General features: G+C 38.1%; 1 protein-coding gene across 1 annotated transcript; it reads right to left on the reverse strand.

The window, feature by feature from the left end:
• Positions 1-42,254: 42,254 nt before the first annotated feature.
• LOC311210619 (von Willebrand factor D and EGF domain-containing protein-like) lies at positions 42,255-222,657 on the reverse strand (the record flags this gene model as incomplete). The annotated part of the gene is made up of 30 exons (XM_084288620.1): positions 42,255-42,448; positions 45,858-45,996; positions 53,413-53,510; positions 59,362-59,457; positions 60,610-60,705; positions 74,649-74,744; positions 76,265-76,360; positions 79,254-79,349; positions 80,154-80,249; positions 88,761-89,639; positions 103,757-103,921; positions 105,356-105,508; positions 107,342-107,479; positions 113,171-113,390; positions 114,616-114,866; positions 118,259-118,373; positions 121,071-121,175; positions 125,658-125,819; positions 126,880-127,016; positions 142,741-143,675; positions 147,224-147,402; positions 150,400-150,670; positions 157,538-157,611; positions 160,290-160,507; positions 164,005-164,140; positions 165,406-165,495; positions 172,591-172,823; positions 175,453-175,678; positions 185,053-185,237; positions 222,561-222,657. 30 exons carry the CDS (start codon positions 222,655-222,657, stop codon positions 42,255-42,257), a joined length of 5,976 nt encoding a protein of 1,991 aa, XP_084144746.1.
• Positions 222,658-288,358: the final 65,701 nt, after the last annotated feature.

The raw sequence follows: 288,358 nt of genomic DNA on the forward strand, positions 1-288,358 counted from the left end.
CTTAGATTAATTTGTCTAAACAGAGAGGTAGAACATTATATATGAACATTATATATGAAACATTAGCCTGAAGGTTGTTACCTAGTTTATATTTTTGGATGGGATTGTCCAAATAGATAGTGAACTAGGAGCACGAATGGTGATGATAGATGCAACTTCGTGGAAACACATAGGAAGCTGGAAGAAGGATAAATAGGCTCATTTAAAAAGTGAAGGAGAAGGAAGGAAAATCAGGAGATGACAGGGTCACAGGGAAATCAAAGGAAGACAAAAATTCAAGTGAAAGGCTGATTGCTTCAGGGGGTAACTCATTCACAATTTGAGCAATAGAAGAATGGAAACAGATTGAAATTTTAGCAGCTACACTGACACTGAGTTAATGCTAGCTGCAAGCTGGATTGAAACAGAACTAGTTTGAGACTTGAAAAAACAAAACCCTTGTTCATTACAGACAGGTTCAAAGAGCTTAGGACAAAAACAAACAAGCAACTATGAAGTAAAAATGAAACTCACACATTTCTACTGAGACAGAGGAACAGATATATAGTAAGGGTTTGAGGAAAAGAATATGTAGGAGAATGCAGAAGCATGAGGGAGATTGGAAGGTGGGATGTGCAGACAGATGAGTTGGAAGAGAAGAGTAGCAGAGGAACTTACACCCCTTGACATGGAAAGAGGAGAGGCTTGAGCCTGGTTCTGCAATGTGAAACACTGTGCCAGCAAGCTTGTAAGAATCCTTCCTTGTCCCAGTTCCTTCTGTCTGTCAAGGGCCATTTTAAACTTGCTGTAGTTGATAGGGAGACCCAAAGGTGAGAAATACTGTTAAAACATGAAAGGATCAAACTGTTACACTGAATATAGTATAAGAAGAATAGTAGAGTTGAGGTAAATTTAGTGGCATGGTATTGTGGTCTTAGAAACTAATAATGTTGGAACTCTTCTGTTAGAAAACATCTATTACAAAGAAAGACTAAGGTCATGGGTGGTAGATGAGCTTCTAGAGTCAGTGAAGACATGGGAGTACCTCCAGGATGTAATTCATTGCATCTAGCTCAAACATCTATTTTAAGATGAGATAGATTGCTGCCTGGAGCTGCCTTTCTTTCTACCTGGAAGCCTGGACAACTCCTGAGATTGAATATCTAACCTGTAGATGGATGAGTCCTGCCCAAGTTGAGTATGCATCATTGGTATGCTCTATCCACAAAAAAGGCATCTGCAGTCGGAGGAGGTGTATTGTAAGACATTTCTCACTGAGGAAGAAATGTATTAATACAATGATGGAATGGGCTGGTGAGAATGTCTAAAACACTATAAAATCTGTGTCACTCCAATTGCTCCTGCTTTAAATAGATTTAGACTGGAATAGCAGCAGAGGGGAAATGGAGAGTCCATCAGGAGAGGGTAGAGATTGGTCTAGTGCCTAGAGGAGAAAGGGCAAAGAGGGGCTGTGATTACACCTGGAGGGCTTAGTCCCCAAAGTCTGTGAGCCATATAAGTTAAGGAACAGTTTACCTTACAGAATAAAGGGTAAAAAGGTGCCATTAAAATGTGAACAGCAAATTTGTCAAGAAATGTGAACAAGAAAGGTTTCTGAAGGTGAGTTCACTGAGTTTCTGCAACAAGCCTTCCACCAGCAGTAGGAGCATGATCAGTTTGTGATGGAGGGTACATAAATTGCCTACAACAGCAGAGCATAAGATACGGACCCTCCAATATTTTCTTTAGCTCATCCCGAATTTCTGAGCTGCTATTCTGGCTCTTAGAGCAGTTGTGGAGCCCAGAAGTAACTTGTTAGGAATTTCCCAGTAGCTAATTACACAGACTTTCTTTCCTTTTTTTTTTTTGGTTGATTTTGGGCCTTTTTTTTTCTCTCGCATTCTGCCTCTTGCCAGGAGATACGAAGCAGACTAGGATGTCCTGTTGTGCCTAACTAGAAAGGAAATCATTCTCATCTAGTCATCTTTTACATAAGTGTTTTGAGTCCTTGTCGGAATGATGTATTCCCAAATGGCACCAGTACTAATGTAGATATTGAATTCTGAATAGATTTTTATGACACATATATCAGAGTTTTGAAGATCGCTAGGGAAAGTATTTCTACTGACTGCAATTTGATGAAAAGCATACAATGCCCAAAATAGCTGTTGATTTCAGATGTTGTTGCCATTGCAGGTAATAGGAAAAAAAAAAAAAAGTAGAACAAAATGTTTTCTTCATTTTATGCATATATGCCAGTTACACCGTGAAATTTAAATAGTAATGATTGTCCCTCAAAGTAAAGAGTTTTCAGAATGGAAAAAAAATCCTTTGGAAACCCCTAAGATAATCATTGGTTTTGGCTGACTGTATAAAATTTTTTGGAACAGTTATGACAGTAGATTTATGTCCATGTGATGTGGACTTGAAACAAAGCCCTACTGATAGTGCAGAATGTTTTATTTCTTTGCCTGCAATTGGTACAGGACAAATTGAAAGATGCCTTTGCAGTACGGCATTTTGTTCTTTGATTTCAGTTTTGATTATCTTTAAACATGCAGATTTAGCACCTTCATTTAGATGTTCTCAGCATGAACAGAACATAGATGAATTCAGAGGGGTCCTGTGAAAGAAGATAGTGTCAGGTGGGAGAAAGGTGTTTTGGTTATTTTGTCTTATTTTGTCTTTCTGAACAGTGAAATGCTAGTGGACATGAAGAACAAGTTCTTCTAGTGGAAATGAATATAAAAATGTCAATGCAGTAATTACTAATGGAACATAGTCTGATGAAGCATTAATGGAAGAAGTTTCTGTTTGCAAAAGGTAGTAATTATTCTGAGTGGACTTGTTCTTTTTTTGCGTCTGTTCCTGTCATGGCTTTCTTATCTGTAAAATGGGAATCCCAGACGTTAGCTGTTTTTTGAAGTTCTTGAGTAATGTGCTATAAAAATGCAACTTTTATTTTTTTTTTTTTTTCAGTTATGGGTTTAACATTCCTGAAAGCAGTCATAAAGATAACCATTTTAATTTCCCTTTGACTTTTAATTCAAAGCAAAATAGTCATTCAAAAGATGGTAATATATTAGGTCAAAGTTCCTGTATAGTCTGCATAATTTGTTTCTAGAATAGCTGAATCAACTGCTTATAATAGTCTTCAGAGTTCTCAGGAATAAGCCAGAAAGCCAGTCTTCTGAAAGGTTGGGAAGCCCAAAACACAATCTTCCTCTGAGTTGTAGCTGCTTTCAGTAAATCTCTGTTCATTCATAATTTGTTTGTGCTCTTCATGCCTCTACAATTCCAAGGCTTCTCACATGTTCAGAATAAGTTGTCCTAAGTTTAGCCTAGCAGCCCAGGTGCCAATGTTATGTTCTCTTTGTTTATTACAAGCAAACAGAATTCACCAATGCAAGTTTTGTGCTACAGGAAACCAGTTGTTATCTTATTGCTGCATCTATGGGCCGAGCTTTCTGTGAAGGCACATCTTAACTAGGGGTTCACTCAATGGGGAAGAGGTTTCCCTCCCTAAGAGACTGCTCCACAATATCTGAATCCCCTAAATTGCTTTGCAGGCTGTTGCAGCTCAGCTAGGAAATGGAATCCTTTCTATCCTTCACAAGGTGATTGAGTCTCTGCCAATCCTTCCGGACACTCTCGGACACTGAGACTTTAAAGCATTTACTATAGTAAATAATTAAGCAATATTTGTTGATTACCTTTGAAATAAAAAGGAATTGCTTCATTTCATAAACTGGAGCCTATATAACCACTGTGAAATACATTTGAGTAATATAGGAAGTGGGATAGCTTGGTGTGATCACAGGAATCACATGAATATCTGCAGAACAAGTAATAAAAACTATCTGTAGTGATAACTAAGTGACAGACAGTATCACCTACCTATGATTACTATGTGTGGGATACTGGCTTTGACAGCCCAGCAGCCCAGCATGGCACGTGTAATGTTCCACTGTCAAAGCTGACATATGCTGCCAGTTGCATGCACAGATTTAAGAAAATATGGCAGAATCTACGTGGTGCCTCTCTGCTGTGTAGTAGAATTACACAGTGGAGCTCTTGTTTATGTCATATATTTTATTTGATTTTATGTTTACGTGGCACACTGATAGCACATAACAAATAATAGGAAAGTAATACCTGAGGAGATATTATTTTTATTAGTATAAATAAATACATTCAATCAGGCATAATAGTTTCATTTACTTGAGAGATTAAGATTTATTACTTTATTTTTTGGTCACTTAAGTAAATAAATAATATTCTGTATGGCTCATAATCTTCTATGAAACACTTCTTTATTTTCATTCATTCTAGCAATTCATGAATGCATTAAGTAAAGCTCCATATTTAAATAATATTAAAATGGTGACACAAATTGAAGTCATAGAAGCATGAAGAAAGTACAGCCTGCCAAGATAAATTTCAGTGTTCTAATTTTGATTATTTATGTTGCAATCTAAATGCTGAATGTATTTTTGTATTGAATATGTTTTAAAATTTCCAGTGGGATTTTTTTTTTTTAATATGAAGTTACTGGGAAAAGAAAATATACTATGACTATAATTTTCTTGCTCTGCTGCTGACAAACAGCTGCAGAAACTTTAAAACTATGTTATTTTATCAGAATACATTTAAGCAATGAAACACAATGGGTGGTGTTACGGTAAGATAATCACCCCCTGAGGTGTACTGAGACACAGTGTGGCTGATTACCTCTAATCCCGTTGGGATGTAATTATTTCATGGTAACGATATTCTTGGAACTGCATTATTGCTGTTATCAAATTTCTTTTAGCTTTATATCTAAACACATTAAACAATGACTTTGTCAACTTTGAGGTCCGTTGAGATTAATCTATCTTTTCACAATGTTTAACTGGCAGTTAAAATATTTTTTTCAAGTCTGGTTTCAATTTCCTCCTAAGATCCCAGCACAACTGCAAGAAGATCAATAGAAGACTTTGATCCATCCAAATGCAGCTGAAAAGAGTTTTATAAAATGGTTTAAAATTAGAGAAGAAGTCTGGTTGGCTATCAGGGGTTCCAAGAACCTATAAGAACAGGTTTGCACTGAAGTCACATTGGGTCCGTGAGCCTTCTGCTTTCAGAACTACTTTCAGAACACATGAATGAGTCTGACATGAATGAGTCTGAACTATGGGAGCTCACAAGGAAAGGCAGCCCTGAGCTCCTAGCAAGGCCATCTTGTGGGAAAGAGAGCAACTGGCAGCGCAGAGGTAAGCCTATCTGGGCTGCTACCCTGTGGCAAGATATTGCTGCCCGGGTAGAAAACCTGGATGTTAAAGTACGTCATGTAGATGCCCACATGCCCAAGAGTCGCACTACTGAAGAACATCAGAACAACAAAGAAGTGGATCGAGCTTCGAAAATTGAAGTGGCTCAGGTGGACCTAGACTGGGAACGTAAGGGTGAGCTGTTTGTAGCTCGATGGGCCCATGAAACATCAGGACATCTGGGGAGAGATGCCACTTACAGATGGGCTCGTGATCGAGGGGTGGACTTGACCATTGAGGCCATCACACAGGTTACCCATGAGTGTGAGACCTGTGCTGCAATCAAGAAAGCCATGAAGGTAAAATCTCCCTGGAACAGGAGGAGATGGTTAGGGTTTCAATATGGTGAGGCCTGGCAAATTGACTATATCGGACCACTCCCAAAAACTCGCCAAGGCAAACGGTACATACTCACCATGGTAGAAGCAACTACTGGGTGGCTGGAAACATACCCTGTAAACCATGCCACAGCCCGAAACACTATCTTGGGCCTGGAAAGACAAGTATTGTGGCGTCATGGTACACCAGAGAGAATTGAGTCTGACAATGGGAGTCATTTCCGAAACAATCTTGTTACCTCCTGGGCAAAGAGGCATGGTATTGAGTGGGTGTACCACATCCCTTACCACCCACAAGCCTCTGGGAAGGTTGAGAGGTACAATGGACTGTTAAAGACTATGTTACGAGCATTAGGTGCTGGGACGTGGAAACAATGGGACACAAATCTACCAGAAGCCACTTGGCTAGTTAACAATAGGGGGTCTGACAGCCGTGCTGGTCCTGCCGAAACAAAACCCCTACACACTGTGAAAGGAGCTAAGGTTCCCGTAGTGCATATAGGAAGGTGGATGGGGAAGGCAGTGTGGGTTGCTCCTGCCTCGGGAAAAGGCAAACCCACTCGTGGGATTGTCTTCGCCCAAGGACCAGGGTATACCTGGTGGGTCATGCAAAAGAATGGGGATATCAAGTGTGTGCCTCAAGGAGATTTGACATTGAGAGAAAACTAATCTATAATCTAAGTTATATGTTGTAGGAAGATGCTGTAGGATCAACGACAGGTCAACTTTGCAAGGAGCCGGGCAGTGCAACAAGGACTTGAGCTAAGCTGGTGCTGGTGTCCAGACATCCAACTCCGCCTGCCTTGAGTGGCCACTTTGGCAGATGAAGACCTAATCATCAACAGTTCTTATGAACATTTTCCAAGAAAGACCTATGGAATGAAAAGATACATCTGCATATTAATCGTGTCCTGTTAAATCCTTGTCCTGTTAAAGGACAAGGGATAATGATGAGAATGCTTGTATGCTAAAGTATGGGGATCTGAGTGTGACACAAATGTTATGGAATAAGGGGTGGAGGTTGTACTGGGTCTGGCTGGAATGTTAACTTTCCCGGCAGCAGCCCATTCAGTGCCGTACTCTGTACTTGTAGCTGGAACAGCAGTGTTATCACACCAGTGTTGTGTCTACTGCTGAGCAGCAGTGGCACAGCATTGGGCCTTTCTCTAACCCTCCTAGGGGGTGGGCAAAAAAGTGAGGAGAGAAACATCACTAGGGCAGCTGACCTAAACCAATCAAAGGGATATTCCATACCATGTGGTGTCACACTCAGCAATAAAAGGTGGAAACAGGAAGAAGAGGGGAGGGGTGGGCTCTCGTTGAGAAGACGTCGGTCCTCCTCTCGAACACCGGCTGCGTGCGTTGAGGCCTTGCTTCAAGGACGTGGTCAATCATCGCTCATTTGTGGGAAGTAGAGAGTAATTTCTTTCCTCTGCACTTCCATATAGCTTTCATTTATTTTGTTTGTTTGTTTTCCTCCCTTTTTCCCCTTTTCCCTTTTACTTCCCCTTAGTTAAATTGTTTAGTTCATGGTAGTCTTTATTTAATTATTATAATTATTTCCCTTTAATTAAATTATCCTTATCTCAACCCGTGAGTTGTTCTTTGCTTTACTTCTCCCTCTCCTCATCTAAAGGAGGGGGAGTGAGAGAGCGGTTGTGGGGTTTAGCTGCCCAGCACGGTAAAACCACCACAAAGAGAAAACAGAGCTCCATGCAGGTTTGTTTATCTTGCTGCTTTAGTGGATTTTCCAGTCTGGACTGAGCTTCTTGCTACTGGAGAAGCCAACAACGGTTTACAAGACAACTAGATGAAAGGCTTGTGTGCCTTGAATGCAAGATGGGCATGCCATTGGCTCCTGTTCATATAAATACTCATTAGCTGTTCAAACATATTTGCCTGACCAAAGTCTAAAATATCCAAGATTTTTCACTTGCCTTCAGATCTATATCCCAGCTCAGCATGGCAAAACACAAAGTGCAAGAGGATGGGAAAACATTACAGTCTGAATTCTGCTGTCCAGTTCTGCAGTTTTATTTTTTTCTGGCTCATGAAGGCAATTCTGATCTCTGGCCAAACTTAAGGGAAGCTGCTCAGAGGGTATGTCAAGACCAGTTTCCTAGTTCCCTAACTTTTAACTGGGAGAAGTGACACACAATGTAAAGTCTTCATCTGTCATCAATTCAAGATATTAATTCAAGGAATAATTGATGTTTTATCTAATTTATGTGGTCTGAGGGCATGCTTTGACCACAGGGTCAAAGATGTATGCTGCAGCAATTTTCACAGGCTGGCTCTCTTGCTTATGCACCTTGAAGGCTGGAGTGCCATGGATCTCCTCCAGTGCGTGCACCTGGCTGTCCTGCCCACAGAAACCAAGACACAAGAAGAGGAGAGCTCTAACCCCAACGTTGAATTGAAGTGGTGGGTTGCAGAGCTGGAAGCACTCCCTATGTTGCATCTCACCCAAAGCCAATACAACTCTGAAGTCTTCTTTGGTAGTTTGTAAAACCAAAACATGGATCCAGGAGTTAAAATGGATTGAGCTGAATTTTACATTTGGGTGTAAGGGAGTGAGAAGAGTGAGAATACTGTCCGTGGATAAAGGCATATTTTTAGTTATTACACTTTGAAATCATTGAGTTCTTCCTGGAGACAAAGAATTATTCTGCTGAATCCTCTGAGACCTATTAGTAAGGATAGAGAGCTGAAGTGTCCCTTTGGGGCAGAAGACACTACAGAATGGAACAGAAAGATCCTGAAGCAAAAAAGCCTGGAAACAGTTATGGGGGAAAAGCTTAAGGAAAGAAAGATTCACGCTTTTGTGTTGCATCAGTTTATGAGAGACTACAAGAAAACAGAAATTGGACCAGTGTATATGTGTTGTGTCCAAAGCAGAGTAGCATTTTTGCAGCACAGAAACAAAAACTCAGATGTTTTGTTTTTATTTATAATTAGTATATGCATGAATGCTGGCTTTTAGGGATGATCTCATTATGAAAAAAAGAGGAGAAGTGAAATGTAATGCTTTCTGGACCTCTGCCCATTCCGCAAATCACATTCTCCTCCAGGCTTCCTCAGCAGAACATCTCTGTTTTCTACAGAATGATGTACTCAAAGATGAGTTGCATTCATTTATTTTCTAAAGTAGGGTTTGTTTGCACTCTATTTGGAATAGATTTCTGTCTAATTATACTAATGCACGTTCAGTCCTAATCTAATAATCTGATCTGGATTACTAAGTGCTAACAGAGCTGTTATCTATCATGGATGAGTCTATCTCAGTGAAGGCAATGATTTCCAAAGGGAATGAACAAGATTTCAGAGTACGTATGTGAATAATAAATTAAGATACAGATAGCACATTTTAGTAATGAGAAGGTAAAATGATAATTGAGTGGCTCTGAACTGCTATGATTTAAAGTAGATTTTAATTGGTAGAGATTTGCAAGGTACATTACCATTGTGCAAGTTAACAGTGTTGAACTAAGAGGACAGGATACTTTTTAAAAATTATTTTTGCAAGAGAGTTGTCAACTCAGATGAATTCAATTCAAGTTCCATCTGGTGGGGTTACATTCTGCCAGTCTGAATTCTATTTGGAGTTTAACAGCAGTATTAGTTTATCAATTCTTACATACAACTTTTACATAGAGTTGTTGAAATACTGATCTTTTTCATTGTAAAGGGGTCTTAAGACATGTTCTGACCTTTACAGTAAAAAAGCAATTTTCATGATAAAATTGAATATGAATTATTCAAAGGAATATGCATCAAGTCCAAAGTCACAACGTTTGATGATAGTGATAGGACTTCTACAGACAAAAATGTTGATGTTTTGTTTTGAAGGTGGGTTTTGCTTTGTATTAGTAAGATAGCAGGTCTTCTGTGACCAAATCTTGGAATTCAGCTTTGATCTGGGAAGTTTTATTTGAGATACGTGACCTTAATCTAATATTTAAGTTTTACATTAGTGAGTCTGATTTACTGAAGGAATAGACTGATCAAGTTTAAATGCTGCAACAGCAAACATTTAAGTAATAAATTTAGAATAGTTAACAGAAATTTCCTGTTGGGAATTTAAGTTCCAGTAAACAAATTTCTGTGTCAATGTTTGGAAAGGAAAAGAAGATTAGTTATTGTGGCCACTACACGGTATGGCATGTTGTGATATGCACGTCTACTGTCTGCCTGGAAGGGAGAGAAGATTTTGGTAGCCTAAAATGCAAACTGGTACTTCTAATGGAGGGGGTGACTTGTGCAGCAGAGGAATAGGTGACTGTCTTTCAAAGCATCAAAGTGATCAAGGATTTCTCGGATCCACAGAGGTAATCCATCTAAAGGCAGGTCCTATGGAAGTGGATGGGGGGTAACGAAATCAAGGAGATAAACAAATCACAAGGGAACAAAATAAATGTGATTATGGAAAAAGTACCAGAGTCAGAAGCAGAAGAACCTATAGGCTGTCTTCGTAGCTGAAAATACCAAATTGCTACAAGACAACATTCTGTTAGGCAGAGCACGTGCAGAAATCAGTCTGAAAGAATGAACCAAAAAAAAAGAGAGGCTCTAATGCACTGAACAAAACAGAGCCATCCTCTAAAGAAATCAGATGGATACCAGAGCAGACCAAGACTGGATAAAAATAATGGACAATCTCAGTGGACTCCTGGGTTTAGAAGAGAGGATGGGGATTCTGCTCATCCTTTAGATGAGAAAGAAAGCACAGAAAGTAAGCACAACAGTTACATGCAAGGAACAAGGTGAAGGAAAATAACTTCAGTTATCATATCACAGTTAAACAAGAGAACAGGACAGCAGAAGACACTTTCAGTAGGGATTTGACCAATTTCAAACTGTGCTTCACCAAACATGATTTCTAAAACTCTGGGATCTGGGTGGAAACACCTATCTATCCTGCTGATTTTCTCAAAAATCCTTTCCACCCCTTCAGCTGCAGAGGAGAGACAGCTGGAATCACTGCAGGTGAACACTGCTTATCAAGACCTGCTACTTGAGTTTTGGGTTGTATTTTATGATATTAGTAGTGTTCTAGCAGATACTATATTAGTTTGCCTAGTTACATTTGCACATGCATTTTGATGGGGTAGTAAATAATGAAAAAGACAGGAAAATAAGCTAAAGAGCAATACACTTATGAGGAAAAATTGTTATAATCCATCAGCTGTAGTTTGATACAGCCATATGGAAGGAGAGATGAGACAATGACCCTAAAAAGGGATCACTGGAGATATAGTTCCTCAACATGTTTTCTTTGTCATACTGCAGCAAAAAATAAAGGCAAATAGGGTGCTGTGATGTAAAGAATGAGTACATTAACTAGCCATCATTTGCAGCATCTGTTGTTAGTACATTTCTGTAGCATGTATGTTGCAAGCAGAAGTTAGTGAAACATGTCGTGATGTGATATGGGGACAAACTGACACTTTCCAGATACGCTGCAACTTTAGCATCAGTGTGGGAAGTGGTGGAAAGGTATTAGTGGCTGGGCACCTTCTTGTCCTCTGTTGTTGCAAGTAGGGAACATCTTCACCTGTGGAAGAACTCAGGAAATTCCAGCTCTCCAACTCTCTCTTTTGTTCATGAACAGAAGGGAAATAGGGCTCAGGAAAGTATTTGTGATCTCTCTGAATTTTAAAAGGCTGAAAGAAGATTGTACCTATTGCAAGTAACGAGGAAAATAATATAAATTACTAAAAAAAATATATCTGTTTTCTTCGGAAATTATGAGCACAAATGTTTAGATGCAAAAGATAAAAAGTTACTCTCTCCTCAGGTTCCCAACACCGGAGTCTGGAATTTTGCTGGCCACCCTAATGATTGCTGTTTAAGCCAGTACCTCATCACAGCCAAGCGTTTTCATTTCTAATTGTTATTGATGATAAGGATATCCAACTGAAATCTTGGTCTTAGTAGGTTAAAATCCTTTTTATACAAAAATGCAGTTTTACTTACAAAATGGACAAAATCTAATGACAGCATGATTTAATATAGATCATTAATAAATGCTTTTTTAGTAGTAGATAAACCCTGAGATGTATTGTTCCTAACACAAAAAGACAGAGTTCCTGCTTTGGACAGTTTATTATCTCTGAGCAAGAATGTTCTGTGATTTAAACCCTATCAAGGGCTGGAGGTGTCCCTGTTCAAACCCTGCCTCTACAACCTTCCTATTAAATTTGTAATATAGTTTATATAATTATCAAAGCTTTGGATTTCTTCTAAAAATAGAAATAATTGCCTGTTTTACAAGTGGATGTGTACAGGGTACAAGGTGGTGCATATGCCTTCAAGACCAATGAGTGTTTTTTCTGGGAGCAGTACCTGAGCTGCTTGGGAAGGATGCTGTGTGGTTCCTGCAGGGCAGGATGGCTCCTGAGCAGCCTGCATCAGTGGAGGAAGAAGGTGAGCTGCCAGGAGATGCTGGACTTACCGTGACTTGCCCACCCTTGGATGTAGCAACACAGCGATCTTCATTGTAGGCCAGCCCACAGAGGAGTAATAGATCTCTTGGAGAATTCTTGTCATCTCTTACCTGTAACCCATTGCCATGTCACTTTTCCCCTCACCTTTCACTTTGTGATCCATATGGCAGGCATGTTGTGATTCTCACCCTATGAAAATTTTAGTAATACCAGGGAAACCTCCAACGTGGAGGGCATTACGCAAGTTGTCTTCTGCAGAGCTAAGCAGGCAAGGCTAATTAAGAGTTGGATAACTGAAGCAGAATGCCTGGATGCCCTATTCATTTCATAGAAATCTTATAAAGGACCTCATTAACTGTAACTGGTTAGTTCTGTTAGCAACTTTTTTAGTTTATTAACGAACGAGATGAGGATTCATTATTTCCCTCTTCTTCTTCTTAATCTCTTTCTCTCTTCAAAGCAAAAATGCCCCAAAACAGAAGTGAGAGTGTGGCCTTTACAATGTGCTCATTTGCTAGTGTCTAAGGCCCTCTAATTATTTTCAAGATAATTTTCACTCTTCTATCTCAGCTGACTCATCACTCTTTGCCCTTTTATATCTTTGTCTGTTCTGTTTTCCCACTTCATTTTCCATTCTTTCATTTCTCCTTTTCTCCTTGTGCTTCTGACATCTTTTCCTCAATGGTTTTTCATGAGACTGGCAGCCAGGACCCTCGACCAGCTGTGCTGTGCCTGACACACAGAGATCAGAAGCAGTGCAAGCTTGGGGCCTGCCTTGAGCTCAACTGGAAAGCTAAATCTGCTTTGCTTTCTTTGGAGGCTGAACCGGATGCTGCTTCCTTTTTGCATTGTTCATATCCTGTGGTATTATATTTTTTCTTCTGCTACTAATACTATTTGCAAGTTATTTCTTCCCATTGAAAATGTGACACAATTGCAGAGGCTCTCTTTGTAGTTAACTGTAGGCAGGATTCTGAATTATTGTGATTGCATCTCACCTCTTGCCTTATGTTAATTTGAATTACTTTCTCCTAGAAAGCTGATGGTGTATCAGTATGGGTGCTGGCAAGGGAGCAGCAGGCACCACTTGCACCCTTGTATTTCTGCATGCTGGTATTTCCTGGCAGAGAACCTGCGGGGGATTAGGGCAGATTATGGGTCTTCAGCCCCCAGAATCACCATTCACTTCTTCTAGAACACCGTTGTGATCAAAGCAGTACAAAGAGCTGTCTGTCAGACAGCTGACATCTGTGCATTGTTTTGAATTTTCTCAAGTAAAGGAAGTTGTGCCCCAAATATCTGGGACAGTTCTAAAAATGGCTTCTTTGAAAAAATGTCCTGCGAATGCAGGCAGGTATGGTAACTGGCAATATGTATTTTGTTGTCTGTTGTCTTTTGCAATAATGATAGCTGAAAATGTCACCACCATTATACTGCACATTTTATGCTGTTTGTGTAATGCCCTTAAGCATCCTGTCCTGCTAACAAAACTGCAAATTACTGGACCTGGGTAATCTTCCCTCAGCAGCTTGATATTTGTGTTTTTAATTGTCAAATCAATTATAGGGGCTTTCTGGTAGAGATGCTATTATTGTTGTGTGCTTAGCCAGGGAAAAAAAATGCTAACAATCTTCAAGCAAATCATATTGAAACACAGAAATCTAAAAATACTTATCCAGAAGTCAGGGAAAAATGTATAAATATTGTTTTTTATTTGGGAAGTCTTTATACTTTAATCATAACAATTAATGTTGTTCATTTATGGAAATCTCAGCTAACATAAGGAATACAAATTGGGAACGGAATATTGTGAAGGAACTTGTAAAATCGTTGGTAAATATATCAGCCTGTGTTGAAAATCATTCTTGAGTCTCTTATAAACAGGGTCAATGTAGTTTTATGTGATGTCAATGTGAACTCTTTTGTACTGTGCTATGAAGCCTTTTAGCACACTTTCTCTTGCGCTTAAACTCTGATTCTCAAGGCCACGTGCTGTTTTAAAGAGTCACTGGAAATGTGAAAATTTATACTGATAGCAAAGAAGTGCCTCTGATCACAAATCTCACCTCTCCAAGTGACTGTAAAGAAGGGGATTTGAAAGGGCAGAGCTAGGTGAATGTGAGCCAGTTCTTTAAATCAGAGCAATTTTTTTTTTTTTTCATGAGTTTTTAAGAACTTCAGAGGCCAGAAACCTTCTCTGGGAAGTCTTTCTGTATCGTCCTGTGTCTGAAAGGAAACACATATTCTTTCTGCATTAATGTGTTACTTTTCTGTTAAGGCATGCAGAAATATTTTCTTTATCCATAGGTGTTTTCAAATAGTATATACAGAGGAGAAGTGATGGATTGGATTCTCTTGAAATAAATTATTTAGCATGAATAATTGTGCCTGTATAATAACGTGTATTCTGAACAGAGAATTAAAAATGATAGTTACAAGGAGAAGCATCATAATGTATTCCAGCCATGGTTTGGACAGTTGGAGGTTTTGGGGAGGCAAACTACAATAATCACTGGTACAGGCACGTACAATGAGAGTATGATTGGTATTTTCATGTCCACTGGGAGTGTATGTGACAGTGACTATGCAAGTACCATCTGTGGTGTAATAGGCTTTTTATCCTGGAAGTGTGTGTGTGTGTGTGTATATATGTATATATATATATTCACTGGGGAATATATTTACCCCTATTCATCTATACCAAACTGTTTTGCAAAATAATATTTTATCCTACCTGCTCAACACACACATTTTTCCTGGTCAGAAGAGTTTTTTTCAGACACGCAGAGAAGTTTCACATGGCTTTAAAGGAGAGTCTATTTAGTATGTGCTTGTGCACATATGCAAACACAATTGTATCTGTGGGTATAATTCTTCATAACTAATTGAGTCAGATGCTGACTATTCGGATGCTTTCCTCAAATACTTTAAATTGTTGATGTGATTGTATGTTTATTGATACATCACCACGTTTTCCTGCTGGTACCTCTCTCCTCAGCTGTTTTATTTGTGATTTTCTTTATCAGCTATTTGCCAGCTGAAGCCTTTTTCAGGGATGCTAAAGGAACATGGTATGTGTAACCTCCATGCCGTACACTTAAATAAGTATTTGTTTTTGTTTTTTAGTATATATATATTTTTAATTGGAAAAAAATCAAAGATGGGGTTTTGTTTCAGTTTTACTGGGGTCAGTTTCACATTAATTTGCCACATGGGAGAAGGAGAAGATCAAGCAATTGGTAGAAAGGTTCTGTGAGAGAGTGCAGAGGAAACGTGCATGTGCTGGCGTGGAAGCCCATACAAGTACGATATATGTCAAAACAGAAGAAAATCTAACACTAACTGATCCCAAATACTGCGGCGACAGAGTTTTGCCCATGTTTGCAATGTTAATTGTAGGATGTCGTGCTTTTTTATGCCCTTGTGGTGAAATGTAATTAGAGAATGATACAATGTGGATAGAGCATGTATGGCTGAACATTATTTTTAGTCTCATTGGAGTGTAGAAGTTTTAAGAACAGCTTGCGAACTCATTAGTTTTAAATCCCTTAGTGTGAATAGTTTCTGTATTAAAACAGAAACCCACCAGGTGGAAAAGATATTGCTAGGGAAATCCACCAGGAATGGAGGCTGCTTCTTCACAGGAATACTTCAGTGATCATACCCATTACGAATATTGTCCTCTTGAAGTATTTTGAAGTGTTGGGAAATGTAACAAAGCTTTCTGTCTTTACTTGATTTTTGTTTTTATTGACATGTCCTACTAAGTGAACATTCTAAAGTGGAGCATGTACATTAACTGAGCTGTGCAACAAACTTTGGCCTACCTGAGGCAGCAAGAAGAAGGTTGCTCTCTCCTCTGTCCTTCCAGCCACAGTACGTTTCTGACAGGGCAGTGGTCCACGTTCATCTCTGGTGAAGGTCTGCCGCCAGTGGTAGAGCTGCAGTGGGAACAAGTTTGGCTCTATGTAAAAAATTCCACGTGCTTTTGACGTAGGAAATGGCATCAGGTCTGCAGACCCTAGCAGGTGCTGTGCTGTGCTTGTTTTCCAGCTCCTCACCCAGACAGTGGCACGTGCTTGGCAGGAGCAATGTAGTGCCCAGTCCTGCATCTTTCCCTCAGCTTTAAATACCAGGAGTACAGTATTAGCCTTCTGGGGCAAACCCTGTTGGGACTTTGCTTCAAGTGAGAGGTTTTTGATATAGCAAGTGCGTGACTGAAATAAATACCACTGTGGCTGTTTCTGTACTTGCTACTTCTGCTATGTGGGAGGTACTAATTTGCACTCCACAGTGCTATGGGTGGTATGGTCTTTCTCCTTCACCTACACATATATTTTGACCTTTTTTTATTTTCAAAACCTTAAGAATTAAGCTAGAAGCTTTTTTCATTATTTCACACATGAAGGGATTTGTTCAACTGGTGTCTCTAAAACTGGTGCTCTGAAGTCAGAGGGGACCAGCAGCCAGGATTCTTTATCTTTCCTCCTTGGTCTCCTTCTCCTTCTCCTTCTCCTTCTCCTTCTCCTTCTCCTTCTCCTTCTCCTTCTCCTTCTCCTTCTCCTTCTCCTTCTCCTTCTCTTTCTCTTTTTAAAACTTCTTTTTCTTTTCTTTATGAATGCAAACATATTTTCAAATGAATATTTTGCTTCTGGTTGCAGTGCAGAATGTCAGATCTTTCTAGTCTACCATATAATAATTTATTTAACTAATAATAATTTATTTATATAAGCAAATACCCCAGTGAAGATTACTTTAAGTGCCAAGCTCTGTTCTTGTATTTACTTTTGCAGCTCTCTTAGAATTTATGCATCATCTTTTAAAAAGAGGATTCTAGTAAAACTGAAAACCTCCCAGAAATCCCAATATTTCTTCAAATTATATCAAGTGATATTTTTTTCTTAATTTCAGTGTCTGTGTTCCCTGAGGAAGATAAGCCATCTTCATAAAGAAAACTTTTTGAGTTTCTCACTGCTCTACCTTGTTAGAAATAGGTAATAAATTTTATCTGTCCCCTATACTGAGCATGTTTTGTCCATGGCAGTAATTGTTGAGTGATCTCCCTGTCCTTATCTCAACCCATGAGCCTTTTTTATCGTATCTTCTCCCCATTTCCCTTTGAGGAGGGGGACTGAGAGCAGCTGTGGTGGAGCTCAGCTGCCCAGCTGGGTAAAACCATCACAGCTCTCCAGTTTTCACTTGACTGGTTCAACAGGACATGGTAAGAAATCCTTGCTCCTCCCTTCAAAGCTCCTTTCCACATATCAGAAATTTTAAAACCTGCCCAATACTTTTCTTTATATCTTTTTTTTTAAGAATCATGTCAAATTGTCATGAAGCGTGAATGCACAACTGTACCTGTAAGCTCCAGTGAGGATTAAGATGCTATTGTGCGAGGTGGCATACACATACATTCACTGTAATCTGTCCCTCCAGAAATTCCTACACCTTTGGCTTTTTGGCATGTCTATTACTAGTCTTAATCCTAATGGTACATGTGATAATAATAGCATGATCTTTTCAACTTTTCTCCATTTTCATTGCTGTCAGGTGTCAGGAACTTGAAATTTATGCAGCTACTTTTATAACTGTAGCCAAAAAAAGGAGACCTTACCTACTTTTTATTCTGTTTTCCTCATTCCCCAGCTGGAGGAAAGCCAGGTCACGTTACTGTGGGCCCACAGCTTTATGTATATCAAAGGAGCAAGGTTTCAATCTCATCACCTTTTTTATTTCCTTACCCAATTCTAAAATGCCCAAAAGACCCTGGCAACAGTAGATGACTTTGAAACACCACATGACTTGAAAAGCTGTACAGAAGTCAGGGCAGATGCCCAAGTGCAGCCATCATCATACACGAGTAAGATCAAAGAAGCTCATTCCTTATATATATAATATATAAAATATAACTTTGCATGAAGACCACCATGAAAAAAACAAGTGTGTGTTCAATTCTCATCTCCGTGAGAAATGTCTTGATGATGAGTTTGCATGAAAATTATGAGTGCGACTCAAGAATACAGCGGACATGCATGATTTCCTCTGCACAGAGAGGCTGGGGCTGACAGCAGAGAGCCCTGGCCCTGCATAGTCTGAACTCCAGCTTAGAGCCAAACAGCTGAAATTTTGAATCAGCCCAAGGATGTGTGCAGCACATATTAATTAGACAAACAAAAAACATTTATTGATGCAATGAACTTTATCTTGCTTGGGTTACCTGCTTCTAGGTAATACTCTTTACTGAATGGTCATCCTTAAAGCAATTTAGCCACAACCCTGTTCCCATTACTCACTGGCTTGAGGATCTTGGCATGTGGAGAGGGAAAGGACAGTTCCTGTGTGTCGCTGCCTCCTGGCCTCCCAATGTGACAAAGAGAGAGAACGAACACGGAGCACACTTGTTAGAGAGATGCAGAAATAAAGTAAGAACAAAGTGAAAATTTGCATGTCTCCCAGTCGGCGAGTCAGTATGAATCATGTAAAATGGTCATGATTATCAAACAACACCTGCATTTACAAATTCATCAGAGACATAAAGTAAACATATCTGCAGGCATAAATAGCTGAAAAACTTGCTTTTCCCCCACATAATGTACTTACAATTACATTTTTGATAAAATACTAGGAGGCAATAATTCATGTATAATGTTCTGCAGTATTTAACTATCAGATATGTCTTCCTAATTAGGAATTCAGGAAGCAGTAAAAATCATTACAGAAATAGCTGGGTGAATGCAACTGATCCTTTTTGCCATGAATGTCATTTTGAATTTGCAAATAAATTCACTTTGACAATACTTCTTCTTAGAGGCTTTTCCCTGCAAACATCTGAGCAACTGAATTTTAGTATTATGAACAACAACAGCAAATAAGCCTAAGTACTTAAATCATCATGGATTGGCAGCCTGCATGAGTTCAGGGTTTACAAACTCCGTTGCCAGCCATGTGCCATAGTCATTAAAATGAGCAAGATAGGGATCTTGTCACATGCTCTGTAACTTGTGATTAAAAGCAGATGAGTATTGAGCAATAAATTGGATCTCATTCAGGATTTGAGCTTTTCAGGGCATCGTTGTGTATTTGCAAGCATAGTCCTTGCAGCTTGTCCCAGAAAGGCCTGATTCCCTCCTACGATGTTGTAGCAGTTTGGGGGAGTGCTTTTGGGGATGCTGCTTCTCTGAAATGTCTAGTTTTACTTAACAGGTGAAAACTCATGAAACTTTTTATCACAGCATGATGTAAGTTTGCAGTCACTTCTGTTATTCTAGTAGATGTCAGCCTGACTTTTGTCCCTGTTCACTGAAGTCTGAATGGCTCTAGGCCTGATTTGACTTATTCTTACCAAGGACACTCACCTAATTCTCTAGCTGTGGTTTAGATTAAGTTACCACTGATTTTTGTGGTCTAAACTTTTGTTTCTGTTTGTAGAAGACAGTTTTTGGAACAAACAAGTAAATTCCACTTCCAGTTTTATCGTAATGATATCTTGAGTTCAGGAGATAATTATTTTACTGCCATGTGCTAAAATGCCATGAATTCCAATAAACATACATTTATTTAATTTATTCTCTGCCTGGAGTTCAATTAATCTCATTGAAACCAAAGGGAATATGTGGAGCCAGAGAAAGCATGGAGTGAAAATGGAAAAAACAATCAAAACAAACCAAAACAACCTATGATTCTGCTCAAGTGGGCGATGCAGCAAAAATGAAACATCATTCACTTCTCCAAAATGTGACTCACCAGAACCTCTGTTCTTGCTTTGTAATTTCTCAGATCTCCTTTCCTCTTCATCAGTGCTCCCAGATACCTTCTTTCATCTTTTCTGTTAAGAGTTTAACCCTCTCTGCATTGGCAGGGTGTGAAATTACTCAGGAGGAGAATGCCATCCAAGAAAGCTTTTATTAATATGTAGTCGTGGAAACAGATCTCTGAGAAAAACAGCATGTGTCGCATCTTCTTCTATGTTATAGGATATTGTGATGTAGAAAAGGATAATGTCAATAGGAAAGAGTTTTTATCTGAAGAGAAAAAGGTCATTTTGCCTGCAAGGTAGTATTAGAAAGCTACATGCCTACAGCTGTCAATGCATTTGTTAGAATTCAGTGCAATTGTAGTAATAAAGATGGAATTTAAAGATGAACATTGGAAGGAAAAGTGAAATTGTTTGGAAAGAAAAAAAAAAAAGACTGCAATTAGTATCCCCTAGAAAAACAACAGTACTTTAAATTTAGTGCAGTAAAAAGCCTTATAAAAGTAGATGGAAAATTAAACTAAGTGAGATTTCTTAAATTATTTTGACTCAAGGTAAAAATGAGTGAAGGAAATGATTCAATATTATTTTTGTAATATTCTGTAAACTTCTAAAAAATTTGGAATATCTATATAGCATTAAGAAATGAGCTTCTAACAGACACAAAAGCAATTTAGCAGAAATCAGTGTAAAATAATGTAAATAATCGGCATTTTGGCAGTTTAAATAAATGCATGGACTATGTTGTACATGTTGTCTATTTTCATTTTCCCTTTTAATCTATGAATTAATCTGTCAAGAGGTTGTGTGCAGTTTGGTTGTGAATTTATGTCACCAGTGAAATGTGATGTTTCTCAGAAAATGTGCCATTCTGTGTGGATGCCCAGTGTCACTGTCTGGCCACAACATCAAACAGAGGTAACCTCTAAAACCTTTCTACCCCAACTAATTTTATGAAGAGAAGTGGAAAGGTCGAGCTGTCTGGTGTCCAATCTGTTTCACACCTGTGGATTATCTCCAAGGTCATATGGATATATGTAAAAATTATTGTATTTTTATGTGTATATATGTAAAGATACTAATGTGTATATTCCTAAAGATACTAGTAGTTCAACATTTTTGTTCAGAACAGTTAAGATTCATTTTAATTTTTATTTGCTGTTGTATTGTAGTTCTTTTTGATGTACACTAGAAGTTATTTTTGATGGTGGAAAAAAAAAAAAAAAAGGCTTGCACAACCTGGTAGCATCCTGGAGGTGCCTGCCCCATAGTCTGATAGACGTTGCCTCTCTCTTCTTCCAAATGTCCTTTGCCTGTGGGAGCAAAAGCTCAGGAGGAGCTGGCACTGGTGTGATCTGTGGAAAGCCAGGGTGACCAGCAGGGTTGTAACTACAGCATGCAACATCCTGATCTGACCTGCTCTGTGCAAATGAATCAATGACTGTCTTGAGAGAATTCAGGACAGGAAAGGTTCATCAGGAAAGGTTCTTCTGTCTGGACATTGCTGCTCTTGAGTCCAGCAGGTTTCTGGCCTTCTCTGCAGAAGGTTGGAAGTTTGTTCTGAGGTGAAATATGGCTTGAATTTATTGCAGTGGATGGATATACTGCAAGTGGATTTAATTGGTCAATACTTACATTGCACCTGAGTACAGGCTACCGATACCTCTCGCTGGTTGAAAGACAGAGAACGATACAAATTTCACAGGTTATGACACCCCTTTTTATCACCTTCTCCTCTTGTCTTAAGGGCCAGCAACCCGAAGTGAGCATGAGATAAGCTGCTGGTGAAGGATAGGTCGGGGAAGGATTAAAATTCATCTTCCCTGCCATAACTCAGACAGATGGTATCACACAGGGTCCATCTAATTGCCTGATTGTAATGATCCCTTCTGGAGAGGGTGTGCAATCTATATTTAAACCTCAAGACAGTGTTCCTGCAGAGCTGCTAAAGACATGTCCGTGCCTGATGCTCCCGTGTCTCCACAGCATTCGAGCTGCAAGCTCTCTTTCCACAGGGCTTCATCAGACACCGCCAGTGAGTCCAAACCCGGCTGGGAACCTCAAATGGCAGCAAAAAACTGTAGGGGTGGGAGAAGATGTGAACATAGCAAAGTTCAGGATGATTTGGCACAGGTAGCTCCTTGTGTTGTGAGTGCCATTGTCAGTAAGTCATATGAACAGGGCCAACTGTCCCTTAAATAATTCCAGGCCTGATGAAGGACAATGGTTTTTCTTTTGGTTTAAAGTTTCTAATGAGCTTCTTGCACATCACAGTTCTTGGAAAACACCCAAAAGCTGTCTTGTCAAAGTGAAAATGGTATTTTATCTTTGAAATTAGGGTTAGAGGATTTCATTGCCATGAATATTCAGCGTCTTTCACATCACAGTTCTGCTCATTGATCATGCATGTAAAACATTAGTGGCATCCTGGGTACTGAATTAAATTCAGTCCTTGCCATTTGCAATTCTGCTCACTTTGGAGGTCACTGAATGTGGCAAGGCTGCCTTTTAGTTTTAAAAGCCATGTAAACACATCCCTAACCTGCTGCTAGCTATCAGCCCAGGGAACAGCATTATACTTCTGCTGGGAATGAAGTGCTGTCCACAGCAAATTATCTGGCCTTGAAAAAGCCTCCGTGAATCCTTTGAACCTGATGTGCCAGTTTGATTAGCAATAGGAAAGAGCAATGTGAAATTCCATGTGGCTGCCCCAGTGACCAGGGGAAGAGGAAGAGCAGGGCTTTCAGTGTCTGGCTGCATATGTTCCTAACTCTCTTTCTTCCAGATTTACTCACTGATGGTTTTCTTCCCTTTATCAACACCAGTTCTTCTTGCCCTTATAGTGGTGAGATGCAAAAATAATTTCCTGGAGATTACAATCTTTTAGACTTTGAACTTTTAATGTTTTCAATTACATTCTCGACTAAAATCTCAATTATGAGGGTTATAAATAGCAATTGTTATTAATATACAGTTATATCTACACCTGAAGCACTGTTTGACCTATAGAATAGCAAGATAATTTAATAAAAGATTTCCTTTGCCCAGGAACATATACCTTCATTGCTATTTTTGATTATTTCTTTGCATCGGTGATAGAAAATGACCAAGAAAACCGAACACTCCCAGTATTTCTTAAAGATTAAGCTTCCTTAAATGTAATAAATTGCTCATACTGTCATGTTTGTAAAAGACTGTGTTTCCTCTGAGCTGTCTCCATCTAGTTCAATGCCAACCACAAAAATCCTTTTTTTCTAAGTAAGCCTTCCATTGAAACTGAATGGGATGTCATAAAAACAACTGGAGATATGCCTGGGAAAAACCTATGGGCTCAGCATTCAAAAAACGATACAGACAAGTCAACCCTGTAAGTCCTGGAGCTTCAAATCAGGCCAATATTCATGTTATTCACAATAGGGTAGCACATAAGTACATGTAAAAAGACTGATAAGCAAACGTTCATAGGCATGTGGCAACAGGTGTGGGCAATGCATTTTGTATAGTAGCAAATTACATGTAATTGGCAGCACATGGTAATATATGCATAGAGTGGCATGCTTCTTAGAGGACTTTAAGATCCTCAGAATATTTTAGAATACCTTTATTTTATTACCAGGATATTTTACAGGATATTTTTTTTTCCCTTCTTCACAGAGAAAGTATAAAATGAAACTCCTTATTCCTCGAACCCCAAATCCCACAGCAGGTTAAAGATGCGCTTCATTTTAATCATGCTTAAATCTCACCGAGGTCAAAGAGGGATTCTCAAGTGCTTAAAACTAAGCATGAGTTAAGTGCTTTGCTGGAGGAGTCTGAATGAACAACACTTGGCTGGATCAAGGCCTTACAGCATCACGGTGGGATTAGTTGTGTGATTACAAGTAGCTTTTTGTGTTTTAAGTGTTTATTAAGTGTGAAGCCAGGGACAATGGTGCAGAACCTCTCCAAAACGAGCTTTGGATATTCTTCTATAAAGATTTATTAGTATTTTTTTCTTCTTTTAAATTAAGAAATCCTTATAATTATGCATTCTTTTATGCACTTTCTTATGATTGCTCTTTGCCCTTTATGCATGTTTATTGTTGTTTTTCTCCCTTTATGCATACTAGAATGTTAAATAGTAAAACAGGAGAAACAAGCAGGTATTATGTGATAATTGAACTCTTAATGTTGGTGTTACGATGCAAGTAATGCAACTCAAGGTCTCTTATACTTCAGTAGCTAGACAGTAATTGCCTGATGATAATCATGATAACTACACTCCCTGGAGTTACTCCACTGCTGCTAAGAAATATCTTCTGGATCTCTCACATGAGCATGATGAAAACCCCCACATTCAATTATTCTACTGGAAGTTGAATGGTTATGATGCATGTTCCCTCACACGGTGATTTACACAAATAGAAGTTTTATTCTGCAAGGAGGGATAATATTTTAAAGTAGAAATAATTAAATCCAGTGTGGAAAGTTCATTCATTGCCGGATGCAGGGTCTTCTTGTTTGCAGAGCAAGCATTTTATTACCTGTATATTACCTCCATTACATCCCTCAGCAAGTGGGGATGTTACAATAACTAATTATATTAAAAGCTTATTTTTGAAAAAATGCGGTTGCAAGGAGTAATCAGTAATTTTGGCAGGAGGAGTTAATGGAGATTACACCCTGATAATTGTTTTGGCAAGTTTGTCACTCCTGTATGAGTGATGATGCCTTGTTACCCAGGGCAGCTGTGGCTGCTCTGCAGCTCCTGCACAGCCTGAGGTGGACTTCATTGGTTTGTGGCTGTTTTTCTTACAGTGCCATGGTTTAGACCACCTAAATAGGTAGTTGGCTGTGTGTTTTGAGTATTATTTAGTATGGAAAACAATGTTTTCACAAAGAATAGCATGGTCCATTTTGTATAATAACAAAATTTGGTTTGCTATGCAAATTATCTGAAAGATTTGAATCTTGGAACTGGGCAGAAATATGCCAGGATACATTTTTTTTTATTGCTTTCTTAGGAGGTGAGAAATGTTGAAATACAGATTTCAGAAGGTCAAAGTAAAGCTGTCTTTTACAAAAGACAGAGACATTTGTGGCTCTTGCCTGGCTGTTACTGCAATATATGGGGCAAACATTTGGGATGATGTGCTGGATGCAGTTATGGGAAAGGCAGAATACCTGTCGACTTTGGGGACAGGGTATCACTTGTCCTCTCCTGATAACAATATAACAACTGCTGGACTGTAGTGGACCACTTCAGGTCTAGTACTTTGTGTCCAGCAATTTCCAGTAACAGATGCTAAATAAAGAAAACGGGAGGAGTGTGAAGTAAACATACTCTTGGCATGTTTATTCAGCTAAGGAAAGTAATATAGGATGTTACGGAGGACTGGTTACATTTGGACTGTGCCTGGCAGCCTCTCAAGATCCATTTATCCTTTTGGTTTCCAATAAATTCTTTGGCAATGAGTTCCACAATTAAAATGCATTATATAAAAAAATACCATATGTTTCAGTGTACTGTCTGTAGGTTACCTCCATTTAAAGGAAAACATCTTATTCATCTATAATAAAAGTATGTATGTGCATCAAGACAACTATGGCCTCTTCTTCCCAACACTTCTCCCTGCTTCTGATCTTCATCACAGTTCCTCTGCTATTTTCCTAGGTGCAGGTATAGACAGAGACTTATTTTCCTGCTTATCTTTTAAAGGGCTGCGAGTGACTTATGTACCTAAAACGATACTGTTTCCTCTTACTTTTAAAACTATTTCCCTGTTTATTTTTTTTTAAGTCTCTCCCAGTCACTGTATTGTGAAAAGTAATATATAATTATTCTTTTCTGTCCTCTTCGTATTTTTATAGTTGCCGTCTTTCCCAGTCCATGAGCTCTTGTCCGTTCAGTCCCTCCTGATGTGGGAGCTCCTCCACATCCCGGATCAGTGCAGCCACATGTAAATTAGGGGTGATAAGTTGTTTGCATTAAAGGTGGTAATGAGACTGAGAGCTCTTTGAAATCATTGGATAGACTTATTTTCTATTTATTGGTCCTTTCCTTTCTGTCTTAGATTAATGCAGGAACTTATATAAATATGCAAAACAGTTATTTCCTCAGGATGTCAGAATTGTCTGATTTGAATTTTCAGTAGAGTTTGACTCTTATTTTCTTCTGAAGCACCTCATCCAACACTAACAATTACCTCGGCAAAAATGTTACCGAGCCATTTAATTTAATTAGATAATCCATTCCTTGAGAATGCAAAAAATCCAGCAGAACCAGGGGAATTTTTGTTACCAACTGGCAGCAGCTTCCTGCAGGTCTTGGAGCATGCACAAAGTGTTGCAAACCATGATTCTCCTTCATGTTATCAGCTGATTGTGAGTTCCTCAGCAACTGAACAGGGTGAGCTAAATTCCTCTCTCCTGTACAATGTCAATACAGCAGTACCTTTGGAAAAGTTTAGCTGATTTCAGTGGAGTTTCTTCAGAGTTGCATCAGTTATTTTTGCTTGTGTTTTTCTTAATCAGAAAGGTTACAAAAACACCTGTGTGTATTTGTACCCATCACAAGATAAAAAAATATTTACACTCTAAAGCTTATTAAAACAGTAACTAAAGAGAACACGTATTTGACAATTTTAAAATTTATTCAGCTTTTTGGGAAGCCCTCATCTTCTTCTCTGAAGAGATGAAAGATCCAAAGGACCACTGGTCAGATATAAATCTCCTCTGAAGTGCTCATATCTTATCAAGTCTGACGCATCCTCAAAGATTTGAGCCCACATCTTTCTTAATGAAAACAGAAAATGCTTTTTTAAAGCACAACAATGAAGATGTACAGCTGGATATGAAAAATGACTGCTGTGAGTCATCGCTGGTTTCTCCCTGTCTCTTTTTTTTAAAGCCATTTGTACAGAACTATGCAAATTATTTTAAACAGACCTCAGGCTAACACCACTGTTTTAAATGTGTAACAGCAGTGTGAAAGATGTGAGCATGCTGTTTAATTTATTTTCAACTGGAGATCAGTGTTTCTGATATTTACTTTGTTATGATTATTATTTTATTAATGAAGAATTAATCCATGAGAGAGCAGCAGACCTGGAATTGTGCTCAAGGACCATGTGGAGCATGGGGAGGACAAGGAACACACTCCTGATATTTTTCTACCGTAACCACCTCCATTTTCTTCTTCTAACGCTTTGCTTCCTGCACTAATATTCTAGTTCTCTTGACATAATGAATGAGCTTAGGGACTTGCAGGAGTTTCAGTACCATTTGTTTTTTATCCTAAAGGAAAATACAAACCCCTCTGTCAGACAGGACTCTGCATAAAAATAAGTGCTTTCTGTAACACAGAAGTTGAAGGTGACCTATGGTAATAATGGATGTAAACTTTTTCAAGCTGAAAACATTCCTCCTTAGGTTTTTATTTGTCTGGCAAACATTTTTCTCTAATGATTAAGATACTGCATAGTTTTTAAAGCTTACAATATTTATATGGTAATAGATAACTGAGCATCGTAATAACCCTTCTTTCATCTAGCAAGTATTGTTTACTGATGTACTTGGTGAGAAAATGAAATTGAATAAAAAATGATAGTTTGACTTTTTAAATTTGAGAATGAAACCAGATATTTTGCCAGATCAAAAACTGGAAAAATATTTGGTTGGGTAAAAAAAAAGATTGTGTTTCCAGTCTATTAGTGAAAAGCGCAGGAAAATAAATATTAAAGAAATCATTTCAAATGAGAACAGAATCAAGAGGTTTTATTTAAAAGGTAAGAAACTCACTTGTTTCTGCTTTTTCTTGCCTTTTTTCTTCTGTTTCCAATTTCCATGCTAGGTATCACCGAATTTATATTTTTTTCTTTAAAAGGTGGGTGTAAAATTTCTTTGCCTAGCTGTACCTCTGTATAAGAAAGAACATTCATTGTAATATTACTCCGTGCTCTTGATCAATATTTATGCTATTAACCAAGCAGTTGTATAACAACCTGTCTGTTCTAATACCGAAATAGAATATTTCTTCATTCTTTCTGCAAATTGCTTCTTTGCATCTCCTGTTTATTGAGAGAATGAGTTACTTTATTTCTTCAGTAATAAAAGCCAGTAGCCACAACTGAAAATCTTTGGGGAGTCAATAGCAGCTGGGGCTCAGAGGAGTGATTGAAATGCTCTGAGCAGAGATGAGAAAGGAAAATCGTATTCTCCTTCCCATCCGGAGATGTTGCAGTGCGACTAGGGGCTGTCTGGTCCCTTGAATTGGAATTTACCTGAAGGTATCTGTAAAGGCAGGACTGAGGCCCATATATTCACAAAGCTCTTAACAAACTAATTAATATTCAGAAATGGAGCCAGGAATTGGAAGGGTAAACTAATGAGAAATGATTAAGAGTTAAATATGCATAGAATGGCTTAGCAACTATTAAAGCAAAGGACACAGTAGTTGCCTGCAAATACAGAATGTAAATAAAAAGGGCAGAGGAATTAGTGAGGTTGGTTCTGGAACTAATGAAATAATATACAGCAAAGTTGTTGTTTTTTTGCTTATTAAACTTTCTCTTAAGCTGTAATGCAATAGGCAATACTGGAAAGACAAATGAAAAGAAAATTTCAGGATAATAAGATAAAATAGGAAGTAAAAAGTACAAACTGTAGGCAAAATGTCAGATTTTAATGACACTTTGTGCATATGAAATTTTTCAAAAAGGCAAGAGGGAGGTCCAGGGGCCTGTCAGCCTCACTGCAGTGCATGAGGAAATGATGGAGCAAGTTTTCATGGACGTGATGCTACTTCCAGACACATGAAGGATGAGAGAAGGTTGCTGGAGCAGCCAACACTGGTTTGCAAAGGACAAATCCTACTTGATGGATTCCTTCCCTGACAAAAGGACTCCCTCTGTGGACCACGTAGCAGCTGTGAGTGCCATTTAGCTCAGTATTAGCACAGCTCTCAGGACAGGCCCCACCAAGTCCTCACAGCCAAGCTGAAGCACCTGGAGAGGGTCCATCTACAATACTATGTGTGGTTTGGGGAGATAGACACAAAAAGCAGAGTTTTCTCTGGAGGGTTGCTAGGATGATTGGTGTCAAGAACACCTCAGATCTGAGGAGAGGCTGGGGAGGATGACTTTGCCCAGCCTGGCAAGAGAAATGTGGGATGGGGCAGAATGAACCTAGTAGCAATTTTCCCCAACTTTTCCCAGAGAAGCAAAAAGGAAGAAGAAGAAGTGAAAATCATGAAACAATGGAATTTCGAATTGGATATAAAGAAAATATTGGCATGGTGAGGAACCCAGAAAGCCTGTGGTTTCCAAAATTCAACTGGACTTGGTCTTAGACACCCTGGGAAGCTGGCTGTGTTTCTAGCAGGTCGTTGCACTAGGTGTTTTTCTATAATTTTTATGCAACAGTCCAAGTAGCTGGTGACATCTGGGCCTGTACTAGAAGGTGTTTGTTCAGAGAGGTAAGGTGGGTGGGCGAGGAGGAAACAATCAGCATACATAAGGAGGATTTCTGAGTGAAATTGACCCGAAGCTTGTGGTCAAAGACTAGACTATTGTGACCACACTCCAATTTAGCCAAACAGAGGTTTGGGGACTCTATAGAAGATGTGTGGTAACCAGGATGACCCTAGAGGGGATCCAGGGCCCTGCCTGAGCATGGGAGAGCTTTATCATCCCATCCAGCCTTGTGATCACAAGCCATTTATGAGAGTTTTTACGCTGGTAATTGTTTTCTATATTGTTTAAACCTGATTTAAAATGCAAGTCTATTGCAAGAGTTTTTTTGATATTTATTGTTCTAATTTAGTTGACAAATTGATGCTACTATAAAGGCAATGTTCTGTTAAATCTAGTTTGCTTGAGACAATACTTTACAGGTGAAACACTTGAATAATTGAAGTGTGCATGCTTGTTATGCTTTTTCAAGTGATTCACCTGCCTTTGATTGCATTCAGCAAGATTTACTTTAATACCAAGCATCATACAATAGAACATTTCAGAACAATCTGCATATTTAAAATGCTGTAATTCTGTTTGGCAAGTCAACTAAAGGAAGCACCAGCTAACAGAACTACAGTGCCTGAGCTTTCAAAGCCTAATATCTGTAAAACTGTTCTGCAGGACAGTTTGTGGGTGTGTGGGGGGGTCACAGCCCAGCTGTGGCTCCATGGGTGGACATCTCTGGGGACACCCAGCAAGCTTCAGAGCTGCAAGATCCTGAAATTCATTACTGAAAACATTTAGAAAATACCCTTGAAAGTATGTTTAAAATCCTGATTTGGCTTATATGATGTAATAGGCTACTGTCTTTTGTCTATATTTTGTTTTCAAATTAATTGCACTACACACTCCAAATAGCTGTACTTGTGATGATGTGAAGGAAACACTGTATGAAAAATTGAAGATTTAAGTCTAGCTATAGATTGAATATTGGTGATTTATATTGGCTGTGGTGATTTCTGTGCTTGAAAGAGTAAGAGTTATTTTAAATCTGTATCTTACAGTAACAATACCAGGTCAGATAGCATCAACCTCAACTAACATTAAAAAACAAACCACCACCCTTTTTGCCTTTCTTACAAGAAATAGCATTATTACAAACTTGAAGTATGGAGAAAAACCATCATTGCCTCCAAGGTTGTATGCCATCTTAATAAGACTTATCTTCAAGACAAGAAAAAATGTACTTCTCAAATCCCACATGCATTACAAAACACCACTTACAAAACCTTTGTTTTAAAGTGCTGGCAATTTTACCTAGGGCAGACATTTTACAGCATTTAAAAGGTCTCCACAGGATACTAGTAAATCTAAGGTGAAATATAAGGACCTATGGATACAAGGAAATTTAAAGTTTTTATTTTTCCAAGTTTTTGTTATTTTTCTTTTATTTTCAGTACAGAAAGCTAACTTTCATCTTGCTAATCTAGCCTTCGCAAATACTTAAGATTAAATTTTAAGATAAAAATGGCTAGTAAAGAGAATACATTCATGGTTTTGTTTTATTTTATTTTGTTTTATTTTATTTTGTTTTATTTTATTTTGTTTTATTTTATTTTGTTTTATTTTATTTTTTCAAGAAACATCACTAGAAAACATAGTACTTTGACAATGAAAAAGAAAAAGAAAAGACGTTTAAAATAAACTAACATAACCAGAGATCTATTTGGGTCATGAGCCAGAAAAGGCCATCTGGCATTCCCAGTGATAGCATGAGCAAGAGCTGCCACCTTTTATTGGGTATTGATAAGGTCTGGTAACTACTGCGTTGCTCCAGCTGAATACAAAATTTCAGACATAATGGGTAATGCTGCATCACGAGTGGTAATTAATGCAACAGAAGAATAACATTAGTGGACACACGGTCTTTCCAGCTAGAATCGATCTACTTGGAAATTGAAATTCTGAGACCAAAGTACTTACTTGAGATAAACAAAAATTTAAGGGGCTGTCTATCCAAAAATAGATTCAGTTCCTTGGATATATGTCTGGCCCTTGGGCCTAGCCTGCAAACTATCCCTATGCAGCAATGTGGCAATGGTCTTTCACTGTGAGCATCTCCAGGGGTTTCACTCAAAGTGAAATCTCACTCAAAACAGGCATAAGCATGGGAATGCTTTCAATGCACCATTAACAAAGTAGTTCACAAGCTGTACCCAACATCTTCAGCAAATTGGATGTTAAATTGTACAAAGTTTGGGATTTTTTTTTGAGCACGCTGGCAGTTGAAGGCAGTGCCTGCAAAGTGATGTTTTACAGATGGGTTCTTCTTCGACTTGTCTTACAAACTCATGCTAGGATGACATTTTTTTGACTTTACTTGAACTTTACATGGAATTAGCAAATATATGGTACTAGCAAATAATTAGATTTTTCTTTGTGAAGGCCTGACTCATTCATTATGATCCCACAATTAACATTACACCTGTCACTCTTATTTCTGTTAGAAACACCCATATAATTTTGGTAGGGTTGAGAGCTTTCAGTATAGTAACTGGAAGAGCTAAGTTTAATAACAGAGTTAAGAAAAAAGATGATGCCAATAAGGTTTCCTCTTCATCTTTGCTAGTCATTTTCCTGGCATGTATTTGAATGTCTCTCAGCCTTTTATACCTAGGAGCAGAGGTTATAATAATGGCTTTAAATGTGTAATCTTGTGCAATAAAACCCCTACCATTAATGCAAGGTTAAGTATCTGATTTTTAAACCCATCAAGGTCAGGAAAGTAAGAAGATAAAATTGCCAATGTAATTTAGCTGGGAAATTCAATGTATTAAACAGTTTACAATGCATACTGTAATGGAAGAGCATCTGTCCCAGTAGTATGAAAACATGTTTATAATGACTTAACTGGTTCTCTGACTGATCAGTAGGTGGAGAAATCAATACAAATTGCAAGCAGGACCCAAAGAACTTGCAGCTCCCTGGGGCTAGACATTGACAACTCTGCTCCCTCAAAACTCCCCTTCCCAGAAGTATGAGTTTATAAGACTCCACTGCAAAGTGGAATATGTGGCTTGACAATGACTACATATCTAGACAGAGAAGAAAAAGACCTCTTCGATGTTTGTTTTAGTCTTTTGGTTGTTACTTTCTGGTGGGATTTCTTATACCATTATATATAAAAGTCTGAAATAGCATCTGGAGAATGCTTGCACAATAGGGACTGGTCATTTTTAGAAGGTGACAACCTATTTAATCCAATGTTTTTACAGAATCTGTAAAAAGTGTAGGAAGAAAATTGCCTACTTTTACTGTCCTCCCTGTTTCTCTGGACCTGTATAAAGTCCAATTAAATTCTTCAGTCACAAAATCATCCCTGGCAATTTGGCCATATTGAATTTGTTGTTTTTTTTGAACTTGATCTGTGTAAGCAGCATGATTCCTGCCTGATATTCTCTTTCTTCTGTGATGTGTTTTGTCTATAATTGGCTGTGAAACTTTCATGCAGTCGTACAAAATAAGTTTTGCAAAAGTTTGATAGTTTGTTTGCAGTGAGTCCTGCTGCATTAGTATTTAAAAACAGAGAACTAGGTGAAAATGTCTCTGAGGATTCAGTGTGGTGATTTTAGTTTGCTTTTAATTAAGCTTTCTTCTTCCTCCCTTGAAGCTTAGTCTCCTCCGAGGTTTGGCATGTACTGCAAAAATTTCTCGCCAGAATTCACATCAGCCCAGTGAAAACTGCAGCAAGACCCAAATTGTAGCCTTTCTTCCAGGAACTGAGGCACTGGGATCGCTCATCCACGATGGGCACAAATTGCTTGAAATGAGTCAAAACTGAGTGCAAATTTAGCCTCAGTCAGACCTAAATTTTAGTTACTAAGCTAATTTCCCTAAAAAAAAGCATGAGTAATGGTGTGCTAATTTGATGTGTACCAATTTGAGGTGAGCTTTTGAAGAAGCTCACACCAGCCCATCAGAGGAGAGAAGCTGCAATTACGCAGAAATTATTTTGTGCCTGTTGGGTGACCTTTGCAATTATTGCTTTTCTGTGTTTTTTCCTTCCCTCCTTCCTTCCCTCCTTCCTTCCCATCCCGACATCTCAAAAATGAACTGGTCCTCACGCATCTCCTTGATTGGTCCCTTCCCCTTCCATTCCCTTCCCCTCTGATGTTGTGTGTCTACCTCCTTCATCCCTCTCATTTAAAATGATGGGGAGATGGGCTGCAGCAGTAAGGAAGGACTGGGTGCTTCCTGCGCACATCACATTCAGGCTAGAGCTTTCACCAGTTACCTCGTGGCAGCTCACATATTGGTAGACAGTAATTTGGACAATCTCAAAAAGTTTATTCCAGGCTACAGATGTTAGTTGTTTTGCTGGAAGATTGTCAAAAATTGTAAGGGAAGAGGACTGCTGCCAAGCTGAATTATGATGTGCCAAGGATGATTTTCTCTCACAGCAAAACTCAGGATCAGATCAAATCCAGGATGCTGCTGTGTTTGGGGTCTAAAAGCAAAGGGATTCATAGTAATTCAATTCATGAGGCACAATGCCTCACTGAAACATGGATGATTTAAATACTGTTGTGGTGATGAATGCATAAGAAAGTAGGGAAGTAGAGGGAGGCAGATGTGCTCATACTGACAGTTTGCTGCTAATCCTTTTGTGTGCCTGATGCTTCTGGAGGTACTCTTGCAGTGGGTAACTGTGAGACCTGCCTAGAGGAGTGGTGGACCAAAAGGGATTCCTTCTCCATTAATCCTTTTCACAAGGTTATCCTTTTAAAGGAAAGATTTTCAAAGCAAGGAAAGCTCTTTATACGTCTTAATAATGGATGTTATTGAACTGTAGAACGTTTTAATGCCTGTGCTGAATTTGCAAATGCCTTTGCAAATTTGTGGCAGACTTAAGATTAAAATATTCATGTTTTCTTTCCTTCATTCCTAAACTCAGTCTGCACAGACCTAACGCAGCCTGTCTGAATGAGATCTGTAAGAATGGGGGGCTGCCAGCGTTTTCCAAGATACCACGCAATATTGAGTTGTTCCTATAATGTGTTCTGTTCCCTTCTATGGTACAAATGGTTGGACTAGAAGATTTTGAGGGTCTTTCCCAACCTCAGTGATTCTACGGTTTATGAAATGAGACGTAGCCATTTACATTGGGAAATAGAAATCAGAATGGGTGCTCATCTTCAAAACAACAAAAAAAAGAGAACAACCTATGCCAATTGACTGACCACTTTCTGTTCCTTGGTGAAAGCAAGGTGTCAGGAGATTACTATTGCAGAAAAATCTCTTTATAGATAAGGCCAAGAAGAATTCATTACGCTTAAAAGGGTATTTCCCAAGAGGTAGCTTCCTTCAGCTGAGCTTGATCTCTCAACAGTAAATAAATTCTTAGCTACACGTAATATTACTTAGCTTGTTGAATATGAATACTGAAATGATGTTATTGGTAAAGTTAGTGAAGGCTCTAAGGACAAAATTAATATAATAGCCAGAATGATATGATAGCTTGTGGAAAATCCATTTATAATCTTGAGGGGCTTGTTCATAATTGTTACTGCTTTCCCCAGAACAGTTGTATAATGTGCCATAACCTACATTTAAAAAAAAAAAAAAGGCAAAACAGTAGTTATAGTATATTTTTATAGTCAGCTTATCTGTATAAAAGACTGATTTCATAATCTACTAAATGAACCTTAGTAAAGTTAAGTTTATTTGCATTTGTCTATTTCTATATTTAAGGTCACAACATATTAAAATCAGAAGGAGGCAGGGATAAATATGCCTTACAGCTGCGAAGTGTGTTAGTTATGGAGGTAGTAGCAGATTTCATAAGGCTTTTAACGCATTTTTGCCTGAATTCTTCAGCATAGGCCTGAACCTGTGTTTAGTGTGTATCTGTTCTGTATGATGAAGACGTAGCTGTGGAGTTTGGTGATATATGTTTAAGTCCTAGACGATAATGGACAGAGAGCTTCAGAAAGGGAGAAACTGAACATTATGCGTTTTATTGGAGCTTTGTGAAATTGCAGACTTCAATTTGCTACAAACCGGTGGAGCTAAACCAATGTTCGCAAAGATGGGATATTTTAGAGAAATAAACCTATAGCTTTTTTTCTTCTGCCTTTTGCTGTCTTAGAGGTGAAAACTCTATAATACTTTGTGATAACAGTAAGGTTTATTACGCAGGCTTTGTAGTATTTCAGACCATCCCTGCCTTATGCTGTTTTATTTTAGCATTAATGCCTTCAACTTACAGGTGAAGAATTTCTGTAGGGGCAGTGAATTTTACACCTCAGTGATATCTTCTTTTTCTGCTAATAGGCAGTATTAAACATAAAACCACACTAAGCTAAAATAGAGTCAAGGTTTGTTAGTAAGTTCTTCCTTCAGCTCAGGTAGAAGACAAGTGTGCTAACCTCTGTAACCAGTTGGAAAAGATGTATTGTCTCCCTCTCTTTGTAAATGCCACCTTAAGGAGAACTTAAAATGCCATAAATGTCTTTCATTTCAAAATAAAATTCTGAGATTATGACATCCAAAAATAAACAAAAACATTTTTTGGTTGGCCACCACCCACAATATCAAATATTTACTCAACTCTTCTTAACATTAACTACTTGCTTTTAAAGATGAAAGAAAATGTTTGTTAGAGATGAGTTTTGCATTTATTAAGATAAATCTGTAAAATAAATTGTACAACTTAAAACAATTTAGAAATAAGAGGAAGTATTTCAATGTGAACATAACAAAAGAGAACAATTACTCTGTAATGTGACATGCATGTCATACAAGATGAATACTGAGTTTTATTCTACCCTGTAAACAGTGATAATAGTGTTTACCTTCAATATAATATTCTACTTTTAAAATAATATGGTTGTTTGTACTGGAAAATAATCAGTTTTTAAGTAGCATGGCTCTATATATTAAATTCAATAAGTTTTCTATCTATCTATGACTGTTTTATTTCAGATAATGAAGTTAATGAAAATGATAAAAATGGTAAAATGCCACCTTGCTTTCAAAGCTTTTAAAGTGTTTCTTTGCCATCAGGAATTCATTATTTTGCTTGTAAAATTGTCTTCTTTTTTTTTTTTAAAAAAAAAAAAAAAGGAAAAAAAAATCTATCAAGTATCCCAGCTAATTGGAAAACTCTATTTGTGATATAACATGATAGAAAGTAGTCAAGACGGCAGCAGGTCTCCAAGGGACATTAAAAGGTAACAAGCCCTGCTTGCGCGGAGCCGACAGCTACACTTAAAATTCAAAAGATTAGTAGGTAACAGTGTATTACTCTGTTCTGATTATCATAACTACATTTTATTTATATATTTTTAAAAGAAAGCTGCAGGCTATGATGTTTGTAGCAATCCCCACCTCTTCCTTACTGTTTTTATCTACATCCTTCTCTCCTTCTCATCCCTTGGTATTTCCAGCAGAGGTTATTTGCAAAATCTTATCTAACCGGCAGAGGTAGTACCATTGGTTTTACCTATCAGACCTCAGGGCTGTAGGAACATGCCGCTGCATGGCTTGGGGGCCACATTTTGGCAACCTGGAGATCAACCCAAAGTCATTTTTGCTCCTTCAAGCCCTGATCCCTGTGCTGCGAGGCTCTCCTTCATCTGCTCCCCACATCCCATTCCCCATCAGGAGTTTGTGATTAGACCTCCAATAGCATGTTAGCACAAACCAGAGTTCCCATGGAAAATAATGTCCTACAACCAAATGAAGTTGAGCTGTATTGATGCAATGAACCTGCATTGTTAAACACTCCCTGCTCATTTTTTTTCCCTCTGTATGCATTGTGCTGTATAGAAACACCAACAAAATAGACTTCCCTGCTCAAAATGAGGCTTGACAGTTTTGGAAGGGCCAATGTTGGGTAGGATAGCAAAAAATTGCCCATGCAGCTCATGAACAGCTGGGTTTTGTGTGAACACTCCTGTCTGTGGCACTCGGTACCCATGAAAATGAGACTATTCAGTCTCCTCATAAATATCCAATGAGCTATAATGTCATCAGTCTTCCTAGAAATAAAATATTAAACACTGTAAATGGTATTTGACCTCTATTACAGTGTATGGAGGATTAAAAATGTTCCAATTTCAAGCGGCGTGCTGTCACACGTGCCCCAAACCCACACTGCATGTTTGCTGGAGGCAGGGGACAAGTGGAAGGAGGGCAGCCCAAGGGAGTGCTGTCTTTTGTCCAACACCTACCATTAACATTGTGAGCACTGTGCTCTGCTGTGATTTCACTTGTGTTTTAGACACTGTAGTGGAAATATGCAAAATGTGCCACTGCGACATTTTCAGGCATTGTCAACAATATGCTATCAAGCTATTCCAGCAGCTTCACTTTCAGTTTTTCAGAGATAATATTTTTAAAATCTGTACTTACAGTTCCCTTCTCAGCACTCCCAGCGTATGTTTTAAAACAAGGATGAATTCACCGTGGAAAGCTGCCATATTTTTCTTTAACAGCCAATAAATAATGTTTTGTGTTGCTGAATGAGTGGAGCTGAACCAGTGCCGTAAGTTAGATGAGAACCCAGCATTATTATGGGCTAATGTGTCTATTCTCATTGCTATCCTCGTATCCGTCATACTTCCATTTTGTAATCAAGGATAAAGAACAATCAGTATTGTCTGGCTCTCCGGCTTTGTTTTGCAATTGGATATGCTTGAAGAAAGAAAGGAAAAAAGGAGGAGCTGATGGATTAGAGGATTTTGCTTATATACATCTCCTTGTCTACCCGTGTACTTCTATATCTCTCTATGTATATACCTATAAGATATTAGGAAGAAAATGTGCTCAAAGGGTGGTGAGGCACTGGAACTTGCTACCCAGAGAAGCTGTGGATGCCCCATCCCTGGGGGGGCCAGGCTGGATGGGGCCTTGGCCATCCTGGTGTGGTGGGAGGTGTTCCTGCCCATGGTAGGGGGTTGGACCTGGATGGGCTTTAAGGTCCCTTCCAGTCCAAACCATTCTATGATTCTATGACATGTTTTCTTCACTAGAAGTTGTTACACGCTTGGAAGGTTAAATTTTTCTTGGTGGTAAATTTGTAAAATAAGCATATAGAGTAATATTAAAATAATTTCGGGAAAACATAAATGCCAGTGTCTATAATGTGTCTATTATAGTTATACATTATTTTACCTATACACTTGTAATTAAAAAGTAAGTGCACTGTGCCCAATAAATGTTCAGTTGGATTTGTGTTCTGCTATAGTTAGTTCTGTCAAAGAGAAGTAAACAATCATTTAATACTTTTTAATGGAAGTGTATTATTTAATAATGCTTTAGCTTTTGTCTTAGATAACTCTTGTAATTATGTTAAGGTAAAGTAATCTCTGCTTAGTTTGTATGGCATATTCAATAATGACACGATGCTTTTCAATAAAATCTGCTCAATGCCAGCCTCAAATCCCAATACCTACCAACCATCTTTCTAATTTGCAAATAATTTTTTTTTTTTTTTGGATATTAGGGACTGATAAATCCTCAGACAGGAACTCACTTACAAGCTCATCTATTCTTCAAACTTCATCTCTGTTGCTTTGTATATAAATATAACCTTTTGAAATTAAAGACATTCTCTCTTTCATGAAGGTTCACTTGTTTGTTAGATTGCACAAGTTCATGTTGTGGTATACTGAACAGTTCCCGTTCCCTACATGCTTTCTCTCTGTGGGGCTCAAGGAGGAAATGCATATGGTTTTTAGGTAGGTAAGCTGACGCATGCTGAATGTTTGCTTGACGTGATGCACCTTGGCTATGTGATACAAGGGCAAGAACATCTGCAACTGAAGCTCCAGCATAGATAAGGCGGTGTTGAAAAGCAAGTGGAGTGGCTACAGTGAGCTGTGGGAAGCCATGAGCTGGAAGGACTTTTGGCCTGGCTTCAGTAGGGCAGGCAAAGCTTTGTACTGCTCACTACAGCTGCAGAGTCAGAGGGGATTCTCTTTTCCTTCAGGCACCTTCTTTTGTGTGGGTGAGGGCTGTGAGACTCTTTGATCTTGAGAAAGCTTGAGCTCAAAATTAGCCAGAAAACTTTCTGAACTCCTGATTAATTTGCTTTGCTGTTGTTTTTAAGATTTTTTTTCCCCCAACTTTCTGTTAATAATTTTGTACAAGCTTTCCTCAGATAACAGCTACTATAGCAGTGCATGAACAATCTGTGAGCACACCTAACTTGCATAAAATTGGCTGTATTGCAGGTGCACGCTCTTAACTAGGAAAATTTAAAGCTACTGACTCCAAATCCAAGCATGAAATGATCCAAAGTGGAACTCTGTATTTCATGTGGCCTTTTCTCCTCCATTTAAATTTAGCCCTCAAATGCACAGATGCATCTTGCTGTGCCCTTGTGTCCAAGGACAGAGCTCAACCTACAGCACTTAGGCAAAGCCCTCTCCTGCATGCTCAGGCAGTAAGAGATTACAGTACTGCAGTCGTCAGTACAGTGTTAAATTGCAGATTAAGATTTGTCATGGACACAAAGTGCCACACAAACATTAGGCTGGATTTGTAATGCCAGTTTGTCTGCCTTGGTCCCTTGAAGGATTGCAATTGGATCATGGTCTTTGGCAGGGAAGAGATGGTTGGCTTCGGCAGAAGTGTCTTATTGGACTTGTGGAAGGTCTCTTGTCTTGCTATATGTGATTTCTTCATTTCATAGTTTCATGTGTCCAGTTCTTGTATATAGATTGAAAGAAATTGTGTTTTTGTATAATATGCAGCTCAGGACTAGGCCTTCGGAAACTTGGGTTCAAGTCCCTGCCCAAATGCCAGATCTTTCTGTAGTAGGGATGTCTGTCGGAGCTCATCAGAAAATTCATTTTCCTCATTCCAGTACATTCTGCTTTGTGAATATTTTCAGGAATATTTGAGGTGGAAGAACAAATTTAACATTCCCTCAAGGCTCTTTTCAGTACTAGTTGATTTTTCTGTTGAAGCCTTAGTTAATACAAGTGCAGTTTTCTTCTTAACCCATAAAATTTCCTAAAGCAAATACAAGAACAGCAGATTCATGCACTTTCTGCAAAACCATGTGTTTAGCATCTACAGATCAATTATATCAAGTTAACTCATTGGATTTGAGTTTGATTCTCTCAATTATTTAAGAACACAAGAACCATGATTATACAGATTTTATAATCATTCCTGGTGATAGATTCCCTCAGCTTAAGACCAGCATTTATGCAGCCCCTCTGTGATCAATGTTTTAGCCTTTTAAAGGGATTCCCTTTCACACATTCCACCTTACAGGTCTATAATTATTTCCAATTACCTTATGTAAACCTTCTTTATCCTTCTGTTTTAATCCAAGCAGTCTCTAGTGTAATAGCTACTATATTAGATCCTAACTGTCCCCCATCCCCAGCTCTTTTCTGCTGCATCTGTAACCTTGCTCAGGTTCTTTCCTGGCTTTTATTTATTTATTTTTTTTTCCAGACATTATGACTTAAACATTTGTTTGTTTGTTTGTTTGTTTTTCAGTTTTAGAAGGCCACCATAAGCTCCGCCTGGGGCCTTCTCTTCTCCAGAATAAATAACCCTAGTTCTGTCAGTCTCTCTTAGTAGCAGAGGTGCTCCAGCCTCTTGATCGGCTCCACCCCCTCATGGCCTTGCTCTGGACTTGCTCGTACAGGTCCCTGTCTTTTTTGTGCTGGGGGCCCCAGAACTGAACACAGGGGTCCAGGTGGGGCCTCATGAGAGCAGAGCAAAGGGGCACAATCCCCTCCCTGGCCCTGCTGGCTGCACTGCTTTAGGTGCAGCCCAGGAGCAGTTGGCTTTCTGGGCTGCAAGTGCACACTGCTTGCTCCTGTCAGGCTTTTTGTCCGCCATTTCCTCCAAGTCCTTCTGTTCAGGGCAGCTCACAATCCATTCATCACCCAGTCTGTACTGACATCTGAAGTTGTCTCTTCGTTCTCAGATGTTTCCAAATAGAAGTTGCAAAAATAGTTTTTGCAAAGAAGTTTTTTTTTTTTTTTTTTCTCCTCTTTTCATTTTTTATTTTCTTCTAATTTTCTTGTTATGTATGAAGAAATAGAGAATAAAGCCAGTTTTGAATTTCCTTTTGCATGTAAATAGTATTTTGGTCATTTTTAGCTCTTGCAGGAAATCTCTGCAGTTTCTTCTTGCCACTTCCCTTCATGAACCTCCAGCCTTTTTCAGCAATTTGGTCTGGTAAAGAGATGGCAGGACATAGCTGTTGAGGGGAAAATGATTGCTTGGTGTATAAGGGCATAAGCTTTTAAAAGTGTATTAATAGCAGGAGAAAGATTTTGAAATGGTCCCTGTATTAAAGGGTGAATGAAAGTGTAAGGTTGATAGTGGCTAGTGGTATTAAACAGACAGACTACTTCATTTTGTGCCAGAAAATAACCAGGCTTGGTGATCACAATGACTTGCCTGTACTCTCTTGGATACATGTACGTTGATGTTTGTGATAACCTCTGGTGGCTTGGTACATCAAGAGTATCAGGACGGCATGCAGCTTTTGAATCGGGTAATGTAGTTTTGCAACCCCTTTAGGACAAATCTTTTACACCTGACACAGACCCCCAGACAACACCAGTAGTCTTATAAATCAATCATGGGTAATGCATGCCCAAGTCTGCTTTGGGGGAAAAAAGAAAGGAAAAAAAGGAGACCTCAGTGCAGACCTGAAGCGTTTCCTTCTTCTCTCTCTAAAGCAAACTGATTAAAAACATCTGTATTCTCTCATTAAGATTTTCACAACAGTAATTCCTACCTCCCAGTGACAGTAACAATGCCAGCAAGTTACATGTTGAAACTGAAACTGAAACCCTACACACAAAAAGTCTTCCAGGCACCAAAGAAATCAGTTGGAAAATTGGCTGATCCCATTGGGAACGCTATCATGACAGAAGTGTAAAATTGAGAGAGTAGTTAGTGCAAACATTTTTGACAAAATTATGATCATTAGGATAAAAGTTGTTGCTGGTTCAGACTGAGTATTTGTCTGGTGAGGGTTTTTCCTCGGAAGCACCTTCTGTCTTTTCTTTGAGTTGCTGGAGGGGCCTGGGAGGTGGGGATGGAGAAGCTTCAGCACCAGGGCGAAGGGAAGACATGGTCCTTCCAAGCATGAAGAGCCTAGAGTCTAATCCAGAACTGAGTTGACTGGGAGTCAGACAACTGACTGAACAACAAAAGAAAAGGAGATTTAGGAGGGCAGAGGCAGAATGAACCTAGGCACAAGACTTAGGTCAGGGAGAGCCTGCCGGTCTCTCTGCAGGAGGAGCTCCTGTGTGTTTGCCTACCTGCATCTGCTCCCAACCCAAGGCTTACAGCCTACTTAAATAAATCACATGCTGAATCCATGCCATGCTTTACTCTTCCTAAGGGAAACTGGCCTAACATCAAGTCTCCCAAATGTCAGCTGTTAGAAATATGGGAGCAAGAGTGACGTTAGCTCATGGCCTGTAAGGCTGAAACCACCTTCTTGTTCTTAGCCTACCTCACCAGTGCCTGAGGATCAGATCCAGAGCTCTAGTTTTCACGTGCTGTGACAATGAAAGCTTGTTCTTAATAACAAACATTAATTTTGGATGTGACAGCTCATCCTCAGAGCTTCTGAGTATGAATTACTTTGCAGAAGTATAAACTGTAATCTTAGAGGTACATATTGTTACGCATACCATGTATAATCATGTTTGCCTACTCCTTCTCCAAATGATATTAATGTTAAAAATTTAATTGAGCATAAAGATGTTGTATTATGCCCACAGAGCATGTCATGCTCTACAGCTTTTGTAGTTAAATTATTTAAAGTGAAAATAATTTTCTGAATAATTCTGTTTGTTTATTTATGTATGTGGAATATTGTAAAGTCTTTTTTTTATCTGGGATATGATATATAGGTTGGCAGGCCCTCGCAGTATGTCACCAGCTTGAATTGAGCCCAAAAATGTACTCCTCTCTATCCATCATCTGCTGTTTTCTTAGTGATCCATGTGGAATGGGGTTTTTTGGCAGGGGGATGAAGCATTAAATACACATAGAGCCCAGGCCACGCTTCCCTCCCTTCTGGGTGGGCTCTCTAGGACAGGATTAGTGGCTTCTGTTGTTTAGCCACTGCTGTACTTGTTTATGGATAGACCAAGGAATTACATCTGCAGGCCCCTGAAAGTGGCACGTTTCTGGAGCTTAACTCACTCTAAAAGGAATTAAGACTCAGTATTCACCTACCATCCTGCAAGGAGTAGATTCACTTCTTTCAACTCCACTTCCTAATGTGAGCAAAAAAGCCCTTTTAAATGAGGAGAAGAATATAATATTTTTCTGTTGAAATGCCAGCTAGCATGGATATTTTCTCTTTAAAAGTGTTTTCTTTGCTTCATAGCAATTTCTAGGAGGTTTTCAGCTGATAAATTACAGAGATACGTATATATGTGCATGCATGCATATATGCAGTGATGCATATAGCCCCTCTCCCCCATCCTTTTGGCAAAGGTTAATAATGATGACTAGGTACAAAAATTCCTACTTGTTGCAGTCTCCTGCTTTCTGGGCAGAAAAAGCATTAGTGACATGTTCTATTTTGAAATCAAAGTCAATGAAAATTCAAAAACAATATAGCCATGTCCTTAATGTTTAAACATCTATGTGAATATTATAAGGCATGAATGAGTTAAATCTACCAACGATTGTGCTCTTAAAAATGTTTACATTTAGCAAAAATGAAACAAAGCAAACAAAACACTCCCCCTTCTGCCTAATGCTTCTGTTTGTTATTCCCATAACAAGAGATCATGATTTATTGTGCTCAATTTATTTCAATTTATTTGAAGGTTTAACAGGATTTTGAAATAAGTCTTTAGCAAACAGAGTGCATTAGAAGTCATGATGATAATTAGGAGCTAGAAGTAAATAACTTAGAACTTTAAGTAACAAGGCCTGGTAACTTTTGTTGGCTGAGTACAATTAATAAGACTGACTCCTGCCTTAAACTTCTTGCAATCCTTGTGGACACATAACAGTTGGAAGAATGGCTTATAAGGGAAAGTTTAGAAAAAAAATAAGACCATATATTTGCAAGAAATATCCTAATTGTTTATTTTCCAATACATTGTAAAACACCTGTAGAATTCTACAAAATTTTATTTTATTTTTTTTTTTTTTCATTTATAATCTTTATATTTACATCTCTTACATTATTCTATATCATGCTTAAAGCTCAAGTTAAGAAAGAATGCAACCATTGCCATATCTGGTCGCATAATGAGCAGTCAGGGGAAGAAAAACAGTTAAGTGCTGAAGTGTCTAAGAGAAAAGGAGCAGTGTTGAAATTCATCCTTGGAAAGGAGAGTTATACTGATGTGATCTGTGAAACTATGGTATGTACGTTACCTGCAGTCTGATGTCAGATAGTGACCTGAGTGTTGCTGCCTGTCAGCAATTGCTTCTGTTTTAAAAGCACACATAAGCTATCCTCAAGGATGCAAAAGAACTTGCTAATTTTCTAAAAATAGATGAGATGTACATTGTCCTAAATAGTCACTCCTAGAAATACAGTATGAAGCTGTACAGCACTGAAAGCTGTTCTAGGCTTTCAAATCCAATCTTGGCAAGGGATTTTGTTCATTAGCACTGTCTCTTGTAGACATTATGGAGGCAAGGTAATAGAAATCTTTTTTATTGATTGGATCTGTACTTCAAGAAAACCATAATTGCCACGCTAAATTTAATCTTGTAGATACTTATCTGGTGCCAACGTTCTGTTCTAGTATTAATGTCTTCCTGGAACTGTTAATGTGAATGCTAAAAACTTAAATTCATATTAGCATTACTAATTGTGGTCTAGATCTGTATGGAATTAAGACTTTTTTTTTTTTTTTTTTTTTTTTCTTAATGTAGCACATAGATTTGAAGACTGGTCCATCAACTAAATGGTGATTTAGTAAGAAACTTGCAAAGACTGGGGCAAGTGTAATTTTATATATATACACACATATATATGTATGTATATATATATATATGCATTTGGGAAACTACTTATATTGGATTTACTCCTAACATAAAATGAAAAGCAAGACTTCAGAAACAAATAATAGAAAAAACATTTATTGGAAATTAGAATGGATACATTGAAAAGCATTTTGCTATATACGTCACTATTATGAGCTGGGCAAAAGAGAGGAGGAATGTTTCTGTGAGTTAGTACTGGCAATTTTCCTAGCTTTTTCATCACTTAATTTGCAGTATTCTAAGGTCTTAGAGTCAGTATTTTTTATTCTTATAAATTGACAGCAAGGGTCAGATCAAATCTTACATCTAGTTACTGTTGCAGCCCTGAAGGTTCAATCAAAAAATCCTTACTTGTGTGATTGTTCACTTTAAGTTACTTCTGGAAGAGTGAGGGAATGTCAGAACTCCTGTATTCCTGCATAAAGGCACATAGGTTTTGATCTACAGTTTCTCTGAATCTTCCAGTAAGAGAAATGTAAGGATAGCATGAATGCCCAGAAGATCGTTTGGGTTTTACCTTACTGAACTTGAAAGTTGTCTGTGGTGGCAGTTTAAAACCCTTTTTTTCCAAGTTAACTTACAATCGGTTTCCTTATTCCCCCCCTTGCACTCCTTCCATCTCTTCTCTGGGTTTTCTGCCACCTCTCCATCACATCCCATGGCAGTGCCACATCGTGTGATGAAGCACCCAGATCTAAAAAGCTGCTCATCTTTTAGCCACTGTAAGGTGAGACAAAAAAATCTAAAAATAATCATCTGAATTTTCAGATTAGAATATGTCTTTTTGAGAACATCTAGATTTCCCAGCATTTCAGTACGCATCTGTTGTATGATTCAAAGCCTAGTTTTGTAAAATGTTTCGAGGGATTAAGGTAAGATGACTACGTGAGTGCTCATGTACCTTTAGCATGTCAACAGTTGACTTGCTTAGGAGCAATGTGTAGCTGTGACTGAGGGCAAAGGAGGACTCAGGTGCAGATGCAAGTAATGCCAGCATTTCAACAGGCACTGTATTGATACCTCCTTAATTAAATGCTGGCACACTAGCAACCTAGAAAACTAAAGCATTTAGCTTTAGCAGTTACTCAGCAGAATGATGAATTAAAATAACTGGAGTTAGTGTTAGTTAAATGTTATTGAGGTCTTTCCCTTGGTAGTCTCTGAAATTTCTCAGTAGAAGCAGTATCTTTATTATTTATTTTTCTCTGGGCTGTGAATAAACAAACCTGTTTAAAAAATGGAAAGAAATGAGGAAATTTATAAATGTCTTCTGATTTTCATGAAAGCAGAACGACAGGGCACTAAAAGTCTTTGTAAATGTTCTGTATCATTTAAAAATGACATTGTGGTCAGGTGCAGTCATTATGATGGTGACATTACAGCTGCAGTTCATGAATTTGAGCCTAGCCATAGATGGTTTTGAAAATAAAGTTAGTCTATTGACGTGTGGCTAAGTGTTTTTTATTCTTCTGTGTGATTATATGAGGGCAGAAGGGAGAAAACTAGCAATTTCTTCACACTATATCTTCCCAAACATAAAATGCAGTCAGTGCCAGATTATCAATACCCAAATGATTGTCTTCATTGTCCTGCTGTTATGTTATCTTCATCCTATTGGTAGCTGCAAAAAAAGAAATGAGTATTCAGCTGCTTAAGGGAATATAGAAGAAACAGCCTTATGCGTGTGGTGTCATGTAAGAAATATTATGTGCAAGGTTCAAATGATTTATTGTAGTTACTGTATTTTTCTTGGAATTTTTAAGTAATTATGGCCAAATTACAATCCACAATTTTTTTTAATTTTTTTTTCAATTTTGACTCAGGTAACCAAAGTTTTTATTAACCAGGGAATGAAGAACATGTTTTTGAAAGGGATTAAGCAGTGAAATGATGAATGGAACTGTTTCCAAAGCATGCACATGAAGTGATATCATCTAGCTAAGGCTGATTTCTGCTCCATCGCTTCAACAGGAAAATAGCTATATTGCTGAAATGATTCGGCTTAGGCTCTATTATTTGCAGTGGCGCTTGACAGTTATGGAGTTGGAATTCAATTTCTTTCATCTAAAGCAGGTGTGCCTTAAAAAAATCACTCTGCCACTTCTGCATAACGCATGGAGATTGTTGGCTTCTTGCCTGAAAACGTTTCAGTGCACTTATCCCATTTTCATACAGCAGAAGTTGCCCATGAATATCATCTTGGTTTAAATACATGAGTGAATTTTCTTTATCCCAAAACAAGATAATAGATGATATGAAAAGCTTTATTTTATGCTAGCATATAGATTTAAGAACCCATTTTGAAGGGCAGTTTTATAGAAAGCTGTATTAGAAAGCACATAAAAATGTTGATATTAATTTATTATTCAGGGCAAGAAGAAAGGTGCTCCTTAATCTTGATATATCTGTATTTGATATGACAAGTTATCCTTGATATTAGCATCATGTATCCAAATGTTACTTCCCTCTCTGACTCTAAAATACTTTACCTTAGTTTTTGATAGTGATTTATCTGGGAAGCAGTTGTTTATTTGTGTATAGTACATGGCACATTTATTTTATATGAAAAGAGAGGGTACTTCTACAAGTGCCTGCTGGGGTTTAGACAGGTTTAGTTAGAGTAAAGATTTATTTTACATGGAAAAAACTGCGTGTAATATCTGGAAGAGTAATACATATTTTTGAGGTCAAATAAAAATGTTTGGGTTCATGCCTGTCTCACACTGCACATTTCCATATGTCTGTATACATAATTATACTAAAATACATATTTTTACTTTAGATATATATATTCGTGTGTGTAAATGTATATACATATACATATGTATGTATATATATAAGATAGGAAGTGTAATGAAACATGAAATGCTGCAAATTTCCCGTACTGCTTCCTTTTGATAAAAATGTGAAAAACATTGGAACATATATATAGTACAAAACAGGACAGAAATTTCTAAGTATTCTTGCTACACAGACATGTCTGCAATCACCCAGAAACCCCATTGTGAAGGAGTATGTCAGATGAAGTCAAAACATATCAGAGAGGACTTTTTGGTTTCTTGTGGTCAAGAAACTCTTAAAAGAGCTAGAGAAGAACACTGTAATTTCCAGATCAGTTATTCTCTTAAGTCCTGTTTACTTATAGAAAAGATATAGAGGTATACAGATATACAGAGAAGATATATCATATAGATATATGAGCAAAGTAATAGTGATGTTAAAGTCAGTAACTGCAGCAAAGTGTTGCATAATATGAGAAAATGTTTATTTTAAAAAATATTGTGTTTTCAGGCTTTTCTGAAATCAATAGTATGTTATATATTTGGAAGTCAGTCACAGGATTCATTCACAGGGAATGCATAAACTGTTGCAGTTCAATTCACTGGTAAATTCCAGTGTTAAAAATGTCTGCTGTAAGGTTTGTCTTTTTTAATTATCATTTTCTGATGAGAGCTAGAGTTCTCACTACCTTTATGCCTTAGAATAAATATTCAACAGACAGGCAAGCCCACTGCATTAATTTTGAAACTGTTTTGGGGAAAATACAGCACCATGTTAGCTCATAGTGTAATATTATGTACCGTTTATATCTAACCAGATAACATTGTTTAGCTTAAATTAATTTTGTTGGCTTAATTAATGCTGTTACTTTAATCCATTTAGAAAGAAAAGATAAACAACAAGGAAAACATGATGGTATCAGATAAGACAACAGATGCAATATACCTTTCATCTTTCTGGAAAGCTCCCTATTGTACAAATGATGCAGTGATTATATTAGTTGCTGTTGGGACCCAGGTCAACGTTTTTGGTAGCTGTGGTTCCACTGGAGGAGAGGCCTGTTTAGTTTGGGTTTTTACTGGGTCACCCCTTCCAGCCATGAACAAATGGGCTGTAATGACTCTTTTGAAAGTAAAAGTCAGCAGGAGCATTTGTCTTCATGTCTGCCATGAAACTTGCTAAATTATCTGAATCTCTCAAGGAGTCAATACAAATTAAAAATACGCAAAAGGTTTCTAAGAGAGTGATTGCTATTCTAGCAAGTTCATTAGCCTTCTGAGGAATGCTTTTGGCAGGCTTTGTTTAGCAGAACTCCAAAACAAAGTAAACCAAAAATGTCAGAAAATGAATTGCAAATCACTTGGCAATATAGATGTGAGAACTAGGAGGTAGATGATGAATAATTTGGGAAAATGTATATTGTTCCTCCAGGAATTGTAACTGCACAAAAGGGAACTATACCAAAGATTACAGCAGAGAAAGGGGAATAACTTTATTAAACAAATATGGGCAGCCCAGCTTTTCCAAATGTACTGGCAAAACCAGACTCCAGACACTGTTTAGTTTGTAGAAAAAAGGAGTTCTGCAGTGAAGCTTTTTATTTCCAGCTCCCTGTATCTATCTTCTTAGTGCGTTCAGCCTATACTCTGAAAAATATATTGCCAAAATGAATCTTTCACTCTAATTTTGTGAGACTAAGTTAAGACCAGAAATGAAGTTCAAAGGAGGAAATCACTCTTCTGAACTGGAAAAAGGGCAATTACATTGCATCTCTTTCCCCAGGAAAGGGAGGCTGGCAAGACTGAGTTAGCCGCAGGTGAGGTCACCTAGAGCATCCCTTGTCAGCTGCTGCTGGGGGAAGGGAAGAGGCTGTCCAGCTCCAATTTAATCCACATTTCTTGACAGATTTTGCAGGCCGCTACTACTGTATTTTTCCCGCTATTTGAAGATTCATTACAGAAGCAGAGCAAAGCAAGAGTTTTAACTCCCATAGAAAAATATGGTGGTAAATCTAAGAAGAGAGGATTACAGATGACACAGGCAAGGCTAACGTGTTCAGTGCCTTTTCTGCAGTCTTCTCAGAAAGGTTAAATGTGACAAAAGGCTTAACGTGATAGGAATTAGCAAGGGAACAGGAATTCAAGGGAAAGTAGGGAAGGAAGTGAGTATTTAGATTCAGGAAAGTAGGATTTAGGGCCTGTTTACAAGGTTAAATGACTGGGCAATAAACTGGGATTTAAACTGATGGTATTCCAGCTACTGTGCATTAACTCACCATATGGAAACTCTTAGCATGTAAGAGGAGCTTTACATGAAACAGCTTATCCAGGTCAGCGGGGCCTCATAAGGTTTACCCCAGTGTACTTAAAGACGTAGACAGAAATAGTCCCAATAAACATAATATATATCTTTAGATGAGAAAAACAGGAGAAGCAAGGGAATAACAGCTAAAGATTCAGACTAAGTTGGCATCTGGAAAGACACTAAGAAAAATTAATAAATAATCAGTTTATGAGCCTCTTAAGCAAAATATGGTTAGCAGCCACTCTAGCCACCATAAGCAGATACATTTTTATTTTGTTGGGGGCTTCAGACTTGGTGCAGATAATCATGCCAATAAGTCTGGGTTAGATGAACAAAGTAAGGGGGTAGGCCTGTCTGAGAAGCATTATCAACAAATAATTTTATCAACAGTTTGTTGTCAGTGTGGGTACTCATAGGCCCTGATTTTTCTACTATTCACTACTTTCATTAATGTCTTAGGCAGAGATGTCACATCACATTTTTGAACGATATCACATTTGGAGACAGTGCAAGCAGGTTTAGAATTACTTTTTGACTTTTTTTTTTTTTTTTTGATAAATGGGTGAAACAGTTGGAAATCCATAAGACAAAATTAAGTAAAGACAATAAAGACTGTGCTTACAAAAGAAAAGTCAACCACACAGATGCCAAATGGGAAATGAGTGATAAGGTATCAACAGTGTGGAACAGCTGAGCTGGTTGCAGTGCTGTAGCAGAAAAAGGTAAATCTCCTGCTATAAAAGTATTAATGAGAGGCTTGGAGCCCCACGGGGAGGCAGTTACTGGGTGCTCAGCAGTGCTGGGACCCAGCTGCAGTGCTTCAGCAAGGATGGAGAGAAACATGCGAGAGCTTGGACAGGAGCAATAGAGAAATGAGTTCCATGCTTGGTTGGTTGTGTTTAGGAAAATGAGAGAAAATTTAGTAGTAGGAAAATTACAGTTTCTTTAAACCTGCAAATGTTGTTCATAAAAGAACTGTGATGACTTTTCCCTATATCCACCAAGGTTACTCCAAGGAGTATCAGTTTTGCTTGTAACAGAGTGGGTTGATGTCCAGTATTAGGAAAAACAAAATTGTGGTATAATAATGTAGTTAAATACTTCAACAAATTACTTAGATAAACTATGAAATTTCCACAGTTGACAGGTTTGGAGAAGAAATTGATTAAAGCCTGATCAAATTGTTCGCTTATACCTGATCAAGTCCAATAAATTAACTCTTGGAAGGCCTATTATCCTAACATCTCTACAGTAATATGCATTAAAAACCCTTATGTTCACAATTTACTATAATCCATGCTAGTAAATAAGCTTTTGTATTTTAATATCTCTTATAATTTTGATTTTTTTGGAGGTGTAGCTTATTTGGTTGTATATAGTCATGTAATTTAAACTAGATGCCATTAAATCCATCAGTTTTATTACTAACTTTGATTCTAGCTCTAAGCAAGGCTTGCAGATTGAAGGAAACCTGTTAATTCTTTTTTATTCAGAATGGTTTCTTCCTCACATCAAAGCAATGCATGTTCACATCAGTGCAACCAATCAGTATTTCTGCAGAATAAGCCATGAAACTGAAGGACTGCTTCAAACAGTCCTAAAAAATGTGAGATGAATCATTGCTAGTGAGACCCATGTGTTTACATGTTTCATTGATGGCTTGGCATTTTGGGCCTACATAATATGCAAAGTCTTTTGCCACCTTCTTTTTCTTTCAGGACTGATTTACTGTGTAATAGGTTATTCATGTGTAAAAGGAAGCCTGGTATTTGATTTAATATTTTCTGTGAAGTACAACAGAGTTCCACTTCATTTGTGAACTGACAAATATCATACTTCACACATTCACACCTAGAATAATGCTCTACAACAATCCTGCTAATCCTCGTCTGGTTTATCAAAAAGGGCAACTCTTGACCTCCTGAGAAAAAGTTCCTTGGATATAAACACCTGCAGACAACAACTCCAGTTTATCTAGGAGTTATTCTTACATCCTTATTGCTTATTCCTGCATCCATTCTACTTTTGTTAATTATTTGATAAAAAGCCCACCATGCTTTCCTATTCTACAGCCAACCCCTTTGATAGATTTTATACATATATATAGAAAATTGAAACACTTACTCATCTTATCTACATCAGCTGCATTTCACTATTGATATAGGGGCTGTAATTTAGTGTAGAGATGTACTTGTTAAGAAAATCCATACAGAACTTTAATTATGATATTAAAATCTAATTATCATTAGCAGAATAAAATGACTATCTGAAGAGATTTTCATGCTATATCTAATGCATAATGTAATTGAAATGAAAATATGTTGATTTTTTTTTTCCTCTAGCCTTTGTGTACAGGTAAATGAGAGGGCAAGCTGCCCTTCTGAAAGCTGGAGACTGGGAAAGTCGGGCCACTGGAGTGGGATAGGGCTGCATTTGCAGGAAGTGACTGTGTGGCCCCTGACAGTGGCAATCATATGAAATATTTTGGATGTTTGTGACTGTGGAAGGGAGAAAGTTCACTGGGAAAAAGGGTGTGCAGATTAGGAAAAAAAGTGGCGCTCACTCAAGTGTCTGTTATTCCCATTGAAAGGGTACAGGGATTTAGTCCCTGTGGCTCTGTCTGAGCATGTCTGGAAGCACCCGTTTGGTGGTGGAGCAGCAGGCACCAAAAAGGGCTCATGTGGAAAAGAGCCTCTAAGGAAGTTACTTGGAGGAGAGAGGCAGATCCCGTCTTGGCCTGGAGAACTGTTTACTGTGCAGATGCTTAGTGGCTTTGGACAGGAGAACTGTATTAAGGATGACCCTCACTATCAAAATAGACACGGCTTTTGTATGTTTATATTTGAGGTATTAAACTATTACATGCAGAACTTGTGTACAGGGTTAGTTTGGCAGCTTAGTGGTCATTAAACTTCCTTTAAACTCCTTTATAACCTTTTTTACATCTTTCACAAGGTTATCAAGAACTTTTCCTATAAACTATTTCAGTTATATTCAGCTATTTTTTTCCTCCTTACTATAAGAATCCAATGGTTTTGGCTGATACCTTACCTTCTTTTCACATGCTGAGCCAGTGTAGCCACTTCTGCAAGCACAGACATTTGGTCTTATGCATCTGCTTCCAAATAGACATTTTTGCTCACAAATTGCTACAAGTGAAAGATAAAATTGTTTAGAAATACACTTTAAATGTTGTAATCAGAAAGGAAATACTCAGATGCTTTAAAAACTGATATGACAATGATATGACAAAATATATCATGGTTCTGTAGTTTCATATGATGGAGAAAAGGACAAAAAATACGTAGGCATTAAAAATGTGTGCCACAGGATTTTTCATGCTTATGTGTCTGTTACATTTACAGTTTTCTTTCTTTATCTCTTCTGCACAATGATGGGGAAAGAGAAGAGTGCCAAAATAATCACCTTAGCTCAGCAGGAAATGGATCAGAGCAAGCCCTGATCTGGAAAGCCAGGATACGTTCTGGGCATCAGTGGTTGGGGCAGATTCGTGTCAAAATCGATTTGCTTTTGTTCCAATTGAAATAAAATAACAGCTGTTAAGAGATCCTTTCTTGTCTTGAGATGCAAAGATAGGTTAAATATTTACTCCTCAAAGTGATATTATTACAATAAATAAAAGGGAGAATTTTGTGAGTTGCATACTTCACATCTCTGGAAACAAGGGCATGTAATTTCACGGTCTCAAAGAATCAATAAAGGAATCAGAATAAAAGTTTTTAATCTTATCTAGAGTACTTATAGAGTACATTTATTTGATGTAAATAATTTATCCATTTAAAGATATTCTGTTAATGAAAGAATCAGGGCTTTTATTTTATTTTATTTTATTTTAGGAGATAAAATATTATCAACTGAATTACTCAAATTTCAACCATTTTTTCATGCTCAGTTCATACAGTTTATATTCTTATGACATTGTTTTGGCATAGAGGAAAGACAACAGCCAATTCATAGGGCACCAATTCAAACAGAACATACACCCCTTAGTATTTTAATTAGATCTCATGAGTTAAGACTTCTATAAATATTGCCAAATAAATATCAACAAGTGGATTATTATATTTTCTTGTCAGAGAGAGCCATATAGGAAAGCAGGTAGCCATGCACCATTAAGATCTGAATATAATGTATATGCCATTATATGTCAATAAAGCATAAGACATAAAGTATGTCTATGCTCCAATACCTATATGTATGCTCCTTCACTACTGAGCCAAGTATTTGGTCAGATCTGAAAAAGTTTAATGTATCCCTACAAGGGGCTTTTTGCAGAAAATCAACTTCAACAAATTCTGGGGATAAAGGAATGAATTCCAGGATTTGTTGGTCTTAGAATCTGATTTTGACACAAATTTAAGCTCATGGAAATTCTTTGTGGTTTAAGTGAGGGTTCGTGCTTTGGTCAAAACTGCTGACCCATACCATGTCTAGAAGAGGAACATGCTGTGGACCTGCAGGTGATCCTTTTCAAAAGCCAGCTGTGCCAGGTGGTTTTCTGTTGTAGGACTCCAGTGACCTGCAGCTAGCAGCTTGACTTCCTACTGTAAGAGCTAGTTGAAATACTTCTGCTATTTTAGAATTATAGAACCATAAAGTGGTTTGAGTTGGAAGGGAGCTTAAAGATCAACTAGTTTTGAAAAGCTATCTATCTTGAAAAGCTAAAAAGTGTCATTTTTGTTGAAACAAGACGCAAACTTGGTTTTGTTATTTGCAGCTGGTTTATCTGTTGTAAAACAACCCCCAAGACCCACAATGGGCAGCTGCAAACTCTGAATTACTTTTGAGAGGGGGAAGCCCAAGTGTGATCCCAGCTGTGGACGGGGCAGAGGAGAAATGAAATCACACTGGATGTATAACAGCATACTGTTCATCTTCCAACTGCTTCCCCAGCTTTTCCATAGGCTGAAAGAACTCATATATAACTGGAAAAAATTTCACTCATTGGAAAAAAAAATAAAAAAAAGGAAAGAAAGAAAAAAGAGAAAATAAAACAACAAAACACTTTCCACCTTCTGCTAGTCTGTGCATTGACAGCAGAAGGGGCTCCTTGTGCCCACACCAGTTTTGTTCCACTGTATAGTAAGCTTTTGTTCTAGAAGAGAGAGAACTGTGTCTGATATTAGTACATATAATTTGATATGAACTTGGGCACAGGTAAAATGGAAATTAATTCTCCTTTCTTCTTTGTAGTGGATAAAATGAAGCCAGGTAAGGAAAAGAGAGGTAGACTTTTCTGGAGATCTCTAACTCTGCTAGGGTGTTCTGGTCTGCACTGGCAGAAAAACAGATGTTAGATAAGCTACCAGACTTTTTTTTTTTTTTTTTTTTTTTTTGTTCATCTGTAGTTACTTTGATTCTCAGATAATGCAAACAAAGAAAAAAAAAAAAAAGGAAAAGATTCTCTATTTCTTTATCCTTTGCTACCTGCTTGTCTTTCCCTCTCCACCCACTGCTTCCTGCTGTAGTGCTCAGAAAAAACAAGAGCTCAGTTAGGAGAAAAGTTAAAAACATTTTGGAAGAAAATTGGAATTGAAATCACAGAGGATAATAACATAGCTGAAGTTCAAATGAATATTTCATAAATGTATTTACAAGGGATGCTAAGCCTCTAAACACTGAAAATGACACAGGCTATGTGTGCATTATCCTGTACAGATTCAGCACAGAAAGTCATTTAATAAGCTAAGCTTATGACAAAATTATAATCAATAAATGCCCATTACAGAAAGAGATTTATCCCTGGATGTTAAAAGAACAGAACTATAATTTGCATGCAAATGGCAATCGTTTTTACGATTTTTCTTTTTTTAAGGATTGAAAGGGTTACACAGGAAAGCTAGAAGCAAGCCTGTCTGACATGTTGTTCAAGACAGAGAGAGAGAGAAGGAGCAAGAATGTTGAGGAAATTATAAGGCTATAAGCTTGACACTTATAACATGCAAATAAAGAGAAGATATTCTGAAGGGCAAATGAGAAGGCAGTATGGGTTCAATAATATTAGAACAGAAGATAGCAGTATGAATTTTAATGACGAAGATCCTTCACAACTATAACCTTCTTATACTTTATAATTAATTATTAGAGTTATACCTTGATCCTGCACTCTGATCCTTAAACAACTGCTTCATATCTCTGGCCAGAAGCCTTATGACTTTGCTGGGTTGTGTTTTGGCTAAATCTACCAGGGTAGTCAGATTGTACCATTAGGTCTTCACTGCTTTGGTCTAATATTTCTTTTTGAGCTCAAGAAAAAGGGAGATGTGAGCTAACAGTGAAGGATGCAGGGGGAACCCACGGGCATGGAGCTTTAGAATGGGTGTCTGAGCTCAGATGGGAAGGAGATAATTTTTCGTGAAAACATGGTGATCCTGCGATACTGTTCCTGTGTTTTCCAAGAGGGAATTTTTAGAACATTTGTGCTGCTGTTATGAAAGTTAATGAGGGAGTCGAAGAGAAAAAATCTTGTAATGGAGGGAACCTAATCTATGGAGCTGCTACTTTCTCTGGGTAAGGCACGTTGAATATTTCAAATGACATTTTTTTTTAACCTGTCTTCCTGAAAGGTAATTTCCTTACATTTGCAATACTGTCTGAGACTTGACCATTATTCCTTGTTCTATGACCGTCTATGGCCATAAAGTCATAGGTATTTATCAAAGATAATGTGTGTATTCCACCGTACACCGTATTTGTTGGGACAAATGACCTATTTTATTGATTCTCTTTCAGAAGCTATTCTGTGCAGTTACAGATGAGTGGGGAAGAAAACTATTCTCTCGACTGACCTCTTTATTTACAGTCTGATAAAAGAGAACTATTGCATTTTATCCATTACTGCTGAAACAATGTCTCCTGAAAGTCTCTTAACCTACTCTTACTCTTGCCAAATTCTGCAGTGCAGCGGTTGCCAGAGACTGGTAAAACTGTAAGAAAAACAACCTGCACAGGCATCTCTGCAATGTCACTGCGAGTTTGACTGATCATAACATTGAGAAATTTGTAGTTCACCAGATTAAATGGAAATGCAATTTCATTGCACATCATTGCAAAAGAGGCAAAGTTTTTGCTTGCATGATTGCCCCTCCAACATGCAGCAGACTCATTCCAAATCAGATACAAGCTCCACAACTTGTGTTGCTACACCTGACCATAGAGTTCAATCTTGATCTCTGAAGCATTTTCAAAATACTTAAGAGATATTTTTTTTTTCTGACTTGGACAGTGGCAATCTTCATTGCAAAAGAACTGAAAAAAAAAAAAACCCACAAGATAAATTCTCAGTATTTGTCCATTGTCTCTTTTGCTGGCTTAATGGCCTGCTTTGGCTAGCTGTCTTGGTACAGAGGACTGAAACACTTTTTTTTTTTTTTTTTTTTTTTTTTTTTTTTTCTTTCTGAGAAATGTCTAGAAAAGAGTAACAGGAGTTCCTATAGATCCGTTGGTTTGGTCACCCTACCGGATATGTGATAGGAAGTTAGTGAGGAAAAATGGTGTTCAGTGTGGGGATGCAACCTGCATCTACATTCCCATCTCTGCCATCTCGATAAGGGCAGTTGCACGAGAGCATGGGCTGAAAACAAAGAATGAAGCTGGGGTTATCTACCTTCCTCCTACACCTGAACAAGTCCCAAAGTCACAAACCAGCCCAAATTGCTTCTGAACAAGGGTGGCACTGCGAGGACTCATTGAGTTCAGATACATAAATACATTTTTTTGTCAAAGTACAAAACCAGACATGCTTTTAGGGGTTATACTTTCATGCAAAACTTTATATGTAACATCTGTGAGGATGAAGACTTTCTGTTTCTCCTGGTATCTCCCTGCCTCATTGTGAATACCCTGGAGCAACATTATAAGACCTAGCCATCTGCTCTCTGACAATAGTCTTCTCTCTTTCTGTTTGAAAAATAGTGAAATTCCAACCACTTGGTGATTATTTGGGTTTGCTGTGAGACCTAGGAGTTTCGGACAGCTCCTTTTGGACAGAGAGCTGATTTAATTGCCCACTCCAGTGGCATGGGAAGAAATAGTAAAAACAGAGTGGCTATCAACTGAACAGATCTGAAGGAACGTTTCAAAGGAGCTGATTAAATAGATTAAAATAATGCCCAGGCTTGTGTGTCTGCATAGTACAGCAGAAATTGGTAATGATAGTAAGTCTTACTTGCCTTGCGCAGGAGCAAGCACAATTTGCTTATTTATTTAATAAACTGAACCAGGGATATGTTATCAACTAATAAATAACTTTAAACATTACAATGTTTGAACTAGAAGACAGCTGGTGCAAAGAAACAATTACACAACCATTGGGATTTAACTGACAAAAGATTTCCATAAGTAATTATGCTTTCTGAGTGTGAGAGGAAAGGAAGATTACCCTTTAAAGGGGATAATGCCTTGATATTTTCTTCATGCCCTTTTACTGTAAAGCTAATAACATGCACACACTGAAGCGACCCTGTATAATGGCCAATAATGGGGCTCTTCCTATTCCAGCTTTTTCAGTCCCTGCATGTACAAAGCCACCTCAATGGTCACATCGAATGCGTAGGGCTTGCGGGATTGGGCTCCTAGGTTAACAGGTACCTGGTGTCTTCCTGTGCTAATGCCATCTGGATATGCTGAAGAGGACACTCCATTTTCTTTTGTCCCTGACCCCTCTTTTTTATTTAGTCTTTCAAATCATTGAGTTTAAAACCTATTAATATTGTCTGGCAAATCGAGCTCAGCATTTGCGTAAGTAAAGGTTGTCAGTTCTCTTCCTCACACGGATGTTGAGTCCAGAAATGTCTTTGAAAATAATAGTTTTACTGGCAGCATACGACAGTTCTGACAAATAAGAGGCAGATTTTAGGTGCTAATCATCTTATGGTTGACTTTTACATGTAGTGTAAACACAGTAGAAGAGTTAATGTGTAAAGATCTCTGGTGCAACACGTGTGGCTACAAGACTGTCATAATTAGAGCAGCACTTACGGGTCTGGCACAGCATTCCTACCCATCCTTCAGAGCACTCACAGATGTTTGGACCTATACATTCACCACCGTTCAGGCATTTCTGCAGGCAAACAGCTGAACAGATTGACATGAAACAAGTGAGAAGATGTAAACAACATATCCAGACGTTCAAAATATGCCTGAAAGAGTGACCTGCTCAGTTTCTTTTCAAATGGCTAATTTCCAAAGGAATTCATGTGCTCTATTCATCAGATAATTTGTGTGTAGGATTCTTTGATATTTACTTCTTTCTTAAGATATCTTTGATGACAGCCTACTGGTAGCTTGGCTATTTCTAACATTCAGCTCACTATCAGTTAAGAATACTCCCCATATGATATGTTCATATGGTATATTCCTATGTGTTATATGCATATAATGTGTTCCACATTATAAGTAAATTGAAATGCATAGTAGGTTTTCATACGTTCAGTGTATATATTATTTATTCAGAGTTTCCAAAAAAGTGAGAGACACAGACTTCCTGCAGAATTTCTGAAGAAATTATTAATATTATAATTTCAAAACACTGGTTCCGAAATCATATTTACTACCAGGACCCAAAGGGTAAAACTCCAATATTTTAATCTGGTTTGCATACAGTATATCATCTGGATTATAAATTTATTCAGTTTATCTGTCAACATCATGGTAATGAATAACCACATAAGGAAAAATACTCCTTGAAAATATTTTAGGGTGAGAGGTTTTCTTTTTTTAATGATAGTTTTATGTAAGAGTAGTCAGATATGGTAGAGTTACAGAGTGAGAACACATCTTTCTTGAAATTGTGCACCAAAATGTATCTGGTGACCTTGAGAGTATATCAGTTTGGAAGGCTTTATAGCAAGCTTTAAATATTTCTGTATTTTGAAATATATGGCATTTCTCTGTAAAATATAACAAAATATGTGAAGCTGTTAAAACATAAAATAAATGCTTCAAGTTTAATACTATAAAAATGAATTTCCATAACAAGATGTATAACAGACAGCTGAATGAAGCAGAACCAGGGTTCCCCTACACAGCTTTTTTCTTTGCATGCATCAAATGTTTATAGCATTTTGTATTGCTTGTGCTTAAAATTGTTTTTCTTCAAACTGCTGAAGGAGCAAAATGAATTCTATGCACTATATTGTTTTTTAATATTAAAAGAAGATTACAATTGAAGTTGACTGGCCTAAGTAATAAGCAATGATTTGTTTGATGGGCAGTAGAAATGCTTACGTTTATTACAGTGTTTCCCTCTCCAACCAGATGGGCAGTCACAGACATTTGGGCTTACACACTTCCCTCCGTTCACGCACATGGGATCACAGACACCTGCAGATACATATCAAATGAAGAACATGGCAGCTGGGAAAAAAAGGAAGATTTTACTAGAGACTTATAAACATCTTTTCATAAGGTTTGATTGGTCATAATAATAATAAAAAAAAAAAGCAGGAAAGTAATTTGGATTTGAGAATCTAAGACTCAGAGGCTTGGTATCTCCCATACATCCTTCTGGAATATGTTGAGCTTTGTGTAGAGGGTCTTGGTTAATCTCCAGTAAAAGCTGCCTCATCAGACACATGAGAGACGAGTTACTTACAAGGATTCTCAGATAAACAAGTAAGATTTTTTTTTTTTTTTTTTTTTTTTTTTTTGTGGCAGCTATGGACAGACCAAATGCTAGTTAAAGCATTAAAGGGTTTCCAACCCTTCCTGGTTGGAAAACAGATTCTCAGATGTATATTTGGATAACAATGGGCTTAATGGGATAGATTGGCTTCAGAAAATTTGTGTAACATCTTTGTGCTCAATTAAACTTAAAGACTAAGTAGACATTTTTGCACTAGTAGTTGTTAAGGTACTTACCTTTTTATAATACTGATTCATATGAGTAAGATGCAAAAGCTGAGTTGTTCCTTCAACCAGAAGAAACCAGACAAGTTTCTGTTAGATTTAATTGAAAATCCTGTTGCTAATTTTTGCATCTGACATCAGGCCCTGTATTTTTCAACACCCAACAGTAAGATCTCACTGTTTTGGCAAATCAAACATCTGCAGTCTGAACACAACGAATGCTGTGACTGCGATGCTTTGAGATAGGAAAATGTGGTAGATGCCACATGCATGTACCCAAAGTCCTCGCCAGCTCTTTCTCCTTGCCTGTCACAGTAACTCAGGGGAGGACCTATAAGAGGTGCTGCAATTTAGAGACATGACAAATGCTGTTGTGATGGAATGATTTGCCTCTTACATGGAAGGTGTTTGTATTTGATAATTGAGTGGAAGAAAAGGAAGCTGTGTTAACTAGCAATGGTTGGATTAGAGAATGAGAGTCAGGAGTCTGGCTGAGGCTTGGAGTGGAATAGCTTCTGCCATTTTCAAGCTTTGTGGGCACAATGGGATTTTCCAGTGTCCCATTGCTGTTAGCAGCAATCATCATCTCCCTGTGTGCGGAGCAACAAGAGAACTTGCTCTTCTATTGGGAGCAGGCTACATGTTCTGCAGGTACTGAGGGGGCTGGCAGCTAAAATGTAGCACTACAGTACCTTTAGGCTTTTTTTAGCCTTAAGGTTGTGCTGACTTTTGGCACATCAGCAGTAAGATGACAACTTGAATGGTGATGCTGTAGTAATTCTGGCTTTCAAGACATTTCTACTTACAGGGCTCTGAAAGTATCAGAACCCACCCCACAGCCACAAAATAGGAGTTATGTTCGAAAAATGGCATGCAAAAAAACATCAACTGTTATCTGAAGGGAGAATAACCTTCTGTTCCTCACTTAGGTATATGATCAGGTATCTTTAGATAAGCAGATTTAGATACCTTAATTATTTCCCTGAATAATTATGAACATTAATAATATGATGCACAGAATTATTGCTTTTGTAGGTCTTTGTGTCCTGGTCACTTGCTCTATTCCTTTGGCGCAGATACTGCTGCACTGGCAGCTTTTAGAGCCACATGGCTGCTCTTGTTTGGCTGCTACATTTGCGGTTTGCTCTGTGCCAACGCTCACAGATCTCAGCACAGTGACCTGCCCTCAGGCAGGTCAGATTTACCCATAGTTACTGAAGGCTGCTAGGATTCAAGCCCTTAAACTGTCACCCTCTTTGCCCTTTTTTCTCCACCTCTTCTGATCCATGCTATAATCTTTGCTTCTGCTTACTAAGGCTAACAGGGATCTAGAGTTCTTGCTGAACCATCAAAAAGTCTTGCAACACTCTTCAAAACCTAGATGAGTTCAAAGAGTTATGGAAACCATAACTATGAATTCATCTTCTCTCTCCCCCTACCCCTACTTTCTTTTTCTCCCCCTTTTCATCTCACATCATCAATAAGGCTTCTGTCCCCCAGCTGTATATTGGGTATATGTGTATATTGTATATCACCCCAAATCATAAAATTTGGATCTAGATTTCAGATGACCCTAAGCTTTGTGACATTCAAAGACCATAGTGCACTCATGGCTAATCTGCTGTCCCAAGACCATCATGTTGTGCTCAGACCAGCAGTGTGCTCAGGTGGCCAAGAAGGCCAACGGCATCCTGGCTTGTATCAGGAACAGCGTGACCAGCAGGGCGAGGGAGGTGATCGTCCCCCTGTACTCAGCTCTGGTGAGGCCGCACCTCGAGTACTGTGTTCAGTTTTGGGCCCCTCGCTACAAGAAGGACATCGAGGTGCTTGAGCGGGTGCAGAGAAGGGCGACGAAGCTGGTGAGGGGCCTGGAGAACAAGTCCTACGAGGAGCGGCTGAGGGAGCTGGGCTTGTTCAGCCTGGAGAAGAGGAGGCTCAGGGATGACCTTATCGCTCTTTTTAGGTACCTCAAGGGAGGCTGTAGCGAGGTGGGGGTTGGCCTGTTCTCCCACGTGCCTGGTGACAGGACGAGGGGGAATGGGCTTAAGTTGAGCCAGGGGAGTTTTAGGTTAGATGTTAGGAAGAATTTCTTCACTGAAAGGGTTGTTAGACATTGGAACAGGCTGCCCAGGGAAGTGGTGGAGTCACCATCCCTGGAAGTCTTCAAAAGACGTTTAGATGTAGAGCTTAGGGATATGGTTTAGTGGAGGGCTGTTAGCGTTAGGTTGGAGGTTGGACTCGATGACCTTGAGGTCTCTTCCAACCTAGAAATTCTGTGATTCTGTGATATGTTGAAACCCAAGAATTTCATCTGGAGATCAGAAGAGACTGTCTTCCTCTCTTCACCAATATAAAGTGAAGCCAAGAAAAAATAACTAGAAGCAACTTAATACTTGTTCAAACAGGGATTTCTATTTTTTTTGTCTCTTAACTTTTTTATGTGCTTTTCACCTTATACAAAAAATTGCACTTTAAGATAATGCTAGTGGTTTTGTTCTGATATCAGACTTTAAAAAATTCTATGACAACGGATGCTTCCTTCAATTACAGGGAATGAAACTGTTGTGCTTTTTGATTCAGTTTTGGTTTTCAGTTTATGCATAACTGAGCTTGTTCCAGCTCATTTTGCATTGTAATTCAGTAAAGCTTTACGTAACGTGGGAGGTCCAGTCTTGGCCTGAGTAAAACATGAGAGTTCAAACTGATTTTCAACTTGGGATCTGTTTTTGTCTTTGTTCAACTGCCTTACAAATGAGCAAGTAACCATGAAAGTATAGCACTAACTTCTTTTACATTGCTTATCGCTTACAGCATCTCTCACTTAGGCAATAAATCCAAGGGAGTTCAATTCCAAGTTAACTGAGGGAAGTACTTAAGTGGGAAATTGAGGATCAGGGCCAAGTTTGCTCTGCTGTGGAGTGGGCAGTTTTGGCTCTTTGCCCTGCTGGGCAGACACTTTCTTGTCTTTTCAAGGAATTCAGAAGGCACCTTTATGTAAACGTATGCCATGTTGTCTCTTCCCCTTTTTCTGTCTGACATCTCTACCTTGTTCTACCTTTCTTTAACTTTCTGAAATACACTCCCATCTCAATACCCATCTGGCAGACTTCAACATTTGTTGATTATAACTAGTTCTGATCCATTCTAGTCCCACTCCTTGGCCTCCGTGGAGGAGCTCCAATTTCAAAATAGCAAACAAAAATGTTACAGCCTCTCATAGGAAAACTAAATAAATTATCAGACACTAGGAGAGCAAATCAAATTATCGTAAACCTCCCAGGCACAGGCATGACTTTGTAAAGACTTACCTTTCTTTATTCTCCCCTCCCCTTGAAAAATGCCTAGCATCTTGACCCAAAGACAACAGTGGTTTGATAGGTTTTCCACCTGCCTTGGGAACTAGCCTTAATGGAACTCATGTAAACATGTTTGTGTCTTCCCTTTGTTACAGTTTGATAGGGCATATCGCTGGGGTTGGAGGGGGCCTTCCTCTACCTAAATATCCTGGGTGCAAGCTTACTGGCAGTCAGCAGGCATTGCTAAAGCCCTAATCCCATTCCCCACGGTGTTAACGTCAGCATTTCTGTGCTCTTCAGTAAGAACTGAAGCACCGAATTTCATATGCAGCAGTGTTACTCAATGCTGTAAAGGGTGTGAAGGCCACAGTTTAAAACTAGAAAGGATTTCCATGACATTATGCTTTCTGAAACTGGGAAGTTAGATAAAGTAAGCCTATGTTGAAGTTGATAATGCAGGTTAAAGAAAAAGCATGATTACACGCTATATTTCAGGTGAGGGTTGATTTTGATAAGGTAACTAGGAGCTGCAGGTTTCAAGATAAAACACGGGTGTTGCACGGAACATCATACAAAATGTACACAATTCTTCTATGTACTGAAAGGGACTCACGAGTTGCTAAATTCTCTGTTTTATTTAACAGCTATTTCCCTTTGATGGCTTTAATGCATTTTGACCTTACAATAACTTAAAATTTCCTGTGACCCTTTTAATAGCTTATCCCTTCTAGGCTGACTTTACCCCATTAAGTGCTTCTTGCAACTCTTTTTATCAGCCTCCACAGAACTCCATAGCTAGCAGTTCAGCCCTAATGTCCTTACAGTAACCAGACCTCCCACTTTGTCAGCCAAAGGCAATAATTTTTCTGCAAAATATATAATTCCAGAGATTACTAAAATTCTAAGGAAAAATAAAAGCAAAAGTTAAATATTGCCTCTAAAGTCTAGTAGGTCCTCCCGGTGTAAGTAGCATCAGCAATGGACACCTACAATTCCAGTGTCTTCCTTTGTCTGCACTTCTTGCAATAAATTTACAATAAGCTTTCCCTTAAAACATGCATGATATTAAGCAAAATATCCCTGCTATGCAAAGAGGGGCCAGTGGTGAAGCTAAGCAGTGGGCATGCTTTGCTTCACAGCGTATACTACAAGCAATTGGGAGTAATCTCTTGGTCTAACAATCACAGTATTAGCCAGTAGTAACTGCTGATCAGTTTACAGTGATTAGAAGAAGGCAGATGTTTCCTTCAGACTCCCATTGCCTCTGTGGATTAGCAGACAAAAAACTTTTGTGGTTGAACCTTAGCCACCTTTTGATGCATGTACCCCATTGCACCTTTCCTAGCTAGAAGTGGATGATAATAAGGAGTGAAAGCCTTGTAATTTTGTTGAAACTGGAGAATCTTCATCACCACCCTTATAACGTCAAAGCAGAGGGAATATTAAATCAGGCTTCTAAAATCTTGGCAGAAAGGGATTTTATGCAATGTTTCAGTAATATGCTGTGTTGCAGCTGAACATCCATGTCCTTCTCTGACAATGAGAGTGCACTGACGATTTCTTTCTGGATCAAGAATTACCTGTCATCATGCATCCCAAGTCATGCTGCTCATGAGGAGACAGTGTGTCACACTGCAGTGATGATTAGAAGATGTAGTTTTCAAGACAACTTTTCTCTTTCTCTTTTTTTTTTTTTTATTTTTATATATATATTTTATTATTTATTTTTCCTTTCCCCTTGCTTGTAGAAGCTGATAAAATTGACCTGCTTCTGGGTGCATTCTGCCTTTGGATGGAAGAGAGAAAATAGCCTCAAGCGGTAACATCTGTGTGGGCCAGCTAAGGTAATGCATCAGGCTACAGCTTCACTGACAAAGAACACAGAAATGTAGCCAAAAGAACACCTACTGGTAGATATATACTTCAATGTACCCTTTGTCACCATCCCTATGCTGTCATTTGTACGTGATTCATAGGCACTGCTTTTATTTCTGGCTGGGGTTGGTTTTGGACTGACTACTCTGTGGCTCTAGCGCATATTTGTACTTGCTCTCTCAATGGCTCTTTTGAGGAGTAGGAAGCTTGATCAGTCACAGTTTTGGCTTTTGTGTGTGTACATGTTGTTTTAATGTTCGTTTTCTGCTTTCTGCTCAGTGGTTATCTTGATGTGGTGTGACATTCTCAAAAACATAGAGCTGTAGCTGGGGAGATACAACGCAGGAAGGATACAGAGCAAGGGACAGATTTAAAAATAACACCGACTGGTCTTGTCAGGAAAACATAGATGACAGAAGTCAAGCTGAGAACAAAAATGAAACCAGTAGATGTGAAAGCAGTTGGTTTCTGTGTTAAAACTGGCACTTCTAGTCCTTTTCTAAAGTTTATAGGTAATATACATCACCTATTGATAAAACACCAGAGGGGGGACAAGCTCAGTGCCAGGAATGTGACAAGCTTGCAAATGTAGCCTTGTAGTAGAGGGATGTTGATGAACTTCTTCATAGGAGGAGAACTGGAGGGCCAGGTCAGCAGTTTCACAAAATAACACAGTTCAACTGATCGGCTGGAAGAAAGGTTCCACTTCTCTCTGGATGCATCATGCAGCTCAGCAGCACCGCTCAAATGAAACATTATCCTGAGTGCAGTAAGGAAAGGATTGGCTGGATGCTTCCAGGCTCTGAATAAAGATTTGATCTTGCTGAATGATCTTTAGTCCTTTGAAGAAATGAATCACAAAACCAGTGTGTTCTGGCCAAAGAGGGGATTTCTAACCCAGGGCACCATTACATGGATTCTACTGCCCTGACAGCAGCCAGAAACTAGTCAAGGTAAAAAATGTCATTCTGCACTTTAGAGGGTATAACTGATGCTCAACAGATCATTAGTGAGATGGATGTAACAATATATCTGCTGCTGTGAAGGTCCCGAATGTACATGGCTCTGAAAAACATGTTATAGATTTGGGACACTAGCAATTTCTAGTCCCTTTTTGTCTGTTCCAAGGGCAGTCAGGATCTAGTTTTGCATGTGTTAAGTTTTAGGGATGTATGTTTTTCCAGAGCTTGCTTTTCTCTGAAATTCGCCATTTTTGTTGATTTGGATTTGTAAATCATGAGCTTTCTGTCCAAGCTCTGGCAAACTGACTTCAGATATGTGATCAAATGAGTATCAGTAATTATAGCCTTAGATTAAATTTTAAGAAGTAACTTTTGTCATGTAATAAAAGTTTGCAATTTTTGTGCAAGATGCTTCTAAAATTTGGATCCTTAGCCTTATAAAGCCACCAATCATTCTGAGGTTTGTTCATCCCCATTTCTTGCTTCACGTATCTCTGACAGAGATGCAAAGCACTTCTTCAATAAATTACCTTTCTGAATAGTAAAAATAATCTGGTAGAAACCTCGGAGGGATGCAGTGCAGGAGAACAAATTACTACAAGACACAGAGGGAGCTGTAAATGTAATTGTGATGGGTGTCGTGACAGTTTGCATTTATAATATATTCACATTACCACACAGCTCTAGCAATATGAGTTAGTTTGCATGACCTAGCACACATTTCAAAAGAAAAAATTGGTCTGAAAAATTATAGGCCATATAGACAGCAGTATGACGCCAGTGCTTTGCTTAATTGCGTCTGGTCTTTGTTCTGATGTGTACGCTGATATACCTATGGGGTTCTTTAGAGTTATTAAAGCAGGAAATAAATCTAATTCAGGTATTAAATCAGAAAAGAAAATGGGAAAAATAATGGACACTGGATGGCCAAACTGCTGAGATGCTATACTAAACTGTGAGTGTCGGTACACAATGTACTGGGGTCCTGTCTGCACTGCTATGTTGCTCCCATCAGATGACACAATTTTCTACCAGTAACAGAGGATCCTGGTCTCTCTGTCTTTATTTTCAAATGATTCTCTGCCAGCGTGTGGTGGACAAGACTCTTAAAGCTCAGGACATTGTGGAAACTAATAAAGAATTGCCACTCTGATTCAGAGAGGGGACTCTCCACTCTATTTGGGCTGAAATATTTCTCCCTCTGGGTGCCCCAATCTTCACTTTTCCTATTGTCTCTTACCAGGAGAAACTCCTAGAAGTACTATGGTAAGATGGTTGAATATGTGCAAAATATTTCAGCATCTTTCAGAATGAAAGCCACCATAAACAAAATAAGCATCTGCAGCTGTGCATGAAGTATATTTGGGGAATATACTGCTAGGAAATGTCAGGTTTTGAGAATATTAGCAAAACCTTCTTTTTCATTTACCAATTGGTTTTAGTCTGATTGCAATACTATTAATCTGAAAAAGAGTCTAGCTATACTTTATCCTCATCTTTGTGACTGTTAGTATATAATTAACGTGGGGAATTGTGAAGTATACTCTCAGCACAACTTATATTCCCATCTTGTTAGGGTCTTGGGTTTGGCAACATTTTCTCTTCATTGAAGAATGCTCTGTGTTTTATTAGGTCAGTGAACCATTACAGTGTGTGTATAAATTGTTCTGTAGAGCTGCTTCGTTGTCATGCCTGAATAAGAAGTGAAAGAGGATTCTCATATACATTGTTTTCCTCTGTTGATTGTTTTTGCTGCTTCTGTGCTTGCATTATGACCTGCCATTTAGGCGTGTTTTCATTGTTCTGAGTGGGCTAAGCCACTGCCTATGCTTGATGCAATTTGGTGTATTTCCATCTGTACAAAGAAAAAAGGGAGATTTGGGCAGGGGAATCCAAGAGCACTGCAGTAAAATGGGTGACACAGTTTCAAGCTAAGAAGTGGAACAGCAGCACATCACTGTGGCCTGGCTGGTAGCATGGCCGAGGAGCAAGGATTTCTTCCACAGAAGGCACCTGCCTTGGGTGAGAGCCCTGGCAGGAACTGCAGAAAAGGATTGCTCTCTGCTTTGGCACTGCACTAATCTGTTATTCATCGTGTTATTATCTGTCTTAGGAAGTAGGCTGAGGCTTACTTGGGAATCGATGTTAGAGAGGATTGTGTCGCCAAGGTCTTTTTGTGGATAAGCAGACAATGTAATCTCCAGCATTTCCCACTCCCTGTGCTTTTCCAGCAGTAGATCTTACACTCCCTATTTTAAGAGAAGACTTAAAAATATATATTTTACTTAAAAATAGACCCCTTCCTCCCCACCTAGTATTGTTACTTAAATCAGTTAGTGGAAAAAAAAAATTTCTTTTGCCACTGCAAAGAGAAATGCAGCAATTCAAGAATCCCTGCTATTTTAGTTTAAGTATGCGTTTACATACAGCAGCAGATCAGACACATTTCTTTAGTGCATTTAAGACACAAGTGAAGAAATATTGGCCCAAACCCCAGATTCTCTACTTCGGCAAAAATCATTCTGTAGTCTGTGAATATTTTTCTTATGGAAGGAATAAAAATTTAATAAGTTTTCGTTGCTTCTTATTTAGGATATATATTCACTTCTTACCCAGATACATTCTTGTTCTCTTGCTGATAAATAAATTTAGAGACAACTGCATGTGCTCAAAGCCCCTATTAAAATAAATGCGCCATCTGTATACATACAAACAAAACGTAGCTTTGACGAAAGACCAGCTGATGGCTTTGTCGCGCATCCTTACTCAGAGTGAGCTGAGAGGAGCAGTGCTCTGAGTGCAGACCCCAGACTGCCCCCTGAGCTGCTGTCTCCCTTCTGGCTCTGTCCCTGTCTCTGGGAAGTCAGAGCTGTCCCCGTTCCCCCAGGCAGGATGCACAGATCAGTTGGTGTTCAGCTGAATGAGAAAGACAGTGGTAGCCCTGAATATTTTTTTTTTCTTCATCTTCTGTTGTATATCCTGCCCAAGGAAGGAGGATGACACCTGATACCCTTGTATTCTCTTATGTGGGCTTCAGCATCAAGTAGGAATTGAGAGCAGTGTTTCCTTTTCCCATGTCCCCAGACTACACGTCAACCAGTCAACAAGCAATGATGCCAATCTTCCTACTCTGTCAGCAGAACTAATGCTTTTAGCAGCAAGTTATGAACCTCTCTGCTTGAGCAGCTGTTTACTTATTTCCAAACACCCACTTTCTGAGGATACTGGCTATCCAGCAATCTTGGTCAATTAGCTGTTGCTTCCGAGCACATCCCTGACATATGAAAAGCAGGTCTCACGCTAAAGATGACTCCATCCATTTGGATTAGGTACATGGATTGTGCCCTCCTCAGTTGTGTGGGAGGGGATCCTGGTGCTCGTTTGCAAACTAGCTGGTTTCAGATGGCTTGAGTCAATCTGCATACTCTATGAAGATATTCCAGAGAATATATTACCAGTTGTCAAGATGATAACTCAGTGGAAGTGTAATTCGTTGAGCAGTAAAACTTCCTGCGTGTGCAGCTCGCAAGGCAGTAATCTACAGAAACACAGCATGGAGGGCTGGAATGCAGGAAATCAGTGACTTTCACAATATGACATTGCTTAGCAAGAAGTTGTCATTGAAACCCAGTGTTCACATTTCCAATTTAGTTTGCCTCTAGCTCTGATGCCAGCAAAGTCCTCGTGGTACTGGGAAGGAAAGAGAGAAGGGGAGGGAAAGGAAGGAAGCAGAGCTTGAAGAATGAGTGTGAGTTATATTGCACGCTGTGTATTGCCTATAAATCCTGCTTGCAGCATTTACAGAAATGGAGAAATAATTATCTACTAACTTCGAGGCGCAATCTGCAAAGTCCTGGTGTCAGTGTGGTGCTTTTTGTGACGCTCGGCCTGCAGGATTGGATCTGATACTGTAAAACAGCTGTGTGCAGAAATGCAGCCTCTGCTTTAAACCACATGTAAAATCCACCCGGCTGGCTGCAGGGTGAGGTGCAGGGGGGCTGAGGGTCCGCAGGGCAGGCTGCAGTTCGCTTGGTATGCTGCAGGAGGGAGGAGAAGGATGTTCAGCCTTGTTCTCCTGTGACCTTTGCTTGCTCGTGAGCTCCAGAGGGAGCTGTGGCTTGCCTTTTTACTCAGAGATGATCTTGATAGAAGTAGAGAGCAGCAGAGGAGGGATAAACGTGTGGTCCTGTGAATCCCTCTTTTCCTCCCTTTCTCTTCACTGCAATCCTTTGTAAAAAAAGTGAGCTCAGCTTTTGTTAGATTTCTTCAGCTTTTATTAGCTTTCCTTTTTTAAAAGTTGTTTATAAAGCAGTCTGATGAAAATGTGTGTAAATACATAAAATTTAATCTATTTTCTTTGCTTTTAATGTTTGTGAGGATGTAATAGAAATCGGTGTGAATACCGAAGTCTCATGAAAAGGAGTGAAATTCCAGGACTGCTACAGCTGTGCTTTTTCTTCAAAAGGGAATTCAAAACCACGCACAAATAGCTTTTCTTTATTATTAAAGCAGAGAGTGCTTCTTTGATGCAAAGTTGATCTGGAAAAATATTTCATTTTGAGATACTGTCAGCATTGCCTCTTTACGCTCAACAAGACTGATTACACTGAAAACAATGCGTAGCAAACGAGGATGCAAGGTTGTACAATCGGTGATGCATAGCTGCACATTTCATTGTCAGCTCTGACACCCTCTTGTTCTGGGTGTGGGTGGCTGGTTTGCATAATCACCAGGCGGTTATTTATCAGTAAACACACCAGGCAAAGCCTTATATTTCCGCTGGCAGCCAATCAGACCTGGTTGATTTACACCTTTTCTGAGGCAACAGTGTGTTTACATGCAGAACGAGCATGAATTTTCAGGCTGAAAGGCTTTCTCCTCACGCCAAGGAAGCATAAGCGATTAAGGCTGAATGGCGAAGGCATGGTGCTCCCACTGTGCCCTGCTAGTTCACAGGCCAAGAGCATTAGAAATGCCAAACCATACAGGGATGGACATGAAAATCCCAAGGCATGTTGCTCTACATATAAAGCAAACCGGAGGCAAATCTGGGCTCGGTTTAGGGATAACCCATCTCTGGTTGGCTGCCATGGTGTTTAATTTTACTTACCTCCTTCGGTTGAGAATGTGAAGCTGCCAAAACCAATCTGAAACTTTTGTATCTCTGTCCAGAGATTTTATGAAGGAAAGAGAAATGTTTAAAAGCAGTGGAAACAGTGCCAATATATCTGAGGGGTAAGTGCTCAAAAACCTGATTGGACTTATTCTTATGTTGCCACTATGCTTCATCGCTGCTTGATAACTGTGAAAATGTATAAATACATGTACAGCTAGTGATACCACTAATGATCTACATAAAATGAGTATTGTGGTACTTTTTCCCATTGTGTTAAAGAAAACAGGGCTGTGTTGTGGAGTGTATTCATTCTAGGAATTTATTTTCTGCTCTTTAATTTGTCTGGGTGAATAACTTCGTCATGCATGGCTATGTCTATAATTCCTTAAATGTGCCCCAAGTACACCAGCTGACCAATTATGTCAATGCCTAAATGGTATCTAAAACCTCACAGGAAAAAAAAGGCACAAAATGCTTCTGTCATCTGAATTTTGAAATGTGACCGAGGGCCGCCTCTGACCAGTGTGACCATTTGTTTTCTCACAGCGTTTGTGGGGAGTGTTTCCAGAGGTGAGCTGAGACTCAGTCCTGGATGTGGCCTCCAGTCCTTCATGGGAATGGGAGAGGAACCTCTGGTAGAGGAGAGAGAAACCAGTTCCTCTGCCAGCAGTGCTAAGACATACAGCTCTAACAAAAACTGCTTGCTATGAAGAGCTTGCAAACAACCTATTTGTTTCTATGGAGCATGAAACCAGTCCCAGGTGTCATTGATTGTAAACAGGAAAAACTAAAACATTACACAGCAGTTTTTACCTACTAAGCCAGTGGGCAGTAAGAGGAAGCAAATATTAACCTTTTCCTCCCACTTAATCATGTTTCTCCTCATTCATCACAGATGCAGGTCCTTTTTTAAAGTTTTTATAACATTAAGCTAAATAAAGCAGACTATATCCCAGACTATATAGTAGTGGGAGTGGAACAGATGTTCAGATTAATCAGAACAAATATATTTTCATCCTCTTTGGAAGACCTGTTGCAAAAGGTTATCCAAGATGGGCTACAAAACTTCATAAACTCTGGAAGGGGGGGAGAAGTTTGCCGTGGGTTTGGTAGCAGCTGGAACATTTAGGGGAGAGCTTTGCTAGACTCCAGTCATGGTCAACTCTTTTTCTTTGATCTTTCTTGAGATGGGGTAGTATGTTTAAAGCTGGAAACAGCACTTTTCTAATGTTCTCTAACCTCAAAAACAAGATGCCAAACATGAGGTGTTTTTTTTTTTTTTTCTTTTTTTCTTTTTTTTTGTCCTTTCTTCCCTCCAGCTTGTTCCTGCCAGAACAGACTATTCAGTCATGTGTTTTGCAGCCAGGCAGAACTGTGCATCGTGATTCCCTCCACTGAAGGAGAGGAGAGCTGCAGTATGGGGATTGAGAGGGCTTTTGTTGCTGGAAGGAATTTTTTTACTAGCTTTTTTCTCTGTGTGCGAGAAACATAAAGTGCTCTGGAAATGTACAGATTCTTCCTGCCAAGAACGGTTGTTTTCACAGCTCCCCTTTTGCCAATTTCAAACCAGTTAAGAAATAATAATAATAAAAAAAAGTTTTCACATACATATCCTAAACTCCCTGGGTGACAGATATTGTTGAGCAATAGAATTGGTAAAAGTGCCAAAAAAAACTATTCCCCCATAAGAATAGAAGAATCAAATATGAATACTGATGCTAAGGTGAAGAGGGAGTTTTCAGTAACAAAAACAAAGGCAAGGCTTTGACATTATTAGCCAACTGTCTTAATTAAGCTAGAAGTATGATATTCTGATATTTCTAAGGATCTTGATCAGCTCCTTTGCCTTTGGCTTTAGTTTTTTCTCCACAAAATATTTCATGCAAAATAATTAATTTATGTCCAAATACAATGAACATCACTCATTCTGAATGCATGTAATATTTAAGCAGGACTCCAGCAAAACATTCCATTCCCCACGTTGATCTGACATAATGCTATTCTAACTGACAGGCTGGTTCTAGACCCAACATAGTCCTCTATGTGCTGTGATAGAGATGTAGATGAACAGGGCATAAATCAATACTAAATATTCCATTGAACTTGCACGAAAGGGATAAAAACTGTTTATGAGTCAGATTGGAAAGCAAAGGGAAGTTTGTAACTTACTTTTCTGACACCTTCTTCCAGTGTAGCCCTCGGTACAGGAGCACACGTTGGTTCGAACACAGTGCCCACCATTCTTACAAGGAGGAATGCAAACAGCTAGAGGAAGGAAAGGAAAAGTTTAGTGCACTGAAACCATGCCAGGTATCAGTGTTACCTATATATAGCCTCTATTTAGGTGTCTGTGCTGGGAGAAACACCTGCAGAGGCTTTTTGTTCAGTCAGAGTAAATAAGGTGTTTCTCCAAAGGGTGATTCGGTCAGACACCAATCTGAAAAACTTGATTCTCCCTTGTTTCTGGAAGGACTGTGGGATGTGACTCCTCGCACCTGAGGGTCTTTTTTAGATACCTGCAGTTAAGTGGTAGGAATATCGCAGAGAATCTCTGGTTTTTAACTCTAGCTAAAGGGCTTTTCCAAGGTCTGCTGCCCTTGAAATATAGAACAGTGTTTGATATTTGATAACTTTGTTTTGATACTGTTTCTTCCCCCTTTCTCAATGAAAGTGGAGGAAGGATTTTGCTGTTCTCTAGCACCCATCCACTCTCTCCCCGTACCACTTCCATATTCCACAAATGTAGAGATTTATTTTCAAATTTTAGTTTTGTTTAAACCAGAACTCTTCAGGATAAAAATTCCAAATCACCTAGATGTTGAAAACCACCTTTTATGTGGAATGCCAAGAGAAAGGTCACCAAGCTACAGAGTCTGTATAATTTTCACTCTTTCCTTCCCCCCTCAGCATCACAAAGAGCTTCCAGCAAGCTCTACTTGCAATGAGATTTTTGTTCATGAATCATTCACTTGCAAAAATATTTCCAGGGAAACGAGAGAGAAAGAAAGAGAAATAAACTTCTAATATTGAAATAGGTCTGTTTTGGTAATGACAGTGTATTTATATTCCCAGATTAGGAGAGGTTTTTAAAGCCATTCTTAACACAAGCGTCTGTCAGCTTTTTGAGCTCTAAACTTAAGTTCCTATCTCACATCTGTTCTGCTTGGGCTAATAGGTAGTTAAAGGATTCATTAGTTTGATTTTTGCAGCACAAATGAGTTGAGCCAGAAGCCCAAGGCACTATTAGCCTCAGTTTAGAGCTCTCTCCTTTAGGAGATGGATTCAAAATAAGGTCCTATCACTGGAAGGAGAGATATTTGACCAAATATATGAGCAGGGACCTAAGGAAGTCCTATATAAGTCTCCCACCCACTATACACTAGGATGGTCAAGCAGGTGTTATGGTGAGGCCCATGTGAAGATAAAAAATCATCAGGCTCTGAAATGCAGTGTAGTGCACACTATGGGCTCTGCAAAATGAACAAAGTTGACCCATGCTTTAAAGAGTAATTGAATAGATGTGAATTGGTGATATCACTGACTCCAAAGAGTTTTAAATTAATTGTTTAGTTGTCATTAATGCCATCATAAACAAGTGCTTACTCCGTCACAGTACCATTAAGAACAATTTAATGTGGATTTACGACAGATCATAATATCCAAAAAGCGCACAGGGAGTTATGACAAGGAAAATCTCTGGATATACTGCATGTAGGGGTAGGTAATGATATATTTATATTTTCAGCCTGGATCTTTTATCAACATGATAAATAGGACTCTCTTACCTCTCTGGCACTGTGGCCCGTAGAATCCATAAGGACATGCACACGTGTTTGGCCGTACACAGATTCCTCCATTTAAGCACAGGGGATTGCACACAGCTGTATGTGAAGGTAAGATAAATGTATTAATCTGTTATCAGTCTGATTATTTTTTTTTACATTACATACTCTTTTGCTACTGCACATGTCATTAGAATAAATATTTCCAGTAATATTGTGATAAATTTCACACAATCCTTGCTGGTCAGTTGCGCAGGGGCATTTATTCATTGTCATCACGGTGTAAGCATTTCAGTGGTGTTTTAGTATAGCTCAAAGGATGAAATAAAATATAATGTAATAGTTTATTTCTGATATCTTTCTTTGATTTGCACAGCTCATTTGCTGTCACTTTGGTAACCTGACCAAACCTGATCCCAGGGCAGCAAAATGCAGTCATGTTGCATACAGCGCGGGTAACCTGGGGATGGGATGTTAACCATTTGCTACTTTGTCTGAGTGCAGCAGAGCATAGTGGCATTTCGGTGAAGCTGAATAGGTATGCACCACAAAACCTTTGTTTGTTCTGCCTCATTTAAATGCCAGCTACCATGACATATTGGCTTATGCGTCATCAACAAAATCACTGACTTTGCCTGTTTATTTATCCGTTATTACTGTAGATGATATAACAGGCATTAGGAATTAAAAGCTGTCTTGCATATTTCTATGTGGCAAGTACCTGACTGTTGAAAAAAAAAAAGTATTAAAAGTATTTGAATTGTGATCTACTTTAATTGGGAAATCACTGTGTGAAGAATAAGGATGCTCATGGAGTTTTCATTATAGAGTGACACTTTAAAGCAGTCTTTTTCCTTCCATCTCTTTCGTCTTTCATTGTCTTACAGAATAGCCCATTAAATAAATTAAATAAATGTAAGCTTAAATAAATTAAGGGTCACTAGAATATTTCAGAAGAACTAAAGGAGAAATAAAATGTCAATTTGGAAAGAGAAAAAAGCAAAATTGCAGTCTCGATGAGAGGCTTTTCTGACTAAGCAGCAATCACTTATGAACTCAAAATGGACTTCATTCATTGCTAATGGTAGATTTGGATTAGTTCCCTCATTGTCCCAGCTAGTTCACAGATGTCCATGCTCTGTCAGTGATTATATTTCCATCGATAAAGTAAAGTACCCTAAGTTTCTTCTTTTTTTTTTCCTTTTTTTTTTTTTTTTTTCCCTTTGATATCTGCATATATCCAGATATTCCTCTAACATCACTTTAGGAAGGAAACCCCAACAGTCTCCACAAAAACCTCTGTCTAGCACACGCAAAACAGTGCTGGAGAACTGAGGCTGATATTCTTTCACCCAAGGTATTGTCAGACAAACAAATCCTGCATCTGCTGTTCTGGGTTGGAAATTACTGTCTCTGTTAGAATAATCCCGTTTAAATCTCCCACCAAAATAAAATTGCAAAACTCAAGGAGAGTAATCTCTGGCTGGAAAAGGAGATAGGGGGAACCAGAATAGCGAGCAGTAGTCTCAGTCATTTATGCTGGATCTTAGCTAGGTTAATTTATGTGTCCTCAATAGGTCTGTCATTTACAGCAGTCTCAGGGAGGAGGTTAAAATGACATCGCTCACCTTCCAGGAGAGGTAATGTAGGCTGAAGGTGTCTGAGTCATTTAATATTTGCCATGGCAGAGGCAGACTGCCTCTGTAGCCTTGAGGTCTGGAACTGATTAAGGTACTCCTCATGCTTGCTCCTTTTCATATTTCACTGTTTTGCATGTCTTGTCCCAGGTGAGTGCTATAGTTGTGCCTTGGGAGGAAAGAGTATGCACTCCATCTTTTGCACTTCAGCCCTGAGAGGAAAGTCTGAGCTATAGCTATTCAAATAGGGTTCAAAACCATGAGTCCTGACTAGAAATAGGTACCTAATTCCAGTCCCCACCTCACTCTCACTGACTGATGGAGGTGTTTTTTCCCTGAGCACAGCTTTTGTAGGTACTCTGCCATTATTAAGTGCAGCCAGGAATAGTTAAATATCCTATAGTTAACAGCAGGGGGAGAAAAGTTCTTCTGAACCTACTTTTGTTCTGTCTCATACAGTTGAAAGCCGTCTTCCGGAATGGCAAGACAGTCTAAAGATGGACCAAAACAACTCAGTAATTAATAGGTAAGCTTTTGATAACTTACATTTTTTAGTTTATTTTTCTGCCTTCGACTACATATTAGAACTGCATGTGTAGTTGCTAACTTAGCTGCAGAAGCCACATTTAATTTCTTGCATTCCTTTCCTAGTTTAACCAGCCCTTCTTCTGTTCTTGTCCCATAATGTTTAAGTTCTGATTTGACAGTATACTGGTAAAAATCACCAAAAGCCAAACCATTCTTCTTTCTCTCCCACCTTGAGACAAATGTATAGGGTTAAAAGGAACAAAGCATGGAAATTGCACAGATCATGAGCAATGCATTGCCCTCATCTCCACCACAGAGACAGTAGGGCTGCAGGGCAGGGCTCCTTTGAGCTCTTCGTGGACAAGGCCAACAAAGAGTGATTTTATATCTGTGACCATGGCAATTTTTGAGCATTTCCACTGAGACTGTAAATCAACATAACTCCAAAATCTCCAGTGAGGACCATTCTCGTTGACAGAAGCTAACAAGCACCTCCCGAGGTTGTAACTGCTGATGTGGTGAATAACTTTATTTTCATTTCTGTGCACACTAAGAATAAACTCCAGAATCGCGTGAGCTTATAAAAGCTGTAAAAAGATTCTGCTTGTGGGTTTCCTGTAAGTGACCCTGAGATTCACATAAACAGCTAAACTTATGAATACTTATACAATCTCAAAGCCTTCTGAGGTTTTGCCCTTTTCTAGGTCTCCTGCTCTTCTTACATTTTAATTTTTCAAGCAATTCCCGCTCTGACTGCTGAATTGCACTAACCATGTGGATTTCAGGCAGCAAAAGAAATGAGGGACCAGTTATTTCTAACCACTTACCGATTTCGCAAGACGGGCTGCTCCATCCACTTTTGCATTTGCACTCATCTGGTGACACACAGACCCCACCATTATGGCAGTGTCTGTTACACACCACTAGGAAAAGCACAAAGGATCTAAATCTGTTATCAGTAATACCAGTGTGGATCTTAGAGATGCTCTATTACAGCAAATAAATTATGGTTTTAGTCCAAGAGGTAAACTGAGGAATGAATCTGTCTCTTCCCATGCTTTTCTTTCTCTATTCGACCCACTATTTCCATCAGAAATCTTGTATCTAAAATTCTTTGGTCTTTAAGTATTCAAGCTACCCTGTTTCACAGATAAAATTATATTCCTGTCAAGGGCAGCCTGATACTTAAATCAGCAGCAAGGACTGTAATAATGCAAGTGCATATATTTCGCCATTCAGCTAATATAGAAGGGTTTGAAGGCTGATTTTTTTCCCAGATGTTCTATATATTGAGCCTCTTTTGCAACTTATTTTGCACAGTAACACAACTCCTAATAGGCATAGCCTTTTTGTGTTCTCAAAATTAGTGTTACTGCATTCACTCACACTACCTTGAATTTCATAAATATTACTATAAATAACATGGAGGTTTTTGCTTTTTTTTTTTTTTTTTTTTTTTTCCAGAAGCACTTTTGTGTAGAATATGTTGATATAGATGTGCATATTTTTACATAATACAACTATGTTGCTAGTGAATATATGCACTGAAATAGTTCAGCTACTGTGTTACTTCTATAGTAACTTCTATATAGTATACTTTGATTTCCTTGTTATATTCAATCATAATTTTAAGGAGAAATAGAGAAAATTAAAAAGTTTTTTTTTTTTTTTTTTTTTCTTATCATTTCTGCAAATTCAAACGTGTAATGGGGAAAAAATGTACATACTTGTTTCACATCGAGGACCAACAAATCCATAGGCACAAGAACAGGTATTTCGAGCTACACAAGTGCCTCCATTCTCACATGGTGGATCACACTGCACTGCAAGAAACACAGGCAGAATAAAGCATGAAAAGAAGAAAACACCTCAAGTACTACATTCTGTGAGGCTATGAGCACAGTACTTGTTACTACTTTTCACCATTTTATTAATCCAAGAAGAAATTTGGTTACTGGGAAAACTGCAGGATAAAAACAGGTATCACATTTGTAATGTGGTGGTGCTAACATAGTCGTGCTTAACTTCTGTGCATGCTCATCTGTAAGTACATATTTTTGAAGTCTAAAATGGACTGAATACAAATGTAGCTCACAATACGAAACACCTTGCCCTTCCCTCTGTACAAATTAGCCTCATGGATGTTCAGTAAGCCTTAACGGGTGTCAAAAGTTACCCCAGAGCAGAGGTGAAGTGTTTCCTCTGATCAGAAGTGTTATAAGGAGATTTGTCAGCAAAATGACAAACATTTAAGCAACAATTTAAATGTTTAATGGGTTGTTTGAGGTCTGCAGACAAAGCAGAAAGTTAGATAATGATTTCTTGATATATTGCAGTATGCAGTGTCATTCTGTGGAAGGGAGCATGTGCAGGTGTATGGCATAAAGCTGGAGATTATTGCAGCTCTGGAAACAGGTTATTTGCTGAAGACACTTATTTGTTTTTTGAATGCTGGTCATTATGAGTCAAGCAATGAACTCATTGATTCCAGAAAAGATCTGAATGTCAGGGACTGTTGAGGGGATTTCACATTGCTTATCTTATCTGCCTAATGAGCTGCTTATTCTGAGCTTTTCATATACGCAGTGGAGAGACAAAAGCTAATTCCCAGCTAGAGTCTTATTTAGGCACATTCCTAATGCCTTTAATTGTTCATGGGCAAGAAAAGTTTACCTTCCTAATCCTAACGACAAAGGTAATCACCTAACATTTGGTATCATGAATACTTGTGTTTGTAACCCTCTAACAAGAGGTACTCTGGTACACCAGGTTCCAGAGAGGGAGGGAGAAGGCACTGCTGTAGGAAATGCACTGAAAATTATCCTAAGGAGCCCAGGGTGCAGGAGCAGAGCAAGGTGTGTTTGTCTGCTGTCTCTCACTTATGCCTTCAGAAAAAATACCACAGTGCATAACAGAATGAAAAATATCTATCCACGGGCTTGGGAAATGAACACAGAGAAAAATGTTGTACTTTGGCACACTTTACTGGCAGGGTTGTATCTTCTATAATGGGTATGAAGCTAAGCAAGGTTATTCCAAGGAAAAATGCATGGTAGTGAAAGAAGCTACAGAGATCTGAAAGAAAGCATCTTTCATTTTAAGTATTGATACAAAAAAAAGAAAAAAAAAAAGAAAAAAAAAGTTCTTACAAATGTAAAATAGACTGTGTAATTGGAACACTAAAGGACAAATACTTGTGGCACAACAGAATTTAAATGAAGCTCATGCTGTGAAGTCCTCACCTCTTGGCTATCACCAAGCCTTCACAGAAAGCCATTGCATCCGAACTTTGCCATCCAAAACATTATAAAAGCCACTACACATATTTTAATTGCACTTATAAAGACAAACTCCAAGAAAGTACCTTTAAATAAATCCTTTCACACAAATAACATTAAAGAAATATATTTGTTATTAGATCTGCTCTTCAGGTACTTCAGTATTTACATTTCCTGTTACCATTCAGTTATAAGGGTGAAATTTTCAGCGTTTTATTAATATAACTTCAGGATTTGACATGCTTGAGCAGAGGCAACTTGATATAGTTTAGATCCATACTACTCATGCTGGGAATGTCATTAAGCTAAATTTAGTTTTGATTTGATGGGCTATAAGGTTTAGACATTTCCAATTCAGCATGTGTTTAGCTGAAATTTGAAGTGTACATCGGGGGAAAAAAATAATTTAAAAAATCGACATTTTCTGGACAGCTAAATAGATTTGGTTTAGACGCACTAAAGCAGTTAGCATCACACTTCTCCAAAGTTCTTCTGATCCAGCCACTGGCAGCAGCTCAGAGCAGGTCAGAGGCTCAGGCAGCTCAGGGTCTCATGCCCTTAGGGCAAACAGCAGGCAGTGGTCCGTGATGAAATGGCAAGGGGAAGAAAGGCGAAAGAAATGGAAGCTGTTTTCAAAGAAATTTGTTAAACTTTTTAAATTGCAGCTCTATATTTGTAAGCCACCTCTCGTGTTCAGGGGCTTGCCATAGATCTCAGTGAAGTCAATGACACCTTCTTGCTTTGAAACAGGGGTGCCAGCCTGACCTGTGTGCACTTGAAACATCTTAATTCCTGCGTGCTTGGGTAAGCACAGGACTTGCTTACAAGGGATTGCTGTGCAGGTAGAAATTACAGCAAGTTGAACTGAATGACTTTCTATGCATAGAGACTGGGAAACACAAAACCTGGGAAACATGTACTTTTTGAAGTACATGAAATATGTTTCCTTTCCTGTAGTATGATGGTTGCATAAAGCCTCCAGGTCTCTAAGTGCTATACCAAGCGCAGTGACATTCAAATGTATTATGCTTTATTTCAGCGTGTTTTGTGTATAGCACTTAAAGCAAATGTGTCCATTTGAATAGACTGCTTTCCATCTGGCCTTTACACATTTTGAGATGCATCTGAACTGTCAGAAAAGAACATAGTATTTTATATATTCAAATAATTAGATCTTATTGTGACGCTTAATAGTAAAACACTTAAAACTATTCTATTATTGGTGAATAGCAGAAGATAAAAACTGAACACTGGCTGCAATGGCAGTGGGAGAGCAACATTCACCTAAAAAAACATTTTCCTCAGTAATAGAAATATACTGTTTATGTCAAATTCTTTTCCAAGACTTTTATCTTTCATCTTCTAGAATGAACATTTTTTTTTTTTTCCATAACATTTGCTAAATTGTACAAAGGTATTGCAGTGTTTTTATACTAAACATTTTTGGATGGTATAAGATAACAGTAAAGAGAAAAACATTGTTGCAAATGGTCAATCTTGCTGTCAAATGTGTATGTTTTTGTTCATAATTTAAAGTCTGGAGGTGAAAATGGAGAAGTCCATTATTGTTTTATTTGAAAGGGCTTTTTGGAAAATGTCCTCAAACTACTTTTTTTTTTTTTTTTTTTTTTTTTCCATTAAAATGAGATCATGCACTTTTTATGGGTTTCTCTATGATAACTTTGGGGAAACTCAGAAATACTAGAAGATGTGTTGGTTCCTCCATTTCTGATACCCTAATCAGCAAATGGCTTCCAGGGCAGAGTTATTGCTTGACATCTCAGCAGCAAATTACCGCCTGTGCAGCTCAGCCTGGCAGGTCCTGGACTTGCACTACTAAGGCAAGGCTCAGAGGTGTGAGGTTACCTGCAGTTTCAGTTTAAAATGTGAAAAACAATCAGGTCAGGAGTGTAGACTACCCAGTTTCCTGTAATTACTGAGCTACAATTATTTTCTTTCAAAGATGTGCTAACCTACTTTCCTAGATGTGCAGATGAAGTTTTAATATGTGCAGCACAAGGGAGGTAAATAAATAAATAAATAAATAAATAAATAAATAAATAAATAAATTGTAAGCTATCCAGATTATTGATTTTGCTCTTTAACAGACATGGAGTAAAGCCTCTCTTTTGCATGACTTTAACAGAGAAAGGCAATAAAGCGTAGGGTTAAATCATGTATTAGTCCAATTAAAATAACTCATATGCATACTTAAATAGTCCAGCAGCCCAGAGTCCATTTATGAAATAAATACCCATCATAGCAAATAGAAAATTAACAAGATTAACTTGACTGACTAAATTGGGAGTACAAATGCAGACAACAGTTCTGGTTAGGCTGTACTAATGGATTTTGTTTTGTGAAATGTCAGCTGAGTGCTCATCTGCAGTCAAAAAAGCAAATAAAATGTTAGGAATTGTTAGGAAATGAGCAGAGCACAAAATGCCAGACTTTATTATGGCCTGTATCCATGGTGAGCTGCATCTTAAATACCATGTGCTGTTCTGATCCCCCTGGCTTGGAAAAGCTATAGTAAAAGTGGAAAAGATACAGAAAAAAGGTGACGAGGATAACCAGAGTTACAGAAGATCTTTTGTACAAAAAACAGTAGATTAAGTCTTCGGGAAAAACAAAGCTTAGGGGGAATAGAGTGTAAAACTACAAAATTATGTGGGGGCTGGAAAGGTTGAACAGGATATGGTTGCTTACTGTTTCTTGCTGTGCAAGACAGACAGATGTAAAGCTAGCAGGCAGCTAGTTTGAAGGAAGCTCACAGTTCCTCTTTGAAGCTCATCGGTAGGACTGTGGACAGCAACTTTGCAGGGGTTCTAAAAGCATTTGGGTAAACTCACAGAAGTATATACTGGGAGATACCAATTACAAAGACATCACCTTTTTTTTTTTTTTTTTAAACACATCCATAACTTGCTGGGAGACTATTCTGGACAGTATTCCTATATATATATATATATATATATATATATATATATATTTTTTTTTTTTTTTTCCCAAATAATTCTGGACATCTGCTGTTAGCAGCTGTTGGAGACAGAGGAAGGACTTTTGGTTTGATATGGTAGAGCTTTTTGGGTGTAAAAATGTCAGACCAAACAAATGTCAGCTAACTGATGTTTTAGCCTAAGGTTGTATCCTGAGGTTGGAATACATTCCCAACTACTTTATCTTTCCCATTATTGTGAAAATTATTTGGTTTTGTAATGTCAAGGCAATGGTGTATTTTTAACTCCTGAGCAGAAAGTGTGACTGCTGCTGTTCAAAAATTTCCCTTCCCTCTGAAAATACTGAGCAATGCTTGTAAAATAACCCAAGAGTTTTACTGATTTAACATTTTTCAGAAAACATTTTGTATCTAAAGTAGCACGACTTTATTCTCCACAGGAAGTCTGAGGAACTTTTATGACTACTAAAAACTAGAAATATAATAGTCCTTAACCATCACCTAATCTTAAATGGTTTTAAGTTATTGACTTTATTTTACAGAACTGTCTGATTTTTTAGCTGTAGTTTTAGTAACCAGACACTCCCTATTGAACAAAGTTGGGGTTAGAGAAATAAAAACAAGGATGACCAGGAAAGTGGCATAAATTTGTGTTTTTCTTCAGCGTTCAGGTTTAGGTCGCTCAGAAAGAAGCACAACAAAAACGCCCTGAGCAGAATTTTTTGTTTGCTTCAACCCTGTTATCGAGTGGAAAGGACATGTTCCACCTTAGGGCACCCTAAGGAGCTCAAGAAACATAACAGCTGCTCTCAGACAGTGCCATATGCACAGACCCTGGTGAATAAAATGAGCCCAGGGAAAAACCAGCATTTGTTTCCTTGTCTAGTGGATATCGTGTCTTTGGAAGTGCAGGCCTCCCCACTGCTGTCGGGAGAACAGAGGCAGGCCGGCCAGTAATGGCTCTCGTGTGGCTAACACTAACAAATATTTTAGAGTATTAGCCTCTAATGTCACAGTGAGGTGTTCAAAACAATGTTTGAACTAGTTACGCATTAGTAAAGGACTATTTTGTTTAGTTACTGCTATAGTGAGCTGAAATGTCCAAAGCTCTGTAGGTGTTAGGACACTTCTGCAGTGCACTTTGGCTGGTGATAGGGACTGTCCTGTAACACTGCTAAGAGTGTACCATAATAGTGTGTTGGGGTTTTGGTACGTATCTTTGAAAAGGACATGTAGAGTGGAAATTACCTATTTCAAAACCTCCCTCATCACCAGAGGAACTCTTGGCTAAGTTTACTCCACAAAGAAAAGCAAGCATGTTCTGCAAGTGAATATGCAGAGGAATGCAGTGGACAACTGTAGGCCTTATTTCTCCTGCTTATTTTTTATTATAGCATAGGTGATGTCAGCTTTCTCCAAAATGCTCCTCTGAAATGATGTGTGTCAAGGCCTTGCCTATTTAGCAGGCTTGCCTTGACATTAGGCTGCAGATAAATCATAATGCTGCCTTTGTTCAGGAAGATGAAAAAGCTCTGCAAGCTGAGAACCTGGCCAGCTGTAGGAAGGGGTACGGGAGTAGGGATTAGATCCTCGAGGAACTATTTCACTTTGGCTCATCCTCGGAGTAATTAGCTGCTGACAGAAGTAAGAGAATTCAGTCCCTACTGCTTTTTATGTCAAAGCAAGCTGGGTAAAAGCAAGGTCCTACTTCTTACAGATGACAAAGTTGTTGGTACTGAAGGGAGTGATCAAAACAGACAGTGCTAAGAGCATGTGAAAATATCTCATTTTAGTTTTAGATACTTGAGGGTAAGCCAAACACATTGAGATCTAGTTCTGCTCCTGCAAAATAAGGCAGAAGATCGGACCTAGTGATCCATGGGGTCTCCTCCAGCCTGGACTCCTGTGGCCCAAAGCAGGAAAACGAAATGGGGGGAGAGGACGTGTGACTAAAACGGGGTAACATGAGGGGCTTGTCCAAAGGGATAAGAATATTAAAGAATCAAAATCTTGCATGATTTCTTGCATGAAGACAAATTCATTTTCAGGATGCTGCTTATTTTTTCTCTACCAGTCCCTCCAAGCTTAATTTTGAATCCACACAACAGAAATTAAATAGATAAATAAATATACATTCTGTCACAAGATAAATACCACTCAGTAAAGCATTTATCATCTCAGAGTATTTTCAGGAACTCTTATTAAACAAAGGTCACATCCCCTCAAGCTCCACATGTATTAAACCTTGCTAGCGATGGGCTGTTCCTTTTATCTCGGTGAATTTCGGCATCAAATGAGGTGGTGACAGTTCTCAATAGTATCTAAGGCTGGGCATTTTTGCTCGCTTGCCATGCATGCTGCATCAAAGTCTGAAGATTTCACAAAGTTTTGTCTCATCTAAGCTTTGATCACTTGCTCATTTTTGCCTCTGCCTGCTCTAAGAGGGTACTGCTGTTTTGTGGGAAATCAGTACAATTGTGGCTGCATCGTCAGGTGCTGATAGCAGACATTCTGGCAAGGCCTTAATGCAAGGAACTGTTGTCATCTTTCTCCTTCATCTGTCATGATCAGCCAGCTGCATCTGACATGCAAAGAGACACCAGCAGCTGGAGGTACAATGGATGCTCTTCACACAGAGCCGGCGGCAGAGGCATTCCTGGCCCTACTCCAGGACAGCAGTCGCAGGTGCGCATAGCAGCTCAGGGTGAAGCAGACAGGCTTATTATTGAGTCAGGTGATGTGGTCAGTGACAGGAGACAAATAAAGGATGTTTGTGTACCATGTCATCAAGCCCCGAGACGGAGAATGATGTTGGCAATAAGCTATTTCAACTTAAGGACTCTCTAGAGAGGTTTTCTGTAATTCCAGTAATTGAAGAAAACATCTCGCCTTGTGAGACAGTAAAAGGCACAGGTAGATTTATGTTTTAAGGACTGTACTGATGGGCATACTAAATTTATTTATACACTGGCAGCTGAATATCTGTGTTTGTAAATATTCATCTGTACCTAGGCCTTGTCTTTGAGGGGAGGCCATCCTGCACTCCAGCTTGCTTTGAGCTTCCCTTGGTGTGTTTCCAGCTCCAGGCATAAAAGACGGGGTCTTTCTTGATGGGCTAAAAAAACCTTCAGCCCTTTATAAGGGTCATTTCAGAAATGTGCAAATAGGTGAAAATTACAGCACGCAGGATTATAGTAATTTTTCCTTATACATTTTGCAGCATGTCTCCAGGACTGCTCTAAGCTCAGAGGGCTACAATGCTGCTAGGGGCTTTACACTCCCAAAAAGACTCGGGAGCAGCAGGGAACCCCAGGGGTGCTAAGCCCTGCTGAGACCCTGCCACGCCTGTCTGCTGCAGGCACAGGATGTGAGAAACCACTGGCAAAAGAAAATTAAATAAATTACTACAAATTGAATAGACTCACTACATTTTTGCTTTGTGTAATGAAAGGCCAATTAAGACATCAACTTATCAGAAGGATTTCAACAAAAGGTATAATTAACGAGAGCCAAGTCAGAGAACTCATTGTTTTAGAAATGTGTGTAATGCTATTGCTTTACTGAGGTATTCTAAAATGCCTAATAAATAAGTCAATATATTGTGAAAACTCTTCTGGTGCTATACATTTCAGATGACAGGTTCAGTTTTGTATTTGGGGTATCAGATAGATATTTAAAAACAATTTTTAAGATAGCAGAACAATTAGTTTTTCATAGAATATGTGTTCTATAGACAAATAGAGTAAATTTTACTCTTTCCCACAAAGTTTTATATATTTTCAAATGTAATGATTTCAGTAAAATGAATCTGGCCTTAAGCAAGGGTAAGCAAGATCACAATCTAGTCCTGGTTTCAGTAGATTAGATATTATCAAGTAAATATGTCATTTTTGTAAACAGAAAGAACTTCTGAGTAATAGAATAAGTTTTTCTATTATTTTAAAATGTAATTTGCTTTGAAAACCAGTGTGATCTCAGTTGGCAACATCTGTAAATTTATAATCAAAAGTATTTATAATTTTTTAGAATGAATTTATTTATACTTATAAATATATTTAAAGGCACAAAGGAATTTGGAAGAGGATTTTCCTCCTTACCTTCACACATAATTCCATTACCGCTGTATCCCATGGGACAAGACCCACATTTAAACCCTCCATCTTCGTCTGGCTCACACTGCACACCACTGAAGCACGGCATGCTAGCACAGATGACATCCTGACGTGTCCTACTGATGGTTTTTGGCAGTTCCACATAGTCCATTGCTGCCTTGTATGCCTGCCTGAGTGCTGCAGTCTGTGCTGGGAGCCTTGCTGGGGGAACAGGTGGGATGCTAGCACCCTGGGGGGCTGTGTCAAGGGAATGACCTAATGAATGAAAAGAGGGTGTGAGGTGTGTTTCCAAAGAAGATGCTCTTTGCTGCTCTGTCGGGAAATCTGGGGAGGGTTTGGTCTTTGAGACTGTGACTCGACTGGGCCATTTCCTGGGAAAATAGCTGTATCTGGAACAAGCTTGCTGAGCAGCATGTTGCCTTGCAAAGAATGAGCTTTCATTTGTGTTGCGATGAGAAGGAGCCGACCGTGTTGGACCTGGTTTGTACTGCTTAAAATGCACAGCAGTAGGAGTTGTCACACTGACAGCTGCTGTTCTGGGGTCTGGTTCCTCGTGCAGAAGGAAAGTGTGTGCATCACTTCTTTTGTCAAGAAAAGTCTGTTTCTCAGGTGCTGTGGACTCCATAACATATTTTTTTTCTGACAATGTCTGAGCCTCGGAAATCTTCCTTTTCATTGTAAGAAATGGAGTGTTAATGACTGTGTGGTTTCTTTCCATAAAGTACGTAGTTTGTTGTCTTGGAATTTGGGTTTGGGAAAGAGGGGAATATATGTTTCTGAATGTCTTGCCTTCATGGTGAGAGCCTCTAGCATCTTCTTTATTTCTCTCAGCAACATCCACACGGCTTTGGGAAGATCTTGAATCTAGGGCAGAAGGAAGATATATACCAGTCAAATTTGCCGGTTTAGTGTTTAAAGAAACCACTATGACCATTTAGATTATGAACAAACAACAGAATATCAATTCTAGAAGTAAATGCAATAATCTGCCATCTGTGCTAAGGACTTATCTATGCTGGCTGGTGTAGAGATGTCACAGTATTGTCTCCTATAGGTGACGATAGCACTGGATGCATGGGGAACTACAATACATAAACTTACAGAATAAGTTTATGAGCTAGATGAAATATAATTATGCTGGTTTAATATTAAGACTAAGGTAGTGACTCTCAGTGGTAGCCAGGCATTATTTTTTAAGGATCAGCACTGAGCTTACAAGGGATAATTGCAGCCAGGCAAAAACACTTGCCATGCTGTTTTACTAGTTTCAACCTATGCTAGTCCATGAGGTTTTGGCACTGTGTGCCATTCTCTCATGCTCCCTACAGTTGTTGACCACCTGATCTAGCATTTATTTCCGACTAACTGTATATTTTTCAGTAGCGTACTGGGAAATGTTCTGCTATACAGTACCTTGTGCAGAGATTTTCAAGTTCTTTCAGTCTAGGAGTAAGACAAGACATTGCAGTTTGGGACAGATAGATATCAGAGATGGAGAAATAAAGAAATGATAAGACCATACTTGGCAAGATAACTTGCTAGCCAGATTCTAGTCCAATCACATCAGTGTATAACGATGCAATGCTTTTGTAGTCCTTATGGCAAAGGAAAGTTTGAGGAAAGCATGTAAAGGAGAAAAATGGAAAACCTTTGTTAGTACTGTGTACAGCTCCCTCCAGACGTGAGGGGCAGCATGTAAGAAAGGCTGCTGGTTTGTAACTGTCACCCACTTGTTACAAAGCCAGCCACCTTTTCAGTAGTGTAAGGAGAGATGATAGATGGGGAGAGGCTAGTCTGTGAAGGGCCTTGAAAGTGGAGACAAGTAGTTTGAATCAATACTTTCAGGAAGATTAATGGCTATCTGCTGACTCTAATGAATGGAAGAAGCTATTTTTAACCACTTCTGGCATACTCACTCCATAGGAAATGGAATGTATTGGATCCTGAACAAAAAAAAACTCACTTGGTTCTAGGGTTAACCCCACGTGGGATGTAGCTCTACTTTTTAAATATAAATATTAATCACTTTCATAAAACTCCTACTGATGTAGAAATTAGTCATAGTTAGCAAGAAAAAGAGATAAAGACACTTGGCAAAGGTCAAAAATAAATTTAGAGCATTGACTAGATCAAAGGAAAACCTGCCATCCAAAGCTGTGCTTATTTGGCTGATAAACAGTGTCATTCTTCTGGCTGATGAGTTTTTGTTGCCCTGAAGCATCACGTTTTGGAGTGGTGTATGGTAGTAGATCAAGTTATGGGCATCAATAGTAGGTAAATACATGGATTTTACTGTCCAAGGCAAGGCTGATGAATGATGAGATGCACAGAATGGAAGAAAGGAGATGGTGAGGAGGAGAGGACATCAGTGATGAGCATAAGAAGATAGGAGAAGTCAAACGATTTTTTAAAATGAACCTAAGAAAGAAAGATGAAAGAAACGTCTCCACAGAAAGTTATCAGCAACAGGTGATTATTGCTGCCCTTAGAAAGTTTGATTCAGGGACCAGAAATCAACAGGAATGACAATAAAGGGCCAAATGACCTCTCTAACAAATTTCTTAAATGAGCACTGATTATAGCTTTGAGCTCCTTCCACTGTATTGTAATCAAATAAACCTCCTAGCTGAATTTTAGTGACTGCTGAGGGGGTCAGGCTGGCTATCTGAGAAATGAAAGTCTTTTATTTCCTTATTAGATGATAACTGATATGCCTATCCTGCAAATAAGCTTCTGTCTTCCCATTTTTAGGGGAAGCATGCTGTTTTTGGAGTGCACCTATAGCAATGCTTTTTTTTTTTTTTTACTTTTTTTTTTTTTTTACTTTTTTTTTTTTTTTCCACCTCAAAGAAAACTACCAATGAAGAGTAAATATTTTGGTTGTTTGTTCATCACATGTATGGATTAAGGTCCCTCATCCACTTTGTACAGGCCACCAAACTTCATAAGATACTGTCACAGGAACTTTCGTATTAGTCAAATGTGCCTACATCAGTGTCTTTTCAGCTTGCATTTTATCATAGTTTTACTTAAAAAGATACTGTGCAATTTAGTTAGGATTAGAATCTGACAATATTTTTCTGGAATTCCTGAAAATTTATTTCTGTAGTTTTCCAGATATCTAAATACACCAAAACAAAGAAATATAGCAAAAGATTGCAGACCTAGTTGTCTGTAGTCAGCAACTTTCTCAAATTCTGTATTACTTCAATTTATTTTCCTCACAGTCGATCAATATTTTCAAATGTATAACCCATTATCAATGCAGAAGTGTGATTGTGTGAATCTGGTTTTCTCTGTGATGCCACAGTATGATTACATATTGGACTGGATGAAAATAACACAAAAAATGACAAGGCAAAGTGCTCAAGGTTATGTGACAGTACAAAAATACATTTTCACTACCGTTGGTATTTCTGCCTATACTAACAGGGAAATGTGCAGCAGTGGGAACAACTGAGTTTATTTTCCATGGACTTGGAAAAGAGACTGAGAATTTGATGCTTTGTTCCAGCTGTGCATAGAAGGGGCTCCATTCCTATCAAGAATTACACCACTGTAAGCACAATGTAACACCAGGAAGGATCAGGCCCTGCAAAGATAGATGCCTTTGTTTTCTCCCATCTGTGGAAGATTAGAACAAGGGTGACAGAGACCAGATTTCAGAGACAGAAGTTTAAATACCTAATCCAGCTCAACACCAGGACACTTTCCGTCTGTTTAGGAGTTCCCCTACATGAGAACCCCTCAGCCATTGGTTTGCCTGGTGTTTGAAGTACCTCGTACTGCTTGTGCTAAGATTATAAATCAGAATCGTCATAACCAGTATCTGGCTCGTGCTTGCCAATGCCATAATGGCATTGTTAAGGCACAGCAAATTCTGATTTCTTCTCTCGCCTGAATTGCATTTTGTAGTGACCTACTAGATTACTGTATATGAAGAGGATTATGTTCATTCTGGAGATAATAAAACAGTTATATAACCTAGTGAAAATAGGAGTTCATAAACAGAGCAGACACTCGACAGTATCTTAAACCCAGAGTAAGTTATCACCACTGAAACACAGTAAAGAAATCTAATATATTTTCTCTCTTTTGAGTTTCTGTCTCTTCTTTTTTGCATTTTCAAGCTTTCAGAAACAGGCTACATCTAGACTTGGATTAAGAGAAATCACATCCCCTCCTGACACCAATAATTTCTGTTTCCAGAGAGCCAGCATTTCATAGTTTGCCTGGGACATGGTGGACTAAGTCAGTGACCCAAGTGTCATTCAGCCAAGCCTTCACTTAGCCTCAAGCACCTTCGTGCCTTCCTTCCCAAGCAATTTGCCTTGGAAACAGCCCCACTCTGAGCCACAACTAGCAGCTGACACCTCAAGCTCTTGCTGTAAATTTCTTGTAGACATGACTAGTTGCTTCCTCTTCATTGCTGTGCTTCTCTTCTACAGCTATTAGAGTAAGAAATTTAAATTTATTTATTTTTTTAAATGTAAGTGTAACTTTTTCATGCATTCACAAGTAGCAGACACTATCAGCATATGCAATCTCTGTGTTGTAATCCAGGTGTTGCTCTGTCCTTATTTTCTACTAAAAAGTCCCCAGACAGCCTACTCTTCATCTGGAGACTGGTTCCCTCTCCTTAACAAGATCATCCGTTGATGGTTTATTCCCCCTCTCAGTTCAGAGTGTTATGGGTACCTTTAATTCTGATCAGGTTGCAACCCTTTCAGAATTCTGTGAGTAGTTTAAGAATTCATCTCACTATTAACACAATTCAATAAATTTACAATTTGTGTAGTTTTAGAGCTATTAACATTTAGTAGTACATGCTGTGTAGCACATTTCTCATTCAGAAGAATGTCGACGCAGAAATGCTCTTCTGACATATTGCGCTATGTGGGTCATCATTTAAAATTTGAAACATCTACCAGCACATATATCTTATTTAAAATGTCAAGATAGAACAGAAAAATTACACTGGTCTAAGAAGCCTTGTTACCAGAGTATTAGGGATCATCCCATTTATCTCTCTATTTTTTTGCTTTAATTTTTTTTTTTTCTCTGTATTTACTTGGTGAGAAAGGGAAAACGGAGCAGCTGTCAATAGGAAGCTCTAGGGAAATTCTGTTTTTCCATCAACTCTTAATCTGCTGTTTTATTTGATTAAGTTCTGGCATAACTTCTTTCTCTATTCTGAATCCATTTAATTCCTACATCTTCTCTTTAGCCATCCAAGCATACCCTAAAATCTTCCCTCTCACAACTGTTTAGAAATGAAACTTTGATTCTCCCGTCCTTGCTTTGAAGTATCCTTAATTTCCCTATGCTTAGATGCTGGTTGAATTTTCCCAATCACTGAAGTCCCTTCACTTGCAATCACGAACAGTAACTCCCAGAATACCCAACTGGAAATATCCCTCAACTCCCTTAACAGAGGTACAGCTTTGATGTCCCAAATTTTACAGAAGTTGTAATCCCAGGATTATTTTTGTAGGAACAAAAGAGCTTTAAAGGCTAAGATTGGAATATTATTATAAATTTTGACAGTAGCTTCAGTTTAGAAATCATGATGCTTTACCTATTTTTTATGCAAAAATTGAAAAGTCAGAGGTGTTGTAAAAGATTTTAGGAACACATATCACACACAAAATAAGCACAGAGAAAAGTTAATCCCCTCTTTGAAAAATGTGGAAGTAGAGGATACCAGTAATAACTTTTCTGTAAGAAGTGTCCAGATCTCGAATTCACAAATCAGAAAGATGTGAAGCTCTGTGTGTGAGCCACTAGCTGTGCATAGGCAGACAGAATAAACCAGCCAGGCTATTTGGTTCATGCTGGGCTAATGCAGCTCGACAGCTTGTGGACCTAACGTGCCCTACATCCAGACAGGTCAACACATGAGCAAAGCAATTGCACTGCTCTGCATCCATCTGTACAGGCATATTCAGCCTCAGTAAAATCCATGTTTTCAAAGCATCATTTCTGTGCCAGGTTAATTCGTTCACTCATTGCTTTAATAATAAAATTAAAAGGTGAACATCTAGTTCACTGTCCCTGAGCTATGTTTCAGCCTGGTCGAAAATGAGGCTGTGTTGCTGGTGTTTCTACCTGAGCAATTCTCTTCCCCTTCACCTACCCGTGCCATGAGCAGTAGGGAATATTCTATGGAGCTGGCATAAAAGCAATTCCTTCCTCTGTTGCAGACTCTTTTGTTTGTCAAACGTGGCTGCAGCTGTACGTACACAATTCTGTAAAACCATTCATAATTTAGAAATCTGCAATGCAAATTTGTTTTGTGTGTATAAAACACAAAATCGTATTACTCTATCATAATGCTTTTTTGTGGAGAAAACCTGGGATCTGAAGCCAGTTCACCCACCAAACTTCCTCAAATCTCCTTTTTTTTGGAGTAAATAATACCCACAAATGTTAGCAAATGAATCTATGTCTGTGTCTGCTGCTTTGTAAGTATTTAATTGATTATAATTTACATATACTTGGAAGCATGCATATTCAAATTTCCTAAATAGTGAACTTTAAACTAATGTTTGTTTTAGTATTGCTGCACTTTAAGTAAATTCAAAGGATTCTGCTTACCTCAATATAGAGGCTACATTATGAGGCTACATTATTAATAATTATTATTACTGTACAGAGAGGACCAGAAGGGCATAGAGAACTTCACACAGCAGGGAAGTTTGGCAGATACTCTCAGATTTCTTGAAGTAGTGCAGCCTGACAAAGCTAATTCTTAAAATGTTTTCAGCATGGACGGGAAGTGAAACTCTTATTCAACTGTTTTGAGATATTTTTTATAATTTTGATGTCACCCAGAACTTCTAAAACTGCAATCAAGATACTGGATGCAACTACCTGATGTGTAGTTAGTACAATTCTGGAGACAAGGGATCACATGTAGGCAAAGTGCCAGAACGTTGCAAGACATCAATGACTACAAAGCTGTATGGAAAAAGTGAAGAAAATAAAGTAGTCTGTTCCTTTGTAAACTCTGTTTGTTTGGGGCTGATTTTGTTTGTTTGCTTGTTGCTGGTGGGTTTTGTTTGTTTGGTTTGGTTTGGTTTGATTTCCTTTTGTTATGTTTTCTATACATTTTCAATAGAATTTTTAAAGTCAGTGTCACCAGAAATTGTGCTTTTAAAAAATGGTGTGAGCATTATTGAATGCAGAAATATGAGCATGCTCCCCAAAAAGGATTTATTTTTTTTGTCTTTATCAAAATATTTATTTTTTATTAATATCATTTTCAGATTTTACATGTATATGATAAACTAGTTTTTGTTTTTTTGTTTGTTTATTTGTTTGGTTTTTACAAACAAGCTGTGTTTTCTCAAACACCTCTCCAACCTGGCAGTTTATTTCAGGGCTTAATTGAAAAGTTCTCTCCTAGGGGTGGGTAATCTCAACATGCTCCATGTGCTCTTACCCCTTGCATGGGAGACCTGCTGCTCTCTGTTCCTTTGTTACTCTATCTCCTTCACTGCTCCTTCTGTTCATTGGCTCTAAACCATTCCCTTCTGCAACTTTTAGAAGTGTTCTTCCTGTATTTTTCTCTGAATATCCAGCTAACAAAACAGGAAGCAAAGAAGAATAGTTGTGTTTGAAAACACCTTGGTTCACCCTCTTAACTCCCTCATAACCATTTTATTGCTCATTCTTTTGTTATCCCTTGTCCACTTCTCAGACCTAAGACTGAAAAACCAGAGGCTTTTACCTCTCATCTTTGTGTTCTACCTTCTCCAATTATTTCAGTCTACAACTGCACTATTTCAGCAGCTATAAAGAGAAAATTAAGATAGATTCCATAAAACTAAATTATACTTTCTATTCAGGAATTGGCAGTATATTTTACTTTAGCTCAGCACTGAGAAAGATGGAAAAATTAATAAAAACTCTTATCTTATCTGATGATGCCTTGTGGGCCTTCAGACTCTCTCATGACTTGAACAGGTTGGTAGATATGCACAAAATAGACAAAATCAAGACAGATCTTCAATGAAGCATCCCTGCCTAGTTCTCTGAAACATCTATGCAGAATCCTTTAGAACTGTAATAATAGCTTGTAAAGAAAGTTCGTAACATTTCTTCAAAAGAAAATCCATAATATTTCTTCAAAGAAAAAGTAGCTTAAATTTGAATATTTTACAGAAATTCTCTTTTTATTTGATTCAAGAAATAAATGCTGTAAAATTATAATTATGTTGTTTGGGGCTGTAAACACATAAAAATGAGCTACTTTACATATGAAAGCCAAGAAACAATCTGAACTATACTTTGCTGGAGACCAATAATGAATCTATTTTAATACCATAAAAGCACATATAAATACTCATGCTTTTATAAGTTCTCCACAGCTACAACTGATTTGGTTGAAAATTATATATAGTGTTATTTTTTTCCTAATATATATTTTAAAAAGGCAAAAAGAAGGAATTTTGATAATAAATTTTCACATTGTGTGCTGCAGAATTCCCGTGGCAGTTCTGCTAATCAGCATCTAGTCTAACCAAACTCCCTAGGCCATGTAGGTATTTAACACTGTGACATACATAGCCATCAAGAAGATGAAAGGTCTCCTCTTTGTATTCAGACACCTGCAAAGAGGAAGTTATGAGCTGACCAGAGGCATCTGGGGGACAACAAAAGAAAGAGGTTTAAGGACTATCTATCCCGTGAGGCATTAACTGAAGAAGACTTTAAAATATTGTGATCCAACAATATAATAACAAATATAACAATTCAAATCTAAGATTTTTAAGACAACATTCTATAAATACTATAAGCAGCATGTGCTAGCATGGAGAAACTCTTGTTGAGAGCTGTTATTTTTCAGTAAGGTATAAGATTTATCAGCTGTTCCACCATTTATAAAACTAGGGAGCTTTGCTGATACTCTTTGCTTTGCAGTTGTACCTCTCTGTGTCCTATAGAACTTAAAACAAGACAAACAAATAATCAAACAAATGTATTTTGTATTTTTGTCATAATATGAGATAAACTCTCACTGTGACAAATTATTGGTATGAAAGATTATTCTGTCCTGAATTCTAGAGGATCAACAATGCTGTTTTAGCTACAGACTGTTGTTGTGTCCCTTCAGAAATGATCTAGCTCTACACATGTGACGTGTAATTATTTGGGCAAAATTCATATGGATTGACAGTGAATATCACCTGCTGCTGCAAATAAATTCAGTGAAGCGAGTGTCCTACCTCTGTAGGTCCCCGCTTACCAACAACAGCAAGATGATGAGAATCCCAAATTTGTCATGGGCAATAATGAATCTATGAATTTCACACCATCTTTTCACACATGGTACTGTACTCTGCCTTCTATTGTTTATGAATCCTTTTGCTCCATCTTTTGCTCTGCTTTTGTGTTTAGTGGCAAAACTGTTGTGCCACTTGTTTTTTAACAAAACAACGTTATCAGATTTATGGAAATAGGGTTGGCTCACTTTAGAAGCTATGTGCTATTAGAGCTAGATGATAAAATGGGCTTGGAAAGTTTAAGAGGAGATGATCTTACTCTGTTCTGTCAACTTAAAACAAACAAACAAAAAAACAAAGAAGCCTACTGGGTCTATATCTTCCATAGATTATTTGTTGCAGACTGAGCTTTTGTTATCACTTAAAAGTCATGATGGCATGGTGATTGCTTAAGCAAAAAGTGGCACATTCTTGGTAGGAGAGAAATGTAATCTGTACTTGATGCTCTGATTGAATGTAAATATTATTCATGGCATACAGCTTAGTCCTCTTTCCTACTGGTTTTATGGCTTGGGCTTCATTGGACTTCTATTGCTGAGCGACATCATTTCCTAAATATATCATCTGGATTGGAAGCACTTAACAAATTCGGGATTGACAGAGTATAAGGATCAGTGAAGCTGGAAACCATTTATCTTTTAAATTATCTAAACATATTATTCTTACCATGCCTTCTTTATTTATTATGTTTGGGTCATAGCACATACTGTGCAGGCCACTGTTGAGGTTTCTCTGAAAATACTTCATATTTTATTAGGTATCCCTATGGAGGCAAGAACCATCAGAAAGGCTCTCTGATTCCCTTTCTAGCCTGACAAGTACAGGAGTGGGGTTTTGGAGGCAATTATGTACTCAGAGGGCAGGGAAGGGTCATAGATTATGTCCAAAATGCCTGGGTGATCCTGGCCTTGTGAAGATTACTGGCATACCATTTGCAAAAATATGTTTTTCATGAATCCAGATTTGTATGAAATGTCTTTGTGTGTCATTTCTAACCACACTTCAGCTGCCTTTTCATCAAATGCCCTTGAAGGAGATGTCATCACAACATAACTGGTCAGTTTGCAAAAATGTACATTTTGGCCTGAAATACTAAAAGATAGAAATGCTGAAACATAGTTTAGGAAAGGGATCAGCAACTTCCAACACAAATTCCAAAGATGAATTATGCCCAGTTTCAATGGCCTGAATCAGCACTAGGAGCTGGAAGCCCTGGCCTTGGGAAACAATGCTTCCCAGTTTCTGAGCCCACAAGAATCAGCCACTGAGAGCTGTTACCACACAGAGATGGACCAAAGTAATATTTACCACTTATTTTGTATTTCTGTTATGTCTTCTCTGCAAGGACCTCAGTTAACTTTGCAGCTAATGACTGCAGCATCAAAAGATTCCTGCCTTCAATTGAGCCTTGTAACTCATTGCATAAACAGTGTCATGGCTGGTTGGTTCCTCATCACAAAGCATCCTCTGAGTGCTGGGAAGTGTGTGTGTTCTGTCTATACCTGCCAATACATACAGATTTTGTAGCTGAAGTTTCAGCCTGTGATGTGCCTACTTTTCAATATTTTTCAGCCTGCCTTCCAGGAACAATGCTCAGCTCACACTGTTAGGGCAGTGCTCTTCATTTAATGGGATCGCTTCTGATTTACACTGGTGTAAACGAGACTGGAATCTGGGCCTTGATCTTTTTAATGCAAATTCATCAATTCTGTTTGATGAAAGGGTTCAACTATGTTCACCAGTCACTTTTTGAAGAAAAATCATTTAATTGGTTCCAGGCAGCAAGAGGTCCCCACTTCTGGAGTTAGCTCCAAAGCTGAAACCTTGGGTTGGTGACCGAAGCACTTACTGTCTTGTTTTTCAGGAGTTATTTATTCTTCATGGACAGTGATCGATGATGAGTGCTAATAATAACAGCAGTAATCTCAAGGTCAAAAGTTAATATAAAAGTTGATAATAATATATTCTTCTGGCGTTAGTGCTCTTCAGGAACACTATGTATTCAAACACACCTATCCTTGTTATTCAAAATATTTTATGTAGTTTTTAAATCCACACCTTGATGTAGATCTGACAGTAGTGCAAATGAGAAGGTCACAGAGGTCTCTCTGATGTGAAATCAAAGTGAGTTCAGAAGCATGTTGCAGGTACTGGAATAGTGTAAAATGCAGTACATAAACATAACAAATGGCAAATCCACATGTATATCAAGTGCCAAATGTCTACTGTACTTCAAATTAACTGCTAGGGCAGGAGTGCTAGCAGTTCAGAATGGAAAGAGCAGAACTCGATTACAGAGATCATAAAATAATCCTCTCCCCTGATCTTCAGTTCCCTAAACCAGAAGAGGCAGAACAAGCTGGCTCTGAACAATCTTTTATTGGTGACGGATGTGGCACTGCTTTGTCCAGTAAAATTGCTGGTTTACTAATAGGAAAAAAAAAAATAAATCTTTTGTGATGACACCTACCTCTCTAACCTGCAAAAGAAAGTGCAAACAGATGGGTATCTCTGAGACCATGAGTGATGAAACCAGTCTAGAGAAATACCAGTAGCATACTGCTAATATTGCAACGTGCAGTCACATCACCAGCATCCCCCATTAAGATATATTCATTATCTTTATGCCAAGAATATAACCTATGATACTGCATGGTTTGATTTAGTAGATGTGGCTCTACCAACAAAAAGGTAACAGATATTTTATACAACTGTGAAGCACGCCCAGTGACGCTTGAGCAGATTTAAGTTGCTTAGACTTTCTTCCTTATTGTCTACTAGAAAACTTAAGGGACTGATGATGCTACTTTTTTTTTTTTAATTATTATTTTTTAAAGTGTAGGCTACCTGCTTTATGGACTTTGAAGGGAGAGAAATGCTTACTTTATTTGGCTTACCTGAAAACATTATATATGAGAATGTGTTTTTAAAATTAGACATTTCCCTTTATGTATGAAAGTCCATACAGGCTTTGGTACTGGTGATGTTTCCAGTAACATCACCTTAAGACTTATCAGGTGTACCTCACAAATAATTTCAATGAAGTCTGGTTGATTTAAACTGATACAGACTCCTGATATAAAGTGGGTAAAAGATGTAAGTGAGAAGAAAATGAGGCCCTGCACTATGGGCAGAGCAGGCAAATGGAGCTTAGAAACTTATTTCTGGAATTTATATAATTTGCAGTATGCCAAGTATATCAAAAGATTAAAACCTATCACATATCAAGGACTTTTGGTGCATATTCTCATCAAACAAGGACTTAGGAAAGAAATTTCTTATGGCATTTTTTTTCTCCTCTGTAGTCTACAAAGGGCAGTTGGGTAATTTTTATGATTTCTGTATGAAAACACACATACCTTAATCATTAAATAGTAACAACTGAGTACAACTTTATGTCAAAAACAGCCAATAAAGTACAAAAAAGGAATTAACAAGAGAATTTTTACATTGAAGTTAGTATGTAATCTCAATGCCTTAACAAGCACTGTAACAAGCTGAAGAGGATTTGTTCTGTTTTGTTTGAAGACTGATAGCATAAGTTACAAGGGAGAGAAGCTATTATTCTAACAGGGAGGATTTCACAATATTCATAATCCAGAACTGTACATAAAATTAATTGAAAGTTCATTCCTTTTTGTCTGATATCTTTTAATCATCAATGTTATACAATATTTCTGCTTGAACTAGCAAAGCACACGTGAAAGAGAGTTAAACCGATCATTTTGGTTATAAATTAGGACTCTCATACAGCTGCAGCAATTACTTTCATTTCTAAATATGAAAATGAATGACTATTCTCATTTAACCTTGAGGCGCATGATTATTTTAAAGGCTGATCTTGCCCATACAGACATCTTGCATAAGGCAAGAAAGATAGAAAATAAGGCAATTACAGTTCCTGAAGTCCTGACAAATGAAAACTATTTTTAAGACTGAGAAGAGAGGTAAAGATTCTCATCGTTTATATTATGATATAATTCACGTGAGTGAATATAAGGCTCTTATGGAACAAAAAAAATCCTTTTCACCCCTCCACAGGTTGCATGGCTGTATTAGTAGCATGAAGTCCTTGATTTAGTTTACATTTTCAAGAGGAAAAAGAGGAACTTCACAGCCTCTGATATCCAGCTCCCTTTTGAAAGAAGTGTGTATTTGTTTCAGATCATTGTACTTCGGGTATTTCTTAAGTCTTGCCTGGAGCTGTATATGACAGGAATAAATCACAGTAAATGGCAACTACTGACTGTGTTTGCTTTTTAGAACATGCACAAATTTATTGGTTAACGTTTATATAAGTACCATGTGTGTCTGATTTACTATACCAATATCTATATCTGTAGAATATCTGTTCTACTCAACAACATTTAAATGACCTTTGGGTATACAATGTATATCCCGTTATCCCATTAATGACAAGGTGCAGCTTTGGGCAATAACAGAAATGTTCATTTATTTATATGCACAGTGATTTATATTTTTTTGCTCAACTGCTTTTACAGCTTACCAAGTTATAGAACAGTCAATAGCTGACTTTGTGACTCTGACAAACTAATACATTGTACATACTCATTGCTAGTCAGAGGAAGAAAAATGTTAGTTTTATTTTTTGTGACCTTTAGATTTTGAGAACTAGCTCAAATCAATTTGTAGTTCAAAAAGTCTGGACAATACCTACTCTAAACAGTGAAATCAGTTCTGCTTTAATAGTGTGCATTAAAATATAACACCAAGGCAACAGCCATTGATTTGGATACAGAATGGGTAATGAAGGTAGGTTCGTCAGTGTAGGAAGCTGGGGAACAATTTGATGGGTTTTCAGTGAGTCTGTCTTGAATGCTTAAGAAAAAGATTTAGAGGGAAACCAGGGAACCTGACCTAATAACTACTCTTATTCTTATTAAGGAGTAAACATAAGTTCTCTTGGCAAATCGCTCTGTGCAGTGAAAATGGGACAACCATCCAGACTGTCCCTAGAGAACTATGCATTGAATTATGAGAATTTCACTGAGAGAATGCAAGATTGGATGACTGATGAGTGGTTGCTATGCTATTGCCATTTTCTGCCTGAGGTCAGGACCCAGCTTTTCTTTTATCGCAGCAGAAGACCTCTTCTAATGATCAGTCCTCAGAGATTAATGGGACCATCTGAGTTTCAGAACTCCCGAAGGAAGAATGCTGCTCAGGCTACGAAGGATACTATTGAAATGTTTTAATTATCTGTTGTGTTCTGTTGTTGGTAGAGTTGTTCGTACATGGCACTTTGTTTATCGTCATCTTCACAGGTCACCTTGGAGAACAGATGCCTTGCAGCAAAAGAATTAGGAGACAAGGAAAACAGAGTGGTACTGTCATGTGTCATGTTCCCATCTTACTGAAGAGGAAACCTGTTTTGAAATCATATGCCAGTGCTGTGGCAGAAACACAGATGTGGTGATTCATACCATCTCGTAAGTCCCGTTGCGAAGAATTCTCCCTAGTGGCAAATGAGAAGGTGAATCTCATTCTTGAGAGACAGAGATTCCTGAAATAAGACCTGCTAGCTGCTTGTCAGGTAAGAGTGTTCACAGTCAGAAAAAAGGCTTCAGGGTTTGACTATAAAGCACATTGTAGTGTAATGCCATACTAGTTCATATTTGCTTACAGCCTTTGTGTGCAAAACTTTTTTTAAAAATTCCAAAAATGAGTAAGTACCTGGTCGGGGGACCTTGCTACAGATTCGACCATTTCCAAAAAATCCTGGTGGACATCGGCCACAGACATATCCAATGTAAGGGGGTTTCCGATCAAAACACAATACTCCAGGAAAACACGGCCTATTGGCACAGGTAGTAACATGGGACAGAGGCGCTGCATGACCTAGGGAAAAAGGAATTTCAAGCACATTTATTTATAATTTCTCAAATGAAATGAATATATAAAATTAAGTGTGACCGTCAAAGCCTGGCTAAAGTTTTATAACTGCTTTTATTCTTTTGAAGAATAATTGATGCAGAATGTTCCCAAACCTTGTGCCAAACATGAGAATGTCCTGTAGGCACAGCATAACAGAACAGCTGTTTCTCATTAAAGTAAGATTTATTAGTCCTCTAATTGCATGTTTTCAAGTTTATTACTCAAGGTTCTTTGGCATTTTTCAAAGATAATATAGAAACTGTAATTTTCAGCATAAGTGAGAGATTATCTGAGTAAGAAATAGTATTATTCTGACATCCTTCTGGTCTTCTATAATTGGAAAGTAATCATCAAACCTTTCAGCACATATACCTTACTTTTAAAAATTCACAGTCAAGTGCATATGTTTCTGATCTAGAAATCCTCAACTTGTTGAACCTTGTATGACAAGAGACTATTTTAATTACCTTAGAAATATATGAAAAATTAAACACTCTGGTACTGTATAGTATTTTATCACTTATGATGTCACTGAATAATGAACTCCCTGTGAAGTGTTTAATAGTGTCGACAGAGAACAGATGATGAATAAAATCTAAATGATGGTTGTAGATCTTTTTTAATTGCCTCCAGTGAGGTCTCTATCGTGATTCTCAAGTATTTCAGCATTATCTTTGCACCTTGCCTATGACATTATGACAGATCACCTGTTTGAGGTATGTTCTGGTTAGCTGTTGGATGGCCAAGTACAGATATACAAAAGTATAAAAACCTTTGTATATCTGTATAGTGTCTGTATGGTATCTGTACAAAAACTTCAGTACAAAACTGAAAAAAATCCAACAACTTCAGTACAAAACTGAAATACTGATTAGAAGTGGGTCAACATAAGCAATGTGCAGACACACACACCTCTGAGAGGTTGCTGCAGTGCTCAGGGTCCTGTTGCACTGAATGCAGGCACAAATATTCTGGGGAAAGCACCTGCTGAAGTCATGTCAATACTTCATTTATGTTCAAAGCTTGGTCTTAATGCACTTACTGCCAGTCAAATGCAGGAATAAAATTCAGCATCGCTTGGCTATGGCAAGTTTGTGTAAGTTGTCATTCTTATTGTCTTGCTTTCCATTGATCACTAAGATTTTGAATGATTTTGTTCTATCTCAAAAGTGACGTGAATTCTACTTAAGCTTGACCACTCTGATTGCTAAGGGCTCTTTCCCCTTGCAAAATCGATTAGCAGCAACCTGCAGTCTGATTTATTGAGGGGATTTTGATTTTTAACTCCATCTTTCTGTGATGCATTATAAACAGTTTATGTTTGCTATTAAAATGGTAAAATGCAAGATTTCTGATTATGCAACATCCCAAAAATATTTCATATCCTTGTATACCTACCATGTGTATCACTTCTGTTAAAATTCTTAATTACAGGAGAGTTCTTTGCCTCTAAGGGTTGCAGTGGCCACTCGACCGTAGTCTTGTTTGAGTCACCTTTGCCATTGCTGTTGTCAATGACTAAAACCTGTGTAATGTCAGCAGCAAGCACAGCTGTAAAAAGAAAGCATGGAGATGAGGAAACAAGGTTTTAAGAGCTTAACTGTGATTGATGATAAAAAGCAGCAGTAACAACAAATCAGATAACTTGACAGAAGTTTGTTCTGGGAGCCAACCATCAAGCAAATAAAGGCAAATCAGGTGAGTCAGCTGCTGACATACAGTAAAGCTTCTGTATGAGCATAGGAAAAATTACAGTACACAAATTCACTAAACCTTGCTTATCTGAGAGATATACTTATTATGCACAGTGATCTTTTATTGAGCTAAGGGCAGTAAGGAGGCCTCAGGTCCCTATGCATTATGCAGCGTTGTTACTTGGATGAAGATGCTATGCTAATCCCTGGGACCTGAGGTCGGCCTGATTCCTGACTCTCCTCAAAAGCTTCTGCCTGAAACTATAGTGTGTGTGTTTGTTAGCTTTGGTTAGTTTAGCTGCAAACTTTTTACTCTTCAAGATATTTGCACTAATTATATATGGATGTAAATAAGAAAGCTGAATACTGAAAAATTTTGAAAATACTAATTTCTACATAATTTATAGCACTGTAGCAGTTATAAAATTACTTCAGTTTTCTTTTCCTTCCTCTGGCAAGCCCTTACACTTGCTTCAGCAAGGGAAGCATGCGTGGACATATTGCAGTCTGTATGTTACACACATGAAGGATGATTTCTATCTTGTTTTGGGTAGGCAAGGAAGACCTCATGTTTACTTGTTCTAATAAATGTGCATTTTAGAAATATCTTTGTAATTAAAAATGCATAGGAAGAAATTATGATTCTGATATATTTTGAAAAAGTGCATAATTTTGTATATGCTCATTAGTCATCAATTCATTAGTCAAATTACCTACACTTTGGTGAGACAGACATAAAATCACTTTGAAATGATCATTATGGCCAAACAATACATTAAAGAAAACATTTCTATGCAGACATTAGGCAATATCATTAAAGGTATATTTGGTAAACCCACCAAGAGCAATCCTGCTGATGCCAGGATCCTGCAATTACAGCTCTTTTTTTTTTTTTTTTAATCTTTTTTTGTTGTTGTTCTATTTTACTTTTGTGTTTATTTGGAAACCCTAACAAATAAATGCAAAATACATCAAATGTTGAGTTTTCTCCTCCCTTCCCACCAAATGTTATTTCTGGAGAAGACCTGTGTGTGTGTGACTGAAAAAATGCAGACTAGGTCACATCCCATTGTGATGGAAAGGTCTCAGCATGGTACAAAGTCAGTGCAGCCCCCTACTAAAGAATTTGCTGAGGACTGCCCCAACAACAAATACTGAGCAGGTATAAAATTGTTCCTGGACTTTTGCTAGTTGGGAACTGTGGCATGACTTTATGCCAAATGTGAGCTCAGCAGGTATGGACTCCTTCGTGTCATGAAACTATCTGAGACCTTCTTTCTCCTACTCTATATCCTTCCTGCATTCACTCAGAACAGGAGTAATCCTGGAGGTGCTCCCTGAGTACTTGTTAGTATATGATATATTTAGGAGTGAAACAGTGGAGAACTTGGGGAATGTCCTTGGCAAACTATCTAGCTGGCATCTGGAAAATCCTTTTTTTTTTTTTTTCTTTTTTTTTTTCTTTTGTATGCTATGGTGTTCGTTCTAATCAAAATGAGACTAAACTGCAGTGAAAAATTGCAAACCAAGACCAATTTGCAATTATCCATATTAATATAACATGACAATAGTCTGGTTTATATATTTAGAGGTCTGTCCTTGAAACAAGTGGCAAAGTACTTGATTAAGGATAATCGTAGTAGAAGTGGATTCATATTTACCCTTCTATTAAAACAAATCAAGCACTTACGTTTGCAAGTTTTACCATTTCCCTCCATCCCACTGGGGCAAATTCCACATATATATGAACCAAAGGTATTCATACAGGACACTCCAGGAAAACAAAGACTCTCTTCACATTCATTCCTGTCCTCCTGACAAGTAAGCCCTGTGGCAAAACAAAGTGGAGGTTAATAATTGGGAAAGATTCCCTGTTTATTCCTCAGCTCAAATGTTCAAGCAGACTAAGGCTTACTTCTCAGCTGTAAACTCATTACAAGGTGCATCACTCACATAGTGCCAAATTCCCCACTGTCTCACTTAAACCTGCTTTTATCACACTGTTTATTACTGTTGTTATTGGCACCAGAAGTGCTGAACCTGAGACTACTGCTCCTAGAAAACTATGCATATTAAATAAATGATTGCCCCTACATTTCACACCTTTGCTGCTGCTTTTGTTGTCATGTTTATGTGCGATCTTTGTCATACACTGAAGAAGCCAGTCTCACCACTTTGACTTTAGGATATGCCATGTACTGACATATTACACTCTTCGTTTCTATGTGAACCTCACGCTATTAACAGCTTATTGTACAACAGCACAGTCTGGCTAAAGGTAAATCAGACAAAATGATGAAATTCTTTAAAAAATAAATAAATAAATAAATACAACAAACAAACAAAAAACCTAGAGGTTTTTCTATTTAAAATTTGAAGAAACTCTCTGAAATTGTCTCTAAGCCACAGTGCTGGTGTTCAGAAGATAAGCTGCTGTAGGATCTGAATCCAAAACAATGGATCTTGGCTATTGCTGATTTTGGAAATAGTCATTTAAAAAAATCCCTTGATGTAACTGATATTCAAATTCACAACACTGAATGATTTAATAGGTACCTGCAGGGGAAGCTGACCCAAAAGCTAAAATAACTATCTGAACATTAAATGATACAGAATAAGCATATACAGCGTTGTTTAAAAACTCCCTCTGGCTTCAGATATGCATGATGCTCTCTCTGTGTACTTGAGAAAACTTGCTTGGCTACCAGAATATTAAGTCCTGACAGTCCAGTCTTAAACTATCCCATATAATTTCTGTTAAGGCATGCCCTTTGTTAATTGTAGGAATACCCAAGCAGACTGGGATGCTGTCTGAATAGTCCAAGTACCTGTTTCATGACATACCATAAGGTACAGAATGGCATATTCCATATTAGCTGTTCAGCTCTATCATGGCAGAAGATTTAAGGATAAAAGAATATTTTTTCTTCAAAAGAGAATTTTGTCACAGAGGAATGAAATACAGAATGATAAGAACAGAACATCATTATTCATCTTCTACAACATAATCTCTCATTGCTTCTGCATTTCAGATAGCTTGCACAGCTCCTTTCAAGTTAAAATAATATCTCCATGTAAGAAAATCTAATTGAAGTCTCTCTTGATTGAGCTGTCTCAAGAAGCTACTGACTCATGGCTGCTTTGTCTCTTGGGGGGGGGGGGGGGAGGGGGAAAGAAAAGAAGAACAAAAGGCATGTCCCTTTTCTGGTGCCATTTGAATCTAGATTGTTCTGGTTTTGCATGTTTCTTGCTCTAGGAAAGCTCTCCTTGTTTCATTTAAATACCTGGTGTTGCAGGTATTAATTTACTTTTTTCCCTCCATTGTTATATTTTGGATTACCGGTTAGACTAGTGATTATTTTCTTTCACTGGCTGGAGTTTAAAGACTAAACATGATACCACAGACAATCAAAATAGGAATGAATTTCACGGTTTTGAGAAACAAAAACTTCTTCCCGCTCAGTCCCTTCTCCTCCCTTCTATATAGTCTGTTTTGCAAAAGTCTGACTTAAAAATCTCAAAGATGAGAGAATTACAAAAAGCCAAGGAAGAACATAAATAGCAAGCTTAATTTTAAAACCCACTTGACTGAATTTCGTAACTTAAAGGTGGAACTATGCAAGCACTTTGACTCAAACAGATATGATTTTAAACAATATCTGATCAATCTTGGCATAATGTTAATCCCACAGAGTCTGATGACAAATATTTAGAAAGTCTGAATTTTGACTGAAGGTTGCTAAAGAATCAGTAGCAATGGACAGAAAACTGTCTGCAACAAGAAATGTCAGTTATTATGCTTGCATGACCTCCAGTACACTGCAACACAAGAGAGTCTCAATTCTGTTGGCACTGTTACCATACAAATAAAAATATTAGGAATAAAAGATCCTCAGGTTGCAAGGTTGAAACATCTGTTTCCATGCCACCTCTATTTCTCCATCCCTGCATGAGAAATTGGTTGAGAAGTTGAAGTCTTTTTATACCCCGAGAAGAGCGGACCACCTACAGATGCAGAGAGAGTCTTTTTGACTGTGTTCATGTTATGTTGATTATAAATGATGAAGCAATCTCATTGATGAATTCTATGGTTATTATACAACATGAACAATTTTTTTTTCAGATGCCTGAAAAATAAAATGAAATTATAGCTTGTTCCGTCCCCTCTCCCTCCCCTTTATATATTAACTGGATACATAAGGAAAAAATGGTTTTCTGATTTAGAGATTTAGATACTTTTTTTTTTTTAATTTTTCCAAGAAGGGTTTCTATTCTCAAGCAGATGATATTCTTGCTTTCAGTAGCCCAGGGAAGAAACAATAGGAATTATTTTTACCACCGGTGAAGGGTGAAGGTAAATGAATGTGCTTTGAACACACAATGAGATAAGCATGTATAAGTCTCTGCAGAAATTCAAAGTATTAATAATTCTGGAGTTATCCTCCTCTCATATTTTCCTTTGGCTTCTCTCCTGCCTTGTTACCATTCTTAAATTATGCAGTTACTTTGCCTGAGATACACAGATGCACTTTAATTGCTACCATTTAGCAAGGCACTTCGTTCCTTATCCTTCGTCTCTTGCAGTGATGTTTGGGAAGCTCTCAAAAGAGTTAAACATTTTCTTTCTACTACCTGTTCCCTATCATTTGTAAAGATTTGATGGTGAAATGGTGCTGTCACTTGAGCAGTATAGCATTGCCTTCTCATTAGATTATTGATGGTTTTCTGGGGAATTGAGACATAAACACAGCATCAAGGATGAGCTTTTATTGTTGTCACAGAACCTGCCCTGAAGTAAAATCATCTATTTCCCAGCTGGCTTTCAGCTCCACTTGCATATAATTTCTTACCTGCTATTAAAATTTTGAGTTGTATTCCTGTTTCACTCAATTATATTTGTATTTTGCTATTGCTTCCGTTTTAGCTTTTTGGGCCAGGGAAGTACAACAAAAGCAACACATTTATTTCAACTGACAGGACTTAGGGGTTCCAGAAAACTGAGTGTTTCTCTGGCCATCAAGGTGTCCTGTGTCCTTGTTTTCAGAGCAGCCTGTATGTTATTTTCAAACATGCTATTTTGAAGTGTTGGATATTTCACTATAGAAATAAAAGAATGAAAACCACTTTTCATAATACAATTACCGTGAATTTGTAAACAATGCATCGCAATTATGGCAGACTGTTTTAAGTGGAATAATAGAGCTCGATTTCACTCAGTTTATGTTCCATAACACATAAAGTGAGTAAAGGCAGTGGTGTGAAACTGGTAGAGAAGATCAAACAATGGGAGCAGATACACTGACATCATTAACTCATGGAATTATATTGATTTTTATTCAGTTAATCCACCTCATTGAAGGCAATGAAGAATTGGTCCTCATGGTGTTTTTAAGGTGTTTAGCCAAATCTAGCCAAAAATGATCCTAAATTTCCCTGTGCTCATAATAACATTTACAGCAGAATTGAGCACCATGCCATTCTACATGTGCTAATTTATTTGGGGACTTTTATATTTTGATCAAAATTTCATTTTCTAATGTTGTTCTTAGGTTTGTGTCCCCCTCTACGAGTAGTCTTTTCCAGCATAAACCCTTCGGAGAGCAGCAGGCTTTGGCTGTGCTATAACATTACCTGGAGTCACTACCAGATCGACTAGATCAACAAGATCAGCCATCTAGGTATTATGTGGATCTTTCAGGCCATTTTCTGAACTCTCAACTCTGATTTTTTTTTTTTTTATTTCCAGTGGAATTTTATAGGTAACGAAATCTGGACTTGCAATCCCACATGACTAAAACAGTGAAAGTGCCATGACCTGCTGAAAGAGAAGGGGTACCTTTCTGCCTGTATAAGCCCACTGAGGCAAATCTATCTGTTTTTGTTTAAAATAGAGGTTTTTGATTATAGACCCTGGGCCTTTGATGTTACCTTTACTTGGTATTTTCAAAGCTATGGCACTGTACAGTAGCCAACATTAGAGGTATCATGAATCTGTTCATGCTTTCATATGTGAGCAGAATAGGGTTTTTTTTTTTTTTTTGACAAGTTCGAGTACTGAAAGCTGAGTTCAGCTTAAGGTTGATTTTTTTTTTTTTCATTTCTTTTGAAACAGTGCTGATCCAAGAGACATTTTAACACAGTTTCAGTTAGTACCCCTCACTTTTGAGAGGCTAATTTAACACTGACATGACTGGATAGTAACAAAAATATTCACATTCCAATGACTGCTTAGTGACCCAGGTGAGTGACTGGCTGTTTTAAACAGCACCCGTGTTAGCAGCCCTTTGTCTGCAAAGTTAAGCAAGGGCCAAATTTAGAAATGCTGGACAAAACATGTATGTTCAGTATTCCCTTGTACCTCCAGAAAGGCTACACTGCGAATGAAAAGGCCACAATTTCAGTGAAATTACAGGAGAAGGCATGCTTGGGCCAAATTAAAATCTGTTGTGTTGGCAGTGAGTCATGCTCTGAGCAGCTGGAGTGTGGGTCCTGGCTTGGAGGAGGTGCTGGATGCTCTACGAGACCCAGCAGTGACTCAGCACAGCCATATGCCAGAAGCTTCAAGCAGCAGAACCTCGAGTGGCTGGCTCCAGCCTGCAGAGCACAGGGGAGTCATCCCCACGTGCTGTCACAAGTGTTTTCTACTGCGTGGGAATCATTCACAGATGTCCCAAATGCACCAAAGCTGACAATATAAATGGCATGACAGGTACCATCATGTTCTCTCCTCACCTCCATCATCTATTAGATGCTTCTCTTTCTCCTGACATGTCAGGTTTTCACTCTCTCTATTCCTGTTTGTACCATATGTCTTGCATCCACCTCTTTTGTCTTCACTGCATTTAATTCTTCCACTTCTCCTCTTCATGCTTTACATTCTGCCTTTCTAAGATCTTTCTTTTGGGGGGTACTGATCATTGCTCTTCCCTGCATCTCTTAAAAACCTATTTTGTTCAGCCCTGAACAGCTTAAAAGATTAGCTTTTGTTCCACCTGTCTGACAACCCAATGGGCTTGCAGTTTTCTAAGGCTTAAACTTGAGGAAATTTCAGCTAGGACTAAATGAATTTATTTCTGCATGTTTTGCATATCTACTTCTTCATAGACCTGATAAATAAATAAATTCATTCAGAGTTCTTTCATTGGCTTCATTTACTATAATCCTTAGGAGTGTGAGAGGGTCCTGGATCCTCACCTTTTTCACTCAGTCTTCCTCTGGCTCTTCTCACAGATGGACAGCTGGGAAATAAGCCAGTGGAAGCTGAGATCAGAGTGATTTGCAGCCTCCTTGAATGGTCATTTCATAACTACAGACCTTTAGGTCTTTTCTCTTTCCTTGAGCATGGATAATTAGATAGCTGCCTTTACACACTTTCTATCTGTCTACAGCTGAGTCATGGGAGCAGAAGAGGAAGCAAATGCAGTTCATTTGACGGATTGTTGTGGTTGTGCATGCTCAAAATACCCTGAAATGCAATATGTCTCTAGTTAAATCAGAGATGGGAACAGTGATGCCTTACCTCCCAAACCAGGGGGACATTTACAGATGTAGCGGTCCACGCTGTCCACACACGTTCCGCTGCCGCATGGGTTTGACTTGCACTCATTAATATCTTCCTGGCAAAACTCCCCATCAAAACCATTTGGACATAAGCACAGATATTCGCCAAGTCCTGGAGGGAATTTAATATTGGTAACACACGTTCCACCATTGAGGCAGCTGCAGAGCTTCACTCGAACCTGAGGAAGGCAAAAGGGAATTGTGATAATGATCTTCCAAATAATCACCACTGAGAGGTGTATTGGTACCCTTCAGGAAGGGATGGATTTGCAGTGCAAACACATTTTCTAGTATTATGAAGACTTATTTCTAACCAATTTATTTTGTCTGGATAGATGGTCTCATACTCAGCATACTTATTTATTTGGCTGAAAGCGTGACATTAAAGGGATTTTTCTTCATCACTTAAGGGCACATTCTAATTTCTTACAAGAAAAAAAAAGTCCTATTTGCTATAACAGCAGTTTTTACATGATATCTGAGGGCAGGATTCGTTCCTCATTCTTCAAAGAACTGAAAAAAAATCTTTTCTCTTTGCCTGCCCATGTACCTTCCTTACTGTTTTACATTACAAATGTCTCCCAGGCAGGAACAGGATTGTGGCATTCTTTAGCCAGTCTCTATTGCAAGGAAGAGAGGTACAGGTCATGTTATATATTGATGAGAACAGCATTTCAATAGATTTGAACCTTTGCACTATCTCATCTAGTTAAGCACAGATCTAGTTTGAAATGCTTCCTCTTTGCTATGTGTGTTCAGCAGACTGGTATTTTTGATGACAGTGGTTTGAATGAGTAAAAATTGGAATCTTTAGGAAAAAATTCTTTTATTTTCTTCACAAAACTGCTCTTGTGGCAAGAGTCTGCATCCCACTTTATTAGCTCATCCTATCATGGGATTAATGCTAGGCTACACAATAAAGACAAAGCAATGCACAAGCTCTGCCAAGAAACTTAAAGTGTGGAGTAATGACATAAGAGCAAGACACCCTCTAAAAATATCATTGAGAGTGAGTTATAATCTCCCTTTTATAGCTAAAACTTGGTCTTTTATGTTATATGCTTTTTTTTTTTTTTTTTTGTTCTTCTGCAATCCAAATGCAGAATGTGAATTTTAAAGCAGATTAATGAACCATTAACAGGCTCTGCAAGAGAGTTCTTTCAAACAGCAATCAATAGCACTCTCTCTTGTTCATTGTATATGTAGTTTCTATGTTCTCAGATATATTTATTCCATTAATTGATCATTATTGCTATGCTGGATAATATACCCTTATGAGGAAATAGCTGAAGTCTGAGTTTTTAAGACAGTAACAAATTATTAGCTATAACAACAATTGCACCAAAGTGATGACATGATAAACAGGTTTGTTTTGTTTTCCTTTTAAAGCATTCATTTCCTTACCTCAATAGAGTATCTGCTCTGTGCATTGCATTCATCCGACACCGTGAATTCAAAGGTCTGCCTGTCTTCTGAATCCACTTTCCAGATAAGAAGGCCAGCAGGAGAGAGCCTGGCATCCTGCGGCCCAGCCTCTAGGATGAATAGCACAGCTGACCCTTCCGGATCCACTGCTATTAACTGGTAAACAAAATTCTCACCAATAAATGTCAGCAGCTGGCTGGAGGGGGCCTGGAACACAGGAGGCAGGTTGTCTAAACAGCAAAAAATGAAACCACGATTACATAAATTCCTGTTTCTCCCATGTGAAGATTCAGACTGTGGGTCTTCTTAGGGGTGCTCTCAGTCACGAGGGTGGAGAAAGCATCCTGAGACTGATGGAGGAAACAATGTGGATGTTAGAGGCAGCAAATGGCTTTGCCAAATAGTATACTTTTTTACTTCTATTTTTCTCACATCCCATACTGAACTTTGATTACTTTTGATGTCTATCTGATACATGGGAGGAGATTGGACAAGACTTTTATAACCTCCCACTGATCCAACTCCCTCAGTTCTTACTAAAACAATTTTATCTCTAATACATGTATATATTAATTATTCTATCTATCTATTTATCTATCTATCAATCTACCTAAATATAAGCAAACTAATTCTCAAAATGATGAATGACAAATTGGGTGTACAACTTCGGGAAGATGGGGCAGGGGTGAGGAAGTTGTGTAACTCTTCTGTTGAGTAGATTCTATCTACTGCCTTTACACATGAGTGGTAATTAAGCCTGAGCAATGTGATTGAATTCAGTTGGACATTTCTGGAATAAAGATCTTCTCAGTGCTGGGAGAGGCACATCAGTGATAATGAAATTCTCTATCCCTAGAGACAGTAGTGCATATCATGTCAACATTGGCATTGTTATTTTTAGTGATGTTTACGTTCAGTCTTTCCTTAATGAAGATAAAAGCCTAATTATACTGGGCTATTTTACAGTAAAAGACAAATGCTGCCTGAAGATATGTCCAATATAAATATGTAAGAAGGACAAGGTAGAGAAAAGTATTACATTTTAATATTGGAAACCAAGGAAAAGGAAGATCAGATGAATACCCTTAGGTGACAGCAGCACTGTGCAGGGCTGGGAATTTTGTCTCAGTGTCCTAAACCTCCTCAGTCTCAAGCCATCTTTTCTTTCTAACCAGCAGTACAAATTGATGTATACTGATATTTAAAGGAATCTTCTCACAATGCAACTTGTGCATAGTTGTTTTTAACTTAGAGAACATCTCTAATACTGAGGATTAATTTCAAGTCACACTCTAAAACTATGAGCTATACATGTGTTCTCATAAAGACAGCATGTGTCTTTGCATAATGCTTGTGGGAAGTCATCATCAGGGATTCTTTGTGTGTGCATATCCTTTTATCAAGTTCTGCTTTCTGTAGCATGTCTCACATTATACAATTATTTAAATGCCTCTGCACTCACTGCTGCTGTGCTATCAGAGCTTTCTAAACTGCTTGGCCAGCAGATTGTCCTGGCAAAACTGTAGAAAGCTTCCATCCATTAATTACCTTTTACTTCAGAAACACTCAAACCATGGAGCCCATAAAAGTTGTGCCCAAAGTAATGAATGAAATATTGATGCTGGTATGCATTTAGAGATAAACACAAAGGTGTTAACTGGATGGAGGGTTACAAGATGTTGTAGACCATGAAATAAGATAATATCAGATATTCTGAAGGGAGTCTGTGAACAAGAGTGTTTTTAATTCCACAGAAGCCTCCTTGCTATCCAGTGAACATATATACACTCCTAGTTATTGCAGTACTTTTTAAAAGGTACTCATATATTTGAAAACAAGCTTGAGAAGTACCTTCTCAATATTTTTAGATTTTTAAATTATTGAAAAGTGAACCAAGATCTGTTTCAGATTTCATATATCACTCCTAGTTTTATAAATTCCAAAATAAATGTTTTTTTTTGTTGTTGTTTTTTTTTTTTTTTCTTTTTAAGCCATTTCCTAATTTTTAAAATTAAAATATCTTAGTACCAGTAATGATAATTTTATATGACAGTCATAATCTGCTTACCCCTGAAGACAGAATAGCTGTGGCCAATACAGTGGAAGGACAGAACGGAGGCACAAGATTTGTGTGTCATAGTTAACGCCTCTCATTAAACTAAATCGTATCTTTGGAGAAAAAAGGCTTTCTTTCAGGCACACAAGTTTTTCTTCAGGCCTGGCTTACCATTAGGCATTCTAACTACTCTTTCAAGTAACATGTAATGGGATTCTTCATTGGACAACACTTGAGATGGATCTCCCTATGCCTTTTATTAACAGGAAATTAATTTTTTAGGACATAAACAAGAGCTCTGTGTTTCTAAATAGAGAGAATTCAAAGTGGCTAGTCTGGAACAGAAATTCCAAGGGCTCATGAATAGCTCCTTCCCTTCCAATTGTGTTCCTGCTTCTAAGCTTGGTTTTGGACAACTTATTGTTGTCTTGTATTGCTGGAACTTGTTGAGTCCTTCTCAAGTGCCTTTCTATCACCTCTGAGAAGGGAGTACCAACTCACTTCTCTCCCTGGTTATTGAGCTGTGGACTCTGGCCACTGCGTTGCACTTCATTGTTTCTGCTTCCATGACTTGCACTCTGTAGAAGCCTCTGTCCATGAACATCCCCGGTTTCTCCCCAAGGAAAAGATCAATCTTTTAGAGGAACGAATTCCTTCAGTCACTTCAGGAATATAAAACTGTGAACAAGCAAATCAAACATGTCCTCTCATTTACATACCTCTCTGTAATTGCTTCTCCTTACTGAACCTAAAATTACAGAGAAACTCTAGAAGCAACACATGAATCTACACAAAAGTGTTATTATAATCTTTATATCGAGCAGATGTAGATATGTTCATGTAAATGTGAAGATGCACCAAGGGATCAATGTTTCTAGAACTATGGATTATCTGTAAAGCAAACATTAAGCAGTGGTGTTTTTTCACACTGGAGATGCAGTCATGAAAAAGCTGTTATTAAATCCTTAGCATTCAGGAGGTGCTTCAAAAGGCAGCCTTCTCCATGACCCCTGCCATGAATGGCTGAAGAATGAGCCATTAGGTTTCGTGGCAGTGAAGGCAATGAGTGGCTGTTCCCTACCACTTAGACTCCCTGCCAGGCCAAGGTCTTTCATGTGGCATTTCATAGCATTTGGCTCAGGGAAAGATACCAAAAATATACATTAGTGTTTTAAAAACAGTGTTTTCCTCAAATTGTTCCCTTAAAGATTTGTACCTGTGAGATGATCACAGGCATTTTTAGGGTCCATCACTTTTAGCTGACAGACTTGGGCCCTTCGTTGGGCATGTCAAAATTTCTTTTTTTTTTCAGGTGTTACATTGGTTTTATTAATTACTAATTTATCAGGTTTCACCCAGAACAAGATAAGCGTCCAGATGCCTAGTGCACACAGAGGATTTCTTCCTGCTGCTGATCAGCCTGGACTTCCTGTGCACCCAGTTATTCCCACCACATAAAGTCCTATTCAGGATAGGCCCATGTTAGCTAAATGAACTGTGCATTTCATAGACTTAGTACTAAATTCCCAGCTAAGCACTTCTAAATCTTAGAAAAAATGGTCTTACTTTCATTAATAGACCAGGTGAACTTAGAAATATCAGGTTCACAGAGAAGACAAGGACTGGTAGGGCTTGACTCTCCTTCACCATAGCAAAGTCCATCTATATTACAAGTATTTTCCTGCCAAAAAAGGAAATAAAAATGGGTGGGAGGTGGAGGCAAGGAAAAAAGAAGTAAGAAAGAGTAAGAAAGATAAAAAATTAGCAGTTAATATTTTCTGGAGATAAGCAGGAGCTTGCTTATCTTTTGAAGGAATAAATTATCAATTTAAATGCTAGTACTTTCTACTGACACGAAGAAAACAAGACATGGAGGTTTTCCAGTTTCCATGTGAGATCCTTGTAGCTGTAAATCCTTTATCTTAGGCAGCATGTGATGCTGCTTGCCATAGATGAACGAGAGCATGATTTCTATTTTTATTTTTTTATTTTTTATTTTTTTCATTTTAGCAGTATGTACTGTATGTGATCATTATTCCTAGCTGTGACTACTAACATGATGACTATTTGGTAACACTCAGAAGAGAGTTGCATGAGATCAACAAAAAATACTTGAAAAAATTTTGAAATTTTGGAACCCTTTTCTGGTATATGAATTATTTCTGGAGGTTCTTCATAAAAATATGAAAAAGCAATGATGTAAAAACAAAATAAAGATCTTTATTAGAGTTTCGGGTTCTGCAAGATGATTGTAAAGAAATGGCTGAACACAGCGACGGGGCCGAAGTTGGCAGAATGCCCTGGCTATAGCAGGAGGGAGAAGCTATAAGGGCCCAAAGATATTTTTCTTTTTCCCTTCCTTGAATACACATTGCTCTGAAAAGAAATCCCATGACCATTGGAGGGTTTGCACAGCCCCTTAGAAAGATCAGATTGCTTGGCTTTCTCTAGCACTGGTAGGTAAAAGAGGTAAACTCAAAGCAGTGCAAATCTACCTGTTTGTGCTGTAATCAAACATCTGACTTCAGAGTGTACATATTCACGGGCTCCTGGCCTTCCACCTGCCTGGCACAGCACATAGTCCCACCAGCCCCAAAAGATGGGGCTGAGACTGGTGTGTGCCCTGTTACTGGCCTTGTGTTTGCTATTTACTGCTTTTCTTCTTTCTCAACTTGTATTTTAAAATAATAGTTACTAATAATGAGTAAGCTAAAAAACAAACAAACAAACAAAAAAAACCAACTCATAATTGCCCCAACATGACAAACCTCCAACATTAAAATTTGGGTGTTAATTAGATTTTATTACATTGTTGTTTTCAAAGGCTTGAAGTTCTGATGAAAAAGCTGCTTTTTCTGATGTGATAATGTGTTAGAGAATGGGCTCCATAAAAGTGGAACACAAAATGCGAAATGGCCTGACATAAACTGTCCCCTAATTGAAACACCTTTTCTGAAAGCAATTTAGGTATTACAAAGTAATGTTGTAATAGGGGTAATTAGAATGTGGTTTGATGCAATTGGAAGCCTAGTTCAAATAGTCCCTTGAAGCGTCGTAGGATAGAAATTATTATAATAGAAAGAGAACACCAGCATATTGAAAAAACGTATATACTTCTGAATTCCTAAAGTGTAAGAATGAGGAAAGCCCTTGAAAAAAACAACAAAACAAAACAAAACAACAACAAAAAACAACAAATCAACAAACCACCTAGCTTTAATTGAAATGGTTCTGACATAATTATTTTAATCTGAAATTTAAGTGACTTTGCCCTCATTGGGGCATATAAACTAGTTTCTATTCACTGATTTATTTGAAAAATGTGAACTTTCATTTTATTTTGGTAACTGGTTTTTTATTGCAATCAGTGCAACTTTGAAAACTATATTTTCCCATTAGCGTTAATGAGAACAGTGAGGCAAATGGGTTAAGATATACCTGATTAATCTTCATTTTATAGGAATGAAGACTGGTGGTCTCCTATTCATTTGTGCTTGCCTCAGGGTAGTAGGAAAGCAGGATTAGCACATTTAAGTATTCCTTACCCTACACCCTCCCAAAGTATCTTTTAAAGTCCCTCTGAAAAACAGAAAAGGTGTCTCATGCAGTCCTCTAAAAATAAGAGCAAGAAGGCTCTTTTTTAAGGGACGGGGGATGCTACACTAATAATAATCAGAGGGATATAGCATTCTCCAGGCAGTTCCTAGCATTCTGGCAGTTTAAAACGTAGCACTAGGTTTTTGATTACGATTTTAAAACTGTCAAAGCACTATATGTTTGTACTTAGCGGTATTTAATGTAAGCAAGAATGTTTTATGTTCTCTCACGGGTGTTTTCACACAACAAAAACCGTGTAACATGCATCATAGTATACCTCTTGCAACAGCAGAAAATGGGTATAGAAATGATATACATTACAGTTACAGTACCCCTGCCAAGCAGCATGGGAGAGGTAAAAGATCTTCCTAGGAGAGGCACTTCAACAGTGAAGGCAAGCTGCCTGGCAGGGGAGACTGCACAGTCTTATTTACTTCCATTAAAAATTATAGCAAAAAAGTATGTGTGTTGTCAGCCATGCTCTTTGGGAAGAGCCATCCTGAGAAAGGCCCACCATAAAGCATGCTCTATCAGGTATTCATACCATACATTTATAATATATATATATATATATATATATATATATATATACGTGTGGTTTAAAGAAAACACACATGGACAAGAGGTTGTGAAAGACAGAAAAGTATCAGACTGTGCAACTGACCTGTGAAATAGATTTTCCTCTTCTAAAACAGTTATTACACACGGTACATCAAAAGGAGGGAGAGGGCTAGGGAGGAGATGAATGATCCATATTAAACCTTTATGCTCTTTAAATTACCTTTAATTTACAAAGTCCGGTTGGATGGGATTCACAGGCCTGGCAGACTGTGTCATACAGGGTCAGCACTCTGGAATTACTGTACTGGAAGCCATCATTAGTGATCTAAATGATACAAAAATCATCCTTATAAGTAATAATGTTCCATATGGAGACTGTCTGCTCATTTTGGAGCATATACTGTTGCACCCTTGAACTGGATGCCTGCCAGCAAGATAAATTAAAGCACTTGTGAGTTGCTCTACTGCAAGCGAACAAATTGCTTAATGTTCCAAAATGGAAACTATTCATTAATAACCAAAAGATATTTTGGTACAGCTGGCATTCAACCTTTCTGATTGCTGTGGTTTTTTTTTTTGTTTTTTTTTTTTCTTTCTTTTTTTTTTTCTGAGCACTTTTTTTTTCAATACCTTTATAGAGACTGCATATGTACTAAAGTACTACAAGGATGCCTTTCAAGGAGTTGTGAAATAAAATTAAGATATTTGGCTGAAATTTTGGACCACTTTCTTACTATATGGTAAATTAGTAAGTAATCTTGAGGAAAACAAAACAAACCAAAGGAATACATATTCTTTAGGTGGCTCTATATTAACCTCTAAAAAGTGCTAGGGTGGTTAATACCAGACAGCAACAGTCCTATTTCCATAGGAAAGTACGTTAGAAGGACATTCCTGTACATGTGGGTAGCTTAGAAAGCCTTAATGTAGAATGGCAGTTTTCATATGACTGCACAAAAAAGAGTGATGTGAGTTTACATTTTAATTTAATTTTTTCCACGATAAAAATGAAAAGATGCCAGACTAATGTGGAGAGCTAACTTTTGACAAACCATTGTAACACCCCTTGAGACAGGTGAATATTAAAGAGTACTTGAATGCGAAAATACTTGTGTAAGCCTTGCAGAAAACACTGATAAACACCAGCAGGAAAGCAAAGCCCTCTCTGTCAGGTATTTTATAGTTTTTACTTCTTGCACCTCAGCCAAGCACTGACCATCCTGCTCGTGTGCATTCCCCAGGCAGAGAAGGGCTGCTGTTTCCCACTGTGCAGACACTACAAGTCTTTTTGCACTTCTGCTGTTTTGATTTTCATGACATTTGTGAGAAATGAATATCTCTGTGACCTCTGTCTCCCTCAGTGACTCAAAGCAGGCAGAGCAGAGGAACTGCAGCCACAGGGGAGAAAGCGGATACAGAGCACTTCAGAAGCTCACTCAGACCAAAGGGCTGGTTGACACAGCCTGAGCTCCACATCCCCTCATCAGTAACAGGGCCAAAAATACAAAGTTGATCAGTTAACAAATTATTTTGGTTTGCAATGTATGTTAAATCGAACAAAGATAACTGGAGGTGCAGAGAATAAAAACTTACTTTAATAAATTCCATAAAAAGCATCAATGATTATAAATTTACTAAGGATAATCTGAATGCTCATGGAACATAACACAGTTGATACTCCCACAATGTCACACATGATTGTTCTCAGCTCAAAATGCACTGCTAGCTAAGAGCATTTGTTTCTGCAGAATGCAGTACAAGTAGGTAAACAGACAGTATTCATGGGTATTCAGAGTATGAAATTCTGGAAGAGAGACAACTATGGGCTAACTTAAATTGAAATAAAATTCATTGGTATAGTTTAAGGAAGAAAATAAAATTCTTTCTTTAGTGTCATACTCAGACAAGATGCTAGAGTATGGTGTATTTTACTAAACGTAAACCCCTTTCTGAAGAAGTAAAGAACTTATTCTGCAGAGGGAAATGAGGAAGTAACAAAACAGGCAACCCCAAAGACCTGCTCTTCACAAAACTGCAGTGCTCATTGGCAGCAGGACTTCCATTAAGAATATATTATTCTTAATGCAGTTTACATTTCATTTCATCCTTTAACCAAAGCATCTAGTCTTGTCTCAGTACTAATGTAGTAATAATGGGTGAAATGGGTAGACAGGGAAAATATAAAGAGCTCTAAAATTGCACTAATTCCTCTGTCTGAAGTGACCATTGTGAATGAAATGTAACTCTTTCCTATTGGTTTTATTTTATCTACAGATTATTATGAACTTCCATCTTGGTGTCTTTTTGGAATTGGGTTCTTTTATAGTTATTTCAATTGCTTTTCCATTAGTCACCGTAGTGACGTGAAACAAATGCTCCAAAAGCACTGATGAGACCTAAGCTGGGCAAACCTCCATTCAGATTCAGTTGACCCTTAAAAGCCAGAGACTTGCTGAGAGCTGTGCCTTGGCTGTTTTTATGTCTGTGTCATCTGGAAAGGAAGAACCTCTACTTCTGGACAAGTGCATTTCATTCATTGTAGTTATTTGTGCCCCTCATCATTGAAATAAAATTTGACCCTCATGAATGTTTTATAAGTGAAAAATGAAAGCTGTGAAGACTTGCTGAATTCAAATTCAGTTCCTGCCTCACTGACTTCCAAGCAAATATTTTTGCTACTCTTGACATATACAGGCAACGATAACAAATTGAAGATAAACCAGAGACCTGCTTCCCAAATTAGATAAGTGCCTGCCAAGCTCTGCCACCTCTTCACCCAGACATCTGCGTGGACAACCTAAGTCATCTGCTGTCCAAGTAGATGGAGCATGTACTTTGATATCTAAATGAACTATCCCAAACACCCTGATATAGACTGTGTACTTTATTAACATGCAGCAGCATGTCATGGAAGGAAAGAGCAAAATCTGAAACAAGAATACAGGAACGGATAACAGGAAAAGGCCCTGAGAAGAGCTCGGGAGGCACCCACTTCCCCAACCTTGGTAATGAAAAAAGCTTATGTGAAACCTTGCTGATTCCCCTAAAATTTGATTTCAGGGCAGGTGAGATTCTGAAAGTGTTGGGCACTGGTGTTTCCAGAAAGAATTGTTTTGGGGTTTTGGAAAAACTTTCATTTCCATTTTAAAAGGTATATATTAATATAACCATGAAGATAAATGTTGAAGTCTTACCAGGAATTTTCTGGAGTGCAAAATTTTGAGTACTCGTGGAAATCATTTCAAATCATTTTTTATCTTGAAAAGTTCCATCATTTTGTTCTCTGTGCTGCCACATAGGGCTCACTGCCTTTGAAACCGAGCTTTGAGCTCTGCCTTCGCAATTTATTCAGCAAAAAGATCCACAGGAGAGCCGGGATTAGCATGCCAGTGGCTGGATCAGGCTGAGGCAATTTAATTGTGCACTCACTGCCTAGCCATGAAGCTATTTTGTTTTTTTTTGTTTTTTTTTTTTCCTGCAAGATTCAGAGGCAAGGGAAAGGGCAGCAGGCTCACAGGTGTGGAGATTTCCTTGAACTGAAATGCAAAAACATGTATTTTGGGAGGAAAAAAATCGAAAAATGACACAGATCTTCTCATGGCTGGAAGGCAGCAATTGAAAGCAAACTGAATCATGATATGTCTGAGGTGCATGGTAGCTAACCCGATTGTGCTGCAGGAATGGCCCCATACCCATGCAAACATGTAAGCAGTCCTTCTGGTCTACATCCCAGTCCATTCATGTCCTTCCATCACATTTCATTTCACAACTGGGAGAGTTCAGCATCCACTATGAGAAATTTAGGAATCCTAAGCACAAGAACTGCCCTCAGAGTCTGAATGGCACCTTCTCCTGAAGGTGCAGGATCTGCCCTGGCTGATGGTCAGACTCTGTTCATCCAGAAATTTTACACACATCTCTTAATCACAGATCCCCACATTTTAAAAATAACTTACTGGATAGAAAATATGTTCTAGCAAACATCTTTCCCTTGCCCTTAACTCCATGGCCACATGTGTCCCCAGTCTGATCCACATTAGAGACAGCTATAAGGCACAGGACAGGCAGTGACAACACAGTGAAGAGACTGTTTCACGTGTTTCATTTTTACATGTGGCAATTTTCAAACCACATCTGCAGTCTTTCTACAATTGCAACATATTTTTTCTCGGCTATGGTGCATTTAAATGAGCTCAGTCTTAGCAAAGCAACCAGTCTGCATAAAATAACCAGCCAGACTGAGCACAAGACCAAGGTTAGCATGCACAAGGTCAACAAGACATTGGTCTCCTGTAAATGTTTAGAATTTAAGTATCACCTTGGGAACAAAAGGGGCTAAAACGACAGCAGAGCTGATCCAGGATGTGTGGGTACTGCAGAGGCTGCAATTCAAGTCCATGGTTATCCCATCCCTGCTCACTCCTGCACTGTGCAAGAGTCTGCCTTGAAACCTGGGGGTCAGAACTGCCTTGCATTTGCTTCCTAATCATGAGTTTGAGCTGGGGTTTCCAGAAATGAAATACTAATGATTAACAATTGATTAGTACAACTGCATCAATCTCAGGTGATTACGTGGAGAAGTGATTGCAATTTGCACTTTTGGATTGCTTACGAAGACACCTGTTTTTAACTCCCATTGTTTTGGTTGTGTCATGACGTTCCCCCTGCCCCCCTCAATACTAATGTGAGAATTTCTACAGGCGTCTTCGGTTCTGAGGGGATGCAAATTGCACTTTGCATTTTGATTTACCAAGACAACTGATTTCCTTCTTCTAAATCATTTCTTAGAAACATACGAAATTCCTACTTTCACTTGCCATCTTGCGAACGGCTCGTCACCGGCCACAAAGTGCACAGCCTCTGTCTCTGTGATGTTCAGGAGAGGAATTTGGCAGTCAACAGCCTCAGAGCTGAGAAAATCTGCTCGTGTTATTTCTTGCTCTCTTGATATCCATTCGCCATTGAGATGCTACAGTAAAACAGAAGGAGAGTGCAGAAACTGAAGGCTCATATAAAGCAATTCCAGTTGTCAACATATGTTTATATTTCTAATTATTAATATAAGGAATTTACAGATGGTTTATTAAAAGAAGTGATGTTCCTGTAACCACAGTAAAAAGCAAGCCATGCTCCTCTATGCATGCAAGTGGCCTCTTGATTTAGGAAGGGCTGCAGCTTGTGTTTTGGATGAGCAGCTGGGACGAGACAGGTGAATGTCCTGGAGCAGCACTGTCTTTGCTCCTAGGGCTCTGCAGCCAGCTTGTGCACCTTCTGGCTCCTTCAGGTAATGTCTGCTACTTAGCAAGGTTGGCCACATAAAACATCACTGCTTTTTTAGAGCCTACACAGTCATAAGTGGGCAAGGTAGGCAAATCTCAGCTGTGTCTTGTTAGTAATGAATGGCAATCAGGCTGAATGTCTTTTATGAGGTGGATTTATGAGATGAATCCAACATCTTATGTCTGTGTGTGTGGATACTCCAAATAATTCGGTCCAAGAATTGCCTGTGTGTAGTTGTTTATAACAAAATTATAGTATGAAGAGAAGAGATGGGTTTAGTAGTTATTAGAACTTCTGACTTGGTATTGAACCATGAATAAGAAAATTCACATAGGAACCTCTAACTGTATTGAGGAAGCCTTGTATTTAACCGCAACACTTAGCATTCAGATGAGTTTAGGGAAACAACCAAGCATACCCATTGCAGATGCACAAAATGAGAAATAATATTGTGATTTCAAGCTTCACTGGACTACAGTGCAGCTGAACCAAACAAGAGTTAAACAAAACCCCACGGAACAAATTGGCAGGAAGACACAGCTTTGAATTTCCAAGGAATCAGTCCTGGAAAGGGCAGAACTGCTTCATCTCCCCCCAGCTCATGGCAAACACATTGGCAATGGGATCTCTAGGTATTCACACCCTGCTGCAGCAGTGACTGGCACTCAGCACCGTTCAGGGTTTAATATAAACATGTCAAAGTCTGACCATAGCACCAATAATTGATGAGTCCATGGGAAGATGCTTACAATTAGCCTGGTAACCTCACAGTGCAGGTTGGGGGAATCTGTGAAGCCGAAGCCGAATACCCGGGTCCTGGTGCAGTCCGAGGTACGGATGTCGCAGAGGCCCCCATTCTCCAAGCCCGTGATTTCCAAAGCTTGCTCTGAAAAGGGGAGATAGATATAATGCTTTAGAAACTAACACATGCAATTCCCTTCTGCTTTATCAGAGATGGCATAGTTGTCACTGTTCCTGGGTTTGTTTCATTTCTTTTTGTTGGGTTGTTCTCCTGCAAATTTCTCTTGGGAAGAGGAACAGCAGTTGTCAAACTGGAAAGCAGCAAACCTCCATTAAGCAATTGCACCGTGCACCAAATACTGCAAGCTGGGCATTATACAGCTTGTGGGATCAATTACAAAGCTGTGGCTTCATGATAAAATGCCTTCAGTGGTAATGCTTTTGCTAACAGGTAAGCAGGAGGAGCGCAGCTGGGAGGACAGGGTGTCATGACATAGGTTGGAAGAACATGAAGGTGGGCAGTGGAAGTGTCTGAAGACAGCCGTGCCACCAGACTCCTCATAAGGTGGAAGAGCTGTGTAAAAGACATTCCTTTTTTCTAAAGCTGTGGATGTAATAAAATCAATGGTCCTCAAAGGAATGCTTGCTTTGAGGGTTAAGTCTTTAATGTGTGACACTCAGCTCTGTGCAGTGTCAGCATGAGGATTGTGCACCACCTAAGTTTCACTTAGATCCTATTTTTGAGGCTTTAAGTAGGCCTTAAGTGATGTACAGCCTGTGCTGTCCCCCTTACAAGGCTGAATCTCACCCATTACTGTTTTTAAAACGTTTTATGATTCTCAGGTAAATTTTCATTTCTGTTCTGTCATGCTTTGGGTATTTATCATTTAAAATTGCTCATTGCTTTCATGTTGGGGTAATTTTTGCAGAGTCAAAATGCAAGTTAATTGAATGGCAGAATTCACATCTTCAGCAAAAATGTGATTGGGTAGATGTTTGCATCAGCACAGATACTTGGATAGCACAACACTCACAAGGTCTCTAACATCCTCCAACAGCCAGTCAGGATCATGGTTTCATATTGTCCGTGGTAATATTTGTAGCTGTAACGGTCAGGAGAAGCCACTATGGTGACAATGCAAACCAGAAGATTTCCTCCTTCTTTCCTGAAAATACTTAATAGCAGGGACATAACCAGGAGCCCTGGGAGGCATGTTATGCACCAGCACTGTGTACTGCAATCTATTTTCTCTACTCCAGGATAAGTAGAAGCTGCAAAGTTTTTCCAGTTCCCTGTCCCATCACCATTGCTCTGGAAAAGCAATAGTACCCATCAATTTTCTCTGATCTTTAGCTTATCTAAACCAGAAGCTCTGTGTCACCTATTATTTTAATGGTACATTGGCTCAGCTCTGATTCAAGGGGCAAAGTGCCCTTAGCTGAGTTGAAAACCTTCCCCAGTACCTCGCTGTTCCTTTAGGGCTCTGCCATTTAAGCTGTAATTAGGATGAATGCTGTTTAAACATTGCCAGATTGCAACCCATAACAACATCGCTGCATCACTCCCATTTTTCCAGAGAAAGGAAGGAAAGCAACATAAATGTGAAAAATAGTGAAAAGATTTTTTTCTGTATGTCTGAAATGTTGAATTGCTTTTATTTATTTATTTATTTATTTTGGTTAAAGATTTTATTGCAGCAGTATTAGCAGCACTGCTGAACACTTTGCAATATTTACAAGAAGAGAAATGGTTTACAGCTTACCAGCATTCATCAGTTAGTTGTGGATTCCTGTAATGTACAAAAATATTAGTCAGATGTAGTGAATAGTTTTGATAAATTGCCTTCTTCTGTGGTTAGTGCATAAAAATAATAATAAAAAAAGCTTCATTATGTTTTTCATGAGATTTTAATAGCTCCCCCCACTAGTACTGAGGTAGCTCAGATTGCATTAACATTTTCATTATCATTGCAGATTTTCAAGCTTCCGTGGGTGAAGTAAAATCCCGTAACTTGGGAGCAAGCGAGGCACAGGAGCAGCTTCCTGCAGCCATTCCTCTTCCAGGGCCATGCTTTCAGGCTGGTTTCTCCTTGATGAGCCCTGCATGCTGCCCACAGGGTTTCTTACATCTTTATGTGCATCCTGGCACTACTGTGACACTGCTGTGTTGGGGCCAAGGCAAAATTACCCAACTTCAATGCTCTTTGCAATGACTTACAGTATCAGCACATTTCATATTTTCTTCACTCAAACCGTGCCGTACACACTTGTGTGCAGCATCTTTAAATTGATCTAAATCTGGACAAAATACATTCCCTTATATGCTGTGGGTATCTTCTCTCAAGATTGGCTGTATTGTGGGTCAATCAGGATGAAAACTAGATTATTTTTTTCTGGTGGAAGGGGTGAGAAGTTCATGGAAGAAAAAAATCACTGTGTATTTCTGTGGTTTGATAAAGGTGATCTTTTCTTTGAGTGGGCTTTTTTCTGTTCCCTCAGCCATCTGTTTCCAGACATCTTCATCTGGGAGTGCTCTAAAAGGGGTAATAAGCAGTGCGGTGGTGTAGGAGACCACATTTATGCTAATTCTTTATTCCTTTATTTCTGATGTGGTGGTGAGAAGCTGGTGGAGTCCCCGTGGGGATTTTTACAAAGGGTTTGTGTGGAGAGTGCTAGAAAGAGAGGAAGGAGAGGGAGAAAATCTGATGGAAAGGGAAATTTTATGGCTCATTTTAAAACAAATGGTTACTAAAGTTCAGACTTCAGACCTTGGTATAGGCAGTACTCCACTTTTAAAAAAAATGTTCATTAGTTTTAATCTAACTCTTTTTTGAAAATGAGATAACATTTAATGGATGTGGGGATTTTAAACGTTTATTTTAACATGGTTTTCTGTCTGTCTTTCACTCTGTTATCCGTTTTTGGCATATATGAAACCATTTCATCCACATGTGAAAGAGGAAACATCAATGGCATTAACTTTGGAAAACTCTGGCAGTCGGTTGCTGGGTACTCACCCATATATTCCTGCTGTTGCTGGGGGAAGCACAGCCAGAGCTCTGCTGTTGCTCCTTGCTTCCAGTGTTAGGGAGGGGAAACTATTAAGCTTATGCATGACATATGCTTGAGGGAAACAGAGGTAGGCGTGTGAAAGGAAATATTAGAGAACCTAAAAAAAAAAAAAAAAAAAAAAAAAAGTAGAAAAAGAGCTGCAAGTAGTTCAGAAAAAAATGATGAGGAGGAAGACATAAGCAGAGGAGAGAGCTGGGAGAGCTCACAAAGGTGAGAGTAAGGGCAAAAGTGCAGGTGCTCAGAGAAACTGGAGGTCATGGAGACATGGGAACTGATGTGTGATTTCTGTGGTGGGGCAAGCTAAAGAGGTAGGAGACAGATCTGCAGGAAATCAGGTGGTGTACAGAGCAAGTTAGTGCAAAGTATGACCTGTTTGAACATAAATAATTTATCTTTAGAGGTATGAATGCTGAAATATAATCTGGAAGAGATACTCCTCCTTGTTTTCTCTGTATGGCCTATAGGCCAAAAATGTGCTTTGAATATTACTGCTAAATAAAGAAACAAAGCTAAGGGTAGCACTGGGACTGGGATGGATTTAAAAAAGCACAGTCATGTTACAAAGGAGATTTTAAGAAGCTGTGTGTTCACATTCACTAGCTCAGACATGGGTACCTTGAAGTATTTCTAATGCCTGGTGTGCACACACAGAGTAACCACCCCTGAAATGCAGCTCTTGCCTGGTAGAGACATTAGGACACTGTGAAAAACAGCTGGAGATGTTGGAGAAATGTAAAAGAAAATACCAGTTTTTAATTAAACTGCCATGGAACAAGAAGGAGAGAGGACTTTGTGCTTAAATGTTTCATCTAATAGGTCTCCGATATCTTGGGTAATTAAAGAGAGGTACAGGTTCAATCCCAGTTGGTTTGTAATGTTTGCTGCATGCCTCCCTCATGAAGCAGGGAGCCCACCCAGTCCCACTGCTTCACCCACAGAAGGAGTTTGCAGGAAGGATCAGTAAGTTCAGAGCTGCTGGCAGTGCTGACAAAGCACATTCTTTCTGGAAGCATTTACATGAGTCAAACTTGAGAAGGAGCACAGGCTACATAATAGACTTAAAAAAACAAAAAAACAAAAAAAAAAAACAATGCATAAATACACAATTTGTTTTATAGGTATTTGTTATAGCATCTTATATCAATAATATGTATGCACAAGCATGGAAGCGAAATGTAGACATCTGACACAAAATCGAGAATTTTATAAAACTACACTTACTGAAGTCTTAGTGATGGATAGATACAGTTTATGTCTGGTTTCCACTTTTCAATAGAAATATATTCTAGCACAAATAAACATTCTTCTGCAGTGTTTGTGTAACTTTGGGCTGGACCAGCAGAACTGAAATGAAAACTGGCAATAAATTTGTTTAGATAAAGAGAAGGGAATAGACTGCCTTACTTTTCTTGGTTGGGGTGGTAAATAAGCAACCGAGGTCATGAAAAGCAAATCAAGCACCAGATCATAATAAGTATTTGGTATGGCTGTGTGAAAAAAAAAAAATAAAAAAATTGTCTGTGTTAATAGTCCAATACAATATTTATAAAGCAGGATATGGTTTTTAGAAACATGTGAGTGCAGACAGACCAAGCTCACTTTGCTTGGTCCTGATGTGGCTGGTTGCAAGCCAGCCCTGTGCTAGAAATCATCTTGCTGTCTGAGCAGGCTCTGTGCCAGAGATTGCTGGAGTGGCTGTGGACACCTGGCTATTGCAGCCCTGAGGGTTCTGGGTCAGGGCTGACTGATGTTCAGTTATCTCGCAGCTTGGACAGAGTCTGAATCTGCTTCCTTTCAAACACATGAATAAATATTGCATTTATTTACTGTGTAGGGTTATTACAGCAATCATATCCACAACTACTGAATGCATTACTCTGGAATTCATGGTGTCCCTAAACCAAAGCTCATTTGAAATGCCTCCCTAAGAAAAAAGGGCTAGCAATTTTATGCTTTTTTGAAGGCTTTTAGCACGTCAGTGACCTCTCTGGCTTCCAGATGAGGTGTTTGTCCCTGCTTCCAAAACCAGTTCTCAGCACGACGATATTTTGGGTCGTGCTGGATGGCAATGAAAGGTAGCCAAGACCTGTTATCTGAAAAGAAAAGTGAGTCCATTCTGAAAGTCATTCTCTTGTAAATGTAACATTTGACTAAATCTCCATTTACCTGCCAATCTTTCAACTAACCAAGCTAACCTTAAAATCTTCTGGTTTTCCCATGTCAAATCAGCAATCGGTGTCAGACACCTCAGTGAGAGCAAGAGTAAACACTGGCAGAGTATGGCAAAGGTGTTTTGCAAGTACTTTAACTCACTGCTTGCAAGAAACGGACAGGCTCAATTTCACACTGAAAGCATCACTGTGCTGCAACAATATGGTAGATTATTTTTGCTTTAGAAAGCTCACTATGACATTTTATGTCTATTTGATATCTTCTATTTTTAAAAGGCTTACTAGCAATTTACTTCAGCAATAGAAGGGGAAGAGAAGTGTGCTGTTAACTATAGAATATTGCCTCTTTTCTAGATAGCCCTGACGGGTGGTAAAATATAAGATTGGGTTGCACATTCACAGTGCTTACTGTCCTACCTAAAGTAGATCTCATTGTCAGTCACTTGAAGACACTTCAGAGCAGGACCCTGGGCAGCAGTGCTCCACGTAATAGCTGCAGTGATGGAACTCCAAGGGATTTGGGCAGGACAGCTTCTGGGTCTATTCATGGTCCTTATGCCCATGCTAGCACCCAACTGGTTGTTTTTAGTAATTTGTCCATCTTCACATTTACTGAATCAGAGGGAGAGCTGGTTGTTACAAACAGTTTTTTATCCACAGTTGCTTGAATATTCTGCACTGGTAGATTGTGGGTTGTTTATATAAAATAAAGCACAATATAAAGAAGTTTCTACTGAATTTTTGCTTTAGGTCAATTTAAATCATACTTTTTAACATTTAGTAGGTTTTACCTCTATAGCTCATAAACAGACTTAAATTTGTTATTTATTGTGTGTACGTGTGTGTGAGTATTTGAAGAAAGAGGTTGTTTGTTCAGAGCTTTTTGTTTTGTTTTGGATTTAACAAGATTTAAGGCTGAAATTTCCTGCAGTGCATGAAAACAGCATGGTGTAAAGAAGTTATACACATGCATCTGGATTGCCTGGCTTTGGTCAGTTTAAATTAAACCTATAATTTTGTAAACTTTTCTAGCATTTAATTCTATATATTTCAAAAAATGGTTTTGTTTTGCTACATGTTTCACTGAACTGCTCTCACTGCTTTGCATTAAAGCAAATAAACTAATCACCAGAAAAGACTAATCTTCTTGATCTGATTTGCAGGAAATGGTATGGATCACTGAGCATGCAACCTTCCATGTCCCTTATCATGAGGATTTGGTATCCTTTTAAAATGCTGTTTCTATTGACTTTGTAGCTATCAAGCTAATAGCACTCTTCCAGCTCAGCCAGGTCTGTGCTTTGAATGGAAAGAACTGGGAGCTAAACCAGTAGATTAAGGCTGATATTGATGTTTGTTTTTTTTTTCAGATGTGTTCATCACATCTGCACTATCAAAAAGTGAACTAAAATGGCTATGAAAAGAAGAAAAGCTTCAAAACTATCATGAAGCTTGTCAATTCCTGAGAATTACCCACAAAACTCTAGGCAGAAATATGTTTTATGTGAGAGGAAAAGTCTGTCTCCATCCATATAAAACAGAGTACAGGGGTGTCAATCAGAAGATATCAATGATAGGTTGGGCTAGGTTCAAATCTTTTTTTCTTTTAGTTTTTAATTAGCCTTCTTTTATAAAGCTTGTGTTTTTTAAACAGCAACCCTTTATATTATTACGTCGTACCAAAACATTTTGTTCAGAGATTCATAAAATATGTTCTTAAAATACAACAATGTTCTTAAAATATGTCAATGGTATTTTCAAACACAGGTAAGTCCTACATTCAAAATATTATGTTTGAAAATTTCATAGTGAGTCACTTCACAACTTTGTTGTTTATTCACTTTGCCTTTATAATTATGCCCACAAATACTACCTTTGTTTCTAGCCTGAAAAGAATATATTGGAGTTAATTTTTAGAGTCCAAATATACAGGAACTAGTTGTTTAAATAACTTAATTTATATAACATGCTATTATTAGCATTAGTTCATAGCTTGTTCATAATTAACTTAGTAATTTACGTAGTAGTAGTGGTTAAAAGATGAAGATCATGCCTCTGTAGATGTCTGGGAGAAAGAAACGGTGTGTTTTCTAAATAAATATTTTAAATGTATATTTTTTTTGTTTCCCTCATCCCTAGGTTCACCTAGGAAAAAGCTGGATAACTGAAGCCAATTATATTTTGAATTATTTAATATGTGTTTTCATATTTATTCTTTATCTATTTTCCAAGATGATCAGGCAAGCTGAGGAAAAAATGATACTATGTGGAGATAATAACTCTCAAAATCATGGTTTCAATTTTCAAGTTATATAGAAACTTTTTTTTTGCAAGGCATTGACATCTCAGTGAAAATTCCTTCACTTTTTTAATGTCATCTTGAAGGAAGTAAGAATTTATTCATAATGTCCCTAATATCTAGGTAAAGAATTCAATCCCAGTGACATGGAAGCAGTGTACTAACCGTTTCATGTGATAGATCTGCATGAAGTGCTTTACAGAAATTATTACTGAAGAAAAGTGTATTTGACAGAAACAGTTGTATCAACTTCTAAACTAGAATCTAAAACCACTGCCTCACTTACTGTCCAGCTGTTACCAAATTAACAAGCATATATTCAGGGGAACATGGTAGGCATGGACATAGGAAATTTTCAGACCTCCTCCTTCAGTTGGCTAGATAAGAAAACTCAGAATTGTGGAACAGATAAGGCAATAATCAATATGAGCAAAAAGAGAAAAGGCACATTTATGAAAAGAGACCCTTTTCCTTGATATCTTTTTCATGATAATATAAGTAATCAAAACTAATAGTAATGGTGACTTTGCCAACACTTCATCCATAGAAGTCAATGGAATTATTATAATTAATTAAGATATTTAGACAATTAAGGACTACAACTTAAGCCCTGTGATTTAAGAGCCCCCCCCCCCCCTTATTATTTGAAAAGAAAAAAGCTTTTAAAAGAATAATAAAATAATAGCGTTTTAAAATTTCCATCTTTTTGTAGTAAAAGTACTTTCTTTTGGCCAGAAAAGTTTAATAGTAGTAACTATAGTGTTCACTTCTCTTACAAGCATGTTTGATGCATCTTTTGAAATATAATTTTGAAAAATTGACACAATTAGTTGTTAAAACATACATGTATTGCATTCTCACTGCCATATAACGTGATTTGCCAAATCAGCCAAGAGCTTGTTTGTGGATATTTGCTTATTTACTAATCTAAAGACAAATTTAGGAAAACAACAATACAAACAAACGAAGCTAATCATTCAATGCCTGTAAAGAGGATCAGATAGAAATTCCATAGTTTCAGGTATGTTTCTATTTCTGAGGTGCATATGGTGATATCAATTGCTGTAGTTCTTCCCTGAAGATCTCATGCCAGCACTGCAGGCCGGTGAGTAGAGACAGAGGCTACCACCTCTACATACACCAAGTAGTATGTTACTCTGTAGCTATCTTAGTGATTTAAGAAAATAACTGCTTTGAAAAGTCTAGTATGCATTTTATTCAATGTATAGTTTAATTTATGCATGGAAAACTTCTATTGACCCAAAACATCCTAATGGCTCCTTCTGCACTGTTGTGATGTATCATGCTGACAAAGCACATATTACATGTGCTGGGAAGTAACCATTTACCTGACAGACTAACAGCCCTTAAATAATCATTATGGCACCATGATCTGGAGTTTAAAGACTGCTGAACTGATAGAAGTGGAAGAAACATATTTATTACAAAGTCAATATGTTCCCATGCAAAACCTCAAAAGCAGATGTTTGACTTAGAGGACTCAAATACTCTGTCCCCTTTCATCTGAGGATCTCAAAACAATTTAAATCCTATCTTTAAATGGCTCCCGTATGTTTCATCCTCAAAAAATAGGAATTATTCTTAGAAATCAAACACAATTGTATAAACATCAAGATTTCTACATGTATAGTACTTATCTCATGAAGTCCCTGTCTTAGGACAGTAATAGCAGACCTTGTGCTGCTACTCAATATAATTTTATTTTAAAGTATTTTGTGCTTTAATTACAACATACGAAGAAATCCAGACAGGGCTATACAATCATCCTAAAAATAACAGGATAAAATATTAATGTATCGGCTGTTTTGGATAGGTATAAGGCACCTGCTTGGTTGTGGTTCACAGCTCTGAAAATGTTCTTGGATTCACAGAACTTCCTAGTAAAAATACCCTAATAGGCAGATACCTACTTTGATATGACAGTGGTATACCTGTAAGCATGATAGGTAAGCATTAACTTCCCATCTTCTCGCTATCCTTTTTGCTCACTTTTTTCTTTGCTGAACTTTTCACATAGAAATTTAAACTTCAAGTGTCATTACTTCACTGAAACTAATTTGTCCTTATTATTCCTCATTACCTTTTATCTTGTAATTGCTCTTTAGAGCTTCATACAATCTGCATATTACATTCCTCTATGTGTGCTTTACTAGTCCTGATTTATTATTTTTTTTATAATCAACATGGTCAACATATACAAATGGTAAGCACCAACCTGATTTGCTATCCACAGTAATTGGATTCTGCATTTAATTACAGGTGGTAATGACATTTTAAGCACCTTATACAGGTGTTGGGGGGTTTTATGAAATGTTAAGCAACATTAAGAAAGTCTAAGCTTCTGGAGCATTGCCAAATTTCAGAGGTGCCTTTCAACTCCAAATTGCAGTTTTCATGGGAGGATAATTATAGCTCTGGCCACCTGGACCGCTCCTGCTGGAGGCAGGCAGAGAGGGGGAGTACAGCTCTCTTCTCTCTTTCTCCATTTTTTCCTTGTAAAATATTCCAAATGTGCTATGGGTTGTATTCTGATCCCTAAAAATACTGCATTGCCATGTTTTCTGTGTATGTGTGTGTGAGCTTGTCAAAACCAGTGGTAGAACACATTGTTATGTATTGGCAGCGTAGCTGAGATTGGGTGACCTTGGAAAAGATACTTGAATTATATTGATGGCCTCCTTGATCTTGGGGGAGGTTTAATTCATGTATAAAAATCCAGCCTAAGAACATTAGATGAAGATTTGTTTTGGAGCTAATGGGAAAATATATGGCCAGAAAAAGGAGTTGCCTTCTCATTCATTATTCATGTAGCTTTTCCTGGATAGTAACTTTTTCCTAATAGTGGAATTCAAATATTAACATTCCAAAATCAATATTCATTTTTTTTTTTCTGTTTCTTAGGTCCTGTCTTTTTAAAAGAAATCAAGAGAAGCAGCAGTTTTATATGTCCTGCAGAAACCTAATTTGGGTCTTAATTTCTACTCCTTTTCTTCCCTTCCTACAGAATGTGTGCTTATTAGCAAAAAAGCCTAAAGGCTTATCCTGCTTGTGCTTGCACAGTGATGACTGCCTGCACACTGCCGGACAGGTCAGGATGCCCGAGCTGTCAGTTAGGAAGCTCAAGCTGTTCCTGTTAGAAGATGCGGCTTTATTTCTGAGATTAATCTTAATTCTTTATCTCTAATAGCATTTTCTGGTGTGAAATCCTGGCTTTAGTGACACCAGCAGGACTTCAGCTCTGAGGACATCCAGTCTTTTGAACTGTTGTTTAAGAAACACATCATTATTCTATGATACCATAGTACTTTTGCTTACAAATTGGTGTTACATCACACGCTGTCTGTGGAGGACATTTCTGCCAGTGAAATGTAAAAACAAGCAGATATCTTAAAAGATTGTTGCTGATAAAACTCTAAAATCAAGAACAGCTAAAGGTGAAGCTCACACTTATGTGTTTCTTGTCTATACTGAATTAGCTAGCTGACCTTTCTTAAGTATTATAAAGTCCAAGTGATTGGAGTGCCTGAGCTAAGATTTTATTTCTCCTTGTAGGGCATCTGAACTCTGGATGCATTGCTTTGCATTGTATTTCTAAGATCAGGTACTTTTATAGATACACAGTTTCTGTATTGTTACATAGAGAAATTGAAAATATATATTCTACATCACTCAGAAATGAAATCATAAATAGACTGTAATACATGAAGCTCAGTACAGTTCATCACACTGACTCACTCTAGAACATGGCAGTACTTTTCCCTCTCCTTTGTTAATGCTGAAACCAACTTCTCTTGCAGAGTCCCCTCTCTAGAGATTTGCATTTCCCTAAGCCAAAGACAAAGGAGAAAGTTCTGCAAATCCAGTTTGCCAGCTGTTACCTAGTTTTCTTTTAATTTTCTGGGAATATTTTTCTCCCCAGTTTTGCTCAAAGAGTACCAAAAGACACATCCTGTTCTCAATTTCTTCTTTATCAAATATGCTTTTGGAATCTAGTATAAAGAATTAAAACTAAATTATCTAAATTAAATTATTGACCCTTCTGTAAGGACATAACAGCATTTCAAATGCTTGTCCCAGAGACTCCTAATGCTGGAGAAGGTTACTTAAGGGGGCTGAATTCTGACTATGTTTTGGACCTCCTTGCAGATCACTGATTTCCAAAAACATTGCAGCCAGCTCAGTTTCCAGGGTCCAAAGCTCTGACTTAGGGCTGTCATAAGGTAAGCATAAAACTTCTGAGGTAAATGAGAAGCTGTGGAGTAATTTGGACTCAGACATTTTTAATGGGCCTCTGTCATTACTTGTGTGAAGAGATGTTCTCTAACATTGAGGTCACAAATACATGCAATATATGCAGAAATAACATTCAAAGATTGTTGCACAGACACAAGATCAAATACTCAGAAGTCAGTAAAAGAGAAAAGATAGTTTTAATCACTGGTATTCACTAAAATCTTGGTGAGCATCCACTGAACATCCTAAGTTAATTTTCAGAGCTCTGTTCCCCAGATGAAGGCAACCTCATTAAACAGGATGACAATCTCCAAACTGTTACTACTGACATTAGGGGAAATTTGCACTGCCTCCTACTCATCCATCATTTGGAAGAGCTGAGAACTGCTTGGGCAACATGCTTTGGGAAGAGTGGAGCAAGAGCAATTTACAGATTCAAAGGTAAATATTTTTCAAAGTGTTTTCTATTTGTGGAAGCCATGTTGCAGAAGATATTTGCAACTCTCTTGATCACTGCTGCTCCCATTTGTAAATATTGTGATATCTTAGGTAAATTTGGTCAGTAAATGATCTTCTTCATTTCTAGTGTCTTCATTTTGGGGGAAAATAACAACAAACCCAGTGAAATCCAGCCAAAAAAAAAAAAAAAACAGATTTTTTTACTAAAGAGGATCCCTTCTTTACCAAACAAACTGTCAAAAATGTTGCCAACTGTTTTCCAGATGTTGATGTATTTTTTTCAGTGGTCTGTGGGCAAAAAAAGAAAAACTTAAAAGCTGTATTTACTTAAACAGCTGATTTTTAATCCCAACTTTCCCATTTTAATGAGAAACAGATTGCAAAGTATTTTGAATAAATATTTTCTTTACGAAGTGGAACACACAGTGAATTGCTAAGTAAATTTATTGTCTGCATGAACATTTGGGAAACAGCAGCTCCTCTTGAACACCCTTATTTTCATACCTAAAACAGCTCAGAGTTTTCCACAGGTTATAGGGTATATCCCATGGACTGTGCTGCATGTTCAGGGCTTTACCCAGTACAAGTTGGTAGAGAGACTACAAACAGAAAAAATATATATCTGTATTTGGCAGAGAAGATTTTAGCAATTGAAGTGAATTTTACCAGCCTTTATAAAAGTCTGTTATGACATTTTGATTTTTGGTTTTGCTTTTCTTCCATACAAGTGTGTAAGTTCCCATGTATATCCAGGATGTGGAATACAGCATGAGTGATTGTTGTCGTCTCTCTGGAGGTGGACTGCTGTTGATGAGAGGGCAGCATATAATCTCACTAGTATGGTAGGAGAAAAGAAAAATGAATGGTAAATATGCACCAGGTCAGGTGCACCCTTGGGAAGACATGTCTGCGCATCAGAGTTATCGCACTACCTGTTCCTTCATAGCAAAATGAATACTGGTAGCTCAACATGGTGATTTCTACTACATTTTGAATTCATGGTTTCTCTTCTGAGCTCTCTTTACTTATCTAGAAAGCATTCTTTTCCTCTTGGGTACTAATTATTAATTTGTTTCATTGGTTTTATTGAATACAAAATAATATTTGTACTTTAAGTCGGTAGAAAATGTTTCACAAGTTTTAGTTAAAAAACAAACAAACACACAAATTCTTAGTTGCAGCTAGAAAATGTGCACTACAGCTCAGAGAGGGCTTTGTGAAGGTGACTTTAAGCCACAATATATAAAATTATAATAAGCTATAATACACAACAGACATGGATCATTTTACCTATTTGAGTCTACTTTTTGACTTGGTAAATGGTTTGGGTGAAGTGCCCTCTGCAAAGGCAGCGTTATACCTCAGAACTTCCTTGCCATGCAATAGCTGAGTGTTTCTGCAATCCCATGCCTATTGGACATGGACCCAAAGTGAGGCAGTTGTCAGGTTATGGATGCAGACACTATTAAAGTCGATGTAATATGAGGTCTATAGAGTGTGCGACAGAGCACAGTGGTCTGTTGATTTTTACATTAAATATTGCCTTGAAATGTTGGGAAAAGTGTGTGGTAATTTTGGAAAAGGGTCTCCTGTATTTTGTTAAGAAAACTGCAGCAGCAGGGAATGCTAATTTTATTGAAACACTAACAAAGGCATGCCCAGCAAATACTTTATGAATTGATGTGACGTGGCTCTTGGTCCAAAGCCAAGATCACTTCCCTGGGGACCAGGCTAAGCCTGAGGCTGCTATGGCAGGGAGCATGCAACGAAAAATCTCAACATCCTCATGGCAGCTCTCACCCTGTGGAAACCAAATTGGAGGCCAGAAGTGGAGAATAAATCTTTCCAGGGAAGTAGTGCTGGAGAGGGGAGGAGGGTGCTGGGAGTCTGTATCTTGACCAAGGCAGAACTAGGAACTCTTTGGAAAACTGGAGTCAATAGTTAGATTTATTTTGAACTCCAATAAACCATACTCCCAAGAGAGAAGAGTTTTGAAGCAAAGACCAACCACGTCATTGTCTTCAATGGGAGAAAAGTGAAGTAAAAGCAGTGAGAGACATGAAGCAGTCAGACCAGTGAGCAATAACAAGTCATTTGCCAAAGCTGATGTATCATTTCCCATTCCTCACTCACCATGCAGTCTCAGGCCATGTTCTGGGCTCTGGCCCTGTTTATAGTTTATGTAACAACAAAAAGACAAGGTGCCATTACTTTTTAGTTGAAAGGTCATACTGAAGTTATTTTCCACTAATCTTAGGGACTTCAGCTGTAGAAAAGCAAAATAAAATTTAAACATCCAGTCTAAGCAACTCCTCTACCCTGACTTGACATTTTTCACAGAGAAATGAAGTTAAACATTGAGTTATATATTGAACAAATACTGCAGAATGGCTCAAACTGCTTCTCAGTCCCTGATGTCAGTTGTTCTCTGTGTGAATGAGAATGAATTTTTCAAAAATTTAGGAAATGTAGAAAATGATCCTATAAATTTTAGCCTGCTATTAAAAAGAAGCAAATGTCAGGATATATTTTACCACTTCAAATCAGTGCACTGACAACATGTTTATTGTGAAGAATGTGGATAATCCTGTCCCAGCTAGTAAATGCCTTGGGTGTATCAGATGTACTGCTGAGCTCCAGGGCTGTCTGAGATTTGGGTGCCTCAGCTAAGCCATAAGAGACTGACCCTGGATAGGAGCTTTGCCTGTCCTAAATACAGGATATTGTCCAGTAGCCTAAGCATTGTAGCAAGAGGCTTTCCCCCACATTTGGGATGGATGAAGGAGCACGCCTTGTTATTTCAGCTTAGCTGAAATGTTGCTTCTTAAGCTGCAGGAACCCAACTGTGTGGCTGAGCCTTAAGTACCTTTTTGTAACTTTGAGTTTAAGCTTATGTGGTTTGCTGAGGCAGGGCTTACGTTTTGAAATTAATGCGAACATTTATGTGTGTGCTTAGTTTCAAGCACTTTGAGTACTCACACTGGACTTGGATTTATCCACTGAGGGGCTGAACTGTAAAGAAGAAACAAATCTAGTAGGATAGTCACCTGTGTAAACGTAAGGCAATTCAGAAATATTTTCAGAATCAGGTCTGCAGGTTAAAGTATATTCTGTAACTATTTTATGGCTTTGACAATGTTATCTGTTCATTTTGTCATATATATATATATATATACATATATAATATGGAGTTTGAAATACATTTCAAATTTTATTCTCTGTTGATGAGGGAGAAAAATAAAAGAAGTATCTGTACAGTGTTAACATGAATATTGACCACAAGGTGAGCAGGACCCTCTTTTTTGTCAGAAGCTTGCTTGTCAGCATGCTGGTGATAGATCAGATGTAAAGAAAATCACTTCTGCAAAACCAATTTGCTAAGGGGCTTGTAAAATCCATTTTTAAAAAGTTACTGAGGCAAAAAAAAAGTGAAGGACCAGCCAACCAGACATTTTGATCAGCTCTTCAAGGTCAAAAACTGATTACTAATTCATCAAATATCTTACTGGTAGCACTGTTTGAAGAGCAAACAACTCTGTGCAGATGTTCTACCTAATAACTTTAATACCATGGAAAGATGGGTAGGGTAGGAACAAACAGAATTTTTTACTTACTCTTGGCAATGCTACAATCATAGGAGCTGTGGTCTTCAAAGCATTGGCAGCCCAAGTTCGTGCATTGTCCATTGCCGTTACAGAAAGCAGGACACCGGAGAATGGTGAGGATTTCCTCCTGGGTAGCAGATGTCTGGTTTCTGACATGAAACACTTTACCTCTGTTTCTTAGCACTAGTCTTTCACATTCATTTTCCAAAAGTGCTATCAGTGCCCTCACCCAGGCCACGTCATCCTTGAGCTGCAGATCTAAAACGCATATATCAATGGCCTCATCTATTTGCTCTCCAAGGAGAGTCTTACACACCAAGCCAATGGTGGAATTTGCAAGAATTCGGTGGCAAATCTCACGAGCTTTGGCTGAGGTTAGACCGTTGGGAGTAGGCCATCCCAGTGGAAGTTTTGTCCGAATCCCTTCAAAATAATCCTCTGGGAAAAAATAGGCAAAGCTGTCTGAGTCTGTCTGGCTTGGGCTATGCAGTGGGTAAAAGGATGAGTACTCATAGTAGTCTTCTTGCCTTTTTGCTCTCTGTAGTTGTTCTGTTGGCTTGGTAAAGTTAAGGAAACCGTTGTTTTTCATGGAAACATTATGTGCAAGGGCTTTTAATCGCTCCTCGGGGCTACCTCGCTTTTTGACTGATTTAGGCAGATATCTTTGATCAAAAGACTTGGCTGACAGTTTCCCATCATTTCTTAAAGCAGACTCTTTGCCTGAGTGAGTGACAAACTCTGATGTAACATCTAGATACGGGATTGCAGAAGTGTAATCCACATTATCATAATGGCAACCAGGAGATTGAGTCTGAAAGGCATTCGGCGTGTTTACCAAGGACACAGACTTAGTGCTCTCCTTCTGACATCCGCAGTAATTTTTCCTTTGCTTCCCCTCAGAAGGTGCTGGAGTCTTGTCAAATAAACTCTTTCCCGGAGGTATTCTGGTTTAAAAATAGAGGGAGATTAGAGAGAGGAAACTTTCAACAAATTGGTCTACACTGCTAAGTAAACTTCCTTTCCCTCAGGCTGGGGGATGTATAAATTCCCAGTCTAACAATGTACTTAAGAAAATGCTTAAGTTTAATCTCTGTTTTCTTTAGTCATTTCTGTGCTGCCCTTCTTGAGATGTCCTGTAGGTTTTTTAGCACTATATTGGGACTTTTTGGTAACAGATGCTTAAGTGCTTTGCTGGAGCGGTGCCTAAGTGTGGGATGTCACTTTGCAGAACTTTTTCTTAGGTGCAGGTTGCCCTTTGCATATTACACATGAAATAAGGCCTTGGATTTGTCCCTGGTGTGACTCAGACACAGCTTGGAGAATTACAAAAAAGATATATCTGTTTCAAATACTTCATTATGAAAATCATCTTTATCCATTTGCCTGGATTTTCTACCAGCTGTTTCCTCTAAGACTTGGATCACACTCTTTTTTTTTTTTTTTTTTTTTATTTTTTCCTTTTTAAAATACATACTTAATTTAATTTTTGGCCTTTAATGGAGCTTTCTTGGAGCTTTTCTTTGGACACAAAGCAGTTTTCTAATGATCATGGGGTTAGGCTATCATGTAAGGTATGATGATTTTTTGTCTCCCTTTTCAATTTACTCCAACTTTAATGATAAATTAACTTCAGTTTGAATAAACAGCAATGACTGAAGTTTCCCTGGAAATTTCATGAGCACAAGATCTCTTATTGATCTTATATGTGCAGTGCAAGAGGCCTGGAGTTTCACAGAAAATGATGCTTCTTGTGTCAATAGCTGGCAACTCTTTATTTCCAGACAAATATGAAATACCACCAAAAATTTAAATTATTTTGGCACCAGTTTTGTCTTGCAGCCAGAGGGTTCAGGAAGGTGAAAGCATTTGTCAACATTTCAGAGCCAAACACTACTGTGGAAAGAAGAATTGACTTTATCCGATTTTTCCAATGTGCGGACACAGCAGAATACAGTGTGGTAAAACAGGATGCCTTTTGTGCTCACAGAAATGCACAAGCTGTTCCGTGCTCAGCACTGGCTTTCCTTCAGTCTTGGTCAATAAAACATGTTTTGCTGATTGAGGAAGTATTGAAGTGACTTCTTGTCCTTTGGACAACACAGCTTTAATTTCCAGTGGGCATCCTGCACACAGTGTTTATCCAGCCCTGACTGGTGGTGCTACCTGAAACAGAGGTGGCTCAGGCTTGCATCACAAATTAACAATAAACCTAAGGCAGCAAGAGTATTTTTTTTTCTTTAAGGGGACACCAGATAAACTGAAGACTAGGTAAATATTAGATAATAAATAAATAAAAATCACATAAAGTAATCCCAAATTGGGACAGAAACTTAAAACACAAATGAAAATTTCAACAAAATGAAACACTTTTACCTTGGTATTTTATTGAAATGAATTGTTTCACTATTTCTATGTGAATCATTTGGAAACCACTGGAAAACCCTGTTCTTCCTCATGGGCACGTACCTCGGTGAGCAAGGAAAGGCCTCCTGTCCTTTGCACAAGATAACTAGATTACCACTCCTCTTGGTTGCCCATTACAACCAAGGAAAAGCTAAAAACAAGTATTTCAGACTGAGTTGAATACTATTACAGAGAGACCAAAAGGAATAGCCGTGCTCCTGATTTCTCAATAATTGCAAAAGGTACAGAAAACTTCTTTTAGCTACTTAAAATACATGTTTTGGAATTCACCTCTGCCTTGTCCAGATGCTATTTAAGGACTGGGAGGATCTGATGTTGCTTTATTGTTTAAAAGATACATTGGAAACCTGATGTTTTAAACAGATCTTTTTTCAGCTGCTTGAGAGTAGACGGAGCCAGGGACAGAGCTGAACTGCCAGATGGTGAGCACTCAGACTAGCTTCAGGTGCTGCAGAAAGCATAGCATGCTTTAAGTGTTATTTAAAATGAAATTAAAAGCTGTGGCTGTAAAATCATTCTCCAGGTTGTGTTTTTTATTGCACCATTTCTCCATTAGTGGATCAGAGACTGATCCAGTCTCTTCTGGAGGTAACATTAGTCTTTCCATTGGCATTGCTGGTTTTTGAATCAGGCTTCTGAAGGGTGCTTGAGACTCCATCCTTGAGAGTACTGTGAAGTTGAACTTGTCACCCATCTTGCTCTTCTCACACAGCACGAACTTTCCATTCCTTTCCTGAAGTAGCTCCATCATATGTGACAAGTACTAGAAAACTCTTTACTGTTTTATAAGTAAATTCCTGTATGTTCTGCCTTGGCTTCTGATCTTTCAACAAACATGTCTGACCATCTGCTCCCAATGTTCTTGTTAGCCTCTCTTTGGGTAGGCAGAAGTTGGTTGTTGCACCAAACTATTTCTCTAGTTGCCTTCCCAGAAGCAAATTCTGACTCAACCTCACAATTTTAAAATGTTAGAGAAGGCTGTTGACTTCTAAATAGCACAATTTGTAGCTACAGGTCAAAATTGCCATTAGATAGCCATTATGTAGGCTGGTTGAATATAACTAGAATATGGGAGAAGTGTTTGTTTATTTTCTAAAATGCACTAGGTCTAAAAAGTATTGCATTTATTGTGTACTAAGTTTCCATGTACAGATTAGGTGATAAATTAAGCTGTGTGTTGACCCATCTAACTGTGTTTTGGGTTCGATCCAGCTGTGCTAAATTTTCATGCACTTGCTCTTCACACATTAAAGAAGAAAATATCATGGCATGAGCTGATCTTGAGAAATCTGCACAGCAGTGTTCACCTTATTTTCTCCCTATCTGTAAGACATAATTCACAAGCAAACCTACACAGTCAAAACAGCACAGTTCACTTTTGGGAATGCCTTTTAGGTATGTTTAGAGAATATAGAATTAAAATGTGAGCTGCTGCTGGGGACAGGGACAGGGACAGGGACAGGGACAGGGACAGGGACAGGGACAGGGACAGGGACAGGGACAGGGACAGGGACAGGGACAGGGACAGGGACATGTCAGAGTGCCAGGCTCCTGGCTTTAGTTCCAGACCATGGAATTTTTTTTGAGCTCACCATCATCATTAACAGAGTAGATATTAACTTTTAGCATGGTACATATATTACCACACTTTGTCAAAATGTAACATTTAATCTATACTCACATATTGCAATTAGTGTTCAGGAATAAAAGAACAAGGGAAATACCAAACCCTTAATTAATCCCTATTGTCAGTTATCTACATTTTCCAGTGCGGGTGAGAACTGCATCTTTTTTTAACAGCTGAGTGGGATCTTAACACAGCTGTTAAGTTGACATCACTTGTGAATATAAACTTCTCCTCAGTAACTGCTTATGTGCATTGTGCTGACTGAAAAATAAGCCACCATGCTGTTCGGATGGTAATGGGCCTCCAGGCTTCCTTTGCTTGATGAAGCAGATCTCTCTGCCAGGTCATTAGGGGAGTACATAATGAAATTAACGTATCAACATCCCTGGATTTAGTGCTAGAGAAACATCTCCCGGTCTGGGATCCTCTCTCACTTTGTACCTCCACTCTTCTACGAAGTCTTCCTCAGGCACATTGCTCAAGTCGTTGTGACTGATCCCATCAAAGAGGCCACACAAACCTCTGGTGTTGTTGAAGTCACTGCTCGGCGTCCTTACTGTCAAGCCCATTCCCCACTCGCTCACATCAGCTCGAACAAATGCTCCTGAAGGGAACAGGATCTGAAGAGGCAGAAAAAAAAACACAGTGAATTGAAGCCATTACCAGACTTTTTATGCAATAAAAAATGTCCCTTTTTATAAACAAAGATATCAAGGTAAGACATTGGCAATGCCGGTGGTAATTTAAGATCACTTAGATGCACTATAAATATTTATATGTGCTATTATTTAGCTTGCTTTCAAATTTTACGGTGCTACTGTCTGACAATGTTACATAAATATAAACTGCACGAGTACTTTCTTTTTAAATTAATAATTACATTCATTGAAGTTTTCCCACTGGTAAGTTACCAGCTAATTTTTGAAGCAACTTCCATGACAATAAGACTACCCTTGTGTCTTTGCCTGGGAAATCATTTCTTTTAGATAAACTGCCAAGTCTGAAAAACAGCTTTCTTCCCTCTGAAAAATCGTTTCATTTTCCAAGGCTGGATTACCCAGAAAATGATTGTGTTTTAAAGTGGATAAAGCAATTTTCTCATTAAAGAACTTCTGGTAGGCTTACACTGACCTTTAAAAGAAAAAAAATCTTGAGGGTAAGACAAAGAACTAGCTGTGTGGATAATGGATTTTTCAGATTGGTGGTCCAACCAAAAAAAAAAAAAAAAAAAAAAAAAGTATAAATCTGTTCAACTGAAATGTATTTTTGTTTGTTTGTTTTATTTTTCTAGGTAAAAAGAAAATGATTGTGAAACTGATCCATGCCAAGAGTGGGAGCGAGAGCACTCTATCCTGATAAGTAATCTTACTAGTTTGTTTGATCCAAAATTAAATGTTTTCTGATATTTTTTAAAAGTACATTAAATAGTTGGAAACTTTTCATTACAGTAATTTCAAAATAATTATCTTACTTTTTTTAAGTCACCCCTGGCTGAGAATAATTGATTCAACCTACTAATGCCCATTGCTTTCTTTCCAATTGTTTTTAGGTCCCTTATAATCTCTTCCAAACCAAATCTATTCATGCTTGTGAGAAGTGTTTAACTTAAATTTGTATTTCTGTTTTGGAATCCAACTTTTGCATTTCGCAATAAATAACACTCTTGTCCATTTTAGTTTCACAGTCCTCATTTCAACAAGGAGAATACTTTTTGTGGAAGCCTGTGCATGCCCTCCTGGTTCAGTTGAGACAAGCAGCAGAGTTCTGCTGACAAAAAGAGCTGTGGACACTGTACAGTCAACACAAGCCCTCTGTGTTTTGACTGGGGCAATCAAAGCATTAGCTTTGGTGAATAATGAAAATCATCAGGTAAAACCAGCTCTCAGAGTACATCAGAAGGTCTTGGTTGTACCTCCACCTTGGCTATAAGTCTCATTTATAAGTAACATTTTTTTTTTATTTTTTTAAGGGGATGAGGAGAAAACTCCAATGACTTGATGATTTGATTACTTTTATTTATTTATTTATTGTGGTCGTTTAATAAATAGATCAGGAGGACTGCAGTTGACATAGTGCTGGGTAGTATTTGGTTTCCTCCTTCAGATAAACATGTGCCTTCTAATTAAATGCTTTACTACCAGGAGGAGCATCTCCCACAAGGCTGTCTATAAAATCCTTGCTGTCAGGACTGAATGAGCTGTTTCAGCCTTCTGTACTGCATGGATGGATATTTCCAGGTGTGGATTTCTTTTCAGAGGGCTGCAACCCTTCCTTTCCTGCTGCTCCTGGGCAAGGCAAGCCATCTGCCACAAAGGACCTACCAACAGCCCATGTTTTCCTAAATCACATGGATGTAACATTGCTGATTGGGACGGTGAAGAAGATTTTTTTGAGACCTAAGCTTAGAGCGATAGGTAGTAACAGGCTGCTGAAAGCTGCTACAGAAAGGTGTAACAGCCTCATTCCAAGCAGCAGCCTTGCATGATGCAGGAGAACCTGCTCCTATCCTGTGCAAGGCTGATGAAGGACAAATGCTGAGCAAATTGAGGTGCACTGCTCACAGTGGTGCCATCAGGGACCATATTCATTGCCTACAATTCCTACAGATTCCCATTCAGATCAGGTAAGGATTCTCATTCATGGCCTGGAGGTGTCCTATTTTATTTTAAACACAAAGGAAATCAGTGAAATTTACACAAGGTGTAAATGAGGATAGGGATTCCTTGCTACAATTATGCTAGTAATAAAACAGTAATTATATTGCATTCAGTTGCAAAATGAAATGACAGCTTGTTTCCTGCTTTTTCTCTATTCTATAATTAACAGATTTTCAATTACTACCTCATCAAGATCTTTTCCAAGTGAGATCACAAGGACAGCCAAACACAGGCACTCCCTGGCATTGTTCTGGCTCTGCTGTGGACCTATCTTCACCCAAAATGTCTCCTGGCAATAAATCTCGATGACAAAAGTTTACGATAAAATTATCTTCTTGGATGTATTTTGTGCCTCTTCTTCTCACCAACCCCACTGGTGCAGCCTGCTCTTATTCTTCCAGTGATTTCACTGGATTAGTGTGGATAAATGATATCCATGCAAAATTTGTAATGGCCATATAATTTTTTAGGCAAATACTTTAAATTACAGCAAATGTTGCACATTTGCAGCCCATTTCCATGGCTTCTGGGGGCTATCTGTATCTGGCTAACATTGTATTTTTCTTACACTGTAAAACTACATTATTCTGCTACCTGTGATCTTTCCTTGAATATTTATATCAGAAAGATCTGCAAAGAAATTTGCTTTATGTGATGTGGTTAGGTAGTACCCAGCACAAGTGAACTGAGAGTGGCTCGCCAATAAGTAAGCAACAATATTGGCACTTGGATATGCCTCTAAGAAATTTCCAGAGATATTTGTTTTGTTTTCTCTTGCAGTTGGTTAAACCAAAACTTCAACCCGCTTCTTCCCTGCATCTCATTTTTTTTGGTACATTTTGCTGCAGGCACTTCTCATGCCTTCAGATAGATATTTTTGCAGCAACTTCATTAATAATTCAGAAATATTAAACTGGCATTTTTAAGAACAGCAACAAGAGTACTCAAACATCCACATACTGTGATTTTTCTCCCTCCGTAGGCCTTTAGGATTTTGACCTGTGGCGATGCCCCAGTGCTGCGGATGGCGAGCTGTGGCCTAGTTTCCTGAGAATGGCCATTGCAGGAGTCCAGCATGACGACGTCGTCCCCCTCTCGCGCAGCCACCCCACAGTTGCAGGCCGTGGCGGATCGGAGGCCTCCACAGTCCCACTGCCGAACGTGCACTTCGAACGCCCGCGATGTGCTCTGGCACAAAAGGAAGGTGCCGATTTTGTAATTATCGTAACGCCTAAATGATGACAAACAAAACCAGGATTTAGAGACCCAATGCATCCACCCAGAGTGACTGTCTGTGCCCCTCCGGCATCGTGGCTGGCTTGGAAGAAGGGGAAGATCCAGGTGCGGGGAAGCATTTCTCCAGCACCATAAGCAGGCTGTAGCTGTCACCATTATTAGCTGGGAGTGCAAAAGAATTCATGTGAAAACCTGGTCCCTGTCTGCGAGCTGCTGCTATGGCAACGGGCATGGATAAAAAGGATAAACATTTGATAAAAGCAAACGGGAAGAAGTCCCTGCCTCCAGGCCTTAATAAATATGTTTTGGTTCTAACTGGATGCTTTACAGCATGATATTCTTCAAAGCAAAATCAGTGCTCAGATAACCTCTTCTGTGACTAATCACCAACTTTTACAAGTCTGACTGTGGCTGGGCAAATATTTCATGTGAAAAACTGGGCTTCTACTGAAAACCCATTAAAACAAAGTTGGTTCCTCCCCAACAACTTCATAGTAAGCATACCTTCTGCTCTAAATGGATCGTCAATCGGAGCACTGCTGTGTGTGGAACAATTCAGTACTTCCATTCTTCTCTGTACAAAAAATCCTTGTTCCATGTGAGGCCACGGGCAAAATAATTTTGGATGTGTTTCCCTTGGCCAAGGCCAGATCCAAATCCTCATGACCACAGAAAGTGCTAGTAGGTTTTCCAAACTAGGGACCTGCAAAATCCTTTTCCTCTACTTGTTCAGGTCTTTCTCCTTACACCAGAGCAGATTTTATTTTATTTATTTATTTATTTATACTCTAGTTTATTTCCTGATGTATAAAGTTAAAGAAAGCAGTAGCTGCATATTTTATATATGTTGCTGGAGATTTCTGCATACAAGCCAGCAGCTAACATCTTTAAAAGCAGTGGATTCTTCTTCCTTTACAGGCACTGCATTTATTTTTAAACATGATTTTTAGGAAATTAAGCATAATGGAAACTAAGCCATAAGCTTATAATAATAAGCATTATTGTTTTCTACAGTAAAAAGGAAAATGCAAAAAGGAACATACAAAAAAATAAAATCAACCACTAAACTAAGTAACAGGATTATTTTTAAGCAGTGTCATAAAAACATCGATGTTTTTGCATTCTGTTAATGTATTCTATACAGGCGAGAAAATAATTTGTTTCATTTTGGCTCAAGAACAAAGAAATTTTAATATGTATATATCTGCATTTTATTTCTCTCCAGAATAAAATCCATAGAAAAATATGTAGCTTAAAACACAGCAAGAATTTAAACTCCAACTGCTTTTCTCTGCAAGAAACCACATTTGACATTATACTTCATCTTAAAAAAACTTAGTGAAGTTGGCCATAAAACGATATGATTTTGAATGCTTTTGTCTCATCTTATTTTCTAATCAGGTATATAAATCCTAAGTGTGCAGTGCAGATGCTGCTGCTCAGACTGATTAGAACTAAGGACAACAGAAAAAAAAAAGTTAGTCTCTTAACATCAAGAACTAATTCTGTTTGGACCTCTACACAGAGAAGACTGAGGAGCCAGGAAATTTAATGAGAGTGACCTTCCACAGTTCCCTTCAACAGACCTTTCAACAGGAAGAGCCTAACAGGAAAGGTATTTAGAGAGGCTGATGGAACATAATGCCTCAAAATGGCTGTATCCAGACTAATCAGGTGTGTCTGGTAAATAAGACTGTATTAGCATACACATATAAATATCATTCCAGCAATGGGAGTTTAATAAGCACTGCTTAATAAGCGTTGACAGTGGACTGAATCCAGCTCTCTTGGAAGTCACTTAGCGTCCTTCAATTAAGTCATGACATAGATTGCATGGCACATAACAAACAGTAACGTGTCTAAATTGAAGCTTTCAGCTGCCTTTGAATTACACAAATGGGTAATTGAATGTAATCAGGTAAATTTTTGTGATGTTTATACAACTGTAATTGTGATAATGATTCTTTGGACAACATTTGAGAAATCAGGTTGCAGCCTTGTGAAACTAAAAGCACAAAGGAATGTTACTGGGGCTCTTGCAAGAGGGAGCTCTGCATATTCTTTGTGAACAGACACTACAAACTGTGTCAGAATTGCTCTCCATTGTAAATTACCCCATTCTGCTTCCCTGTCTATGGCAATGAGTGTAGTGGATGTAAAGTATGTACTCTCCCCATGTATGTGTTTGGGTTGTTTTTCAAGGACTGCATCAAATTCTTGTCCCATCGTGAAGTCATAGCTCAAGTTGTGCTCTAAATGTGAGAATTATAATATGCTCATAAGTCTTTTGATATGACAATAAGATGCTATAGGAATCATTTCTCTTGGTTCACGATAAATGAGGGACAGAAGGAAATAGAAAAATCCTCACTTCCAGTAACGTTAAACTAACTAATGCAATGTGCTTAATATTCACCAAGCTACCTTTTTATTAATTTTTATTATTCACTAATTATTGTGACTGTTCCTACAGTTTTTCTATCACAGTTCTGTCACCAAATCATTTATTTTTCTTGTGTTCCTCTGAGCTCCCTCTTTCCTTATGAGTGAAAACTCTTTTATACTAGTTGTGACCCTAGGAAGAAGCGGGTGATGCTGAAGGATGTTCTCTGGTTTCAGAGTACTCATTACTAAGGAGCAGCTCTGTTATTCTCAAAGAGTAAAGCTGCTGGGTTATGTTCAGCAGCCAGTGTATGCTTGGGGATGTGTAAATTTCTACAGACTATCAAGAAAGAACAGCCCTCTGGGAGGGCTGCTCATGCCCAGGACTTAGTTGTGGGCTGCCGTGATGAATGCCATTAAAACCAACCATAAGCATGAAGTTTTGCAAGCTGGGGATTTTGTCACTCTGCAGGAAATAGTGCCATTCACCCTGCAATAATATTGATGGATGGATTGATGTAAATTTTTGAGAAAGCTCAAAAAAAAAAAAAGTAAAATGGAAAATAACGTGAATGATATATATAGTTCACCAATCAAGAAGTATTTCCCTTTTTATATTTTACCTTAAAAGGATATTCTCCACATTTAGTTTTAAGCTAATACTTCATGTTTAAGAACCTACAATTTATGTCATGAAAAGCTTTTATATTTATAATGTGCCATAACTAATAATGAGGGGTATACTTTTGCTTTACCAGGCTTTCACATTTGTTTAATTTAGAAGCTACTTTGCTATAAAAGGAAGAGCTCTCTCTGGATTTTAGCTAGTATAATTAATGCCGTTTTACATCGATGCACCAATATACATAAATTGATTGTGCTTACGCTGTAAAATACAACACATTCTTCTTTGATTTTCAGTCACTTCTTTTGGTCAAAAGACTAGAATGATTACAAGATAAATATTTCTACAGAAACATTAGCCAGAGGCATAGCAAAGGGGAGTGCTATCATTAGAAGTGTGTTAGGTATTTCAGTTATATAAAGAACAATGAGCTACCTCAGATGGGAGTTCACTATGTCAAATTAAACAAACAAATTAATTAATTAATTAATTAAAACACATTGAAATTGAAAATATATCTATAATATAAATATATATATAATATATATATATAGAAGTTACAAAAGGAAGTATTATTGTGAAATCTCACAAAATAACTTACAATTTAGAAGTGACCATAGGAAAATTTTGCTGCCAAAAAGCACATCAATATCTTCTGGTCTTTTGTTTTTCATACCATTTTTCATTTTCTTCCACTTTAAAGCTGCTAAATAAACTATTTATATTTTTTTTTAAGTTAAGCTAAACTTAACTTAAAAAGTTAAACTAAATTTTAATGAGCATTGTTTTTCATTTAAGTTTTCTATTTTTGTGTCTGCTTTCATGCTTGTTTGTCTCCACTGTGTATTTTTTCTTCTTTTCACCATTTTTAGTAGGAAAGTGAAAAAAGGTAAGCAAATCTAAGAAAGGTAGGAGTGTGTTTACGTGCATGCCTATTTGCATAGAAAACACTCCTACTGTTTTGCTCTTGGCAATGCTCCCCATCTTCAGACTTTCTTTTGCTTTCCTTATGACAGTTCTTTATACAGCCATCCCCAGGACTCCACGGAGAGAGGATGGAAAATGCACCACAGGGACAATTGACTACTACCTGTCCACGGCAGCTCTGCCTACAACATTTTGACCTTAGAGTCTGCTGTATCCTGGTAAGCTGACCTACAGGATTCTAGATAAAGTGGTGGAACAAATTGATTTCCTTGAGTTATATTGCTTAATGGATGTTCTTCTGTTGATCTCAGAGGTAGTTTTGGTAGTTTCTTTATTAAGCTTTGTTTGCTGCCATCTTTGTAGCCATGCAGAGATGAGAAAAGGGTGTTTTCAATGTTTCCTCTCTCCCCTGTGTACTGTTCTTACCTGACCTGTGTCTACCGATCACTTAGAGGTGATATAGCTCCTGATGCTGAAAAGCATCCATTCATCCTATTTACCTATTGCTTCCTAGTCCCTAGGAGAAGTTTCTCTCTCTCTCTCTCTCTCTCTCTTTTTATTTTTTATTATTATTTTATTTTATTTTATCTTCCTTTTTTCAACGGTTGACAATCTGCAGATTGGTCTGAAACATTTTTTTTTTTTTTTATTGCAGAACTCTCATATGGTTTCTTGTGTCCACAGTTGTTTGTGCAATTATTCCATATTCACAGTACCAAATGCACCCCACATTTCAAATACAGTTTCCCACCACATACCCTTTCATGAAACAGGGAAATGCTTCTATTGCATAACTCCGTGTCTACATCTGTGTCTACCTTTATCTATAGGCTGTAGGTTTGTATCAATAGAAACACAGGAACTGCATTCCCCACTCCTTATATACAGAGCTTTAAAATCATTTGATAATATGTTAAAGTTTTTTTGGATAGGCAGACAGAGAAGTTGCTTAACTGACATCTAATAGTGTAGCATAATCATTACAATAATTGAAAGAGAAATTATTTACAATAATAAATGGGAATATAAGTAGGAGTAATGGGACTGTGAAATGATGGGTAAGAAACTTGGCTGAATATCAAATGATATATCTTAGTGAAATAACCTGGTTATTGAGATGGCAAAAGCCCCATCACTTGGCTCATTTAAAGCTATACTGGACAGAGCAGTAATGAATGCCCACAGCGAAAAAATGTGAGGTTATCAAGGGGCCAGGTATTCCTGGGACTTTTCTGTTTCAGAGTTGTGTGACTCAGAGGCATGGTGCCACAGAAGGACAGGCATTTCCAAACTGCTTGTGTTTAAATGGAATTGTAAATTGCTTAGAATTAGAAGTATTTCCATGTGCTGTAAGTAACAGAGCTCCAAAATGAGTTACTGAAATAAAATTTCTGTTTTATTTTAGACCTTTTGCCCATGGAAGCTATGTAAAATTGTTCTACATGGCTGATAGTATTCCCCCATTCCAAAAAGCCATTTTCAGTAATTTATGACTTCCTAAATACAACAAGCTGTCAGGTCCCTGTCCAGCCTTGGCCCTAAATCAGAACAGAATATTTTAAAACATAAATATACAAAGAGTTTTTAAATAATATTCTGATCTCATGTAATACACAGAGTCAAAATAATGGTGAATACCAAGAGGCACATAAATGTCTGTGTACCACTTTTTCTTCCCCATTTTCTTTATACTGAGAAGCCAAACTTGCACGAAATAAGTGCTTGAACACATTGGAGATGGCATATAGCAAAAGGAGGAGGGAAACTAGAAAGTCCCAGGTGTGCAGAGCTAATCTCCTAGCTCAGACTACCCAGTTTATGCAACATCTTTATTTGAGGCAGATGTGTAGCCTTTAACAGAGCCACTGTCTTTCTCATTCATTTCATCGAGAGATTTCTGCAGTTTTGACGTCATTTCAGAGTTCATGTTCTGACAAATATATGCTTCTGCCTCCAGAGCATGCTGGATTGAAATTGGGACATTAGGATATCGAAATTAGAATATCACGCCTGCCGAGCCCCTGTGGACGATATGCTCATAAAGTCATTATCTGTGCCATTAGGAGGTTAACGGCGGAATGACAAAACTGGAATGTGATCTGAAATATTAGTAACTTTACTTCAAACATACCAGATGTAAACTTTAAAAACTGTCTGTTGTATTTCATAGCTAGGGTAGAGTGCAGGTTTCCAAACATAAAGATACCACGTTTGGATCACTAAGTTTTTAAGCAATTATGTAGGAGCACATCTGTACATTATAGGAGGATGAACAACTTCAGTTTTGCAATATTTTTGCATAATTTCCCTGAAATTTGCCAGTCATAATTTCTGGACTTCTTTTGCCTGAGACAGCAGAACCATTTTTATCATGTTTTGGTTGTGATTATGACTGTCAGCTCCATGCAGAGATATAGCCATGAGTAAACTAGACCTGGAAGTAGATAGGAGAATGCAAGAGCATATTTGGGCTGAATGAATTTGTGTCAGGTATTACTAAACTGTCAGGAACAACATGGGCTATTTGCGCAAGATGTGCTTCTACAGGGACAAGATGGCTCACCTGGGTGGAACTGGGGTGTCTCTAACACCACGCCACATGACACAGAAACCCTCTCAAAGTCATTAATGTTGGTTTTGTTTGAAGAAAATTTTGGAGTCTGACCTTGAGCTTGTAAAAATAAAAACCTCTCAAAACCTCTCAAAACCGTTGCAGGTTCAAAATGAATCCTTTTCCCATCCTTTTGTTAAAATGAATATAAACAGCTGGAAGGAAAACATGTATGTTACTCAGGCACTACATTAATCATTATAAGCAAACTAGTACAATGCTTTTTTGGTATTCTAATGTAAAGCCAAATGCATGCTATATCCAGAAACTGAAAACTGCAGTAATCGAGCCAAATTATTTCAAAGTAGAATACTCACCATCCATCAAATGTGATAATGTGTGGATCAGTGAAAGAGTAGCAGTTCCCTGTTGGGAGGTCTCGAACTGTGACCTAGTTAAAATGAAATGCGTAATGAATACAGTCTACACAGCAGTTTTTCTTCATTACCGCTCCTCACAAAACATTAGGGGCAGGATTCATGTGTCAAGTACAAACTAAAATCTGACTTCTAAAACATAATTGTGGATGGGTACAAAATAGGCTTTGCTTTCAAACAACTGAGTTTAATCCCATGCAATATGGGAGTTCAAAGTGCTTCTATTCTACCAGATGTAATGCACTGTGTAGCTGGTAAAAAGCAAACCTTTTGTATTAAACTTCTTTGCTAAGAAGTAGATCATTCACTGAAATTATCAAGAGAGTAGAGTGCTCATTAAATTGTACTAATTTTAATGCCTAAAGGATTGTATAAGGTATGCTGTAATTAAGTAGCATTAGCATATTTTAGCAGTAGTCACTGTCTGTCCCCTAGCTTGACCTTAAATTTCCTGATACAGCATGTGAATGTCTGATTTGTAAATTTTATGTGAACATTATCAATTGGGTACTGGTGACAAGGACACAAATTAAGCTGGTGGAGCTGTCTGCTTTTGGCACATGAATGAAAGAGGAAAGGATTTACTAGAGCAACAAGGATCATCAGCTTTGGCTCTTGTTACTTGGAAATAAACCAGGTCACAGACAAGGTCTAAGACTCTGGTGACCTGCAAGGAGCAGATATACCTGTGAAAGCCAGAAGTCATGAAATCCCCTTGGGAGTTGCAAGACCTGAATCTCAGGCCCTACTGGGCCTGTACTTCCTCTGCCTCTCAAGATGGCTCCTTGTCATGGCTGTGTACTCTGCTATCCAACCCTCAGAAATGCAAGACTGGGGTGTGCAGCGATTTGCAATACAAAGGGCTCCCAGTCACACTGGTGGGCATGACGAAGTATTATGATTTTTCCATATCCAGCCTGCAGGGCTGATTTCTTGGCCAGGGCTGTTAATTCCTTGCGTGCTTTTTGCCCGTGAGAAATCCAAAGGTGCAATTCAGTTAGTTCTGCCACCATCTGCACAGCAGGGAAGAAGAATGACCACTATATTCTTGTATATTATTTCAGCGACAAAGCAGAATTTAGCTTTTAGGAACAGTGGAGAAATTAAATAAATGAATAAGAGGGTGAAGATAAAACCACAGTACTTGATAAAATTCCTCACCCGAGGCAATACATCATCTGTATTTCAAAATGTCCCTCAACCATCACACAGAGACATTGCTTAGACACCCACAGGTGTCTGGCATCCCAGACTATTAAAGTGATTGTCTGGAGGAATGAAGAACTTAACACCTCTTTGAACAGCTTTTTGATCTGAGGTCAATCGTATCATTTGTGTTTACCAGAGTGATGTAAAGAAGTATCTCTGAATTTTCCCATTTTCTCCATGGCCACAACCTTTTCTGCTCTGCTGTTTTCTTGCATGGTGCTGGCAAAGGATGCAAGTCTCAGTTATAGGCAGCCCTAGTGTACTGAAGAAATCAATTTTTTCAGGTGTCTGAATTTGTCAGAATGTTCTGCCCACCATTTCTGTTCAATTTTCAGATAAATCAAAAATATTTGAGCAAGTCTGAAGGACTATAGACTATGCGGATTTTAATGTATGGATTTCTCCTTGATATGTTGCAGGAGCAGTTTTATATTAATGCCTCTAATTAACTGCAAAGCAGCAATGGGGAAATGGGGGGAATAGAAGGTAATGTCTATTATGTTTTCATAGATCAAGTTTTAACTGAGATAGATTGAATTTATTATTAAAATTGATTAATTCCATTTCACATTTGATACATTTTCATATTTTAATGGAAGCATTCGTAGTTTCCAAGAAAAAAATATGAATATGTGTGTGCACTACATTGAATTATCTGCAATTTCTGATTTAAGAATCTTAAAAAGTGTAAGGGAAGCCTGTGTTGGAGAAGGAAGGAAATAAACACATGCTAGACATTTTACATTTGAAGGCAAAAATTCTTTTGGTCCAATTTAATCTTATCCTACCATGAGTAAATCCACCAGAATCAGGACAGTGAACTTACAGATTTAGCTGGGAGCTTGTTTTCAGTTACTTTAAATGCTCCAGCTTAGATGTTCCAACTGCTCTGAGAGTTTTAGCTGAGTCAAATCTGTCTTCTTGCTTATTCCCCCAGGTGGTGGGATTTTGGCTTTCAGACCTCCCAGCTGAAGCTCTGAACCAGCTCCACAGCCAGCAGGCCAGCTCCTGCTCACCATGCTTCCTGGGCCAGGCTTCCTGCAGGGACAGTGTGGCTAGCCTCCCTGATTGATTCCCATTATCTTTACTTTGCATGCTCTGTACTACGATAAATGAAGAGACAGAACATCTGTGTTGTCAGAGGCATCCTAGAGATTCCTGGAACAGTCACATATTGAACACGGTGATGCTGAACCCTCCTTTTTCATTAGCAAGGTACAGCCTTTCCTCTGCTTTTCTCCAAACCGCTGGCTGGTTACACGTATAATCTATCTGTTGGCCTTACCAATGGACTAATTGAGAATGAAACCTAAATCTGTTAAAGCAAAAAGCTTCACTCTTAGTTTTCAGAGAGGCTGTTTTAGGTTACTGTGCGAACAGTGGTCCACAGGTTTTTATAAGATTAAGGTTTATCATTGCCTCATTTTCTCTGATGCTATACCTCCCATTTAAAATTGTCACATTTTCCATTTTAGGACCTAACCTTCACATCCTTTGGTGTGTGAGCCCTCCAAAGTGAATCTCTCCATCCGGCTGGCTCAGCTCTGATGCGGCTGATGCGGTTCCCATCCTGAGCAAAGTCTGTCACGGCTGTCACCGTCAGCGTGGCTGCTGCACAGCTGCCCTCTGAGCAGGGCATTGGCACCAGGTCCACCTGGCATGCTGAAAGGGCGATGTCTGGCAGCCCTGGTAATTGCCTGTCTAAAATGAACAGGAACACTGAGTCTAACAAGAAATATCCAAACAGTTATCAATCCCATCCAACACAAATACTTTACATTCCAGGACACACACCTGTTGAATTCAGAGAGGTTTTGCGTGAAGATGGTTGCAACTGACTCAGTCTGCCATCCTTTAGCACATATTTTTTTTCCCCTACAGTAGACAACTTACTGAAACTCATCAGTGCTTTTCTGTCCACGGGTGCTAATATTTCTGGAATGACAGTCTTATCTTTATGGGTCCGTGCCCAGGAAATGAAGATGAGTTGTTTTTGTGACAAAGAAAGAGATGAAACTGTGTTTCTGGAAAACATTTATCTTTCACTAGCTTTATTATAACAAGGTATCTGCTGGGAGTTATTTAATTTAAAGCATAGAGAATTTTTGATCTGGAAAGGGAATGTTCTCCAGTCAGTTTTTAGTGAACTTTGGATCCATCATAGGAAGATAAATGCAGCAGATTTGGAGAGCTTTCTCTGTTACTTACTTTTGGTTATACTGTGATGCTGTGCTTTACTTTCTAATCTGTAAAATAATGGGGTTGTGAGATAAATTCACTAAAAGATTGTGGAAAAGTAACAAGTTAATGATGATACTGGCTATGTAGGTATCTGTGATGGGTCGGGAAGTTAAGGATGGTGAATAAAATCAGTATGGCAATGACAACCCAAGTTATTCATGAAGCTTTGCACATCATATATTTCCAAAAGGAACCTTTTCTAGTAGGGCTAGTAGTGTCCATTTCCCTTGAGGATTAACCCTCCATGCTTAAATCCCAGGTAAAAGACAAACCAATCTGCTTGATTTCTCTTACATTGACATTTACTATCATTTTTTATTTATGAACAGTGAATAATAATAGCATTTGGTTCTGATACAGCTGGTCTGCATATCAGATAGTGTCTATCTGCTCCTCAGGAGCAGACTAACCCTTCGTGAGTCCTTTGTTAGGTAAAGAATGAAATCATGGCCCTACCAGGCCATCAGAATCCTGCTGCTGATTTCAGGACTCCTGGCATTTGTGCTAAGTGTTTAGCTTTCTGTCCCAGACCAATATTATCAGCAGATAAGAACAGTGTTATAGAAATGATGGCAATAGAATTAATCAGATATGAAAATAAGTGATTTCCATATAATTTTTCCCATTTGTAGAATTGCTTACTAATTTGTAGTAGATGACATTCAGGAATTTTACAATGGTATTTCTAATGCAATCACATAATCAACATTTTATTCCTTATGGAAAAGACTCATAAAATGTAATTGAAATTAACCCTGTAGAGTTCTATAATAATGGAACTGAAAAACCTACAACTGTTAATAGTACATCATCACTCATTCCAAATCCTTAAAGGATGCCTTACATCTTATAGAAAAGTCCTGGTTTATTTTCAAGGTTTTTGATTCAATTAAATTGGAGGCTTCCATGAAGAATAGTTATTGCTATTACAGTCCCATGAGCTCTGCTCACAACCCAGAACAAAAGTTTAAAATCAAAGAAAATCATCTTGTCAAAATAGCAATGATAAACTTAACAGAAGCTGAACTCCAGTGGCTTTGCTGTGTCTTGGCATTCATTATGATATTGTCTGAACTTAGAGAGATATTTCTGTGCTTGTAATTAGCTTTCTTATCACTTATTCCCTACATAATTAACACAACAGCGTTGTCAGATGGACTCAGTCAGACAAGGAGCTTGTCGGTTAATTTGCTTGGTATAAACGAATCTCAGCTAAAATAGCTTTCATTTTCAATTTATAGCACTGTGACTGGCACTATGTTTTTCAGAAGCCCTCAGCATTCCTTCAGATAAAAAAATGGACCCTACTGACAATAAAGGCTGAAAACAAACCTATGGTTGTACAAACACCCAGCAGTAGGTACTCAACCTTAAGTACATATAGATATCTCAGTTGATCAATACTAGTTCAACTGCCGTCTAAGGAAACAGCCTCAGGGTGGAGTAATCAAAGGTTAGAGTTGGTTATTAGTTTAAGCTACAGAAATGTGTTGATTAAAACTGTTGATTAAAACTGCCTCTGTAACAGCAAACTACTTCAAAGATTAGTTAATTGGTCAAATTTTGACTCCATCCTGGCAAATCTTGCCACCAACACATCATGCCCATTGACAAATTGAAAATAAATCTACTTCTGCAGATCTTGCCTCATCTTTTTCTTCCAGTAAAATGCATGTTGTGGGACTGGAGAAGACCATGGCAACAGGTCAACCTCATTCCAATCTATCTAACTCAAAAATTACCTTGGTAGTTTATGTGACTAATTCTCATTTGATCCCTGTCGGCTGTAGGTTTGGAGGTTGCTTGGAGGTTTCAGGGATATTCCACCACACACGAGCCTGCATTCTTAGCTACCTCAATATCTAAGAAAATCTGTTCCCATGAGCTCAGCAAATGTTTGCCTGATGGACTAGCAGAGACTGTAAGCCAAGAGCAATATGTAGAAGGGAACAGCACTGAGCCATGAAGAAATGCAAAGTACTCCATGTACGAGAGCCAACACAGCTGCTGGAACCATAAGGTGCCGTTCAGTTTAAGATCATTGTGTTGTGATATCATTTGAATGACTTTTTTTTTTTCTTCTGTCTGTGCTGGCTGAGGATGGAGAGAGAAAGGAGATGAATTCAGAAAAGGAAAAATATCAGGAACTATCTGGGCTTTGGCAGCTGTTTTTTTTTTTTTTTTTAATATTATTTTTATTTGATCTCTCTTTTTGTGCATTAATCCTATCTGTAAACATTTTTCTCACTGAATCACCCATGGAAGAAAAATAAACCCCTTGTTAGAAAAATGGTTGGATATTTTATTTGGTGCAAATGGTAAGTAAAACTCCACATAGGGCCCTTGGTTAAGCATGATATTCCACCAGATTAACCTAGGAAAGCATACACTGTTTAAAAGAGCAAGAGGATTTTCTAAGTGACATTGTCAGTGTTTCCAAGTTAAAAAAATAACTTTAGAAAGAGAATAATACATAATCATAAGAATTTTTTTTTCTTCTTTATTAAGACAGACAATAACTGTAAGGCAGAAAAGAGAAACATTTACTGAATAATTAATATGCAAGTGAGTTTCTTATTGATAATTGATAAAATTATTCTAGCTAAGGCCATTTCTGCTAAAAAAAAAAAAACAAGCAAGCAAACAAACAAACAAACTTTAAATAGAATATTATGCTCCTGGAATTTTAAAAAAACATCTGCTCACAGGTATTTCACCCATAAATCTTCATGGACTATTGTTCAGGTTAAGACTAGCCAGATGTTTTTTGGTGTCAAATACCTGAGTGATATCATCATATCTTTTATTTTGCAAAGAAATATATGGCTTAGTTTGTTGAGCTTATAGGCTCTGCCCTCTTTAGTAATTTGAGGCTTATAATTTCACCTAGAATTCATTGTAATGAAAGTGCAGGAAAAAGTAATCACATTGATTTGATGCCAATATGTAAAACTCACCCAAATCCTCAGTACTTAGCTGTAACGTGATTTTACAGGAATCATCGTGCCCAGAACAGGTAATGGGCACAGTGCTCAGAATGGTCAAAACGTGTTCCTTGCCATCTTCTGCAATTTGTAATGATTCTGGTAAAAACTGGAAATAAAATAATACATTTTACATCATTTTGATAGATTAATAAGGCAATACTGATATTTCTGACATTTTGAGTGTTTTTAATTGATTATGAATCAATATAACTGCTTTTAAAATAATAATAATCTTTATAATAATAATTTCATAGAAATAATCTGCAAATTTCCAAAGGTAATTTTTTGTTAAAATATTTTAATGCTCTTCATAATTAAAAAAAAATGTTTGCAGTTGTCATAGATAGTGTCTAATTAATTCTCATCTCCTCATCTAAAAATAGGTTATTATTAAGCCGGAAAATAGTATACCACCATAGAATTTGTTCATTTTTAATATCCCTGGTTCCCATTCCAATGCACTGAGAGAAATACCAGTAGTATTTATAACCTAAAGTATGGCATTACCTCATGATCATGGACTCTATATTTGTACTCTGCCCCAGGTGCAAAGCTAGTGCAATTTTTACCCGATTCCTCTTCCCTGCTATGGCAGGAAGAAAGATTTCTCTATACATAATATATTGCAGCTTCAGTGCATGGGGGAGAGGATCTGGGGCTGGGCGGTCTCTGCATGGCTGTTCTGCTGGGGCAAGAGCAGAAACAGCACCCAGGGGCAGTCAGAAATAGGAATTTCCATTCTCTGGGAAATTTGGACATTGCCAAAAAAAAAAAAAGTAACAGTTTTTCCAATGTCACACAGAACAGGCATCCAGGTTTTTCAAAGCCCATTCTTGTAGGCTTGAAACTTAGATGCTTAGAAGATCTCAAATTATCCCAGATGACAGTCACATCCTTGGGTAGGATTAGACCCAGGCTTTGCACTCAGTGTGATTTACCCTCAGCAACTTGATTTTTGTAGGGCCTGACCAGAAGGAGGAGATGGATAAAAATTCATACCAGTTTTCATTTTGTTCTGGTTTAGTTAGAAAAAAATTCTGCATCTTTGTAGGTGTGGCTGCCATTTATACATAACCACCAGAGTACTTTGGGGCGTATTTACTGGCAGATGTAGTTTCGCACATTCTTTATGCTGCATTAGTGTCAACACCTGCACACTCTGCTGATGGGTGCTTTAGGGCATTTTGCAAACAGACTGAAAGCCATATAATTTATTAAGACATTTTCACAAAGTGAGCATAAAAGCAGTGCTGGTTATGATGATCAAGGCCTATGTGTCTGTGCCTTGTTTGTCAGAGCGTGTCAGGTAATATATAAATATTCCCCAAGGAGACGCTGGAGAAGTCAGGAAATCGGGGCCACTGGCGTTACCTTAATCCCGGCGTAGAAACCTTTGCTCTCCTCAGGCAATGATTGCTGCTCAGGAGTGTCCCTTGCAAATGCAGTGACAGTGCAAAAAACCTGCAGTAAATAAACAGTGTAAACAGTGTGTGCTGTAGCTTTTCTTGAACAAAAAAACAAATTAATAATACATCTTCCTGTTCCTCTGCATTGCTGTGTTTTTTTTCCCCCCCCCTTTTTTTTTTTTTTTAATTTTTTTTTTTTTATTTTTTAAACCATTGAAACGTATTTGGGGGGGGGTTAGGTATTAAGAAAGTTTATGCATAAACCTCAAGATCTGAAAGAATTTTTGATGCATATAACAAGCAAAGAAACATGGCTTCTGTCTAAACAATTACTAACACTGAATGCTTACAGTGCATTTTCTTTTTTATTCTTCCAAACAACTTGTAAGGGTTAGTAATATTAACTCATTTTAATTAGGGAGAATTACACCGTTTATAGACATTGCTGTCAAGTTCAGGACATTGGCCCTTGGGATCCCAGACTTCAGAGTGCCTGATGGATTGAATAACATGTTTTTAAGTTGTTTTTTAATTTAAATTAGTTTGACAGTCATCCAGCCTCAGAAAACGTGTCAGCAATATAAGAAGCTCCATTTTTCTTATTGCATTATAAAAGATGATGCAGATGTGCCTGAAAGGTTTATAGTATAAAAAAAATATAATAAAAAAATACCCCCAAACAAAAAAAAACCACCAGACATAATGTACCATGCCATTTATGTTTTATTCCTAGCACAGTCACGCAACCTTTATCTCTGCTGAGCCCGCACACCATCTGCCATCTTAATGTTTCATTGCTTTCACAAAACCCAAACTACTAACATCATTTCTAGGATCATAAGATTAAACTACAGAATTTTTCCTTAAAGCAAACTACAGCCAGCTCTGAAACTGCAGCTCTCATTTTTTGGGGGCCTTTTTCTCGGAAATGGAGTAACAGCTTGTGCCATAGTAAATCAATTCCAATCGGTCAGATGGCATATTTATAGCTGCTGCCTTTTTGAAGCCTCAAGTGACCCATGAAGAGGAAGCAGACCAATCTGATTTACTTTTCGTGGTGAGGAGCTTCTCCAGACAGATTCTATGGCTCCCAGTGTCTCTCACTGGCCGGCTCAAGTACTACTCTCATGACCAGTGCCAGCAAAACCAGCTCAAAGAAACAGGGTTTTTTCAGATTCATGTGGTCCTGTGGACATGAGCTGCCTACTGCTCTGGAGTATTTCCTTAACCACCCAAAAGCCCTGTTCGTTACCACCTTATGGTTTTCCAAGCTGGAGGAAAAGCAACATGGGCCTCAGAGATCTCTCAAGGTTAAAATCCCTCAGAAACATTGTTAACTAATTTGCCTCCAAAGGAGAGAAATTTGTGTTCTCCAGGTAATGATAAAAAATATAAAATAGTAAGAAAAATAATAAAAACAAATCCGATACAGAGCTCAGTAAGCAAATCCACTGCACCTGCACTGCAGATATTATATTTATGCTTGGTGGGCTGTTTGCGTTTTTCTGCTTCAATGATTTTTACCCAAATCATTCAGATGGAGCAGCAGGGCTGCTCACAAGGATGTGTCCCATCTCCCAGGGATCTGCCCCAAAATAACACCCTGAAGCACATGGGAACCCAGCTCCATTCCCTGCACACACTGTGTTTTCTCCTGTTGTAGAAAAGAGGTATATTTTATTGATAACACCAAAATGGAAAATTACTCTGTAAAGACATGCTGAGAAGATTTTCAGTCCATTACAGTTCTACCTCCAGCATGTATGGAGATTAGCACAAGCTTTCCCAAGTCTCAGTGTTCAGGCACCCGTCACAAGTTACATTTCACTCCTGTCTTTCCTATCGCTCCTCTCCTTGTAGTGCCTTTACCTTGTTAGGTGCACACTTCGCTTCACAACCAGCCGACGTGTTCATCGGCTACCAAGCTACAGGTTGACAGTTTGTCACATCATTATTATCATAGTCACTGCAAGGAGATTTTTATTTATTTATTTATTTATTTATTTGCCTTCAACTAAATACTTGCTCTTTTTCTCTAGTTCAGTAGTCAACATTTCTTTCTCTTCTTTCCCTCCCCCTTCTACAGATGCTGCCTTTTTAAAGCAAAGAGATAAAAGCAATACTGACAGGAGTGTGCTGTCAGTTATTTGCAGAAATGTCTCCTTTCCTGTGTTTTGGAGCAGGTTTATGCCTTTAAGTGGACTCTATCAGATTTCTTCCCACTTCACTGTGAACCCAGGGAGCAGCACATTGAGTGAAAAGCAGAATTCAGTCATTGATTTGGTGGAGGTCGGGCAACTTGGGAAGTGATTTGGGAGAGTATTTTAATTCTGGAACATGTCACCGTCTTTGGCAAATTCTCCCCAAATGACTTGCACATCAAAATACTTTTTTGAGAGTTCCCAGAGACTAAATCTGTCGTCCCTCCCCTTCCCCCCCACCCCCAAATGCATTATTTGTACTCATTTTCAAACAGAAAAGAAAAAAGAAAACCCTCCAGTTTCACCGTTTTCCACACCCCTAATTACTTCTGAATGCAGCATGGAGATCATTTGCGATAGCTTGAGCATGTGGTGAGAGACACGGGAATGAGGGCAGGGACAGAAAAGCTCAAATAAAGCTTCATTCATGCGTGTTTCCACCTTCAAAGGCAGCAAGCGGGGGGGCGGGGGGGGGCATTTCCCAGCACATCCAGAAGCATACCCTTCATCTGCATCATCTGAAGGCACTGCACATATCCTATGGCCAAGCAGCTTCAGAAGGCTCTGGGTTACAATCCTTCCTTGAATCCAAAGGATAATTTTTTGGAAGTCACTGTGCCCTGAGTAGCTTACCCACCTCGGGCAGTTCTGATGCTAAGGGTGGTTGGACTGGGCTTGAGCAAGGGGTTGGGTTCCTGGAGGCACCTGGAGGTGCCTGTTTTTGTGATCAGCACCCATCCCTGCTCATCAGTCACTGATCTGTGAGGGCTCCCAGGTTTGCAAGACAATTTGTTCTTTTTGGGAATCTTCAGAAAGGCTGATCTCAGTTATACACTTCTCAAAGCACTAGCAAATAAGTTGCCACCATCCTTCCCAGCCACGTCCCGGGGCAGTGCCACGTGCCCCCAAAATGAGGAAACTGCCAGGTTGGAGCATTGGGCTGGGACCATCCATCAGAACTGCTTACCTACCTCACCTAAACACACACCAGGGAAAATAAACAATGTTCATGGCAGCTCCTGGCTGCAGTCCTGCCTCCTACCCTTCTGCAGCTTGTGCCCCAGGAGTTGGGATACCCCTTGGGAAGAGCAGGACATGCATCTGGTGCATAAGGTAACACTTTGGGGTGCCTGCTCTTGCCTGTTCGCTGGGCAGGGAAGTCTGCATGCTTCCACTAAGATGCAGGAGCCTAACTGTGGCTGATTCACTCTATTAACTCCAAGACTTGGAGCTGCCAGAAGGCAGGCAGGGACTGCAAGGGTAAGAGTCACTTGGGCACACTGATGGCTTGCAGGTGAAGGGTTTGGCAGGGAATCAATCATGCCAGGTGAAAGGGTATCTTGTGATGGCAGGGAAGGCCTCCCCTGCTGTATCCTCCTCAATTAAACACTAATGGGCTGGGGTTAGAGAAGCCTGAAGGAGGGGTCCTGCTGGGAAACGTGCGCAGGAGGAGTTGTAGTGCACAGCCTGTGTGAGAAGAGCAAGGGAAGAGCAGAGCTGAAGGCAGGTGCTCCTAGGAAAGCTGGAGAAGTGGGGAGTTTAGCTCCCAGAAATGATCTGGCTGTACTTATTTGCAGAAAGGGGAAGGAACAAAGTCTGTGGACATGGTCTCCAAAAGGGTTAGTGGGAAGGGACAAGTAGGGAGAACCTAACATTGAGTTAATTAATAAAGTAGCCCTTAAGGCTTTTGGACACAAATTGTACCCTGAAGAGGGCTGTTGCTGTAGAAGGGAAGGAGAACAGTGAGACCTGACCCATGGGAGGTCCCGCTTGAGTTGCACAGCTGTGGGCTATCCATAATCAGGCAGCTCTTTCCAGTGGGAAATGACCAAACAGTATGTGGAGGCTAACTGCAGATACTTCATCTACTAAGGAAATAAATCTTCCCGGGGTAGAAGTGAGGCATCTTATCAGCTGCAGAGCTTTGCTCATCACTGTCTGCCTCTTTCTGCATTAAAAACTCATTTCGAGTCCACCTGGAGCTCTGTGTTCTGCAGGGATGCTCCTCATTCTCTGTCTGAAGTTTCAGAAAGAAATTTTAAACTTAGGTATAACATACAAATAGGCATTTCTTCCTATTTCTGTTGTTTCCCATGTCAAGTCCAATGGCTGGGATAGAATTGATGTTTAAGCAGTAGGAAATTTCACTCCTCTTCCCTTGAGAGTGAAAATTAGCTCTTTTATATATTGAAGCACTCATTTACAGTCTTTTTGGCTGGAGTTATTCTTGTGGTGTTTCAGAGTGCCTCACAAAATGGCCACTTTTAGCAGGCAGCTTAGAAAGGCCAGTTTTACTTACACATTTTTATTTTACAATGTGCATCATAGTTTATGTATGGTGACAATTGCTCCTCACCATATGAACTTTGGGATTGCTGTGCAGAGCAAAATCTCCACGGTTTTCTTCTGAACACCTTTCTTAGCATAACTCATTACTCACAGTGTGCTGCTATAATTTATAGATGGCTGTGCCTCGAGGAATGAAATGACCTCTGTCACCATCGCATAAATAAGGCTTAGGAATGCCAGGATTTTCATATCAGATGGAGTAGGCTTCTTTCAGTGTTCATATAGAAATAGCGACATATTATAGATTTATTTAAGGCTGCAATAGTTTCACGAACATTATGCTGCCAACATTACTGTCTGAAATAACAAAATTGGAACCCAAAGATGTAGGAGAAAAGCACACATGATAGCTATTAAAAAATAACTGGCTGTTTAGTCAATATGAGTTCAGAAATGTTGGCCAGTAAATCTCTACTCTTCTCTAAGGTTTGACTGCATATTAGAATATATTGATAGGTATAATATTATGTGACTAACCTATTACTTGGGGACTTTCTGGTGGATAAAAAAAAATAGAGTAGATATCAATCACCTAAACAGTGATTAAAAGAAAATAAGTTTGCTTGGCTGTAGTGTTTTATCAAGAAATGAACAGAGAAGATGCCGATTTCAGGTGAGGTTTAAAAATAATACAGCTCCCAGTATTCACCTACAAAAATGTTGAAGTCAAATTCGGACTATGCACAGGTAGGTGAAAGGCAGGTTAAATGAAAGTAGTTTGGTAAATGCTGCAACTTCTGCATCTTGGGGGAGCAATTCTTCCCTGAATCACACCCACGCACCCGGTGGTGTGCAGCCACAGGAACGGAGATGGGGAAAGAGAGCTGGGACTCTCTCTTTCTTGTTCATTGTCTACTCTCTAATATGTCTCTGTCACTAGAGATCCGGTCTCCATTTAAAGCTGCTTGTGAAAAACTCCTTGCAGTTGTATCTTGCTTGGGCCCAGGAGGTTGAGAAGTATGTCTGCACAGCTGAGTTTGGTCCTCAGGGTCTGCTTCTACTTTTAATAGCAACCCCTTCCCTTTGTGTTAGTCCTGTTTATTGTCATGTTTATTGAGTTGCTTCAGGTTTACACCTCTGGGAGTGAAAGGAGTGTTCCCTGCTTTGTGACTGTTATCAGAAACCCAGATTGGGATGGCAAGCACAGTACTATGCTTTTTTAATCCTTATTCTGTAGAAATGAATTCCCAGCTACATCTGAGGCTTTGTACCTTGGGTTTCACCAGTGATGATTTACGGATAATTATAATTAGTCAAATAGGCTGTGAAGACCTTTAAAAAAATTTAGCATGGAAAAGAATGTTTTAGTCTCACTAAACCTGCTAAATTAAACATGTGGATTTCAGTAGAGGACAAAGAAGGGCTTACTGAAAACTTAATATAATAAAAATGGTCTTATAAAGATTTGGTGGTGTGACTAGTTAACAGAGCTGTGTTTTCTCTGAATCCCTCAGGATTGTTAAATCTAGATTTGAAGTGATTACAAGTGAAATTATTTTGATGAAAATATCTCTTTGTAACACAAGCTTGTCTTGAAAGCTGGCAGAATTGTCTGCTTCATGTTATGTTATAAATGAGGGCAGCATCAGTCAGATTCTGAACTCTTGAGGCATAATTATGAGGAGAAATGAGAAAAAAAAATACTATCTAGATTGTGCTACTGTTATAGATGACTCATCTTTTCAAGAACTTGAAAAAGCTTATTCGTGTTTCTTAAATATCTCAAAGAGAAGCTGCAAAATGCCAAGACTATTTCCAACCTACTTTTAACACAAGGCCATTATCCCTGTTTATTCTTTCAGTTCGTTGTAGCATCACTAATGGCTCTCTGCCTATAAAAGTTATGAACCTAATTTAACTTTAAAAGTCTTGTTTCTGTACCATGAAAGGCCATGAATTCATACACAAGTCAATTTTTTTCACATCTTGTATTGGCTTCTGTTTTGTTGTTGTTGTTGAAGCTAGATCTGTGTTGCTGTGTAAGCCATCAAATACACTTCTTAAAGATTGTTTTGTAATGAACTCTATCTTTCAGTATGCTATTGAACCAAGAATTTGGAATCAGAGAGGCAGAACACCATGAAAAGGACCATAAAATAAACCTCCCTCTATTTTAAAATGTACCATCTTTCTCTACTGTGAAAAGATGTTATTGTGTCTCTGGTCCATGAGTATAAAAATTACTGAGTGCATATAGCTGAATCTGCCTCTACTGCAAATTCTCACTGCTGCAAGGTACGAAACATACTACTCAAAAGCTGGCTCAGGCACATGTACCTACTACTCATACTAACTTTATGGCACTGAAGCTGTAATGGAAATGTAAATATTCAAGTTGCCTTTAGAAAATAGTAAAATGGACAGCTTCCAGGAATGCTGTGCAATCCAAAGAAATGTTACAGGTCCTGAATCTGGTAAATGTTATTTAATCCTGTTTCAAAACAGGCCCCAGTTTCTACATTAGACGTTAAGTGTAACAAGCGTGGAGCAGCACTAGGGAAAAAAATAAATAAAAGCCAACCAAACAAAAATAAAACCAGTGATTTCAGAAGGGATTTGACCCCCCTGGGGTCCTGACCACATGTTGCTCTGGGCATTACCGTGTCTCCCAGTCGGACATTTTCACCGCTCATCTCCAAGAAAGAAAAAGCCTGCGGGGTGGTGTCATGCCGGATCTGCTCTCGTGTACTGGGGGTGACCAGGCGTGACCAGACCACCGTGTAGTGCATCAACGGCCTGGAGCTGGGGGGAGCCCAGGTGCATTTCAAGTGAGCATGACCTTGCACGAGCTCGGGAGTTATCGCTGGCTGCAAAGTCAAGCTTGGGAGGTTTTCTGAAAGACAAAAAAACAGAAGAAGGATGTAGCACAAAATGCTATTTTTAATGCTACAATCATTCTCTCAACGGGAAGATTTCAATATAACTAAACCTGGGAGAAATACCACATTTTCTGTTCTTGTGATTTGATTATTAACTATGTAAGCAAGGAATTATATTTCATATGAAGTGTGAAAATAGCTAATTTGGTACTGACTACCCATTGCTATAATATTAGACATGGGATTTTTTATTTTTCAGTCAGAGAAATGTTATTGAAATGAAGTGCATGGATTAATACAAATTAATTACACTGGCAAAGGCTGCCAGCTTTGCATTCCCCAGAAGCAAAGCCTTCTGATCTGAGTTCTGCAGTTAAGTATGGAAGAGACATGAGAACAAATGATGCTGCAGAGGTAAACGCAAATAGCACCCAACCCATATCACCATGCTGTGAAAATCCTTCCCAGGCTGTGCTGGGACGTTCCTAGGATGACCCTGCTACATATAGTCCTGCTCTGCCCAGAATAATACCACTGCTCTAAAAATACAACCTGCTTTCTGTAGGCTTCAACTAATAATGAAGTCCGAAACTTTTCTTCCTCTTAAATTCACTTGGAAAGGAGAAACAAAAAGATGTATAATACTGTAGGGCGATGTTCTTTCATCTCTAGAGACCCGGGCTCAAACAGAACAAGAAGCTGGTTCAGATGCTTTGAAAGGATATATTAAGAAACTTTTTTCAGGAGTGTAGAAAATATTATGGAAGCTCAAGAGAGTAAGGTCTGAGGCTATTCTGGCAGAATGAAGAACCAATATGTTAACATCTGTCCGGGGCAAATAACAAGAGGTAAGAAAAAGAAACAAGTTACTTAAAATATGAATAAGCGCTGGTTGTTTATATCCTTTACTCTTTTGTTTCTAGGGGAAGCTGCCTCAAACTATGACTCACATCAGGACTTTTTGCAGGAAATTCTTCCAGAAGGATAAAGTTTAGTGATCAGCTTGCAGAAGGACATGAGCAGAATTGCAAGCACGTACGCTGCTCGTCCCAGTGACATCCTTTCTGCCAAACTGTGAGGCATGCAATCTGTTTTGTTCTGAAGCTAGGAAGTGTCGACAGGTGTCGTGCTCCCCAGCCTCCCTGTGGATGGGATGGGGCCGCAGGTCATCAAGTCCCACCAAGGGAGACCCTACGGTTCCTGCTGGACCCATCCCTGAGGCTGCATAGAGGCTGCTGTGGTCCAGTGTTCACAGCTGGATTTCAGACAGTGAGTTAACATGCCCTGAGGAAAAAAAAAAACAACAACAACAAAAAAAAACACCTCATCTTTAAGTGTTTTCCATCCAAAGAATAATACCGCTAAAACCTCCCAAAATCAAGAATGTGAGGACTCAACAGAGGTGAACCTCGCTTAAATGCCTGGAAAAAAAAAAAAAAAAAAGGAGAAAGCTTCAACAGCACTAGTAAGTAAAAGGAAGAAGGTCATTGGTTTGGGATAGACAGGAATGGATAAACTTTCTTTTATGAAAAATACAGGTGGATTTACATTATTGAATAGGTATGGATCAACAGAAAGGACAAAATTAATCACCCAAAAGGTATTGGAAAAAAAAATCCTTCAAACAAAGGGGGAAGAAAGCTGTAAATTAAGAAAGCCAATCTTACTGAAAATGATGGTATTCAGATAAAAAAATCATTTCTGAGAAAGAATCGTGGAAATTAAAGAGCAGTTTCATTTACTTTCATGCCTATTTCTTATTTCAAAATAATAAATTAATCCCACTTTCTTTGAGCCTTTTTTCCTCTATCTTCTCTTCTTCATGTGGGAATGCTAAAATATTGATAAAGATAAGAAAATAGATCATTCTCTCTTTAGAATTTATTTAAACTTGAATTTTGTCTGATTGAAAGGTGATAACCCCAGTTTCTCAGTGTGTCACGTCTCTGTCCAAAAATGCTGAAAGGAAGGTATAAAGACAATTTCTTCCCTTTGAGAAAGAACTGTCTTTTCTGACTAAATCCATACGCACCTGAACATGCTCTGAAGTTCAGAAGGTTTAACAGAATGAGCAATTGCTTTCTGCTATTTCCTTTGTTTCCTAGCTACCAAACAGAGGTTAGATCTCTTGTAGTAGGCTGAAAATTATTTCTGATGAGAGTAATTATATAAATGTCATGGTAAAGATGTTATCAGATTTTTTTTTCCTTCCAGAGTTTCTGGAAGGAAATCTTTTTTTTTTTTTGGGGGGGGGGGGATACTGGATTATTTAAGATAAGAACAAACCTTAGATACAGTATCCTGGATACAGCACCTCACTATAACTGAGATGCCTCTGCTCACTGGCTGTGCAACTTTAAGCCAAAGCAGAGCCAAAGAGAGTATGAAAGGCTACACATGAACTGTAACCAAACAAATTCTTCAGTAGTATACATCAGCTTTTATTGTGCACTGGTAATAATAGCTATTCCTCAGGAACACCTTGGAGAGCTGCTGATTTATTTTCTACATGGTCTGCATCTTACCAGGAGCAACGCTTGACTTGCAAGGTCACCAAGATGTGTATTGCAGCACCAGGACCTTTGAACATGAGGCGAGAGAGGCATATACAATCTTATTGATAAATACTTTACCCATTCTCACCTTCTGCACAGTAGCCCATGCATCCTTGAGTAGGCTGCAGGAGATAAACAAAGAACTCGCCACAGTTCCTGACGGCAACGGGTATCCGAAACAAGCAGCAGTCCTTGGTGCCCCCAAAAACCTGCCAGGTAGCACAGGCTGTCAGGTGCTTGATCTCACCAGGAGCTGGTAGGGATTCATACCTCAGCGACAGCCACACCGGAGCTTGTGTCCCACATTTGTTCATCTGAGGATGCACACAAAAGAAACAGTTTGTGGCAAGTGCAGTAGGACTCCATGGAGAGCCACTGGAAGACAAGACTTTGATTGTAGGGAGCTTAGAGGGTCAGTGAAAGAGATGTATGGGTGGAGATGAAAAATGTCTTGCTTGGTTTAGAGATGCTTCTTTACAAAGATAAAGAAATACATTAATTATATATATTAATATATAATATATTAACAGATTATCCAAATCCATGGACTAGAGCCCCAATGCCACTGAGCACAGCAAATCCCCACAACAAGCAGCTCATGTATGAGAAAGGGTTGGTCCTAAAACGGTTGGGACTATAGCATTTTGAGTCACAGCTGGGAGAGGTTCCACCAAATTTACCTTTCCCAACTTACAAAGAGATGTTCAGGCATCTCAGATCTAATTTGCCCTCTGTAGGTGCTAGGCTCTTTCCATGGACTAATGAGGCATGATTACCCAAAGCTGTCTTTAATTTAAGTACCTCAACAGGGAGATTAGGAAAAAAATCTGAACCTAATAAAATATTCACAGTCAGTCACAATGGTTACTTGTTACTCTGTGCTGTTACCTATCATTTGCCAATATGCAAAGCGTAGTGATATTTAAGTTAAGGTTTGCAAATTAATACCAAACACTGACGATAATCAACTCTCATATATCAGTGATATTCCACAGAGAGTGTCTGCTGCTGCTGCTTTGCATTTCCTCAGCTAGCCACAGGGAACACTATTTCTAATAGTCCAGCTCCGGCAGCACACTCCCTCCAGGCGTGAACATTTGGCTATACATCACATAGGAAACAACAACAACAACAAATTCCCATTGGCCCAGGTTTGTAGCTTCACTTTTTACGATCAGAAGTTTCTTGTGACAGCAGCAGAAGCAGCTAAACCAAAGGATAAAATCTGTTACGTCACACACCAGTGTTGTCCTGGTGCTTGAGTTTTATCCCCTTGAGTTTTACACCAGCTGGAAGCAAGTATAGAGGATGGGGCATAGGGTCTGTGCACCCAATGGAAGTAAAGTATTTGAAGAAAATAAAGCGTATGGTATGAAAAGGTCTGATTTCCACTTGGAGCTAGTTACTGTCAGGCTTCTAAAAAAAAAAAAAAAGGATTATAGAGAGTCAATATAAAAATCTTATTTTCCCCCAGAAATGCAGAAAGGCAGAGCCTCTGTCACCAGGGACTCAGCACGGGATGCCCCAAAGGAATGACATGCAGACCTTCATCTGGTGAAGAAGAGAAGAAGATGAGCAAAAAAATATATATTTTTACTTGGAATTTTATAGGAATCCTTTAGTTTCCTCTATTTAAAAGATATGTTGCATGTAGGTCTTTAGGAGATTTGTTCTGTTGATTTATTTACAGCTTTCAGGGACACCAGTGCTTTCTGTGCAGGGAGAAAGGCAGATAATGGGTATTTCTAGTATCCTGCTGAACTCCCGACCTAGAGAGTGGGATTTGATATGAAATAACGTGTATCCAAAACACATTTAAGAGCATATACTTGTAAAGACACAGAAGAGTGGAGCAAGTATCACCCAGAGACATGCCATATGCAGAGAAAGAAAGAAGGGCACAGGGAGAAGGATGGTAACTGGAGATCAGCAGCCTGTATTTCATGCTTGTTTGTTGAAACACTTATACCTTGAATTTGGAAAACAATTTGGTAAGGCATCACAGCACAGTCTTCCCATCCCTCTGGTCATGGTCCCATGGAGCTAGTTGCTGTCCCCATGCTCCTCACTCACCTGATGTGAGGACAGGGAGTGCTGATGCTGCTCCTCCTGTAGGAAGCATTCCCTGTGCTACTAGCACTGCAAAGGGCCATTGCCCCTATTTCCTGACATTTGGTTGCCAAAAAATTACCTTTTTGAGGAAATTTGATAATTTAACCCATGTAAATATAAACACTTGTCTCGTGGAATGTTTGCATCCATGAGAAAATGAACTGAAAAAATCCTCTAACAGTTTCTGTAGAGGACTTTTCACTATTTGAAACAAGGTGTCATGTGTTTTCATATCTCTTTTGCCTTGTGTCAGTGGCTCCAACACGTGCTGGCTGCCCCAGCCAAGCAGGAGCAGTGCCTCAGTTTCCCTCTCTGCTGCCTGACCTTGAGCAAACCCATCACTGCTGGTGCGCCTTTGTGCCTTATTTCTAAAACAGAGGTAAAAGAGGTGGCTGAGGTGGTAATAATACTTCCTGGCCTTTCAGCATTACAGAAAAGACAAATTCATTAATGAGACTCTCATATATCTGCTGTGCTGTGGGCCACGTAGATAAATAGACAGATGCAAGTGCATTCTGGCTGCAAAACAGTCTGTACCTAAAAGAGGGTCTGTATCCTCTTTTAACACACAAGGAGGAAAATAAACCACTGAAATAAGAAGGCAGTGATTTTCTCCCTCTTTGTATTTATCCTTGCCAGAAGTCTGTGAGCTGTTTCAGCGCTTGAGGAAGTATGGATTAGTCCCGCTGGCGGCAGCCCCCAGCATTGTATGCAAGCTCTCTGATAAACCCCTGCTGTGATCTGCAGCACCCTGGATTTGTTCTGGCAAATCTTGCACTGAAACCATTTGAGCAAAATCATTTATTATGTAATGTGTACAAATTACAAGCAGTGATGAACCCTTTTGACTGACTTTGTGACCAGGAAATGCAGACTGTGAAAAAATGGTTATTGTAACAAACTGTGATACAGTATTATACAGTAGCCAAGGAAAAAAATTAGGTATAAATCAAGAAGCTGGGTTTTCCTAGCAGCTTTATGGGGCACACATGTTTATTTTCTGCTTTGAGCTACATCTTTTCCATCTTATTCAGGCAAGTTGCACCACACTAGCCAAAAGGAATTGCTGTGTGAGGCCTCTTTGTGTTACAGAGAGGGGGAGGCAAGGACAATTGTATATTCAGGTATTTGACCAGCAGTACAGACAAGAACAGAAAAAGACTGAGAAAAAAAAAAAAAAAAAAAAAAATATTCTAAGAGGAGATATTTCAAAGAGCCAAAATGTTCAGGTCCCAGCTGTGGCATAATTAGCATTAAATGTTGAAGCAGTCATTTGGGAGAGTAACTAGAAAAATGAATACAGAGGTAGCAAAAGATTGGCATTTAAGATATAGCATTTATCTGCAATAACTGTAGTCATTGCTGCTCTAAGAATAGCAAAAAGCTGTGGGAATCTTGTACTGTAATTCAGCAGCACTTCCAAAATGAAGAACAAGAGTTATACAGCTGCCTCCACACAAGAGCAAACTCTGAATGTCTCTTGCAGGCAGGATTTCGTTTATCGAGGATCCAGTGGTGGGAATCGAACCACAGATTTGCTGGGGTTGTCCAGGCAATCTACATAATGTACAGCACATGGCAGCACTAGTGCTGTGGCATGGAAAATATCAGCATTTCTCACTTGAAATGGAGCTATGCAGCAGGAAGAAAAATAAAGTACAATAGCTACAACACTGGAAACCATCTGTGTGCCCAAAGTTTGTCCTTTTATTTCTGGGGGTATTGGTAGGTCTACCAAAAAATAGCCCTACAAATTCTATCCCACTTATATAGTTTTGAGGATGGTGAGCCTCAATGAATGCTCAATTAAAACTCCATATAATGGATAACATACATTTGATTGCTTCCTTTAACATGTTTGCACTTTGTCAACTTAATGGCAAGTTAGTGAAGTAAACTGCGTTGGTGTAAATCCTAAATCTACCAAATTCAGTGCATCTGTGCAAGGTACTTGGTGACACAGCTTGCACAAAAGAGCTTTGCTATGACACACACACACACACACTTTTTAGGTTGTTTCCAGGCTTTTTGAGTACTTTCGTACTTTATTCAATACTAGTTAGGTGGTGTTTGTGATCTTCAAAGCATTTTATAAGCCTTCCCTAATTAATCTTCACAACACCTTTATATGGCAGGTAAGCCTTCATTAAGTATTTGTGATTCATAATTAGGCACCAGCTAATCTTTTAAATAATTTGGTTCATAAAACCTAAACAAAAAAAATTAAACTTGTTCCCCCATTGCCAATAACTATGGGATAGACCATTATTGTTTAATCCAATGATGTCTCCTTCCATTTAGCTGGGGTTTGGACAATCAACTAGTTTGATTGATTGAACACTCTAAGGTTCTTTATAATTGTACAAAGAAATCAAGCTGGATTGTTCTTGTCACTTGGGTATTGCACTGAAATTATGTTGTTAAAAATAAGTAGCACCATATGTGAGAAATGCATTGTTTCAGTTAAATGGAGATAGAAGGCTTTTTGGTATATTGTTGGTTGGCATTTAAAGCATTGTGATTTTGCATCTGTTATCCACTCAAAACTTTACTTTGTCTTAGTTGTTTTTTTTTTTTTTTTTGCATTTCTTCAGAGTAAGTTAAAATAAATAAGATTTTTTTTTTAACTTAAATCTGGGGCTGAACTCCACAGAAATCAGTTTACGTCAGGAATATCTGTAGTAGCAATTAAACCAGTGCCTGCCTTGTGTTTCTTTTAAGTACATGCTTCTGAACAATAGAGACTGTAATTGTAATTTCTACAGAAGGCTTTTTGTATGTCTGAAAAACAAACAAGAAAAATAAAACCTCTTCATACCTACTATTATAATGTTGAAGTATTCTTGTATACATAAGAGAAAGGGAATTGCAGATGAAAACATGAAATAATACCCTGGAAGTGTCACTTGCTTTTAAGTTCTTAAAAAAAAAAAAAAAAAAAAAAAAAAAAGGTTTGGATTCAGAGCAAAATAAAAACTGAAACACTGAAACAAAATAAAAAAATAATAGCATGCAGTTGAGCTATTGTATTTTGATTGTGATTATAAAATGTTATATTAAAAACAGCAGGTTAAGTGGAAGAGGAAGTTAATCCAAACATGGGAAAAGTAAATCTTCTCCAGGGACTACAAAATCAAGCATCATAGGCAGGTTAAATTTAAATTTGACAAGCTTGAACACGACCTTGTTTGATACACCAAAGATTAGTGTCTGAGTCTATGTTAAAGCCTAGTCGATATGTATATAAAGGTAAATTTATATTGTTAAAAATGCAGTTGTTGAGAAAACACAAGCCTTGATTACACAACACGTCCTTCCTTTACCACATATACTGCTGTACATGAGTTTATAGCACAGGCATATTTAGAGATGATTTTGCTCATTTACAGAATGAAGTTTCTGAAAGAGGATACTTGAAGTAATCTTGGTATACAGGTATACAGGTATTGTTGGGCATTTTAAAAACATTGTCATCTGTAGTTCAGCTGTAGAAATTCTTGCTGCAGGACCACAGCTGGTAAAAAAAAATACAGTGGCTGCACAGACTCATAGGAGAGAAATGTCTTTAAAGTCTTATCTGAGCCATGTCAGACTCCAAAATTTCCTGTACCAGGGGCAGCTGGAGGCTAGCAACCTGCAGAGCTGGAGCTGTCATCCTTCCCTCCCACCCTTCCCTCCAGACAAGTGCATCCAGCAGCCAGGATGAGAATTGGGTGCACCTCTGGTCCAGAGCAAGAGGATGCTCAGAGGCTCCAGTGCAGGCCAGCTCCTGCCATGCATACCAGCATGTCTGCAGGAAATAAATTGAGCCAAGGTGAAGAGCTGCCTTCAAAGTGAGAGGAAACCAGGAGTTAAGCAGTGGCTGATCTGAGGGTTTGAATCTGAGCTGACAGGATGTGGTACAGTGCACATACATACCTATATGAGTGTGTGCATGTGTATACTTGTAAGGGTACGCACCTGGTATGTGCCCATCAGGCCAGGTAACATGCATATGTCTACATGCAAATGCTGAACCATACACATGGTCTACCTGCAGCCTAACCTTGGCAGTGAGTGCACAGTGATTGCTGTGGTCAGCAGGGTAAAAATCTGTTCTTCTCTCCCTGCTTACAGAATACAGCCCCACCAGTCCTCCATTCCAGAGGACAAGTGCATGGTAGTAACAATTGTTCTAGTAGATAGGCTGGGTTTAATCCCTTTCTTTTTAGCTTATCATTTGTTATTTGCAATTGACTACCCAAAGCTGAAAATATTAGCATTGCTTTGAGAAATAATGAATCTGACTCGTGCGTATGGTATCAAGAGCATTATTGCTGGCTCCAGAACCAATTGCTATTTGCATAATCAAATTCTTAATTGATGTTTTTTCCTTAAGGTTGCAGTGTAATCTATGCTTTTTTCCCCTTGTGTAAACAAGAAGAAGGAATGAAGCAGCATGTTTCCAGAGATATTTCTGGCTTCACCATGAGTTGTGAGGCAGCCTTGGAAGGCCTTCCTGTCATTAGCATGGCATTTGGATTTGCATTACGGTTAGCAGCAAGCACTGCTATTCTGTTATGCACAGATTGATCTGTTATCTGACTGTAGTGCAGATCTTCAATAACACTAGCAGGTTGTGTTCTCTCTCCTTTCTTTTCAGTATTCATTCCTTTCCTGGGGCTTGCCCATATGTAGATGTAAGTCTACAGATGTATGTGTACACCCTCTATTATTTTAATTCAGAAGCCTGTTTTTGTAACTGATATCTGTTTCTCCCCTACTGACGGGTAAATACATCTCTATTTTTTAATAGATTTTCTGCAGAGCTTTAATTTTTATGTCACTTTTTCTCTTCCTCTGAAGGTCATTTTGCTACTAGGTCTGGCCATGTTAGTGCATTGCATCTTGGTCTGAGTTTTAGCCCTTAATCTCACTAAAGGTTTGCCTACCCTTTCTTCCTTTAGTGTATTTTTTTTCCCTTTCACAGTGAATTTGGCAGTTCTGGAAGAACAAGCTATTGTCTGTGATCTGTAGGCAGCAGCTTTGATACCTGGGGATACAAAATTTGCAAGTTTGTGTTGTTTTCCGCTACAATTTTTCGTTGGATTGGGAAGAGGCTGTAGCCAAAAGCACATGCCCAGGACCCAGTAATTGCTCTGCCTCCTCTGGGAGCACAGGGAGAAAGGCAAGGAAGAAATCAAGGGAGGAAGGTCAGGATCATTTGCTAACCACCAGGGAAATTCAGCAGGCAATACCTAAATTGGAAAGCTGTTTCAATCAAAAGTATTTTGCCACTTGAGGAAAAAGTTTATGGACAGCAGTTGGATTCAAGGGATGGAGAATTCAGGAATACAATTCATTTTTTCACTCTCTTTGACAAAAAACAAACAAACAAACAAAAAAACTTTTTGTGTGTGTGTGTGTGTTCTGCCTTTTCCCTTTGTCTTTTATTAATTTGTTTAATTAGTGGGTGAGAACCAGCTTCTTTTGAGTTGTTGTTATTTGTTTTTTCTTGCAAATGTTGCTGTGCCTCTTTATGATGTAGCTGTAGACAAGCTCTCAGCTTCTGTTTGTGACTTGGTTCTGTTTTCTGTTGAACACATTGCTATTTTTATGCAACAATACTCAGACAGGGCTTTTTTATTGTTATTATTTATTGTGGAGCTTCTTTGTGGTAAGATTCAGATTATGTGGCAGTGCCTTCCCACATGTCCGTCTATCATGAGCTGTTTCTCCTGCCACAACTTTCTTTGGGCAAGACCTCTAAATCTCTGTTATGGTTTAAATCCCTTTGAGCTCAGTTGGGTGACAAGAATCCTTAGCTACCATTACTTTGAATTAAGAAGTTAATCTTATCCACTGATAAGCAGCTAATTGCATCCAGCCAGTATCAACAGGATATCACCAGGCGTATATTTTACAAGATTTTGGAGTAATGTACTTTTTAACTCCCCAGCTGTATTGTCAGGCTTTATTTGGTCTCTTTTCTCTTCTATCTGCTCAGGATTTTGTCTTTGACTTGTTTAATTAAAATCAGCTCACTTCAGCCAGAGACTGGAATGTCCAATAATAACTGCTTATTAGGGAGTGGAAGCTGTGCAGTTATTAATTTAAATTATTTTGTTCCAGAGGTTTTGCTCAAATTAAATGGAAAACCAAATTAAACAATGATTTAATTAAGTGGAAGAGATGGAACGTAGAGGCAGATTTAGAAGGTGAAGATCTGAAAGAAGTGTATTCTTCCAGTCCTGACATCTAACAGATGTAATCCTTCAGCAGCATGGCAAAACAGAGATTTACTGTCATTCAGAGGATAATGAAGAAACCAATGGCAAGAATTATGTTACAAGATAAGGAACTAAACTAATGAATATAACTCTACAAACCTGCATAAAAAACTCCATAGAACAGATTTGAAGAAACAAAGCATGTATTGTTTGATGGAAATCTCAGACAGTCGAGTAGTACTACATACTTGAAAATGCTGAAATGCAATGACAAATTAATTTTTATAGAATATATACACACTAATATAGCAATCTGTAAAATAAACCACATAATGCATTGGGATATTCATTCAAGGATGACCTGCCATGAAATGAATATTTCAATAATAATCATGCTAATTTGTTCACATTAATTAGATTTATGGATTGTGTATGCAGAGAGTTAGAAATCCCACACAAGTGACAATTATCTCTTAACATTTCATTTAACTTTAGATTATGAAGATATACTTCTGTTGTGACAAGTTCCCAGTTCCTTTTTGTATGGATACATGTTGTTTGCTAATTTCATGAAGGTTCTCCAGAAGGTTAGCATCACCTATTATTAAGGATCCTGACACTCTAGTTTGAATACTTCATCTTTAAAGTAATTTACAGCAATTGATTTATTATTTTCTGAATAATTTTGTTGAATACTTTGCTTGAAATTACTCTTATCTCATGTGCTGGGTTATTCAAAGCGGCAACAACTTTACTTAGAGTCTCAGGTTGCAGTAGAAGCAACGATTGTGAGTTAAAAATTACTGCCATACATATTAAACACATATGAAGGAACTTTTTTGCTCTATAAAGTAGCTAACAATCTTATGAAACTAAATAATAAAAAAAAAAATCAGTATCAGTAAAGGACTCAGATTTAGCTTTTCCTTCTGTAACACTAAAGAGCTTCTTATCGTGTTGACTTTTCTGATTTTTTTCCCATCTGATTTCATAATGAGAAGATATTTCTAATTTATAATAATTTATATGGCAAAAGAGTCAGGTTCCAGAATCTGTTCCTGAAACACCAGAATTGGTTGAAAAAGTATAATTTACAGTGACATAAATAGGTTAACAAATATATCTCTTTACAGCTTGAAAACACCTTGCTTTGTATTTGATTACTACCCATCCACAGGGATCCTGGCCTCTGACTATGACCCTTGGATATAAAAGTATTGTTATTATTATGGGAAAAATGTCCCATTACTTGTCACCCAGTCCCATTGCACTCTACTGGTTATGAGGGTATAGAGGTGACTGGAAAGGAAAATCACATTACAGGATTTATTCACATTCACCAGGGTTATTACATAGTTTTTACTGACTTCGACACATCTTGTTGGCATTTCTGCAGGCCTCTTGTTGATCATGAACCGGTACCATGCCGGTGGCAGCGAGTGGTCACACACCATGTCCTGAGCAGCTGTTCTCTGCAGCTCCAGTGAGTCGTACCTGGTGCTGCGGTAGGGATTGCGCAGGATGCGGTGTCCTGCCGGGGAGCACTCGGGAGCTGAAAAGTGAGAAAAGACAAGGATTAAAGAAGCTGGTTCAGTGGAATTCTGGTAATAAGCACTCAAAGATGGGTGCGCCTGCTTACATGTTCAGTTTCAGTTTAGCAATGGGTTAAATTTCAAGGCAGACACTGGGAAAAGATGAAATTTAGAATTTAAACATAGAAAATTTAAAGCAAGGTAGTATTTAGTTATCTAGATTTTCATCAAATCTGAACCAGAACCAGAAACCATAACCCTGTAAAAGTGATCTGGATCTATTTCTAGAGATTAGTATCTGAATTTCTTCTGCTCAAAAATCAAGTAATATTTTGAGGTTCTAAAGTCTTGTGATCTTTAAAAATAAGTTTGTTTCTATGTTTTTATTTACTATCTGCATGAGTATTTTAGTCACGATATTATTTGATGCTCAAGAATAAAGTGCACCTCACATACTTTTAAATACATACTTACAAAAATAATGAAAACGAATTCTAAAAAGAGAGAAGCCAAAATTACCACATGTTTTTTAGAGATAAATTCAAGTTAGGCTTGCAGCTATTGGAACCACAGGTCAGCTATACCTTGCCTGAAGCAGGTACCCATAAAGCTAGACACATGAGAGCTCCTGTGTGTGGATCACACACAAAGTTTGAATCTGAACTGCTGCCCATCTGTGCTTGTTTGTTTACATGCCTGCCTTTTTTTATTTCCATGTGTGTGTTGTTTCTTTGCAGAATATTCAGTATTTTCTTATCACCTAATAAGAGGAAGCCTTCAGTGATTCTTTTAGAAGTTGTTTATTAACAGAAAGCTTATCATGAAGGGAGAAAAAGGACCTTTTCTTGGTTAACTTTTGCTTCCATTTGCTTCCATTTAACTTTTGCTTAACCATTTGCTCCCCTTCTGCAAAACGGGACACAGGAGGAGGATGAGGTGGAGTTGGGCTGCTCTGCACATCAGCAACAGAAGTCTCGGCTCATTTCTTGCTGTAGTAATCTGTAATTGTTAATGGTGATGGAGCAGGCAGAGAACACATCACAGGAACCACACAACCTGGTTTGGGGAGCAGGCCTGGCAGTTAGCAAAATTACCCCTTTGCACTGTAAATAGAGCATATTTATGTGACACCATTGACAGAGAATGAGACCCCCTCCCCATAATCTCATTTTTCAAATGTCACTTTTTGGATAATAACTCTGCTTTAATGTTACATCAGTGGCACTCTGAAACAGATTTATCATTTTTATTTTATTGACAAGATACTCAGAAGGTCAAAGTCAATCCATTTATAGCACTATTTTTAAAGATTATTTTTATTGTGCCAAAGGCAAGGCAATGGTATACAAGACAAATGGGGACAAAATGTAGCGTAACAGAGCCTTCATTGCAAATTTCACAGAATTTAACTGTCAAAACTACAATGAAATTCCAGTGCAAAATTCCATTGAATTAATACAATCACCTTTTCAAATAAAAAAGTAGTGCCAAAAGCTTTTCTTTTCTGCAGTTAAGAGACATTTTACAGAGGAAACTCTAGGAAATATTAGACCAATTAAATCTGGGATCTGATCCCCTCTGTTAGATGTCCTTTTTGGGCATCTGTGCCAAGCACTAGAGACCACTTGGAGCCCTCTGCCAAGTTCCAACCCAAGGGACTAGGTGACATTTCAGCAGACTGACTATTTCACTCAAATGAAAAGTTTTCCCTATATTTAAAAACTGTTAAAAAATGCAGGTCCTCACAGACCTATTCAATGTCACTCAGAGCTTCAGGTGTGTTTGAGGGAACAGGGCTTCAGCTCATGGTGATATCTGCTTGCTCTAAGTTCCTCAAAAAAAACAAGAGACAAAAGCATCTAAAAGTAAATGGGATTTAAATATGGCTCTGTATACAGTATTGGCACAGGAATCCTGTGAGACCCTTGTGATATAATTAATAACATTCAGTTTCTCCATAACAATAGTATCAAATAATTCATTTAAATGTAATTAATAACCTTCTGCTCGATGTGTATTAGTAATAATCCAAATTCACACAGTATTCTGTGGTCTTACCAATGATTAAGTACTCTGTCTAAACAATGCAAATATATTAGACATTGAAACATGGCTAATTATTTTTCATCCTTCCCATAGTTTTGTTTGCAGTAGTTTAGAAAATGCTGCCTTGCATGTTAACATTGGAGCTGTTTAATGCAGTGGATGGGACATGCAAAGGACATGAAGGGACTCAGAGTAACAAGGGAAGGCAGGATATGTCAGTGAGGAGATGGGTCACTAACCAGCAGTATTTGGGACAACAGCCATGCAAACAAGTCCTGCAAGGCATGTTTGTGAAGCCCTATGAGCAGGAGCAAGCTTGAACCAAAGCTCACCCAGGTTTTGCAGCAAGCCATCAGCAGCCCAACCCCTCAATTACCGAGCTCCTATTGTATAATGCTGATTATAGCCATATATCAGAATCAGGGTAAACTTTAACATGTAAATTGCAGGCCATGATACAAGTTAATTAGTACTGCCTTTCCCACAAGAAATAATAAAGGCAGTGCTGTAATCAAACTATATCATGAAAATGCTATTTGAAGAAGATACAGTAGGGCCCTGCTGGTGGTTCATGGGTAGCAGGATGCCTGCCTGTACCTCCTGGTGACTACAGTTACACAACAACCAGAAGGCCCCTGGTAATTTTTATTTAATGCAAAAATCAGGTAGATATGTCAGCTTTGTGTACAGTGATAAGAGCTCAATATCCCAAATGTCCCTCCTGCTGTGGGGGTCACAGCCCCCCACAAGTCCATGTCTTGTATGGAGTTGCTGTGTTGCAGGATAGATTGCATTTAAAATGATATAATTACTTCTTTACATATGAGAAACCTGTACAGTTAGTTTGCTTTAGTCTCCTGCAAAGAGCTGCTTCTTGTGCCACCACCACCCTCCGTGTGGGCCAGCAGCTGTTGCTCAGACATCCAGATTTGCTTGCTTTGCCAGACTCCAAGCACTTGGTTTAAACCCAGCAAATCTGTGGCAGCAACGTGCTGCAAAGAGGCACCAAATGGCTCCTTTCTGACACATTCAGAGCAAACAACACCAGTACCTGCTGCAGCTGCTAAGTGAAAATAGCAGTAGTGTATCTGTGGTGGAACAGTACAGCAAGTCTTGCAAGGGAAATCTGTCTGCCTTGAAGCCATAAGGAAAGCTGCCATCAGTGCTACAGAGGTCAAGATCCACATGATGTGAATGTGGGGGAAGTTGTTATGTGTAAATGAAATATCAGAGGGCTGTGGGCTGGCCAGGGAGAGGAGAGCTGCCTGTGGAAGGCACAAACGTCTGGAAATGTCACATGGAAAACGAGCAGAATGTGACTATCTGATGTGGCGTTTTGTGCATGACATGCTGCTGGGGAACTAGGGTTTAGCTGGCGGCTGAAGGAAGCGCTGATGTGTCCACAGCTGGGGGAAGACAGGCACGTGGGGAGACACTTGGGGTGACAGCCCAGAAGCCCATCTGCAGGGGGTCACCCAACAGTACCCTCTTGGGCAGTGACACTGGTGGAACAAATGCTACTGTGGGGACTCTCTCAGGCAGCCACAACAGACACGTGTCCCTTCCATCTGATGCCCACGGTGGGGAGGGACACCAGGAATTGGAACAGCAGGCTGAAGACTTGAAAGGAAATCATTCACTAAACATTTGCTTTTATTCCTGAGGGAAGGCAAGAGCGGGTGTGACACAGCTCTGCCTGTCACTCTCGCTCCCAGCAAATATCAGTGGCTTACGCAGAGAAAGGTTTACGAAGCTCTGAGATTTTGTTTGTTTGCTTTGAATAGCAGCAGCAAATCAAATAATATCAATAGGTGATTGCAGCTCGAAAACCCTGAAAGAAATATAGTCCACAAGCCTGAGGTGCATGTTTGTCTTGGGTAAAGCGGTGCCAGGCACACAATATATTTAAAGGGCATCCTAAAGCTCCAGGAAATAGCTGGCAGAATGCAAAATAATTTTTGTGTGGAGGGTGAATGAAAGCCCGGTGATTGATCCAGATAATAGGAACCAACAGCAGCATTTGGTGATATGTTGTGATTGCAGTGTGGCTGGGAAAGAGAAATTCCCAGCCCGGCCTGGCCCCAGGGCTCCCAGGTGGTTTCACACCCCACCAGGGAGAAGAGGGGCTGGGGAGCTTCTGAAGCGTGGCATCTGAAATGCACACACATATGTGTATGTAGGTATGCATGTATGTATATGAATGTGGAGATTTTTATATATATTTAAACTTATGGATGAAAATCCTCTTGTTTTCGACATTTGTATGATGTATGGTTATTTTGTGAAATCCCTCCCTGGCAGATGTTCAGATTTTCTGCTCTTTTTTTAAAAAATTTATTATTATTATTATTCTAAAATCCATAGTGTAACAATATGTTATCTTGAGTGTTTGAATTTCTCCTCACAGGAAAATTATAACATATTTTCGTTTTGAAAAGTTATTTCAAAATGCCTAGGGTATTAAGCTGTACCTCCAAATCTGTGGCAGATCAAGACTGTGTTGGCTTTCTTCTCTTCTTGCCTCAGAGACAGAAGGATAACTTTTTGTCGGCGGCCACTTCCATGCCTGGTAGCTGTATTTCGCTGATGTAGCAGAGCTCAGGTGAAAGTTTCTGAAGTGCCGTCTGCTTCCCAATAGGATGATTTACCATATGTTGAAAGAGAGTTTGGGCAGAAAAGGAAGGCAGATACTGGGAAAGGGAAATTCTTTCCAAGCTGCTAATGGATGTATTCAAAATAACAGTAGAAGGCTCTGATCTGATAACATCTAAAAGTTTCTTTTGATGGTTGCAAGCTACAGATGTACAGTTAATAGATAAGGCAGTTGTAGCTAAAAAACGTCTGTTTATTACAGACAGAAATCACTGCCTTATTTCACTAATATTTGCTACCATTTTAATACCATTATTCTACATGGTGATGAGAGAAAATTTATTTCTAAAATTATTCAGAGACAGGAATTTGTTGTGAACATGAATGTGACCACTATAAAAAATGCTTGAAACATTCATGCTCCTCTGGTAGGAAAAACACAATAATTTTATAAAAACTATGGTAAGCAATAAATAAAGCTATTTTCAGATAATTCAGAAGCAGAAGAACCTCCTACTGAACTGAAATAATAATGAACCTCATTGGATAAACACCACATACTCATAATGGCTAGTTCTTGAACAAGTCATATTTTGTTCATAGAATGAAATTGATAGAGATAAATGAACCTTTGTGTAAAATGAATGTAATTATAGAAAATTTGACCTCGGAAGAGACTGAGCACCCGCTGAAAAGAAGACAACATTTTTCATACATATTATTTGGACTCAATAACAGACAGAATTAAGAAAAAAAAAATCAGGCCAAGCAGGAATGTGATTTTCTAGGCATCTGCTGCTTAACATTTCCCCTTAAATATTACGCTGTTTGAAAATAAGGTGTCTTCTGGTAACCGGGGCAACTCAGCACACAGTTAAAGACAGTTTCACATGTATGTGTTATACAGTAAGCACTCTTTTAAGGCAGGCTTTAGATTGTTCAGCTGTAGGGACCTGATATGTTTTGAAACAAGAGTCTGTAGTATTTCCTCCTGCAGAGTTGTCCAAGCACAAATGACAGAGGTAGTGAAGTGGGAACACATCCCATTCTTTCTCCTCTCGGTACTATGGATGCTTTATACTTTACCCTTGAAATTTTCTACTTAGAGCATGTGCAACTGAAACTCTTACTACATATTACTTCCACCAGGCAGAATTAATGAGTATATTGCTTAATTCTTAGGGAATTGTTATTATTATTATTATTATTATTTTCAGCAAAAAAGAGTTAGCCCTGAGAGAAAGTGCAATTGAAAAAAAAAAAAAAAAGTCCTCCTACAATCTAAAGATGCTGTCTGTATGAAGTACCCAAGTTTCATTTGCCTGGGAACAAAGTCACTTATCATTCTGGTCTCCTACAAAGTAAAGCAATATACTATTGACAAACTGGGGGCCAACATTCAATTGCAGGGAAAACAATTATTTATTCATACTAGTATCTCTTATCTGGGCTTGCATTTCTATTTTTAATTTGTGGTTTAGAAAAGAGGAATTGATTACATGCAACCTCTCCTCTGTCCTGTGTTTCCCCTGAATGCTTCGCAGAGTAATGAACTATGAGCTCCACAGGAGTACGCAGACAGAGATGGACAAGCAACTTACACAGGAACAGAAGTGTAAAGGAAGGCCAACAAAGTAAGTGACAACAAGAGGTCCCTGAAAGAAAGGTGAGTGAAGTCTGAGGAACTTCTGGGCAGCTTAACATGGAGTTTGGAGCACTTTGACAGAAGATGTTCAGCAAAGGGATTTGTTCTGCGCTCCATAAAAAGGAAGGATGAAGAAACCACATATTTCCTTTTGGGGACAACAACACACTAATGACCAAATGACTTGGGTGAGCAAAGAAGTTTCCAGAGGATGTGCTGTCTTTTGAAATATTTCTCTTTCCTGGACTCTCTATCTGGCATTTCTCACCAAGAGGCAATTTCATGACAGGGAGAACACATGATAAAAAATTATCAGGAGGCTGGACAAGACAGGAAATCTGTAGTGTCATTGCTTGGTGAAATGTAGCCTCATCTATTGAAGCTGCCAATTAGAAAAAACAACAAAGTCAAATTGTGTCAATTACTCTATTAAATTTTACCAAATTTCATCCCCACTAATTCTGGCTTGGCTTCAGAGCCAGAAAACATCAGCATCTGAATATAGAAATCACTTACTATTGCTATGTCAGAAGAGAATTAAAAACCTCATAAATGTCCTCAAGTTATCTTTAAGTTAATGGTGATGCCTTTAAGGACTTCTGAGCAGTCAACAAAAAGAAAATTATAATTATTGTTATTGATTGGTCTATTTTGCTCTCATTCCTCATAATGAAAAAATGAAACAATATGAAAAGGTTCGTTCTCACCTCCTAATCTCAGCCGAACATACACTTGCAAATGTAGCTTTCCTAAATAGCAGTAGCAAAAACAAACTCATGTTTTGATTTTAGAACCCACTGGGCTCTATTCAGATGGAAATTTGATTTCCATGGTTTACCCCTTTGAGAGTCAGAGTTGTTTCCATGCCTAAACCGTGATGTGGGCTAATTACAATTTGAGAGCCACACATTTTTCCAGACTGCTCCCTTGGTAAATGCTGAATTTTGGACACATTTCCCCCACTTCTTCAGCTTAATTCTGCATGTGGATGATATAGTGTTGGAGAACATGTCACTTCTAACTTATTGTCAGTGAATTCAGGATGCCGCAAAGACTGGCAGAAAGATAAGAGAACTCCAGCTGAAGGCAGCTGAGTGCTGCCAAATGCCAGATTCCTACATACGTCCTGGGTGTGATTTAGTTCCTAATGTATGCAGGGTGACGAGGCAATTTTTCCTGTTATTGTTTTGCTATTATTCATTGCTATTATTCATTCCATTCACCAGCACAATAGTGTTTTTGGCAGCCACACGCTCCTCACACGTTTATAACGGGCTTTTCTGTCAGGGCTTTGACATTTAGGAAGAATGGTTGGGTTTGCTCTTGCCTTCTCAGTAAGGTTTTATTCATTACTGTTCTGTGGCAATGTTCTCCTTGTTTGTACATGGACACGCTCCATTTCCCAACTAAAGCACAGCCCTAGAAGGATCTCACCACCTCCTGACCGAGATCCAGTTCCTATTGACCCCATCCATTCATCCACTCATAGGCTGCCCACTCCTTGAAACTTGGAGAGTCAGCACAGAATGGGCTGGAGCACACAGCACAGAGAATGCAGAAACCCTCCACAGGCATTATTGCACTTTGGACGGATTTAAAAATATTAAAATAAAAGGTCATGAGCTAGAAATAGTCAGAGGTCTGCCTGGCCAGCGTGATAAGATAAAGCTGTGTACTCCCAACAGTGCAAGTGTGACATTAAGTGTAATAGATTTACAGAAACCACGTTTATCAGTGATCCTCAGTGTTTATTTCTTCAGTGTTCAGAAGATACAGCTTCTGTACATACAGCTGTAATTAACTTTAATATTAAAATTCAATAGCTCCTTCCTGCTATAGAAACAGGATGGTCAGAGCTTTAGCCTACGTTTTCCTATAACCATGGTGATATTTCAAGGAAATCTTGCACATCTCGATGATGTCCATTGTGTACCTAGTACTTAAACAAGACCTATTGGCACCAGTTTGTACCATGAAAGAGCAAGGCTTTCAGCATCTATACATGAAAACCTCTCCAGAAACACATTTACTCATTTTATTTAGTGGAATTCAGTCCTCACGCACTGTTCTAGTGGGTACAATTATTTTTTCACAGAATCACAGGTTTCTCTTGTTTTGGTTGCTCCATAGATCTGTGCTAATTCACCAGGCGTAACAGAAGCATTCATAAACATAGCAGGCTTCCAGGAATCTATAAGGACTTCAGTCATAAGTCACTTTGTGATATAAAAGAGAATCTAGTTCAGCTGGTATCAACTGAGCCTTCATTACATTTACAGCTGCTACCTGTGCAGTCTTTTAGGATATAATTACCATAATAAGAAAAACATCTCCATAATTATATGTGCGTAAAGCAAGATGCCTTTCTCTGGGCATCTAGCTAGAGCTGCAGATACAGATATGCATGCTTGCAGAGGACACAGGGGATTAGGGATGCAGAGGAATAAATACAAGACAATTGTTGCCCCATATGGTGCATATTATAGGCAGATGTGTTTTGATCAGGATCAGCCGTGCAGAAGGTAAACCAACTGATTTTTTCTCGTTTACACTGAACTAACTCTAATCACAGTGTAGTTTTGTGTGGTTTAAAATGTATGCTCTCTTAAAAACAATTCAAAATTTACAGGGGAGAGTTATGTCCTCCAAAAAAGGCCTTCAGATCTGGGAAACCAGCTTTATCTCCTGTTGGTCAGCCAGGCTTTGTGGGGGTTTTGCACATGGGGATGGGATGGGATGGGATGGGATGGGACGGAACGGGACAGGACAGGACGGGACGGGACGGGACGGGATGGGATGGGACAGGACGGGATGGACTTCCCCCCACCACAGCTTATATGTTGTCAGTGCTTTTTGCAGGAGGTGCAGCACTGGCACTTTGTAGTTTTTAGAAAGTAAATAAAAGAAAATCAGATTGCTGGATGAAGTATTCTTGATGGGAACCACTCTTTTTTTCTTAGACACTGATAACCCAGTACCAGACAAGATGAATCTTAGTAATTTTTTGTTTCTATGGAGCCATTTCCATGCTGAGCTTTCAATTCTAACTCCTCCACCTCCTTCTTGCCTGATAACAGTGAGCATAGACTTTTAGCTTATAAAATAGAGCTATACCTTTTATTGAAAAAGATGGTTCTAAACACAGTATTATTGAAGGAAGAAGTAGACAGAGCTTAATGTTTCTGCTAATTGATAATTCAACAAAAATATTATCTGTGTATCACCATCCATAAGTAAAACAAGGTATTCATAGACACGCATGTACTATATCAGATTTTCTTCCATCTATCGATCAAAAGATTATCAAAAAACCGACTTCATTTTGCATTCTTACTCAGTAATTGACTAATAACTGTAATTTTCATCTTAAGAAGATAGGCTAGAAACCACTGTTTAGAAAAGCCCTACAACATAACAATTGATCAATTCTTCATTACAATTGATGCATTCAGTTTACCACAGTAATTTCATTTGCAATTTGAGATTAAAAAAAAAAAAGAAAAAAGTCAACAAACAACAAAAATCTACTCAAGCAATTTCAGATTGGAAAGCCATAACACAAATTAGTACACAAAGAAACAGCAGGCAATCAATTTATCATTTGCTACTTTATTCTTTAACAATTTGCAGTCATTGTTGAGTTGCTTTTGAAACCTGTTAAATTTGACTATGTGTAACCTGGTGAATTTCAGGCTTTGGTCATTTATCTGTTTTATGAGTTGTCCAGAGAAGAGAGGTTTTGTGCAGGTAGGTCTGTCTGGCACCTGCCAAAATCTGACACAAACACACAGAGCTAAAACTTAGCATGAAAGACCTGGCACTTCATTTTAATTTATTTTTTTATTTTTAGTATTAATTCAGTTCAGAGAAGGTTTAGCTCCCAGTGAATCAGTTACAGAGCACTCCTAAAGTCACACTGTGGACCTACACCATGTAAGTCAGCTGTAGTCCCATGTGTGCTATTGATTATCATGTCTCCTACAGCATTAAATTTGTGGGTGGGACATTACAGAAATGTGATGATGTTCTTAACACCACAGTTTGAATAACACACCTGTGCGCCCATTAATAAAGAGGGTTTTGCATGTGATAGACTGTGAGAAGTGGTGCTGTCGCATGCTGCTATGCAGACCTTACACCTGTTCACATTTATTCATAGGTGACCTCAAGAGGGCTTTCTATTTTTTATTCTCCACAATGTTTGTTTTTCTACATTTGGAAATGAGGATCCCATTAACCTTTTTAGCCTTGATGTCAAACTGAGTTGTATGAATATTGTTTGCAGGCACATGATATGCTCAGAAAGGCACTGGATGTGCTCAGAGCACAGAGTGCTCAACAGACCTGGTGGAAGAGCTGCAAAAGGCAAACAAACAGATGAGAGGAAGGGGGATCACTTGTGGGCATTGTCTACTGAATTTAGGCTCTGCATTTAGAGCTGGCTGCTTTACCCTGACCTGAAACCAGTTCTGCCATGTACTGAGCAGTGCTCAAACAACTGGTTATACCTTGGCAGATCCCTCTCCCACTGAAGCTGCTCACTTTTATATAGTCTATAAACAAGAGCAAGCTGACTTATCTAGCTTTCAAAACTATTTCCCTTCCTTTTCTTTTATTTTTCTTTCTCTGCACCAATACATATTCAATTGTTTTTTATAAGATGCATAATTTCAGCAAAAGCTACAGTTCTGACACCAAATATTCTGCTGCCTCATGATTGCCCTGCAGAGCAGAAATCAGGGCTCATTTCCCCACTCCAAAGCATATTAAAACCAGTTTGTGCTTTGCCCAAACTACTGCACATTGGCTATAATAAAACAGAAGATTTTATTTATTTATTTATTTTAATATAAGGAAGAGAATGTCAGGCAGAGGCACTTAACTGTAGGAGAAGTTTTCACAGAGCAGACTTCTGAAGGGATGGAGGTAGGTGCAAACTCCCTCCAAGGGAGGGCAAGGTTTGCCTGCTGCCACTAGCTCCAGTCACAATGGGGGAATTTAGGCATTTCTCTGCCCTCCTGCCTTCCTTGCCCGCAAGCTCTGCATCATGGAAAATGGCTGCTCATAGACCATTCAAGCTGAACTGCTCTGGATAAGTGTATTCTCTCATCTTAGAGGTGAGCCAGGTATTTTATTCTGCACTGTAGTATGAGCAAATAGTCATACTTTACCCTCACTCTTGCCCGATGCCATTCAAGCAACTGTCACTCTTCAAATTTCATTTGCTGTGAATAAAGTTCAAAGTTACCTACTGATTGAGACAAAGGATAGTTAAAAATGGCATCATGATGTGCCTCAAAGATTTTCCCTACATATTAAAAATCAATGTTGAATTTACTTTTTTTTTTTTTTTTTTTTTTTTTGGGGGGGGAGGATTTTTATTGTTTGGTTGTTTTTTATTGTTGTGTTCTATTTTTTTTTTGTTTGTTTGTTTGCTTGTTTTTGACTCTTGCATTGGCTACACTGATTGTGCAGCTGATCGTGTTTGGCATGTTTCAGTCTCAGCAGTCCAAAATGAATCTTTTCATCAATAGAAGTATGCAGTACAAGGCTTGTTGTCTCTCACTCAAAGCATGTTGAGGACAGATCTGTGTTTTTGTTTGACGAACACCAGAACACCAAGCCCTCATGCCTAAGGTCTCAGGACTGAGATAACTTCACTTTTCCTTTTATGATTTCAGCCCCCACAATTTGCTCACCTACCCTCAACCTTCTGGCAGGAACTACAATTCTCACTTTTACTCACATATTACTTTCAAATGTGGTGTGAAAGAAAAGCCAGGGTCTGAACTTACTGCGAAGGTCTTTGGTAGCTATTTTTAACCTCTCGTGCCTTCTCTGACACACCACAGTAAAATTCTAGGCTAAGGATGAATTTCATTGCATCCTTTCTATTATTTGCTGAAATAAGTGTAAAAGAAAGCACTAAAATCTAGGTTATTTCCTTACAGAACATGTAGATTCAGCAATATTAATAACAACTGAATGGCTAAATCCCTGCAAACTGGGATAAAAGTTTGCTCCTAGGGATCCAGCAAACACACTTAAACCATTGAATTATCTTAATTCTAAAATAGCCTCCCAGCAGCACTGCGGGGCCCAGCTACATTTAGGGTTATTTAGCCATATCTGGAATTTTGAGGCTATTCCAGACGCAGACAGGCACAATGCAAAGCAGAGTTGGCCAAACATGTGAAGACTTGAGGTATAAAAGGATTAACAGATGCTAATGTTCTACATTTTTCTGTTGCAATAACATGAGCACAGACAACACCCAGAGCAACACAGAAAGGAGAAGATTGCATGTAGGAGGGACAGAAAGACACTGCTATAATACTATGCTGTAGTAAATTTTGGAAAAGGCAACTGTTGAACAGATGTTACAGGCACTAGGAAAATTTACTAATTAGATGATTTGCAATTCACTGGTCTAGTGAGGAAAAGTGGTTTACTTCAATATAAACTAAAACCTTTTATTTTTTACAGAGAAATAGAATTTCTAAAATCAGAAAGAAAGACTGATAATAACTGTATGTCACACTAAACTCCTGTTCAGCCTGAAATGAAATATCTTGGAAACAGGAAGGATTGACTCATTTAATTTTCAAAGATTTTGAAAGGACATATTTAATTTTTTATTTTATTTTTTTAAATGTGCTTCTTCTTCTCTGGTCCAAATAGTTTGTCACATTCAAGATGAAGCTACGGTAGATCCTGATGATATAAGGAAAGTGTCAGCAATGCCATTTTTGCCAGCTTTGTTCACTGGAAACTCTCTGCTGAGGGAGCTTGTATCAGCTGGGTTTGCTTCAAGGTGCACAGTCTTTGTCTTTTCATTTTCTCTATCTTGATTGCCTTCCTTCAAATTAACTGCTCCCTATGACGAGCCGTTACTCTTTATTCTTTCATATTCCTTGCCCTGACTGCAGGACAGCCAGACCCAAGTACAGGTCTGTTGCAAGACCCCCGTCACTCTACAAGCTGGATGTTACACAGCTCCTACTGCTCTGGTGTTGGGAAAGCAATGCATACACACAGCACCACATAAACATATTGGAGAATGAAGTGCATCTTGGCATGGCACTTATCCCAACCCTGATTACCCAGTGTAAAAAGCACGGAGACATTTTTGGCATGACAAGTGCTGAAAAGAGGGACAGCCTGCTGCTCTTCATGATAATCCTTCTTATCTATAATTTTTTGCTACAGTGCTTGCATGGGAACATGAGGCAAGGAGACCACTCTGCTCCCTTGATGGTCCTTCTATAATAGATGGATTCCCCTGTCCTCTTCCTCAAGCAAGGATGTCTAATTCTGATTTATCTCCCACACTGTAGTGATCAGTCCCATAAATATGACTCCTCTAGCTATGAATCCAAAATGCTCTGGATCTGTATGTGACCTGAAAACATCTTTACATACTCCTTCAGCAGCAAAACACAGACTTCATCAGTCTGGAAAGACAACTGCTTTTCCTGCATTCTTGCATCAGTAAAAGGGGTCCTTAAAAGGTATGCAAGAGTACCTAAGGATGCAAGGGTCATAGATATTCTTAGCCATAACACAGATTCAGTCATGTTGCCAGTAAGTCTGGCCTGCCATTAGAATCTCCATCACTGGAAAACATTAATATACATAATAAAGTAGCTCTGATTTGTAATGGCCACCTGAACCATCTGTATTTCTCTGTATTTCTCTCAAACTCATTTCTTAATATTTGTTATTAATTCATTATGACTCCTTGACTACAAAGAGTACATCAAAGCTGAATATTTCTCTTTAATCAGGGACCCAAAACATTATCACTCTGATCATGGGATTGCAGCTTTCAAATATTCTTCTCAATCCTATTCTTGGAATACATTGCATCATTTAAAATCCTCTTCTAAATTAGGAAAAATGACCTTTTCTCTTTCAAAGCAAACTTTTTCTGAGGATCATCCATGGACTTTGTGGGTGTATGCCAAGAATGAAATAGAGTTTTATACAGATTTAATCTTATTTGCAATAATAATTTGCAGTAATTTTGAATAATCTATATCTTTTCAAAGTTTTCTTCCAGCAGAAGGTTATTTTGGCTATGATTGCATGAGAAATGACACTCCATCTCTGCAAAAGGCTCTGCAGTAGTCATTAAATGACACGAGAATAGGACGTAAATAATTCATTTGTGATCATATTCATGTGTGCGTATGGTGTATGTTGATACAGTAGAAGAGTCTGCCTTTCAGTTTGTTTTTGTTTGTTTGTTTGTTTGTTTGTTTTTCCCCCATAAGGTAGATATATCTATGTATAAAAGCTAAAATAAAGGTTGCTTTTTTTTCTTCCAGACCAAGTAGGAGTTGGAACTGCTAACAGACAGCATTATGATTAAAGAGAATAAACAAAATAATTAATCATTTCTTCTGGCCTAAGTAAAATAAACACTACAGCTGAGTTAGCCCCGCCAACACTGTCAGTGAGAATTTAGGGAAAAAATCCTTGTCTAGGAGTCAAAACCTTGGTAGAAGGAGAAGGTGAGAAATACATGGAGGAAACAGACTGCCTGTCCCTGTTGTCCTAAGGTCTAGTCTGAGCCAGCAGCATGAAACTACAAGATATTTGGGCAACACAATAGAAGGTCCAAGAAAATAGGGCAGGAAAGGACTGGGGAAGGTTGCATAATCCATCCGTGTTTAACACCATGCACCACGGATTATACAGAATCCCATTTTCTACACGTGGGATAATATATGTGGACTTTAGAGATGTTACCATTGTTAGTCTGTGCTCTGTGTAGAGTGTATTGGTTTGATGCAGAACTTATCTTTCTGAGCAGCTCTCAGAAATTCCCTATGAACCTTGCAAATTCCTTTACTCAGGCCCTCAGGTGCTGCCCCAAAGGTCTATCTGCACGGTCCCTCTGAGGAGAGTGTTCTGAACAGTCCCCGGTGCTCACCAACAAGGGGGAGCTTGTTCATACCCTTATCTGCTTAGGGCTTGGCATGGATGTTGCATGCCTGTTTTACTTTCTGTCTGCTAACAACTTGCCCCTGAGTATTTGGAATTGGTATAAAGTGAATAGAGTGAGATACCATATGTTAATTCCAATATGCTTTTTGGCTGATAAAAGTGAAAAGTATAAGCTCTTTGTGAGATTATTGCATATAAATGCATCAAGGCAATTGCATGGATAGGCTGGAAAAGCATTAGCTTTACCCATTAAGATTTTATCTAAATAATCCAAATGATATGAAGGAGGAAAAAAATAAGTAGAAAGTCGGGTAGCAAGATCAAACTACCTAAAAAATCCAATCTCTGATCATGTGAATATTTTGAAAGTTAAACTTTTTAAAGCAGCTAAGAGATGTTTTGTATTGGACTGGGGCATCAGAACTTTTGCTGACTGTCTTGCTGGGGTGGAGGTGAATATTCTGCCACCGCACATATTTCTCCGACAAGCAAATATAAGTAGCAAGGGAAAGGATGCCATTCCTTCATACAGTTGTTCTCTTGATGCTTGATAATATCAAATAACCTCCAGTTTTGCCAATAGAAAGAGACTTAATTTATGAAGAGTAAGATTGACTGAAACAGATGACAGCGTTTAAAAACGTTAGCTAATATTGATGTTTCAAAGCAAAAAAAGCTGCCCTGAGGAGCTGATTGATATGGCTGCCATAGGGCCTATGTCACACCGGATAAGTCACTCCAGCCATGTCAGAGGTGATCATTACTTCTGCGCTCCTTGTTTTCTGGGTTCCTGATTGACGACCCTGATATGCAGAGATATGAGGCACTTAAAGCTTAGCTGCTGCTGTGATCTTGATATTGGAGCTGGCTGCAAGCTTTCTGATGAACAATTTTTCTATTGGAAAATCTTGACTTGGTGCAGCTGAGATTTTCACAGAAGTGTATTTTTCCATTGAAGTTGTGGTTGTGTGATTTTTAGGATGGAATTACTGGAGGAAAATAAAAGGGGGAGGAAAGAAAGGGGAGGAAGCTCTTCACTTTGGAATGATCAAAGCACATGAGAGACTGTAAAATGAGAGGTTCAGTCTCCACTTTGAGTCAACCCCAGCAAAACTTCCCAAATTAATGCCGTTATCTCCCAGGCTGACGGCTATTAGGGGATCGGCAAGGGGATCGGGACACTAGAGGAGCTTTCTCCCTTTACTTCTCTAAGTGCTGGTACTAAACATTTCAAAGGGTTTGGGTTTCATTCCAGTGTAAAAGAATGAAAAGTCTATATTTTCCATGAAAGGGGAGAGCAGTTTCCTGCTCAACTCCCCGTTGAGATATTCAGTATTCAGATGTCAGACATCTCCGTGGATGGAACAATTTTAGCCCCGTTTCCCTGTCCCTGAAATGATTAGCATGTTGGCCTGAAGATGGTAGAAAAACCAGGGTACATCCCACCTCACACCTGCCCTTTATTCAGTAGACCAGCAGCACTCTCAGAGAAGCCAGTCAGTTCATACAGTACAATCTGTTCTTAATCATCCACGCTGGCTTTCCCCATCTCCTGACTTTCCCCTGTGCTGAGGCAGGATTTAGCATTGCTCATCCACCCACCGGAGGGGTTTGCCTATCCCCTTCTCAGCTGCAGGAGAATACAATTTTGTGGATGAGGTGTCCCAATGCTTACCTCTCTTCATGGTTAGAAAAGATCTACCCTATATCTGTGTCAAGATCAGGTTGGTCTCTCTCTTCCTCTGCTGTCTGCAGACATAGCAAATAACCCACTGCTACCTTCTCTCCTCCACATATTGTAAAACTAAATGCTGCCTTTTTTCTGTGCTGTCTTCCCTAAGATAAACAAGCCTATTTCTTTTAACTGTCTTTGTAGGTCACATTTTCAGGCCTCTTGTTAGCTTTGTTGCTCCTTTTCTGAACTGAACCCAATTTTTCCAGCTTTATTTGATGATCAGAATTAGACATAGATCTCCAGCTGTGGCCTCTCAAGTCCAAGTGCACAGGTCTAATGAGTTGGTGTGCTTTATGTGCACTACCCTCAGTAACAAATTTTATTCTTGTTAATTTTTCCTAATAACTCTGCAAGTTGTGAGTCATTAGGAACCTGCATTGAAGGTAGTCTGCCTGGTTTTTAAGTTCCTCACCATCCTTTCTTCACTTTTTGTTATTAAGTACTGAATTTGTGCTTCTGTATTTGTCCTTCTTTGGATCTCAGAGGTACTCCATAAATTTTTGAAGGCAATTTTTAATGATTCAGATAGATTTGACTATTACTCAGGGTAGATTCATCAGTTACTGCCAACCTGGTTATACCCATTTTTAGCTGTTTTTCCTTTTTCTGTCTTATATTCCTATTAACTTCTTAAATTAACTGTACTAGATATCTGATCAAAATTATTATATATATATATATTTTTTTATAAGAAAACTGACACAACTTTTAACGTGTTGACTTTGAATGCATTGATATTCCCTACGTTATTTTATTTGCTCTCCCTTCCTGTTAATAGACCTCCACTACTTCCTTTTGCTTTGATAACATTAATAGTATTTGCCCTTCACCCCACACCAGCTGTGAAGGTAAATTAATGACAGTGCATTAAGCACCCAGTTACTATAATAAAGAAGGAAAGAGCCTATCAGGAAATAAATGGCACTTCTAAGATGGGTTTTGCTATTTTGTGGCATACACGCATTAGAGCCACATGCTCACAAATAAGAAAGACACGAACTACTGACTCAGTAATTGAGCACCATCTATCCTGGGCACTGAAGGAAGCACAAGTCCTTGAGCAACTCAGTGCATGATCATTCTGCAGAGACTGAATGGTAATTTCCAAGCACAAGGAGCAAATTAAGGTGGCACAAACAACCTTGGCTCTGGGGTTTCCTGTTTTGTGAGTGTTTCCCGTCACAGCTTTGTGTGCCAATGGAAAGAAGGTAAAATACTTGCTTCAGTTCAAGTGCTGGACAGTGTCCCATCAGCTTCTCCAAGGCACAGAGTGCTTCCTTGCCTTGGAAGAAATTAGATCCCTCCTCCCTGAGATGGTAACCAGCAGCCTGTTACTCTTCTCTGTTTTTGTGGTTCCTTACCCACAGACAGAGAATCATGTGCTCTTAGTAACTACATAAATTTATAGGAATTTCTATCACCTCCTTCTGTACTGTCTGGTGACTACATGAGTGCCTAGTGACTACCAGGTGGTCTTGTTGTCTTCAGGAAATATTAGGGTTAGTAATCATGTATTGCACAGCTCTTAGTGAGTGTACACAAAGATGTAAACTATCGGTGAAATTATTTTGAATTGAACCAAGGCCTTAAGCTGAAACAGCACCAAGAAAAGATGAAACAGTGCCATGAAGTTGGCTGCCAAAAGTCATGTCTGCAAGCTCTCTGTTTTCCCAGCTCATTTGCTTGAGATTACTGGGGACCCAATGCCAGCCTGACATGATGTGACCCACTGCAACCTTTGCTCCAAACTGCAGAAGTTTCTAATGACTTTTTATGGATCATTTCTTCCTTAGATAGCACTGCAGTGCTGACACCCTGGTTGCCCTATGGCTCGTATGACCGGTTGTTCCACAACTTGTATCTAGCATCATCCTGCCCAGAGGGAACAATTTAGGCTATGCTGGCTTTGTAACATCCAAGATTTCCTACAGTAATGAAACTCTTACCTGGTGGCTTCTAGCAAAATTAAGACTTCATTTTCTGCTGAAGAAGTGTGAATAATCTCCAGAGCGGGTCCAGAGCTGACCCTACTTTTCTCCCAAATCTTCTTTTTTTTTTCCTCCTGTTGTCCAATCTGACTGCTGAGGATTTTACTCATGGGTTGTTTTCTGACCTGTCTGCCCAAGACTGCAAAATTAATTAAACATGTCTGTCTCTATGCGTGTTCACTAAGGAGATTGTCCATTCCAGCACAAGTTAATACCGCACCTGTATCAATATTAACAAGAAATATCTAAAAAACAAGGCATGAAAATTTTGCACTCTGCCTGCTATACAAATCAGCTCATTGCACACCCTATCCTTGTCCTATATGTGTAGCCTTTTGTCTCCTGTGTCCTTTCGACTTAATTTTAGTTTGCCCTCTACTTTCACCTCCATTACTGTGTTATACATGGGCAGTTGGCTATGTGACTTAATCATATCGGCCTCCTCCTGCTGTTTTACTTCAATCATCTCCAACCTTTCTCCACTGAGCTGACAAAGATACTTTCTCCTGAGCCATGGAAAACATGATCTAAAACAATAAGATAGTGTTAACATTCTGCATGCATGATTTCAATAACATCCCATGTAACCAGTCATGTAGCTTTTTTTTTTTTTTTTTTTTTTTTTTTTTTTTTTTTTAATGAAATTGCCCTTGTTATCAGTCTGTTTTCATTCAGTTCTCACAAAAGGATTGCTCACAGCGTGAGTCATGCCAGACATTTCAGTATCTCTGTCAGGAAGTCAGTAAAGATAATAAAAAGGGGTACATCTAGACAAATCTTTGGACATATAACATTTAAGATCAGTGATGCTTCTGATGGTTTTCAGTCATTTTGCAGAACATAAAGAACAAACAAACAAAAAACCCCAACAACAACAGCAGCAACAAAAACCAAACTCTCTTGTTTATTTATATTTTTGTATTGTTCCCCATGGTGTTTGCCTGCATTCATCATATAAATCTTAGTTTTCCCAACTTTATTTTTCATTTTAAGGTCTTCTACTCTCAGAACTTTCTGCCTGGTAAGAGCAGCAGATTTAACAGCAAGCAAAGTTAGTCTGGAGTCAAGCTGGCCTGCAGAGGAGCACTCCCCTGCTCTCACCTCTGTCCCTGGGTACCAGGGTGAGTGCTGCTGCCTCTGAAAGTGGAGGTGCTTCCTAGTCTCAGACCCCACCCCTCTCAATAAGAAAGGAATCACTGCCCCATGCACGCAAGTATGCTTTGAGATTGGCTTTTTGTTTGTTTGTTTGTTGTTTTTCTTCCTTCAGTGTTTCTCTCCTGAAAGGAATATTTTTTGTAATGTCAATTGGCAATATCTGCATAGTTATGAAGCTTTCCTGGCACTGCATCTGCTGATTGATGGCCGTGAAAATGCAGCATATTTCATTTTCTTTTTCTAGACGTGAAGCCAGCTGCTAATGGTTTTCACAGGGTGAAACTGGCAGCTGCAGGATCAGGTCTCAAGGCTCTAAAATGTGCATTTTCAGGAGTGCCACCTGGGTTTTTGGCTGCTTCATTACTGGTCATTACTGCTCATAAGAAATAATCTAAGCAAAATGGGTGCCGTGTCTGGCTGTAAATTCTGTGGTCTGATATGGGAAACTGAAGTCATCAGTATCAGATGGACGTGATCTCAGTGATCTTGAAATCTTTCTGTATGCAATTAAAACTTCCCTTGCCTGTTTCCATAAACATATTAAGTTCCACAGTTTAACAGTTGACATGTATTTAGTTTTATTCATCTGCTTCCTGAAGTCAAACACAGAAACTAATGCATAAATATTACTCTCTTTATGTTAATTTTGAGAGCTTGCTGAAGACTGAAATAAAGCATGAACATCAGTGCATCATTAGTGAGTGAGAGCAACACTGACTCTCTGCAGACACCAAACAGCAATAAATAATTTTAATCTCTTCTTACAGGGCTTGGATAAAATAAGTATCTATGTACTTGTTCCTTCCACTCATGAAAATGGCCACTTGATTCAAACATGTGTCTGCCTTGCACAACTTTTCTGTATCATGCACAACAAGGGACTGAATCCATCAGGGCTATGGAATTGCCACATTTCTTCTTCAAGGCCCATGCATCTCCTTTTAGAAAATCCTTCTGTAACTATGAAGAATGGAATAGGATTTGGTCCCACCAAGATATGTAGACTGCACATTCTTCTGGAAGGAGGAGGCAGGAAAAACAGATGGGCTTTGGCAGTGTTGCATGTTTAAGCTGCTGTGAGGCAGGAATCAGCCTGGTCTGTATTTGCATTTACAGTGTTAAGGTATTTCACAAGGACTTAAATGGGAAGGAGCAAGGCAAAAATATTTGTCTGTGTGGGAATTCCTGAAAGTAGCTAGAGAATTTCATAATCACACTGAAATCACGCAAGAGCAAATTTTGCAATATTGGCCATTTTATCCTTGGAGCAAATTGACCTCAACACACAATTGAACAAATTTAAACAGGAGTAATAGGTTCTATTAGCAGAAATACCATAAAACAGAACCTTTCTTCAGGATAGGAAAGTCCTGTTAGCTTAATTTCTAATCTAGATGATCAGCAAAAAGCATTCATAACTGGAGACTGAAAAGCAGACCTACAGCATACCTGGCTTTCTCCTATGAGGTTCTGCAGGTCAAATTCTCTCTCATAAATGTGTGCCACAGAGGTTTTAAATAAGGAACTGGTGAAGAATAGCTGAACAGTGAAAGCCATTATCTCAAAAGACTGATATTTACTGGATTCTTCCTTTTTACCTTTTCTAGCTGAGTTACAGAATTTTCCTTTTTGCTGCACATTCATTTGCCTCCTTTCTTTAACAAATACCATTGAGCTGAGTAGGCACAGATCTTATATTCTGTTATCTAGAATTATCACCAAAGACCCTTTCAACTCCTGTTCACATACAAATGAGACTTGCATACTTTGAGGGCAGAGCAGTACATTAGCAATCTGGAGAAATAACAATAGAAAGGGGTCAGTAAGAGAAGGAGAAAGACCAGGATTTACTGTCTGATTGCAAGAAAACTGTTTTCACTCTAGTGTGAAAAGGTACTCTGAGTGCTGAGAATACAGTAGAGCAACAGTTACATTAATGCCACAGTATAGACCTCTTTTGGATCCCTGCATACTTGTTCAGATTTGCACAAGCAGAGGGACTGGCTATTAGGGTAATCAGGGGAATGAAGAGCTTGCTTTGTAAGTAGAGATTAAAATTAATTTGCTGAGAGTAGCAAAAGGGACACTGAGGAGGCATTTTATGTCGCTGTTATCAGGGGGGAAGGGAACTCTGCAGGCTAAAGAACAATGTTGTGAGAGCATCCACTATTGCAGCAATATCTCTGAACACATTTAGGGTGGCAAATAGGGAATTTCTACCTACAGAAACATACAGATCTACGTGGCTTGAACAAAAATCCTCGTTCTCAAAGAGTTTTCATGGTGGCCTCTAATAGTTGAAAACAGTTTTCATGGAGGTCTTAGACTGAGCAAGAGCAATGGTTCACACAGAAGGGGCCTTTATAATGTAACTAAAGGACACCCACAGGGTGGCTTTTGCCACATCCTTTTTCCAGTATACCTTCTGGGTGGGACCAAAACACATCCTCTTCCCATGAACCTGAAGGAAACCAAGATACACCCAATCACATAGAACTGACACCGCTAGCAGACTATACCCTTTCTCTTTCTTTCTATTTTGGATATAACGCCTAAAAACCTCCTAGAGAAAAATAAATAAATAAATAAATAAATAAAAATAATAAAAATAAAATAAAAATAAAAATGAGTGTTTAATCCCCACAGGTTAATGTTTGACAAAAGGAAAATATCTGCATATTAGTGCCACTATAGAAGCAGAGATATTGAAAGGTTCTGGTTCAGAGGATTAGAGAGATCTAGAAGTTTTGAAATGCTAGCCTTGCCCTCACCCACCACAGATTTGATTTAATGCCTACAAGCCAAATTAATGTTTACAGTATTTCATTTTTGATGAAAAAATAAAAAAAAAAAAAAAAAAAAAGAAAAACTATTATCTATTTTGCTATTTTATCATCAATCATTGAATTATTGTTGGGATTTTTTTTAGTACATTCAACATCTTAACATAAATATCCCAGAATATAAAAATGTCTGATTTGTAGACTCTCACTATGAATAAATTAAGCTGGATTTATGAGACTTACGGTCTGTTCTTCTTCTGTTCTTTGGAGGGCTTCGTGAATGTGCAATGAGAGCTCTTATTTCTTATTATGGAGTTTTATTGCCACTGTGTAACTGAGTTAATATAAAAAGTATAAATAGGGATATGCGTTTGCCGGTGAGATGTTTTAATATGGGAAAGAGCATCTGAAGTTCAAAAAATATGAACTGAAGTACTGGCTGTATATCTTACTGTGTAAATGGAAGGAGAAAGAATTTCAAGAACTAAAGAAAGAATGGAGTGTGTGGGAATTGTCCCCTAGGAAGGAGACAAAAAAAATTTCTGAAGGCAGGAATTAGTATCTGGTTTGATTCTTTCCCTCAGTCATCACGTCTTTTTTAAGAAATCTTCTTGTACTCTGCAACTGCATTTTAACAAACATCCTAAACTGCTACAATTTCTTCATGTTACCTGCTGGTCTCCTGCACAAACTTTCATAAAGTGAAAGAAAACGTACAGAAAGCAAGAGAAGCAGGAAAGGCTTAACAGACAGGATATTTTGCCTTCTAACAGCTCCTCTTTTTTGGTCTGTAAAACTTGGGTGATGTTAGTCCACATAGACTTTGACCCAGGCAGTAATGCTAACTCCCTTCTAAATGAAGAGAGAAAGATGAAATGTTGAGTGAAGACTCCTTCAACAGTATTTTAACAGCATTAAGACCATAAAGACACAGACAACATCCAAACACACAAATGAAGCAAAGGTTGTTACCAGCAGATGAGAACAGACCCAGCACAGCTGTGCCTAAAGAAATAGCAGCTGGAAAGGACTAAGGAGGCCACCAAAAGGGAGAACAACTGGTGGAAAACCAAAAAAAAAAAAAAAAAAAAAAAAAGTTTTAAAGCAGGACTACATGAACCAGCTTCACTGAGTGAAGCAGATGTAGGGCTTGGAGAGGAGAGAGTGTCTTCAAGGCTGCAGGGAGCCCTTTCTGGGCTGACCCTGGGTGAGGAGCAGTGATGGGAGAAGGAGGGAAAGGTGGGTACCACCTTCTCAGCAGCTCTGCAGCCTTTGGACTCTAGCAGTGAAAAGCCATTTGGAGGAGGTTGGGCACAATAAACTTTCTGGGTTTTCCTCTAAAACAGAAAGGACTGCTGCAGAATGGCAGGAGACTGCAGTGACCGAAGGACAACTTGCTCTCAGTCCTCCTCACTGATTCCCCTCCACTCCTGACAACAGGATATACTGTAGGAATGGAATAGGGGCAAGCTCATGGCAGCTGACTTGAAAGACCAATGTTTTGGAGTCAGGATTCTTTGCTCTCTGCAAGGAGCTATAGCTGATTACATTTGTTATTGTCTTTTTCAGAGTTGACAGAAGATGTCAGATCCAATTTCTTTTGGCCCTAAATCTAAGATCATAAGAGGTATTCAATGGACAATTTATTTAAGAGGTTAAACATCTTTTGTTTTACAACAGAACTTTAATTTCCCATTGTTTATCACTATTGTAAACATTTTTGTTGCTTTGTGATGTCCAATGGAGAGCCAGTGGGTTATTATGTTTCACTATGAAATCTAGTCAAATTAATGGCTTTGGGGCCACTTGAGATTTACATAATTTGTATCAATGACTTGCTACTTAAAGTGTTTTACCAAATCAGGAAATAAATTGTAGGTTTTGTGAAAATACCATAATTAAAAATTGACTTGTATTAACTGTTGGCTTCTGGAATGTGCATGAAGTTCAAGTATGATGGATTGTTTTGCTCAATGAAAACTATAAAAATAAAGCAGGAGAGACTTATGATGATAAAAAAAGCCTTTTTTTTTTTTTTTTTTTTTTGGTGGTTACATTATCAATCTTTATATTGAGCCAAATTCTGCTTGCATTTCTTCTGTACATATTTTGACTTCTCTCTGACCAGTTGTGGAAAGAGAACTATATTTTTATTATACTGAAGAAATATTATCACATTTAAAATCAAAACAGATGTTCTTCAACCAAGTATAAAACTTCAGAAGCCAGAAATCAAACCCTTGTTTTAGTTATTTCTTTAGCATGACTTAATCACTTCAGAATTTAGCAAACTGTGATAAATCTTTCTGTTATAAAAACGGAAGGGAAGTTTTCTTGCCTCTCACTTTAGCAGTCAAAATGTTCAGATGGTGAATGTTATTTTTCTATGGTTTGATTTGGAAAAAGCAATGAAGAAATATGCAAAGGGAAGCTGTGATGTAAGACTGGCCTAGATTTCAGGTGTGGTTTTTGTGTATGTGTTTTTGTTGGTTTTTTTTTTGTTCATTTTTTGTTTTTTAATGAAAATAGGATTCAGGGCATCTCTTAAGGTATAAAAATAAGCCAAACTGTCATCTCTGTATGACTGCCATATTCCTGGTGAAAATCAGCAGAGATGGATAGGACTATTGAACTTGAATTTAACATGGTACTGCACAGTTCATAATATGAGATCCATATGTAAGAAATTAGGCAAATTCTTTCATTTTGTTTGTTGCATTCAGTTATTTAAGAAGAAAACTGAGACGTGTAAAAGGACTGCAAGAAGTGTGAAGTTTTTCCTTGTTGCTACATTTAGAGATGAAACAAGAAATGCTTTCCTGCACCTTCCCCCTGGAAAAAGGGGTGCTGGGGGGGACAAAATGTCCAAGCTCCCACGCTGCTCAGGAAAATATGGAGCATGTGCTGGAAATAGAGTATGTTGGGATGGGGCAGGCTCTGGGCAGGAGGCAGAAAAAGAATGTCCTGGGATGGTGATGGATGGCATGACAACACTGAAACATTTTACAAAAGCTCATCTTATGTATTAAAGCAAGAGGAATGAATCTGGTGGACAAACATCTCTTATTTTTATGAGAGAGACTGTACAATTGCAGGAGCAGGGCAATGCTAGCTGGAGGCTTGTTCTTTTTAATCCAAGCCTTTCCTATAATGCAGCAGCTCACGCACAGCAAGGGGCACTCTCTCATGATGAAATTACATGTTCAACAAGCTACGCCTCGCAGTCATGTAATATAATGGTTGTGCAACAGGGAAAGAGACATCTTTCTGATGCACCTTCGTGAAATGGGTTTGAAATAAGTTTTGATCTGTATGCCAGATATCTGTGATAATAAAAATGAAATTCCCCTTAATGTCTGTTTTTTCCTGGTGTTGCAGTCCAACCATCATTTGCTTCACTGTCTTACCTCACTGAAAGCCCTAGAAGAAGCCAAAACAGGGTGGAAGTTTCTGTGAATAACAAAACTGTGAGCTTAATGCAAATAGAAACACACAGGAAGATGTGTGTAAAGCTCCTAGATGATGGCCACACAGTGTAAGTGGTGTGTTAAACCCAACAGACAGACCTTACACATCAATTGTCCTACAAATGCTATTCTAATGACAGGTGCTGTTACTGCCAACTCACACATTGCTTTGAAGCTTCACTTGGGTTTCAAATGGACAATAGCATGCTGATAAATTTTCTGGGTTTTTATTTCACATTTCCCTGATTTATGGCAAAATCACATTGATAAAATCTTTCAGATGCCTTATCTGAGTTTCAGAAATAAATAAATTGTTGGGTTCACTTTTGAACTCACTACATAGATTGCTAGGTCACCAGAAAGAAAAAAAACTTTGTATTTAATCTGGAATGCTCAGAAGTTTAGCCAGTGCTTTTCAGCTAATCTTTTATAAGGGATAATTTAGTTTTCCAAAACCAAGACAAATTATTTTTCTACAGACAGCAGGTATTTCCTACTAATGAAAAAGGTATTATAGCATGCCCATGTTAAAAAGAGAAAAAAAGGCTTGTGTGCAATTTCCCTCTCACATAATTACATGGTGATGCTGAAAAGACACCGTGAGGTAAAATTTTACTCCAAGCTAAAATAAGATGCTAGCTCTTCTGGTGTAGTAACCTGTGTTAGAAGGCTTGCTAATGTGGCACTATGAGTTTTAATTTTTCAGCTGGGCTTATACAAAGCAGTGATGATTTGGAGGGTTAAAAATCGACTGCAATATCTTAAAGTTTCTAATTACTGAATAATATATTACATTTTTTTTTCAGGATTTGTTCTGCTCTGTGCTTGCATATCTTAGAAAATATATTGTGTGACGTGGCCAGAGATTTTTCCAAGGGTATTTAAAAGGACAGCCTGCTCAGGTAGAAAAAAAAAAATATTTTGCAATGCTTTGGGGGAAGTGAATAAAGATAGCACAGGTGGAATTCAGCAGCATTCCAGGAAGCGTTTCACTCAGCATTATATTCTTGCTCTCTGTCCTCTTCTATTCCTTCTTAGAGATGTGCAAAGGCAAAGCTTCCCTGTGAATATTCAGCCCGTGGTCAGTTTGACTTAAGTGAAAACTGAGGACAACCCAAGCAACACCTCATTTAACAAAACGCATGTACTTGTGCATTTTTCCAGTAGTTTTATGCCCATCACAGTAGAGGTTGTCGCCTTGTAGGAGCATTTGGAAGTAGTGAGAGCAGAGACCTGCTTATACCCTGCAAAAATACCAGGTTAGCTCTCCTGCCAGTGAAGAGCAATACATATTCTTCCATGCTTCTTCTTGTCCTTTTTGGTGTAAGTAAAACCAACATTGTTCTCTCTCCCTGCCACCCCCCTCTGAATGTATATATTTTAGAGCTAATGAAAAAGCTCAGGAAATATAACTGTCCCTCATATTGATTTTGCTTTTATATAGTGCCTTTTCCCCAAATGGATGCCAGAATGTACTCTTAAAATCAAACTATATAAAACTATAATTTCTGCAAGAATGGAAAAGCATGGCAGCAGCTAACGGAGCACTTTAGCTCTAGACAACACTTTAAGAAATTAAGGTGGTTTTAAGGAGCAGGCCCAAGGCCTTGAAGAGGTTAAATGCAGCAGTTCATGCAACAAAAAGCACAACAGCCTCCAGCCCTTTATACACAGAATTTATTCAAATACCTCCCCATTTAGCTGCCTGCTGTACTCTGGTGGGTACCTGCTGCCCCCAGCTCCAGGTTTTAATTGAACTTTCCTAAATTAAGGACTCTTTTGCCTTCAGTGAAATTAGGGTTTTTGTAAAGAATAAATTAACTTGTGTTTATCTGAATGTAAAATACCCAGTTTCCCTATGCCCTCTCTTAAGCACAAAACAATAGATGTTACAGGGTACTCCATGGCTTTTGTTTTCGAGAAGATGACCTTTGATTAAAAAAAAAAAAAAAAGGTTGAAAACCAATGTGTTAGAACATTGCTTCATAAGCACAAAAGGTTATAAAAATTTTCTTTGTGCATTTCAGGGGTCTCGTAAACATATATCACTGAAATATGATAATATTGAAATTTAATGTCCCTTCTACTTAGTTTGTTCATTCTTCTAAAAAATGTAAGCATGGGTTTGAGCTGGTCAACAACTTAAAGTGCTGGTTATTTAAAATGCTGTCAGTGAAACTGTTCATAGAAATGTGCACAATTTGAGAAGATCCATACACTTTTTTTTTTTTTTTTTCTTTAATAACAATTATACATAAGAGTATAGTTGTTAGAGAATGAATGAACTTTTGGTCCATTAGAGCTACTTGCACCTTTACAGTAGACAAAGACATAGGTGGCTGTCATCCAAGCCCTCATTCTAAGATGTATTTAATTACTAATAGGAAGTGAAACAGCTTAAGTAAGAGACCTAAAGATATTCTCCCCTGGCATAATCGATAGACCAGTTCTGAGGGCACTTGTCTGTGACAAAAGAGATTGATTCAGCTCTTGTATACTAAAACACAACATCTTTTCTGTTGGAAGTGATTAACAAAACATAAGGCTATCAGTTAACACTTTGGGTTTCTCCCAATTTTGTCTCAGTGGGAAAGTAAATTTTTAAATTGTTTTCAATTGTTAAAGCAATCAGATAGAAAAAGAAAAAAAAAAAAAAAAGAAAAAAGAAAAAAAGAAAAAAAAATCCAACACATTTCTGAGTGAATGAACAGAAGTTACTCAGCCTGAAGAAGTTTATCTTTGGAAGTCCTAGTCTGTACACTGCTATGCAGAAGATCACAGTGTAGAATTGGGCTGTACCAACAGTGAGCCTGGGGTAAAATTCAGAAGTTTCCAGTTTGTGAGGGCTATTTATTGTGACCTTTATCATTCCTTTCAGCATTTCTACAGCACACTGATTTTAGCAATAATCACATGAAGTACTGGTAACAGTGGTGCCCACAACGTTTTCAGTGATTATGTACACACGTAGCTATCTATGCTACCTTTTTGCAGGATTGCCACGTTTTAACTTTATGTTCAGTTTAGCCACACTGAAAGCAATGTAAGTATTAGCATATGTTAAGGTTGTCTAACGCAAGGCTTATCCTTACATGATGGCCAGTTTTAAACCCGAGAACTTCACTAAGGATTCTGCAGAAAACTTGTGCATCATAACCAAGCAAAGATTTCTCAGGAAACATGTTTAAAAGAAACCAGAATAAAGTTGCCCGCTTCAAGGGTCTTAAAGAATATAAAATAAAAATACACCAACAGCATAAAAGCCAGACTTAGGAAGACAGCTTGTTTTCCTGCTAATCTTTGTATATACAAGTACTGTTTAGTGTCCCTGCCATCAACCTTCTGAGTGCTAAAGGAGCTCCTAACAGAACATTTTCTGGACCTCATGAGTGTTTATGTGCTTCTGTGCCAGATCCTTGGAGCTGAGAGGGTTGAACAGGGACAAGGCACCAGGTCCCCTCACATCCCAATAGCTCTTAATGAGGGTACTCTGTATTCTCAGGAGGCAACCTTCAGGTTCAGCCCTAAGACAGAAGATGAAGTTGTTTTGAAACAGCAGATGAATAATATTGTCAGCAGTGTATTAATGAGAGAAAGCATCTACACACCCATGCAAGGAGTGCAAGTAATAGGAAACAGAACAAGAAATGTTTGTGGGGAAGAGGCATTATGAAACAGCAAGAATAACTGTGGGTGATTTTCCTGACTAGAATATCAGTTATTGGGAAAAAAAAAAAAAAGAAAAAAAAAGTGAAAAATTAAGAAGAAAGAAAGGAAAGGAGGTGAGTAGTAGATTGATGATTTATGTTAAAGCTATTTGTATTGCAAGGCAGTGATCTTGGCAAGAGGAGAAAATAGTTGTAAAATTCCTCTGGGAGATGTATAGCTCATACTGGGATTACAGTCTGCAGCTCAGACACAGCTACACTGAAGAACACCTGTATCTCCAGGCTTTACGCCCTTACACAAGCACACGTGAAGGTCAGGGATTAAACTGAAATTCAGCCCTCTACATCCTAGCCTGACTGCTTTCCCAGGGCCATAGTCTTTGATGCCTTCTCTGGAGCCATATCGTAAGGCTGTAACAGACCTTTACCTCTGCAAGATGTGCTGTGGCAGGTCCCACCACTGGAGGATGAACAAAATGCACCTTGGCTCCAGACTGGGAGAGCTCCAGCTCTCCCAGAGTGACTATTCACAGTGCTTTGTTAGGGATTTTCGCTACAGGATGAATTGAAATAACTAGTCCAGGAAAAGAACTGAAAATTATGTGAAATTGGAAGGTTTCTAAACTAAACTATTGTGAGTGAGACTTTTAAAGGAAAAAAAAAGGAAAAAAAGAGCCTAAGTACTTCAGGAATGTAATGATTTATAGATGGCTGAGACCCACAGGCACTTTGAAGACTTTCCACTGGACAAAAACACAATTTTTGTGGTGGCTGTGCACAACCTAAGGTAGAAGGATAGCTTTCTTTTACTTTTATACTGCTTTGTATACAATGAGAAAATGTATTTAGCACTCAAAATTGAGTTGCTACTACATCAGGGTAGGAAATAGACTCAATTTCCTTTGTATTTCTTGCAAAAGAGAAACAAGGAATTAATTAGATTTCACCCTGTTTATGTCTTTGTTGCCAGCTCTAATCTTAATATCTATTAAAAAAACAGACCAAATGGCTTTGGGAATATTTATTGATTTATTTGTTTGTTTGTTTATTTTTCTCTCACCCATTAAGAAAAGAATAGAGCTGACAATAAGGTAGCCTGAGTGAATCAAAGTTTCTACGTTGTGTTATTGAGGGAGGTTGGGTCACAGTCAACTAATTTTATAATATAGTCATAGTTGATTATAAAGCAAATAATTGGCAGAGGAAGACAAAGAAGACTATTAAAAATAATCTCTGAAAGATGTTTTCATGTCTACCTGTTCCAATAGTTGGACCAGATCAAAAATAACTGTAGCTGACTAATGCAGTGAGGTCTAATAATGTTACTGCTAAAGAAAATTTCAATTAATAAATTACTAATAACAACATGTTAGTTTAGCTAATATATGACCTAATGACCAAGTTTTATCTCAACGTTCTCTTCATATAGGTGTCTAGAAAACCAATGAGATAAAATCCCATGAAAAATTTGCATGAGAGTCAAACATCAGTAAAATACTATTTTAAATGAGATGAGAAACAACCAGGAGCTGACACAATACAGGCTCTTTTCTGTAAAGGAATGGTTTAGTTCAGATCCCAAGCTTTTCTCCTCGTTTGCCATTAAGTTCATTATTATAATTATTTGGGATTTCCCCTCTCTCATCATTTTGTTGTCTTCTAGGTTTTAGTCATAGACTTCTTGCCTTCTGAGAGTAGTGAACACAAGTGCATTTTGATCAGCTATTTAAAAAACAACGTGAGACTGTGAGTCCAGGACATGAAAAGTTATGCTATATCTTATTAGCATAAGGAAGAAGAAAAGTTGGGGTGTCCAACAGTTCATGGAAAGTGCAAGAGCTACTGAGCTGATGAGGCATTAGAAAGACACTACATGAGGGACCATTTACTGTAACTGTCAACACACAAAGCTGTCAAGGAACAGTTGAGTTGTAAAATGCTTCAGCTACCACACGAGATGCATTACATTGTTGTAGTATGCAGATAAATTGCTATCCAGCTCATGGAAGCTGCTTTGTGAACAAAATAGGGGAATAAGATAAACTTGCTCTCAATCGATGAATAATATAAAACCAGCAAAAGGAGCAGAGCAGACTACTACAATCCCTCAACTGTATTAGGCAATCAATTTTTTTGCCTTTCAATACGTAGAATATTCCCTTGTGGCGCTTCGTGGATGCCATGCAGTGTGAATACAGCAATCAAAGTAATAGACTTTGGAATAATCAAAATAATATGTGTCAGAAAGAAGCAAATGAGTACATACATTCATTAAGTAAATCTCCTAAGAGCTTAACACACAAAACTCTTTCCAGAAAAGCTGTACAAACAATTGCATGCACTAACACATGGTTATACTTGTGTTTCAAAGTCAGATGAAAAATATTCCTTGAACTAATCCATTTTTTTTTTGTTTAGGTTTCAACATAAATAACTTCTATTCAGTGCAAAACACATAGTGTAGCTGCCACAATGAAATTAATAAAGGTCATAACTGAAAGCAAACTGCGCTGCTTTGTGAAAACTTAAAAAGCATTGAACAAGCTATGTTGTCAACTAAGCATTAAAGACCATTTATTTTTGTGGCTATCCACTTTTGGGGCATCAACAACATCCAACATTAAACTTCCACCTGTGAAGTAACTCAGGAACAAAGTAGCCAAAAAGTCAGAATAAACACAAGAATGTCTAAGAAAACAAGCTTACAGAAAAAAAATCAGCCATTTGATTGCCTTCAGAACACTTCCCAGCAAATTATTTGAAGGGGTTTGGTACAAACCCAGTAAATAGCCCCAAACAGTGTCTCACACAATATTCTCAGACTTTTGAAGCTGCAATTCTGTTACAAAAAAAAAAGTAGGAAACCTATTGGAAAGCTTTCATTCAACAGTGCTTTCCAAAGCTTGCTAATGCAGCCAGAAATGTTTTATTAGGCTACAGATGTGATCTAAAAAGAACTAGAAAAATAAATAAATAAATAAATATGTCTCTAATGAAGTTAGTTAGTGCTGGAATTATTTTTGTCTTCAATTATTCTGTATGCTGAAATGCATATAGCACTTTGGAAGTTATTGGGTCCTTTCCTGATTGAAATCAAAGGAGATTTGGGAGAAATTTCATGTTATGGTCAGCTGAGAAATGCCAAGAACTTTGAATACAACCAGGAATACTTTGTGTCCCCTAGAGTTTGTGTGTGCAGCTGCTTGAGTTTACAAAGAAGATGAAGGAGGGTTCAGCATTTCTATTGTGCTCCTATTTCCTACATTGGCCTTTATTTCAGTTATGAGCTGTGCTGCAGTTAACAGGGCTGGGCTGTGACTCTTGAGGCCTTGGTACACATCCCAGCTCTGTCAAAGGATTTTCTGCATGACCTTGAGCCACTTCACATCTCTATCCTATCTGTAAAACAAAATGATGATGCTTCCTCTCTGCAGCAATTTGTCTTGTCAATTTAGGAACAAACACTGATTTGTCTTGACTTCTTGCAGCTTGTATCGATTGCAAAGGAAGCCAGATGTATGCAATACCTCCTAGTATTTGGCATTTGGAGACAAAATAACTTTGAAGAACTGGACCATTAAAGTAAACATTTTGCCCATGAATGTCTTACACTGTTATGAAAAGTGTCTAATAAAATGGTCCTTGATTTTAGTATAGGGTAGAGTAATAAATAGCTGTTAAGTAGTTTAAAGAGCATACAGATTTGGCAGGTCAATGGGAATTGGCAAATCCTTGAAAGGCAACCCTCTCATACCAAACCTGTTTTGTAAGCCTGTATAACTTTGAAAATAGCCATTAATTTTCATCAGCAGATTGGAAGGCAAATGTGTGAGCTAAAAATAGTTTCTCTATCAAATCCCAAAGTCCTAAAATCCAGTGGGGATGTATTGATGTTGCTCAGGAGAGTCACAAACATTTTCATTATAAAAGTGAAGAAGGTTCCCTCACCCTCAGAGGGTAACAGCCACACATTTTTGCCTTCCTTATAAAAGAACTATCCCTGCAGTAAGGATAGCACCGTTATTTTTCAAGTAAAAAGGAGAGGAATGTAAATTTATCAGCAAACAGAAATCGCTGTACAACCCCCACTACTAACTCTGCTTTGACTGCATGTAATCAGATTTCACTCTCGAGTTGAACACAAACTGGATTAATTCCAGGCAATAAGGCCAATGAAGTAACCTGATGTTGACAAAAACCTAAATAAGAGAGAAATAAAATATTACCCTGTAAACAGTTTTTGATTATTAAGAATAGTAACAGAAGAGAAACATGCTATAAAGGTTGTTCCTTTCCCTTTGGCTGTTGTTACTGCTTATTTGTCATGGCCAGGGTGTCTTGCGTTTACTGCTGTAGGAAAGCATTCGGCAGAATATTTTTTGTTCGCACAGTGCTGTAAATGTCCTTTGCACAGAGTGAAGACATGGAGCCAGAATAATCCCAGTGTAATTTCTAAAGTTGCTGGAATGTCCCTGACCAAGCCTACTCATGGTTGGAGAGCTTGATCCCAGCAAGCTCTTTCCAAGCCAAATGCCCTGGGGCTTCCCTGGGGGTATTTGCACCTCTCCTGTGCTTGGAGTGCCAGGGGATGACAGGAGAGCACTGGGGGAGTTCTGGGGGTTTGGATGGTAGTGGCAGTGGGTATTTAGGGTCTGAGCAGGGGGCTGCCTTCTACAGCAGGTGTATGAGGCAGGGAAAGCTCCTAAATAGTTTGAAATACTCTATCTGAAATCCTCATGATGAAGTATTTTCTCAGCTCAACTAGGTTTTTGCTTAATTCCGATCTCAAGTAGTTTTTTTGTTTAAAGCACTGAAACTCATGGCACTCAGATTTTACACCAGAAGCTCAAAAGTGAGATCATGGGTAGCTCACGGGTAGTACAGAAAGCAGATTACATACTCTGATTTTCAATTCACTTTTCTAGGAAAAGCAGGACTATGGTTTACAACATTACAAGAAAAACTGAATATATTTTTTTTCAAGTTAGACTATTCTCATTTATTTCCTAATCTGATCATTCAGCTCATTTGAGAATGTAATATCTTTTCCCACCGGCTGTAGGCACCCAGCCATGCTGCCCTTGCCATCCTCTCTCTTCCCCTTTTCCTTCACTTCAGGATACACTCAAATCTTTTCTTATCTGTTTCAGATTTGAGGAAAATCCGCAGGAGTGAAGTTGGAACCAATTAATTGCATCTGATTTTACTATATATGTGTAACACCCAGCAGTGTAAGTCCAGTAGGTTTTGTGAGCATTGATGGAAGGTTTGTGCCTTGACATGAAACTCATATCCAAATTCAAAACTTTTCCAATTGCACACTACGCAAAGGCTCCAAAGTGGATGGGGAGCAGTTCCATCTCGATGGTGGTTGCAAGCAGCTATCTATTTTAAGATAAATACTTTTGTCTAAAATACCTCCATAAAAAAGCTATTGTCTTTTTCTTTTGATTGACTTATTTACAGAATATTATCTCAGAAAAGTCTGACAAGCTGTGTTGTGTCAGCCCTCCCACATCTATGAGTCACTGAGTTGCTTTTTCGCCTGATTCTTTACTTAATCTTCTACCACAGAGCAGCTATGGACGTTATTGCTAACCCTTTTATGTTCTTCAGTCACAAGAAAATACATAAAACCCAAAATAATGTGAATACCTGTAGTCACTGAAGGCTTCATTCACTAACATAAGACTGCAGAAGATGATAAAATTCTTCCTTGGTCTTTAAAAGACTTTATCATCTTTGTCTCCCTCTTAATGAGGCATCTGCAAAAAGCTGTTTGGTCAGACGTTCCTTATTCATAGTTAAATTCTTATGGGATTAGTAGATTTGTTATACTCAGAGTACAAAAGTAAACAGCATATGGCTCTGTTAATATCCTTATAATGTCACAGCACAATCTGTCAGAATGTAAACTTTTTTGAGCAGTTTTTCTTTACTTTGAGTTCACGGTATGGAAAGAAAGAAAGAAAAAAAAATGAGAGAAAAAAAAAGGAGCAAGTCTTAAGAATTCTTCTGCATCACCTAAGAGACAAGAGACAGGAAGCTATTTTCTAATTCTCGTTCTGTATTCCCCCCTTAATAAGTATGTTTAAGAATAATGCCTTCAGTAACAAAAATACAGTGGAAAAGCAGTTACTTTTTGTTACTAGGAGTTAAAAGGTCATTTCCCCTTGATGAAAAGCTTGTTCTATCAGATAAGTAGCTGCTACACTCCATAACACTGGCAACCCTTCAAAAGGTTTTAGAAATTAAAGGCATTGTTTGAAGATAAAGGCTATAAGGTCATTTGCCTTGTGTTTAGTCCTGCAAACCTTTCTGTGTAACCCTTTGATATTCAAATGAAGAGTGCTTTAAATTGTGTTATCTTCATATAGCTAATGAGTGCTGGCTGACAGTCACTTCTAAAACTAGCTGAAACTCTACTGGAATTAAATGTTGTAAAATATTGCAACATATTTCCTTTAAGGGGGAGTGCCTCCACAGAGTTCACTGAGGCTATATCCATAATCATTGACAGGACTACACTTTGGTCCTATGGCTTTTCTTGGGTTCTGTTTTGTTTTGTTTTGTTTTGTTTTTAACTCTGTTTTTACTAGTTGAATAACTTCTAACATGATTTTCAATATATCGTTGCAGTGGATTAATAAAGCTGCATAAAGAAACTACTATATATGTAAAATCTATATCCTCTACGAACCCTATGCTGGAGTGAAAGAAGCCTTACAATTAATGTATACAGTAGGAGAAAAATTACTCATGAACTTTTTACTGCCAGAGATAATACATATAGCTGTGTATTATTATATGTGTAATTAACTAATCTATAATAGTGCTCTGATATACAGTGTATATACTTCTTTCCTTAGAGGAATAGATCCTGATTTTAAAGCTTTTTCTTCTTTTATGATTCATTTAGTATATTCCATTTATGGGAAAACATTATGATTCTTCTTTAAATCTCCTGAAAGTTGCTAGTAAGAAGAAGGAATCTTCAGAGGTTTGCAATTTCTCTATTTAAAATAATAATAATAATAACAACAACAACAATAACCATAAACCTCCTCTAAAAGACAATAAACATTTTTTTGCTACAAGCATGCCTGGTTATCACTGTGACCTTCTTCATTACCTTAGAAGTTGTTTATTTTAACCTTACTTCCATTCTATTTTGGTGACGCTTTCTAATAATAGCTCTCTCTCTAAGCCACATTCAATAGTGAATGTAAACAAGATCATCTCAGTTTAAAATGCACATGAACTCTGTCCCCCCAGATGACTATCAAATAATTAAAAAGTAAAAAATCCTTACCTAATGGAGCTGACTCACTGTTAATGGCCAACAAGGGAATCCAGCAGAGGTAGGCAACAAGTTGGAGATGCTGGTGGAAAGGTAAGGGCTGCTGCATATTGTCCAAGACAGCTTTTATCCACGCATCTGCAGTTGCTTAGAAGTTAACTTTTGAAGTACTAAACTTTTCAGGAAAAGTCATCGGACTGCTTTCCTGTTTCAGATTCCTTTTTTTTTCTTTTTTTTTTTTTTTTTTCTTTCAATCCACTCTCTTGGAGAGGTCTTAATGTGTCATTAATCCCAGAATTTCCAAGAGGGAAGCCCTCCAGCTATACACAAAGCACACACACACACACACACACACACGGAGCAGCTGAGAGCATGTGTCCCTGCAGCTGCTTTCAGTGCAGCTGCTCTGATTTACACACCCCGTAACACACCCGCACACACCCGCACACACAGAGGGTGAGAACAGCGTGTACAGCCAGTATGGGTGGTAGCAGGTGATCTTGGAGAAATCGGGGCTGTAAACCAAACATGCTCGCTCGCCAACAAAGCAGACAACACTGACTTCAGATTATTGCAGTCATATCTGACATCATGTCTATGTGAGAGGAGTGTAAAAATGTTAAAATAAAAGTATGCAAGTACTTTGCTTCCCACTTCAGGTTCCTGGAGGTTGCATTTATGCAAACCTGTTGCAAAAGTGCTCTGTGCAGCACCAGCAGCAATTCTGAAGGTTTGTGTCCTGGGTTGATGTATCATTGCCTGGTATTTTAGAAAACAGTCTTTTGCTACTAAAATAAAGTGTGGCAGCATTTGGTCTGTCAACCCGTCGTGAGAAATGAGATGTGTGCTTCAGAAGGTTGGCACACCAGCAGTAATAACAGAAATGGAAAATAGAAGCAAATGGCAGTGAAAGAATTCAATCATTCATGTTTCTCAATCACGTTTTTTCTCAAGTTTTGTCTCATTTGAAAAGTGCCACGTTACTATAGCATGGCACTTTGAAGAATGTTTATTGTAAGGCAATGCATATTGTCAGCTTAATGCATGATATGAAGAATTTGCACTTGCATCACATGCTCCGATATTCATGGTGTTTTATTTAGAATATATTGTATCTCCGCCCAATGCTCAGTGTTTTCTATACCTGCTAGCACTCCTTTTCTTTGACTTGTCAACTTTGATTATTTTGTGTCTGCTTGTTTAAGTGAGGATATTGTGAATTACCTGATGATACAGTAATAAAGAACTCTGTAAACATTCCACTCACATCACTGTGAGCAACATTTCCTTTAAAAGCATAAATAGAACCATTAAACATATTTTTACAGTACATCCAAGGAGTTTCAAATGCTGTTCATTTGGCTTAACTACGTCCCTTGAGAAATTTTACCACTGGATTCTTTGAGACAAATACAGGTTATCTAAGAAGAAGCTTCTAAAACTTTTTTGTCTTAATTTTGATTACGGATTTTGATGTTGTAAAATTGCTGCTTAGAACATTCTCATTGAATTAGCCATTTCACAGGCCTAAGTTATAGCCCTATAAGTCCTTGTGAGTCTTTCCATTGATTTTACTGACCTTTAGATTGTATTTCTTCAAGCTCATTAAGACTCCATATACAGTCATTCTTTTCTTTTTTTTTTTTTTTTTTTTTTTTCCCCTAGGGATCCTTATCCATTTCCTTAGCACAAATATATGAAAAATAGAAAAAAAAATAATCCAGTTTATTTTAAACAGGACACGAGTTACACCTTTACACATCTTTCTCAGTTAATGCTTGAATTTAGCTGTGGCAGTCTCTATGGGTCTGACAGGACTAAATCTTCTTTCAGTCTAAGCTTTGGCCTAAAAATCATAGCTCCAAAGTTTAACTTCAAGGGCTCATGAAAATGACTGAAATTTGTTGTGGAATTGGTTTTATTCTTCTGAGGAAAATATTGGCAACCAAAAGCAATTTTTAGCAAACTGAGAGAACTTTCCACAAACTATCTAGCCTTTATTGGTCTTTTGGATACAGGAAGAAAAAGTATCCAGGCAAAAAAAGAATCAGTGGAAGATATTCAGGACATCTTACAAGAGGAGAAAAGTGATATTTAGATATGCTTGCTTATCCGTTTGCCTGTTGTCTTCTTAAACTGGTTTGAATCAGAAGGAATCTTTGAAGGTGGCTACTGCTTGTAAAGATGAAATGAAATTTCCCATTGTCCCAGCCATCAAGTTTCCCTGGGCTGGATATGGCACCCTTCAGTTTAGGAAGACAAAAAACTCCAGGTCAGACAATGAAGTGTAAATATTCACCATCTCCCAGTATCCCAGGTCAAGACAGACCTTACCAAAGTTAGAAAAATAATGAACACCTCTCCCTTGCCAAACATTAATCCACAAAACCATGGGAAATGAAAGCTATGGAGAACCTGCATAGAAATATTACAGAATGCTCTCACAGTCTTGACACCATTAACCTCACTAAGAGGAGAAACTAAAACTCCCCAGAAAGTTGTGAACACTTGGAACAATTAGCTTCACTGTCTATACAACAAGACAACAAAACACTGAAGACCTTACACCAGTCCCTCTTGTATTACATTCATTTTGAATGGTAGGGATAAATACAGGGAGTTAAAACCAGCCAAAAGTCACAGCTGGGAGCTGGCAGCAGTATTTCAGGCTTGGCCAAAAATTGTTTGATGGATACGCATGTTAGGTGTTCAGATCTATTCACTTTACAAGAAAGAAACAGTGTTTGCCTGAAACATCCCACTCCGTGAGCTGGCATTGTGACACTGGGAATTGGCTGGAGAAGCTGTGTTGATGGGGCTGTAGGGGACGAGGCAGCCCATGGGGATGTGGCAGAGATGAGGGGAAGGCTGTGGGAAGAGTATTAAGAGCAGAAAGCTTTGTGAAACTTTCTACTTTGCTTCAGATGCAGAACCAAACTTCAGCATGGGAGTGAATAACATAATAATAAAAATGCAAATACTTTGGACACCTCCAGAGACGTGACTTTCTGACACTGTTCCAAATGTGAAATGCTCACGCTCCTGAGTCAGAGTAGGAGGATGGTTATGAGTTGCATGCAGAAGTTCTGGGCAATAGTGAGGTTTTGAGGGATAAATTCTATCACTCAAGTATCTGTTCAACGTTATGTGGAAGCGTCTGTGTACCTGGATGACCCAAGAAAGAGATGAGAGAGTAATACCTCATTTCTCTTTCTCAAAATTGAGTGGGGCTAGTACTTTCCTTTTGTTCTCAAGCCAGCAGACAGATGTACATTCCTTTTAAGCCCTGGCACTCATTAGAAACTGATGTAAAAATGACAGCCCAGTATTATTTCTTTCTGTTTTCTGTGAGGAGTATCTTCACTATCAGGCTGTCCCGTGGGGTTACTTTCTAGGCATAGAACAGATTTATTATTCATGGCTGGCAAAGAGAGCATGACCCTGCAAGTACACACACTTTCTTAGCAAGACAGATTCCTTCAGAGAAAAAAGACATATTCATTTAATAGTATAACATTTTCTGCAAGTCTGAATTTACTCATACCAAAACCCTCCTCTGTGCATTTCTGTTTGTTTAATCTGAGAGAAAATACCTGCCTAGTCCAGTGACAAGAAATAAACTCCCTGCACTCCCAGGGCAATCCTTTACCGATTGATATGGGATGGCCATGTTCAATGACTCTTGCAGCCCTTTCTACACTTTCAGGGAGGATAGAAAGGTCAGCATAGGACTTTAACCAAGTCCTAGCAGCCCAAAGCGAGTGATCCTCCCCCCGGATTTTGCAAAAAGGGATGAAAAGGTCTTCAGCTCTGGAATTCTTCCTCTCTGCTCCCGTTTCTGTTAATCATCTCTTTCCATATACTTTAGAGAAATACCAAGCACTCTTCTTATAACCAAAGTACAGTATCCGCTCACCTTTTTAACCCAAGCTACTCCTTATCTCACCACTGTTATTTCATGACTGAACAAGCCAATGAAACTAAATGAGAAGCACTTCATCTCATCTTGTGCCACATTTGGGGTAATAAACAATTGGAGACACAGTGATTAGAGCTTGCACTTTCCTCTGTTTTGTCATCTGGTGTACAACAGACCTTTCACTTAACAAAAGTGCATTCATTTTCATGAATCTGATTCTTCAGAATAAAATACAAGAAGCAGTACATGTAATTTACAGGACCAAGCTCTTCACTTAAGTGAGCAATAACTGCCATTTTTAGAGTAATAATTCATTACAGAAAAAATGTATCCTCTTTTGCACAGCTCCTGGACTGTGGAGAGTGATTTGTACATTTAGACATTTACTGTGTGTATCTGTCAGTTTATAATTCCCTTCTGGGAGGACCCTAATGTCTTTCAGTGCATCGTTCCTCATTAGCTGGTGGGCCAAAATATGGACATTCAGGCTGTAAAGAAGAGATAAGCTGAAGAAACCTTATTATTTCCATATTTTTAAGGGTATAGAGAGAATAAGTGCTTAAGCTCTGAGACAGCATGAGTGAACCTCTTAGAGAAATTAAATCAGTTCCTCCTAACTACACTGCTCCTTGAAATGGACCTAGGCTGGATGGGATCCCTGACTTGACCTGGTACACTCACACTTTGGGGTGCTCAGCACACATCTCTTTAACTCTGGTTGCTGTTTTGCCATGCATGTTTTGCCATGCTATCTGAACTTCATCTGGGTGCAGAATGCCCTTAAATTTGGAGCATGCACCATCTCAGAGGGACTGTGTCACCAGGGCAGGTGAGCTCTCCAGGATGAGCCTGCAAACCTGTGAGCACTAGGGCACAGTTATCAATGAGGCAAGCATTCTTCATGGGAGTTCCTTACTTTACTGGAAAATACCAGGCTATTGCAGAGAGAAATCATATCTGTAATACATTGCAGAGAGAAATCATATCTGTAATACATCTCTGGTTCAGAGTACCTAAAATATATCTAACAGAATGATTGTCATTGCTCAGCAGCTCCATACCAAAAGGGACTTTTCTATGTGAAGATACTGGCAATTACCCAATACTAATAAAAAGACACCCATGTTCAAACTGTGTACGTTGGAACTGGCTGGGGATTTCTGATCAGAATCTATTTTCAGAAAAACATAAAATTTCCACAAAATCAGTAGAAAGATATCAATTTGTTTAGAAATATTTCTAATCCTTAGATCTTAGAAGTATTTGTTTCATTTTCTGTGAGCTGATCAGGTGTCCGAATGGTTTTGTCTTCCACTGGGAACTGATTCAGCTTCTGTGAACATCTGTTGTTCAACTTAGGTGAAATGGAATACTTGATTGAAAGAAAACAACCGAACAAAATCACATACATGTGCATAAAAATAAATAAATTAATTAATTAATTAATTTTAAAATATATAAATCACTTTCACTTTGATTGGTTTTCTGTAAAATTAAGGTGAATGAGCATGGAAGCATTACCGTATTCTGAGACAGCAGAAATTCTCAAAACACTTTCACCTTGGCAGACTAGTCAAATAACACAAGATATAGTTGGAAAAAACAATTAGACTTCTGATGAACATCTTTGCTTGGTCTCCCAAAGTCTTTCTTTGACTAGAAAGCAAAAAGAAAGTAAGTAAAAAATTGTTATTCATAATACTGATTATGGACAGATCACACTAATACAAAAATCATCAGTACTCAGAATGGCATTTACCAGGAGTTTCTTATCAGCGTTAGCAGTGTAATGGCATGCAGTGGAAAGGTGCTGCTCCAATTTTGAACCATTTCATTCCACCTTTTTCTGGATTTTTTCTTTGTTTGAAGAAATCAAAATCTTAAAGGGTGAACAGTGTAGTGTGAAAATCTCCAGATCTTCCAGCTAGAAGTAATAATGAGAATTAGTAATAATAAAAATCACCAGGTTTAATAACAAAAGGTGGGAATTTCGGTTGGGCTAAATCCAGCATAAACATGGCATTAAAACTCTGACTGTCCATATATCTGTCATCTCTGCTTTCATCTTCCATTTCCATCTTGACCTTTAAAATTTGATCTTATAAGGGTATCTATGTAAGCAGATGTTGTGTTCAGAGAAGGCCCAGTTACTGTGAGGAACCTTGGCAGGGCTGCTCTGCAACAGACCTAGTGGTTGCTTTTACTTCTTTAACACAGATGTTGCCTCTTCAAGCCTATTGGATTGCTGAACAAGTAAGTGATGCTGGAGGTCAATAAAAACCACCGTAGCTGTAATGAAAATACAATATAAATAGTATCAAAATGTAAAATATGACTAACTAGTGGGTGAACGAAAATAAGTGGCAGAGAAATGGGTGGTATTATAGTATAGATCAATCCCCTAATTTGATTTAATTTCATTTCTGCATTCATTCAAAAAGGAAAAATGTTACTTTTTTCTTTTTATCCTTTTTTCAGAGATGATAGGCTAATCTAAGTATTAATGGGAATAATCATCATTATCAGATTAACATGAAAGATTAAGAGGCAAGGATCACAGAATACTTACTAAGGACAGTTAGATTCCTCCATAGGTTACTCTCAATAGTTTTAGGGTCTCTGAGAGGTACCATAGAAAAAAACTCACTGCACTGCTATAGATGAAACCAAGGAATATAAGCCTAATTTTCCAATTCCCCCTCTTTCTTTCCACTGGTCACATATACAAACAAGAAATGGGTTTTAATAATTTTGTTGAAACATTTTCAATGGAACAAGTAAAGGTTTTATTTCAAGCTCCAAGTAACATGTGTTTTACTCTATAACCTTATCACAGAGTAGGTTGCTTTGGAAAGGACAGAGATTTATTCTGAAACATTTTTCTTTCATCTCTTCATCGTTCTGTTGATGATTTTAAATGTTTGTGCTATTGGTACTTACATACAGTAAATGATAAATGATATATTACAACAACAATTGTATGAAGCTGAACTGCTTTTTTAGTGAATTTAGTGAATTTATTGCCTTGAAAGGTAACAGATTGATAGTACTAGTGAATTAAATCCTCTCTTTATCCCCAGAGCAAGTATAATATGGGCATTACAAATATTTTTCAAACCTATAAATCAGCCATGGCACCTGAACTATCATCCACAGGGACCTGCTAATCCCTGCTTTTCACTTTTACTTTTTTCCTAAAACTTCTTCCTCTAGGGATTTTATAGGATACTTCAACAGCGAGAAAAAAAAAAAAAAAAAAAGTGCAGTGGTACAGCTTGAGATTCTCTTTTCTGTATCAAACAGTAATTATCAACTTTGTATGGTAGAAAAGGTATGTGGAGAATGTCACTTAGTGATGCCTTGGAAGGTGGAACAGTAGTTGCTGAAATACAGGTCATAAGCAACATACTTCCAGTCATGTGTAGGAAACTCTCCTTCACCTCTTATGTGTTTTTGTTTTGTTTTGTTTTGTTTTGTTTTGTTTTAATTAATCTGAGCCTTTCACTGGTAATATAGTCATAAAGCTCTAAGTGGTCACCAAGTTTAGCCCACCTTGAAACTAACTGGAACTGGAGAAATGGTGGAAATACAGAGCTGGATTCCCTCAGGTACATTCGCTCCACTGGTCTCAGTAGAGTTAATCTAATTTATATACATCACCCCATGAAAAAAGGTAAGTTACCAACAGTGAGTTCAGAAAGACCTCACAGGAGCTAGGAGCCAATTTATAGCCAGCCCAATCATTTATTTTCTGCAAGACTTCCTCTTTTCAGTACTCTCAACTAGACATTTTCCAGATTCCAGTTTTCATCTTTTGAGATGTGTAAAAATCAATTCATTACTGAATTTGTCTGAAGAAATCTATGTAGAAAGAAAAGCAGGTGTTGAATAAAAACAGTAGCACTCCAAACACATTTTTTCAACTCTTATAAATAACAGTTTTCTTATAAATTCGCCTCTCATGAGGAGATCTCACCTTACAAACCTGGTGAAATTAATAAATTAATAGAATATTATTAAACATTAAGTGAATGAACATTTTAGTATAGTTTATTATTATTATTATATTTTTTTCCACTAAGGTGAGTGTTCATTCCAAATATCACAGAGCTTGGAACTATAGATTTATTTTACAAATCTGCTTCGCTGTTTCACACAAATATATATTTTTTGAATGTTTCCTTTCTTTTGGCCTTTTGACTTTTCTGTTGTTCTGTTGTCATCCATTTCAACAAATGTGGACTTTTTTTATGATCCCAATTTGAATTAGTGCTTCAAATATTCATAAGATTCAGATCTTGCCTAGACTCAGTTATTCCTATTGTTTACTACTGCAGTTGCTTTTCCATCCATTCATTTTTTCCTGGCAATATGAGAGTTGCTTTTAACCACCCAACACTTCCTCAGTCACTGTATCTGGAGATTCATGAAAACAGTACCAATGCAGCAAAGAAAAAATTTCATTTTGCATTTTTTACCTCGGCTCAAACTTATGTGATATAGGTACTGAAATTACTAATCTATGACAGCAAATCTCGTCTAGCATTATGGTATCTATTTATATGAAGCCAGGAAAAACATTTCTGCTTATTAGAGACTTTAATCACACTTACCCATTTGGATTTTAGAGCATTAATGTCATGCGATAGGTTTTACACAGCTGACTACCTATTAATTGAATACTCTAATTCAGCCTCTAATTCTGCCTTTAATGGTTGAAAGCCCATTAAAGCACCTATTTCCTTAATAGCTGTGTAGAAAAGTTAATGTTTGTTGCTGTTTCATCCCAGCTGAATCTTCTTCTTGTCTTCTGGCTGAGCACTCTGTTGCTGCACCTTTTGTTTTGAGTTTGGTGCCAGAACACCAAAAAGTGCTTTTTAAGAATTCAGGTAATGGAAATCAGGCATGTTTGCTCTGTGTACAGTATCCATAATAAAGCACTCCTGTAACAGGTTCATCCTAGCACAGAATATTAACCTAATATGATTTAATAGTCTAAAATAATAGCCTGTGGCTCTCTTTTCAGAATAAAAATACTTTACCAGAATTAAGGCTAAGCCCTTTGCCTACCCAGCTGCACAGACTGGATGAAGCTAAACAGGTTCTCAGAAAATTGCACTTTTCCTGAGCCTGCAGAGACTTTTATAAAACTCCAGTCGAAGATGAAGCAGACCAAGTTACAGGACAGTTCTCTTCACCTATAGAAAAAAAAAGAAAAAAAAAAAAAAAAAAAGTAGGCTTTTGCACCTGCCAAATTTGCTTTTGACTTCCATGCTGTGAACCTGGAAACAGTGCAGGCAATAGCATCTCATTGAAGAGGTAGCTCTTCAAAGGTAACACAGGTCTTATGATTCTTTGTGTTACAGCATTTTTTTATACGTTCACTAGAACTGACTAAATATCAATGTCTAAATTATGAATAAATACCACTGGCTATGTTATCAGGGTAGATGATTTTATAACTCCATCTAAATTTGCTTTGCTCTTTTGGAGGCTCTCTAAAATGCCTTGACATTTTTTTTTTAATTATTCTAGAGTATGTCAGCTCACATCGCTGCTTGGCCTAAAGTCAAAAGTAACAAACGCTTTGTTAAATAATTGGTCTTAGACTATAGAACAAAGTCATCCATCATCAAGTCATAGGTTTTGTTTTGTTTCCAATAAATTGTTTCAGTGTAATTTCCTTTGGTAATAAATCTTGAATAGTATTGAATATCACAGCACTGAATTTACTGTATGTGTTTAAATATAGGCTAAATACCTATATCAAAACTAAGAGCTTGCACAGACCTCTCGCTTCCTGTTGAGTGTATAATGGATATAAAATATTTAACACATAAGCCAACTACTGCTTAGATGAAGAAGAAACTTCTCCATTGAAACTGTTATTCCCTGGGTGCTCATTATCAAGTTTGTTGAACTTTCCTCAGAAGCAGCTGGTGCTGGCCTGTGCTCAACAAGATGAACAACAGTCTGGCTTGTCACTTTGTAAGTAAGTCTCTCACGTTCACAGTAGGTCACAGAACAGAAATTGGTTGTTTCATGGTGCAGGAACCATTGTGTTAGTCATTATTTCAGCCACTGGATAAAATGGCTTCCCTGGATAAGTAGCCATGCATCTGGTGCTAGGGCTGAACAAATGGGGGGTATGACACATCAGTTATGCAAAGAAACCTCAACAGAAGTTTTGGGAAAGCATGGCCCATTTTACTGCATGTCTTGATAAATCTAGGAATCTAATTCCTATTAGACTGAACTTCTCTATTATTTATTTATTTATTTTGGAAGGTGAACTGATTAGTAAATGCTTCAGTTTCACAGACTCATAAAGACATGAGTCTATGTAAGTCTTAACAATAAATGGGAATATGTTTGTTCACATTATATTTTCTTCAAACTTTGAGTTGTAAGAAAGCCAAAATGATTAGAAAAGGCAGTCAAACTTTGCTATTTTAACTGAAATTATTGTGAATTTTCCTGATTTTATAAGATGAAATATTAAGAGGATTTTATCAGAAATTTCTCTGGGACTGTCTTGCCAAGGACTGAGGTTTAGCAGGGAGAACATTGTTTGTTTGTTTGTTTGTTTTTCCTGGAATACAAATGTAAGTACATGTTCTGTTGCCCTAAATTACATTAATACTGCTACCAGAATGTCCCAAAGAGAAAATAAAACTCCAGAGAAGTGCATAGCCATCAGCTCCATTGGTGAATATACAGACAGCTGTAAGTGTTTTGAGAGCTTTGGTATTCTGGAAGGTGAAGACAAGATATACATGCTATCTGATTCAACAGCATGTCAAGAGCAGTGAATAAAAGCATTGGCTGTTCAAAAAGACTTGTCAGGAATTTCTGGAATACCTGCAGGGTTTCAGCAATGCTTACAAATTGCAAATGTCATTTTGTGATAGACTGCAAATAATTAAAAATGGCTAAATATACTGTCTGTAAATGGGCTTGTTGAAAACTTTGATCACAGACAGAAAGGAATTCTTTTAAAAACCTACTGTTAACAGTAGGTAAAAAGTTAATGAGAAACATGTAAATAATTAATTCTTCCTCTAGAGCCAGAAAAGATTTGTTGTTGCTGCTAATGGACTCACAATATAGGTTGCATTATATTTTCAGAAGTAAACACTGGATTACTTGATCTCCATACAAGGGAAAATAATTTATTGCACTAATAACTTTATTAGTGTTTGTATTCCCAATAAAGAATATTTTCCTGTGTTAACTAAAGCAACTTGCTTTGATGATATATACAGGGTGGCAGAGCTAAATTGACACCTCAAAATTAGCAGCGTACATAAGTCAAAAATATTTTTTAAAAATAATAGTAATAATGAAGAAAAATATACAAAAATGCCTGGCACTTGGTATTTACAAGAAAGCATTTGCAAAGCACACAAAATTAATAAAGACAATCCAAAGGTAATACTGTCTCATTCCTTCATATGATGTCCCTTGTAGCTGTATCATCAGGAGAAGTATTATACTTCCTTTACTTACATGTACAGAGCATGCAGTCATCCCAGCTTGAATGTAATTTAGGTCAAAAATACATACAGGATACCAGGTGTTCAGAAACACCAGTCTGGTTTTAGATGTGGTCATTTCACTACTGAACTGAAAATATCTGTCTCTTTACATTATTTGATAAATATTTTTGCAATATTAGAATAATCTTGCTTTTGACATTATGATATTAAATATGAGAGTGTACTGGGTCTGGTAAAACCACCACAGAGATTGATCTGTATTGTCCCAATAAAATAATTCTTACATTGTTCTGCTAAATTTATAAATTTCATGCAAACTTGCTGGTACATTGTCCACAGAGTATTAATAACTGAGCTGAGGCAGATGTATCTCAAGGACAATGGAGATACCTCAGCATAAACCAGCAGATAGCTTGGGGATAGGTAATAGGTTTAAAAAACAAAAATAAAAACAAACATAAAAATTGCCATCTAAGTTCTTTCTATATAAGTTAGACTATCAGCTCCTGTTATAGTTTCATTCATGTGTGACAGACACTGATAATATTTAATCATAATAAATGCACGGGAACTACTGTTGCTTTTGCTACTAACAGAGAAAATGCACCTTGGCTATCTGATGTTATTAATTTTCATTTATATGTAAATGAATAAATACATTAGGAGGTTGGATATTTTCTTTCCAAGAGGGAACCAAGGTTTCTCAGGCTGCAGATTTACCATAATTCAACTGTAAAAGTACAGATTAAAATTAAACAGAATCTAATCTAAAAGTCTCCCAGGAAAAAAAAAAAAAAATAATAATAATAAAAGAAGTATCTCAGATAACTCTTTTCAGCTGTGGTTGCACTGAACTCTGCTGGATAAAGCCCTGGCCCGGTCCCTCATCAGGAATGCTGCAGCCATGCCATGTACCCATAATGTTGTAGGGCCTGGCCTAAGCCTGTTCTCATCCTCAGTCTTGTGTTAATTAGTATTTGCATTAGCTGGGGGGATTTCCAGCAATTCTCCCCCCTGCAGAAGGAGGAAATCTCACTGTTTTTTTTTTTTTTTTTTAGGGGACCATTACTCAGCTTGACTTAAGGGACAGTAGCAGATTGGCATTTTCCCCATATTAAGGCTCATGTGTTTCAGCCTTGTTTCCGACTCCTGTTTCTGACTCACTGATCATTAGCAAGTTTCTGGTCATTTGGGCAGGCTTGGTAAAAGTGCTCCATGCAATACCAGTCACACCATCACACTATCCTTGTTTTTGCCTTAGGCTACAGAGAATGGTGTGCCTTAACTATATTAGCTGAGTTGATGGGCTCATGACTTTTCAGATCACTTTTGCAGAACACCACCTATGTATCAGATATACCTCACATTGCTAGTGGAAATTATTTATATCAGAAATAAGCATGGAAACAAGCTACTGTATATGTAATACACACAGCAGCAAGAAATCCTGCAGCATTTATACTTCCTGCAAGAACAATTTCTAGGTCTTTGTCGCATGCTGTTTCCCACATCTGGCCATGGCATGCATTTCAACTCATCAGTGGACGTTGCTATTTCTAGTTTTCTGCTTTGCGGGCTTGATGTATGCAACTGCATGTGACTAAGCAACAGATCTGTAAGAGCAAATAATATCAGTCCTGATGAGAATTGTATTAATATGTCTTTTATGGGGCACAGCTGCTGAACTGGTGCTGCTCCCCACACAGAAATGCTGTGAAAACTGTTCCCCATTTCCCTATTTGGGTACATCCATGCAAGGTAGTCATTTTTTTAATGTATCTGTTTAGCTATGTCTTACATAGACAGCAGCCTGGAAATGCCTCAGTCAACATGAATAACAAAAATAATGAAGAATTACATAATGAGGGCTTATCAGGTGTGTTCTGGTATGTACCAAAGAAGCTGTGGCTGGGAGTTGTGCACAATTTTTGTCTGCAAGACCTCTCATTTCAACATATTAACGGGCTGCCCAGTAGATGGTGGTGTTATTTCAACTACTCTGCTCTGCACTCCCTGTGAAGCAGACAGGCTGCACTGAACGACGATGGGAAAAGTCACTGTAGGATTTTGCAGCTCCTAGAATTACATTTACAGGTCATTTCCAGCAGCTTCATGGTATTCCTTCTTGTAATAATAAAGGTTACTGATGTGTATGTTAAATTAAACATTACTACAATTGTCTTGATGAAAATGCTGGTGACATGAGGGAATGCCCCTTCTCACAGGCAGGAGTATTTCTTCGAGGGATCTCTTTTCCTGAAATTTCAGTCTTCTACAAGCTGCTCTCTGGCCTTGGTCTGGCAGTGTAATTGCCTCCTTATGGGATTGCCAGGCTCCTCTGCAGCTTCTATGGAATAACTTAATTACTTGTGGTCTTTACCAGCAATAACTCATTCCTTTTTCTTTCCATTCTTCAAACATTTTTTATTCCTCCTTGTTCCTGTCCCCACTCCACACCCCGAGCAAATACTCCATCAGATTTGCTGACTTTCTTGCATCCTTTTTTTCAGTCTGGATTGTGTCCTTTCTTTTCCCAAGCTACTTCTAATGAGGCAGCAGCTCAGACCCTGGTTATTTGGCAGTCACAGAGTAAGATCCCACTGGGGAGTGCTGAACACCCCCAGCCAGGCAGACAGGCACTGCTGCTGCCTCATGCTGCATCTCCTGGGTGTGTTGCGCACCAGACAGCCTGCACAGCTGACTGGCACCCTCTGTGTGTCACCAATTCCAAACAACAGCCGTTCTCTCTGAGACAGCCTGGCAGTTGTAATGTGGCTGCAAACGGGTCCACGACAGTGCTAATTCCTGTGAGATGTGCCAAAGACAGGAGTCAGCCTTTTCTCACCACCCTCTAGGAGCTGACATCTTCCAGGAAGGAGCATTTCTCCAGTTGCACTGCTCCATCTAAGCCTTCATACCCATTCCCTGCCCCTTCACAGGGGATGCAGAAGTGGCTCCAAGCCAGCAGCTCACTTGCAATAGGGTTGACAGCACATCTGCAGCCTCTGACATGTCTGGCATTTTGGGGGCACCCATTATCCAGATACAGCTAAACCCCATGGGCAGGACCCAACCTTCTCTTTCCAGACTGTTTCCTCAACCACCACGACCGATGTCACATAATAAGCGTGTGATCAAAGATTTAATGCAGCACTGTAGCCAGGGTTGCAGTTATCCCGAGCAGACAGCTATTCACCTCCATTTAGCCATGCAGAGTCAGGTATAAAAATGTAAGACACATCAGAATGAGACTGCTTGAGAAGTACAGAATATATTTTTTGTAATATAAGGCAATTTATATGTAAAACATCTGTAATCACAAAAGTGCCTTAAATACAATATTCAAATTTCAGCAATAAAAATGCTGTATCTGACAATGATAAATCAGCACATTAAAAACATGTCACTCAGAGAGCAGATGCTCTTTGCTGGGGAAACAAGGTTTGTAATGTGGAGTTAAAATAGTGGTGACATAAACATGAACAGTCATGCACAGCTGGTCTGTGTCCCCAGCAGTGCCAGGATGGGAGCTGAGGAGGTGCAGAAATGCTTCACGCTGCAGCATGTTGCTATGGACACAATGACTTCTTCACTGGGACTGCCAGGATTGTGTGTTTACAGGGTTGAACCCCTGCTGATCCTAAAATGATGAGAGCTACTTGCTAGTCAAGTGCTAAATTCAATTAAATTGAATAGGAATATTCTAGCTCTTTCTTTCTTCTTTGTGTTCCAGGACCCAAATCACTTCACATTTTCAAACTATCTAAAATAATTCATAAACTAAACAAGTCTTACATAATTGTCTCAGTGTGCCTTAGTCTGAAAATAGCCTTTGGATCACATACATCTTTTGGATGACCTTCTACGGGACAAGATTTCTGCACAGATGATAAGAAAGCTGTTTTTCATGCAATCCAGGGAGAAAGAAAATAAGGAAATCTCTCAAGGCTGAAAACAAACAATTTGCCTGTTTAGAGAAAAAGCACTAATAAAATTTACTTAAGAGTGGAATTAGTTGACACTGTATGATGCACAATGAGTGAAAATCTCTGTGAGAATGAACTTTAGAGGGCTACGTAGGAACTGGGAAATTTTACTCATACGATGCAAAGAACAGGGTCACAAGCTAACTTTCATGGGAATTAGACCTTTAATAATCTGGTCTGTACTTGATTAGAGCAGTGTGCCACAGTGTAAGAGGCTTTCATGTCTTTTCTTCCCTTTCTTTAGTTAAGTCTATTTCTAAAGCAGTAAGATAGAAGGTTTAGATGCCATCAAGCAGTCACAGCCACAGAAATCTTAAACATGTAATACAGTGAGCAATCTAACAGGATTATCAAAAAGTAATAGTTAAGGTTTTGTTCTACTAAGTGTTCACCCAGCCTTTGTCAAGCATTTCTAATTACCAAGATTTTAATGGTAACGTTTAACAGCCCCAGAACTCCAGGGTCTTTTAATATCTGCCACAACAGAGCTTTCAATTATCATAATTCTGTCCTTAATTTCCGTCATCATAATTATCCTTCATTACAGCAATATTCTTAAATCTGACTCATCAAAGCAAAATTTTTCCTTGTTTCACTTGACTTACAGCTCAGACTGAGATTTAACCTCTGAAACAGTCATTTTACCCTGTTGTTTCTATGAAAGGAACACAAAACAAAACAATATAAAAAAAAAAACAATAACTTCTCCACTTTCCTACATATGACAGTTATTGTATCAGAGTAGGGGACATACATAATATTTTTTCAAAACTAAGAGTCAAGGGTTGAATATTTATACTATTTTTGTAATAGTAATGGAAACAGTACAGGACAGAAATCTGTTATATTTACAATAGTCATTCACTTCATTGCACGCTGACCTTCACCAAACCTAGCATGTTACAAAAAATAGTGTTTATAGTAGATAACAGCCATCTCTCTGATAATCCACCTGTCTTAGAAGAAGCAATCCATTTGATATGCTGTTAATTACATTAAGAAAATACTGAGATATCAATAAGCTACAGATCTTAATTTATTCAAATTACTGATGTGCAATTTGCTTTTAAAGTGCTTCAACATTTTCACTTGAAAAATGTGACAGCCTCCTGTCAGATCTTCTATTCTCCACCAGCTCTGACCAAGCTCAGTTTGATGGCAAAAACAGCGTAGAATCGTAGAATCTGTCTTTCACAAAAAAAAAAAAAAAAAAAAAAGCCTTCAAGCTCACTGAAGAAAGGTCAGTGTAACCAATAGTGCTCTGTTGCACCAGGTCTTTCTAGACCTCACCCTGTACCTACTGAAGTCAATGAGGGCTTTATTGCTGGTTTTGTGGGAACAGGTTCCAGCCATCTGTCTCTTTGCCAGCCAGCTTTCAAAGTCCCCTTCTGCAGTACTTCACTGAAGTCAATAACTTAATTTAATAAACTCAGACTACAAAATAAATACTTCTGGCACAAGTGCTGCATGCTAAGGGTTTAGGTATTTTATAGTACCTCAAGTACTTCTATAGTATTTCTACCCTGTAACAGCCTAAGCCTAGAAAGTTTCTAAATTAAAACTATGAGAATGTAACTAATACTATACCATAAGGATTTAAAAGAGAAAAGACTTTGGCAATCTTACTGTCATTGCCCTATGGGAGGTTGTGATGTGTAAGGGGATTGTGTGATGTAATGGATGAAGCAAGCCCTGGGAGCCAGCTGAGCCTTGGAGTTGCTGTGTAATTTTGGACCAGTATCTTGACCTTCTTTTGCATCACTCAAACCATCTGGAAAATTAGAGGCAACAGAATGAAATCTGGACAGTAGTACCTTGAGAAAGGTAAGATGCAGAAACATGTAATAAAAGTTTTGTTCAGCACTGTAATATGTGCTACACATGCAAACAAAAATTCTGTATATACAGAGTCCAGTATAAATTTATCAGATTTATAAATACACTCCTTTGTTTCCCCCCCATTTTTTTCAGTAGAGATCTTCTTGCAAGCACTCAAAATCTACAGATAATAAAGTACAGTCCATACTCAATTGTTAATTAATTTAAGACCTTCTTTTTACATTTTTATTAATTTTAATGTAGCTGGTTAGTGGGCAAAAGACATGATTTATATATAGGCTGCATTTAGCTCATCACAAGGGTCTTAAATTGTCTGCTTTAACACTAAGGTCCTGCAGTGAAGGAGACCTAGAAAACTAGTTTTTCCTCTCCCGTCTTTATGTCTGCTCCTATTAATCTTGTGTTGACCACAGTCTGGACAGGAGAGGGGAGAGTCATTCTCTTTATACCACAGGTACTGCTCAGGTAATTAAGGCTCACCAGAGTGATTCAACCTGGGAGGTATAAATGTTTTCAACCTAAAATGGGCACTGAATCCAGCTCTTCATATTTCCTTGACAAACCTGTATCTCTTTGGGCACTTTGTCCCTATTCTGATTTTAATGTGGCTAATGTCATTTGCACACCAGTAATCGGCTTTGTCTATCTTCTCTAAGGTGGCTCAGGAGTGCTCCAAAACTTGTGTCAGCTCACCTTCATTTCCCTGCGAGGCTGAGCACAGAGCTGAGGCTGCCCAACAATCTCATCTGCCTCCAGCAGAAATCAGCTGCAGCAGCTCTTCCGTAGACATTCAGCACTTGGCCACAGCTGACCTGATCTGGTCTTGGTGATGATCCTGCTTCAAGCAGGATGGAGTAGGTGACCTTCTGGTGTCCCTTCAACTAGCATTTCTAAGCTCCCCTTGTCCTGCCTGATCAGTGGTGCAAAATCAGCCTTTGCATGATGGTATCATCTTTGAGAACAGGCAAGAGTCAGGCCTTAGGTGCCCTGTTAACTCGTTTAAGAGATTGGCTTGGTCACTCAGAGATCTTCAGACATTCACTTTGATTTTCATTTGCTCAACTCTTCTGTGTGAGCAGCTCTGGATCTGGGTCTTACTCCTAGCTCCTTTCTAAGTGCCTTTGATCCAAATTATGAAACAGAGGTAAACGGGAGATGATGGAACATATTTATAAAATGAATTGTGGATATTATAAAATATATTTTTAAACCAAAATGATGGTTTAATTTAATAAGCTTTTCTTTCTGTGAACTATTCCTGAGCTGCTGCCAATGCAAGAGGAGCAGCTTGACAGCATTTTTGTTCTTTTCATTAAAACTCTTTCATTTATCACATATCCAGCAGTAGAATATTAGAGCTGAAATCTACCTTTACCAGGTCAACAGAATTTGATTTAAAATCTTTATGTAGCTACTCACAACTATATACTTTTAAAATAAATAAATAAAAATACAAATAAAAATAAATTACAGCATACAAATATGTCAGAGTGACTGGAAATAACTGAAATAATATATGAGGTTATCAGTAATGTCACTTGTACGTGTGTGATATCAAAAAAGAAAAAAGTAATTACAAGGCAGAACTTAAATAAATAATACTACTGTACTGGGAAATCACTGCCCTTATATTCTACTGAAATCTAAAGAGAAGATTAACATCTTTATTCCCCGATGACATTTTAAGAACCAGCCCACAAACAAGCTGGAGATCCCTGACAGATTAAAGTTGCTAAGAATTATCAAGACAAAAATAAATTTATAGACATGAAATGGTAAGCACGTGCATGTGGTTGACTTTAGATGCTTGTTTTCATGCACTTCTAGCATAACTGGTCTTATGTCCATGAAGATACTGTGGATATTCACAAGATCATGACTTCATTGTTGCCATTTAAAACCTTCATAAACAATTAGCAAATCTACCTTTAGATAATGAGGTGATGAAATGTGTTTTGCATCTAGCTGTTCTCTGGACCAACTTTGTACTGGAACTTTCACAATGCAAATGAATATTTAATTAAAAAATAATCTTATTAAAACTTTGAATATACTTCCGGACAAAAATTTTTTTTACACTATGCTATGAGTTACTCTCCAACTTGGATTGCTAATGGTAGAATTCAAGAGAAGTAGTAGAAAGTAGTGTCCCAAGCTAAAATTAATTTTTAAACAGGTTGTATCTGTCTTGGATGCAGACCTTATCAGACCTGTCCAAACACTGCAGTGCACTACTTCAGTTATGGAATGAGCCAAGAAGACAAATTCTACCAAAGAATAAAAATTTGGCTATTCATGGAGAGTTGACTTTGGGATTGAGTTACCTTTACAAATAAAAGTGTGTATTTCAAACTCTGCTAGCACATACAGAATTGGTCGGTAATTATGCATCCCCTGACAAGGTTATACATCTTCAGACATATAACAGTATGGTTAACCTATTTCAGGGCAAACAACAAATACATTAAGCATGCTTATTTAAAACTATTTGCTTATCGTTAGTGACAGTCTAATCATACCATCATTTAATCTAACAGAATAATAGAAAAACCCGTGGCAGGTTGGTAAAATGTAACAGCAAAAGCTCAGCAAGAGATTTTCTCTGTAGTTTGATTACAATAGCTTATTGACCCAGCATAAAAAACACTGGAGAGAATGGATAACATTCATTCTACTCACTTTTCATTTAGCACAAGACCATTTTGCCTATTGTTTCCTCAATATCTTATGTACTCTAGTCTGCAGTGTTCCTGACCATGAGACTTCTCAAATAATTTAGGAACAAACTAGATCCTACTAGTAAAATGTTCTCTTTCCTATGTATTTGTATTTGTCAGAAATATCATTCTTCTCTTGTTAACAAGAAGTGAAAAAATATAAAAATTAACTATGCTCTTCTTCACAGGGCTTTTTATTAAATACAGTGGAAACAAGATTTTTTTAAGTTCTTACTGAAATTCAACTTTTGTTATGGACACGTTTGTTAAAATTTAGATAGTTTCATTTGCAATTTTTGAGCCTATGTCTCATCTAAAAAATCATAATATTTTTGAGCCCTTTATCTCATATTTCTATCATTGATTAGAAGTAGTTACTCTAATGTTAGCAATGAAATCTGTTATTCATAGGCATTTCTCCAAATGAAGGTGTAACAAGCATATTGTTTTCAATAGAGCTATTAAAAAAATAATAAAAAATATGTGTTTTTGCAAGTTAAATCATGGATAAAGAAAATCATTATAAATACAAATATGTCAACAGTCACAGGCTAACCAGACCTGCCCTTGACTGACTGACTGAAAGCTGTTCTGCTTTGGTAAATATTAAGAGTAGAATTTGAAAAACACTAATTAATGTGCACAGCCCTTATTGATGCTCAGAAGGACATGACTTTCAAGGTCACTTAGCCATTTTTAATTATTTCATCCTTAGTCTTTAACAGGAGATTCACGTCACCACAGTATTCAAGAATAAATGATGTGCCTTATATAAGAAATTACCCTAATGACTGAAGATCAAAAAAATCAAAATCCATTGTGTTTAACTATTTAATACCTCTCATCAGATGTGTCTTCAGCAGTGACTTGCCTGGCATTGGGATAGAGGATCCAAACATTGCTTGGATGCTGTTCCTTGCATAGCTGGGGAGAAAGAAGAGCACAGTGAATACAAAACAGCTAATCTTCTGCTGACTTCAGAGTGTTTGGGCCTGGGCAAAAAGTGAACCATCGCTATGAAGAATATCATAAATAAGATATGATTTAACTATACAGAAAATAACATATATAATGCTTTAGTAATAACAACAGACTGAATGACTGTGCATAGGAGAAGTACTTTTGTTATGATCAGCAGCGGAGTGAAAATGAGTGTCCCAGAATGGATTCCTTTTCAGCTTGTTACTGGATGTAAAAAGCACTACTTGTCCTTCTCTGGGGAACAATAGACTGTTTGTTTGTTTTTAAGGGAAAAAGCCATAAGACAATAAAGGGGAATCATACAATCTGCCAGCAGTGCAAACAGCGAAAGCTGGACACGTACATCACATAATGCTTTGTAAGCTGACAACTGATACAGATAAATGCCATCAGACCATACCTCTGTCCTCCCACTGCTCGTCTTACTCTTGCCTAAAAAAAACCTGCACACTGGTTATGAGAATCATAGAGATTCCTGTCCTGATGCAGTGGAGAGTCAGTCACAGTGGAGAGTCAGTCACTGTGCTATGGCAAGGATTTCATGAAGGATAAAGATCTTCATCATAATTAGCATAAGAATAAAAATAAGTTCTGTGAGTAGCAGGAGTTTTTTTGAGGCTAGAGACATTGAAATATTGCTTCATCAATATGATATAAGCATGGAAACATAGTAACAGCTCTTGTTGAAATGAACTGCCCTGTGCCTTGTCTTAAAAACAGGATTCAAGACCTATTTCCAGCTTTGCCACTAGCAGCCACCGTGACCCAGGGTGTCACCCACATCCCCTGCATCTTGGTTCTCAGCTATGAAAAATGGGTTAATAACAACTATCTCACAAGGAAGTTGTGAGCTTGCATTTTTCAGTTAGATTGGGGACGGTGAGGAAGTGCAGTGAGGTAATTGATTGATACTGGCTAAGTGGTTGGAATGCAAATATCAAATAAATAGTCTTATTTTATTCAGACTTTCTTATCTTTAATTTCCCATTTACAAAGCAATGAGCATGTGGTGATTTTCTTAGTTATGAAAGGCATTTTTTAAGGAAGTTTACAAGAGGTAACACATATCAAATGGTCTGAAAAGGGTGGATGTATTTTGATTTTTTTAGATCAACTGTTTGCAGCTTTTACCACTGAATTTTCAGAGGTGGGGAAAAAAAAAAAAAAAAAAAAAAAAAAAAAAAAGACATACAAATGTTTCTTTGGCTTTTTCAAAACATTTGAAAGAGTATAGCTTAATCATCTTCTCCTCATATTAAACAGCCTGATCAGTTCTGGTGGCTTTCATTCATTTCTTAATCTTGTGCTTTCATCAGTTTTAGTTTTTCACCTTCTCTTTTATCTTTTTGCCTCTAAGTGCACACACACGTCTCTCACTTCCCCTCTCCCTCTGGAGATATTAAACACATTGCCTCAGTCCTCTGTGCTCAAGGGCTTAAGAGCTCAAGGTCAAAGTCTTGCAATGCCCATGACTAGCTATATGTTTCATAATTCCTCGTGTCCCTGGAAATGGTAGCATTGTATGTTGATGTGGAATGCCACAAGCTGCAATCACGAAAGCTTTTTCAAAATGAACCAAAGACATGCCAAAACACACTAAGGATGGGACAGGATTCCCATTAGCAGCAGCATGCCACCAATGCTGGAGTTTGTGACCCCCATATTCACAACAACTTTTATTTTAATTTGTTTTCTATTCTGTTGAACAGTCTTAAAAGTGACCTGGCTGGTGCTTCAGCTCACAGGTATGGTTCTTATTAAAACAAATACAGGAATTATTGTTTTCATTAGTGACTTATTGATTCATAAACTCCTCCTGGATAGACATTGTGCAGTCAGGATTGCATTCAAACAACAGGAATAAGTTGTGGATCAGGTTCAATTTCTTTTGATGTACTGTCTTGCTTTCTGAAGGATATAGCATTTCTTTTTGATGAGGTAGGACAAAATTGTAAGGGTTTAACCCAGACACCTTTATAGCACTAGTAACATAAAAGATCATTTTAAATGCCATGCTCTTTGTGACCCGGATTCAAAGACATAGTAAAAAACCTATCCGCTGTAATTACATGCATCACCACACTGAAATGTATTGAGTCTTCATCAACGTTTGTGATTTCCATTGTATTTTCAAGCTCCAAAAATCTGAAGGTCTAACAATAGTTGCACAAGTATTTTGCTTTTGGTTTTAGATTGCGATGTTGATTTTGTTAAATGGAAGTCCTTCTGAGACAGTTGTGTTCCTGCTCTAATAAGCTCTGCAGTTGCTTGTTTCCGTCAAACAGCTTTCTCTGTGCTGGTGGAATTGAGCTTTCTTCCAGTTCAGGAGCATTGCCACAGACAGAGACTGGTTAAAAGTAGTTCTGACATGCATGAAATTCTGACTCTTCCACATGTCACTAATCATCTTATTTGGTCTTTAAGATGAAGGGTCATTGTACAATGTTGTTCCAGAAGGCTTCAAAGCCACTGATCAAGAAATATGAATCCATCACAGTGTGTAATTGGGTGTGAAGTGTCATCCTCCCACAACAGACACTGTATCAATATCAGAAAGGATGTACTTTCATTTAAATAGTCATCATATCAAGATCTTTTTGGTAACACAGCTTTTACAAACTGAGAATGTGGAAGATAATTTGACAAAGCTGCTCAGAGAGGGTAAGATCAACCTTTGAATGCATTGCACAAACTTTCATGGTACGGCAAGTCTTCTCCATTACTAAAATAGATACTCTTATGCTCACAGTGTTGAGTAGCCAAGTACTCACCAAATCAAAGCCACTACATATCAGTCACTACAAGTTACTAACCTGCCAGTTCTGCCAGTTTTCAGAAAAATTTTGGTGAAAGTCCATCTACTGTTCATCCCATTATGGTGGGCAAAGGAATATTTGAATTGCCCAGCTGCCAGGGAGCAGAGCACTGTCACAACAGGGAGCAGGAGTTGGGTTCATTCAGCTGGGAGGGGATGATGCTCAGCTGCAGGATGTGATCACTTGGGAGGGGAGCCCTGCTTGTTTTCAGAGAAGCTCTCAAATTCTTTCTGCTATATAGATTCTAATTAATGTTTTGATCTTAGGCATGTTCTAAAGGTTCAGATGATTGCGTCATACTGAGCTCCCTCTTTTATGTGCTGTTCTGCTGCCGTGTCCACAGCTAATGAAGACAAAGAGTATGTAAGTGCCCCATATTATTCCCACTCTTTATTCCCTTTCTTTGTCCATCTCTGCCTGTGAGATTTGCAGAGGATGGATTGCATTTCTGAAGTGCTCAGAAAACATCACTTTTGGAGGTAGTGCCACCACAGATAAAATAGACTAGGAATGGAACAGAGATTATTTCCAAAACCAGTCCAATATACTTTATTGTCTCCCATTAGACAATACGAAGAAATCATATGTACAGATGACTTCAGAAACTGGAACACAAACCTTCTAAACCAAGTGTGTTTGTAAATATTTGAAGTTGCATTCAGTTGGTCTGCATCTTTTTAAATATATCTTGAATTCTTCTTTAAAACAAACCAGGTCAAATCTGGTTAGAGATCATACTATATTTTTCTCATTATTTTTTTGACAAAATATTATCACACAAGCTATGGCAGTGTATGGCAAGTTTTATTTAATAGAGTTTTACAACAGATTTGCTGACAGGCTCTTAGTGCAGCACTAGCCAACAGAACTACAATAAAGAGCTTTATCTGGGATTAAAGCTTCTGGATTTACTCATTAATTGGATTAATGAACTGTAATTCATCATGCATGTCAATCCTGCTTTAGTCTAACTCCTTCTTCCACCCTCCCTGTAGCATTCATCCAAGGAAGACCTCTGTTCCAGGAAAGTTCAAGAACAATGTTAAGACTTCCATGATTTCACATTCATTTTAAATCTCTAATGTGAACAAAATTCCCTTTATTATTTCCCTGCAAGACTCTGTAACTTTTCTTTACGTAATACTTAGTGTTTTTCAGGTATTTTTAAAATCTCTCATTTCAGAGCTCAGGTGTAATGCTGATCTCAGTGTTTTGTTGTTGTTGTTTGTTGTTTTTGTTTTGTTTTGTTTTGTTTTTGAGATTTCAAGGCTGTAGAACTGTCTTCACCTGGTTTTTGCATTTAAAAATTCAAAATACTGAAAGTGTTTAGCTGAAGTTTTATTTTATTTTAATTTAATTTTGTGACATTTAGTGATTTCTATTAAAATACTTATTCAATTATAGTGAAAAGGAGACTCAACCTAAAACTTCTGGTAGTTTGTGATTAAAAATCTTCTTTGGAAAACACTTTTTTTTTTCCTTACATGCTGATAAATGATCTAAAATATTAAAATGTCTTTTTTAGCTTTTTTACTTCAGATAAACTATTTCATTTGCACCTTCAAAGGATACGTTTTTATTGAATATACAGAATATGTACTGCTCCAGCGATGGCACTCTGAAACAGTAACATTAGCCCTGCTCAGCTGTCAAAAGCTGAAAAACAGATTCTGCAGATATCACTCCTCTGGAGTTGTTAATAAATTGCCTCAGAGCCTGGTTACAGAAGAATATGTGCATGGCAGGAAGTCAGAATTTGAAATGAAAATGTTTCTGAAGTTTGGAAGTTACCTAATCACACATCTTCCCGTTTGCTCTGTGTGTGTCGAAGCCCCTTGGCCTGAAGCTCGGAAGGGTAAGGAGCTCTCTGCTTTCATATCTTGGTGGAGAGAAAGAACCGTTTCATCTGCATATCCCAGTGATTCTCAATTTTCAGCAGACAGAAGTTCCTGAGGGAAAGGAGCTACCTACTCCCATTTATTTGTAAGAGTAGAAGTCAAACATGGTCACAGAGACGGTTTAATGTATATATACTTTCTATACAGAGCATTTGCAGTGAAACGGTAGGACTTGCCCTGCCTGAAAGAAGTGCAGAATAGACTGAAGAGTGGAGCAAAAAAGAGCTTCTGCTATTTCATATCAAGGAGCTTTTCCTCTGCTCCTGGCGCCTCTCTGTTGGCAGGAGGATGCTTTGATGGGAGGCGGTGAAAGCCTATGCCTCACTGAGATGCATTGTACAGCCTTTCTGCGGGAGGATGGAGGAGCTGGGCCCACTTGGAGAGACCGTGCAGCTCAGCTGCAGGATGTGATCACATTTTTATAGCTGGATCTCACCTGGAGAGAGGGCCTAGCTCAAAAAATGGACTGGAAGACAGACCAGGCTGATTTCACCCAAATTCTGGTAGTATAATATTCCCCAGCACTGAAGCAGGGATGTAGGTTAACAGAGGAAGAAGGAGGGGGAAATGATACCCAAAGTGGCATTTTTCCACATGCTGTTTGCTTGGGCTGGGAGAATTGAGTTAATTAGATACTGATAGTGTTTCTGTGAGTGAATACATTGCTTAACATTAAGAGAAGTAACTTTTATAAGGGAAGGTAATATTTCTTATTAAAACAACTAATATAATTAGAAAGCCGGTAGGTTTTCAGGTCAGAGTCCTTTAGTCCGTCTGACAAGAAGAGCCAAAATTATGTCTAATGAAGATCAGAGCCAACAGCTCATAATTCAGTTTATTACTTTAATCACTTTGTGGCAGAGAAGTGGGCTGGCACCTCAGAGAATCAGACAACAGGGTCCGGTGCCTTAGTTTAGGAATAGGAAAATTCTCAGTGCTTTAGGAAGGACAAGAGGAAGATCATGGTGTACTGTAAAACAAGAACTTTTAAAGATTTGTTTAAACCAATTGACTTCTAAGCTTTTACTTATTGGCTTATCTTTTGAAGGTATTTATATGGGTGTCCAATGAGCACCCTCTCTGAGAGATTAAAGATGGAGAATATCTTTAGAGGAGATGTTCTTCCACTGAAAAAGTAGGAATATGCATATGGCATTGCTGTATTCCTAACGGACATGATTGTTTTTGCAACCAGAAATATCCCTTGTTTTGAACACAGACTAAGGATGGAATTTATATCACTGCAATTTAGCTGTCTTATACAAAATAGCCACCACCAATGTTCCTTCAATGATCAGTTACAGCAAATGCACTCCTTCAGAGAAGTGTTCATGTCTCCACTGGGGGGTCTGATTTTGGATTATCTGGATGCATTTGATAGAAAACTCTTCTAATACATTAACTGTTCAGGTCAGCTACAGCACGTTACACAGGGACAATGCCTCAGTGAAGCCCCAGATGGGGACAGGAACAACAGAGGTTACCCAACCTACTGTATCTTGGTACTTCTGATAGCTTTTAATTTCAGTTGAATCAGCTTTTGCAGGTGGGGAAACACAGGGCAGCAAATTTTAACCAGGTACCTTACCTTTTTAGCAATACCAAGTTTAGTGCAATTATTTCACTGTTTGTAAGCAGAACTTAGCAAAATACCATTAATCCCAGGGATTCACAAAGGATGCCCAAGCCAAAATGGTTTTCTTTTAAAGAGGTCCGCTTGCTGTTTGAATCTGGACATTGCTGTTAACAGTATCTAGCAGAAGGATTTAAAAAGATTAAAACTAAAGGTAGAGAGACATGGAAATAGTTTGAAATAAAAATGATGTGTTTTGTTTGTTTGTTTGTTTTGTTTGGTGGTGGTGGTTTGTTTTTTTTTTATACTAGGATAAAATAAATTGGACTGCAGATGTGGAGCATCCACTTGATCCTTCTGCTTTCAAGAATCATGATGGAAAGGTACCACTGCTCAGAAGTTTCTTTACATGGGTAGAAGGCAGAAATGATCGCAGGGAACCAATATGATCTCTTATATACAAGAAACTGATCTTTTAATATGGACTGGAGACATTTTGTCTATTTTTCTTCATCCCAGAGAGAAATTCCTGAGATGGTAACCCACAAATGTTCCCATGCCATGGACAATGAAGGCAAAGGAGAATGCCCAGGGATCCTGTGAAAACCAGCTTCTTTCTGTGCAGGTTACAAAGCCCCTCTTTTTCAGCAAAACACAAGAATCACTGCTAACTTCTGATAGTTAGCTGCAAATGAATTCAGATGTATGTCCAGCTTAGGTTGCACATATAGCCTAAATTGCAAATTGCAATCAGTATGTTTTTATAGCTGTAACTATAATCTTGATTTCCTTGTTTGAAGAGCAGAATACTACATACAAATATATATGTAGTTTGCTCTAATTTATCCAGCGTGTAGGGTATTAGACATACAGATTTATGCCATCAGTTATGCCAGCTTCCTCATGACAAGAGCCAACATTGATTTCATGCTAAGGTGAAGCATTGTGTGGGCTGCAGTCAGGATGTATATGTCTGAGCTACTGAAGGCCCACAGACATTAAAAGCTGTCTACGGCTACTGATAACAGTATCAGACAACCTCATTTACGAGCTGCCTGTTGGAGTCTGCAGCCTCCAGGTTCTGTCTCTGATACCATCCATGCCAGCAGCAACTTGGTGTGCGTCCATGAAGCAGCTGATGCAAAACTTCAGTTACCCAAGACAAAACTGTCTATGTTGACTCCAAAATCTGAGCAATTTGCATGGAGTTTAACACACAGAATCTCCAGGCTGTGGAATGTGACAATGAGCAAACACTCTGTAGAAACACTACTTCATGTATTAATGTGCCAGCAGGGGTGAGTGTGTTAAATGGAATGTATATTCCAGGGAGAACTATCGTTAGGAGAAAACCAAGGTGGCACACCTCAAGGCTTTAACCCTAGTGCTGGCACATCTCCACCCCATTTTTAAGTGTTCTCTCTTCTGAAATCTTCATACAACCCAAGCACAGATTTTCTTACATCGAGATAAAACTTATTCTCAGAAATTTGTCTTGTCCTTTAATCAAAATAGACTTTTGGGGCTTTTTTTTAATACTGCAACATATAAGCAATACATTCTGCATCTATTGCAACTGTGTTGTTGCTCATCAAACCAGGTCTGCATTGATATCATTCTGCTCCTGTACCACCTTTACTCTGAATTTTGTTCTGTACTTTACACAGCCCTTGTTCTCCATTTTATGTGTTACTTCCACATAAAATAGGAAATGACAACACTTTACTCATATTTTAGAATGTATATTGAGATTGAAAATTGCTTTACTGAAAAATCTCACATCTTCCAATGTTGTAGAGATTTTCTTCAACATAGCTGGCACTGATTCAAATTGAACATTTTTAGATGGCAGCCACAAAAACCATCACAGTCTTCTGTTCAGTGTAAAACTCAATGCTTGAACCCCAGGAAATTATCATTTAAAATATCAGTACTGGCTATAATGAAAACTGAATTTTCAAGTAGTCTACGCTGCAACTTAAAAAGGGATTTTTCTAGAGTTTTGAGAACACCATGTATGGGGAGGGGGGAACATAATTATATATATATAAATGAATGTGCAGGAGTATAAATTATATTGCATTATTATGTTATTAACACTTGATGAGTAGATTACCCTACCAGGAAGCTGACAGCTTCTGCACAAATGCAAATATATATATATATATATATATATATATATATATAAACCTAGCAAATAAAATCTGATCTTCTAATACTGCACAAGATAAATTAAGATATGTAGTTTTACAAAAAGGTGAATGCCAAAATATTAAAGAAAAAGTTTATTACAGATAATTGCTTGCTCTGTTTATGCTGTTTCTGTAGAACTTGGATAAGCAATTTAGGTTAGGGAGATTTATAACTGTTTTCATGAAGATGTATGAAACTAAAAAATTGCAAGCCTTTTTAATCCACCTATAAATCATTTTATACATTTAATTTCTTCTGTATAAATTTTATGGGTTCATATATAAAATACAAGTTAAAATTGCTACATGCTTTCAGATGAACCAGCTATTGCATTTCTTTTCACCTTTTCATTATTACTGTAGGTATTCTCTTCAAGTAGAATACATAAAATTTCCCATAGGTTACTTAATATTAAATATTTAATGACTGTTATAATTCTGCATTTAAAAATATTTTCATAGGGATGTCAGTGGTGGTTGCTGCATATGTTCCTTCTCAATAGGACTACTAGCAGTATGTTCATTATTTTGGAAGTCGCAGTAACAGTGAGCTAGCACAGGACAAAAACTCTCCAAGGATGACCACAGGGCAATTGCCAAAGCCACCTGAGGCAGTAAAACCCAAGCAGTGCTAAGACTCAATGCTTTTGGGCAGAGATAAAGCCTTCTAGTAGAAACCCCAAACTATTTTCTGGGTATAGTCCCATACCAAGGCTGGATGATCCCTGCCATCGAGGAACACTCTGGAGACCAGGGGATGTTGGAGCCACTGCTCGAAGACTCCTCTTTAGATCCATTAACTCCTTTGGCACGACATGGTAAAATCACTCTTCTGTTAGTGAAACTCCCTGGATTTATTGGCAAGCAAGTGGCCAGCACTGAGGCTCTTTCTTCTCCCTGCCCTTGGTAGCTCATGCTGTCATGGTCTCCTCTCTCCTTGTCATACCCAGCTGCAGCTGGAGTAGGGCCAGTAGTACTTCTGTGAAGCTTATGGAGGTTTTGCTGTAATTTCACAGGAAACAGGACCTTAAATTGTGAAATGCCCTAAGGAGTTTTCTGAAACCAGCTAGGTTTCAGCGTGACTGTGTCAATTCTATGGCAACGACATGACGTTGTTCACTTCTAATTGTTTTGACTGCTTATTCATCCAAGTGGATTATTATGCATATTTGTGCTCCACAAGAACTGATTTCTGAAAAAAAAATAAAATAATAATACTGGCAAGGGAAATAGATTTAAAATGTCCTTTTAACATTACTTTCTCTAGGTAGACCAAATGCATATGGAAAAAAGTTAGATGATCTTTTGTGTTTTCATTTTATGTAACAATAGCAAAAAATCTGACTTCAGAAATGGGGAGATCTGATTATTGAGGTGTCTTTTGAAGCATAACTAGAATTTTTTTTAAAAGACACAAAGGGAAGCTAAGGTGTCAATTCTCCCCCAACTGCTCTATAGAAGTTATCCAAAGAGACACTTTCCGAAAGAGAAACTTGCAGTTAAGGCAAATTTAGCATAATTTCTAAGCATGAAAACAAGCAGAGAATTTTTTTTCATTCTTTGGACAGAACTCTTGTTTTCACTCAACAAGGGTACAGTTTTATCTGACTGAAAAACACTGATACCATGACTACAAGCACAGACCTAAGGAAAGCAGCATGAGTTGCCCCTTGCCCCTTGACTTCAAGCTGAAGTTACATAAAGTGTCTATGCATATTCTTCACATTTTACTTTCTCATAAATTTGGTTTTCTTAGTTACGTTACCTGGTCTTTCCCCATGCTCCTTTTGGATTTTCCTTCTCTTTTTACTGTGTGCATCCACATGATTGTGGTGGTCATGGGGTCTGTAGAGTATACAAACCTGATAATGCAAGATATTCCCCATTTCTGTGAAGGAGCTCTCCAGGTCCCCCCTTGCTTGATCCAGGACATAATATTGGCTCTAACTGGTCCACCTGGATTCCTATTTCCTTTCATCCTCCACTGAACTCAGAGTCCTTGTGGGTTATGTAAAGATTTTTCAAAAGACTTTACAAGGTTATTGCCACTAAAGTGCTTATATCTCAGAGGACCGAGGAAAAGAAATATGCAGTTTAAGCCACAGAAATTTATGTAATCTTCTTGGAGAGGGGATCCTTCAGACTTTGCATTTAGGTATCTGGGACAGCTACCGTGATGATATGCAGCCATTATCAATCCACTGCAACCTGCTTTAAATACGGCAAGGCTTCAATTATAAATTACTTACTTGTTTCTATATTGTATTAAAGGGTAGTTAAGAAGTTCAAAGCCATTTCATTACTACTGCAAAATTTATCTGTGGGGACATTAGAATAAAAAGTACTTATTTGCTTTGTGGCTTAAATTGCACCATTGTGGGGTATCAGCTTGCATTTTAAAGCAGTAAATTCACAAAATTACATTATGTTTATAGTTGTCATCAAAATATAAAAAGGAACATTAATCTTCTCAAATTTAATTTTGCTTGGGTTTTAATTCTATTGCTTATTACCAGAGGGATTTATAGAATTTTCTCTTAATATCTCTGACTTCACAAAGTTTATGTTTGAAAAAATAATATGTTATAGCACTGAAGTAATTTTCTAGCTGATAGTTTTAATATTGCCCTCTTATTCTCTAATAATTTACATACAAGTATTATGGTACTCCATATTCGTACCAGTTCAATAGAAATTTTATGCCTGCAATATTTCAGCCCTCAGCTGAAACACAATGCTGGGACTGTCTCTGAGTGGGGAAGAGGTTTCAGTTTCTCGGGTACAGCACCATCTTCTCACAGTTTTGCTCTGATCAGAGGTGGAACCAGACACCCTACTGAGAACTGATGCTCTGCTATTTCTTTTAGCTGATGAGTTCTTTATTATTCCTTTTTCCAGCAAACTTTACCTTTCCATCTCTTTCTGGTACTAAATCTCTTAGTACATGGGCCGGGTGTTGCTGAGGTTTCACACATCCCTACCTGCCTCTCAGATGCATGAATGAAGGGATAGAACAACCATCCCCCTTTGGGCGAACAGTACCACTCTGTATAAATTTAGTTCAGAATAAATATTAACTGTTAATAACAAATACAAGTATCAACTTGCCCTCTATGAGGAAAAATGGTAAGATTATTTTTCTCCCATTTCTTTTCATAGGAAAACATTTTATTGAGCAGATGGGAGTCTGACTCCAGTATCGGAAGAGGTACGTAAAATACAGTATCCCTGGACATAGCTACCTTGTTCACACTGATATGAAAGAAGCTGATTTTGCCTCACAAGAAGACTTGCATGAGGTGCAAGGTGAGAAAGGTGCCTTGTGTGTAATGTGGCAGATGCACATTTATTTGTTTCTTCACTGGCTGTAGGAAGAGGAGATAAAGTAAGAAGAGTTGCTACAAGAAAACTGTATTCTTGCCTGGAGCTCAAAAGGCTTTTGTATAACAGTGTGGGTTTGTTTTGTTTTTGAGTTTCTTAATAAAATGGAAAGAATAAACTGAGGATCAGTGAGAAATGTCTTACACCTGTGACTGCTCTTTCTCTGCAAGGTGCCCAGGGTAGCCCCCATGAACCCCACTCCTTCATGGGAACCACCTCAATTTTCTATGATTTCTGGAATTGGTTGTACTTTGCTGGTAGTCATCAGGGTGAGTAAGTCAACTACTGCTGAACTGACCATTTGGCACAAATTTCTGAGATTGGAAATTACTACAAACATCCAAGATCACAGATAAATTTATCTTTTATCTCTAAATCAAACACTTTTCCTCATTGCCTTCCCCAATCTTCCCTTGCCTGAATTTTTATGGTCTGTATTTTAGTTGTTCTGAGACAACAGCAGCTCCTACATTACGAAGTACTTGCACACAGGGCAGGTTAGGCCTTCATATATTTCCTTGTGGATGTTGCTTTCTCCATTTTGTTCCATCAAAGCAAATAACAGCCCCAGTTTCCAAAAGGGATGTTTCACAGTGCTTTCTAACCTGACTGGAGAGAGGGAAATGGTTAATAGGGACACACTCATTTAGATCTTTTTACTGGTCCTTATGGGAAGACAATGAATTACTTCAGATATTAAAATCTCAAAAATGCAACTGAGATGCTACTTTAATAGAAGTCAGACCTTATAAATATTCCATGTGCCTGCAATTTATGTTGCATTTCTGTATTTTTTCAGGCTGCTGTTATCTATTTTTATTATGAGCTTTATTCTATCAGCAGCTCTGATAACTCCAGTAAAAAGTTTATTCAACAAACAAATCCAAAAAGGTTTTCATTGTAGACCAAGTGAGTGTATTTTTGGGCTGTCAGTTACTCTTATTTCTAGTCGTGATTTATTGCCTGTTTGTCACTTGTCGCCTACAGATTATACTTATCAGTAAACAAAGACCTGCCTTTTATTACAGTTTAAGCATGTCAAGGATGTTTTTTTGCTTTCCATTAGCATCATACAAGACATTTCTGAATATCCTGAACCTCTAGGTTGTCGTTTCATAGGATGCTTTGTGGCACTCCATTGACATTGTTGAAGGTATAGCTATGATACGTATTATGTTAGTTTCTAATTCATGCTTCTCTGACTGAAGGTACCAATATAAAGAATCTGCTATGAGTGGGTTGATTGGAATTAAGATGGTTTGAGGTCAAGTTTAAATTCAAAATAAAGAAAAATGTGCTTAATTTCAGAGTCTCAGGAGTTTTATTATTATTATTATTATTATTATTATTATTATTATCCGCTAGACTCTGTGTTAGGGAGGGAAACTAAATGGGGAAAGCACTTGTCTTAAAAAACCTAATCTGGGATCTTTCTACTTACCTGCCCACATTGGTTAGAGTGCTCACACAGTGAGGAGGAGACATTTGGATGTGGCAGCATCCTCCATATGCATTTCAGAGGTACTAAATAAATAATACATCCATTACTAACATCTCAGCAGGATGATCTTTCACCCTTCTGTTCTAGTCTCCGGGAAGCCATTGTAGTTCCAGTTACAGTCATGCTCTTCTAATTTTTGAAAAGGTTAACACAGTTTTATCCTTAATAGCTGCTTGATCATTGCAGAAGCTAACAAGTCATGTTGGAAACATTAGTCAGGAAGACAGGGGAGTATATCTGGATGTCTCGCACAATTATAGAGAGAGTTATTCTCCTGCTGTTATCACTGCATTATCATGGCTGGTATTGAAATGACATATTTATTAAGGAAGAGTACATGAGGTTCAGGAAGCTTTGGGTGCCTGCCAGAAGCAAAGTGTCTGCATATCTCTTCTCCTTCTGGTCATCTTATTGTCCTAACCATCTTGTGAAAATTGTTGGGCTACTGTTTCATCTTTTATGTTCAAGGATCCCATGTTGGCACTTTCATTAAGGGAGCTGCTAAGTTCACTGCCACAGTGATTTGATTAAATGGCATAGTGCTGTTGAACAGATAGCCAAATAAAAGGATTTTTTTGTTTGTTTGTTTTTAATGTACCTAACTAACTATATGCTATTTGTAAATTATCTTTGTAAAACAGTTGTAATTCAATGTTTTCTTTCATTTAAAAACATCAGATGGACATTTTTTTCCCCCACATCTCTTTGATAGTATTCTTCAGAGCTCTGTCTTCATCGGGAAAAAGTAAAACTCCTCCAATCCTCCTGCTTTGGTTTACATCTTCTCTTGATGTTCTGGTCAATTGGGACAGATGCAATGGCTCGGAAAATCTGAACCTGTCACTTATTCCCTGCTTCCTGAGCTCAGCACTCAAGGACAAGCTCCAGCACTATGCAGCAGCAGTGCAAGGCCAATTCTGCTCTGCTCTCAACTCCAACCTAGTGAAGACAAGGACAGAAAAGGAGGTGGAAGTAACACCTGGGTGCACCTGCATGTGCAGGCTCCCAGTAGAGACTGACTGCTGACCCTGACCGTCTTATGTGCTCAACATTTGCCTATGCTTAAAGAAAATCCTGATTTAATCTGTATAAATAGAGATGAAAAACAAACTAACAAACAAAAAAAGAAAAAGAAATAAAAAGAATAAAAAACAAAATTGCTGTGATCAGATCTGTTACTTCCAGCCTTGTAACTCACATACAGTGCATCTCTTGGTGTTATGCTTCCTGAATCCACCTGCATTTGAGCCTGCCACATACAGAGACATCACCTTTGTTGGGAAAACTTGCCAAAATATAACTCAGCAGGAAATGTTGGTTAAGTCTTCATGGCTTAGATGTTGCATAATTTAATGGTCACATGCTACCAGAAAAGCTTTTTTCTGCTTTGCAAAGTAGTTAGTAAACCAGTGAAATATGACTATGAAAGCGGATTGCATTTTTAATATATTTGCATGTTGAACTCCTTGAGAGAGCAGAGAGGCTTAAAATGGTCTGAACATGAAACAAAATAAATACAGGAGGAAGAAAAGCCTGGAGGGGCTGGAGGATGTGTAAGAAGCACTGCTGCACTCAGCCAGATCAGAAACAATCTATTTTCCACTTCATGACTCCCATACCATGAAGTGACATGAAAACTGGAGTTGTGGGATAGGTAAAGGAACATAAGCAAAACCATGGCCTCTCATGTGTTTTCAGCCAAAAATCTGTATTAGGAAATATTATTCTGCACATGGTGTGGGTGAAAAGGATGGATGCGGGTATGTTTAAGTTGCTATTTTACTTGGAGGGAAAAACTTGGAGATCGGCATACTGATCTAAAGTTATTTATTTATAACTGTGGCTTGTTTCGAATATAGTGATGCACTTTCTGCTTCCTTTAATTCATAAATTATTTTGTAAAGAAAGGCTAGAAACAAAACAGGGTTTGGTACAAGTTTCTTTTTATTACAAAATATAATTTTGTCATGCTTTTATATACTATATACATATACATACATCTGTATATAAAAGCTATGTATGTATATATCTACAACAATATCTATATACCCATATATCAATGTAGGTCTAAATATTTAGAAAAAAACACTCCTTCAAGTAATAATTACTCTAAGTAAAATACATATAGAAACCTCTTTGAAAAAAAATCTGCAGATGTTAACAAGGTTGCTTAGGTAACTGTTCATACAGAATTAAACAGGAGTTTCTTACATGCAAAATACATTGGTTTAGTGAAGAAAAGCACACGTGAGTAGCACATGGGAAATTATTCTTAGTGCAATAAGATCAACTCACACCCAACAATATTTTAGCTTTTCACTAAAAAGTAGTATTTTTGAAGCTATATTTATAGCTAATTTCACATCAGATTGTATTTAAAATATCTTACTGTTACTTAGTGCTACTGCTAGACAATACTAGTTAGTCACTGTAATTGCCTAAAGATTCCATATTACTTTTAAATGGGAAAAAGAAAGACTAATGAAGTTATACAATTAAAGTAATCATAGCTAATGGTTAAATAAACATGTGAGTTGTGTCTATGGAGCTATTGTGGGTTCTTTGATTTCTTGGGTTTAATGATAATTAGCTGAATTTTAAAAGCACAAGCTTAAGAGAAATTAAATGCTCCCCATCTAGAGCTGATGACCTGGGATTGTCAAAAAGCTTAAAAGGATTATAATTCTAACTGAAAGCCCAGCCTATATTTCTTATAATACTGCTATTGATATATTTATTTATTTTATTTTATTATTTTATTTATTTTATGTTGCTTTGTTTTATTATGTTGTTTTATTTTATGTTGTTTTGTTTTGTTTTATTTTATTTTTTACTATAGCATGAGAAAATACTTTGGAATTAGAAAAATCTGTACAATTGGCAAAATAGGAAGAAAAGTAATTCTTTAGCTTGCACAATTTCAGGAAAGGTTCACAACCTGATCTCATATAATACACTTGCGACTAACCCTGAGGTCCATTCTTGTGGCCACCTCCTCCTATGCTGGGTGAGACCTTTGAGTCCCCAGTTAACCTACAGCATGGTGTATGCTTGGGACATTGAAAGCATCTTGAAGATGGTAAAACAAGTATCTTCAAAACCTGAAAGATCAGTGTCACTAGCTTGGAGGGAAATGCTTTAGACTCAAATGTTTGTAAACAGGTCTGTAATGACTTATTCATATTAGGCAGTACTTACAGCAAGACTAGTGGCCACACTGGAGTCCAGAGAACAGAAAGTGGAAATGGAAGACAATATTTCTAGCTAAAGCACACTCTTCATTCAGTTTATTTAGACTGTTTGCACTTGAGTATTTGGAATGTTGAATCACTCTGCTGCTTAATGTAAATACTGGGCTTATGTCTCAGTTGTTTTATTCAGGACTATCATACTGAAAATGGTTGTGTCAACGTGAATAGACCTAGAAAAAATCAAAATAATTGAAGAAATAGCTTCTATTTCAGCCGCCAGTTGACTAAACTAACCATAAATGAGGAGGCTATGTTAGAAATATTGAGATGTATTATGGACAAAACATGTAAAAAGCTAAATTATGACTTGTTTTTAATTATGGGAACTGAAGAATTGCAACAAGCATTGCCTCTCACCCAGGCTGGTGGGTCCTTGTTAGCCAACTCGTAACATCATTTTCACCTCCTTGGTGCTGCTGGATACACTATTCCTTATACAAGCCAGGATGCCATTGGCCCTCTTGGCTATAACTGGAGACATGGTTGTACCATTTACCTTTGACACTGCCTTGTCAGAGAAAGCCCAGCCAGCACCCAGTACCTTCAGTCTGTTTTTGCAGATAAAATGTACTTTCAAACAGTTCTGTTTCTATTTTCTCTGGGAAGTTTTACCCAGCACTGTAATAGTTAGGGGCTTTAAACCACACAGATTTCATGTACCTTTTTATGTTTTCTAACCTTGGTAACAATGCCATGTCCTTGCAGAAAATAGTATGTAGGGAATTAATCATATCAATGACCTTTAACTACAATGTCTGTAACATTTGTGGTACCATGGCCCACAGTCCTGTGACCATCAGTGAAGAATCAATAAAAATCTGACAACAAATTACATCAGTAAAACAAAATCTGGCTCCAGAAGAAGGGAAATGGAACAATGCTGACTGAAGCTGCTGCTATAAACTGTGACAGCTTTTGGCCATATTCCACCACCTAAATCCACATACCTACCCACTGAGTTTAACTCCATTGTGACAAGATACGAAACCGAGCCCAGAGAACCGAAAAGACCAACTAAGTCTTTAGACCAATGAGGCTAACCCCAGAACCTCTAAGAACCCCTACTGGAGATCTAAGAACCTCTACTGGAGAGCAAGACTAGCTTTGAGAAGCTCACAGTCTGTGAAGCGCATCTCAAAAAATTATCTGCAGGTATCAAGATTGTCATTAAAAGAGTTCCTTCGATGTGTCAGGTTAAAATAAATAAATAAATAAATAAATACTCAAACAGGAGATAGGAACAAACTTCAACAGATGTAGCTGTCATTTAAGATTAAAGCAAAAAGCTGACAGTACAAAACCTCACGGTGTGTGCAATCACACGTTTGTTTCTACCAAAGCAAAAGTAGAAGTACCTCTTAAAATATTCCAGTTAAAAATAAAAGAACAAAGTGTACCAACAATAAATAAATCAAGACACTGAGAAGAAGAACTCTGTAATATGTCCACACATGAATCCTGCATGCACCTCAAAGCTCCGTTCTCAAGGACCGATTATCCCTCTAATAAATCATTTACTTTCCTTCTTAGAAAACAGGTTGAAAGCATTGAATCTTAAGTCCTCTTTCCTGCAAGAGGAAAATATACCTGATCTAAAACTGAGAGGACCATGGAGGAGGAATGGTTTAAAAAGCCCACAGCATTGAACAGTGTTGATTCTGGATGGAGGATAACTACCACAGTGCTTGGACCAGGACTAAACTCGTAAAAAATAAAAGATCGGTGTTTTAGGAACATAACCTCCTTTCAAACCAAACAGCCATCCTACCTAATACCTACCAGTTCATAGTTGTTTCAAAAACAGGCCTCCTGATAACCTGAAAAAAAAGTAATCTTCCCATATCAGTCTGTATCATGTCCAAACACCACTTGTGTCCCCTTAGCCAAAGCAGTAAATGGTACAGAGAGCATATCACAATACCAGATCCTTTTTCAGCTTCTCAGGACTAGAGAAGTTTGTGTGAAAAGGCTGTTGCATACACAGAATGGGGATAATTGCTTTCCGGTGAAAGAGGCTTACAGTCATATCCAAAAAAATCCACTTCCATTCAAATAGAAGAAAGCAGTTTAGAGAGACAGAAAGATGAAAAAAAGGCCTCATGGAAATGTATCTCACCTCCTGCAAATGACTTTTAAGTAATAAAGAAAGAAAAAAATAGCTTTTGGTTACATTTACGATTTATGTTTTGGCACTATCTTTCTTGTTCTACATACATGGTATAAAATACCCTTGTGTGATGTTTTACCTCATACCTTAACACTTGCATACAAAGGAATGTAATTTTCAAATTACTGCTTCTTTCACACACATTAGAATTCCTTCCCAAGTGAGAAAAATCCTAATTTTTAGGAGCTTATCCAATTATTTTTATTTTAAAGATCATCTTGGCTAATCACTGACAAGCTGCACGGTACAAGAAATCAGCTGAGTGCGTATTTTCAAAAGTACTATATAATCAAACCATTTAACCAAGCATTTTATATGTCTCAGGACAAAACAAACCTCTGTCAATAAAATTACAAGGCATATCACAATCTACAACAGATGCTTTATTGAATTCTTTAAATATATTACTCTATTAGCATCAGTTCATGTCACTGTTACACTTCAGGTGAAACCTTCTTAAATGAACACTAGATAAAGAATGGACCTGTTGCAGCAATAGATTTACTGTTATGGATTTAAGAGGTCTCCACTGTATTCACATTACTTTATTACCATTTAGCACATTCTAATTAAAAATAAAAAGACTTCTTCCCTTTGCCTTCTTCCCCTGTGCATTCTGAAGTGATTTAATTCTAAAGAGAAAGAGCAAACGACAGATCAAAAGAAAATGTTAGACTATAAATTACCTGCTTCTCTGGACATATGGACTATTCATTAAGTACGAGGCTGAATGCTAGTTACATTCCATGTCTGTCAGATATGCTAATTCACCTAAGCCATTTAACACATCCTGCAAGACATTCCCATGCTGTCATTTAGGGAACTGCTTCTTAAATGGAACCTCCAGTTCCCAGAGATTCCCTGTACCATGCTGGTTCAGTGAATAGTGGCTATAGTGGTTATCACTGGGAGGTGATCCCCACCATTTTTAACTTCTAGGCAGGAAAAGATTGGCCTTCCTCAGGCATCCTTATGCCCAGACACAGTGTAGATGTGGCTGTGTCTCCCTGATTTTTCAGCACAGCCCTGCAGATCTGCCAGTGCTGTCACCAGCTCAGGTGATGCACAAGTGGCACAAGCACAAATCAGAAGCCCTGGGACAGCATACCCTCTAGTATATTCATGGGGAAAGTTTCGTTGGAAGAAAAGTACAACTGAGACATCAAAAGCACATTTACTTGGGCTGCAGCCAGGAGCCAGGGGAGATGATTAAGCCCAGACCCCTTCAGCATCTCTACAGGACTGGGGAGCCAAACCTCGGCAGGTGTTCTCTCTACTGTTGCCCTTAAAAACCTGAAATTGCTAATGTTATTAGTATTGGGCCACATCCCAAGAAAGTAACCAATCTCAGCAGGGAAGATAACCAAAAAATTGGTAGGAATTGCAACGAGACTTGGACTGCCTGGTCTTTTAGGTAGACTCAGGTCTACATAGAAGTGGAACCTACTCAGGTCTACATAGAAGTGGAACCACTCATAGGCTGGGCTCCATCATCTCTGACAGTGTCAGATTGTTTAAAGACACAGCCTGTGCCCAGCAGCACTTGTATTGTATGTATTTTGGTGAGGCAGAGAGATTACATTCAGATGGAAAAGAAGTTGCAGAAAGAAACTGCTCTGCTGCCAGCCTCTAAGTACATTAATGGGAGTGGGCGGCCGGTGCCTCTTCTGCATGTAGGGAACAGCTTGCTATTAAAAACAGGTGGACTTTGTTTGACATACAAAGCTACAAAGTGCCTACTTTACCTAAAATATGGCCTCATTTTATTATTTAATTTTAAAAATGTCCCATTGAATTTGTAATATTTATGCAAAATTACTGCTGTGGTAGAATTGTCATTGTTCATTAGTGAAAGCCCTGAGTGCTCTTTTATTTATTTATTTATTTATTTATTTATTTATTTTAATGTTGACAATTCTTAGTGTTTATTAAATTAAGAAGCTAATTTGTACTGGATAGATTCTAGCAAAATCCTGCCGGAATCAGCCTAACCTTCTCAGCAGAGCTGAGTGAACATAATTTAGCATTCTCCAGCAATTCTTAGCACTTCCCAGGCTTCTTTTCATCAGAGACTTGCCAAAGTATTTTGAACTGCTTGCTTTTTTTCTGACTTAGACAAACATCCTGTAGGAAATTAGATTAATACTAGTTCACAATGGAAAACCTTTATGACCCTCTTTCATTATTACTACTCAGATCATCATTCACGTCATGAATAAAGATGTGGGGTATCGCTCCTAGAAATGTATTATGCTGCTAAAAGTCGCTGTTGTTTAAAGCTACCTTAGCCTTGCTGGGAGGACAGAGGTGGAAGCAGACTGCCTTAAAAAGTTTCACCTATTGCTAAAGTGAGAAGAGAAAGTGATTTTCCAAAAGACAAACACAGTCTTTCAAAGATACAGGAGCCAGTGCCCTATCCAAGGTTATAAACCATGTTCAGCAGTGTCCCATTGCTTTGCCAATGTGGAACTGGCTTCTGCAAGGCATGTGTCACTCAATACGGGGTAGAGGCTAAACAATCATAATGGAGATCAGGCAGTCTCATAACTCACCTGCTCTCCAGCTGTGCCAGCACTGAATAGCACAGGGTACAAAAGAAGGAAATGGGGGAAATTGTTTTGACCCAGGAATTTTTTCTTTATGGTCTTTCCTATTATACCAACATCTCACGTTTCATATTTTCCTGGACACTAGATGGGGACAGATCAAAGATGAAGTTCAGTCACAGGTCAACACTGCAGTTCAGAATGTGTTTTCTTGGGTGGGTTTCCAAGCTGAGGAGCACACAGTTAAAATTTACATGGGAAGTGAGGTTGTTCTCTACACAATTAGCCTACCAAAAGGACAGATGAAATTTCCTGTACTTCAAACCACTTCAGTCATCCGGGGTATAATGATGAATAGGTTATCCTGTTTTAGCATACAGATGCATGTCAGAGAGTAGGTTTTAACTACTAAGAAAGAATTTGATTATAGAAATTGATGTTACCACTGTCATTTTATAAAAAGCACTACTGATTCATCATGTTGTGGTAGGAGTCACCAGACAATTTTGTTAACAACAGTCTAAAAGTTCTTTTTTTTTTTTCTTCTTTTCTTTTTTTTTTTTTTTTTTTTTTTTTTTTTTTTTTGGGAGAAGGCAAAGCAGTATTTTTGTCATCATTCGAGAGGATTTGTTAAATAGTTGAGGACTTGTTCCTTCACTTTATTCTCCATCCTTCAAGGCAGTTCCCTGGACCGAAAAGCTTTCTGGGAACTGGACTGTGGTACATGGGTTAAAGTTTTCAGAAGAAGTGATTATGGATTGCCTGCATATGACTATTCTCTATTACTAGATTGATGTGAATATGTACGAAGTTAGTTAAATTGAGACTACAGCCAGACTCTGCTTCACTGATTTCTCCTCCCTGAGAGCTACTCCTAGAGCCTCTAAGGGCAATTCTAGCCCTCATATATACATAACATATTAGAGTGACATTGGAAGTCTAACCAATTAGTGAGAGCATAGTTCTGAATTAAAATGTCCACTTCTGAAAATTTTGGCTACAGACACCTATTGCTATCACCCTCACTTTATCATACATCAAGAAGGAAATTTTTCACTGGTTTTGCATAGATTTATTTGTACAAAATTGTTATTAGGCCTCATTGGCAGTGAGCATAGAAGATTTACAGTAGTTGGAAAGATGAGGGGAGGAGCTGGAAGTTCACACTTCAGTAGACAGAGGTGCTAATCTTAAAATTCTAGCTACATTCCCATAAACATGAAATATGAGGATGAAGAAGTGATTTGAATTTATGAATAGGAAATAATGTTCTCCCTCTCTAAATCTTACCATTTGCTGTAGTTAATGATGGAATGTGTTGCGATTTTTTTTTAATATATTTTTTAACTAAAATACAGATTTAGCCAATTCTGAGCTTTTGGAACATCAGAGATGGACGGTATGCAATAAGATGTAATTGTCAATTATTGAAATATATCCATAAAGACAATCTCATTAAGCATCAGTGAAACTACAGATGGTTTGAAAGATATCTAAATGTTTCTAAATTTAGCCCATTTAAAATAAGAGACCTGTGTTAAAAACAAACAAACAAACAAACAAACAAACAGTGCTCTGAGGATTCAGGGGAAGGAGGGGGGATATGAAATGAGTGATGTAGCAGTCTGTGCTCTGTATAAATAAAGCTCTAAAGATTCTGAGACAAGAGACCTTAATTGAAGTCCATTAAAATCAATGGAGGCATAAAAACCAGACAGAAATAGAACAGGAAAGATAGCATACCAAGGGAATTTCAAAGTACTGAGCATATCAAGGGAGTGTCAAAATATCGAGTACTCACCTGTGTTTTTTACTGAATTAACAGGAGCTATTGATGATCAAGATCTCAGGAAATCTCATAAATCTGTCTGCTCCTGAATTTTGGCATGAAGTGCTCCTCTAAGGATGTTATTCCATTGACCTCACTCAGCCTATGATTTCACCTCTGATCCTCTGTTTTCATTTTTTAACAAGGTATGGAATATAAATAAGTCATAACACTGAATCACACTCTTTCTGCAGTGCAAAATTCTCCTATCTGCTGCATTTGCTTCATCTGAAAGGGTAGAGAAAAGTATTTATGTCTATCCTTAGGCTTGTAACTAAGTACCCTGAAAGCACCCAATATCTCTAAAAATACAGCTGTTGTTCAGGGAATACTTGCTTCCACCCCTGTCCTCTCACTGCCCCTGGCTATGAGGTTCCTGAGCAACCTTGCTGAGGCATATGGACTACTCCTGCAGCGCTAGCCATTGTGTTCTCAATTCATGAACCAGGTTTCTGTATCAAAGCATTTTAGTTTTATTTGTGTTTACTGGCTGCTTTTTAAATTTCAAAAGTTATTTTCAAGATTTTCTTCCCATGTATGAAGAATGCCATTTTTTCTGTTCAGGGAAATCCATTTTGAAAGAAAATGATTCTAAGTGTTGAAGCTTTAAGAAGAAAAAAAAAAAAAAAAAAAGCAGCATGAGATTTATAACATATAATTAAGTGAGATTTCATTGACATATGTTAGAAGAAATCTTTATTTAGTTTCCACACTTTTTTCTATTAAAATAATACAAAATCAGAAGTCTGCAGCATCCCCATGTAGTCATCATCTGGATTTACTGTGCTCGGGTACCCAGTTGACCTATTAGTGATTATCACTATACCAAAGAGTGCTTATTTCAGGAAGAGCATTGTATTCAATTATAAACTGTAGAATGCATATAATTTTAATATGTTGTATTGGCCAGATTATTCAGTCCTTCTTTTCACAATATAAGTAGTTCATTTATTTCAGTATAACAAAAATTAAGTTAAGGAAAAATAAAAGGGAGAATGGGTCATTTTAATAGTCAGGAGGCTGCACAGTCTGCACCACTCTTTCTGCTTCATTGAAGGCAGACTGCTGTGATAATTTTAACTCTGCCTGGTCAACGCAAAATGCAGGCCAAATGCTGCACACCTTCCTCATGCCAGCAGTCCCACTGAGCCCTGGGGTTTATAGCAGTTTCTGCACTCCATCAGCCGGATGCCATGAAATGAAGTAGGATAGCCCATTAGTTTATTTTATTGCAGAAATGGCTAACTGATGAGTTCACCAACTGATGTACCTTAAAGGGGGATATGGGAGGTTAGAAATGCACCTGACACTGAATCTTTACATAACAGCTCCAGTTAAAAAAAATAAAATAAAAAATAAAAATAAAAAATAATTAATCAATAAACATCAAAATACATTTTTCAGAGGGATATTTTCCAAAAGGAAATCAACTACTAAAATGGCTGTCATAGGTAATATAGAAAAGACTGGAAGTTTTCAAGTGAGATTTTTGGCTAATAAACAAAAGAAACATGATGATTTGGTAGTCAACCTTAAAAGAAATTTTTAGGTACATCCAGGAAAGATGTGATACGTTATTGTGACAATTGATGCATTCCTGGGACAGAATTTCTTTTACTTTCATTTGATAGACTAATTAATTCCCATATAGGTATAAGTAGATGATTCTTTGCAGCACTCACTGGCTAAGTTCTTATTGGATAAACATAAATAAAATTTATGGATAACTCTAAACCCAAGACCTTGGACTGCTGAGAGGACTGTCTTGAGATTTCAGCCTTCAATTTCCAACTTCTTAAAAAGTCCACTGTAAGTAATGATGCTCAGTATATCAGCCTGATACTGCCTCTGCACGTTAGCACTAGTTAGACGGTGTCCATAACTCTTGCAGTGCTGAAAACCACAGCAAAATCAAAAACCGTCATGAGGCTTTTCTCCCTCAATAAAAACATTTCCTTAAGTGAAGACGTATAAGCTTATATCAAAAGAACTGGTGTAACTAAAAAGCCATTTGCTCAAGACACTTTGGGAGCAGAACAGAGCAGACAGGCACAGGTTTTGGTGGCCTGAGTTAATCTTCTGACTTTCCTCCTCTGCTGGTTTACAGGATATAAACCCAAAGTTGAGCGATGCTTGATATGTTGGCATTAAAACTTGTATCTGTGTATTTTCCCAATAAAACAATTTGAAATTTCAGAAACATCAATAGGAGCAAGGTTTACTTTAGTAACTTACTTGTAAATGCTGAGATGTTGATCTTTAGGCAAGCGCATAATATTAATACTGAGAGAAAAATCATGATTTCTCAATTTAACATCTATTTTATTGATTAGTCAGGTACTGTCCTTGTTTTTGGTCAGATTTAGACAAAATGAATGTGGTCCTGACTGATGGGCTCGGTGCTGGTGGAAGGGATTTGTTGAAGAAACAAAAGCAGGCAAGCAGGCAGGTATTAAAAAAAAAAAAAAAAAAAAAAAAAAAAAGCAGGCAAACAAAATCGCATTTTCACTCAGAAAATGAATTAAAAAAGAAAAAAAAAAAAGGAAACAGAAAACAGGCTCTGAAAGAACAAATGTTCTTAACAGATATGCAGGCATTTTTAGAGAAAATCCAGACTACAGGGACATTAAAATAAAAATGGAACAATTTAACAAAGAGAACAAAACATTTCAAGAGTACTAAAGTACATGTTTTACATAATGAAGAATTCAAAGAAAAAGGAGGAAAAGAATGAATTTTAAATACTGTTTTCAGTAGTGACTATCTTAAAGTCTCTAATCAGAAAAAGGAAGCCTTTGTAAAGAGCATAGCAATTACAGCTATCAAATACTGTATGTAAGTTCCTTTTTCTCTATATATTTCTATTTCTTTCTCTTTCTATCTGTCTTTCTCTTGTTTTGTTGATCTTTCTTTTCTTTTTCTTATTTCTTTCATGTTCATTCTCCCTCTCTTTCTTCTCACACACACATTCTATTCCTCTTTCATAATTGTTTCAGTGCTTGTTCTTTTTGTTTTTGAATAAGTTATTTTAGAAAATGTCAAAAATATTTCAAATGAATGATGACATACTGAAAACATAAAAAAAACAGTCCTTCTGACGGTCTGCAATACATTCACTTTCTCAAATTGTATTTGAGTTTTGACCATGAATAATAGTATTTATCATCTGATTAGGTAGCATGACCCCAGTGAAGCAACGCAGCTCATTACCTGCTAAACTATATTTTGTAGACACAAAGATGCCTTGCAGAGGGCTTAAATGTCAAAGTGCATTGGCCTCAGGCTGCTGGCAACAAGATAAAATAGGAAATTAGTGTAGGTGAAAATCTGTTATTTGTAGCTGGTCTCCGTTTGATGAGATTGCAGACTCTGAAATGGAGCCTACATTGGGATCACCCTTTACAGCCATGATACATGATACAGGAGATGTCTAATATTACAAATAAGCCCATGTTCAACTACTTGCCAGCTATGATCACAACCAATCATTTCAACATAAAACACAGATCATATTTCCCTACAGCAAAAAATTCCAGGTAGTTTTAAAGTTTTATTTTATTTTATTTTATTTTATTTTATTTTATTTTGAGTTTTAGTCTGTCTCTCTTGCAGTCTCTGTCATTGTCTCTTTCTTGTTTATCACCTATGTAAGGAAGGAAGAAAAAAAAAAGGCTAAAAATATAAGTTTATTTTATCTCCTTATCCCCAGAAATTACCAAAATACAAAATCACAAAAACATAAGAAACTTTAAAATACCTATCACTTTCCTGTTTTGCTAAGTAAAATGCAAAGATAAGAAGATAAAAGAATTGTAAGAAATGTTGATAGAAGCAGAAAAACTGCTGTTGTGTAGTTTACAATGTAAAGAAAGACGCACATCTCACCTTTCTTTCTTTTCCAAGTGATATGATGCTTTGTGACATAACACATCTCTATATACATATATATGTCACAATACCCATAAGATTTTCTATATAAGACTCAGAATGAAACAGTGTGTCATTCACATGACAACAATTTTCTTCTTTCAAGCTCTTATTATTGAGGCAGATGAGTTTCTTGATAGACCAGTTTGTAACAACATGGCTGATTTCAATAACACTATAAATATCTGTGAAGAAATATGAAACCTCCAAAACAATTAATGCCCATTAACATAATTTCTTTTTCAAGTGAAATCCTAAAAGTTTTCAAAGGTTGATACATTGAGCTTTTAAAAAGGTGATGCTGAAGACTAATTGTCCTCTGTGGTGTCTGTAGCACCTAAGTCTTCAGAAATATTCATTTTCATGGAGTAATATACTAGAGAGGAAATTAAAAGTTTTAGACTGAGTATAAAGATTGACAAATTATAAATAATTAGCCAACTGTCTAAATAAACTAAATAATAGAATTTTCAGGTTTACCTACAAGAGTGTTTCTTTCATTAGTAGTTCTACTACTTCTAGTATTTCAAGATTAAGCAGAGGGAAAATAAATCTATTCCCTGAAAAAGCTTATTGCAAAATTAATATAAAATAATCTTAAATGTTTTTAACTAAAAGTCTTGGTATAATAAATTTGTCTGTAAATTTTCCCTCTACTAGGAAAAAACAACAAAAACAAATGATATTGCTTTAGTGTTTTCTCAGAAGGTTTCTTTTTCCAGTTCCAGTAACTACAGTTACAGTTACAGTTACAGTTTCCAGTTCAAGGTAACTACAATATAGAAGTACTTATTAAAAAGATAAAAATAATATATAAAAAAATATATTTTCTTTCAGCTTCTTTGGACTATGCTTTAAGTAAAAGTCGCTTCTATTTTTCACACAGGAATCATTTTCACTCAGTTATCAATACCGACAATTTTACTCGTTTAGAAAACACATGATTGGTTTTGACAGGTCATTGCAAAGTATGTGCCAAATTGTGTGTGGCTCCCAGGCTCTCCGCTCTGATTCCCATCCCAAAACATTAAATCTCCACTTTTCTAGTGGGTCAGATGCCGTAGTCTTCTCCTGAGGAGATCAATTTCCTTGATGCCAGTAAATGAACGAATGAAGACACTGCTGTGTCAAAAATCGTTGCTGGGTACTGGTAGCTCACATTAACGAGAAGAGAGAAGCCAGCCAGTGATTCCTACAGTTAACCTTCACACATACACAGATGGGCCTGAGCAAAAGAAAATGTCACTAAGAACAAAGCCATAAAGGCAATATCAGAAAGACAAATGTTCCTGATGGAAAATGACCTTTCACTATCAGGTCACTGGTTCAAACTCATTCAAAAACTACAGGAATGAGGGAGGTTAAAGGATTATACTTGCTTGGAGCCCAATGCTTTTAGAGAGATTCTCTGCCCTCTCTGTGTACTTAAAAGGAAAGATAAATAAGCAGCAATACCTAAGATTGCCTGGTAAAAATTTCAATTAAACATGAAGAATGTCCTTTTAAATGACAAGGAAATGGACTTCATACATTTATAGTATGGTCAAGATAGTAACCTCTTTCTAATGATAAATATGACCACATTTTTCAAAATAGAGAAGGGAGATAAAATATAAGTGGTCAAAAGAAAACTGTTCATAATAACAATAATATGTAGAAAGTGGTGATAATAATAAATGAAAACAAGTGAAAAAGATGCATATTCCAGAAAATAATCTGAGAAGAGAAGCTACAAGAGAGTATTAGGTGTAAATCAAGTAAACATTCATGACACAGAAATACTATACAAGCAAGGTCACCCAGCTAACCACATCAATCGCACCTCAAACTTGCCAAAATGTTCAAATCCCATTGCCACTTAAACTGGGATAGAGATGACAATGAGAGATCTTCCTAAGAAATACTAACATTTTTCAGATTTGCCACTTAGCACACATATTAAAACAAAAACAACAACAACTGGATATGTACTCACTTATAATGTTTTCTTTACAGAAAATCCCATGACGTTAAAATATAGTGAGTTTTTTTTCATACTCTTTCTCTTTTATATATTCAATGTTTACAGGAACTGCAACATTCAAAATGTCCTTAGCTGCAGATTTAGTTATAATACTGGCTTTTCAGTAACTGGGATTTCTACATTTTCCACACTGATTATGACTGTCTGTTAGTAAAATTATTACTGAAGCATCTTCATAATTTCAGAGAAATGTTTGGTCCATTTTAGACTTGCATAACCTGGGTAAAGTGGATAACCTGCATCTGTTTGGGTGGCACAGGTCATGGCATGTGGACTGGAAGAAATTCCTTAAGAAAGATTTAAGGTGTCTTAATAGAGTTAAATAAATGGTTCTACACAACTGGGAAGCAGGAGTCCTGACTTTTGCTTTAGTGTTTTATGAAATTCTTTCTTTTATGGCTTATATAAATGTTACCACTTATATGTTTTGGAGAGGACTGAGAAAGAGAAATGCGATTGTATTTCTGGAAGTCATGCAGTTGGTAGAAAATTGAGGTTATACTGGAGGACTGGTGTGTACCAATATTTCTGAAGCTCTTTTCTCTTTGTAATGTTAAATAATACAGGTTCCCTGTGTTCAATAATCTATCCACCATTCGCTGTGTTGAAAAATTATTCATTTATACCTTCTTTTTCCATTAGCATGAGCTTTTAATGTTGAATCTTGAGTTTTGATGCATGGCTTACTGGATAGATGACAAAACTCAGCATGACAATTAGCACAGAAGTAATAAGAAGCAGAATCAAGCTTTCTGGACAGCACAGTGAGTGGTATGCTCTGATGGATGTATTTTCTAGTTTGCTTGCAAAAACAACTGCACCATTTCCTCATGCTGAGTCTCGGTTAGAATTCAGGAGCAAAAGTGGAGAAGTCATTGACAAGTTTCTTCTAGCACAGAAAGTTAATTTAATTTGCTAGTAGACTGGTTTTCACGCAAAGAACTACCATGATACCTGACACAGCATGTTTTCTTCTGTGACTTAAATTGTTTTCACCAGTTCTTACACCACCATTTGTTCTACTCTCCTTAATGGTTCAGTTACCAAATAAGAGAGGGGAAAATATATTCCTATTCCTTTAAAATATCCAAGACTAATTAACCTCTAAAATAAACTTCTAATTTTGGAGGAATCATTAAGCAATAAGTGAAACAACAGACTTTTTAATTAAACTTCACTGGGGAGGCAATTCTCGTATTTGCTGAGTTTGAAAATGCCTTGACAGACTTTCCCAGTTTTGCTGGCACTTTGCTACATTTTTTCCTGACCCTCACTGAACTCCAGTTTTATTTTGGGACTTTTGATGTTGACAGAGATGTTCCTAGCAAACTGAATTTTGGTCTCTCTTGCAGATGTTTTCTGTCTGTCAGTGTCACCTTGTGCACTCCAAGTGCATGTTGCTCACTACTGTTCTTACCTCAAAGCAGTGGATCAGGGAGCACAGAAGGACACGTACACCCTTTAAATTTTGCTTTGGTCACTGGTTCTTCACTAATATTTTCTACTGACCCATCTGAGGGACTGAATTCTCCAAGAGCAACACAGAATTTTGAAATAATTCCTGCTCTCTTTTTTTCTCTCTCTCTTTCTTTTTTTTTTTTTTTTTTTTTTTTTTTTTTTCTGACCACCTTTCCCCAATTACTGCTTTGAGGGAATTAGTCTATGGAGGGGCTGCTGGGGCAAGGATCAAAGACCGAAGGACAAACCAGTAGAAGAAGTACCAACAGGATAAAAATATCTAGATTTTCTTTTCTTTTCTAGAAGTTCAGTAGTCTATACAAGACCACAGAGAAAGCATAGAATAGAAAATGGACTAAAGAGTTAGAGGAATAAATAAGGGTGCTAGACACAGCGGAGCATGATGAGTTTATGCTTGCACATAGGGAAGAAAAGCTGAAGTGGAATGGAGGTAAGGGGAACTAGGAGGCTGAAGGATTTGGAGAAGTTCACATGAAAAAAAGTGAAGCAAGGATGAAATAAGCGAAGAAATAGCACTGTGTGAGAAGTTATAAGGAATCTATCTGTAACAGATAAGTGTAATGATTGAAGTGTGGAAAAGAAAGTTTCTGGAGAATGACCAAAAAAAAAAAAAAAAAGAGAGAGAGAGAGAGAGAGAGCACAAGAGAGAGAGAGAGAAAGAGAGAGTTGTAAGAGCTAGGCTTGTATTAGGAAGTTTGTGTGGAAGTGGTAAGACCTTAATGGGTTTTCAGTGTCTCAGGGAGAGAAGAATGGATATAGGAAGCTGAAATAGGAGCAGCTGACACATACTCCCCAAAGAAAAAATAAAGATAACTTCCATAGTGCATTTGGGTGCAGAAGAGAGAGAAATCAGCTGCCATACCACATCATGTTCAAACCATCTGCAAAAGCACAAAGATGAAGATGCTAATATGCATGTGTTAGTGATACAGCTCTCTTGAAAATGCTACTGTTGATATTTTGAAGTGGTGGGTAGGCGTGTCCAGAGACAGTTCCCCTTGAAGATCTCAGCCGTCTTCAAGAAAACAGCATGAGAAAAAGCATTATAAAGTCCATTTGGGGAAGATGCAGCCTTGGTTAAAATGGTATATCAAGTTACTATCACAAAAGGATATTAGGAAATGACTAAAACTAGTATTTTGAGATTATAATATGTGACATAAAAGAATAATTTTTTTATGGCTGTGCAGAAAACCTTGGCCATGAAAATTCTAAAAGAAACAAGTATTTAATGGATTCTGGAAACTAGTTCCTTAAAAGCAATGTTATTTTAGTTGTCATATCTTGTTCATGTGGTTATCCAAAAATTTCCGTTCCCACTTGTCCTTTGCATTTGCAGTGAAAAATAAAAATAAACTTGTGTTATCTGCTTCTACCATTTGTTTAAAGAACAACATTCAATTCTGATAGAAAACACACACACACACACACAAAATATATAAATAAATATTCATTATTTTAGTTCATTTAAGATATGAAATGTGTGACTTGAAATTTGCTGTTTTCAAGCATGAAGGCCTTAAATTTCTGACCAGGTGATTAGAATGGGAATTACACCAGACTACTCCCAGGCATTACATGAAAAATACGCTCCTACATTTCTTCATTTAAATTATGGAAACATTGCAGTTCAGCTAAATCTAAAAAACTTATCCCTAAGTAATCCTGTCATTCCTTTTCATTATGGTGAATTAGTTTAAAGCACACATTGAACCTAGGCCAAATCAATACTTGATTTAAAAAGGAAGAATGGTGAGTTTTATAAAACTCTAGAGGTGTCAGCATCTATACATATACCTGTAAAATAACCATGCATTGCAATAACAAAATTTCTACCCTCAACTGTCACTGAGAAAATATTTGATTAACAGTTTCCACAAGCACAAATACAAGTCTGATAAAGAATGATTCAGCACAAAGTCTGTAATGCCAGCTGAGGCCCATTTTAATACCAGATCATTTTAACACCAGAATAAATAAGTGACCATCTTCTAAATCTGACCTGTTTGTCTCACAGCTCATGGGATTTGCAAAGTGCCAAGTTTTCCAAGATTTTGCATACTTTCATCTTTCACGTATAATATAAGCTTTTAGAATGTATTCCTGAGGACAGAGCAAACTATATAATTTTACTCTTACACCTTTTCCCATAATATTAATAAGTAATAACATTAAATTAAGGCACTATTAAAATATATAAAATAAATGATAACTAGCAAGATGATTTCCAGACTGAACAACACTTGCACTCTTTGGCCCTCTTGTTACGTAGCAATCACCAATATCTGTGAATTCTTGAAATTAAGTTCCATTTTTCTTCCTGTTTTCTCCCTTACATATTTTCTGCTCTCAGACTTAGTTGGTGGCCTTTCGGGAGAACATTCTCCTTTCTGGACATACCTGTTACAGTGCTGTGTCCATGGAAACTGAAGTCCCAAACAGGCAAGGAAGACAGAGCAGCATTTTTTGCCTGCTGCAAGACCTAGCACCTAGCCCCAAATCATCTTCTGCACTTGCCTTATCTTGCAGATAATTGTTTGTTTCAAAATATTTTTATTATATTGGTTAGTTTTTCTCCTAGTTTTCAACTATTTTTAAAAGTGTAAAGATTGATTACATTTTACCCTTTTCTTTTTAGATGTCATTTGTCACTGTTGTGAAAAACATCAAAATGAAGGCTACTTCTATTAAATGGGAAACACTATAATTCCCATGCAATCTGTCCTTGTATAAGAAAAAAAGAAGAAACAGCCTTTCCTCCATTACTAGATTTGATTTCCCCACATAAACCCACACCTTCACACATCACACCCACACATCATTTCATACAGGCTGCAAAGTTAGTGAAGTGCCAGAGACTGCAAGTAAATATTTTAGAAACAATTGCATTTGTCTCGTGAATTGCACCCTCTGATTAGCTTTCTTATAATCAATCACACTGGTATCTGATTCACAAAAGCTCAATTATGCCTCTGTAAAAGCAATTAGATGGAGACCTTAAAAGAACAAATTAAAAGCTTTGAATACTTGGAGAGAGTAATTTAAAAATATTAAAAGGAAATTACTTTTTAATTTTATGTATTCATCTATTTGTAAGTTAATGAAATTAATGGGGCAAGAAATGAAATGGAAATTCCACGACTTTGCATTTCTATAGTTAGTTTGTTTGCCAGGAGCAATCCCAGAAAAGCCATATTTACTACCAGTTTACAGCTAGAAGTAATAAATACTCTAATTGCAAGAGTATTTCTATTGCACATTTTGCCTCTTTTATCTCATAATCTACAAATATCCTGAATATTTCCCTGAAGGAGTATCTGCTGGACAGGAAGAGGTTGAAACCCTACTGTAAAAGTGTATAAAGTGGCCCTGGAAAAATTGAGCATTTCTATTAAGATTGTTTTTTTTTTTCCCTTCTGCAAACAATATTTGCTCAGCTTTCCATGTCAACATATCTTTGAAATGAATCGTTTGAGAAATTGAAAGCTGTGACATAAGGACTGTGAAAAAAGCAGTTTTCAGAAGATAGTGTGTACTTGAAGTGTTTTCTTCCTACTGCTACAGATGGAGAAAGATTTTTTTTGGTTTTCAATCTTTGCTTGGAAAAATAAGCACAATCAAAATAAATAAAAGAAATGGGATGAAACTTAACAGATAATTTTTTTTTGCAACCATTGAATGTCTGCAAATTTTGACCAAGCACCTGAGCTAAAGATGAACTGAATTCCAATTATTAGACCAGGTATTCTCATGAGACAGCTGGGCTGCGTCTCCTGCTCCTAACCTCTTTCTAAGTACTTTCAGTCTGTGGTGGGTTCTTGGTAGGCTGCTATCCTCTGACATTAAAAATATCAATTATAATTCCCCGTCCTAATTCTGGGACAAACTAATCCATATGAGGAATTGAAATTTAGAGTTTTAAAGATGTAGGTTGGGCTACTTTGCTTATAGTTAGTTGTTCTGTAGGCAGGAATATGTCTCTGGATTAGGGTGGCTATGCTGGGAGATGGCAGGCTCCAAAGAGGAAGTAGCAGACAATTTTTTTTGGCCTCTAAGAAGCAACAGCAGTGGGTATAGACTCAGAGTGAGGGGATACAAGCCAACAGTGCTGAAATGAACCAGTGCTCTTGAAAATTCCCTGCATAAATGTTAGAAAGGTGATTAAATTAAACCTTATTCAATTAGATATTTCTATTTGATAACCATCTGAACCTCAAGATCTGATTTGATTGCTGAACAGAGTGGAAATAAACTTGGTGGGGTTTGGAAACAATCTGACTTTTCCTGTAAGAATTTGCATGTGTCTGTTCTATGAAGGCTGGGATGAAGTGGTTCTGTATTTAACTTCTAAAAGAAAGCAATAATCCAGTGAGAGCATCGGTGTCTATTAATTACTTTAATATTAACGTATGTTAGCATTTATAGAATGCTATTTGGAAGTGGAGAATTTCAAAATTTTTCAAACTTTCATGCTTGTTTCCTGAAGAATTTGGAAGTTAAACAAGTCTGATATTATTGCTCATGAAATTAGTGGGAGTCACATGATTGAGTCCTAAATTCTTTTAGTATAGCCTTAGAAACAGCAAGAAGAGGAACAAGCAGTGTCAAAATCTGAATAATTGTATCTATGGCAAAAGGGAATCAGCATAATTATTTAAAGAAAAAGGCATCAGTAGCCTTTAGTAACATAAAGTTTGGAAAAAAAGTAGAAAAAAAAAACATCATCAAGGCTGCTGCCCTAAACTGATATAACACCAGCTGAGAATATATTTTGTTTTTACTAGAAGCTATGAAATACTTAATTAAAAAGATCATGTTGGCAAGAAGTCTTTTTATTAGTTATATCTATTCACAAGCAATTACTGCAGTATTAAACAGGTAATACACCAAAAGTGTCATTTATTGTTATGAGATTCTATGTAGTTTAATGTTCTGTTTAATAATAGCAACAATGATAATATTAAAAATAATTGCCAAAGCATTAACAGAAAATGTGTCAGACCATTCCCCATCTTGTCCTGCCTAGAAGAACTCCTCCTGGACATTCTGAGTGGCAAATCTTGTAGCCCCTTGCTACAAGAAGGACATCGAGGTGCTTGAGCGGGTACAGAGAAGGGCGACGAAGCTGGTGAGGGGCCTGGAGAACAAGTCCTACGAGGAGCGGCTGAGGGAGCTGGGCTTGTTCAGCCTGGAGAAAAGGAGGCTCAGGGGTGACCTTATCGCTCTTTATAGGTACCTCAAGGGAGGCTGTAGCGAGGTGGGGGTTGGTTTGTTCTCCCACGTGCCTGGTGACAGGACGAGGGGGAATGGGCTTAAGTTGAGCCAGGGGAGTTTTAGGTTAGATGTTAGGAAGAACTTCTTTACAGAAAGGGTTGTGAGGCATTGGAACAGGCTGCCCAGGGAAGTGGTGGAGTCACCATCCCTGGAAGTCTTCAAAAGACGTTTAGATGTAGAGCTTAGGGATATGGTTTAGTGGGAACTGCTAGAGTTAGGTCAGAGGTTGGACTCGATGATCTTGAGGTCTCTTCCAACCTAGAAATTCTGTGATTCTGTGATTCTGTGTGAAATAACACTGTTAGCATTCAGCCAGTGAGCCATTCAATAGCATTTGGGTCTCACCGCATCAAACAGGAATGCTTCAAGCCTCTCTGTCTCAAAAGGAGGAGGGCGAGCAGTTCCCCTTTGCTCTGAACCAGGTTTCCCCTCTGCTCTGTCACTCTCAGCCCCTCATCCTCCAAAACAAGACTGAAGCATGTCTTGTGAAGGGCTTCCCATAACAGCATTTTTCCTAGTATCCAGACTGGGGGGCTCCCTTTGCTCTGTTATTTTTCTCTAAGATGAACATTTAAACCAGATTTCTGCTAAGTAAAATAACTCCTCTAAAATGAATGGCTGCAGACAGACATACAGCACTTCAAAAGAAGCAGATATATGGCTTTAGATGCTCAGTAATCACTCCTTAGTTTGGATAATATAACAAAGGCATTAATCTTTAATAGTTTAATAATAAAAGACTGTAAGTATGTCTTTTCTTCATTTCCCCTGTTACATTTACATGTAGACCTCGACCCTAACAGTCTTTCTTATAGCCCACTTCTCTTCTGCTAAGTAAGGACCTGCTGTCTCAGCTGACTTGTCCTTCTTCTTCTCCTACTGGTATTGCACACACTTAAATAGGAACCATCTATTTTTAAAATAACCATTTTCTCTTTTTATCTGCTTTTTTACATACCTAGCACAGGGTACATAAACCCCATTTATAATTTCAAATCACATTTAAAAATTACTCCAGACTACCTGCAGCAGGTAAGGTTAATTGTTGCACTGTGGTTTTGTCCCAAAATAGTGACTATGTTTCAGGTCTGATGGTGATCCAGGTGCCCCAATGGTCATCAAGCTTTAACTGCTTTCAATTACCGATAGAGAAAAAGATGTCAATGGCAGATTGCACAGGACTTGGTGTATATCAAAGCACACAGTTAAGAAACAATTTCATAGTTTTTCCCATAACTGATAAATTCTACATAAACAGATTACCTGAACCATCATTGCTAAATCAGCTTCGAATATTTGTGGGTAAGTGTAAGTGCTTACGTAAGTAAAATAAACAAATAAAAAAGCAGATGACATTATAGCTTTAGTAACACTAAAATAAATCTTCAGACTAAGAAACTGGATTTAGAGTACATATGTGCAAAGACATAATTTGGCTTGAAGTGTTCAAAAACCTTTAAGCACACTGACAATGCACAGTAGCAAAAATTTAATTTCCTTATTTGCAGCAGCCCACTAGTCACACACAATTGCAGGCCCTACTCTGTGATGAACTTGACCTAGGTTGTCACCTAATTTGAGTCAGTTTCAAGATGAAATATATATATATATATATATATACACCAAACAAAAGCCATTACTGTATGTATTATTTTAGGTTTGAAAGACATCTTAAACTTAGGCAAATTTTATATTAACTTTGGTGATATTTATGTTATTTTCACAAAGAGAGATTTTAATGTCACTGTCTGCAAGTCAAATTAATATCTTGATTTTCTTACCTCCACCAACTGTCAGTATAAGCCACACTATCTTATTTGATGCTTTCTCATTCAAATTGGCATAATTGCTATTAAATATATTGGCATCTACATGATTTCAAGTGTATTGGTGCATCCTTAGGTATTTATTATTTTTGTATTTCTCATTCCTGTTCTATTTTTTTTCTTGGCAACAGCTTTCTTACGTCTGCTCAAATCATTGTCTCATACAATTTATCAATACTAACTACTGGTCTGTACATTCTCTGACTCACAAATACCTTAAAAGCTCTGACATTAGGCACAAAAACAATATCAAAATAATGATACCAAAATGTATTTATCTTAATCATGCAGTTACTTCTTTGGAACCACAAGTAGAACTATTTTTCACAGGGTGAGGGGAAATGTATTAACTTTTAGGTAGAGTTTGAATTCCAGAAAAAGAATAAATTGTATCTCTCCAATTCTGCTTGTTCATCATTTGCTTAATGGATGATTATATTCAGAATATGGAAATTGTAATGACTGAATCTTTACTTAAATGACAGTTTAAGATGAAAAGAGCATGATTAGGAAACCAACCCAAATCTACTTAACAGAAAATAAATCCACAGAAAATAACAAGTTAGCTTTGTCTTACGAGATAAAAATAAATAATGGATCCAGACTTTATTTTGTAGTTGTAGAAGTATGAGACCTTTTCAAAATGTTAATTTTGGAAATTGGATGCTCATATTTATTTCATGTGTTGCAGGCTGATCTTCTGCAAGTGGAATCACTTATAAAGAAGAACTGAGAAAAAATAAATTCACAGAAATAAACCAACTCCTCCCCCCCCCCCAAAAAAAAAAAAAAAAAAAAAAAAAAGTAACAGTGGAAATAATACATGGTAAATTCTGCTTTTCTCTTTTCCCTTCTGTTTTTCTTCTTTTACTGTCAACTCTTTTCAGGGTAATCTTTGCTCCACTGAAGTCCATAGCAAAAATAAATGTACAAAAAAATACGAATCTTTCCCTGGAACAAAAAGCTTTGTTAAATATGTGACAGTCTGGAAATTAAGACCTTGAAAACTGAAAAACACCTTTTCTTTTGTCATGGTTTCTTATTACTACCTCAGTGAGTCCTCAGAAACTTTCAGCCTGTTTTTCTTGGAAATTATGAACACATTACTTCCTATATGCTCTAAAACTAAGAGCAGAAGAAGACACTTATCTGTGTTATGTTATAGGATGAAATACTATAACAGGATTTCATCTAGAATAAGAAATAAAAGACCTACATTCTTGGGTCACTTATAAGTAAATCTCGAATTTCACTTAAAACAAATCCAAGAAATTATTTGAAAAATATCCACTTTATTCAATTGCCAGGTCTAAATATTACTAAGTGAATATACTGTTTCCTTTGATCCTACTTTGGCACAGACAATATATGTCATTGTAATCTGAATCCTCTCTTTTTTTTCATGTTTAATATCAGAGATTTCAAATAAATAAATAAATAAATAAATAAATAAATAAATAAATAAATAAATAAGGCCCAGTTCTATCCAGGTCTCAAAAATATCTTTTTATCTTTTATCTGCGTCTTTTTGTTCTGCCTCTAATACTAGCATATCTCACAAGCATAAGGTGGTGAACATTTCACCTCCTTTTTTCTGTTTTCTGAAAGTTTCCCTGACCCACAGCCCTTGTTTTCAGAAATCGGCAGTTTCAACCCATTAAATACCCCCCATCTTTGCCGCCTAGAAAACAGAAAATACACACATCTTAAATCTGTGTTAGTTCTCAACTGCTCACACAGTCTTAAAGCACAACTTCGTTTTACTAGCTCTGAGTGTAGACAGAAACTCAGCTCTACTACAAGAATCGCCAGCTAATACATCAAGATGGTCCATCTGAGGTTGCTGCCATGATCTCAGGCCCTCAGATTATTCACCCTGACAACCAAGAAGTCAAGCTTTAAATCTAGGCTCAGTGTCATTGACTGCAGCTAGGATTTATGACTGAGCTTCTCCTAAATACTTATATCAATGAATCATAATTGCTCTTCTGAGACAAGCTGGATTTTCTATTCAAATCTTCCCACTGCAAAATCAGCTGGCTGCCCTTGACAGTCACATTTTCAAAAAGTTTCACTGATTTGCTACTTATACTTGCAAAACATTACCTATGCTTTTGAACTGTCTGCAGTACAGGAGAATCCAGTCCTACACACAGAGCAATGTCATGGTATCCAGCAAAGGGTGGTTTTGGAAAATAAATCTCACAGTAAACCAGCCCATCTTTGACTTAAGAAAGAAAGGACAAGAAGAGTGATTATCACAAAACTGATTATGAATCCTTAGTGCCATATATTCCTTTCTGAAAGGTCCTATGAAGGAATACATGGACTTCTAAATATCTTCATATTTCCTCTTATTCTTCTCCACTCTTTATCAATGACTTCAAATACTGCATGGAGTTGTTTGTCTGTACTATGTCAGTTTCATATCATTGTACAGAGCTACATAGAGGCCAGAATGAAATAGTTTATATTGTCCTTGTGGGATTTAGTTAATTATTCTAGCCTGGACTTTATTCATGTCAGGAGCTTGGTATAGTGCTTTCTCCCAAGAAAGTTGTTTCCTACATAGATGAGCTAAACAGTTATGGTGGAAAAGTAAGTTCTATCTTGACAGAAATCTATCAGTCATAGATTCCTCACCAACTTTTATTTACTCTTTCAGTTAATATGGACTCTGATTTTCCTGACTACCTTGAAAGAAAGCTCTGAAAATTGTTTTGTTTGCACTTCATTGCAACAATTTTAGTGCAGGTTAAAATTTAAAACCGCTTTTGCACCAAATACAAAAGTTTCTTTATGGCAAATAAAGGCTTATGCAAGTATTCTGGACATGTCTGGATTAGAGAGGAATCCTTGCTTAGACTGGGAATTTAGCAATTTGTGCAAAAAAACAGTGAAATGTTTTCTGAGTGCAAAAGCACTGTAGTTTTTCACCTCACTTGTTCAGATGAATAGATGAATACAAATGAGTGGGTCAGATGGGAATCTTTATTCTTTCTTTTAAAATATATAGTAATAGAGGAATTGTCAGAAGGCTGAGTCATCATGTAAGTGCGTTTCCAACTGAAGGTCTGGCTCTTCCAGCACACTGAAGTGTACATATAGTCTGCACCCACTCCAGTTATTCAGCAGACTCCTGTAAAATTCTCAAGAGCATGGTTGGAAAGAAACAGAGAAACAAGAAGACATAGGGAAATTGTTGGAGTAAATTTTGAACTCACTGAACTGAAGCTGTTACTTCTGTTATAGGAAGAAAGATTCTTTACAGAGGTCAAAAAACAATACTGTAAAATATATTGTAGTTCATCTTTGACATCAGAAAGGTGTCTGATGAATGTTTATTTTCAGCTTAAACAGTGTCTGCTAAGGGGATACTTAAGTCTATCTGTTTTCATATGCAAGAGAGGGGAAAGAGGCACCAAAGCAAAGGAAAAAATTGAGGAGAGAGTAATGGCATCTATATAGAGGAAGACAAGGACATTTGGACAGGAATCTGGAAATAGTTTAATAATAAAAAAAAAAAAAAAAAAGTAAACTAGCACAAACAACAGCAAGTTGTATCTGGATGTATTAATACAATGTGAAATCATGCAAGATCATAGAATCATAGAATCATAGAATATCCTGAGTTGGAAGGGACCCTTAAGGATCATCAAGTCCAACTCTTGACACCGCACAGGTCTACCCAAAAGTTCAGACCATGTGCCTAAGTTCACAGTCCAATCTCTTCTTAAATTCAGACAGGCTCGGTGCAGTGACCACTTCCCTGGGGAGCCTGTTCCAGTGTGCAACCACCCTCTCTGTGAAGAACCCCCTCCTGACGTCCAGCCTAAATTTCCCCTGCCTCAGCTTAACCCCGTTCCCGCGGGTCCTGTCACTAGTGTTAATGGAGAAAAGGTCTCCTGCCTCTCGACACCCCCTTACGAGGAAGTTGTAGACTGTGATGAGGTCTCCCCTCAGCCTCCTCTTCTCCAGGCTGAACAGGCCCAGTGACCTCAGCCGTTCCTCGTACGTCTTCCCCTCCAGGCCTTTCACCATCTTCGTAGCCCTCCTCTGGACACTTTCCAACAGTTTCATGTCCTTTTTATACTGTGGTGCCCAGAACTGCACACAGTACTCGAGGTGAGGCCGCACCAGCGCAGAGTAGAGCGGGACAATCACCTCCCTTGACCTACTAGCGATGCCGTGCTTGATGCACCCCAGGACACGATTGGCCCTCCTGGCTGCCAGGGCACATTGCTGGCTCATATTCAACTTGCTGTCTACCACGACCCCCAGATCCCTCTCTTCTAGGCTGCTCTCCAGCGTCTCATCGCCCAGTCTGTACATGCAGCCAGGGTTTCCCCGTCCCAGGTGCAGGACCTGGCACTTGCTCTTATTGAACTTCATGCGGTTGGTGATCGCCCAGCTCTCCAACCTGTCCAGATCCCTCTGTAAGGCCTTTACGCCTTCATTTGAGTCCACAACTCCTCCAAGTTTGGTGTCATCAGCAAACTTGCTCAAAATACCCTCTATTCCTACATCCAGATCGTTTATAAAAATATTGAAAAGTACCGGCCCTAAAATGGAGCCTTGAGGGACCCCACTGGTGACCGCCCGCCAGCCTGATGCAGCCCCATTTACCATAACCCTTTGGGCCCTGTCCGTTAGCCAATTGCTCACCCATCGTATGATGTTTTTATTTAGCTGTATGGTGGACATTTTGTGCAGTAGGATCCTATGGGAAACCGTGTCAAAAGCCTTGCTGAAGTCCAAAAAAATCACATCAGCTGGTTTCCCTTGGTCCACCATACGGGTGATCTTATCATAAAAGGAAATCAGGTTAGTTAGGCAGGACCTACCCTTCACAAACCCATGCTGGCTGGGACCAATGACTGCTTTGTCCCCCAGGTGCGCCTCGATAAGTCCGAGAACCAACTTCTCCATGATTTTGCCAGGCACTGACGTGAGACTGACAGGCCTGTAATTGCTAGGGTCTTCTTTCTGACCCTTCTTGAAAATTGGCACAACATTTGCCAGCTTCCAGTCTACCGGGACCTCTCCAAATTCCCAGGATCGTTGAAAAATAATTGAAAGAGGTTCCGCGATGACATCCGCCAGCTCTTTCAGCACCCGGGGATGAATCCCATCCGGACCCATGGACTTGTAGGGATCCAGGTGGAGTAGCAAATCCCGCACACGTTCAGGGTCAGTTGGGAGTTTGTCATCCCCACCGTCCCGGCCCTCCAGCTCAGGGCACCCTGGGTCCCGAAGCCCGAAGATATACAAAAAGAAGATTTAACATTACTCAATTATATAGAAAATGTGTCAAGAACCATACTTTCCTTTTCTGTAGAGAGTGCAAAGCAGTTATAATTGTTACTTAAATTTAAAGGATTCCATTTATTTTTCTAACTACATATTTCCTAGATGGGTGGACAAAAGAAGGTCAGAAGTACAAGGGGAAAGAATACTTAGCAAAGAAAAGGAACAGACAGTGAGAAAGAAGACATTAAACTAGTAAAAAGAGATAAATTGGCATAATTAGTACCTTTTCACGGAAATCATTTGAAAAGAAGTTGAAGAACTTTTATAAAAGGCTAATTCAAAGAAAAGATGTATATTCAAGTTGGTCAAAGCCTGAAATCAAGTTATGCTTTCCTGTAGATCCTCACATCTTTCTTACAAAATTTTGAAACATATTAAAAAAAAATCCTCAGTATATACTTCCTTTTTTTTTTTTTTTTTTTCAGAGACCCTGATCTGCTTTGATAGCTATGGTACGTTTATATGCAACCTCTCAGTGCAAAGGAGCTAAAGCAGAAGGAAGGATTTTTTTTTAGAGTAGACTGCCAAGCCACAAATTTTTGGCTGTGCAAACAGGCTCTGATTCTCAAGTAGGTTTGTGCACATGCAAGCAAATTGTTTCAAATATTTTTAGCTTCTGGACTGCCATCAACTTGTAAACTTTCTGTATGTCTGTGCACATTAATTATTTTTCTCACTGTAAACCTCCTCACCTTTAGGGAAAAAATGGCTTGAGATTATGTTAGGAGAGTAAACACACTTAGCCCTAGGTCTAGGTCAAACATCGACTCAAAGAAACAATAATTGTGCCAGTAAATTATTTCTGGCACAATATCTGTCACTTGTTTCAAAAGAGTTGAAGGTGAACATGCCCATTCCTCAGCTTAAACAAACCTGGCTTTCTTGCTGTTGCACTGGCAAAAAGGTTCTAACAACAGCCATTTTAAACTCTATTTTTTCCTTCCAACTTCTGCTTTCTTCTTTGTCTTTTCAGGGGGAATTGGACAGCTTCATACTGCAGAAGATGGGACAGTCACTTTGCTTGTGTTCATGTCGCCCCTTCTGCTTAAGGATCATTGTCTGAGAAAAACTTAAAGCTTGGAGAATCATTAGTGAATAGCTATCAAAATATTAAATGCAAGTATTTGTGGAAGCATGAAGAACCGTATACTATTCTCATTATTGTATAGGATAATAATACTGAAAAGATGTATCACCAAACCTGTAGTGCAGAGCTCATCTTATATATGCAGTTCAGGATTCACTGAAAACAGTGACATGTTCTGTTGGTGTTTGTACTAATTTAAAGCTTAACTCCAGTGTTAACTTTAATTGCTTCTCAGTTTCCTTCTCATTTTATCCATTTCTGAAAATTTTTTAGATTTATCTTGTTATTTCCCATCCTAAATTAAGAAGACCAGATGAACAAGACGTGTCACGGACAGCCTTGAAATTATTCCGTGTTCTACAAGCAAGGGATGGAATCATTCGGTTTTATCATTTGTGAGTGGCTGTTTACTTATACTGCCTCATAAGTAGACTTAGGGATTCATTAATGACTAAAAATCAGAGACCTTGTAGCAAGTATTTATGTAAACATTAGAGTAAAAATAGTTTTTCACATTATTTTTCACATTATTATGTAAGAGAATAATCGTATCAAATAACCCAGATTAAGTTGCAACGTAAATGCATCAGCTGAGACTATGCATAAAAATATGAAGACATAAAACTTTATAGCCAAGGTATTTTTAATATTTTAAATTACCACATAAGTATAAAAAATTACTTTGTCTATGTCCTGTTAGCCAAGAAGGCTAGAGGTCTAATGTTTTATCTTATAAATTTATTAAAGAAAAAAAAAATCATTGAAAAGTATTCTGATGCAAAAATAATGC

This window comes from Netta rufina (assembly GCF_964035555.1).
Source record: "Netta rufina genome assembly, chromosome: 6".
NCBI classification, from domain to species: Eukaryota; Metazoa; Chordata; class Aves; order Anseriformes; family Anatidae; genus Netta; species Netta rufina.